Source organism: Arachis ipaensis, chromosome B9, assembly GCF_059453495.1.
Source record: "Arachis ipaensis isolate K30076 ecotype BB chromosome B9, ASM5945349v1, whole genome shotgun sequence".
Classification (NCBI taxonomy): domain Eukaryota; kingdom Viridiplantae; phylum Streptophyta; class Magnoliopsida; order Fabales; family Fabaceae; genus Arachis; species Arachis ipaensis.
Window position 1 is genome coordinate 155,947,969 of NC_142444.1, and position 254,940 is coordinate 156,202,908.

A 254,940-nucleotide genomic window follows, 5' to 3' on the forward strand; every position below is an offset into this window, starting at 1 on the left:
CTCCAACCCCCCAAAGCCTTATCTTACGTAGATTTGAACGTTGTCTATCACTAAGGGTTTGGAAAAAAGAACGACACTTCGCGGGAGAATTTACCGTGCCCTAGCAGAGGTTCATCGTCGCCGTTGCTCTATTCCCAAGTCGGAGAAGACGATCGGAGCACTCCCAATTGATCACCAGAAAGACGGAATCATCCATAGATTAGCGAGCAGAGCCTTATACCAGGACTTTCCTCTTCGACAGCAAAGAACAGAGGTATGTCGTTGCCACTAATGATTAATTTCATATGTCGTTGTCACTAGTTAGACAGAGCTTGTTACCTAATCAAACCCTATGATTAATTTTACTTCTTTGAGAATTGATAGAATAATTAGTTGCGGGTTTGTGTTGGCTGCAGGCAGTTACATACAATGTTTTTTTATTGTTTTGTTTAATTTTACTTCCAGGGATGGCCACCATCCACATAATTCTGTCCATTCATCATAGAAGACGGTTTGAGAGAGGGTTATGTGGAAAGGTTACTTATATTAGTGGAGAAGTAACAGAGATAGAGAGGGTTAAGGTTGATACCCTTAATGGTTTTTTCAAATCTAATTTGTTGAAGGATATTGGATATACGTCTATTGCTGAGTTTTACTGGCTAGAACTTGGGAATGCGAAGGAGCTTGATAATGGGTTGAGGTTGCTAAGGGTTGATATGGACGTAGTTAAAATGTATGAGGCAGACATGAAGAACGATAACAAAATTAATGTCTATACAGAACATCCGATGGATCATCCTGTACTAGTTGAGGAGAAGGAAATGACTCCATCAAAGATGAGAAAAAAGAGCTGTACTAAAAGGGTACAAACTCTAAAGAAGAGTTCAAGAAGAATATTGGTAGTAGTGAAAGACAATGACGATACTGAGATAGCAGTAATGTCCATCCTCGTCATTCATGTAAGTAAACAATCCATGCGTTTTTCTTTGGTCTAAGTGCTTATAAGTTTGGTCGACACATCAATACCATCCTCGTCATTCTTGTAAGTAAACAATCCAAATTTCTGTTTTTCTGGGTCGAATAGACAATCTAAATTCAAACCAAAGGAATGCACTTACAGTTGGGACAAAATCCAACCGATCAATATCTTGTCTTAAGCCCACTTCTTGCAATCTAAATCCTAACAAACTCGGCAATCAACTCCTCATGTGCACTTTCACCATTGTATTATTCCTCATCATGAATGAAAAATTGAGATGGCATCAAAGTTGGGTTAACAAATTAAAATGAGATCACTCTAGTGTAGTGCCTTGGAAGACAAGTGGCTCAATGCAAGTTTTCACTTCTTTTTAAAAGGGGGTGAGGACGTGAGGCTTCTCCTAATGGCAAATACATTTATTTTCTAAAAATGACACATGAATTCGAATCTCTCTAGTGAAAAAGAGAGCAGCTAATGTGTGTAGGATGCGTGTGTTGTGTTAAGCACTTCTTTGTAAAGGTGTATTACTAGTCTTACACCAATTGGAAAATAACATTATTAGAAATAAGAGTGACAACATTATTATCTAATATTATTAAAATATCTAAATATACAGTATTGTTTACGAAGAACAGTAATATCCACAGTACTTAAGAATATAGTCACGGTAGTATTTTTTTAAGAGTAAATAGCTAAATTGGTCCCCGAAAGATAGCACGATCTCTAAATTAGTCCCCGAAAAAATAAATTAATCAAAAATGTACTCGAAAAATTTAAAATTGGTAACGTTAGTCATTCCGTCAATTATTTAAGTAACGGCGTGAACGTCTACTTACGTGGCCGTTAGTGTGACACCTCAGCCAAACTTTAAACGGCGTCGTTTTCGTTGCTCGCCCTTACAACGCTTCAGTTTTCATCCCTCTTTCGTTACATCTCTCTAGTTACATCCTTCTTCTGAAAACAAAAAACTTCTATAATCCCTTGGTCTTCGGTTGTCACCTCCACGAAGACGAAGCATTGAACGGCGACTATCAGGCTAGACCGACGATGACATTGTGTTGGAGTTGCAGGTGACCGGTTTGTGACAACGTTGGTCAACCGAAAAGGGCACTCCATCCCCTTGCGTGAGAGGTATGTTACCTTTCTTTTGTTACTTTCTGAGATTGATTGTGGTTTTATCTGCTGATGAATGTGCTTGTATGATCGTTGGAAATCCATTGTTACTATTTGCAATGTTAGGGTTTAGGAGACTATGTTTAGGCTTAGGGTTGGTGGTGATCCATGAATGACTATGTTTTTCGAGTTTTGAGAACAATGTTTGTGCTCTGTATAGCTGCATGTGTGGGTTTTATTTTCATTTTGGTAGGTGATGTTGAATCTGCTTTGTTTGTCTATGAAAAAAATTTCCAATAGTTGTGTGTGTTGCTATTTTGATTGCAGATGGAAGGTTGGTGGTTGTTGCTGTAACCCACTAACTTACCGGCAAGTGCACCGGGTAGTACCAAGTAATACCTTACGTGAGTAAGGGTCGATCCCACGAGAATTGATGGACTAAGCAACAATGGTTAAATGATTTACTTAGTTAGACAAGCATAAAATGGTTTTGAGATGTTCAAAAGGTTTAAGTTCGAACTCAGAATATCAAAAAGATAGACAAATAAATAAGTTGAGAATAAAATGTTGAGAAGACAGTTAAGGCTTCAGAGTTATCTATTTTCTGGATTGACTTTTCTTATTAACTATTTAATCATGCAAGATTTAATTCATGGCAAACTATTTGTGACTAGACCCTAATTCCTTAGACCTTCCTAGTCTCCTCTAAAATTCATCAACTGCCAATTCATTGGTCAATTAATTCCAATTAAAGGGTGACGATCAAATTCCAGTTTATATGCCACAAGAATCCTAATTATCCAAAAATAAGGGGATTATATGTCACGTATCCCGTTAAATTCAGATAATTAGAAATTCAGGATAATATGTTTTCAAGCTATTGTTCAAGTAAAGAGCTTTTCCAAGTTATACAAGAACTCAATTAGAACATGGGTCATACTTCCGTTCCACCCAAATTTATAAAATAAAGAATGAAAACAATTATTGAAAAATAAATCAAAACATAAATTAAAATAGAAAAATAATAGTATCAATCCATACAATAGATAGAGCTCCTAACCTTAACAATGGAGGATTAGTTGCTCATGGTTCAGAGTAGAAAAATAAGGATTGTAAATTGTAACTGGGAATCCTCTGAATCACCCTATTGGGATCCATTTTATAACTAATCCTAATAATTTAAAATCTAATATCTAAAACTAAAAATTAAAATAATATCTTTTCTTAATTTAAGATTTGAATTTAAATTCGAATTAATTAACAAGTCTTTAACTGATGGGTGGGGACCACTTAATTTGTCTATTTTGCAGCTTCTAATTTGTGTTTTCTGGGCTGAAAACTGAGTTAAAACAGCCCAGAAATTGTCCCTAGTATTTTCTGTCAATTCTGCAGATCGCTCATGTGACGCGTCCACGTCGTCCACGCGTTCGCGTCATTGCGATTTCCTCCATTCCGCGCGGTCACGTGAGCCATGCGTCCGTGTCGGTATTCGCTGATCATCTCCTTGGCTTCTTCTCTTTCTCTGCAGAAACTTCATCAAATCCATCCGAATGCTACCTAAATTAAATAAAATTGCACAAAAACTCAAAATAGCATCCATAGTGGCTAAAATATAATTAATTTTTAATTAAACTCAACAATTTACATGCAAATTCACTAGAAAAAAATAGGAAAGATGCTCACGCATCACAACACCAAACTTAAACTATTGCTTGTCCTCAAGCAACCAAAACCAATATAAGCTTAGGATGTGAATTTGCATGAGAATGAGAGTTCGATTAAGCCCATGTCTTCTCTTATAGTGGGGTTTACAACTGCAATCCTGACCAGTTTTGGCATCTCACTTTATCCTTTGTAGTTCAGAATGATTGGCATCCATAGGAACTCAGAATTCATATAGTGTTATTGATTTTCCTATTTCAGTATGTTGATTCTTGAACACAGCTACTTTATAAGTCTTGGCTGTGACCCTAAACATTTTGTTTTCCAGTATTACCACCGGATACATAAATGATACAGACACATAACTGGGTGAACCTTCTCAGATTGTGACTCAACTTTGCTAGAGTCCCAGTTAGAGGTGCCCAGAGTTCTTAAGCACACTCTTTTTGCTTTGGATCACGACTTTAACCGCTCAGTTTCAAACTTTTCACTTGACACCTTCACACCACAAGCACATGGTTAGGGACAGCTTGATTTAGCCGCTTAGGCCAGGATTTTATTCCTTTGGGCCCTCTTATCCATTAATGCTCAAAGCCTTGGATCCCTTTTTTTTTCTGCTTGCTTTTTCTTTTTCTTTTTTTCTTTTTCTTTAAAAAAATAAATTTTTTTCTGCAAGCTTTGTGTTTTTCACTGCTTTTTCTTGCTTCAAGAATCAATTTTATGATTTTTTAGATTATCAATAACATTTCTCTTTTTCATCATTCTTTCAAGAGCCAACAATTCCAACATTCATAAATTTCACTATAAAAAATATGCACTATTTATGTCATGCATTCAAAATCACAGAAAATACCACCACATTTAAGTAAATAAGACTACTCTAAAAAAATAAACTCAAATTCTCATGCATTACATCTGTTCTTCTTTCTTTTTGATTTCAAGTTTAGTGGGCAGTACATGAGACATCTTTCAGAATTAAAGCATTTAACTGAAAAAATTAAGCTAGAACCTATGAATCTACTAATAAGGGATCATGCAATAAACAAAACAAAGTAGCAGGAAATCGGAATATACATAATAAAAGCGGGAGGGAATGAAAAATGAAAGGAACTCAACCACCTGGGTTATCTTAGCGGTCGTTTTATTCTTCAGGTTGTGCTCCTCAGTGAAGATGATTCCCCGCCCTTTTGGTGCTATAGGAATAAACAGAAAACCCTTAAGCGAAGCGTCAACACCAAACTTAAAGGTTTGCTTGTCCTCAAGCAAATAAGAACTGAAAATAGAAGAGACAAATATTAAGATGAAAGAAAAATAAAAGGATAAGAGAATCAGAGAGAATTAGGATTGGGAGAGAGAGAGAGAAAGAAAACTGGGCGGCGCAAGCGACGCGTTCGCGTACCCCACGCGATCGCGCACGTCGCGCACTCTTCATAATGACGCGTTAGCGTCAGGCACGCGTCTGCGTGCCCTGGATTTTGTGCGATTCGCGCGAAGACAGCCGCGCGCCGCGTGACTTTCTGTTCGAATGGCTTGGGAGCCAACTTTTCATACGACGCGTTCGCGTCATGCACGCGCACGCGTGTATGGCCTATTTATGTAAATGACGCGGACGCATCGGTCACGCGTTCACGTGGGCAATTTTGTGCTTTTAGCATACTTCCAGCCCCAAGCCAGCATAACTCTCTGTCCAGACACCTTTTACGTCGAATTTGCAGGTCACGCATTCGCGTCGGTGACGCGCCCGCGTGAATGGCGAAAATCACAAACGACGCGTTCGCGTGGGGTACGCGTTCGCGTGGGATCATTTGTGCGAAAGGCATGAGTCCAGCACCACTCCCGCGCAACTCTCTGTCAAATTTTTTATTTTTTACGCACACATGATTGACGCGTTCGCGTCAATGACGCTTCCGCGTCGTGTGCCTCCCCCCCTTTTTTTTTTGAAAAATAGCTTGAGGTGTTCGGTTCCTGGAAGAACATAACTGCATGATCAGAAAATTAGTAAGAACTCAATAAAAATAAAATAACTAAGAAAACTACTACTACGAAAAATAGCTAAGGATATGAAATTATCGGGTTGCCTCCCGACAAGCGCTTCTTTAACGTCACTAGCTTGACAATCAGCTCTGCTAGTTCAGCAGATGAGTGGACCTCTGGCGATCAATCTCGCCTCCAAGATAGTGCTTCAACCTCTGGCCATTCACTGTAAATTTTCTGTCAGAATTTGCTTCCTGTATTCCACATGACCGTACGGTGAAGCTCTGGTAACCACAAATGGTCCTGACCATCGGGATTTCAGCTTTTCAGGAAAGAATTTTAGCCTTGAATTGTATAGAAGCACTCTCTGTCCTGGCTCAAAGACTCTGATGGCTATCTTCTTGTCATGCAATAGCTTAGTTCTCTCCTTATAGAGCTTGGCATTCTCATAGGCTGAGTATCTGAATTCATCAAGCTCATTCAACTGAAGCATTTGCTTAATTCCTGCAGCTTCTGAATTAAGGTTCAGGTACCTGATTGCCCAGTAAGCTTTATGCTCCAGTTCGACTGGTAAGTGACAGGCTTTGCCATAGACCAACTGATAAGGGGACATGCCAATAGGAGTCTTGTAAGCTGTCCGGTATGCCCAGAGAGCATCATCAAGCTTCCTAGACTAGTCCTTTCTTGAAATACTGACGGTCTTCTCTAAAATTCTCTTAAGTTCCCTGTTGGAAACTTCAACATGTCCACTTGTCTGAGGGTGATAGGGGGTTGCCACTTTATGACGGACTCCATATCTATGCAGAAGAGAGTCCAGCAGTCTGTTACAGAAGTGACTTCCTCCATCACTAATGAGTGTCCTTGGGACGCCAAACCGGCTAACGATATACCTCTGAAGAAAGCTCATTACCACCTTGGCATCATTGGTGGGCAAAGCCACAACCTCCACCCATTTGGACACATAGTCAACTGCCACTAGAATATAGTTGTTCGAATGTGAGGGTGGAAAAGGTCCCATGAAATCAATACCCCACACATCAAACAACTCAACCTCAAGAATACCCTGCTGTGGCATTTCGTGATTGGCAGGGAGATTTGTGGCTTTTGCACATCTGTCACAGTACTTCACAAATTCTCTTGAATCTCTGAAGAGAGTAGGCCAGTAGAACCCGCTCTAAAGGACCTTTGTAGCTGTCCTTTCACCACCAAAGTGGCCTCCATATTTAGAACCATGACAGTGCCAAAGAATCTGCTGTGTTTCTTCATCTGGGACACATCTCCTGATTATACCATCTGAACACCTTTTAAAAAGGTATGGTTCCTCCCAAATGTAGTACTTGGCATCTGTTAATAGCTTCTTTATTTGTTGTCTGCTGTACTCCCTTGGGATAAAATTCATAGCCTTATAATTTGCAATGTCTGCAAACCATGGAGCCTGCTGAATGAGAAACAATTGCTCATCCGGAAATGTCTCAGTCACAGCTGTGGGTGGTTGCACTCCTGCTTCAGGCTCATTTCTGGAGAGATGGTCAGCTACTTGATTTTTTGACCCTTTCCTGTCTTTTATCTCAATATCAAACTCTTGAAGGAGCAACACCCATCTGATTAATCTTGGTTTAGCATCCTATTTGGTTAGAAGGTACTTCAAAGCAGCATGGTCAGTATAAACAATAACCTTAGAACCAAGTAAATAGGACCTAAACTTATCAACAGCATACACAACAGCTAATAATTCCTTTTCTGTAGTTGTGTAATTCTTTTGAGCATCATTTAACACACGACTGGCATAGTAAATGACATGAACAAGCTTACCATGCCTCTGTCCTAAAACAGCTCCTATAGCAAAATCACTAGCATCACACATTAATTCAAATGGTAAATCCCAGTCAGGGGAGCTATAATGGGAGCAGAGGTAAGGTTTGCCTTCAGAGTTTCAAAAGCATACAGACAATCAGAATCAAAGACGAAAGGAACATCAAGAACCAAAAGGTTGCTCAATGGTTTAGCAATTTTAGAAAAATCCTTTATAAATCTTCTATAAAATCCTGCATGACCCAAGAAACTCCTAATTGCCTTAACATTAGTTGGTGGTGATAATTTTTCAATTACCTCCACCTTTGCTCTGTCAACCTCAATTCCCTTACTTGAAATCCGGTGTCTAAGAACAATGCCTTCTGAAACCATAAAATGGCATTTTTTCCAATTTAAAACAAGGTTTGATTCTTGACACCATTTCAAGACAAGAGATAAATGTTTAAGGCAGGATTCAAAAGAATTACCAAAAATAGAAAAGTCATCCATAAATATCTCAATAAACTTTTCAACCATATCAGAAAAAATTGAAAGCATACACCTCTGAAAAGTTGTTGGAGCATTGCAAATTCCAAATGGCATTCTCCTGTAGGCAAATACTCCAAAGGGGCATGTGAATGCTGTCTTCTCTTGATCTTGAGAGTCCACTGCAATTTGATTATATCCAGAATATCCATCTAGAAAACAATAAAAAGCATGACCAGCTAACCTCTCAAGCATCTGATCAATGAAAGGGAGGGAAAATGATCCTTCCTTGTAGCAGTGTTGAGCCTCCTGTAATCTATGCACATTCTCCATCCTGTGACTGTTCTTGTAGGAATAAGCTCATTCTTTTCATTCTTGATCACTGTCATCCCTCCTTTCTTGGGAACTACCTGCACAGGACTTACCCAAAGACTGTCAGAAATAGGGTAAATAATACATGCTTCCCATAATTTCATTACCTCTTTTTGGACCACCTCTTTCATAGTTAGATTCAGTCTCCTTTGTGGTTGCACAACTGGTTTAGCATCATCTTCAAGAAGGATCTTGTGCATACACTTGGTTGGACTAATCCCCTTCAAGTCACTAATGGTCCACCCAAGAGCTGTTTTATGGCTCCTGAGCACTGAAATAAGCGCCTCCTCTTCTTCAGACTTCAGAGAAGAGCTAATAATCACTGGATATGAATCATTTCCACCCAAGAATACATATTTCAGAGAAGGGGGTAAGGGTTTGAGCTCAAGCTTGGGGGCTTCCTCCTCCTTGATTGGCATGTTCATCAGCTTCTTTTGGGGTGGTGAATCGTCAACTTCAACTAATTCACACTCAGAAATAGGATCCAGAACATCATTAAGTACCTCAGTTTCCAGTACTTCTTGAACAAGTGGTTTAATAACATCTATTTTCATACACCCCCAAGAATCATTGGGGTGCTTGAGGGCTTCAAAAACATTTAGGACCACCTGTTCTTCATTGACCCTCAGGGTTAATTCACCCTTTTGCACATCAATCAGAGCTCTACCTGTAGCTAAAAAGGGTCTACCAAGTATAATATAGGGTTATACCTCCTCTTCCATGTCTAATATAACAAAATCAACAGGAAAAATAAATGGTCCTACTTTAACAAGTAAATCTTCAACTACACCCACAGGTAATTTAATAGAAAGATCAGCAAGTTGAAGAGAAATACGAGTGGGTTTTACCTCCTCAATTTGAAGCTTTTTTCATCATTGAAAGTGGCATGAGGTTGATGCTAGCTCCAAGATCACATAAAGCTCTCTGAATGCCGACTTCTCCAATGGTGCAAGGAATGACAAAGCTCCCTGGGTCTGGCATCTTCTCAGGAAGGGTGTGTTGAATAATAGCACTACATTTCTTGGTTAACACCACGGTTTCTTGCTCCTTCCAATTCCTCTTGTGTGTCAACAACTCTTTCATAAATTTAGCATAGAGAGGCATTTGCTCCAGAGCCTCTACAAAAGGGATGTTGATCTGCAGCTTCTTGAAGACATCTAAAAATTTAGAGAATTGCTTTTCTTTGGACGCCTTCTGAAGCCTCTGAGGATATGGCATTTTTGGCTTGTATTCAGGGGCCTTTGGTAAGGTGGGATAAGTGTCAAGAGAGTCAGGAAATGGGTTGTCTGCACGTTTAGGAGGGGCGTGCTCTACTTCTTCCTTCTTCTCCTCTGGAGCTTCCCTTTCAACTAGATCTTCATTGACCTTAGTCTCAGAACCAGCTACCTTACCACTTCTCAATTGAATAGCCTTGCAATCTTCTCTTGGGTTCACCACTGTATCACCAGGAAATGTATTTGAAGACCTTTCAGGTAATTGCTTGCTCATTTGACCCATTTGCACCTCCAAGTTTCTAATGGAGGCTCTGGTTTCTTGCACGAAACTCATCATCATCTCCCACTTAGAATCTTCTTGGGATTTAGAATTTGCCTGCTGAGGTGGTTGTTGTTGCTGAGACTAAAATTGGCGGTTATTATAGTTGTTCTGTTGAAAACCGCCCTGAAAACTATTGTTGAAGTTCTGAGGTCTCTGAGGTTGATCTCTCCACCCAAAATTTGGGTGATTCCTCCATCCCTGATTGTATGTCTTAGAATATGGATCATTGTTGGGATTTCTAGGACCACTCCCCATGTAATTCACCTGTTCAGAAGAGGGTTGAGCATAATCATAATTATCATTTTGCACAAAGTTACCTGCCATGTCATAGGAGGTCTCTTGGGGTGGATTTTGAGTGTTGATAGCTGAGACTTGCATGCCACCCATCTGTTGAGTAAGTAGATTTATCTGCTGGGACATAAGCTTGTTCTGAGTAAGAAGAGCATTAACAGCTTCTACTTCCAACACGCCTCTCTTCTGAGAGGTCTCAGAGTTCACAGGATTTCTGTTAGATGAATATAAATATTGGTTACTTACAACCAATTCAATCAGCTCAATAGTCTCCTCTGGTGTCTTCTTCTTGTGCAGTGAACCGCCTGCAGAAGTGTCTAGGCTCATCTTGGACATCTCACCCAAACCTTCATAAAAGATATCTAGTCGGGTCCATTTAGAGAACATGTCCGGAGGGCATTGCCTAGTCAGTAGCTTGTATCTCTCCCAAGCTTCATAAAGAGTTTCACCCTCCTTTTGCTTGAAAGTCTGAACCTCCAACCTAAGCTTAGTCAGCTTCTTTGGTGGAAAGAATTTAGTGAGAAACTCCGTAACTACCTTTTCCCACGTATTTAGACTCTCCTTTGGTTGGGAATCTAGCCATAGCTTTGCTTTATCCCTCAGAGCAAATGGGAAAAGCATGAGCTTGTACACCTCTAGGTTCACTCCATTTATCTTCACAGTATCACATATCTGCAGAAAATCAGATATGAACTGATTTGGATCTTCATGCGGAAGTCCATGATACTGGCAGTTTTGCTGCACCAGGGTGACCAGTTGTGGCTTCAACTCAAAGTTGTTTGCAGTTATAGGAGGCACCACAATACTTTTTCCATAAAGATCCGCAGTAGGGGCAAAATAAGAGCCAAACACTCTCCTCTGTTGATCATCCCCATTCGGATTTACCACATTGACATTAGCATTATTATTTGCCATAGTGGATTCTGCAGCCTTGCAAAGTCTTGTTTGTTGTAAACGTCGCCTGAAAGTTCTTTCAGGTTCATGATCAAAGTCTAAGAGATGTTCTTTGTCTCTGTTCCTGCACATAAACAACCAGAAGACAAGAAAAGATGGGACTCTCTACGTCAGAGTGTAGAGAAGTCCCTGTGAGGTAACCTGTGTGAAATAATAAAATAAAAATACTAAATAATTAAATTAAAATTCGAAAATTTTAAAAATAAAATTAAACAGAAAAATTAAAATAACAATAAAAATAAATAGAGCACACCAAACTTAATTTCAGAAATTAAGAAAAATTATTAGTATTAATTATTTATTTAATTAAATTTTTTTTAGAAATAAAAGAAAATAAAACTAATAGAATATATAAAAAAAATGGAAAGAAACGAAAACGAAAATAAAAGAAAATGGAAATAAAAAGAAAATAAAATAAAAAATTAAAACGGACTAAATTAAAAAAAATGTCAAAGCAAAAAAAGAAATATCGAAACTGGAGGGGGGGGGAAACGAACGCAAGTGTACGGGAATGAAAATAAATAATAATGAAAAAAATAAAAATTAATAATAATAAAATAAAATTAATTAAAAGAAAATTATCTAATCTAAGCAATTAAACAGTGAGTAGTTGTTAATCACAGTCAATCCCCGGTAACAGCGTCAAAAACTTGGTGGTTGTTGCTGTAACCCACTAACTTACCGGCAAGTGCACCGGGTCGTACCAAGTAATACCTTACGTGAGTAAGGGTCGATCCCACGAGGATTGATGGACTAAGTAACAATGGTTAAATGATTTACTTAGTTAGACAAGCATAAAATAGTTTTGAGATGTTCAAAAGGTTTAAGTTCGAACTCAGAATATCAAAAAGATAGACAAATAAATAAGTTGAGAATAAAATGTTGAGAAGACAGTTAAGGCTTCAGAGTTATCTATTTTCTGGATTGACTTTTCTTATTAACTATTTTAATCATGCAAGATTTAATTCATGGCAAACTATTTGTGACTAGACCCTAATTCCTTAGACCTTCCTAGTCTCCTCTAAAATTCATCAACTGCCAATTTCTTGGTCAATTAATTCCAATTAAAGGGTGATGATCAAATTCCAGTTTATATGCCACAAGAATCCTAATTATCCAAAAATAAGGGGATTATATGTCACGTATCCCGTTAAATTCAGATAATTAGAAATTCAGGATAATATGTTTTCAAGCTATTGTTCAAGTAAAGAGCTTTTCCAAGTTATATAAGAACTCAATTAGAACATGGGTCATACTTCCGTTCCACCCAAATTCATAAAATAAAGAACAAAAACAATTATTGAAAAATAAATCAAAACATAAATTAAAATAGAAAAATAATAGTATCAATCCATACAATAGATAGAGCTCCTAACCTTAACAATGGAGGATTAGTTGCTCATGGTTCAGAGTAGAAAAATAAGGATTGTAAATTGTAACTGGGAATCCTCTGAATCACCCTATTGGGATCCATTTTATAACTAATCCTAATAATTTAAAATCTAATATCTAAAACTAAAAATTAAAATAATATCTTTTCCTAATTTAAGATTTGAATTTAAATTCGAATTAATTAACAAGTCTTTAACTGATGGGTGGGGACCACTTGATTTGTCTATTCTGCAGCTTCTAATCTGTGTTTTCTGGACTGAAAATTGAGTTAAAACAGCCCAGAAATTGTCCTCATCATTTTCTGTCAATTCTGCAGATCGCTCATGTGACGCGTCCGCGTCGTCCACGCGTTCGCGTCATTTGTGCAGATTCCACTCCACGCGTTCGCATCAGGCACGCGATCGCGTCATTGCGATTTCCTCCATTCCGCGCGGTCGCGTGAGCCATGCGTCCGCGTCGGTATTCGCTGGTCATCTCCTTGGCTTCTTCTCTTTTTCTGCAGAAACTTCATCAAATCCATCCGAATGCTACCTAAATTAAATAAAATTGCACAAAAACTCAAAATAGCATCCATAGTGGCTAAAATATAATTAATTCTTAATTAAACTCAACAATTTACATGCAAATTCACTAGGAAAAAATAGGAAAGATGCTCACGCATCAAAGGTCCCCCTATGACCTTTGTATTTCACCATGGTGGGAAGTTCAAAACAGATGAATCAGGATATCTGTGTTATGAACCAAATAATACTAAAGTATTAATGGGTGTAGAAGCAGACACTCTAGACGTGTTTTTTGTGAAGGGATACTATAAGGAGCTAGGATATGCTGAGATGAACAATTGCTTGTGGAAAGTTCCTGGAACACTTCTGGATAATGGCTTGAGGAGGCTAGAAAATGATGTTGATCTGTTGGTATTGGTTAAGGATTGCAGGAGGAATCATCACCTCATAAACATCTATTTTGAACATGTAGTGTCTAAGCCACACGTGGTTGACTGCATGAGCGAGGATGGTGATGATGTACTACAGTTGCCAAGCATCCCTGAACTCACAGAGAAACTGAACAAGGACCACAATGAAGCAATGTCTCAACCTTATTGTAAGACTACCAAAAAATTACCTTAGCCAAAAAGAAACAAACCTCAGCTTTCCAAGTTACCCTCTCCTCAGCCCACACGTCAACCCAAACCTAAGTCCACTCCTGAAGCAACACCTAAGCCCATAACTGAGCCCACACCTAAGCCCATACCTCAGCCCACATCTAAGCCCACACTTGATTCAACTCCTCAGCCCACACCTAAGCCCACACATCAGCCCACACCTCAACCCAGACCTCAGCACACTCATCAACCCACATCTAAACCCATGAAAAAGCCCATCCAGCAGCCCAAACCCTGGACTAAACCTCATGCTGCTAAAGTTTCTGCCAAGCCTACAACAGCCGATAAGATCAATAAGAAGGTGAAAGCTACAACCAAAACAAGATCTGGAAGGCAAGTTAAGGCAATTCCAGTTGATAATGATATTGACTCTCATTATTCATATGAGAGTGCTGAAAGACAGTTTGTACAAGCCTCCAAAAGTTGTAGGAGATTATGTATACAGTAGTGACAGTGATAGTAGAGTTGATGGAGGACAGTCTTCTAGGACCAAGAAAGTAGATCATAGAGAGAAGCATAGGCCTGCTGCTGACAGAACAAGGGACAAAGCTATTGACATTGATGACTCCAGTTATGAGGATATCAAATCTGATGAATGCTCTGATGGAGGTATTGTTTAATTAATTGTATATGAGTTATTGAAGTTACTTGTTTTATAGATCTGTGTGAATTATTTGCTCATATTATAATTTTATGGTGAATTGATGTAATTTCAGATTCAAATGATGATTTATTGTATGAAGAATCATCAGATGGAGATGAATGGAAGTCAGAATATTCTGCTCAAGAGTTAGACTCTGAGGATGAAGGTCTAGCTGTGCATCCACAGTATAATGACAAGGCCAAATTTGGTGATTTGAAATTTGAGGTAAGCATGATTTTCAAATCCAAGAAACGTTTTATGGGTGCTACTAGAGATTATACTATTCAATGGGGGTATGAATATAAGGTTCTCTAAGAATGACAAGGTTAGAGTGAGGGCTGCTTGTAAGAGTGAAGACTGTCATTGGATAGTATACTATGCACACATCCCCAATGATGGTTCATGGCAGATAAAAACACTAGTTGACAATCACACTTGCGCAAGAAAGCGAAAAAATAGAGCTGCAACCCAGGAATGGAATGGACTGTGAATAAGTTATATCCAAAACTTAGGAAGCACTCTAAGATGAAGCACATGAAGGTGTATGCATGGTTTATTAGGAATGGTTGACTATGGAGGCGTATAGAAGAACGTACCAATTCAATGTGAATCCCATCAAGGGACAAGAGCTATGGGAGAAAACTGGTTCTCCTGCACCTGTTCCACCTCCAATAAAACCTAAACCAGGAATACCAACAACAAAGAGAAGGAAGGACAAGGCTGAAGGACCTACTAGCACGAAGACAAAGATGAAAAGAAAGTATACTCCAATTCGGTGCATGTACTGTGGAGAGATGGGCCACAACAAGAGAACTTGCAGCAAGAAAAGGCAAGACGATACTCAAGAAAGGCAAGGCTAATGCAATTGCAGCTTGCAGTTGTGCCACCACCACAACCTGCACCTGGTCCGGAAGCAGAAAACATACCTGATACTCAGCCCATTCAGACACTCCCTGCAGTAGCACCAGCTGCTCCAGATGAACAGACTGAAATTCCTATTAGTCAGGATGCTCATCTTCCACTAACACAATAATTACATATCTCAACTAATGTTACTCAGGTTATCTTGTATTCAGTTTTAAATTGAACAATAGTAACTGAATATCACCCTTTGTGGTTCATTAACAATCTGTTTTTTATTGAGACAATGATGATAACTGTTTGATGCAGACTAAAGGTAGAGGAAGGCCTCCAAAACTCCATGTCACTAGGGCCAGGGCAAAGGGAAATGCCTCTCCAATAAAATAATGTTGTTATTGGAATCTGAGACAATGGAAACTGGTACACCATTGGTGATGTTATGCTATTCCTAGTTCACTTAATTTTAATTCTGTTTCTTCTGATTTGCTTAAATTATGTTATGATCAACAAAATATGGTGCATGTAGAGAACCTTTTTAATAGTAAAAAAACATGAACATGGCATATCAACAGGATTATTCATAAGTTTGTTCATATTAAATAACAGCAAACTATGAAGGTTCACAACATCCACATTTTCACAATAACTGCTTCACTTGCCACTAAAGAACATACACATAATCATAAAAACCACAATCACAACTATTAATCAAAAATACAGTTGCATCCTAATTGCTCTAACATCAGCTTCTAAACTCATCATTCTCCATGATAGGTTATGGTTTAAGACAACAACATCACTCTCCATTTCTGCATCAGTTTTAACATCTTCTTTTGCACCGTCTAATCCTTCATACTCATCATCCTCAGCGCACCTAAAGTAATTGCAGTGGCTGCCCTACTGCAAAACATTAGGTTACACAAAATGTCAAAATCCCACGCAAATAATTAGAAGCTTCAAGAAGACTATATTCATAACTCACTCGGTATCTTGGACAAGCATGGAACAATCTATCTGGATTTTCTTTTGTCCCAAACTTCTTGATCACTGTCTTTAGCCCACAAAAGTACACTTGGTCGGTGTTCTTCCTCCGCCACCGCAGCGACGAGCTCGAAGCATGGCTTCCGTGTGATTGCGACAGTTGTCGACCCCACCTACGCTACCCATCATTCAGTTGCTCAACAATTTCGGCCTCTGCAGAATCAATCTAAAGCTGCAGCAACAATGGCATTTCACACGAAGATGGGATTAGGGTTTACATACCTAGGACTAGTTTGACATAAATAGTGAAACATATCTTGTCACTAGCCACTCTGCACCAAGCTGGCATGCTGATATGCCACACTAAAGGACACATAAGCAACAGTTAACGGCGTCAATGACAGAATTAACAGAAGCTAGATGGAAGAACTAACGTTACCAATTTTAAATTTTTCGAGGACATTCTTGATTAATTTATTTTTTTGGGGACCAATTTAAAAATCGGCCTATCTTTCGGAGATCAATTTGGCTATTTACTCATTTTTTTTAATTATCACAAAAGGTTTAGACTATAATTATCAGGTAAATAATTAAAGCAGTTAAAAAAAAAACACGATTGATTTACAGTTTTGGGAGATGAAGTACTTAAAATTATCGCTTATCTAACAGTTTGTTGCGGTAATGTGTAAAAGACACACAAAAAAAGAAAAAAGAAAATTAAATGAGAAAGAATACTCTATTCTATCAATATAAATTAAGAAAAAAAAACAAAACAAAAAAACAAAAAAATATTATCCGAGCTCTAAATGAGTTTCAAACAATACCATTGATTAGTCATTGAGAATTTTTATAAGGAACTATTTGGAGATTCTCATTCTTCAAATTAGTTTTTAAAATTAAGTTATCTAAAAGCATGCATTTCTAAAGAGGTTTATAAAAAGAGAACTTTTTTTTTTCCTTATAAAAATTGTAACATTTCAATACTTATGGTCAAATAATTGGTCTCTATCCCAACCTTCACTCCCAATTTTTTTTATAATAAATAACCTTAAATCATTCTTTTAACAAAATCCAAATTTTAAAGTCAAATAATTGATCTCTATCCCAACCTCCACTCCCAATTTTTTTTTTCTCAAATAATTGGTTCCCTCGGTCATCAATTGGCATACTATGTTGTTGTATCCTTTATTGTGTAACAGATTCTCACTTGATAATTTAATCTATTTTTTTCTAATTGTATATTTTATGGACGGACCCTAGGCTGAAAAAGTAACAAGTTATAGCTTGAGATCACCATAACTCAGATTTAGTTAGACCAACTAATTCTCAATCTTCTACATGGAGGTATTATTAGAGCCTTGTTACGTTTTGAGATTTAGAAGATATCCCAAAGATAACAAATTATATTATATTATATTATACTAAATAGTAGTACTATTAGTTTGATTGATTAAGAATTTATTTGTCGGCCACGTTTTCAAAATGATTTTATATCTATACATGCTTTATTTGAATGAACTACTAATGTTAGTAGCTTTTAATTTTGGTGGTGTGAAAATATTTGGATTATTACATAAAAAATTTAATAGAATTATTTAAGACTATTTATAGATTTTCATAAATTATTTTTGTTATTATCTTGAGTAAATATTCAACTCAATCCATATCCAATTTAAAATAAGGCCTTCTCAAAAAAATAGACTCGTTCCAATTTTTGTTTGGGTCTGTTGTGAGTTATGATAGTGCTTTTGTCATCTTTTATTGCTACACTTAACGAAAAAGACACACGTATGTGACACTTAATGTTTTGTTAATGTGGATGTTGAGTCTTTGTTAAGCTGTGTTTAGTTTATATGTAGTAGGGGTGCACATGGGTCGGGTGAAGTCGGGTTTGATGTGACCCAAATCCGACCCGAAATATACAACGGGTCTATTTGTTAGACCCGAACCCGATCCTAGACCGGATGAAACAAATACACTTTCGGGCCACAATTATACCGGGTGAAAACCGGGCCGTTAACATTACATTACATTGATACCTTCTTGTAAGCTAGCATGTAAAAATATCCAAATTTCTAAGACTCCAACCATTATTTAACATGGTAAAATTCACTTAGAAAAATATAACAAGAACCAACATTTCTTTAAAATTAAAGCATAACCACAATCAATACTAAAGCAAAACCACAATCAATACTAATATTGTCTAATAATACCAAATATTTAAATCAATACAAATAACACAATATTATGCATTAGTCTAAATCTTATGCATTCTAAACATAAAACATTAACTTATAGTCTTATAATGACTAATAACACAAAATATTAAGGTTTACAATACTTAAATTCCACATAAGAATAGTCATGATTCATCACTAATAACACAAAATATTAATTGTGTATGATGACCGGGCCACCGGGCCGACTTCGGGTGACCCGAGCTATGGCCCGGACCCGACCCGAAATAATGACCGGGTCTATTTTTAAGACCTTTACCCGGCCCTAAACCCGATGAAATCACACCAAATTAGTCCCTAAAGTGTTCGGGACCGAATCGAGTCTTTGGGCCGGACCGGATCTGTGCACCCTATGTAGTTTGAGATATAGACATAAATTGATAAATATACAGACATTAAAGACATAGACAGTAATATACACAGGGATGGACCCATATTTTATAAAGAGGGGACATTTGTCCCACAACATTTTTTTAAAAAAAATTAATACTTATATATATATATACCACTTATTAGAATATATTTGTTTTAAAATAAAATATAAATAGTTCTTTTGTATTTTATGTTTAAAAATATTTTGTTAAATTTAACACATAATAATAATTATATTGTTAAATTTGATTTAGTATAAAAAATAAATAAATAAACTAAAAAATAGTGATAATTAATTTTATTATATTAATTAATTAATTAATAATTAAATTAAAACTTAGTTTTTTAATTAAATAAAACTTAAATTATTAGTGATTTTCTAAAAATTGTTTAAGATAAAAAAAACATATTATCTATATATTAATATATTATAATTATTTTGGTTAAAAAATTTATTTATACCATAAAAACTATAATAAGTAGATTTAACAATTAAATATGAGATAATAAAAAATAAAATAATTATTTAAGAATTTATATAAAAAAATAATATTTAATCATGTTAAAAATAAAAAAAAAAGTTATTATAGATTTTTTTTATTTTAAATATTATACTGTGGATGAAATTATATTTTTATTATTTTAAATATTATAATGAGTGATTGTGTGTATATTTCTAGTTCTTATCAATATGTATAGATAGTTCTAATTTAAAATTTTGAATATATCTAAACCGATTTGAATTGGTCAAATGACCAGCTTAGTCATCCACTTAAGTAAGTATTGAGGAGTTCGAATTTTGTCTCATATGTATCGCAACTCATTTCGGCCAATTGTAAATTCTTAAATGAAACTTAAATTCATGATGGATTAGTAATTAACTTATTGAGTATCGTGGGAAGCAAAAAAAAGGATAAAGTATACTTTTTGTCCTTGAAGTTTGGCAAAATTTTTAAAAATACCCCTAAGTTTTATTTTGTTTCAATTTTGTCCTAAAAATTTTTGATTTGCATCAAATATACCATCGACAGCTAAATTTTCAAAAAATTTAAGACCAATTTAACAATAATGCAAAAAAATTATGCTTGATTTGCTTGTGTTGAGGGTTGTGCTTATGAAATTGTTGTTGAATTGATCTTAAATTTTTTAAAAAATTAGCCGTTGGGGTATATTTGATATAAATAAAAAACTTTTGGGACAAAATTGAAACAAAATAAAACTTAAGGATATTTTTAAAATTTTTGTCAAATTTTAGGGACAAAAAATATACTTTATCCAAAAAAATATCTATGCATAAATTTTATTATATTTTTGCCCTCATTACTAAATTTTTATGGGTCTGTTACTGAATATACGTATTTTTTTAATTTGTTTAATAAGTAAACACAAGACACAATAAATTAATTCTTTATAAAATATCAACATTGCTCTTACCACAAAATATCACCACTGCTATCGCTATTTTCTCTCTGCCACTGTTTAAATAACCACCTCCACTTTTCTACTATCATTAACAACTCTTGAACTAATAAAAAAAATTAATCAAATAAAATAACCTAATATATTTAACAAATGGTCCTAATCAACTTCCAATAAAATACAAAGACGATGATAGATGCGATATGGAGCAATAACAATGGCGGAGTTGGGCATAAACAAAGGTAAATACAACAAGAAGTAGAAGAGGCAGAGGAATAGGTGAAGAAGAAGAATAAAAAAAGAGATTAGGGTAATAGACAAAGATGAAGAGGAGGAAGAAAAAAATATGTAGCTATTCTAGAAGAGAAATAGACCATGATAAAGAAAAAGAGAAAGATGGAGTTGAGAAGATGGAGGAGTTCAGATTCACCCAGAAAGATGAAGTGGGAGGAGATGAAGTAGGAAGGAAGATAGTGTTAGGAATTTTATAAAATTAGTAAGGGTAAAATTGTCCAAAAAAATGATATAATTTGTGTCCACCTTTAAAAATTTGTGTCTCACCATTTGGAAGAGACACAAAATACACGTATTTCATGTATTCTTGTGTATAACCGTGTCTCTCACTTTTTTGTGTCTCATACAATAAACACTGGACGTGTGTCACCGTGTTAATGTCTTTGATAGACATGGACAATAACTAAACGGGCCATCGTTAAGTGACATGCTGCGGAATGGACAATGATCGGAGGTCTATTTGTCTTCCTATGAGCAATAGTCAATGATTGATTTGTCCCTATGAACAATAGTCAGAGATCAATTTATCCTCGTTTATCTACCAAAAATGATGCCGTGCTTCACATACTACACTAAACCAAAATTTATATTATTTGGGAGTGATTCATTTCAGAGATTTTTTATTCTTTTAAATCGAACAACTGAGACCTCATGACTCACTAGACCTATCGAATGAGCCAATAATTATTACAACAAATTTAACGATTAGAGATGATATAATATCAGCAGAAGCAATAGTCTCTACAAGTTCAAAGACTGTCATCAAAGCTTTTTAAATTTGTGTCCGCTCCAGGTTTAAGACCTCTAAGATTTAGACCACCTTAAAAGAATTGATATTGACCAACTTAGACTTTGCTAGTGTAGATATTAGTTATAGGACTAAGAACATATATTTTGTTATTTCGGCTATTTATTTTGCTTGTTGATAATCTATCTGTGATACAATGCTTTTGGTTTAAGGACAAATATTATGGATTTTTTGGTTTTAGGACCATATTGTAGTCCACATTATGTTATCATTAGGTATTAACTTGTCAAAAATAAATTACTTCTTTATTTTTCTTATCCGTATAATATATAAACATCTATGTTTTTTTCTTAGTTGGAAAAAAATGTATGTTACAGATATATTATTTTTCTTTAAACATTCATCACAATAATCCATTTTTATTTAAGTATTCAAATACTCAATTTCATCCATTTTTATTTTTATATGTATAAAATAAAAAAAAATATTTAATTTTATTTTAAAAATTAACAAAAATAAAATAAATTATTCAATTTTAATCATTTATAAAAAAAAAATCATCTCTTTATTATTTTTTCTACGATAGTCCATAACGTGCATCATATTTGTGCTCATACGTTTTTCTTCGGCTGTGTTTCTTGTTTTTTTTTTTTGGGTATAGATACAGGACTAATATAATAGTACAAGAAAAACAAATTACACTAAGGTAACTCCTCTGCTATCATAACAAATAATCTGAGCTAATTAAGTGCTTATTAATTTGGTCAACACATCAATTAGGTAGCGTTTGGTGGAGAGAGAGACGAAAAGATTGAGATTGAGAGACAGAGACTAAAAGACAGAAATTGAAATAAATCTCAATATTCTGTTTGGTGCAAAATGGGAGACAGAAATTGAAATAAGAATTAAACTCTAATTTAATTTGCACAAAGGATAAAATTAGAATTAATTAATTAAAATAAAGGTATTTTAGGTATAAAATGTTATTAAAGTTTCAGTCTCCATCTCTAAAAATTTTAGTCCCCTGTGTCCCTACTTTTTGGAGGTACTGAAATACTGAAATTTTAGAGACAAAGACAGAAATTTTAGTACCAGTCTCTGAACCAACAAACATGATACTGAGTCTCAGTCTCTGTCTCAATACCTCAAAACAAACGCTACCTAACATTCTTGTCATATGCTATCTTAGCTAGGGCTCCTTGGCACATCCTATATTCTTGTTTGTGAACAATACAATTTTCTTTTTTTTTTTTTCTGGGTAGAATAGACAATCTAAGTTCGTTTTGTTTTTTGTTCGACATTATAATTTTTTTTTTGGACTGGACATTCTAAGTTCAAAACAAAGGAATACACCTAGACTGAAGTTAGGCTCACCATCTCAACATCTAGTTTGGGATAAAATCCAACCCATCAATACTTGTCTTAAGCCCATTTCTTGCAATCCTAAATCCTAACAAACTTCGGGAATCAACTTCTCATGTGAATTACCCACTTGGATTCATGGAGTGAGTCACTCATAACTCACTCATCCCCTTAAATGAGTATTGAGGAATTAAACCTCGTTATTAATTCATTTCACTAATAATAAATTCTTAAATCGAAGCAAAAAGTTTAAAATCGTAACGAATTAGTCGTGGTGTAGACTTTCACTATTGTATTATTGTTCATTCGTCATCATGCATGAAACAATTGAAATGGCATTAAAATTGGGTTAAAAAAATGAGATCATTCTATGCAGTGCCTTGGAAGACAAGCGGCGCAATGAAAATTTCTTCTTTCTAAAGGCGTATGTAGAACTAGTATGATTATAGAGAGGCGATAAAGACGTTTAAAATATTTTTTTAAAAATATTTTTTAATAACTAAAATTTAACACATATAATTGATTAAACCATATTATTTTTGTCAAAATTAGGTTAGACAAATTAATTTGATCAAAAAAATAGTAAATCAAATCTTGAATTAGTCTAAATTAATATTTTTTTTATAGAAAATGACTATAATATTCTTATTATAAAAAATGATTAAAATACTCTTATTATATATATTAATTTTGAGAATCCTAAAATTTTAGTTTTTTACTTCTCTGTCATTATAGGATTAGAATTTAGAATTTTTAAAATTAATATATATATATATATATATATATATATAATAAAAATATTTTAGTCATTTATTATAATAAGGGTATTATAGTCATTTTCTATAAAAAATAATATTAATTTAAAATTAAACCGATTCTATATTTGATTCACTGTTTTTCGGTTAAATTAATTTGTCTAACCTAATTTTGACAAAAAAATAACACAAATTAATCAAGTATATGTGTTAAATTTTAATTAATAAAAAATATCTTTAAAAAAATATTTTAAACGTTTTTATTTGGGTGACTCTCATAATTATATGCATTTTTGCAACCGTGGAAAAGACTAATTATTAATTAAACCTATAGATGTATTTCACTGAATCTATATTTAATTATTTATTATCAACTTTGCTATATTAAAATTAATTATTATAAATTTTCTTTTGAGTAAACTACCATTTGTACACACGAAAGTTGAAAACGCTGACATATCTACCCATAGAAAAAAGAAATTACCATTTGTATCCATAAAAAATTGTTTTTACAGACAAAATTATCCAAACCCTAAAAAATTATCTAAAATCCCTAAAGTACCCTTATCTTCACCCTATCATCTCCTTCCTCCCTCCTCTCTCTCAATGTTCTCAGCCACCCAATCCCTACCCTTCTCTCCACACTATCATCTCCTTCCTCCCTCCTCTCTCTCTCAATGTTCTCAGCCACCCAATCCCAACATCAACCATAAACCACCGTCTCACCCTCCTCATCATCGTTCACCCTTCTCCGCTAGCAACGTCGAGGACCTCCGCCATCCCAGGAGCACCGCGCCAGCTTCTCCTCACCACCATCACCATCGGCCTCAAACCAGAGCCTACAGCGTCAGAGACCCTCCTCTTCACGCTACCTTACAGCCGCTATAGCCAACCCTCTTCACCTCTTTCTACGTCGTAGAACCACCATCGCCGCTGCCCTTCCAGTTGGGAGGAACAGCGCCAACCCTCTCTCTCTCTCTGTCAGGACAGGTATCAATGACTCCAATGACAAGATCTGAACCGAAATCCGTGTCAGTGTCAATGACCACCCCTCCTTCTCTCCTTCCCTGTCTCGCTCTTGTCGACCAGAGGACCTTCGCACCCACCCCGCCCCTGCTTCACCGCCGCTAGCAACCCTAGAGCCGCAGTGTTCCCTTCTCCTCTTTTCACCGCCGACTACCCTCACCTACCGGGGCTACCTTCTCCTCATCACCGAACCAGTGTCCCTGACGGGCCACCGCGCCAGCCGCCACCACCGCGGTCCCCTTTGCGAACCAAAATCGCGGTGAGCTCTCTCTTTCTTTCTGTCTCTTTCACCATTTTTCTTTTCTCCCAGAAAAAGTGAATCCAAATACATGAGGCTTCTGTGTTTGATTGTTCAGATTTGATCCTCTCTCCTCACTCTCTTATCACCTTGGATCTGTGTTCTTTTTCGTCCTATTTCTATTAGCTTTCTCCATGACACCCTTTTCAATGTTTTGTTCCCTCAAACAGCTTTAGATTCAGCTGAAACCAAGATCCAATTTTGACTCTCACCCATCGTCATCCATTTCAAATTTCTCTCTGGGTTGATTTTGATTCCTCCAAAGGTGAAGGTTATGGTGATGAAGGAGTGGCAATGAGGTGGTTTGTGGCAGAGGTGGTTTGTGGCAGAGAAATGGAGGTTAGATCGGAGAGTGTTCATGTGATACGAAGAGAGAGATGGGGGATGATGGTAGCAGTGGTAATGATAAGGGTATTTTGGGGTATTTAGATAATTTTTTAGTGTTTGAATATTTTTGTTGTGCGAAACTCATGTTTTATGGGTACATATGGTAATTTTCTTCTTCTATGGATAGATGTGTCAGCGTTTTCAACTTTTGTGGGTAGAAATGGTAATTTATTATTTTCTTTTATAATTTATTATAAGGTTATTAGTATATTCAAATCAAGAGACACCAACAACCGACGAATACTTTAAAGTTTAAAATCTTCTACTTCTTATACAGTTAGAACTGAAGCAGCATACATTATACATACACCAAAGTCGTAGAATATAATAATATATAATATCTCATCATCATTCATACATCGTATCATATATATATATTAAAGTGCATGCTTCAGATTTGCACTTGCATCATGATGCATTTCTTTTCGGATTGTGATTCAAGGTCAAGTTGTTCCTCCTTGGTTAGTGAAACATATTCAACTTTGTTATCATACCTTTTACTCAGAACCAAAAAGAAACAAATAGCGAAAACGGTTACCAAAATAAGCAACCAACTGAACTGAAGGTTCACCAGAGAAACTGCACGGTGAAGTGCCTTATCATCACTGCAGCGAACCATGTAAGTATTCATCTCAGGGTGCAGGGAGCACCCTTTAGCTTGGTACCCTGGTGTCCACAGGAAGAACCCCATTATCATGAGCCACAAACCTTGGAAGGTTATGCTCAATGATCGCACAAAACTCACCATGAAGCTATTTGGAAACCCTATTCCCATGATTGTGGTGGTTAAAGAAACAACAATGAGGATTTGTAGAAGGTAATGGTATTGGCCTTCGACTCCTGCGTGATCTCGGGTGTGAAAGTGAATGAGAAGAAATTGTTGTGCAAAAGCCATGGATGCAAGAAAATGAGTTAGTTCATGCTGTGCTTTTGTGATGATGGCTTTCATGTCAAAGAACATGGTGAATGCTGCATAGACCAAGAAAGAAGAAGCCATGAGGGAGTGTTCGAAGTTGTGGAGGTGGTTGGCGGGGATGGATCCATCGCTGTCAAATGGTTGGTGGAGATCTGGGGCGATGAATAGCTCCATGGCTATGAACATTGTGCAGCTTGCAATGATGAAGTTGAGTTCTAAGTATCTGAATCTTTTTGTTGGAAACCATATGGTTGATTTGAAGGAGTTGGAAGAAGAAGAAGAAGAAGAAGAATGGATCTTGATGTTGTTGAAGAGATGCCATAAACCAATCACAAAGAATCCAAACCCCAAGATTTCATGTCCCTCCAACATAGTGCTATAATAATGGAAGAAAAAAAAATATATTAAAGAAGGAAAGATAGTATTTGTTGTATGCTCTCAAAATGTATAACCAAATATAAACATATATAAATGACTATAATGTAATGGTTCATGCATCAATGCAAAGTAAACAAGATGAGATCTTTTATATAAACATGTTAATGTGAAAGAAGCTAAGTAGATAGGTAGGAATTAATGGATGATATGATGAGGGGAATTAATAATGAGACAAATAATGTAAGTGAGTGAGTCCAAAGGAGAAAGGAGTGATACCCCATTTCGGACGGGAAGATGTTGGTGGTGGTGTGCGTGTATCACAAGACGCAAAGATTTGGAATTTTACGCTAAGTATAGACACGTATAAATTAAAATGCTACCAAAGTTGAGTTGAGTTGGTAATGAGGTACATACACCACATACATTATTCATGTGTTATATTATATAGGCTTAGCTTGGCTCTTGATTATTGCTTTGAAGGCTTTGCTAAGTCCCACTTGGCATGAGTTTATAGGTAAGGTTATTATCACGCCTTTTATAAATGATTCAAAACCCTCGTGTTACGAAGCATTAGTATTTAAATTGAAATAGGTTTACCCAAAAAAAATATGAAATTCTTAAAGAAAGAGACACGATTTATATTTGTAATACAAAAAAATTCGAAAAATATATAAAAGAACATTCATTTAATATAAAAAAGAAACATTCTGATACTTAGTAGAAGAAACATTCATATGTATTAACTCGTAGAGATTTTGGATTCACCCAGAGGTATTTGGCTGATTTTTTGCTAATACCCTCTTGGTTCCTTAGCATTGTTGTACCCAAAATATATATTGTAGAAAATAACGGTTCGATGCTAAAATATTTTTGTGTTAACGTTAGGGGTCAACGCGGATTGGATATGGCCAAAATCTCTATTTGATTTGTACTAAAATTATTGGATCAGATCGGATTTAATATCTACAATTTTTTTTAGCTTGGATTCGATCCGATCCGCACATTTACGGATCGGATTGATTAGATATATCCGTAAAATATAAAACTACTTTTTAAAAGTTTATTTTTATTTAAAAAATCAATAAAATCTCTTTTTGTGTTCTTTTAAATACGTTTACTTTTAAAATAATATTAAACATATTTTTTTAAATAATAAAAATAAAATAATATAACATATATAATAATTATTAGTTGAAATAAAATACAAAAAATATTTAATTATTTATTTTTGCGTATACACGGATATAGAGATCAGATATATAGATACCTATGTAAAATTCACAATCCAATTCTATTAGTTTGCGGATCTAATCTAATAGCTTTGCAGATCGAATTCATATTCGTAATTTCGAATCGAATTTAAATAAATACTGCGAATATACGGATGAATCGATCCATCAACACCCTAATTAACATTAAGATATAGAGAAGAATTGCATTTAAAAGATGTAATATAAAAAGCATAATCCGATAATTTTATTAGTATAATTTTATGGTGATACGGAGACAACTCAAATAAATAATCATTTCTATTTTGATAATGTTTTTTATACATTTATGTAAATATATAATATAAAAAAATCATGTGTGGAGTAATATTATTAGCGATTGGAGTGGTAATATCATTATCCAGTATTAAATTAAAATATCTAAATATATAGTATTGATTATGATGAATAATAATATTTACACTACTTAAGAATATAGTCAAGGTAGTATTTTTTTTTTTTAATTATCACAAAAGGTTTAAACTCTAATTATCAGGTAAATAAATAAAGTTAAAAAAAGAGAGAATACTCCACTCCTATCTATATTATCTATATATAAGAAGAAAAAATAAAAGAAGAAAATCACAAAAAAAAAAAAAAATTATCCGAGACATAAATGAGTTTCCAATTAGTCATTGAGAAATTTTATAAGTACCTATTTATTTGGCGATTCTCATTCTTCAAATTAGTTTTTAAAATTATCTTAAAACATTTCTAATTAAAGAGGTTTATAAAAAAGATTCTACCCACCCCCACTCCCATTTTTTTCCCTCCAAAATAATTGGTACCCTCGGTCATCTATTGGCATACTATCTAGTTGTATCGTATCTTATGTAAAAGATTCTCACTTGATAATCTAATCTATTTTTTTTATAATTATTTTATGAACGGGCCCTTAGGCTGAAAAAGCAACAAGTTACAGCTTGAGATCACCATAACTCATGTTTAGTTAGACCAACTAATTCTCAATCTTCTACATGGAGGTATTAGAGCCTTGTTGCGTTTTGAGATTTAGAAGATATCCCAAAGATAATTACCAAATTATATTATTATACTAAATAGTAGTACTATTGTTTTGATTGATTACGAATTATTTGGTACACGTTTTGAAAATGATTTTATATATATGCATGCTTTTTTTGAATTAATTACTAATGTTAATTAGTATTATCGAGATAAGGGTTTTGATAATAAATATTTTTAGGACACTCGTAAATTTAGTTATATTAAAAAGTTTTAAATTTATTTATTATTTATATAATATATAATAAATATTTTAAAAACATAATATATTTATATATATAAATACTTTAACAAATATCTTAAATATATGTTATCTAAAATGCTTAAACCCTCAAAAGCGTGACCTTTTCTAACTCTGATTAATTGAAACGAGTTCTATTTTCGTTTGGTGAAAGAAACTGCGTCGTTTTTTATTAGTAAAATGAGACGCCCTGGAATCTTGGATTATAATTTCAGTGGATTCAAATTTACGTGGATATAAATAATGCTTACTATTTATGTCTGTTTACTCAATAAATTAAAATTTCTTAATGGAGATAATTTATAATATAGTATAAAAAATAAAGATGTTTAGAGTATAATTTAGAATAATTTTACCATTTTTCATATAAAGAGACTCCTTTAGACCCTTAAATTTGTTAAATTTAGGTAGCTGTATCCAAAACATTATCACTCGAATGCATTAAAGGCATTTATTATTCTTGAAAAAATCACGTGGCTTTCTTTTTCTTTTTCCTGAATATATTATATACATGGCCTTGATTGTGTAGCAGCTAGCAGAAGATTTTGTTTGACAACAAAGATTGCTACTTTCGTATGAATAAATCCGAGAAGGAGAAATTTCTTACAAGTTTCGGAGGTTCTACGTTGCTTAAGAGGTGTAAATAATGCTAATTTTACCTTTAAATATATGCAAAATATTAGGCACATGTATATGCAAACCTTAAACTTCAACCTAAAAGAAAAACTTTAACCGGACATAACAAGGTCCCACACAAAAACATTCAAACATGTGTGGCTGTAATTTCTAAATTATTACGTTTAGAGACCCACACAAAACCTTAGTACTTTCCTAATTATATAGAAAATGACGAGTAAGGAAGTTTCAATAAACCTTGGGCCATGAGTACTAATAACAATTTGGCATGGTACCTGTGAAGCACGGGCACTTTGCTGAGTTGTCATATTCGCGTGTCGAACACATTTCAGATACGACATTCATCGACACTCGTCTGACACGCGAGTTTGCTGTGTCCAACCGTGTCTTAATAAAAGATAAAAAAATTTTAGATATGATATATATTATTATTTATTAAAACAAAATATTTTAAATACTTGATATAATTAAAAAAATTAATTTATATTTTAATATTAATAAAATATCAAAATATCATTGCGATTTATCTAAAAGATACTTTATATTTTATATATATGTGTGTTTTTTCGTATCTTATAAGATTTTAAAATTCGCGTGTAGGCGTGTCCGGTGTAATGTCGTGTTCTGTGTCCGTGTCAGTGTCTGTGCATCATAGGTAACTACTTATAAATGCAACTAACTTAAATTTATGCGGTGGTTATTTCACTGGTTCGCTTAAGCAAGTGTTAGATAGTTTAAATCTCATCTTGTACATATAATAACTCATTAGTAATCTTTTAAATAGAATTTCGATCTGCAACAAATTAGTCTTTAACTACTTATAAATGCTTTGGAAGTTGACATCTCCGATGGCAAAACGAAATCAGAGTTTTACAGTAAGACACACAATGCACAACGCATTGAGTAGTACGTTTTAATATAACAGGAAAAAATGAACAATTGACAAGAAAATTTCATATCAACACAAGCAAGTTACATTGTACAAAAGAAAATCTGGGATGGGACCAAAAATAAATAAGTAAATCAGAAGCCAGATGACTCAACCAATGAGGAATATGATGCATTCTCATCCAAGTTTGTGGGTTTCTTAGTGCTGGTTTTTCTTGATGCTCCATCAGTGTTCTTACCAATTGGCCCCACCTCCAAACCTACGGTCTCGCATAATGCTACTCTTTCCTGTTTTGCTAGATCCATGTCGCCATCCCAGCAAGTGTTGCATATGATTTCTAGTGCTCTCTCAATCTTGTCTTGAGCTACAAGATTCCCATTTTGTAGCAGGACAAGGTACGCCTGTTCAGCTGCTGCTTTTCGAATCTGGTTTACAACAAAAGCGAGAAGGAAAGAATGAGAAAACAAAAAACAAGATTGTGCATTGTTTGTAACTGCTGATATGCTTTTAAGCGAAAATCACCTTAGGGTACCGATGCACAAGAAAAGAAACAAGTTGAGAAAAGGCCCTCATATTGATTGGTTCCAGTACTGAAGCTACATAACCAAGTATTGCAATACCAGCATACAACTTAGAGAAGTCTTAGGATCCCTTCAGTTCGATTGCAAGAAACTCCAGAACTTCAGCACAAAAAGTTGGAGTGTTGACCTAAAAATAAATTTTGAGCAATGCTAGGGACCAGCAACTTTTGTGATTGGTAGCCATTAAATAGCCATCAATGATGATTTAATGGTGTGAGATTTTATCTAATGACTCACCTTTTTCTATTGGTTACATGCTGGCCAAAATTCAATAAAATTGCTGGTCCCTTAGACTTTTTTAGACTTTTCCATAAAGTTTATAGATAAAATGAATTATCATCAAACATCATCATATAGAGTATAAAAACAAGAGAAATACTAGGTGAACAAGTTATTTTTGTAACCAAGTCTTTTTTTTTTTTTCCTTATGTGTCTCCTCTTTATTGTGCCAATAAGCTATTAGATCAACTTGGTTGAACTTTGGTACTTAGTCATGTAGCATCACCATAAAAACAATAGATAGATCCAAAGCCTTCCCCCGGTTCAGTAGAAAACACTCATAAGCAGCTATTTGCTACAGAAGAAAATGGGATACAACAACAACAACAAAGCCTTGTCCCACTAAGTGGGGTCGGCTACATGAATCAAACGACGCCATTGTGCTCTGTCATGTATCATGTCTACAGAGAGACCGTTTACATGTAGATCTCGTTTGACCACCTCATGGATGGTCTTCTTAGGTCTTCCTCTGCCTTTCGCCCTTTGTCCATCTTCCATCTCATCCACCCTCCTGACTGGATGTTCTATCGGTCTTCTTCCCACATGTCCAAACCACCTGAGACGCGATTCAACCATCTTTTCCACAATGGGTGCTACTCCAACTCTCTCCCTTATATCTTCATTCCTTATTTTATCCAATCGCGTATGACCACTCATCCATCTCAACATCTTCATCTCTGCCACACTCAACTTATGTTCGTGCTCCCCTTTAACCGCCCAACACTCCGTACCATACAGCATAGCCGGTCTTATAGCGGTGCGATAGAATTTACCTTTAAGTTTTAAAGGCACTTTTTTGTCGCATATAAAACCAGATGCACTTCGCCATTTTGACCAACCTGCTTGGATCCTATGATTTACATCATGTTCAATCTCTCCATTATCCTGTATGATGCACCCAAGATACTTAAAACTTTTAACTTTTCGCAGGATGTTTTCTCCAATCTTCACCTCTATATTGGAGTTTTCCCTTCTCAGACTGAACTTACATTCCATATATTCCGTCTTGCTACGGCTTATGCGCAGACCATACACTTCTAGAGCTTCTCTCCATAACTCCAACTTCTTATTTAGGTCTTCCCTTGACTCTCCCATAAGGACGATATCATCGGCAAAAAGCATGCACCATGGCACAGGCTCTTGGATGTGCTCTGTGAGTACTTCCAAGACTAATGTGAAAAGGTATGGACTTAAGGATGATCCCTGGTGTAATCCTATACCAATAGGGAATTCCTCTGTCACACCACCTTGAGTCTTCACACTAGTTGTGACCCCATCATACATGTCTTTAATTGCCCGAATATATGCGATCCTTACTCTCCTCTTTTCTAAAACCTTCCATAAGACCTCCCTTGGTACCCTATCATACGCTTTTTCCAAATCAATAAACACCATGTGTAGATCCCTTTTATTACTACGATACCTCTCCATCATCCTTCTTAATAGGTATATCGCTTCAGTGGTAGATCTGCCTGGCATAAATCCAAATTGGTTCTCTGTTACTTGTGTCTCTTTTCTCAACCTCCGTTCTATCACCCTTTCCCATAACTTCATAGTATGACTCATAAGCTTAATCCCTCTATAGTTTCCGCAACTTTGTATATCCCCCTTATTCTTGTAGATAGGTACCAAGGTGCTCTTTCTCCACTCATCAGGCATCTTCTTTGACCTTAAAATCTCATTAAAAAGCTTGGTTAACCAGTTGATGCCTTTTCCTCCAAGACCCTTCCAAACCTCAATCGGGATATTATCAGGTCCTACTGCCCTGCCATTTTTCATCTGCTTTAGAGCCTCTTTTACCTCGAAGTCTCGAATCCTTCGATAGTAGTTAAAGTTTTGATCTTCTTCCCTTGTGCATAATCGACCAAGGCTCGGAAGAGTCTTCTGTCCCTCATTAAATAACTCGTAGAAGTAGCTCTTCCACCTTTCATTAATCTTCTCCTCTTGAGCCAACACCTCTCCATCCTTATCCTTTATGCACTTAACCTGATCCAAATCTCTCGTTCTTCTTTCCCGACTCTTTGCGATTCTATATATACCTTTTTCTCCTTCTTTCGTGCCCAAAGACTGGTAGAGACCCTCATATGCTCTTGTTCTTGCTTCACTTACAGCCACTTTTGTCTCTTTCTTAGCCGCCTTATATTTTTCCCAGTTATCTGCATTGCGGCATAAAGACCACTCTTTAAAGCATTCCCTTTTTATCTTTATCTTTTCTTGTATACTCGCATTCCACCACCAGGACTCCTTGTCTCTTGGTCCTATTCCTTTAGATTCACCAAAACTTTCTTTTGCTGTTCTTCTAATAACTTTTGCCATCTCCCTCCACATCTCTTCCGCGCTTCCATTCCCATCCCACTTTGCCTCTTCTCCTACCCGTCTTAGGAAGCTTCTTTGTTCCTCCCCTTTCATCCGCCACCACCTCGTCCTTGGGTTCTTCGTATGATGTCTTTTCCTCAACTTTTGCTCAACGCGAAAATCCATGACGAGCACCCTATGTTGTGTTGTCAAACTCTCTCCCGGGATAATTTTACAGTTAATGCAAAATTTCCGGTCGACTCTCCTCAACAAGAAGAAGTCGATTTGAGAGCTTGTCATGCCACTCTTATAGGTTATAAGATGTTCGTCTCTCTTTTTAAAACATGTATTTGCGATGAGAAGATCAAAAGTTGAGGAAAAGTCCAAAATAGTTTTACCCTCGGCATTGATCACCCTGAAACCATGGCCTCCGTGAATACTCCCATATCCAGTCACTTCTCTCCCAACATGGCCATTTAAATCTCCTCCTAAGAAAATCTTATCTCCCAAAGGTATGCCTTGAACCAAACTCTCTAGATCCTCCCAAAACCTTATCTTGTGTTGTTCGTCCGAACCCACTTGCGGTGCATAGGCGCTAATCACATGGAAAGCACCTCCCTTCACTACAAGTTTGATAGAGATGATCCGATCTCTCACCCTCTTGACATCCACTACGTCTTTCTTCCACTGCTTATCCACAATTATTCCAACCCCATTCCTATTCTTCACCTTTCCTGTATACCAAAGTTTGAAACCAGAAGTATCCAACTCCCTAGCCTTTGCACCAACCCATTTCGTTTCTTGTAGGCACATAATGTTAATCTTCCTCCTTGTCACGGTGTCCACCACCTCCATGGACTTTCCTGTTAGAGTGCCTATGTTCCATGTCCCAAATCTCAACCTTCTGTCGCTTCGACCTTTACCTTTTCCTTTGTGAACTAGCTTATTTACCCTCGTCCGTTCACGAAAACGCGAGAACCCTTGCTCATTTAACACTACATCCGGGCACCGATGCAGCGGCTCTTGCTTCGACACCGTACTCGAGCCATACGGCGCGTTGCTTCCGGGCAACGACCTAGCTTTAGCGCAATAATGTCTTTGATTCATGTCATGGGGGTTCGGCTATATTTTTATGTTGGTTGCCGAAGACCTAACACAACCCTCCTCCTTTATCCGGGTTTGGGACCGGCTATGTATCGCAAGTGTAACATAGGCGGAGTTACAGAAGAAAATGGGATAATATTAGATTATTAGTTGACTCTATTTACTTTTTACCTCTGCTTTCTCACTTTTCAACATTAATGCGAAAACATGTAACAAGAAATAAATCACATTATTGCTCTTAAAAGTATGTTACAAGTGGGAATTTTGCAATGTAGATAGGGTATAAGACGTCTATATGATAAAAACATTTGATGTACAAAGACAATACAGCAACCTTCCTTCTCACACTTGTTTCCACTGAGAGGTGTGGGACCACACATATATTGCCAATAAACCAATACAAAATTATACTTCATAGACAACATGTGTAAATGGAAATTTAGATAACCTACTAACAGGGAAATTGAAAAATAAAGAGAACAAATGTAGACTATCCTCCATGTTAAGGAATACCTTTTTGCTGAATAGAGTCTCAATGGTCTGAAATACAGATTAAGTTCATCAGTACATGAGATTTATGCAGTAATTAGAGCAAATCGATTTATGCATAAAAATTCATATCTCATAACAGAGAAGGCAAGCAACCAGTATTATTTTATATATACAACAAAAGGAAATAGGCTAAAAGTAAGGATATTTTAAGTATTGATGATAAGGAGTGTGCTCAAATGTACTCTAAACGCAAGAACATATAAATGGCTAGCAATTCTTAGAAGAGTGATCCTTCAGCTACAACCTATGGTTTAGTACTGGGCTATCATGGGTAATCTTTATGCTATATCCTAAGGCATATCAACTACACACAGTTTTAATCAAAAACTGTCTTTCACATCAGGAATTTCAGCCTATCCCAAGAAAGAAAAGCTATAAAATAGAAACATCAAGAAACTTTCAGTTTAAGAAGAAAGAATAGTTAAGCATTACTAAGGTAACTTAATACCTTTAAAGATGGTATGATAACTCTATCACATTTCTCATATTGTTGGAGAACCCACAGGATGTCAACAGATAGCATGTACTCCCTGGACATTCTTGTATTATGTTCTTCAGATTCAACCCCTTCTAGATACTCCAATAGTTCTGAGAGCGATATCTTCTTCAAAGAATCTTGCAACCCTCCAATAGAGATAACCAATCCAGATAGCACATCTCTGCTATAACAACCAAATTGAAGTAACTGAACAAAGCATGGATAAGAGTAGGAAGGGACCTGCATCAAAACCGTGTTCACCAAAAAGCAATATAATCAATGCTACCAACATTAAGAACTGATAAAAAAAAATCCATAAACTTACGGCCCATTTCGGTTCTGCTTTCTTAGGAATGATTTCTTCTAATTTTTCTCGAAAAGGTATATATGGAATATATATCATCTGGTTATACAAAATTCTGTGGAGAACATTGGCAGCTGCTTCTCTCAACTTATCCATCTTCTCTACGGCTTGCTTACAAATTCCTCTAATTAAACTGGTAGCAAGATTTTCATCAAATAATAAAAGCTCTTGGTTGTTCTTAGGCAAGTTATCATTTAAAGGCTGCACTAAAGATTCAATTTCCTTAACATCTGATGTTCCAGACAAGGAGGCTGACTTATCTATCTTACAAAGCATATATGTACATTTTTCAAGGCCATCTAATGCAGCCTCACGAACCCAAGAACCAACATCACCTCGGTTATCAACAGAATAGTCATCAAGAGCTTTAAATAAACTCATCATCACCTCATTCTTTATTAGAACAGACAGAGAAATATCATTCTCAATAAGAGATGTTGCTGCATCTTCTCTTCCACTAATTAATGTTTCACATATTGATATGAGCCCTCTGACAGCATTTACACGTGCTTCAGCATCTCTGTCTTCAGGGTTTTTCTGCATATAGGAAAAAGTTATATAACATAAGCACCGGAAGCCAAGACAGTATAACGAAATAATAAACAGGATTTGCAACTGTGTAAAGCACCTCAATTGCACAACAGCCACAAAGCTTCAAAGCCACATTTCTCCACTGGCCAGCCAATAACTCATATGGCAAAACACCAATTGCCAATGCAGATCCTCTCCTTACAGCTACGTTTGAATCGGTCAGCATATTGAGGTACTTTACTGTCACATCACTTGTACCTTTATTATCTGAAGCAAGTACGCCAGGATAAAATGTTTAAGGGCTTTAACAGCGGCATTCTGTAAATCATATGAAGATTATTCTAGTCACGTATAACATCCAACAAAAATGGCATATTGGAATTACCCAAAAAATCGATCCTACAAATTACTTGTAACAAAGGGGCAGGACCTGTATCTGAGAATTAGGATGTCTTAGATTCTCATTCACAGTATCAAGCAAGCTTCTCTTTATCTTTTCTGATAAAGCCACTTTAGATATGGAAATACATTCAATAAATCTAGAAACAGCTGAACGCATTATCTCTCCTCCCTTTCCACGATAAAGCCGTGCTTTCTCAATTGCAGGAACAACACCAGCAAGAGTTTTTTGCTTATCTGTCAATGACAATAAAAATGTCACATTTCTGCTAAAAATTGTATAAAATTTTGAAACTCATTACCTTAAACTCATAATAGCTGTATATATTTCAGTACTAAGAGTTCTATACAGTTTCCTCTTATTTTTCCCTTTCTTTTATTTTAATAGAACAGGTTTGTTTCACTACCACTAATAACAGCATAATAAGAAGTTACAAGAAGAAAGTACCAACCAGAAGGAAGAGCATAGCTGCATTGATGTAAAGCCAGAACCAGCTCCCCAGTTGCTAGAGTAGCCCCATGGCGCATGCACAAATCAGATGAAAGAGTCCAAGGAATTAACTTTTCCATGACAATGTTTGCAAAATACTGAGGGTCATATTTTACAAGAAAAGAAAGAGCCTCTGCAGCAAGTTCTCGCAAGCTTTTATCCTAAAGATAAATTGAAACAACACAGTAAAAGGAATAACCATAAACTGTTAATAACTGAGAGAATATGAACAAATTTATCCCCAAAATATGACATAATGCAAGGATTTGTGTGCATGTGTGACAAAAATTCAAGGAATAATATTACTTAGAAGGAAAAATATAATGGACAAAATTAACAGGTTCTATTATCCTCTGTAGTCACATCTATAGAATAGAAGAGTTTTACATTGGAAATAACTCCTTTTTCATTTTTTTCCCCCTACTTTAAAATTAAATCTAATTTCATATTAGTAAACCATAAAGCATACGCATTCCGGGAAGATTCCCAATGTTGCTTTGCTGTGTATGATTTCCCTATAACAATTTTATTATTCAATGTGCAGAAATCAGGATCAACTTATATTACTTGGAAGGTAAACTAGAATGCAAGTGCAATTAGGGTTAACATGTGAGCAATTGAGCTCGAAGTAAAGCATACCCAGTGGCAAATTTTTCTATCCAGCAGGTCATCCACGAATGGAAGAAGATATCCTTCATACTGAGCAATGAAGACGGCAGCGTGAAGATAGGAGTGTATTCGAGAAGAAAGTGAGAAATAGTCTGCAGTATTCACTATGTCAATGCCATGTGGATAATTCCCTTGCCGTCCAACATTCTCCTGAAAAGCAGCTGCTGCAGTTAACCTAAGATCACAGGTTGATTAGGACATTCTGTTCACGTGGAATGATGGAATGAATCTCAACCATTCTAGAACAAAATCAAGTCACAAGAAGGGCGTGAAAGATAAATGGAGACCTCACGGTCATAGCATGCCACTGTAAGGAGGTGTGGGGCAAGGTGTTCTAAGATGCTCCTCATATCTGCATGATAATATGAACGCCCAAATGCCCAACATACATATGCAGCTGCATCACGTACATGAGAACCAACACTCTGTGGACCTCTCCGAACATCATAGTGTAGCGCCTGATTAAAAAAAAAAAGAAAAGTCTAGCGGGCAGCAACTTTTGTATTTTCTAGCCAGCACTTAACCATCAAAACAAAAGTGAGTGATCTTCCACCATTAGATTAAATCTCACAACATTAAAAATATTATTGATAGCCAATTGATGGTTACAAAACACCAAAATTGCTACCACTAGCATTCCTCAATAAAATTTGTTTTAAAATTTCAACCATTACATAGCTGTTGTATCTCAAACGACTGCTCAACATAGTTCAAACTTCAAATTTAGAAGAAAACAACAACGAAACAAATCTTTGGCAACAACAGCAATGAATAAGGGAAAACTATCATCATTAACATTGCAGTAAAGAGTCTAGTTAAATCAAAAGTGTGATTGGAAGGATTTATCAGCTAAAGCTAATAATAACGATAGTAGTAATAATAATCATAACAATGATAATAATAATAATAGTAATAATAATAATAATAACAATAAAAATCAATTTAATTTTTGTTTTATTAAATTATTTTTTGATAAATAATTTAAATTTAATAGAATAAATAACAATTAAATTAAACTTTAATAATCATCAAATTTTATTTAATTATTTTTGTAAAAAATAATTTTTTTAAAAATTACATCTCAATATAATATATTATCTCATAAATAGCTAATTATTTAATTTTCAAAAATTCGAGATTTACTAATATGATTAGCACGCCCCGTATCACAGAACGGAGCAGTGCATCCGAGATAAGTTTATTTTTTGGTTTTTTCTACTGTATCCTAGATGTGACTAAAAATGTATTTTGGTAAATACTTCCACATTTATTTAAATCGGTAAATATTATATTTATTTAATTTATATTATAATAATAAAAACACATTCTTTATTCATTATATAACATCCATAAATTCATACACATAATTTTTATACTTCATAGATTTTTATAATTAATATTATTCAATTCTAAATTATATAGTATTGTATATTTTAAATTATTTTACATGTTCACCAATAAATGGTGATTTTAAATTATTTTAGTATGTTTTTAAAGACATTATATATTTAAATCACCATATAATCTTTTATATTACTATCCTCGATAATTTAAAAATTTGTTTTATGTTTTTTTAAAGTAAAATAATTTATTCTAACATTTTAACCACACATTAAAATTTTTTTTTAGAGTTGCTATTTACTCTAATTTTATACACTTCTGTAATTAATCAAATTATTTTTTCGTATATAAATTAATCTGCATATAATTTTAGTATTAATTGTACTAACAACTACAATTCATACTCATAGAAAATAGACATGAATCACATGCCTGATTTGACCTATGACAATTTTATAATTATTAAATCTAAAACTAACTCATTATTTGATAAACAAATTTTATGTTTGTTTAAGGTTTAAAGGGATTATTCTAACTTAAAACTTGTTTCAAATCATCACTAAAATATTATATAAATCATAATATTATATACCAATACAGAAATCACTATTCAAATATTAAAACTCTATTAAGCAATAATATTGTATAAAGAGCCGAGGGTTAATCCCACGTGATATTAAAAGTATTTAAATTTAAATCGATTTAAATTAAATCGTTCATTTAATTCAATTTAAATTTAAAATTGATTAAAACCACGTTAATTTAAATTTGGTTGGATTTTATTTTTGCAAACTGCATGAATCGAATCGAATTTTAGATTTATTTTGCAAAATTGATCCAATTCAATTCAAACCATACAATGTATTATATATTTTTATATTATTCATGTATTATTATTATTTAATAAATATTTTATGTTTAAAATAAAATTTATTTATTTATTTTAACTAACTAATAATTTTATTTTTATTGTTATGTTATTATTAATTTTTTAAGATATTATTAAAACTTGTTATTTTATTGTTAGATTATTTAAAATTTGATGTTGAGATTTATCATGTATATTTATTTTTTTAAATTTAAAAAATCACAAATTTAATTTAAATCAAACCGTTTGAAATTAGATAGAATTGGATCAAAATTTTTTTTTTAAAATTATCTAATCTAAAATGCACTATCTATAATTAAAATTAGTGTTTGAAATGAGTTTTTGACTCAAAGACAATTAAAATCGGACCACAAATAATCCTAGGGCTAAAAAATTTGAATATGGAAGTAGAATGAGTGTTATACTTTATCGTGATAATTTTTAGTGTTTTTTAAAATTATATAAGGTACACAATTTGAAGCCCTCCAATTTGTATTTAAAAAATTTTAAAAGTTTGGAGTACATAAATTGGACCCACCGATTTGTATTGAAAAAATAAAAAAAATTTGGAGTACACATGTACTCCAAATTTTTTTAATTTTTTCAAAACAAATCGGACGGGCGAGTACAGAAATTGGACGGCGTCTCCACTCAAGAAGGGTTCAGCTGCGGCGGCTCAGCAGCAGCAAACGCAGTTGGCTTCTAAGCCTGTTCCTATCGCTCAGGCTGGTGAGCATTCTATTTTGATTGATTCATTCGTTTATACATTTTTTCATTTCTCTTTTTGTGTTGTTTGATTTAATTTTTTACTATTTGCCACATTTTTCTGCTATATTATCTCTAGAGCTATTAGGTTAGGGTTTAGATAGAAGAGTATCGATTTCTGGGAGAGATTTGCGGGAGAGATTTGCGAGAGAAACTGAAAGATATTTAGCTTTATAAGTTGGATTTCTCCCTTCTTTCTAATTCTCCTATCTGATTACGTAAGATATATTTGACTATTAAAAGAAGAAAATAAAAGTGTTATTAATTATTTTGTATGAGATGAAAAGAAATTTTAAGATAAAAAGTATTTACCGCTTTGTTTATTAATATTAATCTTTAATACATATTGTATTTTAATTTCATAATAACAGATCAAACTTATGTGAAAAAGGTAGATTTTTCTTATGTCATCTACAATAAGGTAATTTCTATGTAAGTTTTTTAAAAAAAGAAAATTAAAAAAGATAAAATTATTTACAAAAGATATTAATAAAAGATAACTGTAATTAGAATTTTAACTGGACAAAAAAAATCAGGGTGATGTTTGAAGTTTTAAGTTTTAAATAATAAATATAAAGATTATAAAGAATTATTTAAATTAAAACATAAACAAAAAAGATTACAAAATCTTATACTTTATAAAAGGAAAAACCATACTTTTTAATCTTTTGTTATCTTTTGTCAACAGAATATCAATATATAAATAGTGTTACTGGCTTACTGCTGAACACAGTTGGTGCAGTTCTCTTGATTCAACACAACTGCAGAGAGAAAGAGAAGATGGAAGATAATAATAACAGCTGCAGAGAGAAAAAGAAGATGGAAGATAATAATAAAGATATCAACAATTGGCTCGCAGTGACAAGGTCCAGGAATGGAAAGTGGTGGTACAGTGCTTTTCACAATGTCACTGCTTTGGTTGGAGCTGGCGTGCTTGGATTCCCCTATGCCAATGTCTCAACTTGGATGGTTTGTTTATTCTTTTCATCCATCTTCCTCGTCAATTAACTTATTTTTCTAAATGAGATTTTCTTTTTTAATATAAGATTCAGCTATTATGTATCTTGAAAACACACTTGAACATTAATACTAATCAAAATTTATAATTTTCTTTATTAAATGTATTAAAAATTTAACTTTACATATTTTTCTATAAAAATTTTCTTTCTTTTAGGGGTCCTGGCATAACAGTCTTGGTGCTTTCATGGATATGCACGTTATACACGGCATGGCAGATGATTGAGATGCACGAGGCTGAGTCTGGGAAGAGGTTTGATAGGTACCATGAATTAGGGCAATATGCCTTCGGGGAGAAGTTAGGATTATGGATTGTGGTGCCTCAAACACTCATAGTGGATATTGGTACGGATATCATTTACATGATTACTGGTGGAAATTCCTTGAAGAAGGCCCATCAGATCCTTTGCAAAGACTGTAAACCAATTAGGACCACTTACTTCATTATGATCTTTGCAAGCCTTCAGTTTTTACTCTCGCATCTTCCCAGTTTCAATTCCATCATTGGTGTATCTATTTCTGCAGCCGTCATGTCCATCTGGTAATCACATATTTATTTATTAATTAAGACTCTATTTCGATCTTTGTTTTGGAGCCAAAAACAAGAAGATAAAAATCGGGCATTTTATGTATTTCTGTTTTTCTGTTTTTTATCTTTGTATTTCTGTGCTAGATATAATATCCAAACACAGCCTAAAAGTTTATATATATTGTATGCTAAAATAATATTAGTATGGTAATTAATTATATTAGTTAAGAACTTGATAGTTACATATATTTGAAAATTGCAGCTACTCAACGATTGCATGGATAAGTTCGGCTCATAAAGGTGCCTTACCAGATGTGAAATATGATGGAAGATCTTCAACTACGACGGGAAAAGTTTTTGACTTCTATACCGGTTTGGGGACCATAGCATTTGGGTATGCTGCACATAATGTGTTACTTGAGATCCAAGCAACAGTTCCTTCGACGCCGGAGGAACCTTCAAAGAAGGCCATGTGGAAGGGAATGATTGTTGCTTACATTGTTGTGGGTTTGTGCTACTTCCCTGTTGCAATCGTTGGCTACTGGGCTTTTGGAAACTCTGTTACTGATAACATCCTCATGTCTCTCGATAAACCCCACTGGCTCACCGCTGTTGCTAATATATTTGTCGTTATTCATGTCACCGGAAGTTATCAGGTACATTTCGCTTTACACTAAGGCTGTGTTAATTTATTTTCTAGTTTAGGGTTCCAGATTGGGCTTCACGTATCTTAGTTTTATAAATTTTTGTTTAAATGAACATAAGTCACTAACTAGCTATCAAGTTTCTGTTTAAAGAATTTATCTGCCATTAAAAATTAGTCAACATATATTTTTATATAAAGTAATAATTAAAAATCCTAATTCGTCTTCCTACTTATTCTCCTAGTAATTAAAAGAGTAAAAACTATAAATTTATATGTTAATTTTTAAAAACATAAAAAAATAAAAAATTCAAAACTTGATAATTAAAAAGATGAATTAACATTCTGGATTAATTTTTTTTGTTGTATAAATACATATGTTGTTTAAATTATTTTTGTATATTTCGTATTTTAATATATGTTTTAGTTCAATAATTAATTTAATGGCTGAATTTTTATGTATTTATAATATTTTTTTAAGAGTTTACTTATATATAGCGGAGAGGGTTCATTGTAGCTTTTCATTGTAAAAATATAGATATATTGCATCATCATTACAATTTATTATCTGGATATATAATATTCAGTCATTTGTATAGGTGCTCTTAGAATAAATAAGAGGATTATCTTCTTTAATTAATTTATGCTACACACGGTTAAAATAATTTTGTTATAAATATTTATTAATGACTTGTCATTTAACTAATAAATGAATGCAAGAGTTCCCAAGAGCACTAAGAAGTTCTCATGTTGTTGCTAGGTGTTTGCTGTTCCGGTGTTTGACATGATGGAATCACTCATGGTACGGAAAATGAATTTCAAGCCAACTTGGTACCTTCGTTTCATTTCCCGCAATATTTATGTTGGTGAGTGTTCTTCATAATCTTTTTTCTATATATATAAAATAGTAGTTCTTTTTCAATGCACACGTGAGTAGAATCTAACAGCAACGTTGAAAACTTTGTTCACATGCAATGCAGCACTTACTATGCTAGTTGCAATTATATTTCCATTTTTTGGTGGGCTCCTTAGCTTCTTAGGAGGACTTGTCTTTGCTCCAACCACATACTTCGTAAGGAAATCAAATTAATCTCATTTTTATTTATTTATTATTTTGCAACCTACAAACAAACCCTGATGGTATTCAATTTAATGAACTTTCGCAGCTCCCTTGCATAATGTGGTTAGTAGTCTATAAACCAAAGAGATTTAGCGGATCCTGGTGTGCAAATTGGGTATGTATTTTAAAAATTTATACTCATAGTTCTATATAGTTGAATTTCCATATATTATATAATATAACATCTAATAAATATATAGTGCTCTTAATAACTAATAAAAAATCAAATATAAGTGCAGTACTCTTTTATATGTACTAAGGTGAATGTATTAAAATCTCACAAAATTTACCATTATACTATATATATGACTCTAAATTTTTTTCATGGTGTTTCAGTTTTGCATCGTATTTGGAGTATTATTGATGGTTTTAGGCTCGATTGGCTCAATGAGGGAAATCATACTGCAAGCTAAGGACTACAAATTTTTTTCTTGATCTTTTTTTTTTTGGCACAAAGGAGGTTGCGTCAACGATGATGTTACTCGGGATATTATTCATCACATTTATTCATCTATTTCTTTTAGTCCTTTGGTCAAATGTCTAGTTAGCTATTTTAGAAAAACACCTTTATCAATGGAAGTATATTATTAGAACAGACTACTTTCATTTTAAGGGATTGTTTAGGTGAGTTTGTTAGAAAAGATTTTTTTTTTTAAGGGTCTGGATTTATTTGGATAGGTTCATAAGTTATTTTTTTTTAACTTTTAACTTATGAAAAGGTATATTATTAATGTTTGGTATAATTTTTAAAATTAAATTGCAAGTTTTTAAAAGACTATTTTAGTGTTTATGGAGAAGTTAAAAAAAAATGACTTCTCTCAAATAAAAAGTTTTTTATTATTTTTTTCTTAAAATAAATATTTAAAATTAAAAATTTAAATACAAAATGACTTATTTATAAGTTACTTTTAATATAAGCATTTATTAATTAAATTATTTTTTGAAAAACAATTTAATTAAAGTGTTTATCCAAATTGAGCCTAAGTATGGCTTCTTTTTTTTGCTTTTAATAGGTTATTTCATTCGAGTACAATCCGTATTTCTTGCCCAAAAAAATTTGGGAACCAAACTTAAGAAACAAAAGTAACCAAAATTTTCTATTTAATGAGATAAGTAACTGAACAAATTTGGAACCAAACTTTTTATTTAATAAGTAACGTTTATTTATTCTTTTCACAAGTCTTATATTTTTTATTCTAATATTTACTATATATAAAAACATTGATTACATATATTAAATAACATATTATAATAAACAACTTGGGTTGGTCGTCTCTGGATTAGTCCTCAACTTGTCGGGTTAAGGAATATCATGAGCAATCAAAAAATGAATTTAGATTTTCTAAATTTTGAATTTTCACTTTAGAGAGTAAATTGTGATTTCTCATCTTTAAATAATTTTTCTCATATTTTTTCTTAGTCCCACCTACAAAATAAATGGTGAGAGATTATACTTTATTCACTAAAGTGAAATTCAAAATTTATGGAATCTAAATCCCAAAAAAATAACACATTATAATAATATACATTTATCGATTTATATTTTTATTAAATAAATACGCAATTTATATTATAATAATAAAAATACATTCCTTATTTATTATATAACATCCATAAATTCATCCACGTCATTTTTATACTTAATAGATTTTTATAATTAATATTATTCAATTCTAAATTATATATTATTGTATATTTTAAATTATTTTACGTGTTTACTAATAAATCGTGATTTTAAATTGTTTTAGTATCCTTTTAAAGGTATTATACATTTAAATCACCGCATAATTTTTAAATTACTGTCCTCTCGGTAATTTAAAAATTTGTTTTATGTTTTTTTTAAAGTAAAATAATTTATTCTGACATTTTAACCACACATTAAAATTTTTTTTCTCGGAGTTACTATTTACTCTAATTTTATACACTTCTGGAGTTAGTCAGATTATATAGAAAATGACGAGTAAGGAAGTTTCAATAAACCTTAGGCAAGATAACTCCATACTAATTAGTTGTCATTAATTAGTGATTATTTAAATTTTATCTTTTTAAAGTTACAAAATTAATGATTATTAATTGTAATAATTTAAAATTGGTTGATTAAAAATTGTTTACCTATACTTTTCTTTAGTCTACCAAACTGGAAGATAAGTGGAAAAAAAACTACTTATAAATGCTGTGAAGTTGACATCTCAGATGAGCAAAACGAAATCATCATTTCCGTAGAGTTTTACAGCAAGACATACAATGCAGAACACATTGAGTAGTACGTTTTAATATAACAGGAAAAAATGACCAATTGACAAGAAAATTTCATATCAACACTAGCAAGTTACATTGTACAAAAGAAAATCTGGGATGGGACCAAAAATAAATAAGTAAATCAGAAGCCAGAGGACTCAACCAATGAGGAATATGATGCATTCTCATCCAAGTTTGTGGGCTTCTTAGTGCTGGTTTTTCTTGATGCTCCATCAGTGTTCTTACCAATTGGCCCCACCTCCAAACCTACGGTCTCACATAATGCTACTCTTTCCTGTTTTGCTAGATCCATGTCGCCATCCCAGCAAGTGTCGCATATGATTTCGAGTGCTCTCTCAATCTTGTCTTGAGCTACAAGATTCCCATTTTGTAGCAGGACAAGGTACGCCTGTTCAGCTGCTGCTTTTCGAATCTGATTTACAACAAAAGAGAGAACGAAAAAAATGAGAAAACATGAAACAAGATTGCGCATTGTTTGTGACTGCTGATATGCTTTTAAGCGAAAATCACCTTAGGGTACCGATGCACAAGAAAAGAAACAAGTTGAGAAAAGGCCCTCATATTGATTGGTTCCAGTACTGAAGCTACATAACCAAGTATTGCAATACCAGCATACAACTTAGAGAAGTCTTTGGATCCCTTCAATTCGATTGCAAGACAATCCAGAACTCCAGCACAAAAAGTTGGAGTGTTGGCCTAAAAATAAATTTTATAGATAAAATGAATTATCATCAAACATCATACAGAGTATAAAAACAAGAGAAATACTAGGTGAACAAGTTATTTTTGTAACCAAGTCTTTATTTTTTTTTTTATTCTTCTTGTGTGTCTCCTCTTTATTGTGCCAATAAGCTATTAGATCAACTTAGTTGAACTTGGTTACCAAAATGACTTAGTCATGTAGCATCACCGTAAAAACAAAAGATAGATCCAAAGCCTTCCCCCGGTTCATTATTTTGAACAGTAGAAATCGCTCATAAGCAGCTATTCGCTATAGAAGACAATGGGATAATATTAGATTATTAGTTGACTATTTTCTTTTTACCTCTGCTTTCTCACTTTTCAACATTAATGCGAAAACATGTAACAAGAAATAAATCACATTATTACTCTTAAAAGTATGTTACAAGAGAGAATTTTGCAATGTAAATCGGGTACAAGACGTCTATATGATAAAAATATTTGATGTACAAAGACAATACAGCAACCTTCCTTCTCACACTTGTTTCCACTGAGTGGTGTGGGACCACACATATATTGCCAATAAATCAATACAAAAATATACTTCACCATTATGCCAAAGCAGAAATAGACCACATGTGTAAATGGAAATTTAGATAACCTACTAACAGGGAAATTGAAAAATAAAGAGAACAAATGTAGACTAACCTCCATGTTAAGGAATACCTTTTTGCTGAATAGAGCCTCAATGGTCTGAAATACAGAGCAAATCGATCTATGCATAAAAATTCATATCTCATAACAGAGAAGGCAAGCAACCAGTATTATTTTATACATACAACAAAAGGAAATAAGCTAAAAGTAAGGATATTTTAAGTATTGATGATAAGGAGTGTGCTCAAAGGTACTCTAAACACAAGAAACATATAAATGGCTAGGAATTCTTAGAACAGTGATCCTTCAGCTACAACCTATGGTTCAGTACTGGGCTATCATGGGTAATCTTTATGCTATATCCTAAGGCATATCAACTACACACAGTTTTAATCAAGAACTGCCTTTCACATCAGGAATTTTAGCCTCCCCCAAGAAAGAAAAGAAGCTATAAAATAGAAACATCAAGAAAATTTCAGTTTAAGAAGAAACAATAGTTAAGGATTACTAAGGTAACTTAATACCTTTAAAGATGGTATGATAACTCTATCACATTTCTCATATTGTTGAAGAACCCACAGGATGTCAACAGATAGCATGTACTCCCTGGACATTCTTGTATTATGTTCTTCAGATTCAACCCCTTCTAGATACTCCAATAGTGCCGAGAGCGATATCTTCTTCAAAGAATCTTGCAACCCTCCAATAGAGATAACCAATCCAGATAGCACATCTCTGCTATAACAACCAAATTGAAGTAACTGAACAAAGCATGGATAAGAATAGGAAGGGACCTGCATCAAAACAGTGTGTTCACCAAAAAGCAATATAATCAATGCTACCATCATCAAGAACTGATAAAAAAAATCCATAAACTTACGGCCCATTTCGGTTCTGCTTCCTTAGGAATGATTTCTTCTAACTTTTCTCGAAAAGGTATATATGGAATATATATCATCTGGTTATACAAAATTCTGGGGAGAACATTTGCAGCTGCTTCTCTCAACTTATCCATCTTCTCTACGGCTTGCTTACAAATTCCTCTGATTAAACTGGTAGCAAGATTTTCATCAAATAATAAAAGCTCTTGGTTGTTCTTAGGCAAGTTATCATTCAAAGGCTGCACTAAAGATTCAATTTCCTTTCCATCTGGTGTTCCAGACAAAGAGGCTGACTTATCTATCTTACAAAGCATATATGTACACTTTTCAAGGCCATCTAATGCAGCCTCACGAACCCAAGAACCAACATCACCTCGGTTATCAACAGAATAGTCATCAAGAGCTTTAAATAAACTCATCATCACCTCATTCTTTATTAGAACAGACAGAGAAATATCATTCTCAGTAAGAGATGTTGCAGCATCTTCTCTTCCACTAATTAATGTTTCACATATTGATATGAGCCCTCTGACAGCATTTACACGTGCTTCAGCATCTCTGTCTTCAGGATTTTTCTGCAAATAGGAAAAAGTTATATAACATAAGCACCGGAAGCCAAGACAGTATAACGAAATAATAAACAGGATTTGCAACTGTGTAAAACACCTCAATTGCACAACAGCTACAAAGCTTCAAAACCACATTTCTCCACTGGCCAGCCAATAACTCATATGGCAAAACACCAATTGCCAATGCAGATCCTCTCCTTACAGCAACGTTTGGATCGGTCAGCATATTGAGGTACTTTGCTGTCACATCACTTGTACCTTTATTATCTGAAGCAAGTAAGTACGCCAGGATAAAATGTTTAAGGGCTTTAACAGCGGCATTCTGTAAATCATATGAAGATTATTCTAGTCAAGTATAACATCCAACAAAAATGGCATATTGGAATTACCAAAAAATCGATCATACAAATTACTTGTAACAAAGGGGAAGGACCTGTATCTGAGAATTAGGATGTCTTAGATTCTCATTCAGAGTATCAAGCAAGCTTCTCTTTATCTTTTCTGATAAAGCCACTTTAGATATGGAAATACATTCAATAAATCTAGAAACAGCTGAACGCATTATCTCTCCTCCCTTTCCACGATAAAGCCGTGCTTTCTCAATTGCAGGAACAACACCAGCAAGAGTTTTTTGCTTATCTGTCAATGACAATAAAAATGTCAAATTTCTGCTAAAAGTTGTATAAAATTTTGAAACTCATTACCTTAACCTCATAGTAGCTGTATATATTTCAGTACTAAGAGTTCTATACAGTTTCCTCTTATTTTTCTCTTTCTTTTATTTTAATAGGACAGGTCTGTTTCACTACCACTAATAACAGCATAATAAGAAGTTACAAGAAGAAAGTACCAACCAGAAGGAAGAGCATAGCTGCATTGATGTAAAGCCAGAACCAGCTCCCCAGTTGCTAGAGTAGCCCCATGGCGCGTGCACAAATCAGATGAAAGAGTCCAAGGAATTAACTTTTCCATGACAGTGTTTGCAAAATACTGAGGGTCATATTTTACAAGAAAAGAAAGAGCCTCTGCAGCAAGTTCTCGCAAGCTTTTATCCTAAAGATAAATTGAAACAACACAGTAAAAGGAATAACCATAAACTGTTAATAACTGAGAGAATATGAACAAATTTATCCCCAAAATATGACATAATGCAAGGATTTGTGTGCATGTGTGACAAAAATTCAAGGAATAATACTACTTAGAAGGAAAAATATAATGGACAAAATAAAAAGGTTCTATTATCCTCTGTAGTCACATCTATAGAATAGAAGAGTTTTACATTGGAAATAACTCCCTTTTCATTTTTGTTTCCCTACTTTAAAATTAAATCTAATTTCATCTTAGTAAACCATAAAGCATACACATTCTGGGAAGATTCCCAATGTTGCTTTGCTGTGTATGATTTCCCTATAACAATTTTATTATTCAATGTGCAGAAATCAGGATCAACTTATATTACTTGGAAGGTAAACTAGAATGCAAGTGCAATTAGGGTTAACATGTGAGCAATTGAGCTAGAAGTAAAGCATACCCAGTGGCAAATTTTTCTATCCAGCAGGTCATCCACGAACGGAAGAAGATATCCTTCATACTGAGCAATGAAGACGGCAACATGAAGATAGGAGTGTATTCGAGAAGAAAGTGAGAAATAGTCTGCAGTATTCACTATGTCAATGCCATGTGGATAATTCCCTTGCCGTCCAACATTCTCCTGAAAAGCAGCTGCTGCTGCTCTTCTGCAGTTAACCTAAGATCACAGGTTGATTAGGACATTCTGTTCACGTGGAATGATGGAATGAATCTCAACCATTCTAGAACAAAATCAAGTCACAAGAAGGGCGTGAAAGATAAATGGACCTCACGGTCATAGCATGCAACTGTAAGGAGGTGTGGGGCAAGGTGTTCTAAGATGCTTCTCATATCTGCATGATAATATGAACGCCCAAATGCCCAACATACATATGCAGCTGCATCACGTACATGAGAACCAACACTGTGTGGACCTCTCCGAACATCATAGTGTAGCGCCTGATTAAAAAATTTTGTTTAAAATTTCAACCATTACATAGCTGTTGTATCTCAAACAACGGCTCAACATAGTTCAAATTTAGAAGAAAACAACAATGAAACAAATCTTTGGCAACAACAGCAATGAATAAGGGGAAACTATCATCATTAACATTGCAGTAAAGAGTCTAGTTAAATTAAAAGTGTGATTCGAAGGATTTATCAGGCCAACTAGAAAATTGAGAACACCAGCTATAAACCATACTGTCAAGGAAAGGGAAGATGTCTTAAGCTTCATAGGCATCAAAAGATAGGGAAATGTACCCTAGAGTAAGAAAACAAAACTTTAAATTAGTAGAAGATTCACTCCATTCTTATATTCTATCTTTTACAATTTCTTTCCTATCATATATGTTGTGTTGCAATAAGCTGCTGCAAGGTGTCAGAATTGTCCTTAGATTCTTACTTGGAGCAACGTAACAACGATAACGAAGCTTTGTCCCCCAAGATAAGGTTGGCTAATGTCATGATACAGCATTAATAAAGTAATTTGACCAACTAAACAATTATAAGCTGCTATAATAACTTTTTAGGTCCCAATCTTATATCTCTAAGCCTACGGATACATCTATAAATTTAAGCATCACCTTCACAACAACAGGAACAACTTTAGGAAGACTAATAGGCAAGAGAAGGCCTCGACGAGCAAGTTCAGCTAAAGCTAAACAGCCTCCATGCCAGGAACCATCACCCTGAAAAAAGTGATGCATGTAAGCTATAATAGAGGATCAGAAAATAGTTAGGCATAGTATAATTATACTGCAATGCAAATGAAAACCTAGGTAGTGGAATGTAACTTTAGCTAGTAAAATATAGTTGTTAGGTCAAGAGCCTATATGAAATTATAGTCAAGTACCATACCTCACCAGGTGAAAATAGCTCCAAAACAGATGATAAAACCTCCTCAGAAAGAGATGATGCCAATCGTGAAGTTATACGCCCAATGCCTTTAGCTGCAGACCAGCGGACAATGGTATCCTATAACCGAAAGCAATATTTCAGTAATTGGAATTATAACAAATGGACAATGTCAACAAAGTCATTACAACTTTCAATAGCTTAGACAACTAATTTATACAAACCATTTACAAAGAAATCAAGCAACAAACATCAGTTTGCTTTGTAATGTATCATCATTTACATGTAACCAGACATAACATCATCCTTCATATCATCTAATGTCAGCAACTTAGCACAGAGGTGAAACACAAAAATTCACTATAAGAATCTAACCTTTTAGACATACCATATCCCTTAAACCAGATAGCAACATCTCAATAATCTCTTCAACATTTTCTGGAACCTCCATATCTTCATCTTCTGCCCCATCTATAACTTCATTTGATTTGTAGGAGTTGCCATACGCAGCCATATTGGACTGATCAATTGAAATGGATGTATTCAAAGAAACATTTAGTTTGGTAGTCCTTCCCTGCATGACAGGCATACAGTCGTCAGAGCAAGAAAATAGACAGACATGAAGGCTCTACAGTTGCTTATGAAAAGACAATAACATTTTAGTTTGCTAAAGACCCTGCTACAACAACAACAAAGCATTATCCCACTAGATGGGGTACTAAGCAGCCCATTATATTCTATTGTAGTGAAGAAAGAGGTAGAAGAACTTTCCAAGTCATCCTTCAAGTTCAGGAGAAAAAGCTGACAACAGACGACATTTAAAACAATTTCCATTGATGCAGCAGAACAAATAATAATTCAGAAAGTAGCCAGGCATAAGATATGGTCATAACTCTCAACTTTTAGTAGTAATTTAAACAACTGAGCACACTGCAAAGTCCATAATGATTTAGCATACTAGTAAAACAAATCTTCAAAAATGTGAAATTTCATTATTAAATCTTTTCTATGAACTCACTGTCAATATTAAAATTTTCACAAATCTGAACCATTGTTTATTAAGTGCTATTCATATTTTCACCACCAATAATGGCTCTAATCTCATTATTCCTGTTCTGTTTCAAATTCTATGTACAGCTCTTAACTTGCATGAGGAGCAATTGATGTTTTGTCAGAAGACACATTTCCAGATAGCACATATAAGTATCACTATTAGTTCTTATGGCTTTATATATAAACCATAAGAAAAAAAAAACAAAAAATAGATAAGAACATTTGCAAGTACACACATCCCCCCAAAAAAAAGTGTCTTTGCACTTTTAAGATATCGGATCAGACATGGATAACATAAAACCTAACCGTATATCGCCATGAGGGCAACCGATGAGGAAGGGCAGTGAGCCCAATCCGTTGGGTTAACTTCATTATAAACTTGCGAAGTAAAGGGCTTCGAGCTGCAGTTGAGGACTTGTACAATATTGAAGTGTCCTTCCAAACAATGGGGATTACATTAAGCAAGAGATTCCGGCTGCCAGCCTGCTTAGAGAATTTATGCTATAACAGTTAGAATCATCAAATATTATGAAGAATTTATTTAGAAAAGACTGCTTTGATGCCCAAAGGAAGAAAAAGATAGAGACGCTAGATCATCTCCTGAAGCTAAATGGTGCATTCATTCAATACACATTGACATGTGTCATCATTCTTAGTTCTGAAAGGAAGCAGAATCTATTTGCAGAAAAGCAATAAAAGCAGAACCTTGAAAATAGCAGCCATTGCTTCAACGGCACCAAGTAATTGGAAATGATGGAGTATATCTTCGGTTACAGAAGACATGACCTCATGGGTCCACTCAACAAAGCTGAAACAGTCAAAAGTCAGTTTTGGCAGAAATAGAAGCAGGATTGATTTTCTAGCATGATATCACGGAAACAACTAGTTCTATACATCAAATGCAAGAATGAATGCAGATCCAAACATTTCTGAAGTCCTAATACATAATTACTTGGGACAAATGAATAATAATGACCACCACCAAGTCATTTTCCACTAAGCAGGGCATACCGAAAATTATAGATAACGAGATCTAATGATATTAATAAGAATCTGCCACTATGTAACAAATTCGGTGCCCTTCTTGAGAAAGTGGATTTTAACTGTAATATGCCTACTCATCTATCTCTCATCACTATGAGACATTCTTCCCTCAACGATAGATACATAGAGTGCTTTTATGCGCACACTAACTAACCTAAAAGCTACTAGTTTAAAATAAAAGTTAGCAGCTTAAATAGTTTAAATTTTCAACATGCTACTCACTAATTTCTTATTTCTTACATGTGTAAACATGAGCCATAAAGAATTAATGCAGCATGATACCACATCATTGGAAGAGACAAATATTCAAAGCATGAAGATAGAAAGCTGAATTAACAATGAATAAGCTATAAAAATATTCATGTAAACCTCGTAAAGGCTTTTGGCATATCTGGCCGAGTAAGTAGCCTTGAGAGCACTAGTCCAGCCATAGTACGCATGGGACCAGCAGTTGCAAGGTAATCCTTACAGAACCCTATTATTCTCAACACAAGAGGGGCAAGCTCAAATTCATTGAGATTTTCATTGTTGGCAATGCTGGTGTCAACAGTGGAGATGTCAAAAGGCACCAGTACAAGTATATAAAGCCATAGTAGCATCACACACTTAGCTTCCATCTCTCCTGTGCTTTCCTGCCTCAGTGCCGTTCCAGAACTTGTAAGATGACACTTCTCCAATAGAGATACAGCAAGTTCCAAATCCGAAACTTGATGGGGAAAGAACTTAATCACAGCCTTGTATCCACAAACTGTGACTAATGAATATATAATGATGCATATCGGCTTGATTATTTCAAGAATTTCATCAGAAGCTACCCCGAGTTCAATTGTTCTGGAACGAATAATGTTCATCAGTGGAGAAACCATACTTTCCAGGTAAGGTTCTATAAGTTGGCCCTGCTCTTGATACTTGTCTATCTGCATATAAAGGAACAATGCACAAATTTCACAGTAAGCATAGCACACATTATGCAAAAAAGATAGTAAAACACTTTACACATCATTTTACATTTTACTCAACCCAGCATCCATATTCAAACAGTACAAAAGGAATGCAACAGAAAACTGCTAAAGTGTCCAAGTGACTCTAATCTCAATCGAAAACATAAATCACCATCCTAACTTCACACAATATAAATAAATAAATATAAATAAAATTAGCAGAAAATATAAACAATAGATAAATAAATAAATTGGGTTGGAGGAGAGTACAATGGATCTGAATTTGTGAACAGATGAAGGATCAGAGACACGGCCATTTGAAACGGTGTCGTCAAGGAGTGACTTGAGGAGCTTCCACTCTTGGAGGAAGTACTTGTGGAGCACCCTCTCCTTGGAATCGAACTCATCTTCGTCCTGATTCAGAGTCAGATCCTCCGAAACCCCATCATCATTGTTCTTCACTGTCTCTTGCTTCGGTTCCATATTCTCTGTCACAATGCACTTATCTTTGTAAGTTGGATTCTTGTTTATACTTTTGGCGGGATCATAAAGAGAAGTTTCGATTTTTGTGTGATAAGAAAGCAGCGCAAGAATTGAATTAGCTTCAGTTTTGGAGTTGCAACTTGCAACATATGACGGTTTGGTTCACACTTTCACTGTTTCGGTTCCATTTCCAGCTGAAGAATGTTGCGGGTCGGGTGTACCCGGTTTAACTTGCCAGCTTGGAAAATACTTTTTGCTAATAAATTTTCTAAAACTACTAATCAAGACTTTGAAATTTTATCTCATTTAGTAATTGGAAAATGATTCTAGGCCAAATTTTTTCGACTAATTAATAAAGAATATATTTTTTTATTTCTATTTTCAAATATTTATTCGTATATTATTTGTTAAAAGTATGGTTTCTGTCCACATATAAAATTTAATATTCAATTATTAATAGTAAATTTTATTATAATTATTCATTTAATTAAAATCAAACTCAAGGTGTGGCTAGTTCAAATCAAAGAATATTCAAATGGTATATTATTACCATGCAAAAATTTTATGTATTTAAGAAAAATAACACTTAAAGATATAAATAAAAAATAAGTTTAAAAAATTTTTAAAATTTAATAAAAATCATCAAAAGTTATTTTTTTAATAATAACAAATAATTTTGTTTTTCATAAATAATTTGCATTTAGTCTAAGTTTTATAAAAATATTTAAATAAATACTTAAAGAATTTTATATGACAAAATTAGAATAAAATTTTATTTTTAACTTTATTTTTTAATTTTCTGAACGAATTTTCAGCCATAACAAAAAGTTTTGGAAAAAAAATCTAAAATGATCAAATTTTAAAAATAAAAAATATTTATTTAAAAAAAAACTTTTTAAAATTTAATTTTTAAAATTGTTTAAAAATATATATCTAAAATTTTAAAATTAGTAAAGAGAAAGTTTAATGGACTAATTACAATATAAGTCAATTCTATTTTATTTTTTATTTTTTATTTTGAAATTCGAAAAAAAAAAGTTTAAAGAGCCAACTATAGTATAAGCCTATAAGTCAACTAAGTCAACTCCCTTTTATTTCTGATTTAAAATTCAAAAATGAGAATAGTGGTGGTTATTTTTTGTTTTGTTTTATAACAGACTTATTTTTCAACTAGTTGGTTGGAGTTAGCTTCATCCCTAGATGATTTTCTAGATTCAAAAAATTAGAATAGTATAATTTTTTTATAATATAAATCAACTAAATCAATCCCATTTTATTTCTGATTTTGAAATTCAAAAAATTAAGATAGTAAACTTTTTTTCCTAAGCACTTGCATTAGCCAGTCATGGACCGGCTTCAGCAGCCTCTGATTGAGATTGACATAGTTACTCATGACGAATATTCTTCTTTTGCCTCCTCCCTCAATAGTCTGACCGAGACGGCCAGTAACTAGTGGAATCCCATAGTCGAATGGTGATGGCAAGTAGGGATGGACTCGACTAGTAAACCAGTCCAGACCCCACGCACTTAACAAGTCGTTAAACTTGTCATACACATATCATACTGTGGGGGAGGCCACAAGGTACCCTGCAGCCATGACTCTCCATAAGTATGATGCCCGACTAGAAAGAAATAAAAACTCGCTAGTTCATAAACAAGAACTAATATTTCGGACCTGCTTCACGCTCTTGCCTAATCTTTGGACCCAACACCGTTGAGTCAATGGGTGCGTAGGTAAGGCCTTCCAGGTCGAATCCCAAGTCATACCTTGATACAGAAGTATGGTTGGGAGGAAGGGTGGGTAACGTTTGAGCAAGACTTTAAGGTTCTTCACAATCAAACCCACTTGCTCACACATTATCTCCAGATCAGACACAGGGGTAGTAATCGAGGTGAAAGTGGATTTATCCACTTTCTTTGCTAAGGCTATCACCTTAGACAATTAAAAGAAAGATAAATAAATAACACTTCACTAAAGGTAGCCCAAAACGTAATCACTAGTTGAAAAGGAAAAGAAGTTAGTACGGCCTTTCAAATAGAATCTAATAAGAAGTCTCGTGCCAAGCCCTAAGAAATGGGCAAAGAAAGGCACACAGAACGAATCCCGCAGAACAACCAAATGAAGAAAGCCATTTCTATTAGAGGTGCCTACGCGTCTTGATAGAGGGGCGATCATAGGTTCACCTAGACAAGAAGGTAGCAACGGAAAGCAAGGCAAAAGCTCAATCCAACATACATTGCAGACTAAAAAATCAGGATGAGGGTTGGGTGGAACTGCCTTTCTTGAAGCAGTTCCCTGCCAATCGAAGACCTGAATGTAGCAGCTCCAACACTAGTAGAGGAGCGGGGACATCTTAAAGTAGCATAGGGGCAAAAAAGTTTTGAAGGGAATTGCACAGAAATGCTAGACTCAGTCCAAGCACGAGAATGCCAATCAACTGTAATGGTAGCTCAACCAAGGACTTAGAAAGCACTTTTTCCAGCACTTGGGCCAACCAACCCAACAAAGCAAGCCCTTCTATTGGATACGAGATTGCAACCAGAGCCATCTTGATTCGAAGAGCTTAGGGAGAGCAAGCAAACGGAACTTCACATACAAAATTTATTGAGTAGCCAGAAGAAGTTCCTCAGAGGCTAGGGGTGAAAACTATTAAAGGTGTCTAATCGTATAAATAAAACTGACAAGAACTGGACTTATTTACCTCGGGGTTACTTTCCGAGACAATAAGGAAGCGTAGCAGCATCGGGGGAGTCCTATTAAACCTCTATTCCATCAGGCACACTAAAAGCTGGTCTTTAAGAAACCAACCTGAAAGTAGGAAACTTTCCTTGGGATTATATATCATCATAGGCCAGCCAGGAGAAAAACCACTTTCTTTCCAAAGAGATTCATGAGTTCCAACTCTTCCGTATAGCCGTCTTAATGAGGGCAAGACTAAAATACGAAATAAGGAAAGCAATGGCATCGATTAGAAAGAACATTCTAGATGGAAAGATATGTCTTGTGACCGACCAGCCTTTCTTTTTTAAATATATGATCTTTTTCCGCTGTCTTTTTAGGCCGGGAAGGGTATCCGTGGAAGATGAGCTAAGGTAAAGGCCCTCGGCAGAGGAACGAGCTCTATTTACGTCATTCTAAGAGGCGCTTCAAGCCGAGTAGCGAAGATAGCAAAGTATAGATTGGATTGAGACAAGAACCTTCCGTTGTTAAAGACAAACTGCATTACCACACTCTAAAAGCCCGGGTTCCAGCTTAGCGCATTGAAGGAATAAAGAAATGGCATAGCTGAGTGCTAGAATCTTAGTCGATGGAAGTTATATTCACCAATTCACTAAATGAATATTTGTTCAATTTCAATCATAATAGTCAAACTCTTTGTTCTCATAACAGAGAACCGGCCCTTAGCCTTAGTTGGAAGCTAAACCAAAGCTAAGCTTGTAGGCTCGTAGAGAAAGCTATTGTGCAGGTATACCCACAATCCATGTTCCTGAACAGTCTCGTTCGAACATCTTAGGGTTCACTTCAAGCCGTGGCTTGCTTTCTCGGTATCGTAAGTCTAAACTCTTTATTTAAGCCAGATAACTAATAAATAGAGATATAGCTCAGTAAACACTGGAATCACTATCGCCTTCGGCTTAAACACGGCTACATTTCGCTCTATCGCTAGTGAAAGAAGATAACAATTTCTGGTCACTTTCAGTCTAACCCAGATTTACTTAGTTAGTCGGGACTTGCTTCTTAGCGTGTAGTGGATCCACCAGGCTAGCTTTCCTGTAGTAGAGCGCGGGGAGAGTGACCATCAGGGCCTTTAATAGTTTATGAGGATCTTGAATTATACAGTGCCCTAAGATCCCAATCCTCAAGCGAATGGCTTTTACTCAACCTCAGTTCATTCAGTTAAGGCCCCTTGGTGTATTAAACCACCAAATAATGGTAGCTGGATTTGTAGAAAACTTTTTCAGGTGAGAGAGTTGGCTATGAGATATATTATACTAAAAGTTGGCAATGAAACCAATACATCTCATCTCTCTGGTATGACTCTTGGCTGCCTATGGGTTCTATAGTGGAAAGTTATGTATGGTGAGCAGATCATGTGAGAGTTTTTTGTTCCCCAAAATAAATGTAAAAGTTGCAGACATATTTTTTTTTTTAAATTCCGGATGGTCCCTCCCTATAGCTGCAAATCAAGATCCGTTAGAAATTGGGGAGTGTATCAGAGCCATAAGGACCTTGAACAGTGAGCAATAAGATTGAGTTATATGGATGCCTGATCACTCAGTTTTCCATAAAAAATGCCAGGAGGTTAATCAGAGCTACTATGCCTTGGTGGAATTAAAACCGAAGATCTTTTTAAGAAGGAACTCAGTCGTGGACTGATTTCGACCCTTTACCAGAAGAAAACGGAGGAGCGGTATGGTTTCTATTAGAAAGGCTATTTCTTGAGTATCCAGAATAGTCTGTAGCGAAAAGCGCAAGGCAGGAGCTAGAAGCAACTCGCCAGACTCGAACTGGCACGGCTCGCATCAAGCCTATTCTTCCCTCAATAGAGTTTCTTTTGTTACGCAGTTCGAAAGCCTAAGCCTTTTGACATCTGCGGGCCCGCCGGCTAAACGAAAAGAGTCCTCTTTCCGAACTCCCCCTAGACCTATGTCTGGCCTAGGGGACATCTCTAAGCTCTAGAGCTCCTGTCTCCTCACTAAAAGCGTAACCGGCACCAATCTCCCTTTCATCTTGGGCGAGACTTTATACCTTCCCGGCGCATCGTTACGTGCCCTCATTAACCTTCTGTAAGGCAAGATTCCTAATGGTGGGGGAGCCCTCTAAACCCACTTCCCCCCCCCCCCCGCACTTAGCGGGGGGGCCTCGCAGTCGCCTTTGGCTCGAGCTACTTTTGCTTTCCGGTAACAGATAGCTTGCTGCCCAAGTCTACCTATCAAAAGCGAGCCATATCGTAAAAAAACCAATCACCTCTAACACTTACAAAGAACTTTGAAGCGATCTTCTTATAGTAAGTAAGTTTAGATTAAGCCAACCTGCTAATCCCTAGATCTAGAGCTAGAGAAAGAAAAAGCAAGGCAACTTCCGCGACGAGTCAATTCGGATTGGATTGGAGTCTAGATCTTAGTGGGAAGTCCAATACCCAGTCATTTTGAGATGTAGGAAATGTCGCGCCATAAACTGAAAGGATATAATAAAAAGTGTATCCTATAATAGCCAAAGCAATCCATGATGTGACAAAGTGGATAGAGCTTTGAAGAAAGATAACACTGATGCTATACTATACATTGATCTTACCGCAACGCCCCTCCTTGCTTGCCTAAGAGTTCTTGCTTCAAGTTCACTTGCCTTGCTTATTTCTTCCTTGGATGCCGTTGCATCATTAGATAGGACTTTCTTTGATCGTTCGCGCACAAGAAAAGAAGTTCGTAAGGTTGAAAAGGGATTTGTTTTTAACTCTAGCTCTGACTCAACGTTGGGATTCCTCCTTTTCAACAAGTTCTTTCAGAATCTGTTGATATGAGATTCAACCGATAGCGGATTAATAAAGTGCAGTCGATGTGACACAATACAACGACAAGCGAATATGTTCTAATCTCACAGGTAGGTACTTAACATGAGAGAAGGATCCGTGCTAGCCTATTTCGCGTTGGGAAACTCTACCGAAGTGTATGTGTTAAGGATATAGTCATTTCACTGATATGGATAACCGACTTGATGAGGAAGACCCCTTTCATTTTTTAAGTACCTGGGGGTACTAATACTAAACAAAGGCAAGTTGGGAAGGATATTTTTCCATTACCAAAGAGCCACAAAGGCTGATTAATAGCCGTCGGAATCCAACAAAGCAGTGTAGGATTAGGATAAATAGCTCCTAAATCCACTAACACAGGAAGAATGCCATCAACTCCCTCCATCCAACAGCCGGTAAGCAAGGAATATTCCCAGTCAAACTGCTATTACCTGCTCGTCTATTCTCCAGGACAATAAGTATTTTCCCATCAACAGCCAATACAAAAAATTTCCATGATAGCCGAGGCTGCTAACAACCGAAAGAGGGACTGATAGGAGTTTGTTGCCAAAACCGTCTCGCTACCACAGGTTTCCCTTACCTACCGGAATGAAATACAGGAATTAGAACCAGAAACTTCCGGGATGAACAAATGGAGGTATTCACCCAATAGTAGCTACCCCACCACTGGGTATTGTTCCCCTACAACGCAGTGGTTAAGTTCTTTCTTTCTCCGATCTACTAGCTACACAGGGATTCACCAAATAAGAGCTACACTGCTTCATTGCCCTTATTGAATAGTCCTTGGTGCCTTAGGAATTTCGTTTAGTATAAATCATCCGCATATCCTCGATACTTAATTTACTTTTACATCTCTCGTGCCACACAAACGGAATTTACTTAACTCAGTCAAAGAGAAATACAATTCGAAATGAGCGCACCATGAAAACGTTATAATCCAACTCTGTCTGCTCTAAAGCATCCAGGCCATAAGCCAAGCATTGAATTCTTACCCCTTGGCTAATCCAACTCTAAACCTAAACTTCGGATTCAATCCAGCCCTAAGCCGGGGCTACCCTTTTTTTTACCTACCGGATCCAATGATTCGAGGTTTGCCCGCCCGAATGACCGAATGCGGCGGTCCCTCCCAATCGGTCATTAGGGCAGCACCCCAGTTTTCTGAGTGCCACCCGTAAACAGTTAAAAACAGAAAGTATCATGGTATGTCGTCCACGGGGTTTGGGAAGTGCCTTTGCTCCCTTTCCCAATCGTGGACGCGGTGACCTAATTCCAGATCGAGTCTGAAATCTCAACCTTTAAGACTAGAATTCCATTTCATTTGTTCGAGAATTCTTAAGATTTGTTGCAGTTTGAGCGGAGAAGCCGTTTCCAATCTAAGATCGTCAAAAAGCTTCTGGAGCATGTCCTTCCTTGGTTTCCTACCTTTTATTATAAAGAAAACTTTTTCAATGCGATTTTTCAACCACATCGGATCAGGGGCTTCCGGCACCCCATGGGGGGATTGGGAGCCTGTTGTGATGTGTGATGGGCCCACCACATTCTCCCCTGCTCCGGCAGCGTTCACCGAATCCACTCACTGCCTTACTGAGGAAGGCCCTATTTCTTCCCTGGGATCACTGTCTCGTGCCTCCGGGTTTCTTGAAGCGGGCTCGGCTTCGCTATTTTCTGTACCCTCACCTGATGGTGATCGATTAAGGTATTTTAGCCAACTCTCCGAGCCACTGTTCCCTGAATTTGTCCCAGTTGCCATCCAAGGAACCACAGAGGCTCCTTCGGTAATAAGGAACCCAAATCCTAAACAAATAAGGAAGGAAAAACACCCGGGGAGGCCCAACTGACATAATGCAAAGGAGAGGGCCCGACCCCCCACCCTTCGCCTAATTCTTTTGAATCCCGGCCCGGTTTTTTCCCACTAACCAATTACGTTACGACCACTTAACAAACTTGGTTGACGAACATGGTTTATGCGCCGCTAATGTAGCGGCTTGTCGAGCATTTGCAAAATTCACACCATCCATTTCAAATAGGACTTGTCCCGTGGACACATGAGCAATCCAACCCGTAGGATTTCTCTTTCCTCTTCCCATTCTGACTTCTGTAGATTTCCCAGTAATAGGAATATCCGCGAAAACTCTTACCCATATCTTACCATTTTTTTGGAATTGTCCGCTGGCATACATGTTTTTAAACTAATTAGCCAGGAGGAGATAGATTCTCCTGTAGGTAATAATTTTAAAGTTAATTTTAATGCTAGTTTGTTTACTGATTTGAGTTTGACTGGATTTAATTACCTTATTAAAAATTTTAACGGATTGGATTGCGAGTTATTTTGGTAATTCTCCGCCCCAATCCATCATTCAATAGGAGTTTTTTTGTTATTTGAAAAGACTTTATTTTAATTTGAGATTGTTGAGATGCATAGTGTGTGAAACAGATTGTTTGAATATTTTTTATTTTTTATATAATTTTTTCTAATGAATGTAAATATTAAATTATTAAATTTAGTTAATAAAATTTAAAAATTATTATCAAGATCCTAATACATACCATTGTAAATATGTAAAAAAATAAATAAAATTACGAATTGAACGACTAGATATAGAGGTAGAAATAACCTCATGGGTTTTGTTTTTGTGTGTTTTTTTATTGTTTAGACACCCAAAAATAATATGTATTTTTTAATTGAAGAAATATAGGGAGTCAATAGAATAGTTATACAATGTGTACAATGGAGGTTTAGGAATGTCCGATTTATTATTAGTGTTATAACAATTAGTGTTATCTTTTCCCATCAACTTAAGCTTTTGGGATGAGTGATTTCATGACATGGTATCAGAGCTCTAGATTCGAAAGGTCAAGAGTTTGATTCTTGGTGAACCCCAAAATCAGTTTAAAGATGAGTGATTTCATGACATGAGATGTTTATTATCCTAGTACTCGGATGATTATTCTGAATAGTATGAGTGGTGTTTATTTTTTAACTCATATTTAACCAAATAAATAATCTATTGTACACATTATACAAATATTCTATTGGTTCCTAGCAGGAGTCGCTTTAATTAATTAGTTGGAGTTAGTTTAGTTACTACCGGAATTCATTGGTAAAATAAGAAAATAAAAATTTAATTACGTTTTGTAATTTTAATTTATATCAAATGTAAAGCACTGTATTGCTTCGGTGATCAGGAACATCTGACTGTAACGCCACTTTTTCACTTTCATCGTTCGTCTATTTTTTTTTTCTCAGCTTCGCAACCATTTTTGTAATTTACCCCGCCTTCAAATAGTATCTGTATCACAGAAATGAGAGACGCAAAAGAACTCTGAGTTTTTCATTCTTCCATAGTTGGTTGACTTTCCATCTAGGTTACACTGTCTTCATCTCTGCAACTATTTCATTCACCTTCCAAACACACACCATCTTCAATCTCAACCCATGGCGGTGGGAATATCAGTTCTGATAGCACTGAAAGCGACGGCGCTATTACTGTGCTTCGTGTACTTGAAGAACCATGGCTACACCCTCATCTCCGCCCCATTCCTCTACGCATCACTCGTTTCGTTCTTGGTCTCGATCGCATCTCACCCCTCCATTGACCTTCCCATGCTTTTAGGAAAGGACACCGATGGAACCTTCCCAATCTGGTCCCTCATGATGTTCAGCCCTTACTTGTACTTCGTCAGATTCTTCTCCGCGCTCCGAAGGCTCCGAAGCGGTGAACCACCATACACTGAAGTCCACCCTGGACTCTTCGTCGGAGGGTGGCCATCGTCGCGCCAGAAGCTGCCACCTGGCGACCCTGCCATCGTTGATTGCACCTGCGAGTTCCCGAGGTTGGAGGAGTTCTCTGGGCTTCCTTATCTGTGCATTCCCACATGGGATACAAGGTCACCCAAGCCCTCTGATATTGAATCTGCTGTTAAGTGGGCTTCTAAGAAGAGAGACCTCAATAAACCTATTTTTATTCACTGTGCTTATGGTAAATTATCAAACTTTTAACTAACATTTTTTGAGTTTTCATGTTGGATTGCAATGCTGGCCTGAAAATGAAGTCCCTTTTAGCTACTTAATGATGCTATTTGGTCGTATGTTATATTGATTGGGTATACTGTGAGTAAGATTGGTCTGCCAAATTGATGCATGTGATCATTTAGAGACTATTTTGATCATTAATCCGTTACGGTTTCTTAGGCATAAAGTAATGATTAGTCCTTTGAATTTTACTAGGACTGGAACAATTAACTTTATTGATGTTTATCTGGTGTTAATTAATACAGAGAGTTTAATAATAGTCCAAGCACAGAAAGGACTTGAGCTTAGGAGTTTTGCATTTTCTTATGTGTTTGTCAAGGAGGTTCCTCTGATGTCTAGGGATTGATTTAGAAGAAACTAAAGAATAGGGCTTACAGAGTGAATACACTCGAATTTTTATATCTATCTAATTTGGAAGAGAGATGAAGACATGAACTGAAAGCTGATCAGACTCTAAATCCCTAGTTTAAGTTCCTAATAAAGTGAAAAATTCTCTGACCTATGTCAAGGTCTAAGGCTACTTCGTTAGAAGAGTGGAAATAAACTTTCAGAATGATCTGTTCTCGTTGCTTGCATGACAGAACAAAGAAGGTCCCCTGCTGTCCCCATCCTATGAGTAAAACACTTCTGCCAGAAATTGGAAGAGTGTAACGAAGTCAAGGATGGAAAATAGTGGACAGATAGTTCAAATAAGAGGAGGCGTACAGACCAAAGATTTTAAAACATCATTTGTTTTGGCTAAGTGTTTCGACGTGTTTTGAACTATAAGATCCCCAGTGGGTCAGTGGAATCAACAGAGCACTGAGAGAAGCATAGGAAGAAAGAATCGGATCAGTATGACAATAATTCAAGTTTAGGGCATTGGATACTATTGTCATCCACAACAAAATTTGGTTTAAATTGCCAGTGGAAAGAACTTGAGGTGATTAAGGGTTATGACATCCACACTTTTGTCAGATCATGGTACTATAATTCATTGAAAATATGTTCAATATGCAGATGAGTTAAGCAAGTGGAAAAGTTACCCTATCACATTACTAGGTTTCTTTATATTCCCCTGCACTGACATTTGTGTTTTGAGTAGCAAAAGGAGTTATCTTCACAATACTTCCTCTTTTTTGAAAACTTCAATTTTGCCAACATTTTATAATACCTATAATATCCTGGAGAAACTATATACAACTTATCTAAAATACATGATGTTGAATTGGCATTATGCTTGCATCATAAGCTGATGTAACTAATAATCTTCATTTTCCGCCCCACTTGAAGGTCATGGAAGAAGTGTTGCTGTTATGTGTGCATTGCTAGTGGCACTGGGTATTGCAGAGGATTGGAAGAATGCTGAGAAGCTGATCAAACAAAAACGGCCTTACATCCGGATGAATGCCCTCCATCGCAAGGCCCTTGAAGAATGGTCCAAGCACAGGTTGTCCGCGCCAAAGAGGCAATGATATATTGTTGTAGGTTTCTTGAGTTGTCCTGATTCTTTTGGTCAATCCTACTACAAAGGTATTACAAACAATACCAAAATTAAGAACCAAAAGAATGTATTCTCTCCTTGTGCCATTTCTTTCTCAAGATTCATGTTATGTAACCATCCTAATACTCCCAATTGTTCTATCTGCTTTCAAGTTCCAATTGATTATCTTGCTGGAACTGATGGATGAAATGGTTCTAAATAGTATGAAAAGCTTGAACTTCTGTAGAAGTCTTTCATTGCAGTGCCTGCAAGTACTGATTCCAAGTGTAATAAATGACTCATTAGGGAGTAGTAATCATGATTTATATCAACTCTTGAGCTGTCTATTTGGAATGAACAAATATAAACTCGAGTCCCTATCTCAAGCTTTTTGTTTTCACTTATTATTTATATGATTTACATATATCAGGCCACAAATGTAATCAATTAACAAATAAAATAAAAATAAATCAATGAGATCATTGCTTATATTTTCTCAGAAAAGAAAAATATATCAATTTCTAACCTTTTTTTTTATCTTTTTACCTTTTTTAAAAAAATCCAAACCACTGGGCATTTTTCAAACAATTCTAAGAGGGGAGAATTACAAATTTATTTTCGAGAAGTGAAATCGTCCTAAACAAATGATTTTTTCTAAAATTTCAATCTCTTAAAATATAATTTGTAGGGACGAATTTCTCTTTTTAATTTTCAATTTTTTTAAAAAATACAACTGACTTTTTCTAATTTGCTGGCAGAATAAATTATATTTATATCATTCTTGTTTAATTCATCACCCATGTGATCAGATTAAATTGAGAAGTGTATTTTTCCAAAGAATAAACAAAAGTCAAAATCAAAGATGTGACCCAAAAGTCCCAAACAAGAAAGCAAATAGAATGGTACTAGCTTCCAAAGTCCAAGCCACAGAGAGGGGGCTGCGTTTGCGTAGCGTACTAGGGTCATATATTATTTTAAGAAAAAATTTAAAAAACCAATTACAATACAAACGAACTCAAATTAATCTTTTTGTATTTTTAATTTTAAAATTCAAAAAATTAAGATAATAATTTTTTTTTTATAACAAATTTCTTATTTTTCAGCTAAAACTACACAAGTGGACGCGAGTTCGGTTGTGTTTTTGTCTCACCGAACCCGCAAAAGGCCACTTTCAATTTTTGCGATCTTGACTTCAACCCTTTCGCCTCTCTCCCTCTCACTCTATATATAACCCCCTCTTCTCGCATCTTCCTTCGCGCAAACTCTCCAGCACTTAACTTCATCGCTTCAATTGTGAGCCCCTCTCTCTCTCTCACTCCACGTATTTATTTTTTATATTTAGTTTTCCTTTTGTTTTGTTTCTATTAATTTGTGGTATCTTCAGTTGTTTGATTCGAAGGGAATTTAATTTTCACCAAACTTAGAATTCTCTAGATGGAAAGATGGGGTCATAGGGATCATAGCAAATTAGCAACCTATTCAATTTGATATTCCTAAATTATAGGATTAAACATGTGAAAATGGAAAAATTTCTTGTGGTAGGTTCATGAAGTAAAGCTGAGAGTTAATAAGGTGGAAACTCAGGTGATCCATGTGAAGTTGATAACCTTAAGTGTTACATAATTTGACTGATTTGGCTAAATTTTCATCTAACAGCTCTTAACTATCAACTTCATGTGAAGTTGTCGACTACACCTGAGCTTCTACCAGCTAATAATTGAATAATTACACATCATATCTAATAAGCTACAAAGTACAAACTCCTTGGGGGCTTGAATTCAGTTTCATGAGCTGAACTCATGGCTTCTGTATACTGTATTGATGCATCTAAATTCTTTTAATGCTTTGAGGTTCATGTGAAATTATATGTTAAATTTCGTCCCTCCTTTCAAATGTATCCTTAATCATACATCATCACCTGTTTGATTCCCATGAGGTCATATATTTTTTTTGAGCTTACAATAGTAAAGTTTGGTGCATGGTATCATAGCCCACTTTCATGTTCCATGATTGTTATCTTATTTTCCTGTGCTACTAGTGTTAAATGCAAAGAAAGTAAGCTCTTCTTTTAGGTCGTAGTTCTATTGATGGGTATATAATTGTTCTCGATCTTGCAACTTTTTAATCAGATTCAGGTGAAAATGTCAATTGTGAACCTGTCCACTGTGAGAATTCCAGCAGCTTCCTTGAATGGAGCAACAACTCCAAGGAGATCTTGTGCTCTTATTAAGAGTTCATCATCTTTGAGCTCAGTGAAGAACGCCTCCAAAGTATTCGGATTGAAATCTTCCTCCTCCTTTAGAGTGTCTGCGATGGCAGTATACAAAGTGAAACTGATTGGGCCCGATGGCGAAGAGAACGAATTTGAAGCCCCCGATGACTCCTACATTTTGGATTCGGCCGAGAATGCTGGGCTCGAGCTGCCTTACTCGTGCAGGGCCGGTGCCTGCTCTACTTGTGCTGGCCAAATAGTTTCGGGCTCTGTGGATCAATCTGATCAATCCTTTTTGGATGACCAGCAAACGGAAAAGGGTTATCTCCTCACATGTGTCTCATACCCAAAATCTGATTGTGTCATTTACACCCATAAGGAGGGAGATCTATGCTAAGTGTTGTGTATGCTTTTTGTTGGTTTTTTGTAAGCTACTCTTATGTGTCAGGATTGCCAGTTATTTTGAAACTATATGCTAGTGTCAATGTGTTTTATTAACAAATAATAAAGGGACATGGTTTATTGCAAAAGTTGTTCAAAATCTGTCCCTACCCTAGAAAAACAAGGAGGGTTGCGTTGCATTAGGTTGTCAACAGTCTGTTAGTATACAAGTTTTGTCGAATATTTATGTTTATGACATTATTCACGGAATATAAGGTTATGAAGACTACAAGTTTATTTAGCAGAGTTTGAATTCACAACGGTTTGCATTAGGAAATTTATGATCTTGTAGCTACTGGTTATTTTACAATACGCCTGTTGTGCCAATAAGCAAAATATGGTCACTTTCATGTAGCACTTGTTTACTTTCATTTTTATGGTATGTTGTGATTTCATGGCATCAGCATATATGAATATATGATCGTGTTTGTCACGATGCGCTGAACAGTACAGAATACCAGAATTCTAGGAATGTGTCATGGGGATTCTTGAAAAAGTTAATGAAGCATCGGATTCTTGGTTTTACCGAAGTAAACTAAGGTGTGATTTTGAAGACTGATTTTGGTCCTATAAGACCAAGCTCATTGAATTTGAGAATATCAGTTTTTTTTTTTTAAAATAAACACATTTATCTATCAGAATTTTCCTTTAATTTGCTCAGCAGAATTATTCTCTTTTTTTTTTCTCGTTCATTTAGGGACAGAGTTAGATGAAATATTAGAGAAAAATAAAAAATATTTACACAATAAAATAAAAATTTAAAATAAAATTTTAAAAGAGATTAAACTAAAATTTACATATAATTTACATGCAAAAAATTAAAATTAAGGGGTCATTGTCTCTATTTCTCACTACTGCGTCCATTGAACCCATAATACCAGAAGCATAATAGTGAATTTGGATGTCTCCTCATTATACGTGTTAGTTCAAGTAGTAAATTATATATTTCTTAATATGTTATACTCGGTTTAAATTTTAGCAAATGTCAAGTAAGGAATAAGAATCTTTAAATATTGTGTGGGTAAATTGCAATGTAATGTCTAAATTAAAAGTTATTTAATCTATTTTACAAAAAAAAAATATCTTATTATTTTTTATTTTCTCATTTAAAAAAAAAAATATTGTTAAGAAAAAAGAGATGTCTTAACTATAATATTTATTGACCAAAGTTTTGTAAATAAAATTATTTTTTGTACCACACTTCTTTTTATATCTATTTTTAGTTATACATGATAAAAAAATTTATCTTTTTCTACTTTTTATCTATTATTTTTAATACAAAAAAGATACATATTATTTCTACTATTGAATTTAAAGACTACTAGTCAGTTATATATATTTTAGAAAAAATAACAAATAAATCACTTGTAATTTTTTGCGTGAAAAATAACTTAATCAAAATTAACTACTTAAGTACATGACAACTAAAAAAAGACAATAATTTTCTTTGTTTTGACATCAATTCTTATGTTATGTTACGGACCATCACAAGTCCAGCCCAGCTAGCCGCTGGACGGGGCACTACCCAACCCAGGCTCAAACTATCCCTCACGAGGGAAATCTAACGGGTTGGTCTCCAACACCCGACTCGGTCGACATCCGACTTTACTACATGCGCGACCCAGCGCACCACGCCTAGCGGACCGGTTGGGTCGGTTTTTTCGGGGCAGCACCTGAAGTCCGAAACGACCTGCTCCTCCCACGTGAAGCAGAGACAACTCACAAGCACCCTGGCCAGTGGGCTAGGACATCTTTGGGCCCGCCCAGCACAGTATATAAGGGGAGACGTCAGCACTCCCCCCGAGGTCCACATCACCTTACCAAATTTGGCTGTCTTTTCGTACGGACACTGACTTGAGCGTCGGAGTGTCCTTACAGGTGGCCACCCCCCTCGCCCGTTCTACCATCGGTTTCGCCGGTCCTCCACTCGAACCTGAAGACCCGTTCCAGGCCACTCCAGGATCTCACCCCCTCTATCCTTCCACCGTCATCCGACCTGTCGAGTACCCGACATCATCAGGTAATGAACATTGGCGCCGTCTGAGCAGACATGGAGCGACTCCCCACTTCGGAGGAACTCCGCGAAGGAGGCAGAGCCCGCTTGAGCAGGGCAAGCTCGACAGCCCGCGCCGGCAAACAGCCACGATCCTCCGTTCAACCGATCCAACGAATCTACACCAAGACCCCCGAAAGACGTCCCTTCGGAGGAACGGGCGCCGACAGCGCCAAGATCATGCAAGAACTCAGGCATAGAGTACAAAACCTGGAGCGAGAGCTGGCAGTGAGGGGCCGATCCCACGGAGACGTCAGCCACTCCTACGACGACGCCAGCCGATCCCATACCCGCACTCGCTCCCCCTCCCGAAGACATGAGAGCCGAGAAAGGAGCCTAACAAAGCGTGACGAGGCACTTACGCAGGCGACCTCCCGACCTACCCAAGAAAGGAAAAGCCAAGAAACAGCAGGATCCCATTATCATGGGAGCCACTCCTTTCCACCCCTCGATCCTCAAGGTCCGGCTCCCGAAAAACTTCGACAAGCCGACGGACATGAGGTACGACGGGACTAAGGATCCCTAGGAGCATCTCACAGCCTTTGAAGCGAGAATGAACTTGGAGGGGGTAGGCGACGCGGTCAGATGCCGAGCATTCCCTGTGACGCTAGTCGGCCCAGCGATTTGATGGTTCAACGCCCTCCCACAAGGATCCATCACAGCTTTTGCAGACATCTCCCAAAGCTTCCTGGCTCGGTTCACGACACACATAGCCAAGGCAAAACACCCAATCAACTTGCTAGGGGTTACCCAAAAACCCGGGGAGCCGACCAGGAAGTTCCTGGATAGATTCAACGATGAGTGCCTGGAGATTGATGGCCTTACGGACTCAGTCGCTAGTCTCTGTCTAACGAACGGCCTGCTAAACGAGGACTTTAGGAAGCACCTCACTACCAAGCCCGTCTGGTCCATGCAAGAAATTCAAAGCGTGGCCAAGGAATACATCAATGATGAGGAAGTGAGTCAGGTTGTAGCAGCCAACAAACGACAGCTCTCAAACCCCCCAGCCCGGCAGGCCCCCCAGGTCGACAGATACAAAGAAGCTCCCAGGGACGGCACCCTAGGCAAGCAGTCCAAGCAACCTCTACGGGTAGGAAGGTTCACGAACTACACGCCATTCACGGTGCCCATAGTAGAGGTTTACCAACAAATTGTAGACAAATGAATCATATCCAAACCTAGACCATTGAAGGAAAGAACAGGAGGCAACAAAAGCCTTTACTGCGATTATCACAAGGGGTTCGGCCACAAAATCCAAGATTGCTTCGATCTCAAAGATGCTTTAGAGCAAGCCATCAGAGATGGAAAGCTGAGCGAATTCTCCCAGCTCATTAGAGAACCGAGGAGACGAGAGCGCGAACGCTCCGAGGAAGATCATAGCCGGACTGTCAAGCCAAGGCAAGAACCTATAGGGGACGTCAACAACCCCCCAACTTTCGTGGTCAATGTCGTGGTCGAGCGCGACAGTCCTCCTAAATCCAAGTCGGCGACAAAAAAGGATTCACGGATCCTATCCATCTCGACGGAAGGACCCATCATTAGCAGAGGACCTCCCACGATATCCTTTGGCCCAGAAGATAAATGGTTTCACGATCTCCCCGAGAACCCTCCCCCCATGGTGGTTATAGCAATGGTTGGAACAGGGTTAGTTAGACGAATCCTCGTCGACAGCGGGGCCGACTCCAACATCCTATTCAGAAACGTATTCTACGCATGGGGCTCAGAGAATCTGACCTCAAAAATCACCAGCACGGGGTCATGGGACTCGGTGATAACTACATAAAACCCGACGAGACGATCTCCCTCCCAATTTGCCTTGGAACCGGTGACGCCAAGAAGTCGGTTATGACAGACTTCGTAGTCCTCAGAGACTCCACAACATACAACATCATCCTGGGAAGAACGACCATCAACGATCTCTCAGCCGTAATATGCACTAAATTCTTGACAATGAAGTTCATAACGGACAAGGAAACAGTTGGCTCCATAAGGGGAGACCTAGAAGCGGCGGTCGCGTGCGACAACGCCAGTCTTCGTTAAGGAAAGAATCTAAGATGGCAGCTAGCGTGTTTTTGGCAGACCTGGATGTCAGAACAGAGGACAAGCCGAGACCAAAACCAGAGGGGGACATGGAAAAGTTTTAGATAGGGAAGTCGGCAGACCAGTTTACCTTTGTAAACAAGAACCTGCCCGATGAACTCAATGGCCCCCTCATGGAGGTTGTAAGGGCAAACGATGACCTCTTCGCATAGATGCCATCAGACATGCCGGGATTGGACCCCGAAGTCATGTCCCACCGACTAGCCGTAAAACCCGATGCCAAACAGTAGCCCAGCGACGAAGAAATATGTCTCTAGAAAGAGCCGACGAAGTCGCCAAGCAAACAGCAGGGTTATTAGAAGCAAGATTCATCAAAGAGCTCGAGTATTCGACATGGCTGTCCAACGTCGTCCTAGTCAAGAAAGCCAGCGGGAGGTGGAGAATGTGTGTCGATTATTCCGACCTGAACAAAGCATGCCCAAAAGACTCTTTCCCCCTCCCCAACATCGATACCTTGGTAGACTCGGCGGCAGGATATCATTTTCTCAGCTTCATGGACGCGTACTCTGGCTATAACCAGATCCCGATGCACCGACCTGACGAGGACAAAACGGCATTCATAATGCCAGGAGGTACTTATTGCTACAAAGTAATGCCCTTTGGGTTGAAGAACACGGGAGCCACTTACCAAAGACTAATGAGCAAGGTCTTCCACGACCTCATCGGCAAGATAGTAGAAGTGTACGTGGACGACATCCTAGTAAAAACAGCAGAGCCGAACAGGCTAATAGACGACCTCCAAGCTGTCTTCAAAGCATTAAGAAAATTCAAAATGAGACTCAACCCGCTCAAATGCGCATTTGCCACGGAAGCAGGGAAATTCTTAGGGTTCATGATAACACAAAGAGGGGTAGAGGCCAACCCAGACAAATGCGAAGCCGTCCTCAAGATGACAAGTCCTGGGTGCGTCAAAGATGTGCAACGACTTACCAGGAAACTCACGGCTCTATCCCGGTTTCTCGGTGCCTCGGCAGAAAGGGCTATCCCATTCTTCAACCTAATAAAGAAAGGGATCACCTTCGAGTAGACCCCGGCGTGCGAAGAAGCGTTCAGCCACTTCAAAAAGATACTCTCAGAACCTCCCGTACTCAGCAAGCCTAGAGAAGGGGAGCCCCTGTACTTATACCTACCTGTGACCACACAAGCCATGGTGGCAGTCCTTGTCTGGGAAGAGGACAAAACTCAACACCCAATATACTTCATCAGCAAAGTACTCCAAGGGGCGGAGTTGAAGTACACTAAGTTGGAAAAGTTGGCTTACGCCCTGCTGACCTCAACTAGAAGGCTAAAACAATACTTCCAAGGGCACGTAATCATCCTAAGAACCGACCAAGCCATTCGGCAAGTCCTTCAGAAACCCGACCTCGCGGGAAGAATGATGGCGTAGGCAATAGAGTTGTCCCAATACGACTTGCAATACAAACCTAGGCAGGTAATTAAAGCCCAAGCCATGACAGATTTCCTAGTAGAAGTCACAGGGGAGGCTCCCGACATACCAAACATACGGTGGAAGCTCCACGTTGATGGAGCGTCCAACCAAATGTTCGGAGGAGCTGGGATCATTCTCGAAAACTCGACAGGAATAGCTTATGAACATTCAATCAAGTTTGATTTCCCAGTCTCCAACAACCAGGCAGAGTACAACGCCTTGATAGGAGGGTTAATGCTAGCCAAAGAGGTCGGAGCATCAAGGGTGGAAGTTAACAGCGACTCCCAGATCGTCACCTCTCAGATAAACGGCAGCTACCAAGACAGGGATGCACTACTGCAAAAATACCTAGAAAAGGTAAAAGAGCTATGCAAAAGCTTTGAGGAAGTTATAGTTCAACATGCCCGAGCCGACCTCCTCTCCAAACTAGCAAGCACCAAACCCGGGGCAGGGAACAGATCCTTAATCCATGGACTGGCAACCGAGCTAGCAATCATCTTATGCGCAACCCAAACTCCAAGCTCCCCCTCATGGATAGACCCTATCTTCCGATACCTAGAGCACGGAGAAACACCCCTAGACGAGAAGGAAGCACAAGCCACCAAGAGGGAAGCCCCCAAATACGTGATCATACAAGGGCAGTTATATAAGCGAGGGCTCCACCAGCCCCTACTCAAATGCCTACGCCCCGACCAGACGGATTACGTGCTAAGCGAGGTCCACGAGGGGTGTTGTGGTCATCATATTGGAGGAATATCGATAGCAAGAAAGATCATCCGAGCAGGATATTACTAGCCCACAATAACGTCGAACGCCCAGGAGTTCGTCAGAAAATGCAAGAAATACCAAGAAAATGCCAACTTCCACAAGGCCCCACCTAAAGAACTCAACACGATGATGGCGCCCCGACCTTTCGCCCAATGGGGAATCGACCTCCTTGGGCCATTCCCACCTGGGCCAGGACAAGTAAAATACTTGATAGTAGCCATAGACTACTACACCAAGTAGGTGGAAGCCGAACCACTAGCCAGCATATCTTCAGCAAACTGCCAAAAAATTCATGTGGAGGCAAGTGGTCACTAGGTTCGGTATCCCGGAAGCTGTCATATCGGATAATGGAACACAGTTCACCAACAGGAAATTCAAAGAATTCCTAGCGGGACTAGGAATCAAACAAAGATTTTTCTCAGTTGAGTACCCCCAAACCAACGGACAAGTAGAGGCAGCCAACAAAGTTATCTCAAAAGGGCTGAAGAAACGACTTGAGGGAAAGAAGGGCTCATGGGCAGACGAGCTAGCCTCAGTCTTGTGGTCCTACAGAACTTTCCCACAGTCTTCTACCGGCAAAATCCCTTTCCGACTCACATACGGGGTCGACGTAGTCATCTCAGTCGAAATCGGGGAGCTGAGTCCAAGGCTACTCCTCAGAGGGAGAAGTGAGGCAGTCGAGAAAGATCTAGTTGACGAAACGAGACAAATGGCGCACCTAACAGAGACAGCAATCAAGCAAAGGATAGCCCTAAGGTACAATGGCAAAGTACTGAAAAGAAGCATCGGAGAAGTCAACTTGGTCTTGCGACGCAACGACATAGGGCCGCTAACCCCAGGAGAAGGTAAACTGGCCGCCAACTGAGAAGGCCCTTACAGGGTAAAAGAAGTCCTCGGCAAGGGTGCCTACAAGTTAGAGAGGTTAGACGAAAGCGAGATACCAAGAACATAGAATATGGCAAGCCTAAAACGATTCTACTCATAAGACTCCACTCACAAGAAGAGGCGACCACGCGATCCGACGACCTCGCTCCCTCCCCCTACTTTAATTTCCTTTGCATTCCTCCCTCACTCTCATTTCCTTTTATGTATTACATCACTTCTTTGTTTAGAGTTATATAATGCATATATAATAAGTTTGTCTTTTTTCAAGATTCACGTCAGAACGACAAAACGACGAAAAATAAACAGTCAACCTAACGGAAACCCGGGACTGATCACCCCGGGAACCAAAGGGACCCAAAAGCAAAAACGACTCGACAACAAGCAACAAAAACGGTAAATACCACAAAAACGGTAAACCAAAAAGTCGCGACGGCCCGAGTACGCGAAAAAAATAATAAAAGCAAAGCCACGACGGCCCAAGAAAGCAAATAATAAAAGGCGCCAAAGTGCCAAAGTAAATAGAGTGCCAAAGTATTTGTTACAACTAAAAGGTGCCTTAAAACAGGCCCAGAGATAAAAACAAATTACAAAAGATAAGGAAAGAAGCATAAATTCTCAAGACTTGAGGATATCAACAATTTTCCCGTCCTCAACGGTCTTGAGAGCTCCAACTTGGGAAAGATCGAGATCGAGAGCCAGAACGGCCACCTGAAGCTTAATCCCCTCCTCGGTCAGCTTCACGGCCTCCCGAGCCCCCTTTGCAAGCTCCTTATTTTTCTTCTTCAAAGCAGCCATCTCCTGACGAGCAGTCGCTGCCGAGCTTTCCACCAACTTCAACTTTTCCTCCAATTCTTTGACCTTCTTCTTGGCAGCAGCAGTCTCGCCACGAGAAGCATTTAGATCTTTCATCAAGGAGAGGTCCCGATCCACCAACCTGTTGATCTCTTTGGCATCCTCCTCAGCCTTCTTCTCCTGCTCAGACAACTTTGTCTTCAGAGACTCCTCCCAAGACCTTGAATCTGTCAGGTCTTTCTGGGAGTTCTGAAGCTTCACTTCCATAGCATGATAATTTCCCAAGACAGACTCCACCTTCTTTGCAATAGCTGCAGCTCGAAGAAGACTGCGGTAGATCTATCTCGCCTGCCCAGAAAGGTCGGCATCACGGAAAAACTCTTCGGTGCCAGGAAGCAACTGGGATTCGATGAAGCCCCCAGCATCGAAGTTCTTTTCCATAACCGATAGCGCCTTCCCGGAATCCCATTTTCTCTTCTTAGGGTTGCTAACAACCTTTAAGTCATCATCACCAAACTTCAGATCCTCCTCGTCAAAAGGAACCTCTGCCTCTACACCGGGGTTCCCCGAGGCATCCTCGGGAGGGGCTTCAACCTTATCCGGCTGACCTTGGTCAGCACCATCGACCCGACCACTACCCTCCCCAGCATCTCCCTGGTCCTGACTCGCCGAGGAGTCCTCACCACCCTCATCATTACATTGGATGAGGTTCATCAAGTCAGCCAAAGTTTTCCTCCTGCCAGCCATGGAAACTGTAAGCAAAAAAGCCAAGGCGTGAGCAATAGAAGAGCAAAACACACACAACGCAAAGAATGAAGAACTCACCAACATACGACGACCGGTTTCCCGGTCCCCCATAACCATACGGGGGTTAAGATTTTTCTCATCGAAAATAGCCAACAAGATGTCGGCGATGTTGCGATCTTCTGGGCTCAACCACTCATAGGAAATTTATATCAAATAATCGGACCCCACCCTGAAACTCCAGTAGGTCGGGATCCGTCTTTCCCCCTCGGAAGTAAGCCAGAAGGGCTGATGACCCTCGATTGGCCTGACCTTGAAGAAAGTGGACTTAAAGCCATGGAAGGAATCCTCAAAAAGGCAAAAAATCCTACGACCTTATTGGGCCCTGAAGGACATATACTCCTTCTTCGCCTTCCCCTGACGAGAAGGGTTCGTGAGAAGAAAAAGGTATAGGAAAACGTTCACTGAGGTCGGAAGCTCCAGATATTCACAAACCATCTCGAAGCATCGGATGGCAGCCCAGCTGTTCGGGTGAAGTTGTGACGGAGCAACATCACAACTGTTCAACAAACCCATGACGAAGGGGGAGAAGGGTAAACGAACCCCCAAGGTCGTGAACATGGGTTCATAAACCCAAAACCAGTCAACAACTCGGGGGGATGCCAGGTTCTTCTGACAGACACGCTCCCGATAAGCAGGAACGTAAAATTGGTAAAACGCTTCCTCGGGACCACCCCCACATAAGAGCCCTGCCTGGCACAGATCCTGGAGGCCCTCCTTCATGACTTTAGAAGGGGTGTCATTCACGTCGGAAGAAACCAACCATACTGATCAACAAAGTCGGCTAGCGGTCGCTGAGCCTGATTCGGAAGAACAAGGTGCTCAGCCATACCTACAGCGGGGGCACCACTTAGTCAGAACGGGAGGTCGGGAACCCTCAAAGCAGTAAAAGCAAAAACTACAATTCCCTAAACCACCCTCTAGATATCCCCACACTACCCAGAACTTAAGCAAAATCTAAGAAAAATCCAGTGGTGCCCCCTCTAAAAGAAGAAGCGGCAAAAAAAAAAAGCAGAAACCCAAGCATGCATAAAAGAAAGCACACAAATACCAAAAAGAAAGAGCAAAACATGGAACTATAAAAATCAACGTACCAAGAAAGATGAATACGTAGGCTGAAAAAGCTGAAGTAGCAACAAAAGCAAGATGAAGAAGAACAAGCAAGTAGCAGAAAAGAGAGGAGAAGCAGCAACGATTCGAGGGAATAGAAGAAGGAGAAAAGGAGAGTGGAGAAATAAGGAGGTTATGAAAATAAAAGAGGGGGCCAAGAATGTAACCGTCAGGAAAAGCGCCAAAAGACAAGGGCATATCTGTCATTTCGCGCACATTTCAATTCATGAAACAATGGGGCATTTAATACCCCGCGCAGAAGCCAAGGAGGCGGCGTCAGAGACGAGGTAACCACGTGTAAGGAACACGAAACGCCAACAACGAATTTCCGAGAAGAAGAACACGTCCCATCTCGACGAGTAGGACAAACGCGCCTAGCCACGAGCTCCAAACCTCAAGGCTAGCGTGTTGGGGGCACTGTTACGGACCATCACAAGTCCAGCCCAGCTAGCCGCCGGGTCGGGGCACCACCCAACCCAGGCCCAAACTATCCCTCACAAGGGAAACCCAACGGGTCGGTCTCCAGCACCCGACTCGGTCGACATCCGACTTTACCACATGCGCGACCCAGCGCACCACGCCTAGCGGACCGGTCGGGTCGGCTTCCTCGGGGCAGCACCCGAAGCCCTGACCCAAAATCTGAAATGACCTGATCCTCCCACGTGAAGCAGAGACAGCTCACAAGCACCCTGGCCAGTGGGCTAGGTCATCTTTGGACCCGCCCAACACAGTATATAAGGGGAGAGGTCAGCACTCCCCCCGAGGTACACATCACCTTACCAAATTTGGTTGTCTTTTCGTACGAACACTAACTTGAGCGTCGGAGTGTCCTTGCAGGTGGCCACCCCCCCTCGCCCGTTCTACCATTAGCTTCGCCGGTCCTCCACTCGAACCTGAAGACCCGTTCCAGGCCACTCCAGGATCTCACCCCCTCTATCCTTCCACCACCATCCGACCCGTCGAGTACCCAACAATCATCGGGTAACGAACATGTTAATATAGCAATATATAAACTAAATAGTCACACAAATAATTTTTTAAGGTTACGTTTGTTTACTTAGACATGGACATTGATAATAGTCTGGTATATAGATATGGTGATATATGTCTATCATTTGTTTGTTGAGACATAAATTTTTAATAGACACAATGATATTCAACTACACACAGAAATGACAGAATACATATTTTTAGTGTCTCTCCTTAAAGCTGGAACACTGAGATACAAATTTTTTTACTTTTATCCCTAATTAATTTCAAAAATTCCAGCCTTATCCCTACCTTAACCCTATTCCACTTAACCTTTCTCTCTACTCCATTTTCTTTCTCCTCCAGTCTTCTACCTCCCTCCAGATTCTTTTTTGTTTGCCATAGATCTCGTCGCTGCCGCCATACCTCCCTCCTCTGGCGGTCCTCTCTTTCTCCATCGTTGCACTCTTTCTCTGTTGCATTCTTAGATTTGTTCTCCTCCGCAATCCTATCGTCGCATTTCTCGAATATGCGCTGCCTCTATATTGCTGCCGCCACTCATCCAAATTCGTCGCCCTCGCTGTCCATCCCTCGCAACATAATAAGTCGCAGCATCGTCCATCCATCTGCTTTGCTTCCTTTCCCTTCTCTCACTGTCTTCATTATCTCTATCATTCTCCTGTGATTATTGCCTCCGTCTTTTTTCTTTTTTATTCTTTTAGATAAATGATGATTGTTAAACAATTTATCAACATTTTTTTGATAATTATAGATGATGATGAAGATGATAAATACGATAATAGTAGTGATGCTGCTAGTAGATGGTGATGGTGGTTGTAGATGGTGGTGGTTGTGGATATGGTGGTGTTGTTGGTGAGGGTAAATTTGTCAGTTTGATAAATTTATGGATACTAGTATACTGTTATGTATGGTGTTTCCAAACAACATAAAAACTGTGTATGTTCATATCTATGTGTGTTGTGTGTTTGTAACTTTGTATCTCTGTCCGTTGTTGGTTAAGACAACAAACAAAAGGAGCATTTGTGTCTCTGTCCATTTGCTGGTTAAGAGTAGTAAACTCCTTTATGTAGTCGCTAATCATATTCTTATAGTTCAACTCTCTCAATTTCCTCCTTGCTTCATAGACCACATTCTCGGAGAAGAATTGTCTTTTTAACTCTCTTTTAAAATCTTTCCATGTGACTATGTTGTAAGTACCCTTCTCCATATTTACGCATTTTCTCCTCCACCATAAAGTAGCATTGTCAGAAAGGTAGAGAGTTGCAGTGTGTATCTTTATTGCTTATTCGATCACCCCTTAGCCTTCGAAGTATCTCTCCATTTGTCATAGGAAGTTCTCCACCTCTCGAGCATCCCTTACGCTCTTGAACTCCTTCGACTTTAGGAGATCAATCTTTGTCGTCTCTCTTATAATGGTTGGTCGGGATCTCGCCTTCTCAAACCAAACTTGAACCTCCTCGAATAGTTTCAAATAATACTCAAGCTTATCTTCTATTTGGAGCATGATTTCTTTGAGAGCATCTAGTTCTCCCAACACGTGAGTCTCGAGGGTTTCATTGTCGTGTTCTATCATTTGGAAGTGCTTATCCATAGATGATAGAATATTCTCCAATATAGAAACTCTCTTTTCTAAGAAATTAGAGTCCTTACCTCTAGACTCACTTAAAGAACATGCCTTCTTACCTCCCTATTGAGAAGGAATAGCATCACTTTTTTTTTAGACTCAACATGCTCCATGGTTACATTAGAAGTCATACCCACAAATCACTTGTGCTCCCTCTCGAACTTTGCTCTGATGCCAAATTTTCACGACTTAGAACACACTCTAACGCTACCATGCCGACACTCGAACTTACTCAATCTTTTGAGTTAAGACCAATTCAGTCTAACCCTCAATACTTAATAAGAAAGCTAAGAATACAAGAGAAATAAAACTTTGGTGGAAATAACACTTTATTACTTAAGTGTTTATTACAAATGACTTACACACACAAACTCTAACTCTTACCCCCTATTTATAGCCATCCATATCTTCAATGAATGGTTAGAATTAAATATAATCAACGGTTGAGATTGACCATCTAAAACTTTTACTACAAATATCTATTCTACCATAGTTCTTTAAATAATTTTAGATTATTTCATACTACTTTTCATACTTTTATATACATTTATATATATTTACACTCTTCTAAAATACTCTATGATTTTTCAGGATATCTGAAACCTTCTAGAACATTTTAGAACATTCTGAAATCATATAGAGTATTTTTAAACACTTAAAAAAATTATACAATACGATTAAATCTAATCTTCTAAAATTTACCGTGATAAGTAATATTTAAAAAATAACAGACAAAGAAACACACAAATAAAAAAGAATACAAACAAAAAAAAAGATTCATATACTTACTTTATGCCTTAGTAAATTCTGTTAAAATCGAATCAATTTGATTGGATTTAGTTGACAAAAAATAGTTAGATGTACAATAAGACTTGTAATTAAATCCACTTGGTTCGATTCACTCAAGTTTGGGAGAGAATGGTAAAAACCCAAGTATATTCCTTTCCCGCCACATAGAAAAGTTCACCGAAGCCTTCCCGCTTGTTTATTGTTCATTTCCCGCTCTTCTTATGTATTTCTTTTCCACTGCCCATTTTAACTCAAACGCAAAGGGTTCAGTGTTTTCAATCATTCAATTTCAAGGTGACTTCTCCTTTTCTTTTTTCCGTTTATGTTTTTTACTTCAATTCTTTGATGCTGTGGATGTTTCTTTTTCTGCACTTATCTTGCGGAAACTATTCTTAGGGTTTTTTAGTGCTACGGGGTTAAGTTGAAGGTTGAAACTAGGGTTTTTACTTAATTACATAAATTACTATTACTTAATCAGAATCCACTTGTGAAGTTTGATTCTTTCAATCTGTTTGATCTTTTTTTTTTCCCTTTTAGGCCATGGACACTTCAAACCCCGCTGTGTTTGTAAATGGCGAGTTGCTTCCAAAGTTCATAGGAAAGAAAGTACGAACGGTGGTTCAGGTGAATAAATGTGATGGTGTGGTCACTGCAGCAAAATCCACAGATGATCAAGAACTAACTGTGAATGGTTTGCCACAAGTCCCTCTTATGAATTTTGTTGAAGTAATTGGTATTGCGGAAACTAATCACTCCATCAATGCTGAAATCTGGACTGACTTTGGCGCCACTTTTGGTATCAATCATTACACTGTTTGCTATGATTTTTCCTCTTTACTTTGTTTTAATAATTTACTTTCCAAAAGAAAATTGTATTAAGTAGAGTTATGAATTTAGTTTTAATGCAAACAATTTTACATGATCATCTAATTATAATTGCACTGTCACTGTCACTACATCAAAATTAAACAGTTATGAATGTTGTGTTTTTTTTTTTCAGCTTAACTTACCCCATACTAGATTCAATGGATGATTGTTTTAATTAGTCATTAGACACTAAAGATCAAATTCCTATAATTCTCTGTAAGTCTTGTAGTAGAAGAAAAATGTCAGGGTAGAATGTTCTTTCAATATTGATTTTGTTCTCAAATTAAACCCTGTATTAGATTCAGTGGATGGCTGTTCTATTTAGACACCGATAAAAATTCTATAATCGTTTGAAATCTTGTAGAAGTCTTCTTTTTTTTTTTTTAGCTGAATGTTTATCTTGGTTTCGATGTGGGCATGTGGCCTTGTTTGCAGATACCAATTCTTACAATCAGTTATGCCAACTAGCAAATGGAGAATTCAGAAATCTGTTTCTCTAGGGACCTGACCTTACCGAATGTTTGATCAGGAATTGAACGGTATGGAATTGCAGCCTTCATTCTTGGGTGTTAGGAACTTAGGGTGTAAATGTATGATCAAAAGCAATGACTAGAATGCATGTTTATTCAGAGGAGCAGGCAGAGCATGTGCTCTGTATAAACTCTCTTTTCTCTTGGAGATACTCGTATCTGATTATCTCTAATTTATTTCTGGTTTGGTTTGGTTTATAATTATATACGGGCCTACAATGCTTACCTAAGTTTATATATGCACGTTACCTCTAATGTTATATTTAGCTTGGTCTATATACAGTATAAAAGTGTTGTCCCTTAATTATATATTTGGTGGCTATCTTCGTTATCATTTCTTTCCCCTGATTTTTTAACTCAAACGTGGCATTGGTATGATTAACACATCATTAGTTTGACGTCCGGTGCTTTGTTCTCTCTTATTTTATTTTTGAGTGAATACCTCACCTGACCTTGACAATTACCTCGAAAGGACGAGTTCTTCAAGAAAAAAAAAAAACCACCCAATCCGGCTCTCAATTTTGTTTTGGGACTAATTAGCTTCTGTGCCAAAATTTTTTTTGGCACAAGGGTCTTGTTATCCTTTCGAAATAATTGTCAGGGACTGAACTAATTTTTTTTTTGTCAAGAATCTCATTGTCTTTCGAGATAATTATCAGGGGCTATTTTGGGTTTTTCTCTTTATTTTTCGATATTTCTTGCTTTTATATATGGTACTTTCCCTCTACTAGTACTATTTATGCACGGAAGCAATTTCAATTTTCAAATTCTTTGAATTGTGAAGAATATCGGTACTACAGTATTTTATTAAAAGACTATTGACAACTAAAAGTGAATTAGTGAATTGCAATTAAACTTTTCCTATCAATGTTTACTGAAAAATTCAGACAAACGGAAGATGGCCGGTGATTCAAAATGAAAGGGATTGGTTATAACTTATAAGAAACAACGGTTAATCGGTGGTGCTACGCTACCGACCTAAAGGCAAAGGCAACTTGACATGGTTTCATTAGAATTTAGAACAGGGTTGCTTAGGTTTACAGGTCAAAAAGAGTCTCCTCAATGATTAATTTACTTCATCGATGAAATTAATAAGTCTGATTTTGCACATTTGGAAATAAGTTTTTTTTCCACGGTATTTCCACCATGCGGCAATCAATGATTTCGTATCTTGAGTCAGGAAAGATCTACATATAGTATTTATTTAAAGAGGATTCAAACCCTAACATGGGTTGATACTTGATACTACTCATTAACTCAACATGTTTGGGCAGCCAGCTGAACATGTGTTACATGTGCAAACCGTCTTTGACCCTTTGGGAGAATCTAATATATCCGCCACGAACCCACGATAATACTACAATCAAATGGTAGATAAAAATTAATTATCATTTGCAAACTCATTATGAATATCTTTTGTTTTTTATAATACTTTTTTGTCTAGTAGATCTGATTTTTCACATATTAAAATTCTATTTAATAATCTGACACTAACTCATGGGTTGTTGCATATGTGAAATTTAAAACAAAATTTGCTTAAACAAACGAGTAAACTGTAGCAACCAAAATTAATTACCTTTATCATGACTATGACTTGAGGGGAGGAGAAAAGGGAATAATTTTCTTTAATCAAAATCATGTTTAAACAGAAAATAAAGCAATAGTATAATAGTGTATTCTTGTGACTCATGGCCACGATTGTTAAACCTTCCACTCGTGAGATGATAAAAACTACTCTACGCATATTTCATAACTAATTGGACCACTTGCCACTTACAATACTTTTTTCTACTTTTATAATTAAGGGCACTTATAGAATAGAGATAAGGCCATACTTGCTTTCCAAAAGATTCTAACCTGCAAGTCTTAAACAAGCTCTACCTACTAGCCATTCGGTGTGCCACAAACTGAAAAAGCTTTGTTGGAGTTTTCTCTTATAAAACAAGGATCACTGAAGTTCATCTCATTTGTATGGATTACTAGAACAACAAACAAAATGGGTGTTAGAGGACTTGGATTTTCTCTTGTTATATTGCTCTTTCTTACTCATCTTACTTCTTCATATCCCACTCGGAAGACCTTGCCTACAGGTACTGTCCTAATTTCTTTTATTATCTATAAAATGTTCCTAAGTTCTTGTTTTGTTGCCATCCCCTTCCCCTCTTTCTTTCCTCGTACATAAACAGATCTAAAAATCTTCTATTATATAAAAAGCTTGATAGTAAAGTTGCTTTTCTTTGTGTAACAGTAAGCTATGATAAAAGAAGGTTGCACATTCATAAGCTGATTGTTTAGAAAATTGAAATTATAGATATTTATCAGCAAGCAATTATAATTTTTATTCTTTTAATTTTTCTCAAACACCCTTTTGATTGAAGAACTACATAAGTCCAACAGAGTTACAGGGCAATCAGTTCAGTGTTCTAATTGCTGGAATTATGATTAACCTCTATTTATTTATCAGTTTCTGTAAACATTTTTTAATCTGTATCTAGAGTTTCTAATAGCTTTTTAAAGCAGCTTTCTTTTGACATCATTAAGTGCATTTTTCCACTGAACCATAGCATAATGGTAATTCAGATTCTGTGTTTTTGGCAATTGGTCTCAAAATATTCCTATTAGGTATCACGGAACCTCTTTGAATGTTACATATTCCTTGCTTGCCACTCCTAAGATGTTTAGATAATGCTGAACTAAAGTTGCTGGTATTAACTTCTACCTCACCTTCAGTTAGAATAAAAAGTGAATATCAATGGCTTTTATCTGTCTAGTGGGGGATCCTATACCAAATCATGTCTTGGTCTACAGAATTCTCTATGCTGTGTACTGCATATTAAGATATTTTAAGGTTTAGGGTGCTTCTGATTTAGATTTTTGGAGAAAATGAACACTTTACAACTATCATTGGTATAGAGAATCTTGTTCCCATAGCTTTGTTAGTTGCTAGTTTCTTTCTTACTTATCTGAAAGAAACAAGAGTCCATGAGTAAACACCCCTACTCATTTTTTTTTATTACAATAGCAACCATGCAGGAAAGCAAGATAATGAATGGAAGTAAGATAGAAGGAGGCAGTCATACAGCCCCTCATGGCGGCGGCGGCGGCGCTGGCGCTGCACATGGAAATGGAGAGCCAGGATCAGGTCACTCTCCGAATGTACCAGCCGGCGGCGGGGTTATACCTGTTTATGCAGGAGGTGCTGCTGCTAATAACAATCGCAACCATCAGATACACCGTGGTGCTGCCAACAACAATCTCAGCAGAATCAACGTTTTCACTTCAATTGTGATCACTTTGGCCTGTCCTCTCCTATTGATTTTGTAAAAAAATAAAAATAAAGGTTATTTTGTATATCATGTAACATGTTTGTTATATAGGTTCTTTACCATTTTTTTTTCTCGTGGTGAGTAGTCGAATGCTATAGCTTATATATGTTATTTTCGGACAATATTTTCTCGTGAGGACAATATGTTGTGTATTATATTCAAAATGTATCAGTTCCAACTTCCAAGGAATATGATAGTATTTTGTTCGGAGTAGCATGGTTTCTTCATGTATGCAAACTATCAAATTTACAGTATCCCATGGACAAGTTAAAATGGAAAATGATATATCATTTTCACTGCATTTTTCTTTCTGCTAAATTCATCATCTTTAATTATGACCACTGTTATATTCAGCAATTGCTGAAAGTGACAATAGATATAAGTGAACATAAGTAATAGAAATATCATTTTTCAAACACGTACGTTCGGTTGGAAGTATTATTCGGTGCTGGGAATGTAGCTATCGCATCCAATGTCCAATCAGATCAAAGGATTCCGATAAGACCAACCAAGAAGAATATAATGTCGGCAGAAAGTGCTGACTCCTAATGTTTGCGTAGATATCTTAAACTGCAAGTGTGAAAAATACAAATTGAATAAGCAAGAACAAAATTTGAAAACAGGGATCTGCATCCTAATTCCTAGGGGCTAGGGTAAGGAATTATGGCCAACCAAGTGTAGTATACAACAGCCATTCGAACCAAAAAAGTAATTATTCGTCAGAATCAGCTATCTCAGACATGTAAATGTGTGGGTATGCCTGTTCATCTAACTACATAAATTCAACTTACAAATATCAATACCAATTGAATTATCACTTTGATAGAGTGTAAGTTCAGTAGACATCTGATAGTTGTTATATAGTTCTAGGAAATTTATACAGCAGAACATGTTATCCAAACTCCATAGAAAAACATTCAATATAATGATATAATGTAGCTACAACAAAGATGACATAAGAACAAGGTGCAACAATGAAGCATTATTTTTGGAAATAAGTGAGTTGCTCAAGTTTCCTGGACTGGAAAAATCTACAGCGTCCTTTACCACTTGATTCTATTTCTTCGCTTCTCCTCTTGGATGTGGTGAAACCCACGTTGCTTAGCTTCAACTGCCGCTTGCCATTGCTATTATTGTTGCCACCATCTTCATCGTTGTCAGACTCCCTACAAGTAGTGACAAAATTTAGTCAGATAAACAACAATTCAGACAAAGCTTGTAGAGAAAGAAAAAGACATGAAAAGAGAGATAGAAGAGTAAAGGTTGTTTATTTCATATAAATGGATGGCGGTACGGGGTTTCAACCTTAAGATATGATGCATGCCAAGAAACTAACTCTTTTAAAAATCTTTCTTAACCCGTTAGCCAAACTTAAAATATGTAAAAGAGAACCCTTCTCTCACACAAACTTAGAGACTACACTTTAAACTCAAAGTTCTCAAAGCTTAGGGGAGCCGGTTCTTTCACAAATTACAAGACCTATATGAAGTGCTACCATGGGAATTTATCTCGACTCCAAATTATTTATTAAATCTCTGCTTTTAGTTGTTGACATACAAACACTTTAAATGAGAAAGGGAGAAGTACCTACTTCCTACTAATCAATCTAGAAACAGCTAGAAGAACTCAAAATGATCTTGATTTCAACAACAGTGTGTCTTAAGAGCACAAAGTGCAACTTATTCAACTTTCTAATGTGGGATTGATATTGCTATTCTGGGAGCACATGAACGTTGAAACTAAAATTGACATGATGTCATGATGAATAATCTATCAGATATAAACTGGAGCAAACTTAGGCATCACAGGGAGTCAAATTCTGAGGTTTCCCAGAAGATTGAAAATGGGGGCTTACCATAAGACCTCCGCACCACCTTTAAAATAGGTATTGCAGGTTCCCCAACTAAACCGGACCAATGTCGGAAATCCAAAGATCGGATGCTTGTGATCTTCTAGCCAAGACTTGGTTTGGGGATCTACAAAAATGAAGGCACAACCACATTCATCATAGGCACAAGAAGTGTATAATATTGTTCAGAACAATAGATTTATATATAGTCTTTTGCACCTCCAGGATATCCAGAGCCAAAGTTTCTGTGCATGTTTTCAACACTCTCATCAAGAACCCAATCTCTTAAAGCCCTGTCCCTTGTGACCTAAAAAATTCAGATTACATTAAAAATGTCGAAACCAAACTGTCGCAACAATATCATCAAGGGAGAAAAACATTCAAATTAAGTACCTTTGCAACAATGCTTGCACCACTAACAACAGGATAAAGACTATCAGCCTTCTTTGCAACCACAAATTTGATAGACGGAAAAACTTTAGATAGCTTCACTTCGTATTTCCCTGGATCTCCAACTGTATCTATATAAACCTAACAAAACACACAAAATTTCTACGTTCCTCACTCTTGTAACTGAAATGATTATCTACATTAACATGTAGTTATGGAAAAGCAGCATTTACCTCGGTTAAGAGCACTCCCAATTTGAGAACCCTATGAATGAGTCCCATAGCAGAATCATGTGAAATCTCATTCAAGTTAATCTTGTTCCTGTAACAATCAAAATTAACACGACGAAGAAAGGGGCTAAGTAGTAAATTAGCATAATAATGTTGAAGAAGATTGATAATAGCTTACTTCTGGAGCATTTTAGCGGAGAGGTCCCTGGGATCGATGACGTCAACGGCCCAAGCAAGAGAGTCATTGGATTTGAGAGCTTCAAAGAGTTCTTCCCTCTTGTCTTCTTTGAGGGTTTTGGAATCTGCAAAACTGAGAGAGGAGAGAGTGTTCTGGTAGGAGCGAGAGCAGTATAAGCAACCATAGACCATGGGACCCAAAACCGGGCCTCTACCGGCTTCGTCGATTCCCATAATGCAAGGCTGAGAAGCCCATTTCGGAACCACGCTTTCCGATCCCATTTCGGCGCTTCCAACTTTCAGTTTCCCGCCAACTGAACTTCACTTCTCATACGAGACACCTCAACGGGTTAGGGCCAACTGCTTTAAGCTTCTCATTAAAAATAAAATAAAAATAGAATAACTATTTTTACCCTTTTCTAGAGGTTTTCTCTTTCCCTCCTTTTCTCTTTTTATTTGCGCGCGGGACCTTTTCTTTTTCTTCAATAACGTTATGGGTCATGAACGTCATATGATAATCCTCAATTTGGTCGATGCAAGGTACAATTTAGTCCCTAAAATTTCAATTGTCTTTATTTAGTCCTCAAGCTTTGTGAACATAACTCATATTAGTCCTTGAAACAATTTTCAACTTACAAACGTTAATGGAACATTGTCGTAAACAGCCGGATGCCACACTAAACCTTGTAAAATGATGTCGTTTTAGTTTTGACACTCAAATAACTCAAAAACAACATCGTAAATGGTGTTTATTAAAATTTTACCTAACAAAATAAGTAATATGATACCGTTTTTTAGCTATTTAAATGCAAAAACCAAAACCACATCATTTTACAAGTTTTAACATGACATCTGATAGTTTATAACAGCACCCCATTAACGTTTTTATACTAAAAATCGTCTCAGAGACTAATATAAAGCACATTTATAAACTTTGGAGACTGAAACAATTGAAACCTCAAAAACTAAATTGAGACTCACGTATAAGTTGAGGAACCAAATTAAGTATTAACTATAATCAACGGGATATAGGAATCGACTGGAATTTTCCTATATTTGAGGACTAATAAAAAATGCCGCAAATGGAGCTTTATAAAAGAAAATTCAAAAAAATGAAATATTTAAAATTTTACTATACTATTTTTTAAACATTATCCTAGCATACTCAATGGAGGTTCAAGATTTAAGGATAAAAAGAGTAACCAAAAGAAAGATTTTAGGATAAAAGAAAATACAGTTAAATTGAACTATGAGATCACTTTCATTTCTTACAAATTATTTTAAAAATTGGAGAAACTCATCCAAAAGTACCTATCTTATGTGGTGAAAGCAATAAAGCATCCTAAAATATTAGCAAAATAATTTTCGATGAGTTTATCAACAGGAATAAGGTAACAATCATATTTAAAGAGTTAAATGTAATAGATGAGCGAGCATTGGAAGTTGATGGCGGAGTTGATCAGACTCCCAGCCCAAGTACGTACAAAAACAAAAATTCCTCAGTGCCCTATTCATGTTATGAACAAAGATTGTGCAAAATTTCTTCCCTAAATAAGCTAAAATATAATAATTTTAAAAATTGAAATATAAAGTTTACCTGCTAGCTGCTGAAATTCTGAAATTCTGAAATTTAAGGTTTACAATAATTTTCATTGTCTACCTGTACTTTTCTTTTTTTAATTTTTGATTTAAGCGGACCGAGACGAGCCATTTGCTTAAAGGGGTTTGAATCTTAAATGAATTTTCGGATTAAATCAAGTCATAAAACACCTCTTAATGAAATGTTTAGCCATGGCTGTACTTTTTGAATGAATTAACGATGAGTGAACATTACAACAGTGAAATTGTGGTGGATGTGAAATGTGTTAGATGATTAAATTGCAGAGACAGAAAATTTTAACTCATTTTTAATTTTTTAAGTTTTTTTTTATATTTTAAAAATAATATATATTTAAATATTTATTTATTTAAGTATTAAAAAAATAATCAGAGAAATAAATTATTAAATTAACATTCCTAAACTATTGCTAAATAATGGCAGTGAGAAAACTGAGATGCACTTGTTTGGAGCGTATTCCAATATTGGGAAAATTACAAAGAGATACATGTACTAAATTGCTAATGTAACAGGCTGAAAAAAATGGAACAATAAGTTGATGATGGTTAAGATGTCAAAGTATTATTAAGAATTTTTTTTTCTTTTAATGTACTTCAAATAAGATGTCAGGCTCATTTCAAGTTATTACTAGCCGAACACACTCCACGGAAAAGTAAACATGGGTCCGTTCTTTCTATGATTTATCCATTTTATTTGGTGTTTTGGGACTCCAATTAATTAACTTGCCTCCCAAAATTTACATGAAAGATTAGTAGTTGAAAGTTGAAACATTTGGCACAACGGGTCGAGAGAAATGAAACTTTATTTGCTAAGAATTGACATCAGTTCATAGGCAAACAAGCACTTTGGAAAAGAATTTCAACACATTGCAAACTAACATGTTACTTGACATAGTACCTTTGAGTTTTGAATACACTGGTAGTCTGTAGTACAGAAACTTAGATGTACATACTTTAGGAACATATTTTCATGACAACCTTATGGAAACTATCATGAAGGGGGCAAGAGAAAGAAAATAAAACTCCCTATTTTTCGAAATGATATTGTTAGTCCAGGCTAAGATGCACTAGAAGAATGTTTCATTCACGTGCTCGGTGCTTCATTTAGTATAAGAGGCTAAAAATTTCTAACTTTACATCTATTATTTTCAAAGCATGATTCCAAGTACATCATCCATGTGCTCATAATGGTAGGACCAATGACTTTGAGTAAGATTTGTTGCTCACTTAAGAATCATTTGGAGCATGGATTCCATTCTGGCTTTGTCCCTGCACTTATTGATTAACTCCAAGTACTTGATGGCATCATGAGCTGGCAGCCCTTCGAGCAGAAACTTCAACAGACGCCCATGTGTTTCGCGCATCACATCAAAGCATTGTTCCAATGTACTCACCTCTTGCTCTTTGCTCAACTCCAATGCCTCCATAAACGGAAGCAATTCCACCTCCTCTTCCATGAAATGTTGCTTGCACTGTCCCTATACCAACACATAATCAACATCACAATTCAGATCTCCACTTGATGGTGAAAAATGCTGGTAATTTATCAGGATCCCAATAGCCAAATTACACAGACACAATACATAACACAAATCATGGAAACCCAAATAATAATTACTTCCTGATAATCCTTTAAACAATTCGCATTCAAATATGTTGATCAAAAGGTGTAACTATAAAGAAGCCAAACTTACTTGTAATAACTTGAGGCGAGCAGAAATATTGTACAAACCCTCTCGAAAATCAGGGCTGCCAGAGTCCAAAACCCCAACTGATTTTATGTCTTCTTTGATTCCATTCATGATAGGTAGATCCCTAGCATGTTCTTCCTTTGCAGCTTTGGTGAGCCCTACATCATTTCATTTTATTTTTAATTCAAATATTATACCACTCACAGAATTGCTTCAAAGACAAGTAGCAAACTTTTCCGCAACCTCCGCTAAAAAAAAGTCACTATATCTCTTCACAACAAACACAAATCCAATTAAAACAGAGCACCTAACAAATAATAATAATAATAATAATTTGAGAAACATTGTAGTGATTGGTTACCTCGATCAGCCTTATCGAAGAGAGGGAATAGGATAGTTTCTTCCATCTGAGCGTGCTCCATTAGAACCTCAAGCACCTCGGAGTAGCTCCTCCCGAATTTCCTAATCTCCATCCTAGGGCTTCCCACCGTTGGATCAATCGCCTTCTTCCCTCCACGTGTCGCCAGATCCTCCGCCCACCTCACCACACTCTCCAACTGCCTCAACATGCTCCTGTGATGCAGCACCGTCATCCTCACCAGCAACGGCGTCGTTTCATCTTCCCTCCCCACTTCTCCGCCACCAGCAGCTGCCTCCACCGATGGACCAGGGAACCGCGCGTCAATAAACCGCAGCAGCGTCTCACGGGAACCCGTAACAACCTCGGACCCTACCTGGAGTCTAACCGGGTCGGATCCTCCGTCGCGCTCCGACGGCGTTTCGTTGGATGGAACAAATTCCAACGAAACAGACTTGTGGAGAAGCGCGAAACGAAGGTAAGCAGCGACGATGCTCTTCGGCGAACCGTACAAACGGACCGTCGGATAAACTTTAGCTCCGTCGTGCGGAACAATCTCCGCCGTTAATTTTTCCGGCTTGGGACAACAGTTCCCCATAACGGAAACAAACAGAAAATAGCGGAAGAACGGTTTAGGAGAAAGTTGAGTTAGTTAGAGTTTAGAGGGAATGGGGATTAGTAGTGATGATTATTGATTAAGCTTAAACGAACTGAAAACGACAGCTTAATTTGGATTATAGCAGCACCGATTAGGAGGGTGGGGAGGTGGTTAATGGTGTGACTGTGAGGGTGAGTGAAAGAGAAGTGGTTTGAGTAATGCGTTTGGTTTGGTGTGGTGTCGTGCAGGTGAAGCCATAAATGGATATTGTGTGAGTGTGATGATGTTTTTATTGTGCCTTCTTTGCAAAGAAAATAAAAGTGGAAATTAATTCCATTCCCTTCCCTTATCTTCTTCCTCTGCAATCCAAATCTAAATCTTAATCCGCTGCCATTTCTTAACAAAAATGAATTCCTGTGAAAAGTACATCTAAGCCGGGATTATTTTCCATTCCAGCGAAAAGTACGAAAGGGAGGATTTTAATGCATTAGCGATGCCGTCAACATCCATCAACTTAATATAACCACTAAATTGGTTTTAATTAATTAATTAATTATGGATAAAACGTTGTATCCGATGGTTATGGTATGACAATTAAAATTTTAGTCGTTGGGTCTTTTTCTATTTTAAAAGTTTATATATTCATGAAGAATCGATAGTCAAACAATGTACCCTGCTCCCCTATTAGTTGAGAAAGAAGTAATCTATCGTGCGAAATATTGACCGAAGTAATTGGATTAACTGAAATCTTCAGGGATATACTAGAAAATATGTATAAAAAAATAAATTACTAAAACAAAAAATTTACATTACTAACAAAAATAACTCCAAAAAATATTAACGATAAATAAACTTAAGTAAAAAATATGACAACACAAACTAAATATTAAATATATATTAAAAAAATTAAAAATAAAATTTTGATATAATTTTTACAAGCATTATTAAAAAAATAATTTTTTTATCATTAAATTTAGTATTTTTTTAAGTGAATTTTTTTAAAAAAATATTTTATTGTAAATCACCATATTATTTAAAAAATAAAAAATATAAAAATTAAATTTTGTTTCGAATTTTTGTGTATGTCTTTTAAATATTTATTAAAAAATTATCGTAAAAATTCGGATGAAATGAATAAATTATTTGTTAAATAAAATTTATTTTATTACTTATAAAAAAAATATAATATTTATTAATTATTTTTGTTATATTTTTAAATTATTTAAAAATTATTTTACTCATAAAAAAAGCAGCAGATAAACAAGCTAGCAAATGCGAAGTCCGGCATCGTGATACTCGGTATCCTTTTTCCTTTTGTTTTGCTCTTTGATTCCTTTGGTTTTTGTTAAATTGATCCCTCGGAGTAGTCGTCACGTTATCTTGTCGTTTTGCAATTCTCCACATCTGTAGAAATTTAACTAGTCATGTTGATCTCTCGATGAATTTTTAATGGTTTAATATGTACGTAATTGCATTGTAAATTAATTTCATAATCATTATTTAAAAATATATTTTTTACTTTTATATATCCATACTAACATCTTGTTGAAGGTCAATTTAAGAGAAAAATTCGCCAGTATGTTTATTGTTTTTTGTTTTATTCTAATTTTTATGCTCCAAATAAAATTTTAAAAAAGATCAGATAATATTGAATAACTACCTCTTATCATAATAATCTAACATGGTTTATGAATAAATTAAAATACAAAATTATTATTTCAAAATGTAAATAAGGTATTATTATTATTATTATTGAGTCAATATTTTCGTGTACACAAACCTTTGGTTACTTTTTATATTGCAAGTAATAAGTTTTTCTTCCTTTACTTCCCATTTATACAAATTATTAAAGAGCAAGTAGTTTATTTCAGCAAATAAGCCATGAAATTACGAGAATCATCTCCATGGAGCTATATTATTCAATATAACTCCTAAGTTTTATAAATGTAAAAAATTTAGTCTTTATTTTTATTTTTATTTTTATATATGTTTAAAAAGGGAGTTTTTATTTAAATTAAATAAATATAAAAATTACGGAAATGCATAAAATATGAGTTAATTATCTAAATATATGTTGGGAATAAGACACCATTCCTCCTTGAGAAAATACCTTTGACAGAGAAATAAAATAGACATAATCACAACACAAGAATTTAACGTGGAAACTCCAATTACTGGAGAAAAAACCACGGCCGTTGTCAAATGACAACCAGATAATATCACTATGTGAAAATTGTTACAACACATAAACTTCTTTCTCTCTAACACCGGCACCCCAATACACCCACACTCTCTCAAAGCAAATATCTAACTACACCTCACAACACTCTCTAATCAAAGAGTACAGAGGAAAAGAAAAATCAGATACAAGCTTAAAGTGTTTCTGACTGGTGCAAAAATAAATGGAGAACTTAGCCTCATATTTATAGCCTAGGCCACCCACTCCATTTGCTATCCTAAGCAATGTGAGACTAATTCAACCAAATCCTAACAATCTCCACCTTGATTGAAATAGTCACACATCTTCAGCTTCCATTGTCAACACCGACAATTCTTTGCTGCCATTGTCTATACCGACAATCATAGTTCAGAGAACTATCATACTCCACCATGAAAGTATACTCACTTGGAATTAGACCACTCCAAGCATTTCGCCTTGGTACAGATCGAAACATTGCTGAAAATTCATGGTGCAACTTCCAAATTGGCTTTTCCTGGAAGTTCTTCAGCCATCGACCTAACTCCGCCACACACCTTGCATCTCAACGCCAACCAATGCCCGTGTGCAATTGTGGACCCGATTGCCACAACTTATCCTTATCCATGGCAGTGCGGTAATACCATGAGGATACTTCTTGTCTTCTAGAGAACATCATCTTCTCTCATAGAGAGAGCAACCAGAGATCTTCTCCTTCAACGCCTTGTGCAAACCTGATTGTATCAACACATCCTTGACTTGTATTTGCCACAAGCCAAAATTGATTCTTCCATCAAATTTCTCTATTTCAAGCTTCACAGCACTTGAATATCCTGATATTGTTGCAACCGTATACTGGAATAGTATAACTCAACTGTAGACCGTGCACTAGGAAGGGTCCCCAAAAAATAGAGGTGGGTCACAATGGACACACTTAAATACCAGGTCTTTCCTTAACCAGAACCTTTCCAAACTGCACTCTCACAGTGTCACACTGCCTTCCAGCAACAACAACAACAACCAAAGATCAACCTCAAGCCACAGGACAAAATTCTTTTCTGATGTGGAAGGTCAGACTAGGCTGCAATCACAGAGCATACTAAGAATAAATCCCACCGAACCGAAGCTCTGATACCACTTGTTGGGAATAAGACACCATTTCCCCTTGAGAAAACACCTCTGACAGAGAAATAAAATAAACACAATCACAACACAAGAATTTAACGTGGAAACTCCAATTACCGGAGAAAAAATCATGGCCGTTGTCAAATGACAACCAGAGAATATCACTATGTGAAAATTGTTACAACACATAGACTTCTTTCTCTCTAACACCGGCATCCCAGTACACCCACACTCTCTCAAAGCAAATATCTAACTACACCTCACAACACTCTCTAATCAAAGAGTACAGAGGAAAAGAAAAATCAGATACAAGCTTAAAGTGTTTCTGACTGGTGCAAAAACAAATGGAGAACTTAGCCTCATATTTATAGCCTAGGCCACCCACTCCATTTGCTATCCTAAGCAATGTGGGACTAATTCAACCAAATCCTAACAATAAACAACGTATCACATCTCATATACGAAGGGGGAATTAGAAAATAATCATATTCGGGTACTGAGACCACGTTATGTGACACAACGATGGCGTGACGTATCTTGAGTGCACCCGGGATACGAGTAAAGTGGAAAAATGGATACATAACATTCAAAATATGCGTAAACTAGAAACAAAGTTTCAGCACCCAAGATACGTTTAAAACAATGAACATGGGCTCAACCTCTGAGATAAACTCAAATGTGTAATACGTGTCTCAGCACTTGAAATATGTGTACTATGGAGTAGGTGTCTATGCACCTTATATATCTTGGAGAAAAATTCTATATATATTCTCCCATTCTCAATCATACTCTCACAATTCACAATTCAATCTTTTCTTTCTCATCTCTCTATTTATTCTTTAACTTTGTTCTCATAGAGAATAATCAATTCTTTTTATTTTAATTTAACACAATGGATAGTAAAAAACGATGATAAAGAAGTAATTTATGAGTATAACTCAACTGTGATGTTGCACACTAGGCTTGTTGATACCCTACATGCGCTAAAGACGGTCATATTGAGCAACATGGAGAATAGGTAGCAAGGAGGTTGGGCGTGTTGCATATAGATTTTTGCACGCGCTTCCGAGCGGTAGATTCACCAACAGATTATTTTGGATTGAAGGAGATCAACATGTGAGGGTAATGTTCGACGTACATGCAACGCTAATGCCACAGCATGTAATGGAGTGGTATGCTGCAGTTCGTGACGTGGTTGTTGGAGGTGGGCTGTCCTGTTCGAGTTCTCAAACAGTCCCGCTAGAAGCAAGACCGATCCACTTCGCCCAGCCTCGTGATAGTGCCAAAGAAGATGATTTAGATTATATTGCCAGGTCCATGTCGTCTAACGAGACTTCTTCCTCTGATGAGTATGTACCGGAGACTCCCACCGGCAGTGATGCTCGGTTTCTCCTGCCTCCTCCTTTGCCCATTCCTCAATTGTCAGAAGTTTCAAGTCATTATCACACTTTGAATTTGGACGTAATGCAGCTAGACAATCCTTTCAATGCTAGCTGATACACAAGCATCTTTAGTTATTTTCTCTATTATTTACTTGAATAGAGTTCATGATTTTCTTATTATAATTGATATTCTTGTGCTTTAATCAATATTTTTTGAAATTGCTTTAAGCTTTAATATGTTTAGGAGATTGTTAAAAGATTTTAAGAAAGACAAAAGAAGACGAGGAACAAGCAAATAAGCCCCAAGGAAGTACAACGCCTTTAAAGAGAATTTGTAAATGTTGTCAATCATGAACTCTTCATACTCAAGTAAGCATAACTTGATTTACAAAAGTTCAAATGAGACAGTTTTAGTGGAGTTAAAAAGTTAACATCCAAATATTTAAAACGATATGTATATGTTTATAGTGGACGTTCAGTTTGGGTCATAAACGACTCTCACATTTTAGCTCGTAAAAACAGCGTCCAAAACCGGCGTGGCACGTCATTCTACACGCCTAAGGTTGACTCTACACTCCTGCAACTTCCTTCTTTGGGCGTGCCATGCCACTCCTTGGCGTGGCATGCTGGGCCAACATTCAGGGAGCCTCCTTTAAGCATCCTCAAGGGCGTGGCACACCAACCACACGCCATCATCCACCACCATTGGCATGCCACATTCCACGCGCCACTTGCATGCCATCGTGCCTCCTTAAGTGGGCGTGCCACACGCCAGCCCCTTCCACACACCTGCGATCATCCATGCAAGAGTGAGCATGCAACATGTCTTCGTGCACGTATCCATGGATGCACCCAAGATATGTCACGCTGTCGTTGTGTCACAGAACGGGGTCTCAGCACCCGAGATATTATTATTTTCTAATTTTTTTCTTCAGTATCCGAGATGTGATACATTATGCATTTAGGTAATTACTTCATATTTTATGTATTTTTGTAATTTCTATATTTATTTAATTCAAATAAAAAAATTCCGTTTAAAAAAGGTGGTTGGAGGTTTGGAATAAATTACACATTTTTGTGCCTCTTAAAAAGTAAAATATTTAATTATATATTCTATTTGTTAATCTTTGTAATTTTACTAAATTTTCAATTAGGTCGTTATAATTTTTTTAATTAGGTTCCTCTGCCATGTCGAATTTTGTAATTAAATCTCTACTGTGATAAAAAAAATTAGAGTTAACATAATATTCTATTAAACAAAATAAATATAAGGTTTAATTACTCTGCAGGTCTCTATAGTTTCACTGAATTTTCAATTAGGTCCCTATAATTTTTTTTAATTGGATCCCTGTACCTTATTTTTTTCAATTAAGTCCCTGTTAACGTTTGACGTTAAAAAAAAACGTTAGTGAGCTGTGGAATGACTTATTTACCCCTGTCGTCTCCCTATAAACAATCTCGTTGAAGTATCTGAGGTTTCTCTTCTTCTCATTTTTCCATTTTCAATTTTCATATTCTCTAAATTTATGGCTCATAGTCAAGGAACCTCATTCATTCTTTCTTCGGGAAGCTGTGTGTTTCCAGGAGCTCGTACTCGAAGGAAAGAAGACACCTGTGTTTCTGTGGAGAGGCAGTAACCGTCCGCCGTTCCTCAGCCGTTTCTGACCATGGTAGGAGGTATGTTACTTGTGGAAAGATACCAAAATGCAACTTTTTTGAGTGAATTGATGATTTTGATTGGATTGAGGTTGATGACGGTGCAAAGAATGGATGGCCAAAGAAAAAGGAAAGGCGGGTTCACTATTTTTGTGGTGACACTCTGAGTCTTCAAATTTCAGGAACAACAAAGAGTCCTAATAGAAGATTTATTTCTTGCCCTAACAGAAGATGCAAATTTTTTGAGTGGGTTGATGAAGTTGGTGCAAGAAGTAACGTGTCTGCTGCTGCTGTTGGAGTTGTTGGAACACAAAATTCTGCTAAGTTGGAAGCTGAAATGTGGAAATTGGATGCACAAGAAAGAAAGATAGAGAGGCTAAACGTGGAGATGGAGAGATTAATTGTTGAAGCCAAAGAAATAGATGCTTGTGTGGGTAGATTATGTGATGAGTTGAATATTCTCCAATAACAAGTTGGGAGGTTGGATGACAATATAAAAATTCAATGTAAAATGCAATATATGCTATTTATGTTTTTGCTAGTCTTAATAATTGGAATGTGGTTTGCAAGAGTTTAGAGTTATCTGTGCTATGAAGTTGTAATATAAGAGATTGTATGGCTTCAATCCAATTAAAGTTAATTATGTTTAGTTTGAATCAATTTTGTACTTTGATATATTTTGTGTGTATAACAAATAATAGTTGAGAAGCAACTTTATCAATGTAAATATTTAAATTTTCACAATTGACAACAACTTACAGCAAGAAGTGGCCAGAAAATATGCTACAAATATTTTCATTAAGTGTTCCTGTAAACCATACTTACACAAAATATCATAACATAAGTGATCATATAATATGCCACATATAGCTAATCCAAAATAAAGATTCAAGAAGTGCAACAATTAAAAGTGGTCCAACCTGATTACAAAATATCAAAATAGTGGTCCTATCCACATAATAAACAGTGGTCACATAGACACAAATCATCACAATATATACTATTTAACAGCAACCCCAACAACCCTAACTATAAATATAAAGAGACTTCAGTCATCACTTAGGTCTATATGTAGACTAGGTGCCCTTTTTTGCTTCATCACTCCTAACTTCAGCCGCCCACTTTTTCTCACACTAAACACCTTTGTCTTTGGTAAAGGTTGAGAAAATACTCTAGGTGCTTGGTGAGATTTTGCACTTGCCACAGCTAGGAGAGGCTAAGAGGCTGGCCCTTCAAGAGGTAAGGCTTGTTGTGAGGTGGCTGTGGTTGGAGCCACTGCACCGGTGGATGTGGTTGGAGCCTGAGAAGCTGAAGTTGCAAGTATGGGAGGTGGTTGAGTGGAGATAGCAACAGCAGGTGTGGCGGCATACAGATGTCTCAAGCATAGTCGATGCTCTAACACTGGCATCATCTCTTGAAAAACTTGCATCAAACCCTGCAGCACATCATATATAATTCAGATTCATATAGCTGCATCATATCATATATAATAATTTTTCATAGAGCTGCAACATATCATATATAATTCACTTATAAAAGGCAGCAACATATGATAAATATTTCAGTTTTCAGCAGTTGCAACATATCATATATAATTCATACTTAAAACAGAACAACATATCTAATAAAGTTGTAAATTGAAGTTGAGTTATAGCTCGCTTATGCAATTCACATCTTTTGATGAACCTTGATTCAATGCAGCAGTAACCATACCACAACTATTATGTAACTATACACTTTATTTGTGGTTCAATATACTTCCTAGTTACAGAAGGCAGAGGCAAGTGATTCAATTTTGTCAGCATTCATTCTATAACAAATAATGTACACGGAAACACACACCTAATGACTACAAGAATAAGACTAGTAATTCCTTAAGCTTGTGGAAAGTATATGTGGCCAAAAGGTCTTATATATCACGTAAATTCTCTAGAAATATACTATAGTATTCTGCATAGTTTAGTCTTGATGACAGTAAATTATTTGATTCAATTAAAACACTAATTCTCATTTGATTGAACATAACAAAGAAGTAATGAGATCTCTTTCTTAGTTCATCACAATCAGTTAGTGGAACAATAATGCTAAAATATAAACCATGGGGGGGGGAATAAGATAAAATATTCAAGATATGATCAATATAAACAGATTTCAAGAACATAAAACCACTATGAGAAATGCAAAAGTGTGTAATGAGAAAAAAAAATTAAGAGCAAACTAGCTAAGACAACTACTAAATCATACACATACTACATTTTCACTAAGATGATAAAATAAGAGACAATTTTACAAGAGAGATTGCCATAGTAAAAGTTCAATTTTACAAGATAAGTGCTACATATTTACTAAATTACTTGGTTTATGAGCTCCTGAAGTTCTAATGGATTGCTTAACCATTTACACAGCAGATTCATACAGATTTAAATAGCAAATGCTAACCTTTTGTATGTCTATGGTAAAATCTGAGTCCCCCATCCCTGCAGGTATTAAAAATAGAAACATAATCTATTTAAAGCAACATCAGCACAGCCACAACAATCAATATTCAAGAATAAACAAAATTCATCATCCAATACCATAGTAGCTCCATTCAATCACATAATTTGAAAAAAAGGTTCAGACTTTCATAAGTTGAAACCATCAGCATACATCACACTTTCACAAATCTCTCATTGAAAGCAAAATTTATTTAATAAAAATAGAAGTAGAATCCATTTAAAGCATCACCATCACAGCAACAACAGTCAAACAATGCCATATTTTTTTTTTTGAAAAAATACATAAATATCAACTTTTAATACTGAAAAAATTAGGCTTTTTTCTTTGTCACTTACTTGCAGAAACTTCGACTGCAGGGAGATAGAGCAGAGGCGTGGTCGGAGGCTCGGCAACGTGTGGCACGGTGACTCCAGGCGAGGGCCTTCACCGCGACGGAACGAAGACGCCTTGGCCGGACAAACCGTGGAGAAGACCTCTGACAACAACAACGCACAAGGGCCCAGCGCAGAGAGAAGGCGACGGAGGGGACATCAACAACCGTCCATTGCAGTCGATGGCAGACACACACGCCGTCGACGGAGGCAGGAGACGGAGAAGACAAGAGAAACTTAGGGTTTCTTTTTTTCTTAGGAATGAAATGCGAGGGGTTATTTGGGTATTAGAAAAAAATTCAAATTACTTCACCAAGCCTCTACAGCTAATTGCCAAGAATATTCCTTTTTTATGAAGAATATTCTGTTATCTCAAACGGTACACTGACGGTAGGGACTTAATTGAAAAAAAAAAGGTACAGGGACCCAATTAAAAAGAAAAAAAGTATAGGGACCTAATTGAAAATTCGGTGAAACTATAGGGACCTGCAGAGTAATTAAACCTAAATATAACACACATAAAAGCACTATTCTTAAACGACAACACACTTTTTTTTTCTTAAATTTCAAAAAAACCTCAACATTCTCTCACATTCACACTCTCAACCTTCTATGGATTCTCCACGAACATTCTTCCTCGAGATAGTGGCCAAATGAAAATAGAGAAGGTGAGATAAGGGCGAAGGCAAAGAGGATGCACTTGAGAGAAAGGGTGATGGAAGGATTTTCGAGAGAGAAGCAATAGAAGTTGAGGGAGCACCAGATGTCGAAGAGGAAAGTGGTGTGGCACAGAGTTGGGAGAATACGAGTGTGAGCTACACGTCGAAGAAGGAGATAACCTTTGAGCTCACTACAGAGGAACATGGCAAAGAGAATCAATGCCATCATAATTCGATAGTTGTGGGCGAAGCCGGAGGAGTTCTTAATGGATATGAAGGATGAGGACGAGAACAAGGAAGTGGAGTGACCACATTGGTGGCCATGACTGTGGGACGACAAATTCTATTCGGTGGACTCAGGATTCGAGCTTTGCTTGGATTGGGAATTGGAGAAGGAAAAGGAAGGGATGCTGCTCGAGCTTGATATGTAAGGGCAAATTGATTGAGGCTACAACTCTGACGACAATATTTTTTTCTTTTCCTTCTTCTTTTGTAGGGATATGAAAATTGTAAATAATGTTTGCCTCACTGTGCTGTTGTATTTTTTTTCGTTCTTTACTGTAAGTTCTGGTTCCATTTTAAAAGTCTACCTAACATAAAAAAATTATTTTAATATCCTCAAAAAGAGAGAAAACTAATAAGACAGAATCTGTCACTGATTATTAATCAATGGTAAATCAATATTCTTATATGATCATAAAAAAAGTGGTGAAAACTTACAAAAAGTATGTAAGAAGCTTTTTATAAGGTATATGATATAGGTAAAGTAGTAAATTCACATTATATAAATGTTTTTTTTTATATTTATTGTTATGGAAATTTGATTATAAAATTAAATATAGTATAGAAATTTAATTTTTAAAAAAATATAAAAACCTAATTGAAAGTTCAATAAAATTATAAAAACTCAGACCGAGAGAGCAATTAAATCAACGTATGAGTAAACGGATAAAAATATACACGAAAGATTTTTGGGTGGACTAATGTATATCCCAATTATTCGAAATACTTAATATACATACGAAAGATTAGTAATGATGGACAAACATAATACGCTATTAATGAGACTCTATTTTCGTTAAGTTACTCTCTACGTAATTATATAACGTGACAAGATAGACTCTTTAGCGAGGCTTATGTGAAAATTAGCTAATTTAAGAAATAAAAAAAAAAAATCCTAAAGAGTATTTGGTGCCCTAATTTATGAGGTAAGCTCATCAATACCAATATTTCCACACCAATATACAAACCAATTATCACTATCCTTAGATTATTAATTTATGAATTCATCATAGCAATCCCTTTTGCATGGGAGTCATTCCTGTCATTCTCTACATTGTCTTTTTTAGGTTGTGACTTGTGACTAGTGTAATAAGCCTCCATCAAAAATACTTTTCTCCTTACATTCATCTTTAAATTCATCAACTTAAATCAAATAATCACATCTCATCTCTAATTTTTATTCTGGATAAAGTATTAAATTAGTCTCTTATGTTTGGGCGTAATTCTGTTTTAATTTTTAAGGTTTAAAGTGTTCTATTTGAATAAAAAAAATTTCATTTAGCATCAATTTAGTCCCACATTGAGGTCAAAATTAAATAATTAACGGAATGTCCTACATAACAATAGTGCAAGAACAAAATCAATAATTTGGAGAACAAGTACAAACTCCAGAGACACAAAATCAACCGTTGATACATCAATATATTTATTTATCATTCTCTTTAGTTTTATAGAAAATTTTTTGTTTATATTATAAAAAAATAATAAATAAATGTATTGATGCATCAACGGTTGATTTTGTGCCTCTTGAGCTTGTATTTGTTCTCCAGATTATCGATTTTGTTCTTGTACTGTTGTTATGTAGGACATTCCGTTAATTATTTAAGTTTGACCTCACTGTGAGACTAAATTGATGCTAAATGAAACTTTTTTGAATTCAAATATGACATTTTAAACCTTAAGGACTAAATTACGTCCAAATATAAGAACCAATTTAGTACTTTACCCTTTTTATTCTACATAAAATTGGAAGAAAGAAGAACAAATCAACGTTAATAAAAATTTCTATTAATAGTAGAGGCAGAATAGTTAGTGTACACAAATTATATTATAACGTGAATACTGTAAGAACTATCTATTTAAGTTCTTCACCACTCGTGATTTTAACAGCACAACATTCATGGCATGATAGTATCTGCCACCATTAAAAAGATATTTTTTTGTTTTTTTTTTCTTATCACATCTCCAACAAAAGATTTATCGGTATCACTAAAGTTATTTTGTTGACAAAGTAATCTTGATTTACTCTCAAATTTAGACTAAACTTTACCTCTCATTTCTTGATTTTACAAGTTCCTGCAATTGGGATAAAAAATAGCGTTATTTTTTGGGATTTTTAATTTTTTTTATTTTTTTAAATTAATTAATTTTTATTTAAATTTCACTAAAGAGTTTACCTTGTCACGCTATATAACCACGTAAGTGGTAAACTTAATGGAAATGGAGCTCTACTAACGATCTGTCATTTTTGTCCATAATTTACTAATATTTCGTATATACATTAAATATTTTGAATAATTAGAGTATATATTTATCTATCAAGTATTTTTGTCTATTTACTCCGAAAGTAAAAATCGTACCTTGCGGGGGCATGAGTTTGATTTGCGTAGCAATTGGAATGCATCATGACTATTGTCTAATACATAAGATTTCAAGTTTAAGTATTATTACTGTTTTGGGCAAAGGAAAAAAATAGAGAAAATAAAAGAGTATTCTCTTCAAATTAGAATTTATGATAGATAGATATTGATCTGAATTAACTCCAAACTCACAATAAAAAAATCTAAAAAAATTATTATAAGAAAGAATTAGAATCTAAAGAACCTAAAATTTTTTGAATTAATACTCTGAAATCGATATATAAAAATACTTATAAACTCATTGAGATACGTCTAACGGAAATACGAATAAAATTATGATACATCACTAAAGAAAATCGTTATTCCAATAAGAAAAGGAGAAAATACTAAAAGATAAGGAAGAACTAAAGGGCATAACCTAATTATCATAATTATAAGATAGACAAATTTGGAGTGTTTTTAAATACTGTTCAATTTTAGTTTTACCAAAAATATTATTTGTATATTAAAATTAACTACTAAAATCAGTTATTAATATATTTGTATGATACATGTGTGGTTTAATTTATTTTTAATATATATTTATATTCTAATATATATTTTATACTGTGATTGATTTTGATGACTGAGTTTAATGTACATATAGACTATAGCATAGTTGTAGTTTTACAGCTAATCGAGTTATCGAGTTTCCATTTATAATTAAATTTAGAAACATTAAAATACTCTAAATAGATAGATAAATTCATCTTCTAATTTAATAAGATTTTTTTTTTTTTAAAAAAATTGGTTCACAACTTTTTTTTATTAGAAAAAAAAGTAGAAAAATGCCCTTAATATTTGCATTTTGTTCCAATTTTGCCGCCATCTTTGAAGTTTTGTAGTTTTCTTTATCAAATTTAAAATACTATTAAAATGTTGATGATGAAATTAAAATGCTTCAAATATTGAAGGTAAATCAAATTAAACTTTGTGAATTTTTGTAGACTTTTTAATGATTTGAAGGTAGGTGAAAGATTAATTTGTTACGGATCAAAATCCTATTTAATGATTTGCAGGTTGTAGATGACCAATAAATTATTACATGCATAATGTGAGATTGAAATCCTTGAAAGTTGTTTCTTTTAGCCAATTTCGACAGTTATTTAAGTGAATTAGTGAGTTAACCATCAGACAAATTCAAGTTAGTTTTTTTTTTTTTTTTTTTTGTCTCATTTCTTTAAACTTTTTGTTTATGTCAAGTTTCCTCTTTGGGCTTGAAGCTCTGTAAGCCCTGTATATAACAAAAAAGACATTTATCATGCCTCACAGGTAACCAAAAAAAAAAAAAAAAGACTTGGATTCGAACTTAGGAGTAGGACTTTGAAAATAAAATAAAATAATATTCATACCAAGAAAACAAAAAATGCAACCAGTTGAGGTAAAACGCACCGTATCAGGCTCTCCACTACATCATCACCCTCGTCTTCGCTTACGAGCTCCATTTTCCTGCTTCTGTTTGAGCTGTGTTTCAGTCCCCTCCATTTAGATCTGCGCTTCCGAATTTCAGATCGCGTTCCGGTAACATCTATTTCTCTTTCTATTTTCTGTATTCTCTCTTCGAGTTCTTCATTCACTTGCCCTCACTGCACATTCTTCTCGTCTCACGATCTGATCTCATGGCTCCTAACACTGTTATGGACTTTGTTTTCTTGTCAGATTCAATTTGAGACAATAATCACTTCCATCGTTTCAAAGATCGAACGCAAACATGGTAATCCTTTTGTTTCCTCACAATCCCGCACTTCGATATTTATTTTAGGCTTCTCTATCAGCTACAATTTTGATATGTGCATGTAATTTGAATCTGTGATCTGGCGTTACATTTACATTGGCTTCGTGTTGTGTAATTATACACACTTGCCTTATAATTGAGATCTATTCATGTTGAGGTTTGTATTTGAATGTTCTTCAAGATTACTGTTGGATCTTCTGATTTAGCTTATGATACCCGGTGTTATTTCCCTTTCTCCTCAAATTTAGCTATGATAGGTTGCTGTAAATTCTATTTCGTACAAAATTGGTGATGAATTAGATTATATGCAAGTTACTTGCCCATTGAGCGTAGCCAAAATTGTGAGGTTGGGGCAGTGCTGGATTCCTTTGCAAAATGATGCATTTAACTGGGTTGGGGAATACTACAGTCTTTCTTTCTATTTGCTTGAATTAGCTTATACAACTTTGAATTTATGTTCTGAATTTTTTTCACCTATATAGGTTGTACTTGCTGCATCCATTGTGGGCAAATCTGGTAAAGGTGAGTTTTCAGATCACGGCTATGTCTTGAATTGATGCTCAGTTAGGTGGTGCCTAAATGAATATGGATTAGAAATTGCTGTTGCACTGACAAGGGCTTCTTTCTTTTGGATGCAGTTCTGGTTTCTAGGCAGTTTGTTGATATGTCTCGTATAAGGATTGAGGGCCTTCTGGCAGCTTTTCCGAAATTGATTGGCACCGGAAAACAGCACACTTACGTTGAGACCGAGAATGTGCGCTATGTTTACCAGCCAATAGAAGCACTCTATCTACTTCTTGTGACAAACAAACAAAGCAACATACTGGAAGATTTAGAAACTCTGAGACTTCTCTCCAAACTTGTATCCTTTTTCTGATACTTTGAGTTTGATGCCTTTGTTTCCATTTGTTTGGTCTTACTTCTTTTGCGTGATTAGGAGCAATATGGCCTTCACTTTAAATTGGTATAACTTAGTGGCCTGAATCTATAGCCTTTCCCCTATGTCATCTACTCTTATGTACTACGTTTCCAGCCCTTTTGTGTTTTTCTTGCACTTTCTTTGGTACATTTATTTAACCCTATTCTTTTGCATTGATTTGGACACAAAATTAAGTAATATTGTTTTGTACAGTAAGGCCCAGGAGGGTTTAGGATAATGAAATGGGCTTTAGTAGGAACATATGTTAGATTTTGTTGGACATTTTTAGGCCATTAATTAGACATCTGCCAAACTGTTGTGATTATAGTTTTTGCATTCCTTAATATTTTTTAGGTGCCTGAGTATTCTTATTCCCTCGATGAGGAAGGTATTTGCAAAAATGCATTTGAGCTGATTTTTGCCTTTGATGAAGTCATCTCTCTTGGCCACAAGGAGAATGTCACTGTTGCACAAGTTAAGCAATACTGTGAGATGGAGAGTCATGAAGAGAAACTACACAAGCTGGTTATGCAGAGCAAAATTAATGAAACAAAGGATGTTATGAAGCGTAAAGCTAGTGAGATTGATAAGAGCAAGGTATGACTGGAGGTTTTTCTTTTTCCTTTGTTCTCTTCAGTAAATAAATAAATTACTATTATTTAAATTCTGGAGGTGCATGTCATTTAATTAAATTCTCATGTACTCTGCAGATTGAAAAGAACAGAGGTGATAAAGGTGGATTTGGCCCATTACAGTCTATGGGCTCGGGAAGAATTGAAAGTGGCTTTAATGATTTGAGCATATCTAGCAGTGGAACTGGTTTTGGAAGTGGCTCAGGTTTTGGAATGACTACTGACATTGATTCCTTTTCTACAAAGTCTAAAGGTTGGCTTTCATACATTTCCATGAATTAGTGTAGAATGCTGAAATATGTTATGTTAATGACATTGACACATGCTGTCCTGGATTTGATTTATTCCATGTTTGAATGAGCATGTTGTAAGTAAAGAGTATTTTGTTTTCTTTTATGTTAATTGCCATTCTGTTCCTTAGGCCGTCCAACTTCGGCTGCCACTGCTCCTCCCAAGGGTCTTGGAATGAAGCTTGGTAAATCACAAAGGACAAATCAATTTTTAGAATCATTGAAAGCAGAAGGTGAGGTCATTGTTGAAGATGTTCAGCCAAAAGTTGGTCCGTCTCGGGCAGCTGCCGCACCACTTACTGATCCCATCACACTAACTGTTGAGGAGAAACTAAATGTGACTCTAAAACGAGATGGTGGAGTAAGTAATTTTGATGTTCAAGGAACATTATCGCTTCAAATTCTTAACCAAGAGGATGCACATATTCAAGTTCAGGTAACGCTTTCCACTCTCTCACCTTAAGTCTTCCTGCTGGGTAGGCTTCCTTCTGGCCTAGATATTCTGAGTAATCTTTTCTTGAATTCCCTGATAGGAAAAATGTTACTTGCTCTGCTAATTAAGATGTCTTTCTAAGTTTCAATTACAATTCCCTGATAGTTTAGTTTTCTATTTGCCCAGTTATATTTGTATTGTTTCTCTCATAAGTGGCTTCATCCTTAGTTGCTTGTAGTGTTTACTTGTTTGTCTTTCCCTATAAAGGCTGGTTTTAAATGCATATATTGATTGGGGAAAACAGTTAATTGGGCCTGCATGTTGTGCCTTGTTTTTGCAGGTCCAAACTGGTGAAAATCAAGCCATCTCCTTCAAGACACATCCTAACATGAACAAAGATTTATTTGCCAATGAAAATATCCTAGGGTTAAAAGATCCCAATAGGCCTTTCCCCACTGGTCAAGGCAGTGAAGCTGGTGTTGGCCTCCTAAAGTGGAGAATGCAAAGCACTGATGAATCAATGGTGCCTCTGACAAGTGAGTTTATTTATAGCTGATTTGATTTGACTTTGTTCTATGTATTAATAGCTCATGTCGTCAATAACTATGTGTTGCAGTAAACTGCTGGCCCTCATCTTCTGGAAATGAAACTTACGTCAGCATTGAATACGAAGCTTCATCAATGTTTGAGCTGCGGAACGTAGTGGTCTCGGTTCCTCTACCTGCACTTAGAGAAGCACCAACTGTTAACCAGATTGATGGTGAATGGAGGTATGGAATTTTTTCCCCTTGTTTTCAACTAATTAAGTACCAGGGACAAACATGAGCCTTGTGTTGCATTGAAGTTTGCATTAAATCAATTTTGTAGCAATCTTCTATGGTACATATAATGGTTTTGCTCTCATATTTTTTCTATTTTAACATTCTTGCTCTTTACAATGTCCTATTAAAACTGGCTTTTCAGGTATGACTCTAGGAATTCTATTTTGGAGTGGTCTATCCTTCTGATTGATAATTCAAACCGCAGGTATGTTAAATTCTGAGAGGCATGGTTTTTCAGAGTTAACTAATGGTGTAATGATGTGTACTCGTTCTATATTTGAATTGCTTGTCTGATTTTTCAACATATATTTGGCAGTGGGTCAATGGAGTTTGTTGTTCCCCAAGCAGACTCATCAGCATTCTTTCCCATTTCAGTCCGTTTTATGGCAACCGACACATTTAGTGACCTGAAGGTTGGTTTGAATCATGTATTTCCATTCAACATTAATTGTGGCCATGGATTTATGGTGTTATTTGAATGATGTGTCAAATTTATCTCGATGAAATCATCTCCATTACTCACCAGAGTGAGAATTTATTTAATAGGTATTTATACTTTTTTTGATACATTCCTTTTCTCATCTATTTCTCTGTGCAGGTTGCTAACATCATACCACTTAAGGGGGGCAATCAACCCAAATATGCTCAGAGAACGCAGTTGATCACAGAAAACTACCAAGTTGTGTGATTAGCTTCGATAACAGTTTTGCTTTTATGATTGTGATTGTTGTATGAAAGGCCGTTTTAAGTTACTTTATTCGTTACTATTCATGACTTCATACTTCAGTTTTATTTCTTAAGACCAGCCAATATGTATGAATTATCTCAATTAATCCCAAACTTTAGTGTCTGTTTACTCTATGGAGTAGCATGTCCTAACCCATTTACCTCCCTCTTCTGCTATAATAAGTGAAAGACAAGTAAATCATGAGTGGTACAGTCCCAACGACCTAAGCCTATGCCGTTAGATTATTATTTTATTTTTATTAAAGGTAAAGGCAGTAAAGGAGAGAAAATTGGAAGTCCTTAACTTTCATACTTTTTTAATGTAAAAGAAATTTATATAGTTGTCATATCAACAAAACAACAGTAATTATTTTTCATATTCAGTCAAAGTATATGAATTTAATTAAACAATAGACCAAAACTCTATATTGTTAATTATTAGTATATTAAAATTAAACTTGTATGAGCATAATTCAGGTACACTAAATTTTGATTTTGTAAAGTTTGTTGGAAAGGTCCACAATGTGATTATGTTTTTAATTTTGAAAACTAGAAATGTTTTTAAACATGAAAATACTTTTCAGAGTTAAAAAGTTTAATATAATAAATATTTACAATATTAAAAATAATTTTACCAAATATAATATTTTAATTTATATTTATTAAATTGTTTTTATTTTAATTTACTAAACATAGTTATTATAACTTTTGAAGAAAACTATACTTAAAAAAGTTAATTTTAATAAACTATTTTTTTTTTAAAAAAATCAAAACCTTACCAAACTGGAATACAATTAATCTATCAATATGCAACCTCACGTTTATCGAATTATTGATTGGGATATGAATATGATGTAGTCTTCTTCATCCTACCTAGACCCTAGTAAGCGCATTTCCAGTCATGTTGCTTTAGTTAATGCTTTAACTAGGAACAAATATAATTTACTTGAACAAAAGAAAGGCAAGGAGAAACTATTAAAGGTCTATTACATACAATTATAAATGCAGCAACAAACGTTATGAACAAGCAGCTAAATTATGTTGTCTAATGTATGTGCTTGGTTCAGCAATAGTAACCACAAATTTTCAGCACCAAATTCCATGTACAAGTAGAATATGTTTTGTGCATCCCCCTGATTCAGACTTCAATTTTCGTATAGCTCCAAAATCCCATCAACACTTGAAACCACCACAAGCAATAACCCACAATACTATGATTAAGATAAGGATTCCTCCTCCCACCATCAGCTTCATCTGGAGATTCTGCAGCCACATCTTCCTTCTTAGCTGCCTCCCCTGCCTCTGAAAGCTGTCGGCCTATATTTTTCAATGGTAAACAAAAACAATCACATTAATAAGTTGTTTCATAGAGATTATCTTGATTCAAACAATAATAATAAATACATACATACCTGGAATTGCAAGTTTTCTGTTTTGTCAACCAGAAGTTCAATCTTCTCTCCACGATCCAAAACCTTCAGACCAGTGAGAGTGCGAATGTTGGTTAAAAGTTCTTAATATTGATCTAAACTAAGTGGTTGGCATCCTCTCTGTGCCGGTCTAATTGTCATAGCCAATGAATTGATATGCATATACATTTTACGAGTAACCAGATGCAAAATTATGGAATTACAAACTTTGAAGAACATGGTATCATGCTATGAAATTTAACACCAAGCTGTTTCATGAACCCATGGTTGCCAGTTTGAAGTTGCATGCCTTTTCTAAATACATATACGAAAAGGAATTGTTCATTTTTGTTCTACTTCCCTTAACAAGATTGTTTATTACATCCTAATTGTCTAAAATTCTTGTTCACTGTGATATTAGAAACTAGCAAAGGTGGTAAAATGCAATACTGATTGACCTTATCAAAATCTGCTGGTTTGCAACTTGAGAATCATGCCAACACACTCAAAACAATAAAAAAGAAGATGGTGCAACATTCAAAATTTTAATTGAACAAGCTAGTAATTAATTAATTTTACATTGTAAGGGGGCTACATTATGGAGATAGAACAGTACAATTCAAGACAAATCAGCATTCTACAAAGATGCAGGACTCGGTTAATGTATGATTGATGTCAACAAAAGAATTGTCCATGTATGTGTCATTAAGCTTAGAGTCATATACCTTCTCAATGTTGTCCATCATTATTCCCTTGACCTCGGTTATCTGAGCCTTCAATTTCGATAGTTTACTTATTTCTTCCGGGTGGGTCAAGCAATACTGCATATGCTCCTTAAGCGCTGGTCTGAGCAACACGGTAAGAAAATACTAAGGAGATGGCAGCATAAAGCAGTTAAAAAAACACTTAAAAAGGATCAAACATATACAAACCCAAATTCACGATCTAGATTATAGGCGATGCTAAATCTGTCTTCGAATAAGTCATCATCTTCATCGTCATCAGCAAGTGGATGGGCACCGTCATTCTTAATGCTCGCACCATATCGCTTCACAAAATCATCCTTCACCCGTTCAAGAAATACAAAAGGAACACTCCTTCCAACCGATTCATCTGCGACAATAAGGAAAACTGCAAAGCAGAGGGAAACATTTCAGCTGAATGGAAAAAAAAAAAACTAAAACAGCAGAGCCGAGCCAATAATACACAAAACAACATAGAATAATCCATACCAAATCCACTATCTATGAGGAAGTTAAACGTGTGACCATCACATGAATATGTGTATTTGCTGCTATTTGAAGGCAGCTTCTGCAAGCACTGAACAGCAATGGTGCTGAAATTTCCAGTATATTGCGTGTGTTCTGCTAAGACAACAGTTCCTTTGGCAACAAAGCTATATATTAAACCTCTCTGACTCATTTCCACAAAGCACCACCACCACAAGTTACAATCAATACCACAATAACCTGCTCACCCTGCTAATAACAGATATTAATTAAAATGAAAACCAAAAAAAAAAAAAGCACAAAAAGTTATGACAACTACAACTACTGAAGAATTAGGTTTTTAGGTTCTAGTTCAATTCATAAGCTAAACCGAATGAAAAATTCTGTTCAGAAAAAGAATTTTTGTATGGGGGGGTGGGGGGTGGGGTTCAGAATTTGCAATCACTGAAGGAAAATATCCAATTCACAATTATGGTGCATGCACGGTTTCGATCTAGCAAAATCTACAGTCAAATGATGAACAGAGAGTAATAAAACTACAATCCCAATTCGCCTTCGATCCTTTGATATTATGGGGAATACAGCTTAAGCAAGAAAAACCCAATGGAGAAAAAGAGAGAACTTTAACAAAAGTGAGTCTAAAAACTAGAAACCCAACCAAACCCTGTGATCTAATCTGGGGGATCTACGAATCCTGATAAAAATCGACCCTCGCATAGAAAATAAAAAGAGAGAAAGAGAAGGAGAAGGGGGAGAGAGGAACCTGAATTCAACGGAGAAAATCGATGTTAAATTGCTTGGTGCGGAAGCACAGTGAAGATGAAATGGAAAGTGATGAATGATGGTGTTGACGGAGAAAAAGATGACAGCGGTTACTTTATCAGCTTCGCCAAGCAATTCTGGTAAACAAGGTTTAGTGTGTTACTGCAACACTAATTATTCCTATAATTTCCTTAATTACTCTTTATTATTTTTCGTATTTAATTACTCTTTATTATGACATTATCTTTACGTTTACATGTACTCAATTTAATTATCTTTAACTCTTTGTACCTTTGATGAATAGATTTTAAAATTAGATACTGATCTTTTTACATTTTGTTAAGTAAAAAGTTAACATATTATTTCCGTAATATTTAAAAAATAATAATTAAGTTTATCTTTTTTTTACCAAAGATAAAAGACTCGAATCCGCAACTTCTTAATTGAGTATAGGAAGATTATGTCATTTAAGTTATAACTTATTCGCATAATTAAGTTTATCTTGTTTAATTTAATATTATAATTTTATATATATAATCTTTATAATTATATATTTATTATATTTAAAATTATATTATTATTTTAATTATAATTAATAAATACTAAATAAATTAATTTTGAGTTATTTGAGCTGAAATTTTAATATCTCTCAAACATTATTGTAGTAGTATTATTCATAAGAATTTAAGATGTAACGGTGCAATTAGTACATACTTATCGTAAAAAATTCGCACTATATTCTATAGATTTATTATACATGTCCACTTCAGAGTAATTGTATCGGATGACATGTCGTATTATTATTATTATTATTATTTTAATAAAGTAGTTTAAGGGAATAGGAATATATGCTGTAAAGTATTTGGCTACGGAAAAAAAATTTAAATAACTTTAAATGATTAAATTATCATTATTTAAAATGAATTTTTGAAAAAATTGAAAATAAAAAAGATAAAAAGAGAGTGTTAATTATAAATTAAGAACTTAATTTTAATGCATCCATAGAATAAAATATTTTACAAAATTATTTAATTATATTTATTTTTTTTGAATAATCGTTCACATAGTTAATTAAAAATATAATTATTTAAATGTATGTATAAAATGTTAAAACTAATTTACTAGTGTATTAAAATTAAATTTATAAACTAAAATTAAATACTACTTAAAATTTAAACAGCTAGATACAACTATCATTAAGCAAGACATAGGAGCCTTAAAGTTGATCTCATCTACCAACCCAAATCAGCACTAATAAAATGTGTGTATGCATTAGATCTTTTACCATTTTGGAAAGAAATAACTTAATGGAGTGTAAAAAATATTAATGAGATTTCTTAGTAGTTAATGTTAAATGCTTCTTTTAGATAGATCTGCATCTTTGGGGAAAGAAACAAAAGAAAAAGAAAGAAGGAAGAAATTTTCAAAATGCTTAGCACAATAGTAATATTGCATTAAATAAATCTATGATCACAAGTCACACCAAGCTAGTATTTCACAAAAACTAGTAGTACTAGTAGTAGTAGTACATTACATGGCAAATCCACACACACATTCTTTATTTTTGTTGATGACCATTACAAGTTACTAAAGTACTTAAGTTTCTAATTTAACACAAACGTTTCCAACTCTGACTATGCATCAGAACTTGTTCTTGTACCAATAAACACCCTTCTGAGAAGCTCCATCATCTGGCTCCACATAGAGGCACTCTTTGGCTTCTCTCCACAATGCTTTGTAAACTGGGGTGCCATCAAATTGGTAGTAATCACCCAATATTGGCTTTATTGCATTGGTTGCTTCCATTGCATGGTAATGAGGCATTGTTGAGAACAAATGATGAGCCACATGCGTATCAGTTATATGATGAAATGCCTTATTCAGTATCCCATAATCTCTGTCCACTGTTGCCAATGCTCCTCTTAACCAGTCCCATTCGGATGAATCATAGTGAGGCAATGATGCATGTGTGTGCTGCAAATAGGTTATGGTAACTAGAAACCCATTCACAATGAGCAATGGCACCCCATAAACACATACCACCCAACCCAAACCTTTCAAAGTTGCTATGTGATATAGCAGATATGTTACAGCAAAGACAGATGAATCTGAGACATAAATTAGAAGCCTTTCCCTGTTAGAGTATATGGGAGCATAAGGGTCATAGTGGCTTGCAAATCTATCATAGGGTCTGCCAGAAACATTGAAGGCCAAGTACAAGGGCCATCCTAGTGTGAGTGTGATGAAAAGGGAAATAGCCCTCCCTGGTGGATTGTTCATGTACTTGTTATACCATGATACCTTTGATTTTGGTTTCGGGACAAACACTTCGTCGCGGTCGAGGGAACCTGTGTTGGAGTGGTGGCGGCGGTGGCTGATTTTCCATGAGAAATAAGGAACTAATAGACAAGAGTGAAGGGTCAAACCAACCATGTCATCAACAAGTTGGTACTTGCTGAAGGCATGGTGGCCACACTCATGAGCAATCACCCAAACACCGGTGAGAATGCAGCCTTGGATGGCCCAATAGATTGGCCAAGCAAGGAAGGAAAATGGGTATGGAAGCTTGTGGAAATAAGTGGTGGCAATGTAGAAGAGTAAGTAGGCCATTAAGAGATCATAGACAACATATGAGAATGATATGAAAAGAGAACGTTCAAAGCAATGTGGTGGAATTGCTTTCTTGAGTTGGCCAACACTGAATGGAGGGTTTGAATGTGGAACCCTTGAAAGAGGCTTCTTTTGAGCTTCAATCTTAGTGACACGCCCTCCAGCTCCCATTGTTGTGTTGTTAAAGCTCCTGTTACCAATGTAGAAAGAAAGAGTTAGCACTTTGCACTACTACAAAGCTAATGGTTCTGATATCTAAGAAAATGAATGAATGATAGTCATTGCAGATGAGAGTGACTTAAACCATGACCAGAAAAACAGCAAAGAAAGGATTTCTGATATTACAACCAGTTATTTGAAGTTCTATTATGCCTTGGGAATCCTATAAAAATAGAGAAAAGAAAAGAAAGGATGTGAAAATGCCTAACACAATAGACACCAATTTCCAAACACATGTGGCATTCAAATATCACAATTTAGCTTATCATGCCAAGTGACTAGTATGAGTGATGATGTTTTGCACCCTTCATTTGACAAGAAAGCATGCATCTTCTATAATGAGGGACAGAGCAAAAGAGCTTGAAGAGTGTGCCAGGGGTTAACCACTACAACACACACAACTGTTTGGATTTTGGATGGTGGTAGCAGTGTCACAGACTCACATGACACATGCACAGAAACATTAATTTCACACTATATATATAGTTGTAAGGGGCATGATTCTGAGGTTCACTTGTATTAGTATACGTGTGAGGTTGACATGCAAAAACTATCATAAACCAAACACAAATACACAATGACAAAATCATATATCAGTGAGGGCCCAGAAGCAATTACTAATGCCTTAATGTATGCAAATATTTTCTTCTAATTTTTCTCTTCAACCAGAATGAATTATACTACTAAAGGAAATGGCAATGGATTTCTGGTTTAGTAATTCATACTAACAGAAAAAATAAAATCAAATATAATTCAGTCATTTACAAGGCAAATTAGAAAAGAATATTAACCTCAAGGAAAAGATTATGGATAAAAAAAATTGCAACTATACTCCAAAAAGAGAAGTTGTGGTGTTTTTGTATTACATTACATTCCTTATTTATATATTTACTATCCATGAAAGAGTAAAAAGGGTCCCATTAATTATTGCTTGGACTTGGAGCCAGAAAATAAAAATATTAAAAAGAAAAAGTGATGGGGAGAAGAAAACATTTTGCAACAGAATAATCTTATGGTTTAAGAGATATTCCTATTTCTATATGACAATTTTCATGTCATATATGTAAAGATATAAATGATAGGTGTCATTTCCAAGAAGGAGTTCAATGAAAAAAGGGAATCTTCAGAGATTCCAAAGAATAAATAAATAAATAAAAGAAAAATGAAAAACGGACGGCTATGAAACCAGCTGAGATAACAAAACTGTGTGTCTGAGGATAAAAGAAATTTGTCAGCATTCTCATTGATATTGTTTAATGCAGAATCTGAAATCCAGTAGACATAACATGGAAGAAAACTTCACCAACCCTTACTTCAGAATTCAGAAAATCCAAGGTTATTATAAAAGATCAAAATAAGAAGTTATCCAAGCATGCATGTTGATGTTATAGAAATGGACACAAGAAGAAACCAGCAACACGAGTTCAATTTTTTAGAGCGATTTGCATGAATTATATAGAAGAATACAATGAGCAGAAGCAGAAGTGCAGAACAAAGAAATAATGAAAGTTTTATAATAAAAGGGACATAGTGCAAACCGTGAAAGCAATTCCAACAGAGAGAAGAGAAGTGAGTGCTTCTCCTATGATGAATCTCGCAGCCACGTTTAAGGTTTTATGTAATGTGTTAAGTTGTTGTCTCACTCACATTGGGTTTTTATATAATACTATCCGAACCCGCGGCTAGGGATGTCAATGGGGCAGGGCAGGGGCGGGGGATGCCTCCCTGCCATTCCCGCCCTCAGATTTGCTCCCCATCCCCGCCCCCATTCCCCGCCGTGGGGGAATATTGGTCCCCATCCTCATTCCCCACGGAGCCCCATTCCCCGCGGGGACCCCATTCCCCATCTACATAATAGTTCTAACTAATTATTAATTTTCATATGAATAGAGCTGCAAGTATCTATCTTATACAAAAACTGCAAGATTTTATACAAAAAGTCTAAATGATACGATGGTGACTTCTTTCGAAATAACGCAATGGGGGACGCAACGACGAGCCAAAGGATAAAACAATGGACGAGGTGAGAGACGCGGCAACAGAGAGGAGAATGAGAATGGACACGACGACAAAGTTACGAAAAGGAACGCCACAAATAGAAATTACGACGCAGTAAGGGTGATGGCACGGTGAGGTGTGATGATGCGGTGAGAAGGGTGACGAGGGGGTGGCTGCAGAGAGGTTGGATAGAGTATGGACAACTTTAGTGATCTCTGAATTGAAGAAGGGTTATGCAAATAAAGATTAGGAGTTTTGGGTTTCTCTATATATGTGTGTGTGAGAAATGACTAAAAAATATATATGAGAAATAAACTATTAAGAATGATTCAAGGAATTCATAAATTTCGGGGAATAGCGGGGACGGGGCGGGAATCCCCGCTCGGGTCCCCGCGCTTACTTCGGGGGAATTTTGTCCCCCATCCCCATCCCCATGGGGAAAATTCCCCATAATCGGATCTCCATTCGGGGCAGTCCCTGCAGGGATCCCCGCGTCTCGGGAAATTTTGCCATCCCTACCCGCGGCTACCCACCCGTCCATACTTGTTGGGGGCGGGTAATTATCCATCTCGCATCAAGACGGATTTTTAGTGGGGTAGGTTCTTGGGAGGGATGGGGCGGGGTTGGGTTTATGTAATATCCGCCCTTACCCATCTCGCTATATATATAATATATATAATTTTAATATATAATATGTATAATATATGTAAAATAATTAGTAAATAATTGATAATATTATATTATATTTAAATTTTTTATTTAATTTATGTTATGTATGTGATGATGGTTATATAAATTTTGAAAATTTATTTTATTTATTGAATTTTAATAATTATAGAGGCGGATAGGGGCGAGTTAGGGTTCAACGTTTTACTACCCACGGGTAGAAATGGGGCAGGTTCTATGCGAGTTGTTGTACAGCAAGACGAGGTCGAGTAGAGCAAAAATCCGCCCTTACCCATCCTGTTGCCACCCTAAAAAACAGTGTGCTATATTTCGAGTTACAACAAGTTAAGGTATTTTAGTTGGTGTGATCAATGATCAATGATGATCTAACCCACCAATTTAGCATCAACCCTAATAAGACTTTTTTTTTTAAGATAATAGTAATATTTTATTCAATAAATAAATAAATATAATATCCAAAAATTAAGATAAAAAAATAAATAAAGAAAATTTTTAAATATTTATGAGTGAAATTGAGAGAAGAAAATAACATAGAAAAATAGTAGAAAAAAAATCTTAGATACTATGCATAAGGTAAAATAAATAGTTCCTAGTTCAATTTAAATGATATTACTAGCACTTCTTTTGGAGACTCCTAGAGATGCTCAAAGACTCGCCGAAGCCTCTCCTTTCAAATAATTATAATAAAAATCAGTCGAGCTCTTTGAGGACTTGTTCTTTAAAGTCCAATTTGTAACACCGAATTCCTCCACTAATCAAAGAACAAGGAACATTTAAAGCTTGGAATGAGGTAAGTTAAAGGACTTTTCTTCTATATTAGATTAGCGTCTCCACAGAAAAATAGACCCTGCATAAGTGATTTTAAAACTTACTTGCAGATAAGTTACCAAAGGGTTAAATTCGTGTCTGAGCTTAAATTCTATGAAACATGGATACGATATAACACATGATACGTAAACACACGAATTTTAAATTTTTATAAAATATGATAACATATATATATATATATATATATATATATATATATATATATATATATATATATATATGGGGTAAAGTATTATTTTGATCTTCAATATTTGGACCGAATTCTAATTTGATTCATAACGTTTCAAAATCTTATTTCAGTCCCAAAATTTTTTAAACATCTTATTTTAAGCTCAAAAATTTTTTTAAGTGGGTTTAATATTATCTCACCATTAAATTTGATACAAATAATTCTTATATTGAAAAGTCAATATTCAACTTTAATATGTAAGTAAAACTAAAATTGATCTACCAACGATCAATAATATAAAAGTTTTTTCTTTGATTTTGAAGCGTTAATGATTGATTGTTAGAATTTGGAGTTTTGTAGAAAAAAAAAATTGACGAGAAGTGTTACAAGAATGTTTTGGTTATGTTTCTTTTAACACATGAAAGAAGATATGACTTGATTGGTAACGTTATTAACATCTACATCACTCATTCTATTAACTATTAGAGTCAAATTTAACAATAGGACCACATTGAACCTGTTTGAAAATTTTTAGGACAGAAATAAAATGTTTGAAAAGTTAGAGACCAAATTAGAATTTGGATCAAATGTTAATGACCAAAATAATACTTTATCATAAAATATAAAGTATTTTTAAGATGAATTGTAATGTTATTTTAATAATATATTGATATAAAAATATAAATTAATTTTTTAACTATTTTTAATGTCTTTTTTAAATTATATAAAGTATTTAAAATATTTTTTATTTCTATAAATAATAATATATTATTTCTAAATTTATTTCAAGAATACATGTTAAAAATAAAATTAGACACGCTGATATGTGATGGTATTTAAGTATGTCTAAATGTGTTAGAAAAAGAATTTTTTATTAAAACACAATTAAACAAGAAGACACGCATGTCAAACGAGTGTTATATCCAAAATATGTTTAACATGCAAACATAATAACTTAATGAAGTGTCAATATTTTATAGGTTCAATTTGATATTGATATACGCATCTGGTGACTATATTTATTGTGATTATTGGTGGCTAAGAATTGACTAACTAATGAAGAGAATACATGTGACATTGCTCAATGTTATAATTATTGTACATTATACGGGTAATAAATTTGGTTGTGGAAAATTGAAAAGTTTTAATTGCTTTTGAAATGGGTTAATTATTCTGTTGATCTTTTGTAATTTCATCAAATTTTTAAAAAGATTTTTGTACTTTTTTTTAATTGGGTATAAAAAATGTTAAAATTAATCAAATATTTCTTCCAAAATACATGCAGACAAAAATTTAGTTAGGTTTTTAATTATGAATATTTTTAATTTGTAAAGAAATATTCAGTTAATTCTAACATTTTTTTTAGATTAGAAAAGATTTTATTATAAATTAAAAATAGTGTAGAAACCCAACTAAAAAGAAAAAAATTATAGAGACCTAATTAAAAATTTAATAAAATTATAGAAACTAACAAAATAATTAAACATTTTAAAATAGATAAAATAGAGGTGTAAAAATAATTTTATTTTTCTATAAGTTCTCCCTTTTAGAGCTGTAATCCAAATTGTATATTCACCGAGGACTGAGCTCGACAGAGACCCTCTAATGATTATTAGATATTGCTCATTTGGTTTGAAGCCGGCATTGCTCCCTCCCTGGTTTGAAATTCAACCTCGTCATCGAGGCTAATTGACGCCAACAAAGAGCGCCGGTGGCAGTATGTATCCTACCCGCATGTACCCAACACAACCCGCAGTGGATAGAGTTGAGTGCGGAGCAGGTAGGGTGCGGTTGAGGGATATATATATATATATAGGACTCTCACTTGGTGTAAAAAAAACTTTAATCACTAAGCCAAAGTCATTAATTGATGATTTATTACGTCTTTTTTATATAAAAGCCAGTGGGAATGGATCCTCTTAATTTTTTTTTCAATTTTTTTGTAAAGTAGTGTGATCTTTTATCGTACACTCTTTAAGTGAGATAAAAAAAAATATGTGAGAGAAGATATTAACGATAAGATATCACACTTTACAAATAAATTTAAGAGAATTCATTTTCAAAGCGAGTTCTATTTTAACGATATATAAATACAAAATTATATCAAATATAATGCTCATAGACTTCCAAGGATTTTATTTGTGTCGGTGTTATTAATTTTAGTAAAGGCTTTTATATAGAATTGAATATTTGATGTTTTGTGTTGTTTATGGGATAATTGTGTTATTTATGGGATGATTTTGTTGTTTGTGTTGAATTTTTATTTTGCATGATCGTCAAATTATATAATAATGTCGCATCTTTTCGGTAACTCACGGATAGAGTTAGATACCCACAAGTTAAGAACAGATAGGGTTAGAGTTGAGATATTTTGAACTCACGGATAAGATTTGGTCCATGCACTATCCTATCCATTGCCATCCCAAGCACCCAACAAGGATGATGCGACAAATTACCTTCTAGGACGTCTCCTCCAAGAACTAGAACTTGCCAATTTCAAATCTTCCTTCAATGTATACACCATAGTTGCCAATGAGGAGAAAGCTTTGTCAGTTCTTGAGTTCTTTTGATATTGCATCGTGTGTCACTCCTCACCTTTCGCTTTCAGTCTTCCGTCTTGATACATTTTTGCCATCTTCTGTCATCGACAACTTTGAGCATTCTGAGGGTCATCCTTCAAGCATCTAAGCCTCCCTTACATAGAGGGGATATCTACTAGTGTATAATAAAATGAAGATTTTATTATTAAAAAGAGTAAAGATCTAATTCGACCTTTGTCCATTTTTATGAAGGGTAAGGCGTCTTTTGTCTAAAAAGGGGTACTTCGGTCATCAATTTTTTCATTTTAGAACAATACGACTCCTCTGTTAAAAAATCCATTAATAGTAACAAAAATTAGTTTCGTGAGAGTTTTATTTGTAATTTGTGGAATTTTCTCTACAAAATTTTTTCAATGATATAACTAACTATGACAACTACTTCTATCGCCTTTTTCATTCTCGTAATTATCACTTCTACCTCTATTATTTCTATTGTATAACCATACGTTATCACCATCATTATTTTTTTTATTGTCATCGTCATTAATACAAATATTATCAACATTAATGTTATCTTATTTTATTTTTTGTTCGATGTTATTTTTTTCTTTATAAGATCTTCGTACTGCAATTACTTTTGAGTAAAGTACTAAATTGGTCTCTCACGTTTAGGTGTAATGTTGTTTTAGTCCTTAAGGTTTAAAGCGTCCTATTTGAATGCAAAAAGGTTTCATTTAGCTTCAATATAGTCTCACCGTAAGGTCAAAGTTAAATAATTAACCAAATGTCCTACACAACAGCAGTACAAGAACAAGGTCGATAATCTGGAGAATAAGTACAAGCTCTAGAAGTACAAAATCAACTGTGAATGCATCAATACATTTATTTATCATTTTTCTTACAATTTAAATGAAATATTTTCTATAGAACTAAAGAGAATGATAAATAAATATATTGATGCATTCACTGTTGATTTCGTGCCTCTGAAGCTTGTACTTATTCTCCATATTATCGATCTTGTTCTTGTATTACTATCATGTAGGATACTTGATTAATTATTTAACTTTGACCTCACGGTGGGACTATATTGAATCTAAATGAAACTTTTTTAGATTTAAATAGGACACTTTAAACTTTAAGGACCAAAACAGGATTATGCCCAAACGTAGAAGACCAATTTAGTACTTTACCCAGTACTTTTTCTCTTACGACGTCATTTCTACCAATAGTCTTTTTCCACTTAACTACCACCGGTGAAGAAATTTTTCAAAAATAAACTTATTAATAGTTTGTGGGAGTTTAAAACCTCACAAATTACAAATAAAATCTCCACAAAACTAATTTTTATTACTATTTAACAAAATTTTTAACAGAAGAATCATATTATCCTAAATAAAAAGGTTATGGATCAAAATATCCTTTTTTTTTTAGACAAAAAATACCTTATCTTTTGTAAAAATGAACAAGGATCGGGTTGGATCTTTATTCTTATTAAAAATACTATATTTACATAAAAAATTAACTATTAAATTAGTTATTATATATTTTTGTATAAATATATATTATTTATATTATTTTTAATATATATTTTATACATATAAACCTTTAAATTTCTTCTTAAACTCTAATATTTTACCAAACAATAAAATAACAAAACAAGTGACAAATTATTATAATGAGTAGATATTAATTAATTAATTAATTTATTATTTCAAACCCAAATACAAACAAACCCCACTCCCCCTCCAAAAAGGAAAAAAATAAAAATCTATATATCAAAGAAAAAGAATCTAGTGTTGTGACGAGGATGGATAAGGACGATGAATGCCCATTTATAGGTGGCATATTTTTTCTATGTTAAAAAAAATAAGTTTTTAGAATGAAGCAAACTTAACGAAATTTGAAACGTAAGCTTTGTGTGCCTAAATACATGTACTGAGACAAAAGGATTACATACACAATCAATAAAAACACCCTTCTTTCTCTTTATTTTCTACTAATAGTTTTCTTCCCTCTTTCTTTTGTTACTACTTATAAATATATGAATAATTTTTACTGAAATAATTATATTAATACTAGAGTCTTCTATTTACATATCTTTATTTTATATTTAGTATATCTTTTATTTATTTTACAACACGTTATCAGCACGAGACTCTGATCAAATTTTAGAAGACTCCAGCTAACAAATTTTCATTATGTCGAAACTCTTTCATCTTGAATTTAATACTCTTGATATATCTGGAAATAACTATTTATCATGGATATTAGATACTAAAATCCATCTTGATTCACTGGATCTTGGAGATACCATTAAGGCTGAAAATAATGTATCTCAGAAGGATAAAACCAAGGCCATGATTTTTCTTCGTTGTCATCTTGACGAAGGATTGAAAAATGAATATCTCACATTAAAAGATCCTGCAGATCTGTGGAAAGACCTTGACGAAAGGTATAATCATCAAAAGATGGTGATACTTTCTCAAGCCCGATATGTTAGAGAAAACTTTCTCGACCTTCCATGCCTCGAATGTGCTCCTGCAGCAGCAGTATCGAGAAAAAAGATTTAAAAAATATTCTGAGTTAATTTCTTGCCTTCTTGTTGCTGAATGCAACAATGATTTGTTTTTAAAAAATCATGAAGCGCGCCCAGTTAGCGCTGCCCCATTTTCTGAAGCAAATGCGGCAAATCATAATCCCAGAAGAGGTAAATGACAAGATTTTGGTAACAAGAAAAATTATGGAAGAAAAAGGAGTTATGTTCACAAGAAATGATCTCACCAGAAGTGGGATAGAGAAAGAAATATTGGGCAAAATAAATCAATTGAGGATAAATATTTCCGTTGTGGTGGAAATAGCCATTGGTCTTGTACCTGTCATACACCAAGGTACCTAGTCGATCTATATCAAGCATCTTTGAAAAAAAGACGACAAAGAAAAGGAAACAAAATTTGTTTCAAATGATGCTGAAAATTCCACCACTCATTATGATGTATCTGATTTCTTTGAGGATCCTGAAGGAAATATTGGTCATTTGATCAATGATGGAATAATTTAATATATGTATTTGTTAAGTATTCACGTGAATAAATAATATAAGAAACTTCTTATGAAGTTTTATGCATTTGAATTTCAAGTGTGATATATATGAATAATGTTTGATAAAATATTTATCAAGTTACTGAATGTGCCAAGATAATAATAATAAAATTTTATACTATACTTCTTATAAAAATATTTTCAATCAAGGAAATGATTTTACTGCGTAGATATTTCTACTCATTTTATTATTTGTCTCTAAAGAGAATGGTAAGGAGATATAGTGAAGATGTTTGCCTTGCGGATAGTGTAATTTCGCACACCATTCTCAAAAGTAATATATATTTTATCCATCTTGTGCCAAAAGAAGAATATGTTAATACTATAATTGGCTCAGGCAATGTGATAGAAGGCTCCGGAAGAGCTATAATTTTGTTTCTTGGAGGAACAAAATTCATAATAAATAATGCACTATTGTCTACTAAGTCTCTAAGAAACTTATTGAGTTTCAAAGATATTCGCAGAAATAGATATCATATTGATGCGTGAGCATCTTTTCTATCTTTTCCTAGTGAATTTGCATTCAAATTGTTGAATTTAATCAAGATTTAAATATCTTTTAGCCACTATGGATGCTACTTTGAGTTGTGTGCAATTCTATTTATTTCAGGTAGCATTCGGATGGATTTGATGGAGTTTCTGTAGAAAAAGAGAAGAAAGTGAATGATGTTATCAACCCTGATCTCTCTGCACTCCAACAAAAATAACTCAAGTTACATAAGTCCAATTGATGTGATTCCAATGGCATTGAAAAGTTAACTTTCAGAGCTTTCTAACGATGTATAATAGTGTAAACTTCTTCAACAATTCGACCTTGGTGGCGTCTAACTTAAGAAATCCCAAATTAGGCGCCAAAGGAGACTCCACACGCCAAAACCATGCTGCAAGGGTGGCGCCTAACTTGGCTTTTCCCAAGTTAGGCGCTAAGACAAAGGAAGACATGCCCAAGTTCACTGCCATAGTAGCGCCTAACTTGAAAAACTCCAAGTTAGGCGCCAACCTTGAATCAAGACATGGTCCCCACGCTCCTCCAAGCATTCATTCAAAGATCTTTTATTAATTTTGATTAAAACTTTATTTTATTTACAAATAGGAAAAGATATTATTTAGTTTTAGAAAATATATTTTATATTAATTAGGATTAGATATAAAAAGGAAAAGAATCAGCCCTTCGGGGATCTCTTCTCTCATACCTCATTCCACACTTTACAGTTTTTCAGAATCCTTATTTTTCTCTCTGAATCATGAGCAACTAAACATCCACTGTTAAGGTTAGGAGCTCTGTTTATTCTATCGATTAATACTATTCATGTTCTATTTTAATTCATGTATTGATTTCAATTTCAAGAATTATTTTCGTTCTTTATTTTATGAATCTGGGTGGAACGGAAGTATGACCTTATTCTAATTGAGTTCTTGTAAAACTTGGAAAAGCTCTTTGCTTGAACAACAGCTTGAAAATAATTTCTCCTAAATTTTTAATTATCTGGACTTAACGGGATACGTGACATATAATCCTCTTATATTTGGGTAATTAGGGTTTTTGTAGCACATAAACTAGATTTGAACTTAACCCTCTAATTGGAATCAAGTGACCAAAGAATTGGCGGTTGATGAAGGTTAGAGGAGACTAAAAAGGTCTAAGGAATTAAGGTTTAGTCACATATAGTTTGCCATAAATTGAATCTTGCATGATTAAAGTAGTTGGTAAGAAAAGTTAATCCGGAAAATAAATATCTTTGAAACCTTAACTGTTTTCTCCATATATTTCACAAACCGTTTACTGCTTGCTTTTTTATATTCTGAATTTACTGTTTAATGCAATTGAGACTCAAGTACTATTTTCTGCTTGTTTAATTAAGTAAATCATTCAATCATTGTTGCTTAGTCCATCAATACTCGTGAGATCGACCCTCATTCACTTGAGGTACTACTTGGTACGACCTGGTGCACTTGCTGGTTAGTTTGTGGGTTATAAATTCCGCACCAAGTTTTTGGCGCCGTTGCCGGGGATTGACTGTGATTGATAACTACTGGTTGTTTGATTTCTTAGATTAGGCATTTTTGCTTTAATTTCATTTAACTTATTTCTTTTAAAATATATATATATTTTGATTTATTTTATTTAAAATTTTTTTCGCTTAATTTCTGAAATTAAGTTTAGTGTCCCCTTAATTGTTTATTCTTCCTAGTTATTTTACTTATTGAGTTTTAATTTTATATTCCTTTTTGTTTATTAGTTATTTTATTTTCTTAATTATTCAGTTTATTTTCGTTTTTTTTATATTTTATTTTATTTTTTTTATTTTTATTTTTCTTTATGTTCTTTCTTTTTTACTTGCCTGTTTACCACATGGTGCGTTTAATTCTGTTTGATATTTTGTGCTAAGGAAAAATAATAGAAAGAGATCACATGTGTTACTACTCACACCCAATGAGTGATTCATATTATTGTGGATGGATCGGAGGAACTACCCGAATTTTGGTTGGCAAAGTCAAAACCAAAAAAACTTCAGTGCTCCATGTTCCAACTATCAAGAACCATCATCTCCATATTCATACCAAGAACCACCACCTCTCTATCCATATCAAGAACCATCATCTTTCTACTCATATCAAGAGCCACTATCTCCCTACTCATACCAAGAACCATCCTCCTCTTTTTATTCATATCAAGAGCCACCATCTCCTTATTTATATCAAGAACCATCAGCTTTTGAACATCTCATGAAAGAATGCATACATGATATGAGGATGAGTGTAAAAAATAAAGATAAATATGTGGAGTTGATTATCAAGCCCCAGGAAGAGGAACAAACAAACTCCTTCCCAAGAGATACAATGCAAGATCCTATGAAAGAAAGTGAGGAAACCAATCAAATGAGTTCATACTCCAATGAATTAGAGAACTCTCCATCCTCATATATGGAAGAAGAGGAATATGCACAAACAAAGAAAAAAGATGCACAAACAAAGGAGGTTGTAAGGAATGAAAACAATCATGAGAATCTACATTCCAATGAAGCAGAGAGTGGCATAGAGAGTGAATTTATTGAACCACCAATTCAAGAAGTTCTTGATAAAGGATACACTCCAACCATCACACAACACCCAAATTTTGAAATTAAAGAAGTGAAGGCAAACAAGGAAAGCACTAAAAAGGGGATTGTGACAAAAAAACAGAAGAAAATATCCATGAAAAAGAGAAGGTCAGCAAAAAACAATCCAACCTCTACCCTAACAAACAAGGTAAATCAAGCTAATCACAATAAAAGAGAGCTTGTTAGAAGGAATTTATATCAGGAGGAACTAATTTTCTCCTCTACTTCCTTGGAGTCATTTCTTTTAACTAACTGAAAGAAGAGGAAGAAAAAACAACAATCAACCGTCAAACTAATAATGTTAAAGAAGCGCTTGTCAGGAGGCAATCCGATGTTTTCGTATCCTTAAGTTTGATTTTTTTACTTTAATGTTTTTTATTTGTTTATTTAGTTTTGTTTGAATTTCTACTATTTTTCCTTTGTTTTATGTGTATTTTGATCATACAAAGTGATTAGAATAGGAACATGTGCATTAAAATAGAGTTTCGGACACCTTGGAGGAAGATGTTACAGACAGGGTGTCGCCTAACTTCACTTTCTGAAGTTAGGCGCCAATGATACATGCGTTTTGGTGTTGTTCCCTGGAGAGGTGGCCTTGAAGTTAGGCGCCAGTCATGCGTACCAATTAAAGTTTGTTGCTGGATGGGTGTTAGGCGCCAGAAAAGGAGAACATACATAAAGTTAGCGCCAAATAGGACTCACAAGCAAAGTTAGGCGCTGGAATCACCTTTCACTCCAAGTTAGGCGCCAACTTGCTTTTATTAGCTAATTCCAAACCAAATCAATATAAATCCTGCACCAAATCAAATGATTCGGCCCCACTATGTGTCAACTTCATCCATCTTCACCCTGGAGGAAGATGGTGCGGACAAGGTGGCGCCTAACTTTACTTTCTGAAGTTAGGCGCCAATGATGCATGCGTTTTGGTGTTGTTCCCCGGAGGGGTGGTGCCTAACTTCACTTCTTGAAGTTAGGCACTAGTCATGCGTACCAATTAAAGTTTATTTTTGGATGGGTGTTAGGCACCAGAAGAGGAGAACACACATAAAGTTAGGCACCAAGTGGGACTCACAAGCGAAGTTAGGCGCTGAAATCACCTTTCACTCCATGTTAGGCACCACCATCTTTAAATTAGGTGCCAACTTGCTTTTATTAACTAATTCCAAACCAAATTAATATAAATCCTGCACCAAATCAAATAATTCCGTCCCACTATGTGTCATCTTCACCCATCAATTTTCCCATCAATTCCTTTCCTTTTCTCCTTTCCTATTTATTCCCTATTTCCCTTCCATGCTTATATATGTCATCCCTATACCCCCTACTATATATATAACCCCCTCTCCTTAACCCCCTTATATATATATATATATATATATATATATATATATATATATCTCCACCTTCCTTCCCCCTTTGAAGTTAGGCACCAGTCATGCATATCAATTAAAGTTTATTGCTGGATGGGTGTTAGGTGCCAGAAGAGGAGAACACACATAAAGTTAGGCACCAAGTGAAACTCACAAGCAAAGTTAGGCATTGGAATCACCTTTCACTCCATGTTAGGCGCCACCATCTTTAAATTAGGCGCCAACTTATTTTTATTAACTAATTCCAAACCAAATCAATATAAATCCTGCACTAAATCAAACGATTCCGTCCTACTATGTGTCATCTTCACCCATCAATTCCTTTCTTTTTCTCCTTTCCTATTTATTCCCTATTTCCCTTCCATGCTTATATATGTCATCTCCATACCCCCTACTATTTATCCCCTCCCTCCCTCCCTCCCCTCCTTCCCCCTTGAAGTTAGGCACCAGTCATGCGTACCAATTAAAGTTTATTGCTGGATGGGTGTTAGGCGCCAGGAGAGGAGAACACACATAAAATTAGGCACCAAGTGAAACTCACAAATAAAGTTAGGCACTGGAATCATCTTTCACTCCATGTTAGGCGCCACCATCTTTAAATTAGGCGCCAACTTATTTTTATTAACTAATTCCAAACCAAATCAATATAAATCCTGCACCAAATCAAATGATTCCGTCCCACTATGTGTCATCTTCATCCATCAATTTTTTTCCTTTTCCCCTTTCCTATTTATTCCCTATTTCCCTTACATGTTTATATATGTGATTCTCATACCCCTACTATATATATATAAACCCCCACCCCCTTAGCCCCCTTATATATATATATATCTTCCCCCCTCCCCCCTTTCCTAACCGTGATCTACCTCCTCCTTTAAAACAGAAAAAAACAAAAGGATGATGGATAAGGATAAGGATGAGACAAAATCCTAAATAGTTATCTAAAGAGGAGTGTTGTGACCAAGGTAGAGAAAATCGAGATTTTACGTGAAATCGAAAAAATAAATAAAAAACGTAAAACGTAAAATCTTAACAAGATTTAAATCGTAAAATCGTCAGACTTAGTACAAATTTCGTAAAATCGATAAACTCATTTAAAATCGTAATATCGGAAGATTTTAAGAGTTAAATCGAGATTCTAGCTACTATGGTTGTGACCAAGATAGATAAGGATAATGAATGTTCATTTATGGATGACATATTTTCCTTATTTTAAAAGAAATAAATTCTTAGATAAAGCAAACTTAATAAAATTTGAAACGTAAGTTTTGTGTGCCTATAAATACATATACCGAAACAAAGGGATTACACACATAATCAATAAAAATACCTTTCTCTCTTTTTATTCTCTACTAATAGTTTTCCTCTTTCTTTTGTTATTACTTATAAATATATGAATAATTTTTATCAAACTAATTATATTAATACTAGAATCTTCTATTTATATATTTTTATTTTATATTTAGTATATCTTTTATTTCTTTTACAACATCTAGAACATAATTTTCTGAGTGAAAAATTGAATGCAAATCCAAGGAGCCATGAAGATCGAAGAGCGTAATATGAATATGGGGTGTTGGTTTAACACGCGTTCACGTAGGGCTTTACTTGGCCGACACAGCACATAAATTGGATCATTGGCACAGAAATTGAATCTTCTCAAATTTTTTTCTCATTTGAGAAAATAAGATATGATTTTTTATTATATATTTTATAAGTATAACCAAAAAAATAGAGAAAAAGCATAAAAGGATTACATATTATTTGGCCAACATTGCACAGAAATTAGATTTTTTCAATTTTTTTTTACTTAAAAAGATAAAATATAATTTCTCATCATACATTTTATAGATGCAACAAAAAAAAATATTAAAGAAATTAAAAAATTAAAGATCACACACTTTAGTAATTTACACCTTAAAAAAAATGAAAAAGACCCATTTTAGAGTGTACATCACTCTAGTACCTTTTCGCTCAAAACCATTTCTGAATTTTCATCATTTCAAAAGAATGGTTTGAGCAGAACTAAGATGCTCTGCACAGGGGCGCCATGTGTAATATCATGCAAAGAACACGAGACATACCCCTTTAATCATTCATGCATTGTCCTTCTTTTTATTACATCTAAGACTAAAAATATACTGATTTTGATCCTTACCAAGTGGCGTTTTAACCGATACCATTTTTATTATTTCCCGACATGTTATCCATAAATCCATGAACTTTTTTTTAAAAATAAATAAATTGTACACTTCAAGACTGGCATAAAGCAGTTCAAAAGAGCTGAATATTTCATAAATAACTGAATCTAGTAATAGACGGATGTTCATAGAGTCTGAATCCAGTGTTATTAATTTCTTCAAAATCAAATGAATTTGAAGAATGTGAAAGAGTTGCACCAATCATAGCAATAGGTTCAATTGAGAAAAGAACAAATTGCACCTGTTTTTCTTTCTTTTCCTTTCTTTAGGAAATAGTCTTCTTTCTTTAACCAAAGAAGCTATGCAATTTTGGAAAAGTTTAGTTTGAAATGAATACTAGTTGCGTAACTTGGCTCCAAGAATAGAAGGAGCTTCACCTCTTGCCTGCTTCACATAGGCAACATATTCACTGTAGTGCATTGTAAATAAGGTACTTTGGTATTTGGTCAGCTGTAAACGCTTCCTGAGTGACTCTGTGATTGCACCATTGTAGCCGGCTTTGCGTATCAAGGAATCGATGGCCTCTAATTTAGTCCAACCTGAATCAAATCAAAGGTTTTGTTAATCAATTGTGTTCACTAAAAAGGAAAATAGCAAATGTAGCTACGTAATCTGAAGTTGGACAATTAAGTGAAAGTGCTTTCCATAATATTTATAGTTAGCCTGAGATTTTTGTTTAATTCTGGAGTGCAGACAGAAATATGGCATTATTGCTTTGAAACACTAACAAACTACAACCAAAGGGAAATGCAAAATTTATTCTCCTTGAGCTTTCACCATGTCAGTTAAAGTTATGTAGGTAAATAAAGATAGTGTTTTCTTTTTTGGGGGGAATAATTTCTCTGCAATTTTTGTTTGGATTGAGCATGCCCTTTTACTTTGGAACAGTTTTTGATGATTAGGTAAGAATTCCCACAAAAAAAAAAAAAAAGAAAAAGAAAATACTGTTTTAGTATTCAAACAAAATACTTAATGACAACTCCCACATGGCCACATATAAATTAATGCTTGTAGGCAAAGGTTACCTTCATGGGCAGCCACTTCAGGCAGGTATGTGGCACTTCGCCTTGTGTTGTAGTCAGGATCAGTAAATTCAATAATTATACCATGTGTCCCTACCTGCAAAGGCAAACCAGTAGAATCTGAATGTGCAAAGAATTCCAACTTCCAAATGATTGCCAGGTATTAAAACTGAATAAATGGGAGATGTGGTGTCCTTAGAACAAAAAGAGTGTGATCAATTCTGCTTTTGTAGTTCAGTTGGAAGTGATTCAGTTAAAATTGATCTTGGAGTAAATCAGTTTATGTTTGGTACTTCATCTAAAACTGATTTTGACAGAGTAAAACTCAGAATCATTTTTTGCCTCCAAAATCAACCTTGTGGGTTGGGGCACCCCCCCCCCCCCCACTACATAGTTATATAACACTGTACGACCATTACACCCCAGAAACCAAAATAGCCAAATCAAGCACATACCTCCCAATCAAGGTAGTCGTTAGCATTTTCATAATCAGTAAGAATAGATACTGTACACTCCAAAGTAGGAAGCTCTTTTGCCTGTATGGGTGGAAATCTGCGGTCTCTGAGAGCGCTGCAAGAAATTTTAGAAGCAAACACATAAGAATTATCATGAATTTGAGGCCAATAAAGTTTTAAGTATAAATATATGGATGTGAATCAAATCAAAGAGAAAGGAAAATTATAAGGACCTCATTACGTTACATTACTTTTACTAAACAAATCCTTATGCTTAAACTACCATGGGAGAAAGAAAAACACAGTAAATGCATGTATACCTATGACAGATTCACTCCTATTCATAACCAATTTATGTAAAATCATAGTTTGAAGCATAATCTTTCAAGTACTAATATGTTAACACACCTGTTGAGCGCATAATCTTTGAAGCCATTGATTAAGCCGCGTGCTTCTAGAGAACCAATACATCCCCGAAGTCGAGGCTCGCCGCCATTTACCACTTTCTTCCATGTAACAAATAATGGGCTGAAACAAAGTACACTCTCTTCAAACAGGTATATCATAGACTATTGCTCGAACATAAATGATAATCTCATGAGAGAGGCATATATTTCTTCTTAAAACTAACAAATCCAAGACCTAATTACAAGAGCATACAATGAAAACTACACTATAGTTGCTATTGGCGAACGGCACAATCCAAATCCAAATATTTATTAAACACAATGTTTAATTATACCAAACCAAAATTTTCTAATTGAATTTGATGTGTACAGTGCATAGTGCAACGCCCACCATAGCTAACTGTTGTGGGTAAGCAATAAGCAATAAAGCACGATTTATAACAACCATGGTGGAAAGCAAACCTTTCCTTCTCCACCCCGAATCCACATTTTTCCTTCAATCAAATAAACGTTAGCATCTGACCGGTCACAGCTATAATAATATCCTACTAACGGAAACCACTCAGAGAACAGGGTAAAATTCACACAGGGAATATGAAAATTAGTAAATTATCTAACTATGATTAACTTGTAAAAATCTAAACAATAAGCGATCAGAATAAAAACAAAATAAATGAAGTGTGAGCTCAACCTTGGAGTCGTTGCCACTTAAAAGAAACATGGAAATAACATAATTGAGAGAGAGAGAGAGAGAGAGAGAGAGAGAGAGAGAGATTACTGTTGACCCTCGTCAAAGGCAGGAGGAGGAGCATCGTGACTGTTGTAGTGAGCAACGAGGGTGTCAAAGCAGTACACAACCATCTCCTTGTTGGCGGACACCATTTTTGCGTGGGTTTCAAAGTTGCGAAAAGAATTATTAGGAACAGCTTTTCAGAATCGAAATTCTGAAAACGCTGCCGTTCGGATTCTTCCTTCTTCGGAAGCCGATAACAGACGCAGCAAAATAAATTGGGAGGCGAGACTTTTGGAGTCGTTGGACCCTACCTACCTGCCTAGCAACCCCTTTTTCTTTTTTTCTCTCTCTGTTGGGCTTCCTTGCAAGTAATGTGCACTTTCTACTTTTTACTATATTGCCCCTCTCGCTTTTCTCCATCTTCGAATATTTTTTAGTGGAGCAAGTTTCAATGTCACCTCACGTCCTCACCTCTAACTAACTTGAAGCCACTGATTTTCATTTCACTAGGCCTCGCATATTGTACTGTTATAGTAGTAGCTAGAAAGTAACAACTTCCGTGACTATTTCTCATGTTGCAAGATGTTTTTGGTGTGTATGCATTATTCGTCATCACCGATCATACAAGCCCAGACCAAGTAGGAGCTTTACCAGGCCTTCTTGGCCCAATCTAATCACTGAAGCATGCTGGCCTGCTTCTGTTTACTAAGCCCAATTTAGGGGATAGGTCAAATTTACTCTCAATGAGTTTATGTTAATAAGCATGAATAAGTCACGGTAACTGGAGTTCAGATCCGTAATTAGTTTTTGGTCTGTTGAATTGGAGTATACCATAATGAGAAACAAAAAAAAAAAGTTAAGTTTAACCAATTTGAGTTAGTTTACTAGTTTATTTAAGTAGATAAGAGATTTTGAATTTATCTTATACATATAATAATTTATTAACTAACAATAAATTTTTAAATAGAATTTTAATTTATAATAAATTAAAAATTAGAAAATATCATAAAAAAAATAATTCTCCATAAAAATGCTAGAGAAGCTACCTTATCGGGCACGTTTTTATCTAGTTCCTTTTTTTTTAAATTCAATTTCAATACCAAAAAAAAATCAAGTTGAGCTTGCAACATCAACAAACTCACATAATCAATATCTATAATCTATAATTCTATACTATATCGGTGCTGAGAATTGAGGTAATTTGTCATGTATTTTATTTCTTTCACATTTTTTTAGCTTGTTTTATATTTATCTTTCACACAATTTTACAAAATTATTAAAACTAGTGTATGTTTTCGTATCGCATGGGGTAAAACATAAAATTATATAAATTTTTTTATTAAAATTTAAATAAAAAATATCTATTATAATTATTATTATAAATATTTTACAACTTAAAAATATTAAAAATAGTTAATATTTATTTTAATTAATTTGAATTGGTTGAATGGTCATCTCATTTGTCCGCTTAAGTAAGTATTTAATTTGGAGTTCGAATCTCGTCTTATATGTATAACAATCCATTAGTTAGCGACAGACCCTTAATAAATTAAGCATCAATATGTGGTGGATTAGTTCTCGACTTGTCGAGTTAGGAAATCCGTAGAAAAAAAAATTGTATTTGTCTTTAAAATAAAATAATTTTTCATTAATAGCAATACTTATGGACTTTTGTCTTTGTTAAAATTTATTTGGGAAAATTTTATTTGTTGGTATCATATTCATTCTTAAAGTCAAAATAATGTTATCAACATTGTTACTTGTTAAAACTTCACATTTTATGAAATGATTTTTAAATTTTCAAATTCATAAACTTATGTCATTACAAAAGTTATTAGATTGATTAATATTTTTTGATAACATGGTGTACCAAAACACCATCGTTGAGTGTTGAGTATTAGTTAGTGTAAAAAGAAACCAATAACAACTTTTGTTATTCAATATATAATTTATTCTATTGAAAAAGAAATTAATATTTTCTAAACTTGTAAATACATTTTCTTCTAATTTCTTACACCATTTTATTTGACAATATTTACCAATAAAAATAATAAATGGCCATACTATCCTACAATACATATGATGTACAAAGTAATTTCTTATCTTGAAATGAATTCTCGTTAGTGAGATAAAATTTAAAATATTTTTATTTTCTTACTTAAATTTAAATTTAAATTTAGAATTGATTAACAACTTATCATTTTTAATTTCAATAAAAAAATTGGTTAGATGCAAAATATTCAACATTTAATAATTTCAATCATTTAAATTTTAATTACCAAAAATTATGTTAAACATTATTTATAAACTCAATAATCGATAATATATATATATATATATATATATATATATATATATATTAGTACGTAAATAATAATATCCAATATATTGATTATTTATTCTTTTTGACAGAATTAATGTATAATCTATTGAGAATTGATTTATTATCCAAAATTTTTTTCATAAACTTTATAATATGTGATATTAGTGATCTTATTTTTTATTATTATTTAAAAAAATTTCATAATTTTTTAATTATATAATTAACTTAATTAATAACCTTTATTATTGTTTTTATACTAAAAAAATATTAATTTATACTATTTATATTTTTTATTATTAATAAATAAATAAGTATTTACACTATTATACTTATTGTTTTAGATGATGATTTAAGTTATTTATTTTGTATGTTAAATAATATTTTGTATGTTAAATTTATTAAATATTAAGATGAAAAAATTATTCAATAAATTATACAAATAGTCATTACTAAAAAAAATATATATATCATATATAATAATCCTTGATATATATAGTGTCATGTATATATTAAAATTATTTATTTTAATTATGTGAATAATTATTGTTACAAAATTATTAAAATTAAATGTAAACTCTTTAAGTTATAGTTTTTACGAATTTGTTTATTATTAAATTATTATTTTTTTGTATTTAATGTAGTTTAATTGAAGGCGTGTACCATTTTAAATCCTTACACATTGAATGCGACATATTTATTGATGGATAACGCAGAGCCCACAGGAAAGGGGAAAAAATGGGCGAGACTAGGCGAATTGACCGGGTCGAGTGAGGTCCGAGAATAGTGATGGATGAGTGAGTGAGTATAAAAGGCGAAGGTTGTAGAATGTAGATCCTTTGACTCACTCTCTCGCCCTAATCATCAAATCAGTAGTAATCAGCAGTAATCGTCATAACAAGGAAGGCACCGCCTCTTGCGTGTGTTGTATAATAATATTGGCAATGTCAATGAACATGAGATCGGTGCTTCTGACTCGGGGATTCGTGACTCGCTTCATGGACTCAACATCTCGCGGTGCTTTCTCTCGTTTCTACAGCGACAAAGGTAGGGTTCTCAGCGAAGAGGAGCAGGCCAAAGAGAACGTCTACATCCAGGTACTTTCCCTTTCCGCCCTTTCCCCTTCTCCTTATTCGAAGCCCCGTTCCGATCATTTGTTTTCTGCAGAAATGGGAGAGAGAGAGGTTGGAGAAACAGAAGCAGCAAGCTGAGAAGGAAAAGGCTGAGAAGGACAAAAACGCTTCTGACAAGGTATTTGATTTTTATTCTTCTCATCGGTGTTTTAGGGATTCGATTTCGCTACTCTAATGTCTAAACATCTACTCTTTAGATATTTTTCATGTGTCATCATATGATTCTGAACATTTGATTTTGTTATCAACCCTGTGTTTGACTCGAGCCGGATGTGTGTTTTCACGATAGGATAAATTTCTTCTCACTGAATTTATAATTTAGGGTTTACAACTATTAATTAAGACATTGGCCTCTGGGGAACGTTTTAGATCTTAGAATTAAATTCAAGCATTGTATGGTTTGCATTCCAATCTTGAATCTTCGGTAGAAAAATTCAATCACTGTTGGTATATTTAAACTAAGCTTATCAATAAACTATAAGCCTAATGCTTCATGAATTACAAGGTTAATTGCAAAAAGTTGATAAGCACTGTATCTAGTCAAGACACCAGAGAGTTCATGAAGCATCAATTCTATAAACATGCAAGCTCATGTCATGTAATTGTGTCTTTAAATAGGTAAGCTTATGTATGCTATTCTCCTAGTGAATTTGCAATGAGAATGTGAGTAATGTTAAGAGCCTTCATTTCCTCTCTATTTTAGAGAGTATAATAGAGAGGATATATATATATTGTTGTGATTTTGTTTCTCTTCTGCTTAGTGTATGTTGTTTTATTATTGTTGAAAAGTCATATTGAGATTATGTTGAGTTATTTTTGTGAGTAAGTATCCTTGGGCAAATTAATTGTGAGTTTAATCTTACAATGGTGCTCCCCTTTTGTAGCATAGTAGTTGAAAGCTGCATTATGATTTCAGGGTTACTTAACTTCTCTTTCTCAAATCAAATTGCATCAGACACTACCGAACTTTAGCACAAGTTTATTCTATCTTTTACACAAGGAAATGGTGAAATAGCCTGCTTATTAACTTCAAACTTTCTATGTTATTATCTCTCTATGCTACATATCACCATATCAAGTACATCTATCAACTCAATCAACATTCCAATTAATTAAAATAATGTTCCCTTGAAGGACATCATCGGTTCTTCCATTTCATATGGGTGCTAAATTTTGATTAGTTCTGATGCCAATCTCTATTAGATTGGTTGTTTGTATTCTTCAGCTTTTTTGGACATTTCCAAATGGGCACTTGCAGGTGCCAGTCATGTGCATCACTGTGTGGATGTGTTGTGTGGTAATCCTGATGTATTTTTGGTTCTTCTATTAAGTTGATGTCCTGAATTTAGTTGATATTTAGATGTTCTTTGAATTGAAGTTTTTATTGCCTTTATTTTGCTCCAAGTAGGTGGCAGTGATATTTTCCTGGTGGCCATATGTGTCTTTATTCCACAGCAGTTTAACACTATTCTAGAGAAATTTAACTGCTAATCTTTTGCTATCCGTTAATTCTTTCCCACAATCCTAACACAACTTTGTTTTTTCTTCTCTGTAGAAACCTGAAGGATCTCACAAGGGATGAGTTTGTCTGTCATGCTTGCTATCAAGGTCACTAGTAGTGGAAAATAATCAATGGAAAATAAAAACATTGACTCTAAGTGGACTTTGGTCTTTGTATAGATTGTGTTTCGTCTTTGTTTGTATGTTGAAAAATGTAACCATGCTGTCTCGTCCATCAAGCTTCACGAAGTTCGTTATGATATGATCCTCCTCTTATTTGCTACGCGTTTGTTGGATGTGAATGCCATTCTAAATTTCTGATCAGTATGTGGAAATTGTGAAATATTCAGTTACACTTTCGGTGTTATAACTGTGTTGGGAGTGAGTAGACCAGTTGAATAGATGAAAGCTTCATGTTTGAAGAATAGGATGATGCTTAGGAGGATCGAACAGCGCAGACTTGCTTTTGTTTGGTTGTAGTGTTAGGATTGAAGGCGCAGACTTGCTTTTGTTTGGTTGTAGTGTTAGGATTGAAGATGGTGAGTCGGTGAGATTTGATTTCAAAACGGTTTATGTGATCCTCTATAATATTATTCACAAGGTGGTGGTTCGGTCAAATTTCGTTCTTGGATTAGCATGGTTTTAAATTAGGGAGTGAAAGGGGAAGAAAATAGATTAGGAAGGAATTAATAAGATTAGAGAGAAATAAGTAAATGATTTATTAGATCAGAGAAAAATAAGAAATGGGATAATATGATGGTGGAATGCTAAAGAGGAAAAGAATATCAATTGTCAATTATTAATTATTGTTTGATTGATGCTATCGTCATTATTATTTTATTTATAGTAAATTTTACTATTAATTAGAATTATCTAGTTGGATTATTAGGTCTATTTTTACTCCTTGAAGGAAGCTAATGTAACCCAAGTATGAAATGTAGGAAGTAAAACTGAACAAGATTACTTGGCATGCAAGATTATCCCAACGTGTGGCAAATCCCATTAGCCCAACGTGTAGCAAATCCCATTGTAAGCTTCCACCTTTTGGTGGTGTTGGTGGTTCTGGCGGTGGTGCTAACCATTCTTTTTTGTCTCTGGAATTTTACCGTAATTACCCAAATCAGTCTCTGGGACATTTTAGTTCCAAGGAAAATTAATACACAGACTAATCCCCAAGATTTTATTCCAGACAAATCAGTTCCCAATTCATTTTCCGGCAGAATAATTACCCAGATCAGTCTCCAAAGATTTTAAAAACGGACATTTTAGTCTCCAAGAAAAACTAATGTACAAATCAATTCCCAACGTTTCTCTCTATTAGACATAATAGTCCCCTATCCAAAAATGAAATAAAATAAAATTATTATATATATATATATATAAGAATTTAATGAATAAATTTATCATTATTTTTGTCCAAAAAATACAAAAAATATAGTACAATATTATTGTGCAATTAATAATAATTATTTTATTTTTAGACGGGGGACTATTATTTCTAACAGAAAGAAACGTTGGGGATTGATTTGTACATTAGTTTTTCTTGGGACTAAAATGTCCATTTTTTAAATATTTGGGGATTGATCTGGGTAATTACTCTGCCGGAAAATGAACTGGGGACTAATTTGTCTGCCGGAGTAAAACCTTGGGGATTAATTTGTGTATTAATTTTTTTTGGGACTAAAATGTCCAATTCTAAAATCTTCAGGGACTGATTTGGGTAATTACTCTTAGTTATTTTATGAATTCATTCAAATTATATTTTGTCTTTGAAGTCTTTTTTTTTGTTGCTCATAGTATTTTTTAACTCAATAGGTCAATGACTGATTCGTTGCGGATTTGAGTTCTATTTAACGGTCTGTTACTAGTTAATGGGTTGCTGCATGCACAAGTCGGAATTCGAATTTTCGACACTTCTTAAGCGGATAAGTGAGCTAATCACTCGACCAATCCAAGTTGGTTATCCTTGAAGCTTGTTATAAGTTTTAAAAATATTTCTAAGTTTTATTTTGTTTTAATTTTGTCCTAGAAATTTTTTATTTGTATTAAATATTTATTTCATGGCTAATTTTTTCAAAAAAATTTAAACCAATTTAGTGATAATTTTACAAGAACAACTATCAAGACAAGCAAATTGGAAATTGTTGTCATGTATTGTTATTGGATTAGTTCTAAATTTTTTAGAAATTTAACTATTAGAAATATATTTGTTGAAAATTAAATTTTTTTAGAATAGACAACAACAATAACAACAAAACATTGTCCCACTAGGTGGGTCGGCTACATGAATCAAACGACGCCATTGAGCTTTGTCATTTACCATGTCTACAGAGAGACCATTAATATGTAGATCTCGTTTGACAATCTCATGGATGGTCTTCTTAGGTCTTCCTCTGCCTTTCATTCCTTGTCCATCTTCCATCTCATCCACCATCCTGACTGGGTGTTCTGTCGGTCTTCTTCTCACATGTCCAAACCATCTGAGACGTAATTCTACCATCTTTTCCACAATGGCTGCTACTCCAACTCTCTCCCTTATATCTTTGTTCCTTATTTTATCCAATCGTGTATGACTACTCATCCATCTCAACATCTTCATCTCTGTCACACTTAGCTTATGTTTGTGCTGTCCTTTAGCTGCCCAACACTCTGTACCATAAAGTATAGCCGGTCTTATAGCAGTGCGATAGAATTTACCTTTAAGTTTTAAAGGCACTTTTTTGTCACATATAAAACCAAATGCATTCCGTCATTTTGACCAACCTGCTTGAATCCTATGATTTACATCCTGTTTAATCTCTTCATTATCTTGTATGATGCACCAAAAATACTTAAAACTTTTAACTTTTTGTAGGGTGTTTTCTCCAATCTTCACCTCTATATTATGGCTCTTCTCAAACCGAACTTACATTCCATATATTCTGTCTTGCTACGGCTTATGCGCAGACCATACACTTCTAGAGCTTCTCTCCATAAGTTCAACTTCTTATTTAGGTCGTCCCTTAACTCTCCTATAAGGACGATATTATCGGCAAAAAAACATGCACCATGGCGCAGCCTCTTGAATGTGCTCTGTGAGTACTTTCAAGACTAATGTGAAAATGTATAGACTTAACGATAATCCCTGGTGTAATCCTATACCAATGAAAAATTCATCTGTCACACCACATTGAGTCTTCACACTAGTTGTGCCCCATCATACATGTCTTTAATTGCACGAATATATGCGATCCTTACTCTCTTCTTTTCTAAAACCTTCCATAAGACATCCCTTGACACCATATCATACGCTTTTTTCAAATCAATAAACCATATATAGATAATTTTTATTACTACGATACCTCTCCATCATCCTTCTTAGCAGGTATATCGCTTTGATGATGGATCTGCCTAGCATAAATCCAAATTGGTTCTCTATTACTTGTGTCTCTTTTTTCAACCTCCGTTCTATCACCATTTCCCATAACTTCATGGTATGGCTTATGAGCTTGATCCCTATATAGTTTTCGCAACTTTGTATATACCCCTTATTCTTGTAGATAGGTATCAAGGTGCTCTTTCTCCACTCATCAGATATCTTCTTCGACCTTAAAATCTCATTAAAAAGTTTGGTTAACTAATTGATACCTTTTCCTCCAAGGCCCTTCCAAACCTCAATCGGGATATTATCAGGTTCTATTACCCTGTCATTTTTCATCTGCTTTAGAACCTCTTTTACCTCGAAGTCTCAAATCTTTCGATAGTAGTCAAAGTTTTGATCTTCTTCCCTTGTGCATAACCGACCAAGGTTCCGAAGAGTCTTATGTACTTCATTAAATAACTCGTAGAAGTAGTTCTTCCACCTTTCATTAATCTTCTCTTCTTGAGCCAGCACCTCTCCATCCTTATGCTTTATGCACTTAACCTGATCTAAATATCTCGTTCTTCTTTCGCGGCTCTTTGCGATTCTATATATACATTTTTTTCTTTATTTCGTGTCCAAAGACTGGTAGAGATGCTCCAATTCTTTCTTCACTTAGAGCCATTTTTGTCTCTTTCTTAGCCGCTTTATATTTTTCCCAATTATATGGATTGCGACATAAAGACCACTCTTTAAAGCACTCCCTTTTTATCTTTATTTTTTCTTGTATACTCGCATTCCACCACCAAGACTCCTTGTCTCTTGGTCCTATCCCTTTAGATTCAGCAAAACTTTCTTTTGCTGTTCTTCTAATAACTTCTGCCATCTCCCTCCACATCTCTTCTATGCTTCTATTTCCATCTCACTTTGCCTCTTCTCCTACCCCTCTTACGAAGCTTCTTTGTTCTTCACCTTTCATCCACCACCACCTCGTCCTTGGGTTCTTCTTATGATGTCTTTCCTTCAATTTTTGGTCGACACGAAAATCCATGACGATCATCCTATGTTGTGTTGTTAAACTCTCTCTTTGGATAATTTTACAATTAATGCAAAATTTCCAGTCGACTCTCTTCAACAAGAAGAAGTCGATTTGAGAGCTTGTCATGCCACTCTTATAGGTTATAAGATGTTCGTCTCTCTTTCTAAAACATGTATTTGCGATGAGAAGGTCAAAGGTTGAGGAAAAGTCCAAAATAGTTTTACCCTCGACATTAATCACCCCGAAACCATGGTCTCCGTGAATACTTTCATACCCAGTCACTTCTCTTCCATCATGGTCATTTAAATCTCCTCCTAAGAAAATCTTATTTCTCGAAGGTATGTCTTGGACCAAACTCTCTAGATCCTCCAAAAACCTTATTTTGTGTTGTTCGTCCGAACCCACTTGCAATGCATAGGCGCTAATCACATGGAAATCACTTCCCTCCACCGCAAGTTTGATAGAGATATTCCGATCTCCCACCCTCTTGACATCCACTACGTCCTTCTTCCACTGCTTATCCACAATAATACCAACCCCATTCCTATTCTTCACCTTTTCTATATACCATTGTTTGAATCCGAAAGTATCCAACTCTCTAACCTTCGCACCAATCCATTTTATTTCTTGTAGGCACATAATGTTAATCTTCCTCCTTGTCATGGTATCCACCACCTCCATGGATTTTTCTGTTAGAGTGCCTATATTCCATGTTCCAAATCTCAACCTTCTGTCGCTCCGACCTTTACCTTTTACTTTGTGAACTAACTTATTTACCTTCATCCGTTCATGAAAACGCGAAAACCCTTGCTCATTTAACACAACATCCGGCAACGACCTAAGTTTAACACAAAAGTGTCTTTGATTCATGTCATAAAGATTTAACTATGTTTTTATATTAATTGTCGAAGACCTAACACAACTCTCTTCCTTTATCCGGATTTGAGATCGACTATGTACCACAAGTATAACATTATTTTAATTTAGAATAAAATTAAAATAAAATAAAATCTAAAAATATTTTTAAAATTTTTTACCGACTTTAAGAAAAAAAAAAATTTACCCCAATATTTGTCTGACACTACTGCCTCTACTTTCTAAACTAAATTTATGAGGAGGCTTTTATGTTCTGAGTTACCTGTGGGAAATTAAGGGTGTGTTTGTGAAACACGTTAGAGAGGATAAAAGTGCGTTTTAATGTTTTGAACATTATTTTTTTATGTTTGACAATTTTTTTCTCTGCATCCCAAAAGCTCGTTCACTAGAAGCAAAAAATTATAGCTTCTGCGTTTAGTCGTTTACTCAACGTATGTTTAGGTTTGTTGTTAGTTATTATTGGTTTTTCCATAATTTTTTCTAAATAAATATTGAGAATATTAAAACAATTGTTCTAATTTTTGTGCACTATTTACTATTTTAATTTTTTATAATATATATTATTGTTCCTATTAGAAATGATAAATTAAATAAAAAATTAATTATAAAAATAATAAAAATATAACTTGTAAAAAGTTAGAACCTAAACTAATAATAAAAATAAGATTATTAAGAGTACTTAAAAAGAGTACTAAAATATGTTATTTTATATATTATTTTTAATTTAATAAATAAATATTAATTTTTACTATAAAAAAATACTTAAAAAGTTGTCAATTTTTATATATTATTTTTAATTTCATAAATAATTATTAATTTTTATTATAATAATAAAAAATTATAATATACTAAAATAGAGTACTATAAAAAAATATTATATAAAAGATACTAAAAGATATAAAAAAATAATATTATAATTTAATATTATATTTTTTTTAGTAATTAATTAATTATTTATCTAGAAGTGATATTAACTAATATTATCCAAACAATATTTATTTTATTAAAATTAATTTTGGTAAAAAATTGTCAAAAATAAATCATGTTGTCACAAACTCACTTCTACCCAAAATCAATTATACAAAATCACTTCCATTCAAACTCCAATTTGACCAACCTAAATCCAAACATAGCAAATTAGTATGAAAAAAAAGCAAATTCAGTTGACTCTCATTGGACTTGGTTCTTTCTATGGATTATTCTTGTTTAGTTCTCGTTACTTCAATGATGATAATACTGCTAGGCTTGTTGCAGTGTGCATACGGCAAGCTTGATGAAGTTTGATCCTATGGAAATCTTTCATGTCTGTTGTCGTTGTCATTGTCAATGTCATTTTTAATTATTAATTTAAAACTATAAAGAAAACATAAATTGTTAACATATTTTCAAGGAGAGAACTAGAACAATATCTCAGCGGCAAACAATATAATAATAATTATTTATAAATAAAAAGTTATCAAATTTGGATAACTTCCCAAAAATGTTATTATCCCTAAGAACAAGCCAATATGCAAAATTCTGTATATGTTTTTTTATTTTCTTTCTTTCAAAATAAATGGCCCGTATTTGATTCTCTTTTAATTATGGATTTTCATACTTCTGTAGGAGAAATAGGATTAAGACCTTTGCCGTAATTTACAAAACCATGGGTAGTCTTCTCTTGTATTTTGGTCTGGGTACAATGGAATGAATGGTCTAGCATATACCATGGAAAAAAGAGATATCCGGCAACCTCAAAATCAGAAAAACTGTTGATGACATTATTAATTTATTATGATCATAAAATACTATATAACAACAACATCAACTAATAACTAACGATGATGAATCATGAATGCCTGGATCGGAGATTATACAGCAATAAGTTAATTGGACAAAAACAATCAAAGAAAGAATTTTCAATAAGTGTCTATTAGTTTTAACTAACCCCTTACTATATCTTCGGATTCACAAAGGAATTTAAACGGAATCTAAACTAATATATAAACACAATTAGCAATAATACTATCCTAATATGACACTGAACGATAACCTTTACAAATAAGAAGTTATGAATGAAAACCTAAAACTATATACAAAACAAGCAGCTTCTAACTAAAGCTATATTCAAAAGCCACCGTAGTTTGAATACCCAAACCCACCAGCACCCACATGATTGTGCGGATTAAAGTGCTGGTGCTGTTGGTGTTGCTGCATCTCTTGCTGTGGAGGAGCAACCCAATTCTGATCAACAGGCACAGGCACAGAGTTGCTATCCACCGTGGTTATATCATGGATGCTTGATCTCTTCCTCTCTTTCTTCCCCGAATTCTGGCATAGAAAGTACTTTTGGGCATGGCTAGCTACTTGAGTAGGTGTTCTTGTAACAACCACATTCCTTGAAATGCTTCTCCAATCTCCCTTTCCAAATTTTTTTAGCCCAATCAAAAACAACCTAATCACAAACACAACAATAAATAAATAATAAGATAATACAAAATAATAATTAGAGAAGAATTAAAATAGGAATTTGTCACAAATAAAGGCGCCGCCACTAAAGTGCAGCTCAAAAATTACAATGAAGAATCAAAATAAAACAAAATCAATTTCCTTTTAATAGAGGGAAAAAGACAGAGTTTTTCGAGACCAAAACAAAACCAAAATTGGTTTGAATAATTTTATTACTCAATGATGAAGAAAAACAAACCTAAAACCCTAAATAAGAAAAAAGAAAAAAGCCGAGAATCAAATTCAAATAAAATTGCGAAAATACCTGTGTTCCTCTTCCGTCCAAGGAGTACCTTTCTTCCTCTCGTTGTCGCTATTCCTGGGTTTTGACCCGAACGAGATCTGATTAGCTGAGTCCCAAGAAGACAACCCTCCACCACCGCCGCCACTACCCGCCGAGTCATCCGAGTACCTCGGCACCTCGACTCGGCCCGAGTCGATTTCGTAGACGTCGCGGACCAAAGCCTCGTAGCGGTCCCTGACTTCGACGGCTGACTTGCCGGGAACCTGCTCGGCGATCTTATCCCAGCGGTCCGGTAAGTCCTCCGGCACGAAAAGCAAGGCTCTCTCGAAGACCTTATCCTGCTCCCTAGTCCAGTGATTCATCCGCACCTCCACCGCCTCAGTCCCCCACCGAGTGGCCACGGCGGTGGTCTCCTGAAACATACTCAGATTTGTCGTTTATTTTGAGTCAGAATTCAAAAAGAAGTCTGGCGTCGTTGTGATGTGTTGCGTGTTCCAACTGTTTGTTGTTTGTTTTCGCTGACTGTAGCGAGAAAATGAAAAAGAAAAAGGAAAATAATAAGAGAAACTCGCTGTCTTCGAGATTTCGCTTCTGTTTGATGGGGGTTTTAAGAAAACGCGCCTCTCATATTTATATAAACCTCTCACCAAATTAATTAAATTAGTTTTATTATATATTTGTAGCCTAATTAAATTTTAGGTTGGGTTAGGGAAAATCTGTTGTGGTGGGTGGGACCAACTCATACTCTTAAGGGATCTTCAATACCAACACGTTTTTGCCCTTATTTCCTTCTTTTTCTATTTTTGTGATTTTTTTTAATAAAAAATAATTAAGAATACCAACTCAATTTTTTTAGTTATTTTATTAATTTTTAAATAAATAAAATTTTGAATATTTTTATTTTAATATTTTAAAAATAATATATATTTAAATTCTTATTTATTTATCTATTAAGAGGATGATTAAATATATGAATTATAATTTTTAACAAACATTAAAAAAATTAAGATTTCAGCACATACTCTGTGCAATTTGAGAATTTCTCTGTTATAATTCTATTCGTACTCTAACGTACTCAGTTTGGTAAAATTTATATTTTTGAAAAATAATTTATAAAAATTAATTTTTAAAAGATAACTTTTTAAAAAATATAGTATTTATATTTAATAAATTAAATTAAAAATGACTTTTAATAAATACAAGTAGTAATAATTACGTTTAGTAAAATAGCTTTTAAAATTTAAAAATATTATAAAATACATAAATTTAAGTGTTAATTTAAAAATTAATTAATATATGAAGTTATATTAAACTTTTAAATTTTAAAAAACTCTGCCTTAGTTACTTTTAAAAGTATCGATCTTTTAAAGGCAGTAAATACAAGCACATAATATTTTTAATTTACCAAACACAAAATAAAGAGCTTGTGTTTTTAAAAACACCTTTTTAAAAAGTTTTACCAAATTACACCTCTAAAATTTCCAACTCAATCCTATTCTAACAAAGATAATTTTTTTCTAATTAACTATAATCTTAAATTCTTAATCATTTCGTATTTTATAAATACAATAATAAAATAAATAAAAAATAAATTTAAATTAAAACTAACAACAATAAAGTTATAACGAAATCCATGTTTATCGCAAATAATATAATATTCACAGTACCTGAATCATAGCTAATAATATTGCCCTAACTAATTGAATAACAATGTATATATAATGTTAAGACTTGAAATAATAAGATTTTTTATAAACTAAATTCAACTAAATTAAATAATAAAATTTAAAATAATTAATTATAATTAATTTTTATTGTGGTAAACTAATTTAATTAGATTTAGAATATAAAGACTGTTGGAAAGTATTTTACTATTTTTCTCTCTCTATTAGGTTCATGATGAACTTGTCTTTATGTTATTAGGCCCTTCACATAAGCAACATTGCATTCAAAATGCTTGTCACCTGAAATCCGTGTTTGAGGGCCCTATTCCTTTATTACAGATATGAACATAACATAAAAAAACAGCATGTGTGTTAGTAGTAACCGTTAATTAGTTTATTCCCGTTATTTGTGATTATCACAGTTGTCATGCTTTCCATGGTAGTTGTGTTCATGCAAGCAATTTGAGTTTTTGACTTCACTTGCATTCAGAATGAGACTGGTAGGAAACTTAATTGAACAGTCAATTGTCATCAACATTAGATTATAACACCTGTTGCAATTTCTAAATTTAACTTTTCTAACAAAAATGTTTTGTTAAAATAAAATAATCGCGCATAGGAAATATCCCCTTTTACTATGTTTTGGACGGTGTCATACAAATGTCCAACTAGCTAGCTATGTGAAGTTAATAAAAAAATTATGGAGTTATAATGTAAAAAATTAATTATTATTAAATTTAAAACTTCTATTATATATAAGTCTTTTTATTTTAAGAAGCAATAAGACTTTTAGTTTCTTACTTGACTAACTTTAATTTCTCATTTTGAAGAAGTTTGATCCGAAATTAATTATATATTTTAAATGCATGCATAGCAAACAAAAAGAGGGGAAAGTCCGGAAAATGTGCTATACATAAAAAGTATGACTGCTAATGGATAGGGCAGCTGAGTAGGGTAGAGTAGTTGGGCAAACCCTACTCTAATTCTACTCGTAAGTTAAAAATTTTATTAAAATTCTATCTTATTCTATTTGCAAGTTGAGAATCTTTCCACTCTAATTCTATCCGTACTCTAAAATTCTAAATCTTATCTTATTCTATTTTATCTGTAGAAATATTAAATTTTTTCAAAACAAATATAAAACTTAATTATTCCAAATTTTATACATATTAATAAAATAAAAAATAAAAAACTAATGTTTTAAATTATTAAATTAACTAATTAGTTTAGTGGTTATTCATTTATTATAAATCATTACGTGAGGAAGATTGTAGATTTAACTCTCACATCTTTTACTATATACCTAATTTTTATAAAAATATGTGTTATATATGAGATGGAGGTTAAGATATGTATTGCTAGCCCTGATAATTGGGTTCAAATATTTTTGCTTTTATATATTTTTCTGGTGACCGTTAAATTTTACTAAGATTAATAAGGTTTAGATGTTAAATCATTCGGTATGGTTTTCAACTTAAATATATAGAAACAATTAAACAAACATATTGCTAATCATTTAACTGTAGATTTAGGATAAGTTATTCAAGAAAGGATCAATAGATTCTGCAGTTAGATGCTCCATTTGTTTTAACTTTTAACAAACATATTGAGTTGGACTAATGCCTATGGAATAATTTTTAGGTGTCGGTTTGACTAACACCATTCCTTATATATATATATATATATATATATAGATAGATAGAGAGAGTGTGTGTGTTGATTTATCCCAAAAAAGAAAAAGAAAGAAGCGAGAAAGAGAAGACCAGCACCTAAAAATTAGAGAAATAATAATGTTAATTTCACAACTAAAAATAGACAACAATTAACAACCGCAAATCAGAAAAAAGAGAGATTAAAAAATATGAAACTATAAAGGTATATGTTATAGTTTATTGATTATTATCTGACTCTTACTTGCTTTTTTTTTTTTTTCTAAAAAAAACCTTAAAATCATTTCTGTACACCCGCAAAAGGTTTGCTAAATTCAATAACTTTTGTATTGTAATATAGCTTTGATGTTTCCATAGATAAGACAATACAAATCATTTTTATTATTGTTATTACTACTTAATCTTTTTAAAGTTGGGTGGATATTGATTACTAATTGTTCACCAAATTCATTAAAAAAAAAGTATTTGGCATCTAATTTTCAATACCAAAAATGACACACTCCCCCAATTTGTCTTGTAACTTTTATATATAGGGAAAGTATGGAGAGCTAATAAATTTAGTGTATAATATATACAATAAAGAGTTAAATTAAAATTAACATCAAAGGATAACTATAACACAAAGAAAGTTAAACTACTTAGTAAGTAAACATTCTATTACAAATTGTATACTATTCTATAAATTCATCGTCATGTTGATTGTTACTATAAGATAGATTATTTGTCTCGTTAATAATGTGTGCTACACAAGTGAGTGTGAAGTTCGTAAACTAAAAGTAGGTCACTTTCTATCCGTACAACCATGATTCTTAGTTCATGAACTTGGGATACAGTTTTAAGTTTGAAAAATGTTAGATGAATGATTATTTAATTTCTATATAAAATTTATTCTATTCTGTCTTCTTTCATTCTATTTTATTTTATTTGGGTCGGATTTATCAGCGTTGGACCGGATTTAGAAATGGGTTAATGTAATCAACTTTATACAGTGAGATTAAATAAATTAGTAGTAACAACAATAATAAAAAAATACCCATTTTTTAATAATTTACATTATTAAAAAAATTACTTTACTTTTTTTTTATCATAATTTATTTTAATTATTATTTTATTTTGATATTTGTATCTTATATTTCATAAGAGTACTGTATATCTAAGCTTTTCAAATAATCAATAATTTATGATTTGTTTTTTAATTTTTTAAAATTTAAAAAATAATTTTAATTAATAAAATATATAATAATTTTTTTATTAAATATACTATAAATTACTAGAAAATAATTTTATAATATATTATAAATGTTATTATGTTTTTTTATATGTTACTTTATGTCAAAAATAAAATTATAAACAAATTTATAAAATTATTTTTTTATATCTATAAATAAATTATTCAAAAAATTAACTTAATAATTATATATACTTAAATTATTTTTATGTAATAAAAATAGAATAAAAAAGAGCTATAAAATTTGTTTAAAATTCATTTTTTTATATTAAAATTTTTAAATGAGATCGGACAATATCATTGTATTTATCCACGGATTAATATGAGGGAGAAAAAAAAAAGAAAAAAGAAGAGGGTGGAAGAAAGGTGGTTAGGTGAGGAAAGAGAGTGTGATTCGATCTGCAAAGATGACGTGTCAAAACATGTGTCACGCTTTGAAAAGCCACATGCTGACGAGGCAGCGGTCCCACCCCTTCGATTCGCTCTAGAAAGCCCCTTCTCAACCGAAAGCATTGAACAACTGTTGCCACGTGGCACCACCCACTTGGAATTTTCCTCGTGGGCATCTCGGTTCCGGATAAGATCGAACTGCCACGTCATTCATTTCTGCCGTCTTTTCTTTTTTTCCAATTACTACTTCCTCCACCCAAAAATCTACTATGTTACACTTAATTAATTGATTAAATATTACACGTACAGAAAATCATGATTAATTAATTAATGTTTGCACTTCAACACGTGATTTTAGTTTTACTGGAGAATGTAACTAACTAAGATACATGTGCATCAATTAGTGGTGTTAAGGATAGGAATTAGGAAATTTAATAATATATATAGTGCAGCGTTGCTAAGTATGTAAGTCTAGGATATGAACAAATTGTTTATTAGACCTTTACTTTTTATATCATCAACTTTTTCATGTCAAAACGCAGGTTTATCCGTTTATAACAGTGGGTCATTATCTCTCATAATTTGAATAAAGTTGATAATTAAAAATCGTTAGATGATAATTTAGTTAAATTTATTAATTTATGTAATGATTTTTATCTATCAATTTCATATAAAGTTAACTGTATTTAAATGTCTATGTTTATTATCCGTTTCTCTATGATTTGAATGAATGTGGGTACACTGTTATATGTACTGCAGATATTTGAGCGTGGTTTGTATAAGTGATTGGTGAAGTGAAATGGCAAAGTAGTTGATGGAGACAGAAAGAGGTGATATTCATATTGATATGATGAGAGGCTAAGTGGTGAAAATAGCAAACACGATTTTGATTGAGATTCGGTCATATCAATTTAGGATAGTTGAACTATTCTTACATGAATTAGGAATTTATACCCCCTATTAGTAGTACTAGTTCTCAAAAGAGAATTTGACTATTATTACAAATCATCCTACACAAATTTCGGCACCCACCATTTTCATGTGTAGAATGGACAAAATCATTAAGGTAATGTGAGCAATTTAATTCTTCCCTTAATTAAAATAGGGTAGGAACTAGGAACTAAGGAAGTAGAGTAGGAATCTATGCAATGCTAATTTCACTTGTAAAAACATTTTGTTATGAACCCCACTCTCGGATTTCACATCGGAATAGCCTCTAATTCGATTATTAAGGATTTAACTTCCTTTAACGGTCTAAACTAGTCCTACGATCTCTAATTGATATTTGAATTTAAATATTTTTTTTTATCTTAGTTAAATAAAATAAGATGAGATAACTATCGCCAACTATATAAAAGATAACCAGAGGCCTCCTCGGATAGCTTATTTATTCTACACACTTTATATCTTTTAAATCCGTTATGACTTGAGCATTAGAGTGTCTCTGTAGATATCGCTCTCCGCCGTTCCAAGACGATCCGACAACCGTTTCGATCTGCAAGTCTCCGATTCATCTCACAACCTACCAAACACTTTTTGTACACATTTCAAATAATGTTCATTTAAGTTTTTAGCTTAGAATTGTTAGCTATTTCAACATTAATTAATGACAATTAGTCCACGCAAATACAAAAGCTGTAACACTTTATGTTAGGTTGGCTTAAGGTTCTATTATTTAAAAAGGGATCACTTCATCATGAAGGGTTGCCGCCAAAATTGTGTGCTTCAAGTGGCTGGCTTACTCAAATGCTTCAAATGGTAGGTTGGAATACTAAAAAAAACAACACAATCGAGAATATAATAAATATTGCACAATGTCATGTCTAAGTAATAATGAAGGAATAAGAGTACGAAGCATGCATAAATCCAAAGAATGAAAGAAAATCCATGCGTCATACATGTATTTAAAGGAAAACAAGAAGAATGAAGAATTTAAAAGTTGTAATAAGAAAGCAGCCTCTTTGACCTTTAACTAAATCCCGGAATATATGGAGGACCTTAGCTTTACCTGAACTTTTGAATCACACGTCTTCTTTGGCAATCACCACTCATAAGCCGCTATCTTTCTTTTCAAGGCATTTTGGTTTTCGCCAATCTTCAACACAACCTTTTCTTTTTTTGCTCATCGAGAATTAGATATTATAGACCACAGAGATAATGACAATTACCAAATAACTGAATAAGTAATAACCTTTTCTCTCTTTCTCTCCATGTCTATCTCATTTTTATAGCACGGATATTCAGGTACAGTTATTTTTGTATAAAATTAATAGTTAAAAAAATTAAATAATTTGACACATTTGACTAAATTATTATTGAACGATTTTTAATTATTAATTTTATATAAAGACATCTCCATAAATTCCATGTGAGTTTTTACTTTTTTGATACTATTTTGACATAATTTTTTTTTCTTAGATAGATTAAATAACTTTCAATCCTAAGTACTATAACATTATAAACTCACTCACACTACATATTCACATACATAATATTTTAAGTGTTTCTATCCACTACTTTGTATTAATTTTTTTTTTTTTTTTGTCAGAGTATTAAATTTTGAATCCTAATGTAGTCAGGAGTCAAATGAATTACCATTGAGCCGAAGCCTAAAGGCCCCAAACCACTATTTAGCAATTAATTTTTTGGACTTGATTGTGGGCTAGAACAAAGCCCAACCTAAACCACAATTTAGCCATGTTGTTTGAAGAACTTAAGTGGTACTGACTACTGACACTTATTCATTTGTCGACCCAAGAGCATAAGGAGGCTTTTTTTGTTTTCTTGGTCAATTCAAATAAACAGCTACCAAGGTTCGACCCATAGATATTGGGCCCGTTTATGATAACAACTAAAAGACCAAAAATGAGAGTTTAATGGCCCAAATAAAATTAATGCTATAATATTTTGCTAAACTTTTTATTTTCAGGGCTGAAAAACAACACCACTACAGGTATGATCCATTGTTAAGTGTTAAATAATGAGCAACAAAAAAAAAATCATGAGCAACAAGTTGTTGCATCTCTGAATAGCTTCGATATATCAAATACTAAATAAACAAGAAGCCAAGCCAAGCCAAAAAAAAAAAAAAATAGAACCAAAATAATATGAAATTTTAAATAAATACTTGAATTTTATATCTACAAATCACATCATTTTTATATCAACTCCATTAATAACGATAGAATTAATCCTAACTCAATTAACACTTTATCTATTTTTTTAATTTTGAATTTGTGTTCTACTACTAAACCTGATAAACATATACACAGTAATGAGTTTCATAAAACATTAGTAATGAGAAGGAGTGTGGAATATATGTCATTTCTTGTACGTTTTTTTTTTCCTTCCTAAATGGTAGCATTTGATTTTTATACTCTTTTCTTGTTCTTAATCCTATTCCTGGGATAACTAATTTCATACGTATAAAATCACACAATTCTCTACATGCCCTATGCGTGCATTTTGCCTTCAATGAAAAAACTAGTTCGACCTTTTGGTTTTTCTTTTCATTTGTTTTCTTTAGTTTTTCAGTTTTTTTTTTTTCTTTTTCATATTGTTAGATCTGATTAATATATGTGTGATTTAAAAAATTTTTAAAAAATTATAAAATAAGATTTTTCATATAATTCTTATAAATTTTTTTTTTAAAGTTAGAAGTGAGATTCGAACTCGCGACCTCTATGTGAGTATGAAAAAATTATGTCATTTAAGTTATAACTTGTTAACTTATTGAGAGTAAGTTACTCTTTACCTAAAAGAGGAATATAATAAATAGAAATGTGAAAACTCAGGTGAAGTCGACTTCACGTGAATTTGATACCTAAGGTATCAAATTCACGTGAAGTCGACTTCACCTGAGTTTCCACCTAAATAGAATTTACTTTATTTTTAACATTTTAATATTATTTTGGTACTCTCATATTGTTGTGAGTTTCCACCTAAATAGAATTTACTTTATTTTTAACATTTTAATATTATTTTGGTACTCTCGTATTGTTGCTTAATCGTGTGTATTCAATTTGTGAAGGTGGGTTGAAAATACCTGATGATGACTAGAAAATTTATATTTCGAATAGTGAGATATTTACGTAGCAAAAACTAAATGTTTATCTACATCAAGTATAAATTTAAAGATGTAAACTAAGGTTGCTATCCAAACCAAAAAGCTAAAACAGCATACAATAGTAATTCTCATATCTCATATCTCATTTTGGACAGTAATATTGAAAAGTTTTTATAGAAAATATACAAAATTTAAATTTAAAATATATTCACTAAAATAAAACATTTAAAATAAAGATTAATAAAATAAAAATTTACGTGTAATTATTTTTGTATAAAGTTAATAATTAAATATCTACTTAATTAAATCTATCACATCATCTAAATGTACTTGAGTCTTTACTTTAATCTTATCATGTGAAGACATATATATTAACTGAACCTAGTAGGAAAACAAAAGATGTATTGGATGGAGGCAAATTAAAAGAAACCCAGGTTCTGAAGTGTATAGGAATCGGCATAATATTGTAATGGGAATTGAATGCTTTATTTGGGTGAGTGAGAATTCTCATGAGTCTTCAATTTCATGATGGCCTCATCATGCATGTGAATGAATTCAATTCAATTCAATTTTTAGTGGCAGTGTTTGTCATCAGCTTTTCTTTGTCTTGGTTGGTACCAAATGAGGGATATGGATGTCATGGTTAGTCTCCACAACTTTCATTATTCTTTGTCCCATTTCGATGAACATGCAAATATTAGAAATTTTGGAATCTACTCACACCCTTCCCAAATTATGATGCCATACATATTTAGTAGCATAGTACGATTGAAGTCACTGCCTTTATGCCCCGGAATTAATGCCTTCATAACCTTTTTTATTTCGTACAAAATAAACTATTTATCTTCTGTTCAATATAGAATAATGGTAAGCATAGATGAACAATTCCTGTTGCATTGTTTGATCTGTGATGAGAGCATTATGCTTAAACATGCATATTCATTTATTTGAAGTCTAAAACTTTAAGCATAGTTGAGTTACGACAAATTAAGTCATGCATGAAATTAAAAAGAAAATGCCAAACTTATTACCCATAAATCACAAACAATAAAATTATTTGTTGGGTAACAATCACCTCTATACAAATTAAATGTCAATTCTTTGTCATGCATGCATGCTTCCATTCGACCGTTATTCAATTACATCTTTTGATCATCACCATGCATTGACTTATGAATCATAATATAATTCCCACATTTTCATTATTATTATTATTATTATTATTATTATTATTATTATTATTATTATTGTTGTTGTTGTTTCGAAAATACCTGAAACATTGATTTCTATCTGTTTAGTGTCGAAATTCTGCTGTTTGAGTTCTTCATAAGGAGGTGGGGGTCGAAATTCTTGCGTCTAAGTTCTTCATAAGGAGGTGAGGATCAGTGTATTTATAGTTGTTGAAGTAGGTCTACATTTATTGATAGATAACCGTTTCCTTCATCTATGAATTTTGTTAAGAGATAAAGATAGTTGGAGAAATTCGAAAAAACGATTACTTGCTTGGACAAGTACCTCTTTTAAAGACGTTGGGTATATAGAGGAGGCCACTCCTTTAGTTGGGCTTTTTATCTTTATTGGGTCTGATTTTTATGCATTGTGTTAGCGTAATAATAATAATAATAATAATAATAATAATAATAATAATAATAATAATAATAATAATAATAATAATAATAATAATAATAATAATGATTTATTATTATTAATTTTTGTATACGTTATCAATGTTGCTGATTAAGATTGGAGTATCACACCTACCTTTTCCATATCTTTATCTATATGACACAATAGTTAGGCTAAGAGGCATGCGTTAAAGATATAGTTTCAAACGCACTTTTAACATATAATATATATACATTTGCTTCAAAAGATGTAATTGTTTTACACTTTTACAGTTTACTACATGACCATCATATATATATATATATATATATATGCACTTTGGAAAAACGATATTTATACTGTTTTATTGTATATATTTTTTTCTTTTACATTTTTTATAATGTAAAGATTTTTTCTATCATCTTTTATTTTTAATATCAAAATTGGATAATATTTAAAAAAATATGCATAAAAATATACATATAACATTTTTATCACTTAGCTTTTACCTATCAAATTTTATTATCATCCCCATATGCGACAAGCTTCCTGAATTCCCTCCAGAAGTTTGGTACACAATATATATATGAAACAAAAGCAGAGGCCACATATATAGTTAATAAATTCAGAGTAGAATACAACCAATAATAGCAGAAATTCAAAGCAATGTAAACACGAGCAAGAGCTATTTAAATCCATTAGTAAGTCCATCACCCCAAGAAAATGGTTTAAGTCAAAACAGCACAATTTGTGTTAGAGGAGACAATAATAATAAATTAATAATAAATGAATATGCAATTGCAATACGTTCTTCCACCGCTTATTAATTAGTATTTAGTAGTGCCTTTACTCACACACGCCTCTGCCCTCTGATCAGATGATGATGCTATATTTATCGAGGAAAAAAAATATACATATTTATATAATTAGTAGTTAATGTTAATTAATAATTGAAAAACTTTTGGAGACATCATTTTTTTTATTTTGATTATTATTTGATCAATATAAATATTAATTTTTTAATAAATAAATTTTATTAATTTATATATATTTTTTAAAATATAAATTATGGTTAAATACTAATATATAATAATAATATTTAATTGTAATGTAACTTTCTTTTTAATAATTAAAGCGAAAGAAAAAAAAATGTGAATATTGGTGCAAACTGTCCGATTTTTTATTAAAAAATTAATAACACAAATCGGATGGTTCGATTTGTGTAGGAGGAAAAATCGGAGGGTCCGATTTGTACTTTTAAATTTTTTTTATTTTGAAAACAAAAATCGGATTGTCCGATTTTAATATTAAAATTTTTTTAATAATCTAAAACACAAATTGGATGGTCCGATTTGTGTACTGCAAATTTTTTTAATTTTTTAAACATAAATCGAAGATCCGATTTGCTCTTGACACCACAACTATATAAAATACCCATACACTCTATAATTACGTCCTACACTATTTTTCCTTCTATATCTAAATTAAAAAGTGCTAAGAATCTCACTCCATAAAAAATGATTTATCGAATAAAATCTTCCACGTTAATCGTCTTTATCTTCACTCTCACTCCTCTCTACAAAAATAAAGGTTCTTTTCTCACTTTTTTATATTATATGCCCCTCACCCCTCAATTTTAACAAGAGTGGACTAAATGGAAATTTCCGACTTTCAAAATATATAATAAAATGAGATTACAATATATAGAATCAGCACTACGTATATATTATTTATACAAAATATATGTCACATTTTCAGGTTAGAGAGGCATTTAGCGCCATTGAGATCGAGTTGGACTTGATCTTAGTCAATGTTCCATTCGGTTTCGGTTTTTTCAAAAGCTAAAGCCACGGAAACTTTATTTATTACCTGCACATTATATGCAATTAAACCATGCATGCATCCAAGTGGTCCTCTTCACACCTTTCCTTCACTCTCCTCTTCTCCTAACCATCCATTTCAATAATACTCTTCTGATCCCTTGTTTTCTTCTTATATCTTAATTTTATTTAGATTCCATTTTAAATATGCTGAAAAATATTATAGTGAGACAATAATTGGAGTTAACGTTAATGGTCTAGATGCTTCTCCTTTTAATCTGATTAATTTTAAAATATTAAGTTTCTTCTTCTAATTAATTAGAGATTTATCTTGACAAGAGTATTTACATTTCTAAAGATAATTTTAAGTTTTTTTAGTGATTTAAAGTGATAAAAAAATAATAGCTTAAAGTTTAAGATTTTATCTAAAATAATAGTAGATATATTAATAATTATTGTTTCAATGATAATTTCGAAATTTTCATTTAGTGTTAAAAAAAGAGTTATTGATAAATATCGTTTTCGACTAAATCAAGAATCTATTGAAGTTCTCATTTGTGGAGGAAATTGGCTTCACAATAAATATGATTTAAAAAAAAAACTAAAAATCAAAATTAACTTTCTAATATTTTTTTTTTACTAAATATACATGTTATAGAAAATATATATTTTTTTCAAAATGTGAAAATATTAGTATTGGCATGGTATGATGTGAGTAGTTAAAATAACAAAGTTAAATTTTTATAATATATGAATAAGGTATCATATAATTTATTATGACCATAATTTTATTTTGAACATTCTCTTTTGTACTAATAAAAAAATATTTGTTACATTTATATTGTTTAAAAATCTAATGATATGTAATATGTGTATGTGTGATTTTTTTAAGGTGTTGGAACAAAAAGATTAAATTACTTTTAAATTCGGAGGGTTAATGGAATTATTTTTCACGTACAAGCGTTTTTTCTATACAAGTTTTTACAAGTCATTTATATTCACGTATTTTGTGTTGTTACTGCATGTTCTTCGTTATCGTCATCATCAACACCAGCTCTTCTTCCTGCTCCTCTTCCTCTTTCTTTTTTCATTAGAATTTCTTCTCCTTATTTTATTGATTTGAATTCAATCAAGTGGTTGAGGTGTGGTTCAATTCAGAAGAAAAAAAAATGTAGCATTAGAGAAAATATTTTTCTATATTTGCAGCAAATTTGGGTGTAACACGAAGATATTTGGGTGTAAGTGTAACTGTGTAAGGGCTTGTTTGGGTGAGCTTTTAAAAAAAGATCTTTTTTTGAGTTATCTTTTTTTAAAAGATCTTATAGAGAAGTAAAAGTAATTTTATGTTTGGATATTTCATGTAAAAAGGTATTTTTATCTATCAATTATGTTTGGGTATAACAGTATAAAAGTACTTTTTTGTTCATTTATTACATGAAAAATATCTTTTTTTGATTTTACTAGTGCTTTTACTTTTACTACTAGAAATTTGCCAAACACGTTAAAAAATAAAAAAAGATCTTTTTTCATTAAAAAATATCTTTTTTTAACAAAATAATGACGCCCAAACATGCACTAAGTCAAAGATATTTGGGTGTATTATTATTCTAATAAATTCTGCATAATTCAAAATTCTTCCTCTTCTACTGCTTCTTCTTCCTCATCTTCTTATTTCGTTTTCTTATAATTCTTTTTGGAAGAAAAAATCAAATAAAGAAAAAAATACATAATGTAAAATCAATAGAAAGAGTAGAAGGAAAAAATGCAGTAACAATAACAACAATAAAAAGAACCACGATGAGGATGAAAACGCGAAGAATAAGAAGAAGAAGGAATGCGAAGAAAAATGAGGAGAAACGCAAAAAAGAAGGAAAAGAAGAAGAAGAAGGAGGAGGATGAGGAAGAACGTGGAAGACAAATGTTAAAGAATAACCGTTTCTAATTTTGCACTATTCAAAGTTGAGGAAACACGTGTTTACACACTCTTTAAATTGAGAATTGTTTTTGTTAGGTTTGGACCGTCTTGTATAGACTTATATACCAAAAAAGCATATGTGTAGCAAGTCTCATTGATTAATTGTCCAACATCTTCTTTAATTTGTTTTGATTTCAGAAGTTATTAATTTTTATTTGATGTGAGGTTTAATTAGTTTATTACAACTCTTGAGATATAGTCTTTTATTTTAATATATTACATATTTTAAAAATAGCCAACACTATATTCATATGTATTATATTTTTTTAATTAATGATAGTTATTGTTAACTTTTTATGATATATCTAAAATTTTTTATTAATATCGTTCATAAATTTATTATTTTATATTTTATAATTTTAAAAAATTAAATTATACTTTAAATTTAATTATTTATTTAAAAAAATAGGTCTATTGATAAATTTTAGGTCAAATCAAATTTGACAATAAACCAAACTTAATATTCATTAAAAAATTTATACTAGAGGTTATGTTTAAGTTTATGTCAACATACTTACTAGAGATCTGTCCTATTAAAAATAAGATTTAACATGTTTCTACCTCAAAAAAATACTGATTCTTTTAAAGATTACACACTAGTATATTAAAATCTTCTCAATTTTATTACGAAAAAATGTTAAAATTAGTAATACAAACACACTCATATTATTATTATTATTATTATTATTATATCTACCTTTTATCTGATATGATTTTAAGATTTTATGGATTATTAATGATTTTTTTTTTGGTGACTAGATTATTAATGATTTATAAACACACATGAGTAGATTGAAAAATAATAGAAAGTAAAACTCAAAATAACCAAAAAATTTAATTTGCTGAATTCTCTTTTGGGCTTTCCATTTTCTAAGAACAGAAACCCCAATAAACATGCTGCCAATCTTCCTGCTGGACATATGTCACGTTCTTCCTCAACGCGAGACAACATATTTTTGGGTTCATAGATTTCATCGATGATATTATGATAATGCTTTCCTTGTCGATTGCTATGATGCCTCTTTAAAATCGCATCATCATTTTCTTTTTCTTCCTATCAAAATAAATAGTATTGTTGATTTCATTTTCTTTATTTGTATTGATGTTTCTTTTGGCATCTAATGACAGCGGCTTTAATTAGTATTTAGTAGATGAAAAAGTATGAAGAGTCAATGTAATTAATATATAATATGTATAATGGGAGTATTTTTGAAATTAACATTAAATGACAATTAAATTAATTAATTATAAAATTATTTTCAATTTTAAATAAAAAGCAAATAAGGATTCCAAACATCCGCTGCCGTAGCCATCAATATCCACCACCGCAGCGCCACGTGACCTGAAGCCTTCGTTAGCTCCTATCAAAACTGCAGCACCCAACTTCCTTTGCGCGCTGCTTCGGTCGGCCCCGGTCGCTCACTCATTGTGCACACTCACGGTTGCATTGGTGTTACGGCCCCTTCACACTTACTGTCGTCTTCTCAAATTATAAGATTCATGTGTCAAACTATACATGTTTTAAATAAAAATTAAATTGTTGGATGATCATAGTTGCTTCTTCTGTTTATTCATCTCTTTTTTCTTCTATTTTAATGGTCAATTTAGGATGATCATTGTAGTAGGTATGCGGATGATTATTTTGACCGAATTGGATTTAGTTATATATAATTAAAATATGTTGGATGTTTAATTCATTAGGTAAACAGATGATTATTTTTATTCTTAAGGGATGGTCATCTGGCGTGTGGCAAGCCAATCAAAAATGAAGTGGGATGATTATTGATGAAGGTGGGGTGGCCACCGGTTGAAAAAGAAGAGGGTATTGGAATGAAATAATTTGGTAATTAAAAATTAATTAGATTTTTTAAAAATTTAAAATTTAAAATTTAAAATTTAATGTGAAATAATTAAATGAGAAATTTTTAATTTAGAATAATTTATGAAAGAATTTTTATTATTTATTTTTATTGGACTAAATAACTAGCCCATTGTACACATTATCAAAATTTTTTATGGTCTTTGTAGCGAAATTCTTAGTAGATTAAGTGTGTGTTTGGATTACCGTTTGTAAACAGGAGTTTGCATAAAATTGCTTTTGCAAACTTGATTTTGATTAAAAGTAAGTTTGTGTTAAAGTGATTTATGTTTGGTAATTTTAGTATCAAAATGGATTATAGTAAAATAAATATTGTTTGGCTTATACCATTTAAAATCACTTTTAGATAAAAAATTACTAAAATGGACATCAATTTAAATTTTTTTTATATTATCCTATTATTTTAATTTAAATATTTAAATAGATCTTATTAGTCAATTTTATAATAAAATTAATATCTACTTACTAAAATAAAAATAACATATAAAAATAGATAAAATATATTTTTAAATAAAAATAAAAAATATAAATTATATATATATATAAAAGAATATTTAATCAAATATGTTACATTTTTTAAGTATTAAATGTTACCTTAGTATTTTTTTTACATCGTACTCTTATTTTAGTACTCTCAATAATCTTATTCTTAATATTAATTTGGAATCCAACGTTTATAATTTTATTATTATCTATAATTAATTTTTTATTTAATTTATCTTTTTTAATGGAATCATAATCTATATTATAAAAATTATACTAAAACATAGTATATGAGAATTAAAATTATAAAAGAGAGTACTGAAAATAATAAAATAAATTAAATATTTACTTTATAGTGATTGAAACAAATTTAAAAGTTCTTGATGATCTTTTTATATAATATATTTTTAGTATTTTTAGTACTCTTTTTTTAGTATGTTATAATTTTTTACTATTATTATTATTTACAGTTAATTTTTTATTTAATTTACTTTATCTAATAGAATCAATAAATCATATTATAAAAAGATAATAACAAACATAATACACAAAAATTACAATTATAAAAGTGTATAATGTCAAACAAACAGTTGAAAAAAATAAATAATAGAAAAATAGAGCTCATATAAATAGAAATAACAAGAATTTCATAAATAATACAATAACATATATAAAGGATAAAGTTGGTAAAATGTAAATAAATGGTTAGTATCTATGGCCAAAAGCCTGTTAAGAAACGCAGAAGCTAAAAATAGTTGCTTCTTGTAAACGTGGTTTTGGCAGCAAAATCACTTCTGCGTTCAAGAGAAAAAAATTTGCCAAACCAAAAGTTAAAGCTTTCAAGAAACTTAAACACGCTTCTTCCCTTCCAACGGATTTTCCAAACACATCCTAAGTGTTCGGTTTTTCTGTTCACTTGTTTGTATATCTGCTTTCTCTTCTATTCGTTTTAAGGAGGAGGAGTGTGATAGAATTTGAGTTCAAATTGTGATATTATTATATTATGATCCAGATATAATTGTTGTTTTAATTTGTGTAATAAACTAGTTAGCATGAAGTATAACTCACTCACATTATTTGATTCCAAACAACTTTCCATTTTTTAAATTCTTCAAAGTACAAATTAATTACTTTGCCTAATGATGGTCAACTGTTGTTAATTTAAAAATGTAAATGTTATCAGAGTAGATATTCCTACAAAATATTTTGTTAGAATAATGTGGTAATATTAAGAATAATGATGGATGATGGATGGGGCAATAGTTGAGTCCACTACTAAGCAAAGTTTTGCAGCTTATAAAATCCCCTCTCGCCTCTCTCACCGCACCCATTACAAATAATAATAAGTCACTAAGACACTAACTATCTCTCTATCTTTCTTTTTTTCTTTTTCTTAATTGGCAGAGAAACAGTAACGAACAAATCGCAATGGCCAGCGGAAGCGGCGATGCCACTTCTGCTTCTGCGTCTTCTTCCTTCTCCAGTTTTAGCGCGTATCTACACGCGCTCTCTCACACTCCTTCTCGCCTTGCAACCCGTGCCGTCTCAGTCTCCACCTCCTACGACGAGATGACCCGCCTCCGCGCCCGATCCGGCTCCCACATGCGCCGCACTCTCCGCTGGTACGACCTCGTCGCCCTCGGCGTCGGCGGCATGGTCGGCGCCGGCGTCTTCGTCACCACCGGACGCGCCGCTCACCTCTACGCTGGTCCCGCCGTTGTCCTCTCCTACGCAATTGCAGGCCTCTGCGCTCTTCTCTCCGCCTTCTGCTACACAGAGTTCGCCGTCGACATGCCAGTGGCCGGCGGCGCCTTCAGCTACCTCCGCGTGACCTTCGGTGAATTCGCGGCGTTCCTGACTGGAGCGAACCTCGTGATGGACTACGTGATGTCGAATGCGGCCGTCGCGAGAGGTTTCACGTCTTACCTCGGCACCGCAATTGGCATCTCCTCCAGCAAGTGGAGGCTGACGGTGCCGTATCTCCCTAAAGGCTTCAACCAGATAGACCTGGTGGCTGTCGCCGTCGTTCTCCTCATGACCCTCGTCATCTGCTACAGGTTCCTTCAATTCCTTCATTCCTTCATTCATTCATATTCACACCTCATTCAGTATTCTAACATTATTACTATGAGAAAATGACAGTACCAGGGAGAGCTCAGTGGTGAATATAATATTGACGGCGTTACACATTGTGTTCATAGCGTTCGTGATAGTGATGGGATTTTGGAGAGGAAGCTGGAAGAATTTCACGGAGCCGAGTGAGCCGGAGAAGTATCCGTCAGGATTCTTTCCGCACGGTGCTTCGGGTGTGTTCGTGGGGGCTTCAGCGGTTTACATGAGTTACATTGGATACGACGCCGTATCGACGATGGCTGAAGAAGTGAAGGAACCAGTGAAGGACATACCGATCGGTGTGTCAGGGTCGGTGGCTATTGTCACTGTTCTCTATTGCCTCATGGCAGCATCCATGTCCAAACTTCTCCCATACGACTTGGTAGTTAATAATATCATTTATTTTATTTATTTAATAATATTTTTTGGAAATGGTACGGAGGGTGAGTGATGATGGTGCACGCAGATCGATGCGGAAGCGCCGTTTTCGGCGGCGTTCAGTGGGAAATGGGTGTCGCGGGTGATAGGAGTGGGGGCCAGCTTCGGGATCTTGACGTCGCTGTTAGTTGCAATGCTTGGTCAGGCCCGTTACATGTGCGTCATCGGACGGTCTGGCGTGGTCCCCACTTGGTTCGCCAGGGTCCACCCTAAAACTAACACCCCTGTCAACGCCTCCGCTTTTCTTGGTCAGTATTCTTTCTTTACCTTCCCTTAATAGTTAATACTACTATCTATCTATTACTACTAAATAAGCCGTAATTTCATATCATCATGATAATGTTGTGATTCATTTTATTTAATCAACGTGTCTGTGTGGCGTGCGTGAATGGATGTGGATCCCATTTGAGGATGTGAGTTGATGAGGGAGAGTGGAGATTGTGTTGGACCCACTATCATGAAATTGGGTCTGGGATTTGCGTGGTTATGATTTTGTTGCCTTGTGCTTGTGATAAGATCAATATCATGTTCATGTGAATGGGACGTCATTTTGTTTAAACAAACGATGTTGGGGTTTTTATCTTGTATCTTTGGGTGCCATATAATTCAATTCAGGATATTTGGTTGGTCCCTTTCTGATGGATGGTTGGTTAGAGTTAGAGCATTCTTTTCACATAGTGTATAATATTATAATGTGGTTTAAGTTAAGCATGATTTGATGTTTAATTAATACAATCAGATGCTAATGAAGGAGTGGTAGTGTGGAAATAACGCTACCAAGAAAATGCGAGTGAAAACAAGTACAAGAGAGAGGTGCATTAATAATATAAATTGTGAGAATAAAGAGAGATATGGGATAGTTGGTTCAAAGTGGCGTTACTTTTGGGTTTTGCCATACTGTAAAGGCAAGGCAAGGGGGCTGTAATACCTATAGCACTGCCATGCTTTGCTATACCTCGTAGTCGTAGAGTTATAGAGCATGGTCCCCACGCCATGAAATCATCATCATGTATTTTGGTAACAGTATATTGACCGGATAGGGATTGAACGATTATGACAACTGTTGCAATCCTGTACATGGATGTGGACAATGAATTTCAACTCGTGAGAAAAGAACAATAATGCATTTTCCCAATGGATGATAATAATTAGTGGTCTCCATTGATTCCATGTCCACTATTGAACCCAGTATTATATTGTTCTTGATTGGAATCATTGACCGATCATTAGCCTTACCCCTCTAGCTAGTTTAAAGTTAATCATGGATTTCCATAATTTTATATGCCTTTCTAGTAGTGCATTTTGACTTATCTAAACTGCAATTATACGCATTATATTAATTAATTCGCATATTATGTTATATTCTTCAGGGATATTCACAGCGGCAATAGCAGTTTTCACAGAGCTAGACGTGCTGCTGAACCTGGTTTCCATAGGCACACTGTTTGTGTTCTACATGGTGGCAAACGCAGTAATCTACAGGCGATACGTGGCAATTGGAACAACGAATCCATGGCCTACAATGTCCTTCCTCTGCTCATTTTCCATGACAAGTATAATCTTCACTCTTATATGGAAGTTCGTACCAACAGGGAATGCCAAAGCAGGGTTGCTAAGTGGGTGCGCTGTGATTGCCGTTGGAATTCTGCAAGTGTTTCAGTGCATGGTCCCTCAAGCAAGGAAGCCAGAATTCTGGGGTGTCCCACTCATGCCATGGATTCCATCCTTCTCAATCTTCCTCAACGTTTTCTTGCTTGGTTCTCTTGATGGCCCATCCTATCTTCGCTTCGCCTTCTTTTCTGCTCTTGCTGTACTTTTCTATGTTTTTTACAGTGTCCATGCCAGCTTTGATGCTCAGGCCCATGGATCCCTTCTTCAAAAGATCACTTATGATCATCCTCATGTGGAACCCATGGAATTTCAGGATCTCACTTTCAAAGTCTAGATCTATATCGATTACAATAGGAGAAATGGGTGGGGCAGCTTGGCTAGTAGTAACTGGTAAGAATTGTGTGCAATTATTTATTAATCAAGTAATACTAGAATAGAGGGGAATATTAGAATAGGGTGCAACTTTTTGTAGAAGTGGCGAATTGTATAGTGAAATTGGCGGCTTTCAGATCCATTCCTTACCATTACCTGTTGTAAATTCTCTAGCTTATGATTTATGAGTATGGATGGATTTCCAATCCTTTGATTAACAGCTCTAAGTTGAAAAACACAAAATGAAGGTGAAAAGGACAGTGCTCAATGAATCAAGTTAGGTGATGTCTTGTTGTCTTTTTTATCTTTCCTCACTTTTGTAAGGTTGTGGTGCTAGATTGACCCTTTAAGCTTTTTTATGTCATTTTGGTGATAATGTAATTTGGGATGTAAATGGCATCTAAATTATGGCCATTGGAATGTTGAGGGGAGGACCACTATCATGCTTTGGCTAAAGCCTAAAGGCTAATGGGTATATTTTCAGGGGTGGAAAAAGTTAATTAGTGTGACACATTAAGTGTGCGTGATGTCATTCTGAAAAGAGGGATTATGCAATGCTGTTCTCTAATTATTGGTATTGGAGATTTGGAGTGGATTTATTAAAACTTAGCATAAACCTTGAAAATTTAATTAAAAGTGAGGATTAACATGATGTAAATCGATAAAGGATGATTGTGAAGTGTGTGAAGTCTCGTTCATCCTCTTTTGTGTGGTCACATCATGTACGATTTGGCAAGCATTCATAAATCCAACTTCCTTGTCAGATTTACAGCTCAATGAACTTTTAGTTTCGTTAATTCGACATGTCTATTTGAGCCTGCTACTTTCATTCTGTCACTCCTTTTTTACTTTATAAAAATAGTTCAGGTGAATTACCGGTTGAACTTGAAAATACTTAATGCCAACTAACTATTAGGTAGACACTTTATAAATACTTTAGTCACTGAACCAAAATAATATATAATAACATCCAAATTTATTAATTGGTCTTTCTTCATCACTAATGATACATGACCCTTTTCAGAATGAGTAAAATCAGCAAGAAAAGGAAGTTCATTAGAGGTGCATGATATCATTAACTAGATGAGCTATTGGCACTGCTTATTTCATTCACCAAAACTCCAAAATGATCCACTAATTCATAGGTCCAATTATTCCACACGCATAATCAATTACCGTCTATGGAGTAATTTATAAATATGAATTTGTCATTATTGACAAGACATTGCTCCTTTCCATGCTAGCCTTGCTACCACCTTAAATATTAAGTGTCACAGTAGTAAATTAATATGCCAATTGAATAAAAAAATAGTGATTCAGAACCAAAAAAGTGTAATTAGAAATCTACCAAATCATCATTCTCACGCCTTATCTAACTTTGCTAGTTGGATGATAGTGGTCTCTAATTGACAAAGTAAGCATAGGGACAAAAATTTATGGGCCAATATGTTGGCACCATGTTTTTCTTTTGTATCCTAATTGAACCCTCTTGTCTGCTGCCACCATTTGTTTTCTCCTTAGTTGCCTTGCCTATTTTCTTCTTTATTTTTTCTTTTTTCTGGTACATTAAAGTTTTCATTCATTTGGCACTAGTTTTTTTATTCCAATCTAAGCATACTTTGTATGATACGATATCATTTTATTTTTTTTATCAAATGTGCTAACTATTTTTCATATATTTTGTTCTTTTTAATTGCTTTTGCCTTCTCCATCTCCACATAGTTCATTTCTCTTTCTATGGCCCCATTCATCTAAGTTGGCCGGTGGCATCTTTTCATTTTTGAAGCTATTCATTCTTGTCTGTTATCCATCACACTGTAATTTCAACAATGGAAAAACAGACAAAAGGGAAAGATTCCAATCGAGGATATTAATTAAACTCTGCGTTAAAAGAATAGATGAAAGTAATTGTATTATTATTACGTAAACAATTGAAAGATCCACATCAATATTCCATTCTTCTTGCGAGTTATTGGAAGAGACTTTTGAGTTCATGTGAGGACTACTACTTAAACACACTTATTATTTTGGGTAAATTATTATTTTAGTTTTTAATATTTGGGTTAAATTCTAATTTAATCTCTAATATTTTAAATGTTATATTTTTGTCTTAAAAGATTTTAAACAGGTTCAATGTCGTGGACATCAATAATGTTATTAGTTAAGTCATGTCTTTTTTTCATGTGTTGGAAAAATATAACAAAAACTTTCTGGTAACACTTCTCTTCAATTTTCATTTGTACAAAGTTTCAAATACTAATAATCAATCGTCAACGTTTTAAAATTAAAGAAAAAACTTATACTAGTAATCATTGGTGAATTGATTTTATTTACGTATTGAAATCGAATGTTATTGGCTTTTCAATATACAAATTGTTTGTGTTAAATTTAACTATGGAATAACATTGAACTCACTTAAAGCTTTTTTAAAATCGAAATAAAACGTTTAGGAACCAAAACATTAAAGACCAAAATAATATTTTATCATATTTTGTTTGGTTATTCTTTTTCTTTTCAAATTTAAAAGAGAGTATTAACCTGGAGTGGTAGCTTTTTAACTTGAAACCTTTTTATATTTGAGTCAGCATCCTTACTTATTTATAGGTTGTGACATAGTACTATAGTACATAGTGGATGGGGATAAGAGTTGTGATTTAATTACCACATACATATAAAGTTGAGTTATGCTTTGGTGCTCATCTCAATATTTTGATAATTATTAAACAGTGTTCATGGAATCAAGAACAGTCCATGGACATGGATTCACAAGTCCCACTGCTATTGGTTTTCCACTACTACTAGCTAAGGTCAAAAGCAAAGGAACATAGTTGAGAAGTTCAATGCCGAAAGTCAGTAACCCCTTGCAATTTTCTATTAATTAATCAGTGAGACAAAATATTCTATATTAAGATACGTTTATTAAAAGGAATATGGTCAGTTGAAGTAGTATCATTTTTTTAAAGAATATTGCCTTTTTAAATTTATCTATAGTAGAAATTTTTGAAGTTTTTATTTACTAAATGTATTACAAAAATATTGAAAATTTTAAACTTTTTGTCTTCAATAAAAATCCTTGTTAGCAATTTTTTATTTTTTCAAAAGAGTATCTTATATTTCAGTTTTGTAGATAAAACAAATTTTATACTACTAAAAGTTAAGTTTATTATAATGTGAATATCTTCCAAATCTATAATATAAAAAAGTTACATGTGATTGATACAAACAAACAATATATTCTTTATTTCCTAATAAAGAATAACGTACTCATCAATTATAATAATAGCTAAAAGAAATGGGATTGTATATATATATGAGAATTTCCTTGTACAGTCCATTGTCCATTTTGATGCTTTTCCACTTGATGTTATGGTTAACTTAAGGTGCCATTTTCAATATTTTCTTAGTGATGATGTGATTGGATATCATGGGGGGAAATTCGATAGGTTCCATTCCTATATTTTTCCGAGTTTTGTCTTTCACTCTTCATATGCTTATATATATATATATATATATATATATATATATATATATATATATATATATATATATATATATATTCAGTGATATATTCCCTTAGCTATCTAATTGTTATTCCATTACTTCATTTCCTTTCCCTTCTTTTCTTTTGTCTTTTTGTCTCATGCATCACGTGTAGACAAAGGTGTCATGTTGTAGGGACCGTCTCCAAGGATCTTATCAAGAAACCAAATTGAAATGAAGTCATCTCTGATTGAGAGCGATGAGGAGATGTATGATATTTCATTCTCATTGCAACTTGCAAGCTTTATCTGTCTTTTTATCATAAAAAGGAAGGCATATATATATATGAGTTCATTTGATACACAGTATATATAAAGTAGTTTAGCAAAAATAAGTATCTTTTGTCAGTAAAATATTTTACATCGCATCAAAACTAAAAAAAATCATATATATATACGACACAAAATAAAAAAGGAAAAAGATATTTAGGTTGAAACTTGAAAGAGAGAGATATCTTTTTATGGTAAATGGTTAAATTTGTTCTTAAAAATCAAGATTATTTATTTTTTAAATTAGTTTTCGAAATTTTTTTTAACTAAATTCGTCATTTAAAGATTTTAAATTAATTGTCTTAGTCTTTCTATTATTTTTTTTGTTGACAGTGTCAAATTTTATTAATTTGACACGTTAAGTGATACTATAACACATACATAAAAGTTTTAATTGACTATTAGCATGATAAATTTATGAAATTAGGTCAAATTAAAACCTAGTTCAGGGAAGAACTTGAAGCACTAAAATCTCTCAATTTAGATTTGATTTGATCTAATTTCATAAACTTATCATGTTAACAATCAATTAAAGCTGCTAAGTGTTTGTTATGGTATCACTTGGGGTCCGTTTAGAAAGTTTTAAAATTAATTTTTTGATCTTTTAACTTATGAAAAGTAGTAGTATTAAACTAAGAGTAAAGTATCGTTTTTGTCCTCAACGTTTGGGGTAAATCCTATTTGTGTCCCTAACGTTTAAATCGTCCTATTTGTATCCCTAACGTTTGTAAAAGTGATTCATTGTTATCCTACCGTCAATTACATATCATGAGCGCTTTAGTTTGAGTTTTAAAAATCTCTTCTTGAAGTTAGAATACAAATGTCTGGGATTGAATCGATGATCCACTCCGAAAAATAGCTCATTAAAAGTTGAAACTAATTCCTACAACATTTACATAATTCACTTTTCTAGGGACATAATTGAATCTAAACACAAATAGTGGGTATAATATTAAAATCGAACACATCTAAGTGAGACCTAATTGAAAAATGAATACATCCAAGCGAGAATAATTGAAAAATATAATATGATTTGTTAGTATAATTGATAGTAGGATAACATTGAATCACTTTTATAAACGTTAAGGATATAAATAGGACGATTTAAACGTTAGGGATACAAATAAGACTTACCCCAAACGTTGGGGACAAAAACGATACTTTACTCAACTATTAATGTTTGGGACAATTTTCAACCAAATTGCAGCTTTCTAAAAAATTATTTAGGAACTTATAGAGAAGTTAAAAAAAATGAATTCTCTCATAATAATTTTTTTTATCACATTTCTTTTAAAATATGCACTTTTAAAACAAAAAACTCAAACACAAAATAACTTATTTATAAGTTACTTTTAATATAATTATTTATTATTTAATCTATTTTTTCAAAAAATGAACTTAATTAAACTGTTTACCTAAATTTTAATGTGTCACGTCAGTAAATTTTGATGTCGTTAATAACAAAAATTGGCAAAAAGGCTAAAAATTTTTTTAAGAACAAATTTAATTAAAAAATCTTTTAAAAATTAATTTAAAGAATGAAAGATTTTTTGAGACTAATTTCACTTACGCGGTGATAATGATGGATTGAAATATTTCATTGAAAAACTTTTAAATATACTGTTACACTGATATTTTATTAAATTTTAACTATTAATTTTAATTATATATATTATATATATTTTATAATTAAAATAAACAGTTAAAAATTACTTAAACACCAATATATTAGTATCCTTAAAAGTTTTCCAATCTCATTTTTGTTTCTTTGTTTTCTTCAGGTTTCGGTTTAGTTAAGATATGGTTGATCAAATTGATAAGACTTTCTTAATTGAATTCAAACCAACTTGCGTATTGAGTATTGACTATATGAGAATTCTACTAAAGATTATTTATAGAGAATGGGTTGGTTGGTTTTTTTGTCTGCTCAACTTTACAGATTGATGTGAGGTCCACACAAACACACCACACATTTTCTTTGGATTTTTGTGTATATATAATTATATATTGCTTATAGTTGTATCTTTCCTTTGTTTCTATTTGTCAGGTTGGCATGAAATTATGTAATGATGTTGCCATATATGTAAATTGGTATTTGCACAAAATATCTTATTCATTGGTTAAACTTAATTTTCAATTGAAGAATGTCAATAAAGGTTCACTTAGGTACACCCGTATATAATTTTCTTTTATGATGATTTTAGGTTTGATTTCTTTTGCTTTGTTTTATTGAATGGAGTAAGCAGAGTGTGTCAATGTTTATGAAGAGTGATATAAACTATAAAGTGCAATATTAGATCAATCAATACAAACATTTTGAAAGATACAGCAGAACTTTGTTTAACCGCCATTTTCATAATATGCAATGATTGGCTCCTTATCAGAGCTGCATAATTAAATTATTGAGACTTGTAGAAAGGGAGGGATAGTGAGCGGAGAAAGAAAATGATACTTTTTAATAAAAGATATAACTGATAAAAAATACTCGTTAAGAATATTATAAAAGAGAAAATCTCATTGAAAAATATTAAAAAATAATTACGTATATTTTTTTAGTTTAATTTTGATACAAAAGATACGCTATTTTTAAACGTTATATATAATTTACATAGTCAATGAAAGGTATCAGAATCTAAGTTGAAATGAAGAAGATGGAGGAATCTCAAAAACTTGACACAGAACTCAGTGAACAAGAGAGAGAGAAAGAGAAAAGGGAAAGTAAGCTGGTTGTTTTGTTAAAAACTGTGAGCATTGAATTGAAACTAGCTTAACGGAAATAGTTACAAAGTCCACTATTTATAGGGAAGTTTGTCTCAACTGGCACACTATTCTGGTTGAGGTCTAACCACCTTCTAACTGTCTACTTACAGAGTTACTGAATACTCTATCATTCTCCCTACTTTCAAATGGTTCTGTTTGTTTTAAAACTCCTGAACTTGCTTTGCTGCAGTCTGCTTTTGCTTCCTGCCTCTTGTGCTGCAAATCTTCTATTTTTATGTCCTTGCTAGGTCTTCTGCTTACATTTAGCAAGTCACGAAAATTTAGAAATGTGGCAGCTAGAAGAGCCTTTGTTATAACATCAGCTATTCGTATTGACCTTGGAATGTGGCTAATTGCCACTACCTTCTTTGTGACATAATCCTGCATAAAATGTAAGTCAGTTTCAAAATACTTGGATTTATAGTGTAGAATCAGATTTGCAGCTAGTAGAACAGCACTTGAGTTGTCACAGTAGATCGGGAGAGGAGTTGTGTTGTTAAACCTCAGTTCAACCATCAAATTCTTAATCTAGATCAGCTCAGCCACCAAGTCTGCTATTGCTCTGTATTCAGCCTCAATGCTGAATCTTGCCACCACTGATTGCTTTTTGGCACTCCATGATATGAGGTTCTTTCCTAGGAAGACACAAAAACCTCCTGTGGACTTTCTGTCATATGGATCACCGCCCAATCTGAGTCACTGTAGGCAGTGATCTTCATGGAGCAACTTCTGTGTAGCTGCAGGCCATAGTTGCTAGTGCCATGTACATACCTCAAGATCCTTTTGACTATTTTCTAGTGCTCAATCAAAGAATTTTGAAGAAACTGTGACACTTTGGTAACTGCATATGCTAACTCAGGCCTTGTGATGGTAAAGTATTGTAAGCTATCTACTACTGACCTATATAGTTGGGGGTTATCAAAGCTGGGGCCTCCAAGAGCTGAGAATTTCGTGGAGGAAGGAAGAGGAGTTTGGCACAGTTTACACCCAACCATTCCTGCTTTAACGAGTAAGTCTTTTACATATTTTTCTTGTGTGAGGAGCAGACCATCATCAATCTTAGAGACTTGAATTCCCAGGAAATAGTGTAAATTTCCCAGATCCTTAAGTACAAATCTGCTATTCAGCTGTTGAATCACTTGGTCAATTTCTGTGTTAGAGCTCCCTGTGATGATAATATCATCAACATATACCAAAATGAAGGTCCTACATGCACCTGAGAATTTTGTAAACACTGAGATGTCTGATGTTGTGGCAGTAAACCCCAAATGGTTTAGGTCCGTGGAGAGTTTTTGATACCAGGCGCTGGGTGCTTGCTTTAATCCATACAGCGCCTTTGTAAGCTTACACACCAGATTGTTATTGTTGAGTTCACACCACTGTGGCTATTTCATGTACACATCTTCACTTAAGTCACCATGCATAAATGCATTGTTGACATCAAGTTGGCGAATGCTCCAATTCATTGTAAATGCTGCTGTTAGAATTACTCTTATTGCAGTTGGTTTCACCACTGAACTATAGGTTTCAATGTAGTCTGAGCCAGGCTTTTGGGAGAATTCTTGTGCCACTAATCTTGCCTTGTGTTTTTGTAATGAGCTGTTAGTATTGTATTTCACTCTAAACACCCATTTGCTTCCAATTGCTTCTTTTCCTGGTGGTAACGGCACCAGATTCCTCATTAGTGCTTCATACTCAGCATCCATAGTCTGCTTTCACTCAGGATGAACTAGTGCCTCTTTGACATTCCTTGGCTCAATTGTAGCTTGCATGGCTCTTATCTTAAAAATTTCGTGTTTACTCCTGGTCATCATTGGGTGATTTTTGGTGGTGTTTGCATAGCTTGGCACTTCATTTGGTAGAGCTAGAAGAACAGTCTCTAGATCAGAGTTGGATACTGGGATTGGAATGCTGGAATGGACTGTGGGTGTGGAGAGAATAGGTGGTGATTGGGTTTGACGATGTGCTGTGTGTGGTTGAGATGGGGTTGGTGTAATGTGATGTTGATTTTGGTGGGGCATATGGGGTTGTCTTTGGGTTAGAGGGCTTGGTAAGAGAGGTATGATTGGTATAGTAGTGATGACACTTCCAGCGAGTTCTTGGTTAAGTGAGCTATCCAGGAACTTTCCTTCTTTGAATGAAAACCTTTCTTCATCGAATATCACATTTCTGGTTATGATCACTTTGCCATTGCTTGTGAGGCATTTGTATCCTTTGTGAAATGAGCTATAGCCAATGAACACAACAGGGGATGAGCAAAAATCTAACTTGTGCTTGTTGTATGGCCTTAGGTGTGGGAAACAAAGGCAGCCAAATACTCTGAGGCTATCATAATCTGGTTTTCTGCCAAATAGCTTTTCCAAAGGTGAATGATTGTCAAGGGTGGGTGTAGGCAATTGATTTATCAGATGGACAGCTGCAGAAAATGCCTTTCCCCAATAGTTTGTTGACATACCAGCTCCAGCTAGCATTGCTAGGCCTTTCTCCACAACATGTCTGTTTTTCCTTTCTGCATTTTCATTCTGTTGGTGAATGTGAGGATAGAAGAATCTGTGTATGATCCCACAAGCCTTCAAATCCTTAGATAAACTAGCATATTCAGCAGTATTGTCAGTTTGAAGTATTTTCAATTTAGTACTCAGTTGCAATTCAACCATTTATTGGAACGAGTTAAAAACCGATTTGAGCTGAGACCTTGCTCTGATTAAGTACAACCAAGTAAATTTGGAGAAGACATCAATGAATAGAACAAAGTAATAGTTTTCATTACTGTTAGGAATGGGGGCAGAACTCCAACTGTCAGAAGACACCAACTGCAATGGTTCAATGTACATAGAGTTTGACACAGAAAAAGGTAATTGGTGAGATTTTCCTATACTACAGGCCTCACACACAAATTTATTGAAATTAAATTGAACATTACAAGACTTTAGAATTGTGGACACTACATTATTTACTGGGTGACCCAGTCTGTTATGCCAAAGCAAAAACTTGTCTTTGTTGCACAGTGTTGTAGCATATGCAGCTGGATTTATTGAGGGGTTGAAATCAAGAAATTTGTACATCCCTTTTTCAACTTGTCCATGTATAACCACTTCACTGGTTTCCTGTGATTTCACACAGCACTTATTAGAATGGAACTCAAAGAATACTGCATTATCACAACAAAATTCATAGACACTTAGCAGGTTTTTGGTGATATCAGGCACATGGAGTAACTTTTGTAGGATAAACTTTCTATTGCTCAAACCAGATTTAAAACTAGATTTTCCAACAATATTTACATGCAAACCTGAGCTGTTTCCAACAACCACTTGATCCGAGCCTTCATACGCCTCTCCTTCCATTAGATTCTGCTGATTTAGAATCATATGGTGCGTTGCTCCCGAGTCCAGGTACCAATTTGAGTCATGGATGGTTGCAGGTGTCGCAAGCAGTGCTTGGGGTGCCTGGGAGGATTGAGCTGCTTGTTGGCCTTGTAAGTCTTGAGAATGTTGCACCTCTGCCTGTGAACTGAATTCAGACCCAAAATTGTTGCTTCTCTCATACCTGTACCAGCAATTCTTGGCTATATGGCCAACCTTGTCACAAACTTGACACACAGGTCTTTCATTGTTTACTGCCCTTCTATTACTAGCTTCACCATTTTGCATGTAACTTGAATTGTTGCCATGGTTTCTTTGCACAAAATTTTTGAGTGGCTGTCCTTGCTACATTATTATAGTAACTAGATCTTGGGTAGACATTTTGATAGCCTCCATTATATTGATTGTTGTAGTTTCTTTCATCAGATCTTCCATTGTTCTGAAACTGATCACCTATGAATCTGTCATTGTGAAATTCTTCATTGTTTTGAAATTGTCCTGAAAATTTGTTGCAATCATTGTATGAGAACCTTCCTCCTCTGCCTGATCTTCCTCCCCGATTTCGAAAGTCACCTCCTCTGTAGCCTCTTCTAAAGCCTTGTGCCATGTTAGCTTGAATAAACACCTTTGGTTTTCTGAATCTTTCCAACATACTCTCATGTGACAAGAGCAATGCCTCAAGTTCACCAACTGTGATGCCACCTGGCCTTGCAACTACCGTAGTGATTAGAGGCCTGTATTCCTCTGTTAGACCATTCAATATTGCATTCATATGATCACTTTCTCTCATTGGTTCTCCAACTGACGCCAGTGCATCTATGGTTCCTTTTAGGGCAAGAACATACTCATTCACCGAATTCCCAATCTTGATGCAGCTAAGTTTGTTCTTTAATTGTATGATTTTTACCTTGATTTGAGAAGTAAAATGATCATATAATCTCTTCCATACCTCAAATGTATATATGCACCCTACCATTCTGGTTGTGAACGATTTGGTCATAGATGGCAATAGCCATTATTTTAGTAAAGAGTCTTGCCTTTTCCATACAACAAATTTAGGATTCGCTTCTCCGTTTTCTTTGAATCTCATTGGTATTCCTTCACCAGTGATGTGATGCAGTAAATTGTGTCCTTCAATTGTTGATTCGACTTGATCTTTTTACTGCAGAAAGTTGTCTTCATCGAGCTTCATTGAGATTGGGGAAGAAGAGAAGTTTGGTTGCACAGCTTGTTCCTCAGCCATGGTTGTGGATCTGAGCTCTGATACCATGAAAGGTATCAGAATCTAAGCTGAAATGAAGAAGATGGAGGAGTCCCAAAGACTTGAGACACAGAGCTCAGTGAGCAAGAGAGAGAGAGAGAGAGAGAGAGAGAGAGAGAGAGAGAGAGAGAGAGAGAGAGAGAGAGAGAGAGAGAGAGAGAGGAAAGTAAGCTGGTTCTGTTATTGAGAACTGTAAGCATTGAATTGAAACTAGCTTAACTGAAACAGTTACAAAGCCCGCTTATAGGGAAGTTTGTCACAGCTGGCACACTATTCTGGTTGAGGTCTAACCACCTTCTAACTGTATTCTACTTACAGAGTTACTCAATACTCTATCAGTCAATATAAAAAATAATTATTTGTACTGATATGACGTTACGTAATTGAATACATCATATACATATAAAACTATTTGACACTGAAAATTAAATTTATATTTTTAAATGTATTAAATACATTCAAAATATTAAAAAGGTTCACCATTACCTTTTTAATAAATTCTTTAAAAATACTTTTCAAGCTAAATTCACTTTTTTAAAAACACATTACAGAATGTTTTTCACTTTTTTGTTTTTAAAAGCTGAGTTTTTGTTCGGATTTCAGATTTGAGATCTAAGTAGAAAGGTCCATGTTTTTTTGGTCTCGGAAAGGTCCAATTATATGGCCAAAAAGAAGGCCCAATGGGGTGATAGTTAAGTAGTTAAGCCCAAAGCATAGTATAAGAAAAAAATCTGACAAAAAAAAAGAGAAGAAAAAAACAATCGTTATTTCTCGTTGTATTCTCTTCGATGATGACATGAAAACCGTGAGAAGGTGCCAGAGATTCTGTGGCAATGCTGCCATCCATTTTAGGAAATTAACAGTTCTTGCTGAGTCCGAACCAGATTTCTTAGAATCGAAACAAGTTCTTCATGCGGATGCGGATAAGGATGCTACTCGTGTTTCAAATCTGCACTATCTTGTGCAGTTATATGCTAAAATAAGATCATCCATGGCAGGAAGGGCATGCCATGCTTATGCTATTCGTATTGGATTGGAATTCGACGTTTTAACTTCAAATATGATCATTAACATGTACTCCAAATGTGGTTTAGTTGATGATGCTCGCCAAGTGTTCGATGAAATGCCGGTGAGAAGCTTGGTTTCGTGGAACACAATTATTGGAGCACTTACCCAGAATGCAGAGAATCAAGAACCTCTCTTACTTTTTATTCAAATGCAAAGAGACGGAACCCCTTTCAATGAGTTTACCATTTCCAGTGTTGTATGCGCATGTGCCTTGAATTGTGCCACTCTCGAATGCATGCAACTGCATGCTTTTTCAATTAAGGCTGCCGTAGATTCAAATTGTTTTGTTGGAACTGCTTTAGTTGATGTCTATGCCAAGTGCTCTTCAATTGAAGACGCAAGCCGAGTGTTTGAGAGTATGCCCGAAACTAATGCTGTTACGTGGAGTTCAATGTTAGCAGGATATGTTAAAAATGGTTTATTTGAGGAAGCCTTGCTGCTTTTTCGTAATGCTCAGCTTATCGGTTTTGATAAGGACCCATTTATGGTTTCTTCTGCTATCTGTGCTTGTGCAGGTATGGCAACTTTGATTGAAGGAAAACAAGTGCATGCTATCTCATGGAAATCTGGATTTGGTTCAAACGTATATGTTGCTTCCTCCCTTGTAGACATGTATGCTAAATGCGGCTGCATAAGGGAAGCTTCCCTTGTGTTTCAAGGAGTGGAGCTGAGAAGTAAGGTTTTATGGAATGCCATGATTTCAGGGTTTGCTAAGCATGCTTGTGCACTAGAGGCCCGGATCATATTCGAAAAAATGCAGCAGAGAGGGTTACTTCCTGATGAAGTTTCTTACGTATCTGTATTAAACGCATGTAGCCATATAGGTTTGTATAAAGAAGGAGAGAAGTACTTTGAACTCATGGTTAGAGAGCACAATCTTTCGCCCAATGCCCTTCACTATTCGTGTATGATTGATATTCTTGGTCGTGCAGGATTGGTTCACAACGCATATGACTTGATTCAGAGAATGCCATTTGAAGCAACTGCTTCTATGTGGGGTTCACTCTTAGCCTCATGTAGAAATTATGGCAATATTGAGTTTGCTGAGATTGCAGCCAAGCATCTATTTGAAATGGAACCTAGCAATGCCGGAAACCATGTCTTGCTAGCAAACATCTATGCAACAAATAAAAAGTGGGAGGAAGTTGCCAGAGCAAGGAAGCTTCTGAGAGAGAGTGATCTTCGAAAGGAGAGGGGTTCGAGCTGGATTGAAATAAAGAACAAGGTTCATTCGTTCACCGTTGGTGAAAGAAACCATCCACAAATGAATATGATTTATGATTATTTGGATAATTTGGTAGAGGAGTTAAAGAAGCTAAATTACAAGGTTGATACCAACCATGATCTGCATGATGTAGATGAGAACAGGAAACAGATGCTTTTGAAGCATCACAGTGAGAAACTTGCTGTTTCCTATGGATTGATGTCTTTACCTAGTGATATAGATATACCAATAAGGATTATGAAAAACCTAAGAATTTGTGGCGATTGCCACAATTTTATGAAACTTGTGTCTAAGTTTACTAGTAGGGAGATCATTGTTCGAGATACAAACCGCTTTCACCACTTTAAAGATGGCTGCTGTTCTTGTGGGGAGTTTTGGTGAACTTCTTCACTCATGAGGAACCAGAACCAATGTGTAGAATCCAAGGTATCCAAAATGTCTGCCATGTTAGGTATTACACACAAAATTGGTACCTAAAGAAATCAAATTGAAGCTTCCCAACAATCATTAATACTATCATTATAATTCTTCTTCTCAGCACTTTCACCAGTACCATGTTATGGGTTCTCTAACTGCCTCAGAAGCTGAAGAGATTGTGCAAAATGAAGGAAACCTAGCTATGGGGTTCTGCTGCATTGCATCGTCTTGTTAGTGATGCTCAAGAGATGGAGAAAAAGGGAACTTGTTGCGACGAAAGAAGAAAGCAGGAGAGCGACGACTACAAATTGCATTCTGAAAATTTAAGAATTCGGTGGGTACATTTGCAAAATCATAAATTCACGGGCTAAAATGTGTTGCCTAAAATTTAAAGGTCTTGAATGAAATTTTTTCAGTGTCTTTTTTTTTCCCGACTGTTTGTAAGTAAAACTCTCGACTCCAAAAGGGAGATTAGGTCAACTCTTGGTGCTTCCAGGACTACAAATCAAGAGATCACAAGAAGTCACGCTCAAAAAAACTAAAACAGAAATTAATACAAAAAAATACGCCGACACAACATCATAAACAACACAAAAGCAAAAATCCTAACCAAATTAATATCTGACATTTCTGCAATTCATTGATAGAAAGACAAAATATGGCTACATATTACGGAAGACACCAACATGACTTCATAAGAAAGACAGTACAAGACTTTCATCATATTTCTCTCTTGTTGAACTTCTTTCTTCTAATTCCTATTGTTAAGTCGCTCTCTTTTTTTTTTTTTTTTGTTCCTTATGGTTATATTCAGATTTTCGATTTCATTTTCCTCACCTATATTTTGTCTAATGTAATTTACTATAGTCTCGTCATTGCTACAAGATAGATCAAATTGCGATCCTATTATCCATATTTTAGTAGCTTCACTTTCGAACACATCATCTTCACTTGTACTTAGAATTTCTGTTTTGCTCTTCTTCCCCCTTTTGTATCCTTTTTTCTTGTACTACACTTCTGATTTGATCCTTTTTCTTCCACCATCTCGCCTTTTTTATTATATGTTTTAACTTTTATCTTTTGATTTTGTTAAAAGATTTTTTTTCTCCTTCACATAACACTTTCTCACACTTTTCATTTTCACTTGGGTTAGTCTCTTATTTCTAAAACTTGGCTGAAGTAAGTTTTTTCTAATATCGTCTTCAAAATCTGGTGGAATTAAAGGATCCGAGATCAATTCGTTTTTTTATCTCATCATGAATCTTCTTGCAATTAAAATCATTTATCATTTATTATTGTCATAATCTCAAAAGTTTCATGTTAGAACTCTAATTGAATTTTTTAAATGTCTTCTGTATTTCTGTCATCCATAAAGCACTTTATAGTTTGAATCTTTTATGTATTTCGAATTTTTTAAAATATTGTATGTCTAAGAACCTCCCCCATCCTCATTTACTTTTATCCCACAATGTCTATGACCTGTTTTTCGTGCTTGTTTTGCAATTTAGACTAACTTGTATACCCATACTAAATTTTCATGGCGACAAATATAAAGTATAAAGTATAAACCCATAAATTTCTAGATATTTTATTCTTTTTAATGACCATGGTATTAAATTCAATATATTTAAAATCAAATAAAATTATTAATTTCTAATTATCTCGTATAATAGCAAATTATAAATTTACTCTAAATGTCAAATTATCAATTTTTTAAAAAAAAAGTGTTGAGGATGTTATACAATTTCTCCTTAAAGCACATTTTAATTATCAAATATTAGCATTTTTATGCTAAAAAATTGTTGCTACTGACAGCAACTCAGCAAAAGCTACAAATTTCACTAATATATACAGATCGATGAAACTGTACAAAAGTACTATCTTCCGTAGGCAATCTTTAATCTTTACTCAACAGATGAAAAGGTATGGAAGAAATCATTAGCTGCTACAACTTTATGCTCAATGAAGCTCTTCGAAACCCTGCCACACAAGCACATGAGAATCAATTTCCATATTCAGTTAGCCGATTGATTTAAATGAGATACAATGCTACTAGTAAACGTCCTGAAATAGCATACCTTAACAAAAATCCATAATTATGAGCTGAAGAATCCTACATCTGGAATCCATTTTCAATAAATTGCTAATACGACTGAAACTTCCGTGGAAGGAGTACTACAAAACAGAAATTTCCTTCTTTCCTCAGTGATACTCCATAGAAATACATTTATAAAGTTGGGGGGAAAAACTCAAAATAAAAATAATGAAAAAAAAATTTGAAGAGTTACCTTCTGCTATATTACAAAAACTTCGCTGGGGAAATATCGTTTCCGGGTCCATTTTCTGGGAAGAAGCAGCTAGAGACAAGCGATGCTTACTGCAGAATGCAATCAGATTCAGTAAATGTAAGATTTCCCAAAGCTTCGTATGAAATTCTGTCATTAATCCATAAATTTCACATATCTACAGCAATGATTCGAGAATAGGTATATTGAGTTAAAGCAATCGATATATTCTTGGTATCAACTTCACACTAATTTTAAACCTTTTATATGATTTATTGTTTTCCTTCTCTGTTTAAATTACGACTCTGTATGTGCCCCCATGTAATCAAGTGCACGATGGTTTTCAAACCGAGGCATGTCATTTACAGAGGATGCAATGAAGTTTGTTTAAGAGTAAAGACCAAAAACAAGAACAATCACAAACCTTGCCCATGAAGGAATAAACTTATTATTTGGTTTGTCATCCTCATCTTCATCTTCATCATCTGATTCTTTATAAGGAGAGATATCATATGATTGCTCTTGAAATGGGTGTTCGTTGACGAAGGCATCATCTTCAGATGCTTTGATCAAATTGCTCGTCGCCTATAAATATATTTGTCAGGATGACTGTTTCGCAACACAAAATACAAATGCTGATTATGGCTATAATAAAAGTGAGCCTTAATAGTACCTTTTCTTTATTAGCATCACCACTCATAGCTTCAGAATATGCAGGACAGCATTCTTTTATTTTATCATTTGTCGAATTCCTGGTATTCAAAGGTTCACTTTCAGAAACAAGCTCCAAATTACCCTCACAGATGTCCATTTGCAATTTCTGATGATTTTCTTTCTCATCCATAAGTTTCTTGCTTTCTCGGACTTGTTCACCCTAGACCAGACACCCCATGCATCAGCATTACCAGTAATAAAAGGCAGACAAATTAAATAGTAAGAACTAAATTATTAGAAGAAGGCTCTTACTGCTGCTCGGATTTGTACTTGTTTATCTTCTTTCTTAGCGTGTATCTTCTCTTGCTCATGATGTTGCTTCTTTGCATCATTAACACGCTTCCTTTTCCTTTCTTTTTCCTTTTTCCCTTCTTCTTCTCTCTGTCTCTTCTTTGCTGCCATTTCTGCTTCCTTTTTCTTCCGTTCTTCCTCCTTCTTTTTCTTCTGCAGCTCTTGCTGCCTTTGGTTATGTTGCTCCAATTTTTCCCGCTCAATTCTTAATGCCTCCTTCTTTATCTTGCGTTCATTCTCTTTCTTTTGGGCCATACGTTTTGCAGCTTCAGCAGCCTCCAGGGCCTTGACTTTGACATCCCTTTTGCCTGCATGGTCACACAGCTTAAAATTATTGCAAAACTAAATTTTCATAAATCACGAAAGGAACAATATTCATGGGTAATCCTAAGCCTGTATGATGAATTTCAATCTGGAAGCGGGTAATGTTGTGACAGGAAAATAACTTCATTTTAAGTGTAGCCAATGTTTTTTTTAAAGGGTTACCTGTAGCAACTGCTGCTGATTGTTTTTGTTGAACTAATGGAATGAAGGAAGTGACGTTGGAGACAATATTGTTGTAGGAAGTCTTCCCTATAGAGAAAGTGGAACCTTGTTTCAAACTATCTTTTCCAGATAACTTCGGCCTACTGGGCTTGCTAACTGATTCTGTAGTCCTCTTGGCACCATTTGCTCCAAGAGGAACACTCTGGTTCTCCTTTCCCTTACCCGTGAATCTTTTCCTATTGCTATCCTGCTTCTTTCTTGCCTTATTATGAGTACCACTGAAATTCACTTGTGAGCCCACAAAATCTATACTTCCCGCGGTTAACATATCATCTTGTAAAGCTGATGCAGAAGGTTTTGCTCCATCCATAATATCAGCAAGTGGTTCCAGTGTAATTGAGCTAGTCATTCCTTCTGAACCAATGCCCTTTTGGGATGTATCAGCAATCTCATCAACATTTTCATTTTCTTCACTAATGCAAGGAAGCTCCAGTTTCAAACTCTGGCGCTTCCCTGAACTTCCATAGGAATTAATTTTATCCCAAAAAGTTTGAACTGAAGGTGTGTATTGAACCTTACTCTTTGGTAGGCAATCAGAGAAGGCCCTTGAACTCTCATCGTTTTGAGCAAGAGAAGTCCTCAAACTCATCCCCTCCAAAAGGCCATTAGGTAAAGACCGACAAAGACCTAGTATAGTATCTAGCTTACAAGGAGTTGAAGAATAACAAAATGGAGAATGCATGAATCTGGATTTACCAAGGGACGAATAATCTACCGAGTTGCTCAGTGGATTCATTTTCTCGAATTCTATCTGATCTCCAGTAGTACATGGCTGTATATTATCGGTCGGCATAATGAACCCATCAAACTCTGGTACAGTAACATCTGCGTCAATCAAATCCGCGCACTCGATCGCTGGAGAAACAGAATAAACATTTGAGAACCTAGCATTTCCTTCCAGATAAATTCTTCCTTCCGAGGTGCCATCTTCAACACAGGTTAGACGTTGAGCACTTTCCTGTCCACCATTTAACCGAGGATGCCATGAATCATCCCTCTTATCTTCCAAAATAAGGTTCTCTGTGCTTCTGTGCCTTCCATCAAAAAGAAGTTTCTGCCCGACAGGAAAACCATTGAAATAGAGTTGATTAAGAAAGATGTAATAAAACAGAAATATACATGAACGGTTATTCTGTATGATCTATTATTACGTCATAAGATTTGCATTATCATTCCATATAACTCAATGTTTTTTTTTTAAATTAGTAACCAAGGCTAATCTGCTATTCCGGTGTGCATGTATTGTATATTGAGTTGTGAATCTGGGATTTTTAAGTAACTAATCTCTCTCCACTGTATGACACGTTCATTACTCTGATTGTACATAAAAATGACATGGAATATTCAGTGGTATCAACTTAGACAATCAATATAATCTTTTCAGATTGTAAAACAGAAATAATATTTACCTCTGCTATTCTCACTTTAACTGAGGACCCTTCCATTGTTTCACAGGGCTGGGTACATTGCAACTCTTCTGATAGGCTGTTACAAACATATGGACGTCCTGTACCATCCTCCTGATCAAATGTCAAATGCTGATCTTGGAGAGCTTCAGAATTATCTTCTTCAGTACTCAGGTCTCTACCTACAGACTTTTGGTCAATAGAATTAAGTGGCTTTTCAAGAAACTTTGAAGAGGAAGGTAGAAATTCCACTCCTTCAATTTCCATCTTTCTTCTTTTATGCTGAGAGCACAAATGATTCACATCATAACTCTCTTCGGAAGATTTAAAAATCTGGAACTCAGTTGAAATAGTATTCCTTCCATCGCTGAGCCGTTTCTGCCTCAATAAGTCAACTTTTTTGCATAAGGAAATGTTGTTTGGGGCCTCAACAATCACTTGGTCTATAAGAGCAGGAGATGACATCCCAACTGTAAAGTTTGAAACTGTTTCATCTGTGTATTTTTGCAGAATATCTCCAGTATCAACTGCAGAAAAAGAATCACCCAACTCAACATCACTTTCATCAAATTCCAGTTTACTTCTTACAGAACCAGATTTTGATGCCTTAACTTCCTTTGACAAATTTCCTGATGAATTTTGACAGGCAACTTTCAAAGGACTTGAAGAATTCATCAAGGAAGAAGTAAGAATGCAGGATTCTTGCTGAACTACAGTTAACTTTTTCTTTGGTGACACAGCATTCTTTGGTTTCCTAGATACATCTGCCTCCTCAAAGTGGCTTGCACAGTATTTCATCTGAGGCCCTTCTCTGATCAGAGCTTCCTCTGTTTCCAGAACATGCATCTTCTCCAAAGATTTACAGTTAACTTGGCAACCAGGAGAAATTTTGTCATCAAGCTCATTCACTGGTTCCAACAAATTTTGAGGTTCTTCTGGTGACATATCCTTCTGTCCTTCTTCAGTATCAGGACTAGAAATTCCTTTCATACTTGACTCTTCTACATGATCAAATTTAAGTTGCTTGGGCAACATAACAGTACCAGAAGGCACCCCCAAGGCCGAAACATCCATCCCAGCCCCAGGGCTAACAACAGTGACTCTAGTGCCTAAACAAGAAGGATCTTTTCCAACTAAGCCATCCAAATCAGCATAAACTTTGACAAAAGTTGCATTTGATCTGTCCTTGATATCACCATTGGGAATGGCACCAGATGGTACAATTTCTTGGCCATCCAAAATTTTCTCAGCCAGAGCTGTTTCACAGTATAGGGACTTGACAAGTAAAGACCCACCATCTAAATTGGAAGCACCCACAGGCCTTGAAAATCCTTCAGCTGCAAAAGTAGTCACATCTGTTGTATTTCCAGAAGCAGATTCAATATTCTCTTTCTCTGCAGGATTCATGATCATTTCTGCATTGGAAACAGAATCCTTGTCACTAGAAGACAACCTTCTAGCATCCAGTTCAGGAAGCTGTTGATTCTGAGACTTCTCACCAGCAAACTCAGAGCAGGTGCCAATTTGGCTACAAAAGTTTGAGCTAAGAGGCTTTGATATATCTTCAATGTGATTCTGTGACTTTGAATCTGTGGTTAGGTTTACCATTCCACTACCACTTCTGCTCAAACTTTCTTTTGATTTTACAACACAAAAGTCAGGATCCTTTTGACTACACAAGGCACCAACAACAGACACTGCACAATCTTGTGAATGCTGTGAAACTAAAGGTTGAAATGATTGCACCGACTTATTAATAGAATTGCCATGACACCCAGTCATCAAAAGGTCATCAGAGGGTGATGAAGTGGAATTTCTAAGTGAATCTATCCTAGCACAACTTTGGCTTTCTTTATTATTGCAAAAGTTGCCATCTTCGACTATATTTGTCCTACCTCCATTGTTGTGATCAGATGATTTGCTTAAATTGGTTAACTCAACGGGAGCTAATGACTGCATCAAACCATGAACTTCAACTCCTTTGCCTCTGTCTATGGTGCTGTCAATCTTCATGATTTCACTATTGTATCTTGACTGTCTGGAACTTCTGGATTTTGTTGTACGATAAGCACTGCTTCTAGCTTCCTTCATTTGATGCTCTTGTTTGATTCCTTCCTTAGCTTCACATCTTTCATTTGTAAATAAAGGTTGGTCAACTAGCTCCAATGGCTCACCCAATTTATTAGGTGCACCATCTGCCTTAATAATCGAAGAGTTAGCAACATTGAAAGAGTTAGATTTCTGAGCTATGCTCGTAGATCTTGTTATTCGACGAGAGAAATTAAGCTTGTCACTTGTTTGAGTCTGACGGTAACTTCTTACTTCTTTGGTGGAACAACCTTGAATGTTGGAATTAAAATCCTTGATTAATTCTGGCTCCTCACTACTGTCTGCCTGTACTATTGGAAATCCAGAACCTGTAACTGTCCCAGCACAGATGCTAGCATTGTTATCATCTCCTGACCTGCGTTTGGGTGGTTGAGCACTGGTACGTAGCTCGAGAGCCCTCTGCCTTGATTTAGATCTTTGTAACTTTGCCAGTGACAAAGCTGGGTCAACGTAACTATCTGAAACTCTTGGTTCCATTTGATTCTGAGGAGATATAGCACCAGAATCCAGTTCGGCAGGACCACTTGAGGCACATCCATCATTGTTGACAGAGCAATCTAGCAAATTTGAAAGCCTGTCTCCTTTGTTATAGTCTTCTCTCGGAGCATGGATTTCATTCTGTAAACCACTCTGATACAGAGCAGCCTCTGATACGACACCGAGATTGCTATATAGACTGTAACGATGACTAGAGAAAGGAACCCCAAACGGTGGCTGAGAAAATAGAACTTCAGAGACAAGATCATCCTTGTTCAAATCTGCAAGGGGAAAAAATATCTAATAAATCAGGAACAAAATTCCTAAAAGAAAATTAGCTAAGTGAGAACTGAGAGAAGTTGTGTTTTAAAATAAAAAACGAAGTAAACCTACTAAGTGAAGTAAGTGGGAACATCTATAGTTTTAAGGAGAGGGAACTACCATTGGAGACAGCAAATTGCAGTTTGTAACAGCATATCACTTATTAGAACTAAGTGAATCCACTGAACGAGTTCAGAACTTAACAACAAAACATTTAAACAAACACAAGGTGTGCTAAAAGGGGAAACAGAGTAAAATCTAGAATAGCAAGATAAATGGCAAGTGCACGAAGAAGGAGTGATAGGCACCTTTGGGAAGTGAGTAGTTGGAGAGCCAGGGAGGAGGGGGAATTCCGTGGAGGATGAGGTTGGGGTAAAGGTGGTGCTCCCACGCAAGGTACTGCTGACGAGCCTGCTCGATTATCCACCTCTTCCTCTCGAAGATCTGCGCCACTTGCTTCTCCTTCGCCGACATTCTTCAAACCTTCCTTCCTCCTTCGCAATTCACAATTCAATTTCACACACTTCACACTTCACCCTCCATTTCATTTCTTCGATCTTCGTTCATCCATCCAGAGAGAGAGAGAGAAAGAGAGAGAGAGATTCGTTTCAGATTTGGATGGACGGCGGAGATGTGTGGGGGGTGGGTTTGGTGTTGGCGCTTCTCCGAATTCAAATTTGGCGAAAAGCGACTTTCGTTCTGCTTGTTTAGGATCGAGTTGGATTTACCCGTTTTTTATTATTTGATGGACTCGGGTCAACCGGCAACTGGAAATCATAACTTATAGGGACTACAAAGAAAGCGTTTTTTTTTTTGTCCATATAATATTTTAGTTAACTCTAATCATTTTTAACTTAAGAAAGACTTAATTATAAATAAAAATAATGTATTAAAAAATATAAAAATTTAATTAAAAATTTGGTAAAATTATAAAAATTAATAGAATAATTAAACTTTTTCTTTTTATTTGAGGTTTGTCGTTCTTTTTAAAAATATCCTAACATAATTAATTTGATTAGTAGAATTGTTAGTCCACTCATCTAATTAAATAGATGTCAACAGTTTAAATTTCTGCAACAATTTATGATGGATTAATTCTTAACGTATTAGATTATATAATCGTGTAAAAAATTAAAAAAACACTCTTAACATTTAATTATGTTCTTAATGTTTTTTACTTATTTAATTTTATTTTTAATATTTTTTATTTGTATCAAAATTATCTCTAAAAAATTCTAATTTTGCCCTTACTGTTTTAGATAGAATAAAGTCAAATGGTAGTTTACAAAATTGAATACGTTAGGACAAACTTAAATAAAATTAAATGTTATAAATATTTTTTAAAAAAATCACAAATATTAAGGACAAAAATATATTTTATCAGAAGAAAAATAATTATATTATTGTACAAGAGACCCGATCTCCGGGCCCTTCTTCGAAACGATTATGTATATGTAAAAAAAAAATCAATCATTTATATAAAATATAAAATATATATTAAAAATACTTAAACAACACATATATTTATAAATAAATATATGATAATTTAGTGATAATTTTTTTTTTGTGTGTACATAACATTCTTAATATATATATATAGACTGTAACGTGCTTTTATGAATTTAAACCCATAATTATTGATTATAAAATAACAAATTTTACCGTCCAAAAAATGAAAAAAGATCTTAGTGCCTTAAATACTTTGGTTAGACATTAAAATATCAGTGCACATTTTTTTTCTTTAGATATAATTTAGTGCATTTTTTTTTAAATATAATTTTTTTTTATTTCAATCATGTTTTATATATATACTAAATAATCAGTCACTCCATATAGAATTATGTATTTAACTCTCATAAACTTTTTATTATACTATTGTATATAAATTTGATTACTCATCTATTATATATTTGATTATTTTGTTAGTTGGTTATTTAAAAATGTTATAAATCAGTATGCATGATAAATCTAAATTTGATACATTGTCATTATAAAATAATTTTATACATATATTTAATTACATATTATAATATCAATAAAAATAATGGTTAAGTACGATTTTAGTCTCTAAGGTAGGGGTTGAAAATTTTTTTCATCTCTAACTTTTTTTTTTTTGCAAAATAATCCTAAAGGTTTAACTTAATTTTAAAATCGTCATTTTTACTAAATTTTTAATTTTTATTCCGAAAATACTCTTAATTAAAAAAAAAAAAAAGAAAACTGATTAAAGGGGAAGGAGGGGATCACACTTCGTGGGGGTCAGAGAAGGAAAGGTGGAAAAGGAAGAGAAAGCGCCGCTACTCTTCGTCGCCGCTGTTATAACTCATTGGTATAAGGTAGATTGTCGTATACTTGAAATATTCTTGTTTTCATATATATATATATATATATACACACAAAATAATTTTGGTATTTCTAAAATTTAAATGTAAGGCCACTTAATTAAATAATAATACTATATACATACTAAAAATTAATTATAAAATTAGTTATTATATATTTGTATATAAGTATATATATTAATTTATTTTTTATATTTATATTTTAAAAAATATTTTATACGAATGACTGATTTGGTAGTCGTTTTTTTTTATATATCTAATAAGATTGTTAATAAAACAGTAGATAAAATAGTGGCGAATTAAAATTCTCTTTGATATATTTTTTAAGATTCTTTTTGACTTGTCGTTGGTCATCTCTCAAAGTACACTAAGATTATTTCAATAGAGTCACTCACATAAAAATATTTAAAATATTTTTTTAAAAATATTTTTTAATAATTAAAATTTAATATATATAACTAATTAAATTGTGTTATTTTTATTAAAATTAGATCGGACAAATCAATTTAGCCAAAAAATTAATAAATTAAATTTTAAATTAGTCTAAATTAATATTTTTTTATAAAAAATAACTATAATATTCTTATTATAAAAAATAACTAAAATACTCATATATATATATTAAAAACTCTAAATCATAATCTTATGACCATAAAGAAGAAAATGATTAAAATTTAGGATTCTCAAAATTAATATATATAATAGGAGTATTTTAATTATTTTATATAATAGGAGTATTGTAGTTATTTTCTATAAAAAATAATATTAATTTAGACAAATTTAAAATTTAATTCATCATTTTTTCGGTCAAATTAATTTATCTGACCTAATTTTGATAAAAATAATACAGTTTAATTAATTATATGTGTTAAATTTTAATTATTAAAAAATATCTTTAAAAAAAGACGTTTTGGACGTCTTTATCTAAATGACTCCTTTATTTCAAATGAATACTTATGTTTTGATAATATTTAATTAACTCAATGTAGATTAAATTTTGCTCTAAACTCATTTTTGGTGGAAGCAACCATTTTTTACTCTTCCATCCTTGAGAATTACCCTAAAATAATAATACCATGTTAATTATCTATTTTAACATTTAATATTAAAGAATGATATATTAGTCTCAACCATTCATCACTTCTTTTTTTTAATAATTTTATATTTCAATGTAATTTTAGATAATATTATTATTCAAAAAACATTTAGTTTTTTATAATAAAAAAAACACAAATCACATTCACATTAATCTACTTTTAATCAAAATTAATTTTATAAAAGTACAATCATACTAACATGTATTTGCAAACGTTATTCTCAAATACACATGATATACTCCACTTCATTCTCTCAATATAATAATCTTTTCATTATAGATTTATCTTTATTTTATTATTATAATTACTACAACACATAAAACGTGTGATGCCGTTACATTTTTGTGTCAATTTTCTTGTAGTACTTCAAATAGGTCCCAAAAATTTGGCATTTAACAGATTTATTTTTTTTAAAAATTAATTAAGTCTTGGGTCTTTAAAATTATTAGATATATACCATATAGGTGTCAAACTAGATTAAACCGGTTAACACGACATTCTCTCCCCTACGTGGAGGTTGTAGGTGTGATGTGTCAGGTAAAGCAACAGGTGTCGCGCTTAGGACAGATTAGTCTTTGGACACGTGACTAAAATGACGTCGTTTTAGAACAAATGCCAAACGACACCGTTTTGAGAGGACAGATTCGTCCCCACATTTGTTCCCTGGTTTTCAAAACTTCGATGTTCTAAAGTAAAATAGGTCTCCTAAAATTTTTGTTATAAGTCAAAAAAGTCCTTGAATTTATAGTATATATGTCAAATTGGTCTCCTCGAATTAAGCAACTAGAACCATAATTAGAATCAAATTATGATGAAATTATCCAAAGTATGTCAAAATATGCAATCCCAAGCACATGAAATGACATATCTCAAATATAATTATAGTAAAAAAATTAGAATTCGTCAATATCCTCATTTAGCATTTTGTTCTTTTGCAAAACTTTGATCTCTTTTTACGTTCATTAATTGGGTGAATACTAGATTCTAAGTTAGCAGAAGTGGGATCATACTAATATATTGCCTTGTGGTCATAGTAACCCAAGTCCAAATATTTCTATAGTTAAAAAAAAAAAAACAGATCAAGTCAATGTCTATCAGAGAAATTTTTTTACTTCTCCATTAATGTACACAGGTACCCATTTGTTGTTTTTGACAAAATTTTCACCACAGTGAAATACAGGTACTATGTCTTTACTCATCTAAATACCAAAAAATAAAATTCTGTCACAAGTTAACCAAGCAACCAACCCAATACAACAACATCATAATAGAATAAAAATTTCAAATACCTACATTATTTTTGTTATTATCAAATATCAATCCGTAACCACTTTACAACTCTCACTTAAGCTACACCTACAACAAACTGACTTTGATCTACCCTAAATATACATCACATGCACGTTCATCATTCTTCACTCTTTACTGCCAATTTAATACAGCAAAAACTAACTTAACTTATCTCAAACAATGGTGATATGCACGACACACCACCACCAAACAGTCACACATTGTCAAAGCACCATTACAAATTTGGATAAACGTTAATGGGGCTGAAGAATATGAAGGGTTAGGTCATAAAATCTAGCTGAGTGTTTGAGATACTTGTAATTTTACAAAGAGAAAGGGAGAGGATACGTTTTTTTATACAAGGTACCAACTTAAATTCAGGGACCTTTTTTACTTATAACAAAAATTTCAGGGGACCTATTTGATTTTAGAACGTCAAAATTTCGAGAACTAAGTAACAAAGGTGGGGACGAATCTGTCCTCTCAAAACGGCATCGTTTGGCATTATCCCAAAATGACGTCGTTTTAGCCACGTGTCTAGGGACTAATCTGTCCTGAGCGTGACACGTGTTGCTTTACCTGACACGTCACACCTACAACCTCCACGTAGGAGAGAGAGTGTCGTGTTAACCGGTTCAACCTGGCTTGGAGACCTATAGGGCATATATCTAGTAATATTAGAGGTCCGGAACCTAGTTAATTTTTTTGAAGAATAAATCTGTCGGATCGCCAAATCTTTGGAGACCTATTTGAGATATTACTCACTTTCTTTTATCCTTTCCGATTTATAAATGTAATATTTTAATTCTTTAAAATCTTTTTTAGTAATTTCTTTTTTATCTTAAAGACTTAGATAAATCCATCACAAATTCTTCCAAAAACCAAGTTATATCCTAATAATAATAATAATAATAATAATAATAATAATAATAATAATAATAATAATAATAATAAAAGAATTTTTTATCGATTAGTATTTAGTAGCACTCATCAATATGTGTAATAATACCATCCATATCCATATTAAATTTACAAAAATAATAATGCCATCAAAATTTATTGATTTTAATCTCATTTAGTCATTAACTCAATTTATTTAATCTAATTTTTTAGTCTAGTAATCTAATAATATATTTTATTTCATTCTTTTAAACATTATAGCTAACTGATGAACAAAAACATTAAATTATATGATAGTCTCCTAGTATTTCTCCTAAATTTGAGGTTGAAGACTAATAATAATGACCTGAAAATACTTCTTGTCCACATTCAGATTATTTTTAATTTTGCATAAATATGCAGTAATGGCTCATTAAAAAATTGAGACTTGCTAATAAACGTGAGTCTTGAATAATGAATACACAGGGACAAGAAAGCATGCATGAACCAGCTTTCATTCTCAAGTCAGTGTGCTCAAAACCACCTTAAGTGGGTTTATATAAACCTCCCCTCACAAAAATCTTAAAACATATCTTAGACTCTCGTCACTTTACTACAATGGAAACACCACCCACCATTAAATCACCAAAAAGTGAAGCTGTTACCCCTAAGTTGAGAGATATGCTGAACATTGATGTTGATACTAATAATGTTGTTGCTCATCCTCCGAACTCAATAATTACCCTCGATGTACTTCGTAAATATTTTATGGTATCCTTTGACCTCAATCAACCTGTTGCTAAACTTGATCAGGGTGAAAATGAAAACTTTATGGTAATAAATTAGTGTTGAATGGATACATGCTATATTTGGTTTTTACAATTATTATTTAGGTGATACTATACATATAAGTATTTTTGTAATTAAGTCTAAATAAGTTGGCACAAGTCTAGAAAAAAAATTGCATGCGTCACACATTTGTATAGTACAAAAAATTTTGCGGAATGTATTTTGTTGGTTTCGTGAGTCATTGTCCTAGGTATGTAGTCGTTCAAAAATTTCTATGTTGTGCATCAAATTTATGTGTTATTCATATTTTGTTGGTTAAATATCAATATTCTAGACACATGATTTTTCAAAAATTTACACAAAAATTTAGGCATTGTTACCAAAATTTTTATGTTGTGCACCTTAATTTTTATGCTTTGCATATTTTGTTGGTTGAATATCAATATTATGGGCATACGGTTCTTTAAAAAACTCCGTATTGTGCACTAAATTTATGTGTTGTATATATTTTGTTGGTTAGATTTTAATGTTTTGGAGATATAATTCTTTAAAAATTTAGTAGTTTACTCGACATATAAAAAAAGAGGGAAAAAAAATGCATGCATGTGACTTGGTTGAAAAATAGTTTAGCCAGCTAGCTTTATTGTTATTCTTTGCCTTTTTCATTGATTGATTGTATCTTTGAAGGTTGTTGAATCATCAGCTGCTAAGGGAACAGAAAAGAAAAGCAGCAGCATGAAGTTCATGAAGAAGAAAGCAATGATGAGAAATATGAGGATATCATCAAGTTCTGAGAATGCTGAAATGGAAAATGATGAAGATGTGGATTCATTGATTGTGATGGGATGCACTGATTGTTACATCTATGTGATGGTATCCAAATCCAACCCTAAATGCCCAAGATGCCAGAATCCCAACCTGTTGGATGTGCTTGAAGTGATGAACTTTCCTAAGACTGCTAAGCCTAATAAGAGAATGAGGATCAGTCAAATTTAATTTGGCATCTCTCAAATATATCTCTCTCTTAAAGTTTGTTAATTAAGAGGCTTGTTCTTATTATGTCTTTTTAATTACAACCTTTTTGGCTTATGGTCTTGACCGAGTCGTGGTCTGTTATGCAGAATAAAATTGAATTATGCTGATTCAATAATAAGAATAATTTTACAATAATAATTTTCAGTATGCAGTATTCATAATACTTTAACTAAATTTACAATAATAATATCAACCACTTATTTAAGGATTAAAATATTTCATACATAACAGTGAAAAAAAAAATAAGATTATAGTTGAAAGGTATCCAATTTAATCACCCAACAGATATTATGGATACATAATCTCCCAACAACCACCTAAAACAAACACTCAAAGCCCAACAATAACATCAATGCTAAAGCTAAAACATAAAAACCAAAAACACAACGAAACCGAAAAAACAATCCTAACATGAAAGACACCAACTACATCAGCACCCCTGCCAAGAAAAACCACTACCAAGATATCCCAATCTCAAATATGTAAAACCTTCCAAAAGTAACACAGAGCCAAAATAAAACATTGTCCCTCTCAATATAAAGATGAACCAATAACAACCAAACATAATCATTCCTAATAACATATATCCTCTTGTCCCATCTTCTTTACTCCTTCATCCCCCATATTTTTTACTTGAAATCTCCTGTAGTTTGGTTCTAAAAACTCTACCACCAAGAGAAAGAGAGGTAGCAGGGAACATATGTACCACCAAGCATCCCCAATAGCCAGATGAAAACATCAACAGCATTGGGTATGAGGCAGAACAAACTAACTAACTTTAGCTGACTGCACATGCTTTATCATGTGTAATCTCAATATTCTTAATACTCGTAACATCAATCCTACTGTTTGACCTTTGAAAATTTACGGGACAAACTGAGAACTGTTATATGCCAATTGGTCCAATTACAAGAGTAACAACTAAAAGAATAAAAGAAAATTTTGCAAACATGGCTAAATCATTTGTTCAGAAGATGCATCAAGAATTAGACAAGACAATGACTAATAATTATAAAAAATCAAACGTCATATTATTTACAAGATGCATTAAAGACTCTTATTAATTAAAATGAATTATATAGGCATCACTTTTTTTTTGTATACTGGAAGCCCTAAGGCCAGGAACAAAACAAAAAACAAAACAAATTAACGGAGAAAAGAAACCCCACTTCTATTAGCAAATAAAATTAGAGTGGTCTCCTTGGGAGGTGGATCCCAAGTAGCATGCTCCCTGTTTTGATTTAGTAGAAAATTTGCAATTTCATAAGCTAATTGATTAGCCTCTCTCTATATATATGTCATACGTGCACTTGCCATTCCCTGTTGCGAAGCTCTCTGATCCTTCTGATTGGGTGGGCTAGAGTTGGGTGGCATTTTGGAGGGTTCTCCATCAAATTCACAGTTGCTTGAGAGTCTGTTTCTAGCTCAATCCTTCAAAATCTTTTCTCCCATGCTATCTCCAGTCCCTCTCGTATTGTTGCAACCTTCGTTTCTATTGCCTTTGCATAGATCAGACGTCTGGCATCCCATAAATCCAGCCACTATCCGCATTTCTGAAAATTTCAGCGCAACTACCTTATCCAAGGTTACCACTTGAGGCCCCATCTATATTTGGCTTGATCCAATCCTTTTGGGGTGGTTGCCAAGAAACTGTCAGAGACTCTTCATGCTGATTATTCTCTATTCTTCTTCTGGCATCCCTAATTTCCCTTGCTAAGTTCCTTATTTTCATCTCTTTGATTCTTAAGGGGGTATTTATATTAGAATGTATATATTCATTCCTAAATTTTCATATAAGCCAAACTGCTGTGACAAAAATATCCTTCCATTCCATATCATCATCAGACCCAATGTCCATAGTCATATTAGCAATAATCCACTCTTTCAAATCAAGATTATAAAACATGCTAATATTCTGCAGTTTCACTCGGCAATTCCACACTGGCGATGACATGGGACAATCTCGAATAACATGAAAGGGAGTCTCAATATCATTATCACAACTCGTGCAGTTGGGATTGTTCCCTCTACCCCATCCCGTAGTTCTGGAAGCTGTTAAGACAGCATTATGAGCCAACTGCCAAAGGAACACCTTCGCCCTTTGTAACCCTTTCCAATCCCAAATCAATTTCCATAATCGATCTGAGTCGTGGTCGCAATGGGAAAGAAATTGATAGGTATGTTTGATAGCAAACTCACCTTTAGGATTGGGTCGCCAAAAGAGGATATCCCTGCCATCTTCTATTGAAGGAGGGGAAGTGCTTCGAATTTTATTAATGACACGGCAGGTAGGAGGGTATTTAGCTTTTTTATTTTTCATTGTCCTTCATCTACATAGTCACTCACTGGACAATTTTTTTTCTTAAGTGTCAGGATTGGGGATGTTAAATTAGCTAGTAAGTTATTGGGTTCCAACCGAGCGTTTGTCCAGAACTTCCTTGCCTCACCATTTCCAAGTAGGTAACCTATGTTTTCCTTAATGATGTGCCATTTGGCTACAAGACTTTTCCACAATATAGAGTCACCACTGATAGCCACCACATTTTGCATAGGATTATTTCCTCTCCCAAATTTTCCAATCATAATTTAAACCTAAAGAGAATCAGGTTTGGTCACAATTATGGGCATCATTTTTTTAGTATTTATTTTATGTTTATTTCATTTTAGTTTGTTTTGTTTGTTTTAAGTCCAGTTATGATTTGTCCCATTATTATTTTAGTAAACTTATGAGTTAAGGTCTTAAACTTAAAAGGTATAAAAATCTTCTAAAATCTGGTAGTCACTTTTTTCCTTAATTTTGATGAATATGAGAAAAGGTCAAAACCATTTGAAAATACTTTTAAATCGCCGACCTTCACAAAACTTGGACGGATGAGTCCCTCCATCCAAATGCCTCCGTCAAAGCCAACGGAAAAGTCTGACGTGACTCCTGTTCTGATAACCTGGCATCACAGGTTGACACGTGGATTGATAAGCGGAAGGGTAGTTTCGAAAATTGGACAAATAAGTCCCTCAATCTAAAAACTACGTCGTTTCGCATTTGGCCATTTACATACACTCTCATCCCTTAAGTTGTATACAATACCCATTACACCCATACCACTCTTACTGAATTACATTAAACCCTAAGAATACCAACGATCACCATGCTCTATTTCTCTCTCCAAAAAAACAACTACCCAGGCTGAGACGGTTGCGGTGTGCAGTGGCTATCAAAGAGGGAGAACGCTCCATTGTTGTCTGAGTTGCTGTCTTTGTCATCGAAGGTAAGAATTCGTTGTGTTACTTAGTGAGTAGATTGTCAGATTCATTGCATATACAAGTTAGAACTGTATTGTGAAAGGACTGAACGTGCATGTTGATAGTGTTGTTAAAAAAGTATTGGGGTTTTTCCTTTGAAATTGATTAACTGTTAGGGCAAAGAAATGTTCTGAGGTGATTTCGTTTCTGTCTTTTGAAGGACATTGCTTTTTAATATGTGAAAAGAGTACTTCTTTATCATTATTTTTTGTTTTTTTCAGAGGGTTGATGTGTTTGTGGTGCCAATTTTCCACCATGGGAGTAATTTTGTGAGAGAAAGTAATGGTTCTCTGGTTTATAAAAATGGGAAGGTAGAGAAGTTTCCCGAAATGGACCTGAATTTTGTGAATTTCGGAGACTTGATCACACTATTTAAGGGCTTGGAGTACCAATCATACAAGACAGTTTATTGGTATGATCCAAAGAGTGCTCATGTTGAGTCTGGGCTGCATATTTTGACAGGAGATGCAAGGATTAATGCAATGCGAAAGAATAAAATGAAGAATACAGAAACGGACGGGTTTTACCTATACTTTGACAACCCTGTTGATGAGCCTGATATTGTGGAGGATGCTAGAAACCAAAGTAACAGCCCTGTCTCATAAGAGGTTTTGGTGGATCTTCAGAGTTCGCCATCTGATGATGGGTACGAGAGTACGGAGGATGAGCCCTACAAACCTCCACCACCCGGGTTTGAAAGTGACAGTGACAAAGATGATAATAATGCTTATGACAATGGTAGCGAAAGGCAAAGAGTAATGAAGGGACAGAAAAAAGTTGTGCCTCCAAAGAAGCCAGCTGCAAAGAAGACAGGTGCCAAAAGAAACAGGAAGACGTGGAAGAAGAAGGGACAAAGTAGTGGACTAGGTGCATCTAATGTTACTAGAAGGCAGCAGGCCAGGACTGGACCCAATGAGCAGCAAGCCAGAACTAATGTTGGGCCTGGTTCTAATGTGCAGCCCAACAGAGATCCACAATCCAAAAAATACCAAAATGTTAAGTTCTATGTGAGTGAAGTCCAAGATGATGATGATGACCCGGTATATGATTATGAATTTGAGAATTTACATACACCTATGTCATCAGATGATGAATCTAGCAAGCATAAATTCCCTGAGCTTGATGATGATTATGCTTTTGGAGAGGGGAAGTTTAAGTTAGGGACTAGGTTTGCCACCATAAAGAGATTTAAGGAAGTTGTGAAAGACTCATTCATTGCTGAGGGTGGTTTCTGACTCTACTCCGAGAGGATTTGGGGGATGTGCAGACTTATGGTTGGAATTTTATGTCAGACCAACAAAAGGTAAACTTCATAATTCTTTAACTACTTGGTACTTGTTCACAATTGAGTTCTGTTTTACTTATGCACTTATTTACTTTTAGCTTCTATTTTAGTGTTAGGTAATTGTTTAATGTTGACTGTTGTTGAATACTAGGTTATGTTTTAGTAGCTATATACAATTGTATGATGACTGCTGGTTTAGTTAATATGAATGTGCAACTGCTAATTAATAGTTATGTATTGACTGCTGGTTTAGTATATGATTGGGCAACTACTATGTAGTGGTGTTGACTGCTGTTTAGTGCTAGGGTTCAGTTAGATATTGACTTCATTGTATACTGTGTTAGGGATTGCTACCTGCATTGAAATCAGTGATGCCAAATGCCCATCATCGAAATTGTGTGATGCACATTTGAAAAAAAATTATCAATCGGTTTAAGGATTTGTATATTCGGGAGGTGGTTTGGGACTGTGCTAAATGCACCACCATACCAGAATTCAAGGAATAGATGGAGAAGCTCAAAGAAATTAACCAAGGTGCATGGGAATATCTGTCAAAATTTGAGCCAGCAACTTGGGTGAAGGCCTATTTCTCACATGGACTAAAAATGGACAGCCTCACAAATAATATGTGTGAGGTGTTCAACGCAAAGATAATAAACTATAGAAGCAAGCCTATTCTCACAATGTGTGAAGAAATTAGGTGCTATATGATGGGGAGAATGGTCAAGCATAAGGAGTTACTTGAAAATTATCCTGGAAAGCTCGCACCTGCTCAGCAGAAGAGGCTAGAGTGTCTTATAAGGCCCAGCAACAAATAGCTTGCAGAGTGGATAGGTGACGACAAACGTAAGAGATTTGAAGTGAGTCGTAAAAATACAAAGGTGGACGTGGATCTTATCAAGCAAACCTGCTCATGCAACAAATGGCAGCTGAGTGGTTAGTTTTAATTAATTGTAAAATATTTTCTCAATTATATGGTTTACTTGCTACTAGTCCATGATGTTGTTCTGTTTCAGGCATGCCATGTATCCATGCAGTTACAGCAATTAGGAAGAGGCATGATCATCCAGAGGAATATGTGCATCCATGATTATGCATGGAGTCAATCCATAAGACATATGCACATTGTATTCAACCTATGTCAAGTCAGGAGTTTAGGACAAGAAGTGAGTATTCAAGGCCAGATCCTCCCATCATAAAGAGACCAATAGACAGGTCAAAGGTGCACAACAGACAGAAGGATCTGGCTGAACCACTGATGCAGCAAGGTGACAAGTTGAAGAGATCATTTAAAGTCACTTGTAGTAAATGTGGTGTAGCGGGACATAATTACAAGACATGCAAGGGTGCTCCATCTGACCCCAGCTGGAAACCTAAGACTAGGAAGTCTAAGAAAGGTGGCACAAGTTAATCAATAGTAGTCCTTCCACTATCACAATCAGCACCAAATGATAATGTAAGTATTGTACTTAAGTAGTAATCTATTTAATTGGTTTTGCTTCGTGATGTATGTCTCTGTTTAATGCAATGTTAGGGAAGTAATATAGTAGGTTCTAATTGGTCAACGTAATTGGACAGGATGCTCCTAACACCCAAAGTGCTCAATCTCGCCAGGCTCCGTCTAGCCAGGATCACATTAACAATAGCCAGCAACATACTCCAGCTTTAAGTTAATTCTATTATTGTAAAATGTTGACCCCTCAAACTGTTATGTACCCTAAATTTCATGAATACTTTGTTATACATGACAACCAGGTTTCAAGTGTTGTGAATCCAACTCCTTCTATATCTGTGGCAGCAACACCAAGGCCTACAACACCAACTTTAGTGGCAGACCAAGTCAGGCCAAGTCCTGTAACCAGAAGGACACCATTTAGACTCCCACTTTAAGTTTCATCTACAACCCACCAAACAGTTCAACCTAGTCCATCAAAAATGAGGCCCAAGCAGAAGATATTCAAACCACCTGCTCCACTTTGTCCCAGTTCACTCCCACCTCCAAGTCAGCCTGCACCACCACAGCCTCAATCTCAAGGTGCTCCACCTAGCCCACAACCATCTAAAGTCAGACCAGGACCAAGTACAGCAGCTACCAAGGAGACATTGGCAGCAGCAAGCACGGCTACAACAAGACTGTTCAAATTCATCCCTAATCCACCCTCCATCAATCCAAAGAAGTGAAGAAATATGTTATCTTGGACATCCCACTATGCCTTGTAATAGCTTTTAGGAAACTTGACTGTGGCAACATTGTTTTTTTGGGAGACTTATTTTTTTTGGAAAGCACTTAGGATTTTATAAACCGTGGCAAACTTGTTAGGGGTTTGAGGCTTACTTTTGTGATGTTAAACTTCATAAAACTATACACTTTAGGAGATTTGTTCTTTTTGGACAGCTTTTAGAAAACTTGATTGTGGCAAAGATGTTTATATAACTTTCAATATATGTTATGTGTTTATGTATGCAACTTTTAAGCCTACTTTTTTCAACGTTTCAATGTTTCTTTAATTATTGAAAACATAATAGGAGTATTGTAGTTATTTTCTATAAAAAATAATATCAATTTAGACAAATTTAAGATTTGATTCACCATTTTTTTGGTCAAATTAATTTATCTGGCCTAATTTTGATAAAAATAACATGGTTTAATTGATTATATGTGTTAAATTTCAATTATTAGAAAACATCTTTAAAAAAAGACGTTTTAGGCGTCTTTATTTAAATGGCTCCTTTATTTCAAATGAATACTTGTGTTTTGATCATATTTGATTAACTCAATGTAGATTGAATTTTGCTCTAAACTTATTTTTGGTGGAAGCAACAATTTTTTACTTTTCCATCCTTGAGAATTACCCTGGAATAATAATACCATGTTAATTATCTATTTTAACATTTAATATTAAAGAATGATATATTAGGCTCAAACAGTCAAACATTCATCACTTCTTTTTTTTATTAATTTTGCATTTCAATGTAATTTTGGATAATATTATTATTCAAATAATATTTAGTTTTTTATAATGAAAAAAAAACACAAATCACATTCACATTAATCTAATTTTAATCAAAATTAATTTTATAAAAGTACAATCATACTAACATGTATTTGCAAAAGTTATTCTCAAATATACATGATATACTCCACTTCATTCTCTCAATATAATAACTTTTTGAGTAAAGTATCGTTTTTGTTCCCAACGTTTGGGGTAAGTCCCAAAGTTGTCCCTAACATTTCAATCGTCCTATCTAAGTCCCTAATGTTTCAAAATTGACTCAATGTTGTCCTGCCACTAAGAATCCGTTAATAGAATTGACGGTGGGACAAAATTGAGACGATTTTGAAACGTTAGAGACTTAAATATGACGAAAACGTTGGGGACAAAAACGATACATAGAAATAAATTTTAGTTTTATCCTTCAATAATGTCAATTTCTTGCTGTACATAGTATTCAATTATTTTTTAATCACATCTAAGTAAATTACACTTAATCACATTACTTTCATTCTAAATAAATTTATTTTTTTATCATTTTACACTTAAAGTTATATGTTAATATAAAAATATAAAAAAATTATTTAAAATGAAAGTAATGTGATTAAGTGTAATTTAATTAGATATAATTAAAAAATAATTGAATATTATGTACAGCAAAAAATTAATATTATTAAAGGATAAAATTAAAATTTATTTCTATGTATCGTTTTTATCCCTAACTTTTTCAATCTATTTAAGTCCCTAACGTTTCAAAATCGTTTCAATTTTGTCCTGCCGTCAATTTTGTTAACAGATCCCTAACGGCAGGACAACATTGAACCAATTTTAAAACGTTAGGGACTTAAATAGGACGACTAAAACGTTAGGAATAACTTTGAGACTTACCCCAAATATTAGAGACAAAAATGATACTTTACTCTAATCTTTTCTATAGATTTATCTTTATTTTATTATTATAATTACTACAACACATAAAACGTGTGATGCCGTTACATTTTTATGTCAATTTTCTTTGAGTAATACCCAAATAGGTTCCAAAAAATTTGGCGGTTCGATAGATTTGTCCCTCATAAAAATTAATTAGGTCTCGGGTCCATAAGATTATTAGATATATGCTATATAGATTTTCAAGTCAGGTTGAACCGGTTAACACGACACTCTCTCTCCTACGTGGAGGTTGTAGGCGTGATGTGTTAGGTAAAGCAACATGTGTTGCGCTCAGGACAGATTAGTCCTTGGACACGTGGCTAAAACGACGTCGTTTATTTTGAAACAATGCCAAACGATGCCGTTTTGAGAGGACAAGTTCGTCCCCCCCCCCTTTGTTCCCTGGTTCTTGAAACTTCGATGTTCTAAAGTCAAATAGGTCCCCTAAATTTTTGTTATAAGTAAAAAAAGGTTCCTGATTTTATAGTATATATGTCAAATTGGTCCTCTCGAATTAAGCAACTAGAACCATAATTAGAATCAAATCATGATGAAATTATCCAAAGTATGTCAAAATATGCAATCCCAAGCACATGAAATGACATATCTCAAGTATAATTACAGTCAACAATTAGAATTCGTCAGTCTCCTCATTTAGCATCTTGTTCTTTTGCAGAACTTTGATATCTTTTTATGTTCATTAATTAGGTGAATACCAGATTCCAAGTTAGCAGAAGTGGGATCATACTAATATATTGCCTTGTAGTTATGGTAACCGAAGTCCAAATATTTCTATAGGTCAAAGAAACATATCAAGTCAATAACTATGGAAGAAATTTTTTGACTTCTCCAGTAATGTACACAAGTACCCCTTGGTTGTCTTTAACAAAATTTTCACCACGGTGAAATACAGGTACTATGTGTTTACTCATCTACATACCAAAAAATAAAACTCTGTCACAAGTTAACCAAGCAACCAACGCAATACAACAACATCATAATAGAATAAAAAAATTCAAATACTTAAAGTGTTTTTGTTATTATCAAATATCAATCCGTAACCACTTCACAACTCTCACTTAAGCTACAACTACAACAAACTGTCTTTGATCTACCCTAAATATACATCACATGCACGTTCATCATACTTCACTCTTTACTGCCAATTTAATACAACAAAAACTAACTTAACTTATCTCGAACAATGGTGATATGCACGACACACCACTACCAAGCAGTCTCTGTACACATTGTCAAAGCACCATTACGAATTTGGATAAACGTTAATGGGGTGAAGAATATGAAGGGTTAGGTGAGGGTTTGGGATACTTGTCATTTTACAAAGAAAAAGGGAGAGGGTACGTTTTTTTATACTTGGTACCTACTTAAATTCAGGGACCTTTTTGACTTATAACAAAAATTTTAGGGAACCTATTTGACTTTAGAACGTTGAAGTTTCGAGAACCAAGTAATAAAGGTGGGGACGAATCTGTCCTCTCAAAACGGCGTCGTTTGGCGTTGTCCCAAAACGACGTCATTTTAGCCACGTGTCCAGGGACTAATTTGTCATGAACGTGACACGTGTTGCTTTACCTAACACGTCACACCTACAACCTCCACGTAGGAGAGAGAGTGTCGTGTTAACCAATTCAACCTGATTTGGAGACCTATATGACATATATCTAATAATATTGGAGATCCGAAACCTAGTTAATTTTTCTGGGAGACAAATCTGTCGGACACCAAAACTTTGGAACCTGTTTGAGGTATTACTCATTTTCTTTTATCCTTTCCGATTTATAAATGTAATATTTTAATTCTTTAAAAACTTTCTTAGTAATTACTTTTTCATCTTAAAGACTTAGATAAATCCACCACAATTTCTTCCAAAAACCTAGTTATATAATAATAATAATAATAATAATAATAATAATAATAATAATAATAATAATAATAATAAAATTTTATCTATTAGTATTTAGTAGCACTCATCAATATGTGTAATAATGCCATCCATATCCATATTAAATTTACAAAAATAATAATGCCATCAAAATTTATTGGTTTTAATCTCACTTAGTCATTAACTCAATTTATTTAATCTAGTTTCTTAATCTAATAATCTAATAACATATTTTATCCCATACTATAAAACATTATTATAGCTAACTGATGAACAAAAACATTAAATTATAATAGTCGCCTAGTATTTCTCCTAAAATTGAGTTTGAAGATTAATAATAATGACCTGAAAATACTTCTTGTCCACATTCAGATCATTTTTAATTTTGCATAAATATGCAGTAATAGCTCATTAAAAAATTGAGACTTGCTAATAAACGTGAGTCTTGAATAATGAATACACAGGGACAAGACAGCATGCATGAACCAGCTTTCATTCTCAAGTCAGTGTGCTCAAAACCACCTTAAGTGGGTCTATATAAACCTCCCCTCACAAAAATCTTAAAACATATCTTAGACTCTCATCCAGTGACGGATCCAGAAAATTTGTTCAGTGGGGGCAAAATATATATAATATAATAATAATTTTTATAATTAATGTTATAAAATAAGAATATTTTTTAAATTATTTAACCAATAAATTAAAATAAAATAATAATTCAAAATAATAACACATAATTTAGAATTCCATTCTTCTAGGTTTCATATTTTGAAAAGATTGAATAATCTTTTCATTGTCAATACAATCAAATGTCTCTCTTTCTATGTATGTCACTAAACAATCATTTAAAAATTCGTCTCCCATACGGTTCCGAAGTCGACTCTTTATGATGTTCATAGCAGAAAAAGTTCTTTCAACTGATGCAGTTGCTACGGGCAAAACTAAAGCTAACTTCAAAAGAAGAAACACTAATGGATAAACAATATTTTTTCGAGTCTCAACCAACTTCTGAGAAAGAGCACCAATTCCATTTAAGTCTGAGAATTGATCATCAGAACGCACATCTAGTATGAAGTTCTCAAGTTGACTGTCAAGTGCCAAAAGTTGAGTGGAAGAAAATTCTAATGGATAGAATTGAGCTAACTGGATCAACTTCTCCTTATCAAATGCAAAAAATGAGTGTCTTGGATTCAAACAAGCTATGCAAAGAAGCAATTCAGTATTCACCTCTGTAAAACGATTATTGAGTTCTTGAAGTTGTCTATCAACTACTTGATAGAATATCTCAACTTGAAAATGATGCAAATTTGATATCTTTTGAGCTTTGCGTCTTGATCTTCCTTGTGACACAAATATATCATCCATGATTGGAACAGTAATATCATGTTTGTCACAAAACAGTGAGACTTCGTCAAGTAAAAGAGACCAGCCATCATCTCTTATATTTTGCAACCGTTGCTTAGACACTTTGACTAATGCCATAGCATTTACAATGTCTTGATCATTCCTTTGTAACGCTTGAGATAACTCATTAGTAACTCCCAAGATATTTTTCATCAAGTGCAAGTTGAAAATGAATTCAAAGGATTGAATGACATTCAATAAATGACATGCTTCAGCTCTTTGTTCTGAATTATTTCCATCTTCCTCAACATATTCAAGAACATTAACCACAGAAGGAAATAAAGAAATTAATCTAAGTATAGTTCCATAGTGTGAACCCCATCTAGTGTCTCCAGCTCTTTTTAAAGCTGTTTCTTGATTCAAACCACGCCCACTAAAAATTTCTCCACTTTTTAGTGCTTCAATTGTCTTAGTCATTTGACTATCACGAAGCATATCTCTTCGTTTACACGAAGCTCCAACAACATTGCACAAATTAGTTAACAAATTAAAAAGCAAAGCAATTTCAACTTGTTTTTTTGCAACCGTTACAAGAGCTAACTGAAGTTGGTGAGCAAAGCAATGTACATAGAAAGCATAAGAATTTTCTTTCAATATCAAAGTTTTCAAACCATTAAATTCTCCTTGCATGTTACTTGCACCATCATATCCTTGTCCACGTACTCTTGATAAACTTAAATTATATGTTTCTAATAATGACTCCAATGCTAATTTTAGAGATAAAGCATTAGTATTAGAAACATGAACAAGACCAAGAAAATGCTCCCTAACTTGTCCTTCTTTGTTCACATACCTTAAGCAAACTGACATTTGCTCCTTAATAGAAATGTCACGGGCTTCATCAACCAATACAGCAAATAATTCATCCCCAAGATCATCTACAATAACTTTTGTCGTTTCCCTTGCAGCAGCTCTTACAATATCTTTTTGAATTGAGGGTGCTATTAGTTTAAGATTCCCACGAGCATTTTTGAAAGCACGACCAATCTCTTCATTATGTTGCGCAAGAAAGTTTAGAAGTTCCAAAAAATTTCCTTGGTTAACAGAATCATCTGTCTCATCATTACCACGAAAGGCCAATCCTTGTCGCAAAAGAAATCTAATACAATCAATTGTTGCTGTCAAGTGAATTTGATAATTCTTTTTAGCTTGCTCAGATTGTTTTTCAATAGCAGCAGTGATGTGTTGTTTTGGTCTCATAAGTGCTTCACATTTTCTCCAAGCTTGATTATGAGCGCTATCATGAATCCCAACATGAATTTGTAGTCTCTCCTTTTTTTTCCAATTTGAAAAGCCAGTAGTTACAAAAGCATCACCACCTTCAGTCTCAGGTTTCATAAGATAACAACAAAGACAAAAAACAGCATCTTTTGATATACTATACTCTAACCAGTTGCCATAGTCATCAAACCAATTAGGATTAAATCTTCGAAAAGAAGAACCACAAGCAGTTTGCGGAAAATCATGAGTCCTTGGTTGACAAGGACCTTTTTGTAAATATGCACATCTAACTTTGTCTCTGTCATTCGGGTGATAACTTGAAATCTTTGGTCGTTGTCCTGGATCTGCTATAAGATTATCTACTTCGAATTCTAAAAACCTCCTTTTATTAGAAGAGGTCGATGAATTGTTTTGGGATCCAATCTCCAATGATGAGGTTCTTTTGAAATATTTCTCCATTACTAATAAGATAAAATTATAAATACAAAATTATAAATACAAGTATAAAATTATAAATACACAATTCTACACAAATTAAAAATTACAATATAAAATTATAAATACAAGTATACAACAAAATAATTTAAATAAAATAACAACAAAATAATATTTAGCCTCTCTTGTCAGCCACTCATTTCTTTGCCTTATCATTGCTTAAAGAGAATTTGCTTTATCATTGCTTAAAGAGAATGCTTGTGATTTGTGAATTCCAACAAAATAATTTAAATAAAACAACAAAAAAATAATTTTCAGTCTCTCTTGTTAGCCACTCATTTCTTTGCCTTATCATTGCTTAAAGAGGATGCTTCATGCTTGTGAATTCCAATCAAGAGGAAGGTATTAGGTAATCAAGCTGCTATGAAAGAATTAAAAATTCCCAATCTGATGCAACAAATAGAATGCTTCATCTTAATCAACAAGACAACAAATATATATCAGATCATTAAAAGGAATCATCAAAAGATTTCTACTTTCGACATCCAAAAATTCAAAATCAATATTAGACTATTAGTTGATTATTGACTGATTTATATTGTTTTCTCGTATTTATACATCAGAACAAATTAAGTCTTCAAAAATAATTAAATCAATGCACAAAAACAATTAACAAATAAATTAATCAAACTAAACTTGCATTACATCAGAACAAAATCAAATATTCAATACAAATTCACAATTCACAACTAAATCAGTTATCAAACAACAATGAAGCAAATAAGTGAATAAGCAGAATTGCAGATCTGTAAATCATGATTCATGACTGTACCAAAAAAAATCCAAGATTGAATCTGAACAGTTGAACTTTAGGAAGCAAAAGTGTAAAACACAGTAAACAGTAGCCAGTGACGGATCTATGCGGCGTTCAGCGGCAGCATGACAAAAGCCAGGCGTTCTCTGCTGAAGCCTGAAGAGTGAAGACTGAAGATTGAAAACCAAAGAGAGAAGAAGATAGCAGATTTGCAGTATTCGAAGAAGAAGGACGAACGGATCAGAACCGATCGATGAAGAAGAAGGCAAAAGGAGACGCGGAGATGTGGAGACACGGCAGTGACTCTGGAGACAGGAGGGCGGAGGCCGGAGAGCCAGAAACGTCAGCCGTGACACTGGATGAGACGCGGAGCGGCGGAGTGGCTCTGATATCTGGAGACAAGAGTGCCGACTGTCGAGTGCGGCTGTGCGAGCTGCGAAGTGCGAAGGTTGGAGGCTGCGAAGCTTGGAGGCTTGGAGCTGATGAAGAAGATTGGGAAAAGAAGGGTTAGGGATTTGATTTGGGGTTGTGGGGTCAAAATAAATTATATAGTGGGGGCATTTAAGACATTTTACTATGAAGTATTAAGTAATTTCTAAAATTCCACTGGGGGCAGTTGCCCCCACTACTCAATGAATGCATCCGTCCCTGCTCTCATCACTTTATTACAATGGAAACACTACCCACCATTAAATCACCAAAAAGTGAAGCTGTTACCCCTAAGTTGAGAGATATGCTGAACATTGATGTTGATACTAATAATGTTGTTACTCATCCTCCGAACTCAATAATTACCCTCGATGCACTTCGTAAATATTTTATGGTATCCTTTGACCTCAATCAACCTGCTGCTAAACTTGATCAGGGTGAAAATGAAAACTTTATGGTAATAAATTAGTGTTGAATGGATGCATGCTATATTTGGTTTTTACAATTATTATTTGGGTGATACTATACATATAATTATTTTTGTAATTAAGTCTAAATAAGTTGGCACAAGTCTAGAAAAAATAATTGCATGCGTCACACATTTGTATAGTACAAAAAATTTTGTTGCAAATATATTATGTTGGTTTCGTGAGTCATTGTCCTAGGTATGTAGTCGTTCAAAAATTTCTATATTGTGCATCAAATTTATGTGTTATGCATAGTTTGTTGGTTAAGTATCAATATTCTAGACACATGATTTTTCAAAAATTTACACAAAAATTTAGGCGTTGTATACCAAATTTTTTATGTTGTGCACCTTAATTTTTATGCTTTGCATATTTTGTTGGTTGAATGTCAATATTATGGGCATACAGTTCTTTAAATAACTCTGTATTGTGCACTAAATTTCTGTATTGTGTATATTTTGTTGGTTAGATTTTAATGTTTTGGAGATATAATTCTTTGAAAATTTAGTAGTTTATTGGACATATAAAAAAAGAGGAAAAAAAAACGCATGCATATGACTTGGTTGAAAAATAGTTTAGCCAGCTAGCTTTATTGTTATTCTTTTCCTTTTTCATTGATTGATTGTATCTTTGAAGGTTGTTGAATCATCAGCTCCTAAGGGAAAAGAAAAAAAAAAGCAGCAGCATGAAGTTTATGAAGAAGAAAGCAATGATGAGAAATATGAGGATATCATCAAGTTCTGAGAATGCTGATATGGAAAATGATGAAGATGTGGATTCATTGACTGTGATGGGATGCACTGATTGTTACATCTATTTGATGGTATCCAAATCCAACCCTGAATGCCCATGATGCCAAAATCCCAACCTGTTGGATGTGCTTGAAGTAATGAACTTTCCTAAGACTGCTAAGCCTAATAAGAGAATGAGGATCAGTCAAATTTAATTTGGCATCTCTCAAATATATCTCTCTCTTAAAGTTTGTTAATTAAGAGGCTTGTTCTTATTATGTCTTTTTAATTACAACCTTTTTGGCTTATGGTCTTGACCGAGTCGTGGTCTGTTATACAGAATAAAATTGGATTATGCTGATTCAATAATAAGAATAATTTTACAATAATAATTTTCAGCATGCAATATTCATAATACTTTAACTAAATTTACAATAATAATATCAACCACTTGTTTAAGGATTAAAAGATTTCATACATAACAGTGAAAAAAAAAATATTATAGTTGAAAGGTATCCAATTTAATCACCCAACAGATATCATGGATACATAATCTCCCAACAACCACCTAAAACAAACACTCAGAGCCCAACAACAACATCAATGCTAAAGCTAAAACATAAAAGCCAAAAACACAACAAAACCGAAAAAACAATTCTAACATGAAAGACACCAACTACAACAGCACCCCTGCCAAGAAAAACCACTACCAAGATATCCCAACCTCAAATATGTAAAACCTTCCAAAAGTAACACAGAGCCAAAATAAAACATTGTCCCTCCCAGTGTAAAGGTGAACTAATAACAACCAAACATAATCATTCCTAATAACATATATCCTCTTGTCCCATCTTCTTTACTCCTCCATCCCCCATATTTTTTTACTTGAAATCTCCTGTAGATTGGTTCTAAAAACTCTACCACCAAGAGAAAGAGAGGTAGCAGGGAACATATGTACCACCAAGCATCCCCAATAGCCAGATGAAAACATCAACAGCACTGGGTATGAGGCAGAACAAACTAACTAACTTTAGCTGACTGCACATGCTTTATCATGTGCAATCTCAATATTCTTAATACTCGTAACATCAATCCTACTGCTTGAGCTTTGAAAATTTGCGAGACAAACTGAGAACTGTTATATGCCAATTGATCCAATTACAAGAATAACAACTAAGAGAATAAAAAAAGATTTCGCAAACATGGCTAAATCATTTGTTCAGAATATGCATCAAGAATTAGACAAGACAATGACTAATAGTTATAAAAAGTCAAACGTCTTATTATTTACAAGATGCATTAAAGACTCTTATTAATTAAAATGAATTATATAGGCATCACTTTTTTTTGTATACTCCGCCCTAAGGCCAGGAACAAAACAAAAAACAAAACAAATTAACGAGGAAAAGAAACCCCACTTCTATTAGCAAATAAAATTAGAGTAGTCTCCTTGGGAGATTGATCCCAAGAGCATGCTCCTTGTTTTGATTTAGTAGCAAATTTGCAATTCTATAAGCTAACTGATTAGCCTCTCTCTATATATATGTCATATGTGCACTTGCCATTCCCTGTTGAGAAGCTCTCTGATCCTTCTAATTGGGTGGGTTACAGTCTGGTGGCATTTTGGAGGGTTCTCCATCAAATTCACAGTTGCTTGAGAGTCTGTTTCTAGCTCAATCCTTCTAAATCTTTTCTCCCATGCCATCTCCAGTCCCTCCCGTATTGTTGCAACCTCCGTTTCTATTGCCTTTGCATAGATCAGATGTCTGGCATCCAATAAATCCAGCTACTATCCGCATTTTTTAAAATTTCAGCACAACTACCTTGTCTAGGGTTACCTCTAGAGGCCCCATCTGTATTTAGCTTGATCCAATCCTTTTGGGGTGGTTGCCAAGAAACTGTCAAAGACTCTTCATGCTGATTATTCTCTATTCTTCTTCAGGCATCCCTAATTTCTCTTGCTAAGTTCCTTATTTTCATCTCTTTGATTCTTAAGGGGATATTTATATTAGAATGTATATATTCATTCCTAAATTTCCATATAAGCCAAACTGCTGTGACAAAAATATCCTTCCATTCCATATCATCATCAGACCCCATGTCCACAGTCATATTTGCAATAATCCACTCTTTCAAATCAAGATTATAAAACATGCCAATATTTTGCAGTTTCACCCGGCAATTTCACACTGGCGATGACAGGATAATCTCGAATAACATGAAAGGGAGTCTCAATATCATTATCATAACTCATGCAGTTGGGATTGTTCCCTCTACCCCATCCCGCAGTTCTGGAAGCTGTTAAGGCAGCATTATGGGCCAACTGCCAAAGGAATACCTTCGCCCTTTGTAACCCTTTCCAATCCCAAATCAATTTCCGTAATCAATCTAAGTCGTGGTCGTAATGGGAAAGAAATTGATAGGTATGTTTGATAGCAAACTCACCTTTAGGATTGGGTCGCCAAAAGAGGATATCCCTGCCATCTTTTATTGAAGGAGGGGGAGTGCTTCGAATTTTATTAGACATTGCAGGTAGGAGGGTATTTAGCTTTTTTATTTTTCATTGTCCTTCATCTACATAGTCACTCATTGGACAATTTTCTTCCTTAAGTTTCAAGATTGGGGATGTTAAATTAGCTAGCAAGTTATTGGATTCCAACCAAGCGTTTGTCCATAACTTCCTTGCCTCACCATTTCCAAGTAGGTAACCTATGTTTTCCTTGATAATGTGCCATTTGGATACAAGACTTTTCCACAATATAAAGTCACCACTAATAGCCACCACATTTTGCATAGGATTGTGCCCTCTCCCAAATTTTTCAATCATAATTTGAACCCAAAGAGAATCAGGTTTGGTCACAATTGTGGGTATCATTTTTTTAGTATTTATTTTATGTTTATTTTATTTTAGTTTGTTTTGTTTGTTTTAGGTCTAATTATGATTTGGCCCATTTTTATTTTAGTGAACTTATGAGTTAAGGTTTTAAACGTAAGAGGTATAAAAACCTTCTAAAATCTGGTAATCACTTTTTTCCTTAATTTTGATGAATATGAGAAAAGGACAAAACCATTTGAAAATACTTTTAAATCCCCGACCATTACAAAACTTGGACGGATGAGTCCCTCCGTCCAAATGCCTCCGTCAGACCCAACGAAAAAGTCTGACGTGACTCCCGTTCTGATGACCTGGCGTCACGGGTTAACACGTGGACTGATAAGTGGAAGGATAGTTTCGAAAATTGGACAAATAAGTCCCTCAATCTAAAAACTACGTCGTTTCGCATTTGGCCATTTACATACACTCTCATCCCTTAAGTTGTATACAATACCCATTACACCCATACCACTCCTACTGAATTACATTAAACCCTAAGAATACCAACGATCACCATGCTCTATTTCTCTTTCCAAAAAAACAACTACCCAGGTTGAGACGGTTGCGTTGTGCAGTGGCTGTCAAAGAGGGAGAACCCTCCATTGTTGTTTGAGTTGCTGTCTTCGTCACCAAAGATAAGAATTCGTTGCATTACTTAATGAGTAGATTGTCAGATTCATTGCATATGCAAGTTAGAACTGTATTGTGAAAGGACTGAACGTGCATGTTGATAGTGTTGTAAAAAAAGTATTGGGATTTTTCCTTTGAAATTGATTAACTGTTAGGGCAAAGAAATGTTCTGGGGTGATTTTCGTTTCTGTCTTTTGAAGGACATTGCTTTTTAATATGTGAAAAGAGTACTTCTTGATCATTGCTTTTTGTTTTTTTTTTTCAGATGGTTGATGTGTTTGTGGTGCCGGTTTTCCACCATGTGGATAATTTTGTGAGAGAAAGTAATGGTTCTCTTGTTTATAAAAATGGGAAGATAGAGAAATTTCCCGAAATGGACCTGGATTTGTGAATTTCAGATACTTGATAACACTGTTTAAGGGCTTGGGATACCAATCATACAAGACAGTTTATTGGTATGATCCAAAGAGTGCTCATGTTGAGTCTGGGCTGCATATTTTGACAAGAGATGCAGGGATTAATGCAATGCGAGAGAACAAAATGTAGAATACAGACACGGACGGGTTTTACCTATACTTTGACAACCCTGTTGATGAGCCTGAGATTGTGGAATATGCTAGAAACCAAAGTAACACCCCTGTCTCATAAGAGGTTTTGGTGGATCTTTAGAGTTCGTCATCTGATGATGGGGACGAGAGTACGGAGGATGAGCCCTACAAACATCCACCACCCGGGTTTGAAAGTGACAGTGACAAAGATGATAATAGTGCTGATGACAATGGTAGCAAAAGGCAAAGAGTAATGAAAGAAAAGAAAAAAGTTGTGCCTCCAAAGAAGCTAGTTGCAAAGAAGACATGTGCCAAAAGAAACAGGAAGACGTGGAAGAAGAAGGGACAAAGTAGTGGATTAGGTGCATCTAATGTTACTAGAAGGCAGCAGGCCATGACTGGACCCAATGAGTAGCAGGCCAAAACTAATGTTGGGCCTGGTCCTAATGTGCAGCCCAACAGCGACCCACAATCCAACAAAGACCAAAATGTTAAGTTCTATGTGAGTGAAGTCCAAGATAATGATGATGACCCGGTATATGATTATGAATATGAGAATTTACATACACCTATATCATCAGATGATGAATCTAGCAAGCATAAATTTCCTGAGCTTGATGATGATTATGCTTTTGGAGAGGGGAAGTTTAAGTTAGGGACTAGGTTTGCCACCATAGAGAGATTTAAGGAAGTTGTGAAAGACTTATTCATTGCTGAAGGTGGTTTCTGACTCTACTCCGAGAGAATTTGGGAGATGTGCAGACTTATGGTTGGAATTTTATGTCCGACCAACAAAAGGTAAACTTCATAATTCTTTAACTACTGGGTACTTGTTCATAATTGAGTTATGTTTTACTTATGCACTTACTTACTTTTAGCTTCTATTTTAGTGTTAGGTAATTGTTTAATATTGACTGTTGTTGAATACTAGGTTATGTTTTAATAGCTATATACAATTGTATGATGATTGCTGGTTTAGTATATGATTGGGCAACTACTATGTAGTGGTGTTGACTGCTGTTTAGTGCTAGGGTTCTGTTAGATATTGACTTCATTGTATACTGTGTTAGGGATTGCTACCTGCATTGAAATCAGTGATGCCAAATGCACATCACCGAAATTGTGTGATGCATATTTGAAAAAAATTTATCAACCGGTTTAAGGATTCGTGTATTCGGGAGGTGGTTTGGAACTGTGTTAAATGCACCACCATACCAAAATTCCAGGAATAGATGGAGAAGCTTAAAGGAATTAACCAAGGTGCATGGGAATATCTGTCGAAATTTGAACCAGCAACTTGAGTGAAGGCCTATTTCTCACATGGACTAAAAGTGAACAACCTCACAAATAACATGTGTGAGGTGTTCAACACAAAGATAGTAAACTATAGAAACAAGCCTATTCTCACAATGTGTGAAGAAATTAGGTGCTATCTGATAAGGAGGATGGTCAAGCATAAGGAGTTACTTGAAAATTATCCTGGAAAGCTCGCACCTGTTCAGCAGAAGAGGCTAGAGCGTCTTATAAGGCCCAGCAACAAATAGCTTGCAGAGTGGATAGGTGACGACAAACTTAACAGATTTGAAGTGAGTCGTAAAAATACAAAGGTGGATGTGGATTTTATCAAGCAAACCTACGCATGCAACAAATGGCAGCTGAGTGGTTAGTTTTAATTAATTGTTAAATATTTTCTCAATTATATGGTTTACTTGCTACTGGTCCATGATGTTGTTCTGTTTTAGGCATGCCATGTATCCATGCACTTACAGTAATCAGGAAGAGACATGATCATCCAGAGGAATATGTGCATCCATGGTTATGCATGGAGACAATCCATAAGACATGCACATTGTATTCAACCTGTGCCAAGTCAGGAGTTTTGTACAAGAAGTGAGTATTCAAGGCCAGATCCTCCCATCATAAAGAGACCAATATGCAGGTCAAAGGTGCACAACAGACAAAAGGATCCGGCTGAACCACTAATGCAGCAAGGTGACAAGTTGAAGAGATCATTTAAAGTCACTTGTAGTAAATGTGGTGTAACGGGACATAATTACAAGACCTGTAAGGGTGCTCCATCTGATCCCAACTGAAAACCTAAGACCAAGAAGTCTAAGAAAGGTGGCACAAGTTAATCAATAGTAGTCCTTTCACTATCACAATCAACACCAAATGAATGTAAGTACTGTACTCAAGTAGTAATATGTTTAATTGGTTTTGCTTCGTGATGTATGTCTTTGTTTAATCCAATGTTAGGGAAGTAATATTTATGAATAACGATAAATTATAAGTAAATAAAATTGCTTGAATGCAATTAAAAACTATTACATACCCGGATAGAAGGTGGAAATAGAAGGTTCTGACCCCATGAAGGGGAAGATTCTCCCACTTCCATTTCATTTCAGTAGGAAAAAGAGGGTGGAGGGTAAAAATGGGAAAGAGAATGTCCTAATAACTAACATGCCATCTAACTCGAGTAGTGGGAAAGCGAGGGGATGTGTGATTCTAATTAAATCGGGAGTGGGCAATCTCCTTGCATTTCTGTTTCTGTGCTGTTGTAAGTGTGTGCAAGTCAATTGTGCAGATACCATTGTTACACTGATCTCTTGATCATGTAGTTGTTCATCACTAATTTCACCAATTCGAGACCATATCGTTGAAAGGTTAAGTTTTGGCGAGATGTTGCTGGAATTGATAGAGTTCTCACTGGATAACTACGTAATTTCTTTTCCATGACAATTATCGTTTGACTACACTTATTTTGTGGTCAAAATTAAAATAATTTCAGTGTCAGCTATGATATCCTTCCCAGAACAAAATGCATTTGATTTGTCGAATATAAATAGATTTAAGAATGAAAACCTTTTGGCACTTCTTCAAGTGGTGAGTCACTCAAATTTCATTCGATCTTAAAATTTTTCGCTTATGTGAGAGTATATAAAGGAAAAAAAAAAGTATAACTACAAAGAAGATAAAAGTCCTGCAAAACAAAAAAAACAACAAATAATGCAACAAGTTGTTCAGTGTCCCTTAATATTTCCTGATAATAATCCACCCGTATCTTTTTTCTTGCTAGTAATTTTGTCTTTGTATGTATGTATTCATATTTTTATCTTGATGTTCGCTATTGTAGTCTTTTGTTTTATTACAGGCAAATAATCCTGGGTCATTTTTTTAAGAAGTTTATTGTTTACCATTGCAGGTGAAACTACTATTTTATTACCAATTATGAACTAATCTCTATAAGAAAATCTTTTAGAATGAAAATATAAAGCGAGGTAAATTTTTTATGTTAGACAAATTATGCTAGTTCGACTGATATATTCTCATACACCTTATTTACTGTACAGCTCTAAAAGTTTTTTACAATTTATTTTATTCAGGCGTTTATTTCTAGGTGTGGTAAATGGGTTTGCATTTTAGTTTGATACTGAATTTACTGGGTTACGACAAGAAGAACAACCATTAGCACTAGATAGGATGAATCCAGTACCAGTTCTTTGCATTGGGCCTAGTGAACACACTGGGAACAGGTACAAACTATTTTCTTATTAAAGTCTTAATTCTATTTACTTATAGTGTGCAACTTGTAATTGAGGTATATCTTATGTTTTTAATATAGTTAAACTAATTTTATTATCAATATTTGCAGATTTTGATTTACTTTCTTACTCAAGTACATCTGGAGAGATAAACCTTTTATAAGCTCAGTAACATTGACACAACAGACAGAGAGCGTAAATGGTTCATAGATATCGAACTGATGTATCGGTGAATTAGAAAAATTTCTATCATAGTTTATCTTTTACCGTCATTCATTAATGTTTGTTAGTTACCATTGCAGTTCACAGTTATGTAATCTCCACCAAACAAACTGAACTTTTCTGACCTACTAGCAAACCACTGTTACTAATCGGTTAGAAAAGCTCAATTTGTTTCATTGGGACTACATAATTGCGATTTGAACTACAACGGTAACGAACAGTATCAGAATTCAAAACTTAACATTAATAAATGACCGTAAGAGATATACTACAGTAGCAGTTTTTCTAACTCACCAATACATTAATTTGATATCCATGAGTCATTTATGTTCTGTCGGTTGCAATGTCACTGAGCCTATAAAAAGTTTACCTCTCTCCAGATAGACTGAAACAGAAAAGTAAATCAAAATCTACAAACATTGATAACAAAATTAGTTTAAATATATTAAAGACATAATATATACCTCAACTGCAAATTGCACACTATAAGTAAACAGAACCAAGATTTTAATAAGAAAATAGCTTGTACCTATTCCCAGTGTGTTGTAGGATCACTATGCCAAGTGCAAAAAACTAGGACCGGATCCATCCTATCTAGTGCTGATAGTAGTTCTTGTCGTAACCCAATAAATTCAGTATCAAACCAAAATACAAACTCATTTACTACACTTAAAAATAAATGCCATAAAATAAATATCAATGAATTATAAAAAATTTTACCGCTACACAATAAATAAAGTGAACGAGAATATATCAATTGAACCAACATAATCTCTTACATGAAAAACTTAGCTTCGCTTAGTATTTTCATTCTAAAAAATTTTCCTATAAATATTAGCTTAGAATTGGTAATAAAATAGCAGTTGATATATTTCACCTTTAATGGTAAACAATAAACTTCAAAAATGATCCAAATTAATTGGCCTTGAAACAGCCAACATCAAGATAAAAATGTGAATGCATACATATAACAACAAAGACAATTACAAGCAAGAAAAGAAGATATAGATGGATTTTGTTATTAGTATATATTCAAAAGCACTGTACAGTCTTGCTGCATTATTTGTTGTCCTTGTTTTTTTTTTATTCTTATTTTCGAGGACTTTTATCCTCCTTGTAGTTATACCTTATTTTTTTATATATAATTTTTCACACGCAAAAAATTTTAAAACTGGAAAAAAAGATCAACATGAAACAAAATTGAAAAAAATTTTGGTAGCTCACAACTTGATAAAGTGTCAAAAGGTATTCATCCTTAATTCTATCCACATTCGGCAAGCATTTTGTTCAGTGAAGGGTATTATGGATGACACTGAAATTGAGGAACATAAAGCTTACTATACTCAATTATCGACAAAGATGCTTTAACTTCCCAAAGCTTAGAGCATGCTGCCTCAACATCTTTAATATCCAAATCGAAATCCGGTTCCTTCTACGGTACATAATGTTAATAATATCATTAGACCACTATTTTGAAAAAGAATGTATGGTGCAAATCTTCATAATATAGGTCATTTAACCACCTCGTCTTTGGGATCAAACATTTTCTTTAACAGTAAGCATTCACTTGGAACACCTAATCCACCACTTTAATCATCATCAAGATCACCAATATTCCCTCCAACTTCTTGCATTCCAGATTGATCAGTAATAGCGGACACCTAATCCATAAATAAATAAATGCAATTAGGTCATTATATGTAGATCCTCTACACAAACAAATCATAAACAGAATATCCATTTTGTAGCCAGTCATTAACATCCAACTTTTATTAATTTACGGACACTGAATATGATCTTCAGTGTCCAAAACTGGCATGAGCTCAAACTTCACCAAAATATAAACCTAACTTGAGTCAAACAAGGACCAATAAACTCAGATCTAAGGATAAAACAATAGTATTAGTGCGTACCTTGATTGTCCTGCCGCCAATTTCCGATTGACCATTCAAGCTCCATGCATTTCTCGCACCTTCAAGGCATGCAAACTACAATAAACAATGGTTCAATCAACTTAACACTGCTAGAAAAAATTGCAATTTTATAGAAGACCAGTCTCTCGTCCTGCAGACCGCAGTTCAATACAATCAAAGCTTCCACATAGAATATGAGCACCTCTTCAAATGTTACTATAACATAATTTTAGAAAACGAAAAGTTATTAAAACATAAAGAAAGTGGCAATCAAAATTGAATGCATTTAACCAGACAAAAAAATCTTGATTAATCACCTGCACAAATCCAAAACCTTTGCAGTGCCCACTTTCATCAAGAGGCAGCTGGACAAGCTCAACCTGACCAAATTTTTTTCTGCTTCTGATGGCTTCACCATTACTGGTTGACCAAGAAGAAATTGGCCAGAAAGTGCTATTGCCATGGGGACAGACATGACATCATAGAACTCAATATACCTGTAAACATAAACAAAAAAGTAATAATTATATAAACCTACAAAGCCATTGAAAGAGCAGGGTTATAAAATGTAAGTTTTAATTACCAATGCACTAATGGCCCATCAACTGAGATGGTGAAAGTTTGTAAAGTCACTGTACATAGAGAAACAGGTTTCGATACATATAGAAAGGGGGAAAAGATAAAAGACCATTATTACAATGAAAACTTTGGCAAAAACTATGCTTGTTAACCCCTATGGTGGTGTTCATAAAACTAGCATACAATTCTTAAGTTATACAAATTCACTTGAATCAAACATGACATACAAATTTTGAAGATATAATGCCATCCTTCATTCATTTATTTAACAGCTAATAGCACCTGTTTTATAAATGGGAAAAGTATGATAGTCATCAAATGGGAAAAGTATGATAGTCATCAGTGCCAACTATAAACAGAAGTTAACATTCAAGATTCTTAAATGGGAAAAGTATGATAGTCATCAATGCCAACTACATGGCATAACTGAGAAGAGAAACAATGATTTAGTTGTGCAGAGTGATGTAATGCATACCCAAAACCCTTAGAGCGTCTTGAATTGCAGTCCATAATTAACCGAACCTCTCGCACCTGAATTTGATAAATGAGAGATGTCAGGAAGACCTAGATTTAAAAAAATGGAACCTTGAAACCGAAAAAGTGCCAAAATAAGAAAGTAGAAATGCATAGCAATTGAGATATTATAAGTTAGAATTTTGTCCAAGCATCACTGCAGAATTCTATATACTATTGGCATTAGGCAAGAAGGTGCAACATCAATCATGAACGTTACACTTCTAGTAAAAGTTCTTAAATTACTTGGCAGCTCATGATTTACTACAGTGTAAATCTATTCATCTATTCATAATGATCCTTAAATTAATACTAAGTTATTAATAAGAATGGATGAAGTCACACTGACAGACAAACAATCTATACCTTTACAGTCTATATTTCATCAGGTAACATTGTTTTTTAAGGAAAACAGGGATCTACTAGATTCAAAGGTCAAAAGGAACCAGAATCTAATCCATTTAGAAGGTATTTCTTCACGTTTATATATACTACATGGTTCCATTCAAACTAACAGAAGAAAGCAACTCTAACGTTACATAAGAAAGCATATGGAGTACCATGACCTTGCCCGTCCTTGAGAAGAACTCATACACATCTCTTTCATCTGCTTTCAGAGAAATCTGGGGAAATGCTTTGACATATTAGTGCTTGCGATAAATGTTGTCAGAAAACAGCACTGGAGGACAGCAGGCCAGCAGCGCAACAGCAGGCCAGCAGCAGCGCAACAACTCCACATAGGCCGCAGCCTGCAGCAACTCTCCAGCAGCAGTGCAGCACACCATCATCCTTGTAGCGCCTTTCTCTCCCTCTCTCTCCGTCGTCCTCCCTGTACTTTGCCACTCCATCATCAACTCATCAACAACCAGCCTCGGAGTCAACTTGATTCTTGAATCTCTGACTTGTTCTTTCTATTTTTTTTGCTTCTTGAATTTTTCTGTTCTTAATTTTCTCTATTCTTGCTGCTGTTTGTTGTTCTTTACTGCTATTTAGTCATCAATAATGATTAGAAAATAACATTGTACAAGTGCACTGCATCATCACTGATTACTTGCATATTACTAGTAGTCTAAGTGGGATAGACAAAGTGTCAACTAAATTGTCAATAAATTGTCAATAAATCATCTTTTACTCACCAATTCACTCACTTTTACCTTATCCAAAATTTTAACTAACTCAATCATCTGGTCTTAGAGGATCACCTAAAAGTTTAAGTCCATACTTAGAGGTAAAAGTCTAACATCTTATTTATGTCCTATCATAGTTCCTTGACACGACAAGGCAAATTATATGATTGTCACATAATCATCTTTTATTTAGTAGTGTAATTTGTGTTCTTGGTTTCCATTTTTACTCCTCTGCAAGTAAGTGACAAATATTGTTGAAGCAAATGATCTTTCACATTTTATCATTGTATTGACTGAGCGATTTGAGGTAAGCTACTTTGAACAATAAGTTTTAATCTTTGAAAGAATTTTTGTACTTTTCTACCATAGATTATGATGATCTAAATATTGACTTGGCATTTGGAAATAGAATGGCCAAACATTTTGGATGTCCTGTGTGAACTTGATTTCAGTTTTATTTGCTGAATTGGATAACGAAATCAAATTGTTACTGGTTAAATGTTAATTTAAACAACTAAGAAGACCTTTTGGTTGCAAAAATTCTTTTAATTTCTTCAACTCTTTTAAGTGTATAGAACTAGCTATTTTGTTCTTCATAAATTTACTTGCTTTGTGGGCCAAATGCTTCTAGAACAGGTGCGTATCTAGTCATATATAAAAAAATTTACAATGTAGTTCTTCATTTACTAAAATTCAAGTAAAATAGATACCTAGCGAGATTAACTTGAATTGTACTAAGCAAAGTATTGACCAATTGTGAATAAACTGAAACCATCTTTTTTAAGACATGCTTTTAAGAGCTATCACTGAGATCGCTGGCTCAAACCTGGAGGTTTAATTTTTCCTTCAAGTCGAAGGGTAATTCTTTTTTTGCCGTGTATAAATACTAACTCAAAGAAATATTCTCATGCAAGGTTTTATTAGGCTTACAAATTTTAATTTATATTTACTTTTAACTCAACTTTGTTTTGTAAATTATATTTATAAATAATGATAAATTACAAATAAATAAAACTGCTTGAATGCAATTAAAAACTGACTGATCTCATTGGTCTACTCATATTGTTGTCCGTGGCTCATTTCACCAATTTTAAACGATACCGCCAAAAAATTGAGTTTTGGCGAGATGTTGTAATTGACAGTGAGTACCCACTATATATATACACAAAGTTATGTTTAGAATAGGTAAAAAGAGCCACAAACAACTACGTGAAAAAACCAAGAGACCAAAAGACCTGTGAATTTCTGATTGCATTCAAACAATTTTATTTACTTATAATTTATCATCAATCATAAATACAATTTATAAAATCAAGTTGGGTCAAAAGTAAAAATAAATCAAAATTTCGGGAGGAGGATGGCGGTACCAAGGTTTGGGTTACCTGGTTGCTGGATAGTTGTCGCCGACTATAAGGAGAGAGGGAGACTATGAGGCCCAGAATGAGTGTAGATAACAGATGGAGGATGATGACTTTGTTAGGATTTAGATGTAGAGACTATATGTAGTGTGAATGATTTTAATTACTAATCCTAATTTTTTAAATTTTAAAATCTGAATTTAAATAATTATTAAATAATTATTTAAAATTTTGATTTTTAATTTTTAAAATACTTTTTTTAAGTCCACCGTACACTAAAATCATTCGCTCCCTCTTTTCACTAACACACCAACCCGCGAAATCTCTCTCTCTCTCTCTCTAACCCACACACATCGGCCATAACTGCCAACCATGCTGCAGCAAGACCCGAACGCCGAGCCTCAAATTACTAGGCAATGCTTCCGGCGCCGGTACCCTGAAACAGACTTTTATGAAGAGAAAAATAGGGTATTTGCTGCTACTTCCATCTCTGTTTTTTCAAGATTAATGTAATTGGACTGTAATGCTGATATCGTTTCTTTTTTATATTAAAGGATAAAGTGCGTAACCATACCTATAAGAGTGCGATCGAGTATCATGCTGATAATATTAGGAACAAGGTAATTAATTAAGTTAACTCATTTACAAATTATTTCTTTTTCATTCTTATGGTTCTTTTGATCTCATGACTGAGGGGTTGCATGGATTATTCAGGTTGTACTTGATCTTGGATGCGGCACAGGGATTCTTTCTATATTATGCGCCAAGGCGGGTGCAAGGAAGGTAAGCTATTTCTACTTGACACTTGTACTATTCATTTGGTTTATGTTCAAACCTTGAGCATGGATTCCGATGATTCTATCTGTTTCTGAGCTGAACTGCTAGTGCTTGTTCGTTTTTTGTTATCTTTTATTAATTACTTAATTTTGATGATTTTGAATTTCTGTAATTTGTAATAATGTTGTTAGTTATTATCAATCTATACTTGTGAGTTAATTATTGAGAATTTTTTGCTTTATTACCTTTTTTTGAGAGTTTTTTACTTGTAGACAATTTTCACTTAGAGTATTATTTTCTATTTTTATTTTCTTTTTTGTTTGTCTTGCCTAGGTGTATGCAGTTGATGCTGGCACAGACATTGCTAGCCAGGTAATCATCCAAAATCACAATCTCATTCTTAAGTTAGGATTGTGTGTAGTTAATTTCCTGTCATAGAAAATTGTCAAGGACCAACTCTGCTTAAAGCTAAAACTATCACACAACGGCACATACTTGATTTTACATTTTTAAATTGTCAATAATCCATCGTTTGCTCAGCAATCCACTCACTTTTACCTTATCCAAAAATTTAACTAACTCAATCATGTGGTCTTAGAGGATGTGAAATTGGGATACCATGTCGAGGATCACCTAAAAGTTTAAGCCCATACTTAGGTGAAGGTCTAACATCAGATTTATATCCTATCATAGTTCTGTAACACGACAAGGCAAATTATTTGCTTGTCACATAATCATCGAACCTGTAGTGTATCTTGTGTTCTTGGTTTCCACTTACTTTTACCCCTCTACAAGCAGGTGGCAAATATTGTTGATGCAAATGGTCTTTCACATGTTATCATTGTGGTGAGAGGGCGATTTGAGGTAGGCTACTATGAACAATAAGTTTTAATCTTTGAAAGAGTTTTTGTACTTTTCTAACTTAGATGATGATGGTCTAAATATTGACTTGGCATCTAGAAAGCAGAATGACCAAACATTTTGGATGTGTAGTATGAATTTGATTTCAGTTTTATTTTCTGAATTGGATAACAAAATCAAATTGTTACTAGCTAAATGTTAATTTAAACAATTAAGAGGACCTTTGGATGCGAAAATCCAGTTGGTTTCTTCAACTCATTTGAGTATATAGAAACTTTATATTGAATTTTCTGGATTCATTCTTTGTCTAGTAGGAATGTAGATACATCTGCCTTTGTTCTTGTTCAGTTTGTTTATTATTTGCTTGTTTTATATTGATGAGCAGGATCTTGAAATAAATGAGGATGTGGATGTTATAGTTTCTGAGTGGATGGGCCAGATGCTTCTAGGCGAGGTGCATATCTGGATTTTTTAAGTCTAATGTTGAAACACAATATTGTAAAATCATATATAGAAAATTTTATAATGTAGTTCTTTGTTTATTAAAATTTTGGGTAAAGTATATTTTATCCCTGAAGTTTGTCAAAAATTTTAAAAATACCCTAAGCTTTATTTTGTTTCAATCTTGTCTTTAAGTTTTCGATTTGCATCAAATATACTCCTAACAGCTAAATTTTCAAAAATTTTTGGACCAATCAAGCAATAATGCATGACACCTAAGTCTGATTTGCTTGTGTTAAAAGTTGTTCTTATGAAATTGTTGCTAAATTCATCCTAAATTTTTTGAAAGATTAGCTGCGAGGGATATATTTGATGCAAATCGAAAACTTTTGGGACAAAATAGAAACAAAATAAAACTTAGGGGTATTTTTGAAATTTTTAACAAACTTCAAGGACAAAAAATATACTTTATCCTAAAATTTAAGTTGAATGGATACCTAAGGTCAGTTTGAATTGTATTAAGCAAAGCATTGACCAATTATGAATAAAAAAAAATCCTTTTTCTTTAGGACATGCTTTTAAGAGTTATCACTGCCAGAGATCGCTGGCTTAAACCTGGAGGTGTAATTCTTCCTTCAAGCGGAACGGTAATCCTTTTGATTTATGAATACTGCTTGAATGCAATTAGAAATGCACTGATATCTTGGTCTGCTCATGTAGTTGTTCATGGCTCCTTTCACCAATTTTGAACGATACTGTGAAAAAGTTGAGTTTTGGCTAGATGTTGCTGAAATTGATAGTGAGTACCCACTAGATAACTATATATATATATATATATATAAAGCTATGTAATTTTTTTCCAATGACAATTATTGTTTGACTATACTTATTTTGTGGTCAAATTTAAAATAATTTCAGTGTCACCAATGATATCTTTCACTGAGCAAAATGCATTTGCTTCACCGAACGTGGATAGAATCAATGATGAAAACCTTTTGGCAGACCCTCAAGTGGTGAGTCACCAATTTTTTTTCATTGATCTTGTTTCATGTTAACCTTTTTCTTTTCATTCTTAAGTTTTGTCGAGTGTGTGAGAGTATAAAAATAAAAAGAAAAAAAAAAGTGCAACTACAAGGAGGATAAAAGTACTCCAAAACAAGAAAAACAAACAAAGAAAAACAAGGACAACAAATAATGCCGCAAGGCTGTCCAGTGTCTCTGAATATCTCCTGATAACAAAATCCACCTGTATATTCTTTTCTTAGCTTGTAATTTTGTCTTTGTTGCTGTATTTGTGTATTCACATTTTTATCTTGATGTTGGCTGTTGTAGTTTTTCGTTTGTGATTTTTAAAGAAGTTTATTGTTTACCATTACAGGTGAAACACGTCAACTGCTATTCTATTACCATTCCTGAACTAATGTCTATAGGAGAATCTTTTAGCATGAAAACACTGAAGCAAGGTAAGTTTTTTATGTAGGACAAATTATGCTGGGTTCAACTGATATATTCTCATGCACCTTGTTTACACTGTGCAGTTCTAAAAGTTTCTTACAATCTATTGATATTTATTTTCTGGCGTTTATTTCTAGGTAGGGTAAATGGTTTTGCATTTTGGTTTAATGCTGAGTTTACTGGGTTAAGACAAGAAGAAGAACAACTATCAGCACTAGATAGGATGGATTCAGCACTAGTTCTTTGCACTGGGCCTAGTGTTCCTCCAACACATTGGGAACAGGTACAAATTATTTTCTTATTGAAGTCTTGGTTATTTTCTTATTGAAGTCTTGGTTCTGTTTATCTACAGTGTGCAACATGCAGTTGAGGTATATATTGTGTTTTTAATATAGTTAAACTAATTTTGTTATCAATATTTGCAGACTTTGATTTACTTTCCTACTACAGTACAGCTGGAGAGAGGTAGACCTTTTACAGGCTCAGTGACATTGACGCAGCCGACAAAGCATAAATGGCTCATGGAGATCAAACTAATATATCGGTGAGTTAGAAAAACTTCTATCATGGTATATCTTTTAGAGACATTCATTAACGTTAAGTTTTAAATTCTGACATTGTTCTTTGCCATTGCAGTTCAAATAATGGTGATTTAGTCTGCAAGAAACAAACCGACCTTTTCTCGCCTTTCTGAAACTCAAGCTTATGAAAGCACAACTTTTCTGACCGATTAGTAGTAGTCATCCTAACAGTACTAAGTTGTTGTTGCGAACCAATTAACTCCTCTGGCTTTGTATTCTTATCCTTAGAATCAACTTCAGCGTCTACTTCTGACTTAGTAGGTGGCACAAAATAATACATTTGTTTCAGAAATGTGGCCATGGTGGCTAAGTTTCAGCAGTTATCTCTTTATTTTCCTTGCTTGGTGTTCCATTGCCTTGATCAAATATACGCTCAAGAATTTGAAGCATCGATGGTGTTGGTGTCCACCTCTGCCTAGATGTTATTTTCTGTCCTGCTAATGTAAAAGGGAAACTAGTGCTTTGGTAATGATTATTGTTGGTTAATGATTGCATAAAGGTACAATCCAACACCGAACTTTTTGTTAAAGCTCGCGTTGGCCTTCGTGTGAATGGACAGAGATCATATTGGTGTTCACTTGAGAGAAAATTGGATGATTAACCTAAGCCTTAGACTTTGGTTGAAGAAATTAACATCGATTAAATTTGCAAATGTATATAGAAACTGCAATAATCAAACATTTTTCAAACTTTTTAGAGAGTTGATTGCTGAATATTGAAACTGAAAATTGAAGTTGGTTTATGTTTGTACATAATCTATCACAAGATCATCAGACATGTATGAAAGATTAATTAAGATGATTGATGAGATAATTAAGAAATAAATATATGAAACCTGCAAGATCTATGCATCTCAACGAGCTGGTCACCAGAGAGTGGCATAAACTGCAATCTGCTTCCTCAGAGGAGTTGAGATTATCATGTTTGGCTGTAGATTAAAATGTTATAGAAAAATGAAATCTTACAATTTAGAAATTCATATTCTGGAAGCTAACATCACAAAAACTGTATGAAGATACATATCTTATGTGACTTTGCTACCCTCACTCGCAGGATATAAAAACTTTTATGTCGCCAGGAGAAAGCCTCCAAATCGTGCATATGGCTCCGCACTTTTCGACTGTATTGCTCCAAAGTATGTGTCTGCTCATTTATGGTATCATTAGACATTGTTTCTTCATCTAATCTAACAGCTGCCATTTGAGAAAGTTGAAAGTTCTCCGCCACATGTTGTAGCTTCCTAGCTGTTTAACAAAGCTCACTAGCAAGATGCAGGACCTCATCTTTTCCAAGATTAAGGAACCCAGCAATTGTAAGCAACCCACTCCAGTTATTAATAGCACGGTAAGACTTCAGAGCCTTATCCAGGCAGAACATGACAAATAAATTGTTGCAGCATCTTCAAAGCACTATTTGTCACCAAGATAATCTCCCCATGCCTCAAGGAAGGGCATCTTCTTTGCAGCATTCAATGCCACAATGGCTGCAAGATTTAAATCATACAGACCCAACGCAGATTCATAGACTGTGTCAGGATCAGCCAACCACAAAAGATGCTTCAAGGCTTGTTCAGCAGAAGGGTAAGACATTCTCCTCTGATCATCAGCATGAGACAATTCCATTTCATGGATGACTTTTATTCTGTTAAGTGATCCTGAAGTGCTTTCCTTATAGCCATCAGAACAGAAATATGATTTTGTAGAGTTTCTCTATAATGTTTTCATTCTTTACAGAATAAACAAACTCAGTTATGTAACCCAGATTGTTAACCTGTTTAACAAATTCAGAGGCCAATAGTGAAAATGACTGCCAACCACAGTAATCTACAATAATATTGAAATCTATCCTATGTGGCCTAACCATATGCAACACATCATTAAAGGGCTTTTGAACTAAGGCATTAATGATAGAAGCCAAAAGTAGTTTGCAGTATAATGGCAGCTTCATCCCCATGTAGGACTCCAACAATTTTAGCACCTCTCACTTTCTTGTCTTTTTCTGCTGTTGCTTTGGACCAAGTTCCCATACTTTGTATCTAACTCACCAATAAATATATCAGAAATGTCAACAATAAAAAGCAAATCTTGTTTAGTTGCAAGAATTAAATGTGTGGTAACTTGATCATCCAAATTTGAGTAAAACGAGAAACTGCAACAGTTGCTACAGATTATCCCGCCATTTGGTTGCAGTCTGCCAATCTCATCCACTGCTGCTAACTAGAACTACACTCATCCATGGGCAAGCTGAAGAAAAATTTTGATATTCTTGCTCAGGATATCCTCTATTAAAGCCAATTTTTGAGACATACTCTCTATCTTTCCGGCAGAAAACTGCATATATGCACAACATTTTTTTTTAATGTTGAAGAGGCCTAAGGCCCAAAGAACACAAAAATAACTAATCACAACTCTTCTAGTAAAAGCAACACCCTGAGAATCAGCACGCAAGGCGTGAATCAAGGAGGAACTTCGAAGAAGGAAACTCCCAGTTCCATTTGTAATCGGACTCCATTACCAGGTTAGGAATCTTCAAATCAACTGCCAATTTCACTCCCAGATACAGCCCCCATAATTCTGCCATGGTTATACTGCATCTTCCTAACTCCTAAGTTTATGCTCAAACCTGCAATGAACCCTCCACTCTAGAGTAACTATCAACCTAACATGGATATTTTTTAAATTTGATCATAATTAAATTTTAAAAAATATTAAATTTTTAAATTAATTTATCTAATTGATAAATTTATTTATAGTATTTATAAATTCATATAGATAATATCATAATTTTATATTAATAATATCTATAATTTTATTCTCATAATATTCATAATTCATAATATTCATAATTTTATATATACGATGTCTATAATTAATAAATTTTTATAATTAATATTACCAAATTTTAAATTATGCATCTTATATAATAATAGATCATGATTTTAATTATTTTAATATATTTTATTTAATATTTATTTATATGTTTATTTATTAATTTTAATATGATGAATTAATAATTATTTTTAAAAATTTATTTTTCTATTTTTTTTATATTTTATATTTTATTTTTTAATAGTTTATATGTAAAATATGAGCTGTATAGTAGAGGTTGTTAAAATTTTTTAATTTAACCTCCATAATTTTTATAGAGAAATTGTATTTTAACATATAATAATATGATTGAGGGATGTTTGGGATTTAATTTGAGAGAAACTAAAATTAATTTTGGAAAGAATATTTTAATGACTCTAAACACGTAAAAAAATAGTGAGTAATAAAGAAGATGAATAATAAAGAGGTGTATATATTACTTACTTATCGAAAGAATTGTTGTGATAAGATAGCTCGAGGTGGATGCCAATTTTTCACAAGACTCATGTTTTCAAAGAGAATCTTATTTAATGTAGTTTGAAAAATGACTATCATATATGCCTATAAATAGAGGCTTATGTCTCTGATGATAACACATCAATAAAAAGCATTTCTTTTCTCTCTTTACGAAGCTTTTCTTTCTCTTCATATTACAAAAATAGTATTAATATATAAATCATAGTTATTATGGTAGGATGATATTAATATTAGTGAATATTAATATTAGAGTCTTTCATTTATATTTCTTTATTTTATTTTTCTTATTTAGTTATTTTATGATACGTTATCAGCACGAAGCTCTAACGAAGTTTTAGGAAGACTTCAGCACGAAGCTCTAACGAAATTTTAGGAAGACTTCAGGTAACAAATTTTTATTATGTTGAAGCTCTCTCATCTTGAATTTAATGCTCTTGATATATCTGGAAATAATTATTTATCATGGATATAGATGTTGAAATCCATCTTGATTCAATGGATCTTGAAGATACCATTGAGGTTGAAAATAATACATCCCAGAATGATATAGCCAAAGCCATAATTTTCCTTCGTCGTCATCTTGACGTATGATTGAAAAATGAATATCCCACATTAAAAGATCCTGCAAATTTGTGGAAAGACCTTGAAGAAAGGTACAATCATGTGATACTTCCTCAAGCCCGATATGTTAGAGAAAATTTTCTCGACCTTCCATGTCTCGAATGTGCTCCTGCAGCAGCAGTATCGAGAAAAAGAATTTAAAAATATTTTGAGTTAATTTCTTATTTTCTTGTTACTGAACGCAACAATGAGTTACTTTTGAGAAATCATGAAGCGCGCCCAACTGGTGCCGCCCCATTTCCTGAAGTAAATGTGGCAAATCATAACCCCAGAAGAGGTAAATGGCAAGGCTTTGGTAACAAAAAAATTTATGGAAGGAAAATGAATTATGTTCACAATAAAGGATCTCACCAGAAGTGGGATAAAGAAAGAAACAATGGGCAAAGTAAATCAATTGAGGATAAATGCTTCTGTTGTGGTGGAAAGGGCCATTGGTCACGTACCTGTCGTACCCCAAGGCACCTAGTTGATCTTTATCAAGCATCCTTGAAAAGGGATGACAAAGGAAAGGAAACAAATTTTGTTTCAAATAATGAAAATTCAACCACTCATTATGATGTATCTAATTTCTTTAAGGATTATGAAGGAAATATTGGCTATTTGATCAATGATGGAATAGTTTGATATGTGTATGTGTTTGTTAAGTATTCATGTGAATAATTTTGCTGTGCATTTTATTATTATTATTATTTGTCTTTGAAGAAAAATGGCAAGGACATATTCTGAAAATATTTGCCTTGCGGATAGTGCAAATTCACACACTATTCTTAAAAGTGATATATATTTTACCCATCTTGTGCCAAAAGAAGAGTATGTTAATACTATTATTGGCTTAGGCAATGTGATAGAAGGCTCCGGAAGAGCTATAATTTTGTTTCCTGGAGGAACAAAATTTATAATAAATAATGCATTATTATCTACGAAGTCTCTAAGAAACTTGTTGAGTTTCAAAGATATTCGCCGAAATGGATATCATATTGAGACTATGAACGAGGGAAATCATGAGTATTTATGTATCACAACTCATGATTTAAATAAGAAAGTTATATTAGAAAAGTTGTCCTCACTTTCATCTGGGTTATATTATACTAAGATTAGTGCAATTGAATCACATGCCATTGTAAACTAGAAGTTTACTAGCCCAAATGAATTCATAACTTGGCATGATAGATTGGGTCATCCGGGAACAACCATGATGAGGAGAATTATTGAAAACTCTCATGGATATTCACTAAAGAACCAGAAGATTCTTAAATCTAGTGAATTTTGTTGTGCTGCATGTTCTCAAGGGAAGTTAATTTTAAGACCATCACCAGTAAAGATTGGATTTGAGTCCCCTGAATTCTTATAAAGGATTCAAGGTGATATATGTGGACCTATTCATCCACCATGTGGATCTTTTAGATATTTTATGGTCCTGATAGACGCATCTTCGAGATGGTCACATGTGTGCTTATTATCTTCTCGAAACCTAGCGTTTGCGAGATTACTGGCTCAAATTATTCGATTAAAAGTACAATTTCCAGAAAATCCAATCAAAGCAATTCGTCTTGATAATGCTGGTGAATTTATTTTCCAAGCATTTGATGCTTATTGTATGGCTAATGGAATAAATGTTGAACATCCAGTAGCTTATGTTCACACACAAAATGGGTTAGCAGAATCACTTATTAAACGCCTCCAATTGATTGCTAGACCCTTACTTATGAGAACAAATCTCCCAATTTCGGTTTGGAGGCATGCTATTTTACATGCCGCAGCACTTATTCGTTTGAGGCCAATGAGTTACCATAAGTTCTCTCCTATGCAATTAGCTTTTGGCCAGCAGCCAAATGTTTCCCATTTAAGAATATTTGGGTGTGCGATATATGTTTCCATTGCACCACCTAATCGCACCAAAATGGGACCCCAAAGAAAATTGGGGATATATGTTGGATATGATTCTCCCTCTATAGTGAAGTATCTTGAGATACAAACTGGAGATGTATTTAAAGCCCGGTTTGCAGATTGTCATTTTGATGAATCAAAATTTCCAACATTAGGGGGAGAGAATAAGTTTCCTGAAAAGGAACTTAATTGGAATGCATCATCGTTGATGCATTTAGATCCTCGATCAGGGCAATGTGAACTAGAAGTTCAAAAGATTATACATTTGCAAAGAATAGCAAATGAATTGCCTGATGCATTTTCCGATACAAAGAGGATAACCAAATCTTATATACCAGCGGAAAATGCCCCAATTTGAATTGATGTCCCAGTAGGACAAGTAGCCACTGAAACAAATTCACGCCAGAAGCGTGGCAGGGCAAAAAATGCCCCAATTCGAATTGATGTCCCAATAGGACAAATAGCCACTGAAGCAAATACACGCCAGAAGCGTGGCAGGCCTGTCGGTTCCAAAGATAAAAATCCTCGAAAGAGAAAAGAGGTAAATACTATTCCTGTTAAAAAAGACATAGTAAAGATACCTGCAGTTGTCCAAAATTCTGATATAGTGTTAACGCCAGAAGACGTTCAGGTACCTGAAAATTGTGAAAATGATGAGATCTCAATAAATTATGTCTTTACAGGAGAGAAATGGGACCGAAATAAGACAATTGTCAATGAAATATTTGCATATAATGTGGCATTGAATATCATGCATGAAAATAATGATCTTGAGCCAAGATCAGTCGAAGAATGTCGACAAAGGAATGATTGGCCAAAATGGAAAGAAGCCATGAAGGCTGAATTAGACTCACTTACAAAACGTGAAGTCTTTGGACCTGTAGTCCGTACACCTGAAGATGTAAAACCTGTTGGATACCGATGGGTATTTGTGAGAAAACGAAATGAGAAAAATGAAGTTGTGCGCTACAAAGCCCGACTTGTGGCACAAGGTTTTTCACAAAGGCCCGATATAGATTATGAAGAAACGTATTCTCCTGTAGTGGATGCGATAACATTGCGTTATTTGGTCAGTTTATCTGCATATCATAAACTGCATATGCATTTAATGGATGTGGTAACAACCTATTTATACGGCTCATTAGATCGAGATATCTATATGAAAGTCCCTAAAGGACTAAAGATATCTAAACCATCCAATGAATATTCACAAGGGTTATACTCAGTTAAATTGCAAAGATCTTTATATGGTCTAAAGCAATCTGGACGAATGTGGTATAATCGTCTTACTGAGTATCTGGCCAAAAATGGATTCAAGAATGATGATATCTGCCCATGTGTTTTCATAAAGAAAACTACATCTGGATTCCTTATAATTGCTGTGTACGTTGATGATTTAAATATCATTGGGACTCCTGAAGAGATTCCAACAATTATAAAAACTCTAAAAGAAGAGTTTGAGATGAAAGATCTTGGAAGAAATAAATTTTGTCTCGGCCTGCAGATCGAGCATATAAAAAATGGGATCTTTATTCATCAAACAACATACACAGAGAAGATTTTGAAAAGATTTTATATGGATAAGTCACATCCATTAAGTACCCCAATGATCGTAAGATCTTTGGATGTGAAAAATGATCAATTCTGTCCTAAAGAAGAGAATGAAGATATCCTTGGTCCTGAAGTACCATATCTTAGTGCTATTGGAGCATTAATGTATCTTGCTAATAATACGCGACCCGATATATCATTTGCTGTGAATTTACTAGCAAGATATAGTTCCTCTCCAACCAGAAGACATTGGAGTGGAGTTAAACAAATCTTTCGATATCTTCATGAAACGGTTGATATGGGATTGTTTTATCCCTATGGATCCAAGTCACAATTAGTTGGCTATACAGATGTTGGATACTTGTCTGATTCACATAAAGGGAGATCTCAAACAGGATACCTGTTCACATATGGTGGTACAGCTATATCATGGAGGTCCACGAAACAGACGATTGCTGCAACATCCTCTAATCATGCTGAAATACTAGCAATACATGAAGCTAGTCGCGAGTGTTTTTGGCTGAGGAGTGTGATCCAATATATTCTGTCATCATGTAGACTGATTGATCAGAAAATAGCTCCAACTGTCCTGTTTGAAGATAATACAGCATGCATTGCTCAGCTTAAAAACGGATACATCAAAGGTGATAGAATAAAGCATATTTCTCCCAAATTCTTCTTCACTCATGATCTTCAAAATCAAGGGATAATTGATATCCAACAGATCCGCTCAAGTGATAATCTGGCAAATTTATTTACAAAGTCACTCCCAAAATCCTCCTTTGAAAGATTGGTACATGAGATTGGGATACGCCGATTTCGAGACATCAACTGATGTTGACAAGAGGGGAATACTGTACTCTTTTTTCCTTTGTCAGGTTTTTTCCCATTGGGTTTTTCTTGACAAGGTTTTTAATGAGGCAGTCCCTATCACTAAATGATGTTGTACTCTTTTTTCTTCACTAAGGTTTTTTCCCATTGGATTTTTCTTTAGTAAGGTTTTAACGAGGCAATAATCCTAAATGGTCATCCAAGGGGGAGTGTTGTGATAAGATAGCCTGAGGTGGATGCCCATTTTCCACAAGGCTCATGTTTCCAAAGAGAATCTTATTTAATGTAGTTTGAAAAACTACTATCATATATGCCTATAAATAGAGGCTTATGTCTCTCATGATAACACATCAATAAAAAGTATTTCTTTTCTCTCTCTACGAAGCTTTTCTTTCTCTCCATATTACAAATATATTATTAATATATAAATCATAGTTATTATAGTAGAATTATATTAATATTAATGAATATTAATATTAGAGTCTTTCATTTATATTTCTTTATTTTATCTTTCTTATTTAGTTATTTTATAACAAGAATGAAAATTTTGACATGACATTTCTATATTTTACTAAATCTTTTAATCGAATTAGAGTTTTTATTAGGGCTGTCAAAATGGGCTAAACCCATCGGGCCAGCCCGTTTACTCATTTAAATGGGCGGGCTTTGCCTCTAAAATTAAGCCCGTCTAAATTTCGGGCTAAACGGGCTGAGCCCGATTAACCCGAAAAAAATGACGGGTTAAACGGGCTAGCCCGCGGGCTAAACGGGTGGGCCGTTTAAATTTTTTTTAAAAAAAGTAACACTTTTAGCTAATAGTTCTTTCGATCCGACCCGAAATCCGACCCATCAACTAAAAAAAATATTATTTTTAATGGTTTTTGACCTAAAAGTAGTATTTTTTATCAAAAATATTTTTCAAAAATAAAATAAAATGATAAATGGACTGGCCCGTTTAACCCATCGGGCTTACCATAAACGGTCCGAGCTAGAAAATTCTAGTCCGCGAATAAAGCGGGTTTAAACGGGTTAGCCCGTTAACCAATGGACTTAACGGACCGAGCCTAAATGGGCCGGATTAGCCCGTTTGACAACCCTAATTTTTATAGGTGATACTTACACTACTCTACAATAAATGAATTAGTTGTTTTGGCTAAGAGTAACACCATGCTTGCTTGTTCTATAAACACAGTTAGTCCAAAGCAATCGGTATAATAAACACACCATGATTGAACCCACATTTCTCTTGTATTGTGCTTCCTTCGTCATCAGCCACCACCAGCACCCATCACCACGTTTCTGACTTTAATTTCATTCTAGCTGCCAATATATACAAAAAAAAAAGGAAATAAATATCACGAGTGGTTATTTGCCCAAACAAATATATATACTCCATTAATTATTACACTTAGACAAGTTAATTAAACTATAGTCTATATAATCGAAACAGATGTTGGGCCACAATCATATTCATAGGGTTCAAAGTTGCATGTGCAACCTTGGACCATGGCCTGGTTGGGAGACATAACAGTTCACTAACAACTGTTTTGATGTTGGGAAGTCCAAGATTCGGAAGACATTGTGGTACGCAAAGATATCACTTCATGCACAAAGAGTCATTACACACATGCATGATGCACAAATTAAATTATATCCACACTTCGTCCACTAAATATTGAAATGTCAAATTAATATATTAGTTTTGAAACTCTGTTATTTGATTTTATTTACTTTTAATATATTTTATAAACCATCTCTGCTACTTGTCTACAAAAAGTAGTTATTCATATAAAATACACGTTGAAATATAAAATATACATTAAAAATAAGTTAACAATAATTATCACTAGTTAAATTAAGACATAAGATTCATATCGTATTTAGTAGTAAAATAATATATGTTAATTACTAAATCAATTATTATATATTTGTGTATAAATACATATATTATTTAATTTATTTTTAATTTATATTTTAGTTTAATTACTCTATTGGTCCTTATAGTTTTGCAAAATTTTTAATTAGGTTCCTATACTTTTTTTTCCTTTTAATTGAGTCATTGCACCAATTATTTTTTTTAATTGAGTTCCTATACTTTTTTTCCTTTTATTTGAGTCCCTGCATCAATTTATTTTTTTTAGTTAAGTCCCTATACAATTAAACCAATTACTACCAAGAGGGACTTAATTGAAAAAAAAATTTGGTGCAGGGACCAACTAAAAAGAAAAAAAGTATAGAAATCTAATTGAAAATTTTGCGAAATTATAGGAACCAACAAAGTAATTAAACCTTATATTTTATATTCTAACATATATTTTACACGAATAATAGATATAATAACTAAATTTTTGTGTACACATTACACGATTGAAAAATTTCCACCGTTGCTTGATTGAGATCTATCAAAACCAATCTATGATTACAAAAAGCATGAATAATAATGAGAATTGGGGCGAGAGCGAGGGATATATATTTAAATGAAAATTTCTCTTAAAGTGGAAGGCAAGGCTTGGGTGCAATGACTACCAAGTACTTATTTATTCGTCAACTTTAGTGTAATATAGTTCTCATTCCTCTGAAATGATTTTCATGGCGCTACAATTATTCTCTGCCATGTTTTCCCTCTAAAAGCTTCATCACTTTATATAATAAGAGCTGCTGATGAGGGGACCCTCTCTGTTATATAACCTCATTCTCAGTTTGGCTAAATGTTGGTTTTTTTTCTGTACTAGTAAATATTATTATTTAAGGACCCATTATCACATGGATGAAATGTACAACCATTTTTTGTACTAGTAAACTAAACAACAAATATAGTTGCATCTATCTCTTGGCAATTATATATGATGATGAAGATAAGGGTAGTGAATCCCTGGGTTTGAGGTCCCATCTCCATGGCAAAGACACAAGATGTATATGATTCCATTCGAGTCAACTTTATTGGTTGATGGAGACCGTTGGATCAATACGGTGGTTGAAGCAATGACAGCAAACAATGTATTAGTGGGTATTATATATTATATTCTTGAAAATTAATATTATGTAATGGCCTTCAAACACTAAAGGATAATATAATATATCTAAACACGTGTTATATGATATGGTCAATGATATGTGTAACTTCACACATTTTTTTTTGTTAGTGTAGCAAATGTAATGTATTTCTTCTTATTTGTGTCAAATCTACACAAAAAAGCTGAAATTGGTGAGTATCATGAAACTTTTAACATTCATCATGCATTGTTACAAAAAATTAATTAAAATAACATTGATAAATGTGAGAGTTTTATGAAACCGCCGTAATTTTTACTAATTTTGGCGGTTTTAGCTCTTGTATGAATGAAGGAAGACATTCAGGGCATCCTTGTTTTCATATTTTGTTTAGTTAGGCAGTTAGGTTTGGTCTGATAGATGTACCATTTATTGAGCATAAGTGGAAGAAAAATGGTATGTGTAGAGAATTAGAGATACTATATAGCCTATACCCTACTATATGCTTCAACAAGTGGGGATGAGTTCTATTTTAGTAGTTTCCAACAAACATTCTTGTAAAACTCTTAATTCATAAAAAGTGCATTGACAAAAGTATATTCTATATAACTTAAATCTAAAAAGAAAGATATTAGTATATAGTATGGAGAAATTTTAAATGTTTTTAAAACACTAATATTCCAATGATTTTAGCCATTGATCTTAAGTATAAAAAATATATATTGAAATCAATATTTAAAATTATTGAAATATCATTATTCCAAGAACATTTGAAATTTTTTTCTATGGTATATGTTGTGATAAGAATGAGTATGTGGATGCTATTTATTATGGGCGGCTCATGTTCTCAAGGATAAATGCATTAAAGAAATTTAAAAATGTAAATCTTCCTTCGCCTATAAATAGAGAAGCAACTGAGGAAGAATTATACATATCAATAAACAATTCTCTCTCTCTTTATATTGCAATACTTCTTTCTCTTTTTATATTTCTTTATATTTGTTACCTTTTCTTTTATTTATTTAGTTATTTTATAACAGTATATACTTTTAATGATGGAGAAATGTTGTGTGTTGTAATATAGGCATAGCATTATTGTTGTTGTAATTCTTTGTTGACCATTCAAATGGGTCAACCAGCACCATTTACTGTGAAGGAAGCACAAAATCTAAGGTGAGAAAATGGGTATGAATTGATGTTTGGGATTTGAAATTTCAGGCATGGAATAAGTAGTAACATTGCGCCTGTTGATTGTGAAAGTGTGTTATCTGCCATTGGAGCCTCTATTATTTAATATTTATTTATTTCACAAGGAGGTTATTTATTTATTGTAGCTGATGGGGACAGACAGATATATGAGGTAAAAAAAAACAGAGCAAAAGTTTCCATTTCCAATAATAAATAGTTTGAGAGAGGACAAGTATGCGTGATGCAACCGTTCCCTTCTTTAAAGACTTCACATGAATTCACCCATCCCTCTTTCCCTTCCCTTCATTCTACTATTCTATAACACTATACTAATTTTTTTTTCCCTCTTAAATCTTAATCAACCATCAGTGTCCTTTTCAACCGTTTTAGTAATATCATAACATAATAAATGAAATGTATTTATTTCTAAATACTAACAGGTTTATACAATTTCCCCTGGTGTCTCCAACATAGGACCATGTCCCTAAAAACAGTACTCTAATTACTATATACTATACAAATGTGACACATATAATTAATCAAAATTAAAAATAATTAAATAGGAGGGGAGGGTATGAAGCAGACAGTGCTGAAAAAGTGGTGTTCCAATTGAGTTGTTTGATGGTAGGAACATTTAATAACATTGAATTTTATTAAATTTTGACACATGAAATGCACCTACCAAAACCCCATTGCTATTGCCATATTCTCTTGCCTCCATAGCTTTAAATACAACCATTCTGAATTCATATTTATTACTCACCAACATTCACATATCATAATACCCTTAACCCCCTTTTTTTTTTCTTTCTTAACTTTCATTCAGAAACAAGAAAAAAAAAAGAGATCTAAATGAGAAAGAAAGCACTAATGAAACTGCCACTATCTCTATTCAAAACCAAAGAGGAACCGCCACAAAGAAGAAAGCATCATCATCATCATAATGTTCTTCCATGGCAGAACTTGTTTCCATCTTGCGGCGGAAACTACCCGAACACACTCTCTTTTCGCGGCGGAGACGGCGGGGATTTCTTCAAGACGGTGAACTCTGTGTTCTTGGATCCTGCAGCTACAACCATTGAAGCAAGCATGACGGAGACACCATCAGCAGAATCATGGTTTTCATCGGAGTCGGCAAGCGCGGTGAGCTTGTCGACGGAGTCAGAGGAGTACGACGGCGAGTCTCTGGAGATGGTGGTGCGCGGCGTGAAGAGATCGGAGAGGCTGTTGTTCGAGGCAGGGGAGACAAAAACAAGCTCCATTTTGGAGATGGCGAAAGCAAGTAGTAGCTTGCCGTTCAAGGAAAGTGTGGTTGTGGCTATGGAGTCTGAAGATCCGTACAGTGATTTCAGGAGGTCAATGGAGGAGATGGTTGAGTGTCATGGAGTGAAGGATGATTGGGAGGGTTTGGAAGAGCTTCTTTGTTGGTATCTCAAGGTTAATGGTAAGAACAACCATGGATTCATTGTTGCTGCTTTTGTGGATTTGATTATCACCATTGCTGCTTCTGCTTCTGCTTCTGTTGCTGCAGCAGCTTCTTCTAATAACAACTCAACTTCTTCTTCTTCTTCCTGTTCTTCTTCTTCTTCATCTTCTGATTCTACAACTACTACTACTTATTCTTCTGCTGTTTCTTCTTTTCCTTCTTCTCCCTTGTGTTTATCTCAGGGACACAATGACATTGTTCATCATAAACACCATCATAATGATACTGCTACTACTAGTTAGTTAGTTAGTTGTAATAATAATAATAATCTAAGTGTAGTTTAGTTTAGTTTCATTTTATTTCATTCTCAACCTCGTGTGTATATATGTAGTGCAGGTTAATTACAAAGAAATTTAGTGAGAATTAAATTTTTCAGAATCTTTTTTCCTTTTCATTTTTGAGGAAAAAAATTAAGTAGAAATATAAGTTTAGGCGAAAATTCACGCGAAGTTCTTCAGATGAAATTGATAGTTAAAAACTGTTAAATCACAATTCAGTCAAACCCGTCATATAAGTAAAATATGGAGTATTAATATTATTTTAAAACTTGTCTTAATCCACACACTTTAGTGTCGCTCAATCGATGTGAAGATATTAAATGTAAGATCATTGTTAAGAGTAATTAATAATGAGATTATTCAAATGTGGTTTTTAAACCTATTTATCTCAATTCTATTGTAAAAGCAAAATGCATTCCATAATCATAGATTCAAAATGTGATAGCAGTCGGTTCAACTGTTCAAGAACATCTCTCTCTTTCTTTTCTTTTCTTTTTTTCCCCTTAAGAAAAGGTTGCTATAGCAAAGGGTGTTAATTCAACACCCTTATTGCTATGGGTACATTAATTTGCATAACAATTTCAATGTTTTAGAGTACTGTTAAAAACAATTTATTTTCATGTAAACTAAGTTTTGTTTTTCCTTCTTTGTAATATTGAACTAAATATTTTGATTTGATGCTACTAGTATGTTAGTATGTCCAGTGGACGGAAGCTTCTTCAGTGTTTCCTGGGTATGAGAAGGTACGATGGAGATTGGTCAGGATAATGGGCCCATCAGGCCTGTGGGGTTTCAAAATGGTCCATCTCATCATCTCAGAATTGGGTAAGTTTGTTCGAGATATAAGCCCATTTCCCAACTTGGATGGCTCAGCCTGTTGATTTGTTTTCTTGGGCCATACTTAAAATCATGGATCTCGGCCCCATGTTTGTTCTGATATATCAGGCCAAATATTTGGGCTTCGAATATTTCCGTTAAATAACTAGCTTATTCCCAATTGGGCTTATACGTATGGTACTGCTGTTCTTCATTATTAATCAAAGAAAAAAGAATGTCCAAAAAAAAAAAGGAAAAAGAAATCCCACAACCAAAAACTCAAACAAGTCCAAAAAAAAAAAAAACATCATAATTACACTTTAATTAATAATAATTATGGTTTGTTGAATGGTCAACTCACTTGTTCGCTTAAACAAGTGTCGAAGTTCGAATTATGCCTTGTGCATATAGCAATCCATTGGCTTGGCCAGTGGCAAACCCTTAAATAAAATTTAAATTTGCGATGAATTAATTACTGACCTGTTGAACTAAGAGATACCGACAACCAATAGATTAATTTGAATTATGTATCTAGAAATAATGAGGTTCGGTGCATTTATATTTTGGAATTAAAAGGGTTATTCTCCACAAATCACAAGTTGAAACTATTTTAAATATGTGTCACTATGTGTCACTTTCAAACATAAACAGCCAAAGATCATATATTATTTATTTATAAAAAAAAAATATTCTATTGCCAATACATTACATCACTCTACTTTTTTCCTTATTACTCTTGTATTTTTATAGAGATGTTGCTTACTATTAATTGCATTTTTTCGTTACTAAAAGTATAACTCGATTGAATAAGAACTAATGTGCGTTTTGTAACCAACTTTGTTGTAAGCATCTATTTAATTTTTAGGTAATTCTTCGTTTGTTAGTTTGAATTATGATGGAGGGATCAAAACTCATTACCAAAATTGAAGCCATGATTGAATTGTACTGCGAAAGTACTTTTAATTTTAGGAATGAAGTGATTGATTATTACTACTTAAGAGTTTCATTTGGATTCTTCAAAGCTGTAGTGGCATTTGCTTTAGTTGTTGTATAGAGTAGAGTAGAATAGACTAACGCATTTGGTTTCCGAAAACACATGGCTTCTTCTATAAAGTTAGAGATACGAATCGAACCACATTGTATATAAAGTCACAAACACATGGACATGGCAATTGCCCAAGACGCATTTCTAAACATATTATGATGCTCATATGGTAATTTTAAATTTTTAATGGCGCTACAAGTGGCTGATTTTTTTAGTTATTGACGTTTAAAATGTGTTATATTTAATTATGGAAAAATAGTGTATTTTTTATGGATATGGAGATAATTTTTTTTTAAATTGAAATTCACAAATCGGAGATTCAGTTTTATTTTTGGAAACAAAACTTAGGGTTAGATTTGGGGTAATAGAGAAATTTGAGCCTTAGATTTGTGTGGACTGAAATTTTTTTTTAAGTAATAAGCAAATCGGTGGGTCAATTTTGTGGAAAAAAAATTATAAACCACAAATCTGACCCTCAGATTTGTAGTATAAAAAAAAAATTAAAATTCACAAAACTGTGCCTCAGATTTGTGATCATCCATACAAAAAAAATACACAAACTCTCCACATTATTTAAAAACACTACCACAATCTCAATAATAAAAATAAAAAGTTCGCTACACGTAGGCTCAATTTTTTGTATATTATAAACTAATGTGTGTTATTCAATGATATTTGATTGGTATTGTATATTACTCTGCTATAGGCCTGCTTCAACTTTTTGAAAGAAACAAAACGTCTTTAATGTTTTATGGGAGAGTGACTTTTTTTTTTAATAAACAAAGCAAAACGGGAGCAACGGATTGCACAAATTTTTTCTTTTTTTTTTTTTATATTTTGCATGAAGAAAACGTCAACAATGAATTGTAAGAATTTTTTTTATTATAGGCAAATTGTCGGTGACGTTTTGCTTGAAGATATATTTTAAATTATTTTCCGGTCAAAACGTCGTTGATGTATTGCTTAAAAAGTAAAAATGTTAGTGACGTTCTCTGAAAACGTAAGCGATGTTTTGTGTTGGGGAATAAAAAAAATATAAAAATAACTATAAAAGAAGTTTTGGATTGTGTTAAAACGTAAAAATAGAGTATGAGACTAAAGTTTAAGTGAAGTAATGAGAGCTTTGTTCTACAAAATGTTCTTAGTTTGAGAGAATGAACAAAATTCGTGAGTGAGTGAGTGTGATGAGTGTATAAAATAGAGGGCTATATTAGTTTAAAAATATATTACAATGGTCAGATTTTATCTCACACACATGAAGGTGTGAGTTTTTTATGTGAGAATTCATGTGTTATTGTTGTTCCTTTTTCAATAACATATGAAGGACTTAAGAGTATACTTTCTCAAAGTGTAGATCATCAAGTGCAAAAAAGAGTTATAAATATTCTGTATAGGCAGTCTGTGCTAGTATTTGGTAGTTTCGGTCAATTTCAAATAATGCATGTGACTGATGAAGCTAGTATGCAAAGAATGTTTTTTACCTATCATCAAACTAGAGCACATGCTTCACTTATCGAGTTGTATGTTGAGTTCGAAGAAATCGATGATGTTGACTTTTCAGAACCCAACATAGACTGGGTGGGTTATAATACTGAAAGCAATGAAGAGTTTGAAGGTAATTATGAAGTTGTTGGTCCAACTGAAGATGTAGAGGAAGATGAGATAATGGTTGAAAGAGATGTGGCTGATGTTGCAAATGCACTAACCGGACAACATCCATATGGAGGGCCATCTTTTATGCATGCTTTGAATCTTGATGCCATGCATGCACCATAATTTTCTGAAGTCAATACAGGTAATTTTGTTGTTGTTGTTGTTATTCACTTTTTTAATATTAGTAATATTATTATTTGTTTTGCTTTTATGTTAGTATTTTTTTTAAATTGTTATTAATATTTATTGTTGTCATTATTATTATTAATAATAGAATATTATTTAGATTTATTTTTGTTTTATTATTGGTGTAGCCTCAGCTGTTGTAGCTGCCGGTGAATTCGTCGTTGGAATGGAGTTTAACTCTAGAGAGGTTGTTATTGCATTAGTTAAAAAGTATATCATTCGAAGAGGAGTTGATTACAAGGTATATGAATCAGAACCAACAACATTCTATGCGAAATGCGTACAGTACGGAACAAGTTGTGATTGGCTTATCAGAGTTAGTCTTATGAAAAGACAGTATTGTTGGGTGATAAGGAGGTACAATAGTAGTCACACGTGCACCAGAAGTACTATATCTCAAGATCATGCTAAACTAGACTCTGATATAATTGCAGAAGCGATAAAACCATTAGTTGAAGCTGACCCATCCATAAAGGTGAAGTCTGTCATTGCTAAAGTGCAGTCGAAGTTCAATTACACGATAAGTTATCGCAAAGCATTGTTGGTCAAGCAAAAGGTAATGAAAAAAATATTTGATGGGTGAGAATCTTCATATGAAGTTTTGCCCACATGATTTGAAGCAATGGTTTCAAAAGAATACATTAATAATAATAATAATCAATTATTAATACATAAATAATTTTGTTTTTCAAAACGGCTATTTTAAATTTTAAATAACACTAACCTAACCTAACGCTAACAGTAACTAAGTCACTAACAATAATTAATTTACTAAAACTATCTAACCCTAACACTAACTAACACAGTAACACCTATACTAATGCCGGTACTACTACTAATAATTAATTAACTTACTATTAATTAATAGTAAAATAACCTAAAAAAATTACGAAACCTTAGTCTATCTTTTAAAAATTTTTGTTCATACTTTCGGTTCAAAAAAAAAAATCACTAAAGCATATAAGTATTTACTTAAATGGCTTTGGTTTAGTTGCGGTGACTGATAAATATGGGTACTGCCGTTTTGTTTTTGTGGATTTCTTTATTTTTGGTGGGGTAAGATTGATAATGATGAAAGAGAGCCGTTTTGTGGTGGAACTGAGAAGAGAAGATGAAGAAATAGAAAAGAAAAGAAGCTACTAGAGTTAAAAATCTTCACGCTGTAACAAGGGAGAACTTCTCATCCACGTGTTAATCATGCACACAAAACGTCACTGACATTTTGTGTTTTGCTGAAGAAGAAACTGACGTGGGTGAGATAACGGCAGTGACGTTTTCCTATTGCAGTCAGTGATCCCCACAACGGCGTTATACACATTTTTTTGGACATTTTAGTGGATTATACCAACCTAGGTTTAATATTAAAAATAAAAAACTCCTATAGGTAAATATATTATATCATATATATAAACTCCAATTTTATAATTTGTAAAATAAAAGGATTTTTTTTTCTTTTTAGGGCTAATAGGGTGAATCCACAGTTTTGTGTTTGCGTGCATTTTTTTTTTGTCTATCAAATTATTGGATTTGAATCCTCTAAATTTTGAATTTCATTTTAGAAATAAATATGATCTCTCACCATTTATTTCATAGGTGGGAACTAAGAAAAAATATAAGAGAAAAACCATTCAAGAATGAGAGATCACACTTTAACCTCTAAAATAAAAATTCAAAATTTAAAAGATCTAAATTTCAAATTATTATACTATAAAGTTTCTGAAAATATATAAGAGACAATCTTAAGGTCAATAAATTTTATTATTTTTTAATCAATATTTTAAGTCATTAATAAAATTTATTTAGTTAAATAATTTAATAACATATTTTTAGTCTATATTTTTAAATATTATTGATTAATTATTGATCTTTTAATATTTCTCAATACATAAAAAAAGCATATGAATCAAATTTAAATTAAAATTTTCGAGAATAAAATATAAATAGAAAGTCTTGATAAAAAAAATCTAATAAGCATAATTACCGAAAATATGATTCTCATATTGACTCTTATTATTCACAATTTATTTTGTATGATAGTTATTTATTTGTACCTATGCAATCATTTTGTAATTTTTTTTAACTCGGTCTATTTCTTATCCCACATTATGATTAAAAAAAAAAAACTTTTCACCATCCATTAGACCATTATTACTATTTATGTCATTTCATAGATTATGTATTGTATAGATAGATATAGATAGAAGACAAAGAAAGAATATTTTATTTTATTAAATAATTAAGGTTGACGTCACTCACTACCACTACATCTATGCTTAATTCTCCGATAAACAAAGGTAAATATTTTTCATATCTCGCATCTCTGTTTTTTGGAAAGAGATAGCTTTTCAATAAATTACAAATCAATCCCCCAAACATACTCTTTTTTTTTTCGATCCTTTGTCTATGGTTGCTCCTTTTCTTGACCGT

General features: G+C 34.2%; 23 protein-coding genes and 3 pseudogenes across 49 annotated transcripts; 14 read left to right on the forward strand and 12 right to left on the reverse strand.

Moving 5' to 3' along the window:
- Positions 1–25,320: 25,320 nt before the first annotated feature.
- On the reverse strand, positions 25,321–26,843 carry LOC107616591 (uncharacterized). The gene is made up of 2 exons (XM_016318544.3): positions 26,648–26,843; positions 25,321–26,369 (listed from the first exon to the last, which is right to left on the reverse strand). Exons 1-2 carry the CDS (start codon positions 26,650–26,652, stop codon positions 25,469–25,471), a joined length of 906 nt encoding a protein of 301 aa, XP_016174030.1. The 5' UTR covers positions 26,653–26,843; the 3' UTR covers positions 25,321–25,468.
- Positions 26,844–30,562: 3,719 nt separating this feature from the next.
- On the reverse strand, positions 30,563–38,877 carry LOC107616186 (tubulin-folding cofactor D-like; annotated as a pseudogene). The gene is made up of 11 exons (XR_015899752.1): positions 38,845–38,877; positions 38,430–38,628; positions 38,141–38,334; positions 37,464–37,662; positions 37,043–37,248; positions 36,710–36,930; positions 36,043–36,618; positions 35,688–35,957; positions 35,179–35,227; positions 30,951–31,159; positions 30,563–30,853 (listed from the first exon to the last, which is right to left on the reverse strand). The product of XR_015899752.1 is annotated as a tubulin-folding cofactor D-like (transcript).
- Positions 38,878–42,036: 3,159 nt separating this feature from the next.
- Positions 42,037–164,298, forward strand: LOC107617766 (lysine histidine transporter 1). 2 transcript variants are annotated; one of them, XM_016319622.3, is made up of 8 exons: positions 42,037–42,113; positions 42,319–42,702; positions 42,953–43,346; positions 44,094–44,199; positions 44,314–44,405; positions 44,500–44,568; positions 44,790–45,077; positions 164,204–164,298. In XM_016319622.3, the coding sequence occupies exons 1-7, from the start codon at positions 42,049–42,051 to the stop codon at positions 44,886–44,888; spliced, it is 1,209 nt and encodes a 402-aa protein (XP_016175108.2). In that variant the 5' UTR covers positions 42,037–42,048; the 3' UTR covers positions 44,889–45,077; positions 164,204–164,298. The 2 variants fall into 2 exon arrangements, with proteins under 2 accessions (XP_016175108.2, XP_088355808.1); XM_088499682.1 differs by lacking the exon at positions 42,037–42,113 and having other exon boundaries at positions 42,365–42,702; positions 44,790–45,111; positions 164,246–164,298.
- On the reverse strand, positions 46,648–56,218 carry LOC107617765 (tubulin-folding cofactor D). Of its 2 annotated transcripts, none has more exons than XR_002353764.2 (17): positions 55,731–56,100; positions 54,889–55,436; positions 54,181–54,283; positions 53,782–53,958; positions 52,811–52,996; positions 52,426–52,542; positions 52,152–52,256; positions 51,355–51,525; positions 51,029–51,244; positions 50,352–50,550; positions 49,931–50,136; positions 49,595–49,819; positions 48,928–49,503; positions 48,572–48,782; positions 48,102–48,146; positions 47,223–47,408; positions 46,648–47,124 (listed from the first exon to the last, which is right to left on the reverse strand). XR_002353764.2 is itself a non-coding variant. In XM_016319621.3 (17 exons), exons 1-17 carry the CDS (start codon positions 55,941–55,943, stop codon positions 46,834–46,836), a joined length of 3,834 nt encoding a protein of 1,277 aa, XP_016175107.1. In that variant the 5' UTR covers positions 55,944–56,218; the 3' UTR covers positions 46,648–46,833. The 2 variants fall into 2 exon arrangements, 1 of the variants encoding a protein (XP_016175107.1); XM_016319621.3 differs by having other exon boundaries at positions 48,572–48,841; positions 55,731–56,218.
- Positions 64,652–67,355, forward strand: LOC107619205 (uncharacterized). The gene is made up of 2 exons (XM_016321447.3): positions 64,652–65,454; positions 66,780–67,355. The coding sequence occupies exons 1-2, from the start codon at positions 64,911–64,913 to the stop codon at positions 66,959–66,961; spliced, it is 726 nt and encodes a 241-aa protein (XP_016176933.1). The 5' UTR covers positions 64,652–64,910; the 3' UTR covers positions 66,962–67,355.
- LOC107617822 (ferredoxin, root R-B2) lies at positions 68,119–69,866 on the forward strand. Its single transcript, XM_016319693.3, has 2 exons — positions 68,119–68,262; positions 69,099–69,866. The coding sequence occupies exon 2, from the start codon at positions 69,111–69,113 to the stop codon at positions 69,576–69,578; it is 468 nt and encodes a 155-aa protein (XP_016175179.1). The 5' UTR covers positions 68,119–68,262; positions 69,099–69,110; the 3' UTR covers positions 69,579–69,866.
- LOC107617824 (replication protein A 14 kDa subunit B) lies at positions 83,138–84,690 on the forward strand. 2 transcript variants are annotated; one of them, XM_016319696.3, is made up of 3 exons: positions 83,138–83,260; positions 83,504–83,762; positions 84,269–84,690. In XM_016319696.3, the coding sequence occupies exons 2-3, from the start codon at positions 83,507–83,509 to the stop codon at positions 84,331–84,333; spliced, it is 321 nt and encodes a 106-aa protein (XP_016175182.1). In that variant the 5' UTR covers positions 83,138–83,260; positions 83,504–83,506; the 3' UTR covers positions 84,334–84,690. The 2 variants fall into 2 exon arrangements, with proteins under 2 accessions (XP_016175182.1, XP_020966668.1); XM_021111009.2 differs by lacking the exon at positions 83,138–83,260 and adding an exon at positions 83,291–83,393.
- On the forward strand, positions 86,079–87,902 carry LOC107617823 (uncharacterized). The gene is made up of 2 exons (XM_016319695.3): positions 86,079–86,453; positions 87,386–87,902. The coding sequence occupies exons 1-2, from the start codon at positions 86,360–86,362 to the stop codon at positions 87,685–87,687; spliced, it is 396 nt and encodes a 131-aa protein (XP_016175181.1). The 5' UTR covers positions 86,079–86,359; the 3' UTR covers positions 87,688–87,902.
- On the reverse strand, positions 88,138–90,830 carry LOC107616565 (Polynucleotidyl transferase, ribonuclease H-like superfamily protein). Of its 2 annotated transcripts, XM_088500593.1 has the most exons (7): positions 90,337–90,719; positions 90,162–90,249; positions 89,932–90,069; positions 89,758–89,845; positions 89,545–89,665; positions 88,737–88,855; positions 88,138–88,259 (listed from the first exon to the last, which is right to left on the reverse strand). In XM_088500593.1, the coding sequence occupies exons 1-7, from the start codon at positions 90,615–90,617 to the stop codon at positions 88,255–88,257; spliced, it is 840 nt and encodes a 279-aa protein (XP_088356719.1). In that variant the 5' UTR covers positions 90,618–90,719; the 3' UTR covers positions 88,138–88,254. The 2 variants fall into 2 exon arrangements, with proteins under 2 accessions (XP_088356719.1, XP_016174002.1); XM_016318516.3 differs by lacking the exon at positions 88,138–88,259 and having other exon boundaries at positions 88,427–88,855; positions 90,337–90,830.
- Positions 92,798–95,094, reverse strand: LOC107618840 (hemerythrin HHE cation-binding domain protein). The gene is made up of 3 exons (XM_016321014.2): positions 94,005–95,094; positions 93,647–93,801; positions 92,798–93,430 (listed from the first exon to the last, which is right to left on the reverse strand). The coding sequence occupies exons 1-3, from the start codon at positions 94,597–94,599 to the stop codon at positions 93,176–93,178; spliced, it is 1,005 nt and encodes a 334-aa protein (XP_016176500.1). The 5' UTR covers positions 94,600–95,094; the 3' UTR covers positions 92,798–93,175.
- LOC107618177 (coatomer subunit delta) lies at positions 108,482–112,860 on the forward strand. Its single transcript, XM_016320166.3, has 12 exons — positions 108,482–108,690; positions 108,829–108,883; positions 109,387–109,426; positions 109,543–109,766; positions 110,178–110,420; positions 110,534–110,708; positions 110,877–111,181; positions 111,519–111,714; positions 111,795–111,948; positions 112,142–112,204; positions 112,316–112,412; positions 112,598–112,860. Exons 2-12 carry the CDS (start codon positions 108,881–108,883, stop codon positions 112,685–112,687), a joined length of 1,590 nt encoding a protein of 529 aa, XP_016175652.1. The 5' UTR covers positions 108,482–108,690; positions 108,829–108,880; the 3' UTR covers positions 112,688–112,860.
- Positions 113,696–116,318, reverse strand: VAMP727 (vesicle-associated membrane protein 727). 2 transcript variants are annotated; one of them, XM_088499751.1, is made up of 6 exons: positions 116,127–116,318; positions 115,367–115,612; positions 115,067–115,265; positions 114,860–114,980; positions 114,138–114,200; positions 113,696–114,042 (listed from the first exon to the last, which is right to left on the reverse strand). In XM_088499751.1, exons 2-6 carry the CDS (start codon positions 115,554–115,556, stop codon positions 113,899–113,901), a joined length of 717 nt encoding a protein of 238 aa, XP_088355877.1. In that variant the 5' UTR covers positions 115,557–115,612; positions 116,127–116,318; the 3' UTR covers positions 113,696–113,898. The 2 variants fall into 2 exon arrangements, with proteins under 2 accessions (XP_088355877.1, XP_088355878.1); XM_088499752.1 differs by having other exon boundaries at positions 115,367–115,615; positions 116,127–116,271.
- Positions 117,558–120,646, reverse strand: LOC107619143 (omega-6 fatty acid desaturase, endoplasmic reticulum isozyme 1). 9 transcript variants are annotated; one of them, XM_016321372.3, is made up of 2 exons: positions 120,493–120,646; positions 117,558–118,925 (listed from the first exon to the last, which is right to left on the reverse strand). In XM_016321372.3, the coding sequence occupies exon 2, from the start codon at positions 118,904–118,906 to the stop codon at positions 117,767–117,769; it is 1,140 nt and encodes a 379-aa protein (XP_016176858.2). In that variant the 5' UTR covers positions 118,907–118,925; positions 120,493–120,646; the 3' UTR covers positions 117,558–117,766. The 9 variants fall into 9 exon arrangements, with proteins under 9 accessions (XP_016176858.2, XP_020966670.2, XP_016176860.2 ...); XM_021111011.2 differs by lacking the exon at positions 120,493–120,646 and adding an exon at positions 120,268–120,432; XM_016321374.3 differs by lacking the exon at positions 120,493–120,646 and adding an exon at positions 119,746–119,764.
- On the reverse strand, positions 135,007–138,014 carry LOC107618917 (AMMECR1 family). Its single transcript, XM_088500094.1, has 5 exons — positions 137,610–138,014; positions 136,833–136,952; positions 136,425–136,539; positions 135,973–136,066; positions 135,007–135,486 (listed from the first exon to the last, which is right to left on the reverse strand). Exons 1-5 carry the CDS (start codon positions 137,711–137,713, stop codon positions 135,284–135,286), a joined length of 636 nt encoding a protein of 211 aa, XP_088356220.1. The 5' UTR covers positions 137,714–138,014; the 3' UTR covers positions 135,007–135,283.
- On the forward strand, positions 140,625–142,800 carry LOC107618804 (F1F0-ATPase inhibitor protein). The gene is made up of 3 exons (XM_016320967.3): positions 140,625–140,981; positions 141,052–141,135; positions 142,573–142,800. The coding sequence occupies exons 1-3, from the start codon at positions 140,829–140,831 to the stop codon at positions 142,597–142,599; spliced, it is 264 nt and encodes an 87-aa protein (XP_016176453.1). The 5' UTR covers positions 140,625–140,828; the 3' UTR covers positions 142,600–142,800.
- Positions 149,597–151,151, reverse strand: LOC107616185 (Duplicated homeodomain-like superfamily protein). Its single transcript, XM_088500630.1, has 2 exons — positions 150,525–151,151; positions 149,597–150,206 (listed from the first exon to the last, which is right to left on the reverse strand). The coding sequence occupies exons 1-2, from the start codon at positions 150,923–150,925 to the stop codon at positions 149,879–149,881; spliced, it is 729 nt and encodes a 242-aa protein (XP_088356756.1). The 5' UTR covers positions 150,926–151,151; the 3' UTR covers positions 149,597–149,878.
- A 3,938-nt stretch (positions 164,299–168,236) lies between the features above and the next one.
- LOC107618832 (cationic amino acid transporter 7, chloroplastic) lies at positions 168,237–172,228 on the forward strand. The gene is made up of 4 exons (XM_088498507.1): positions 168,237–169,340; positions 169,426–169,777; positions 169,862–170,081; positions 171,204–172,228. The coding sequence occupies exons 1-4, from the start codon at positions 168,712–168,714 to the stop codon at positions 171,776–171,778; spliced, it is 1,776 nt and encodes a 591-aa protein (XP_088354633.1). The 5' UTR covers positions 168,237–168,711; the 3' UTR covers positions 171,779–172,228.
- Positions 172,229–183,784: 11,556 nt separating this feature from the next.
- Positions 183,785–186,128, forward strand: LOC107616763 (Pentatricopeptide repeat (PPR) superfamily protein). Of its 2 annotated transcripts, none has more exons than XM_021111015.2 (2): positions 183,785–185,730; positions 185,843–186,128. In XM_021111015.2, the coding sequence occupies exon 1, from the start codon at positions 183,808–183,810 to the stop codon at positions 185,683–185,685; it is 1,878 nt and encodes a 625-aa protein (XP_020966674.1). In that variant the 5' UTR covers positions 183,785–183,807; the 3' UTR covers positions 185,686–185,730; positions 185,843–186,128. The 2 variants fall into 2 exon arrangements, with proteins under 2 accessions (XP_020966674.1, XP_020966675.1); XM_021111016.2 differs by having other exon boundaries at positions 183,785–184,435; positions 184,595–186,128.
- Positions 186,129–187,412: 1,284 nt separating this feature from the next.
- WYR (inner centromere protein, ARK-binding region protein) lies at positions 187,413–194,547 on the reverse strand. The gene is made up of 9 exons (XM_016320887.3): positions 194,179–194,547; positions 190,967–193,830; positions 189,498–190,611; positions 188,973–189,319; positions 188,680–188,880; positions 188,431–188,591; positions 188,010–188,098; positions 187,800–187,896; positions 187,413–187,701 (listed from the first exon to the last, which is right to left on the reverse strand). Exons 1-8 carry the CDS (start codon positions 194,342–194,344, stop codon positions 187,865–187,867), a joined length of 4,974 nt encoding a protein of 1,657 aa, XP_016176373.1. The 5' UTR covers positions 194,345–194,547; the 3' UTR covers positions 187,413–187,701; positions 187,800–187,864.
- A 5,532-nt stretch (positions 194,548–200,079) lies between these two features.
- On the forward strand, positions 200,080–201,382 carry LOC107617232 (uncharacterized). Of its 2 annotated transcripts, none has more exons than XM_016318985.3 (2): positions 200,080–200,312; positions 200,955–201,382. In XM_016318985.3, exons 1-2 carry the CDS (start codon positions 200,097–200,099, stop codon positions 201,261–201,263), a joined length of 525 nt encoding a protein of 174 aa, XP_016174471.1. In that variant the 5' UTR covers positions 200,080–200,096; the 3' UTR covers positions 201,264–201,382. The 2 variants fall into 2 exon arrangements, with proteins under 2 accessions (XP_016174471.1, XP_088356758.1); XM_088500632.1 differs by having other exon boundaries at positions 200,080–200,249.
- Positions 201,383–204,191: 2,809 nt separating this feature from the next.
- On the forward strand, positions 204,192–205,837 carry LOC148546887 (uncharacterized; annotated as a pseudogene).
- A 6,614-nt stretch (positions 205,838–212,451) lies between these two features.
- Positions 212,452–214,797, reverse strand: LOC148546888 (uncharacterized). Its single transcript, XM_088499423.1, has one exon. The coding sequence runs from the start codon at positions 214,795–214,797 to the stop codon at positions 212,452–212,454; it is 2,346 nt and encodes a 781-aa protein (XP_088355549.1).
- A 6,187-nt stretch (positions 214,798–220,984) lies between these two features.
- On the forward strand, positions 220,985–221,997 carry LOC148546889 (uncharacterized; annotated as a pseudogene).
- Positions 221,998–226,145: 4,148 nt separating this feature from the next.
- On the reverse strand, positions 226,146–237,265 carry LOC107616682 (uncharacterized). 10 transcript variants are annotated; one of them, XR_015900174.1, is made up of 6 exons: positions 228,597–230,845; positions 227,999–228,054; positions 227,262–227,441; positions 226,945–227,019; positions 226,555–226,692; positions 226,146–226,463 (listed from the first exon to the last, which is right to left on the reverse strand). XR_015900174.1 is itself a non-coding variant. In XM_088500597.1 (6 exons), exons 2-6 carry the CDS (start codon positions 228,597–228,599, stop codon positions 226,676–226,678), a joined length of 315 nt encoding a protein of 104 aa, XP_088356723.1. In that variant the 5' UTR covers positions 228,600–229,018; positions 235,472–237,265; the 3' UTR covers positions 226,263–226,675. The 10 variants fall into 10 exon arrangements, 7 of the variants coding, with proteins under 7 accessions (XP_088356723.1, XP_088356722.1, XP_088356720.1 ...); XR_015900173.1 differs by having other exon boundaries at positions 226,263–226,463; positions 226,945–227,003; XM_088500597.1 differs by adding an exon at positions 235,472–237,265 and having other exon boundaries at positions 226,263–226,692; positions 226,945–227,003; positions 228,597–229,018.
- Positions 230,851–235,134, forward strand: LOC107619201 (putative protein arginine N-methyltransferase 6). 2 transcript variants are annotated; one of them, XR_001615558.3, is made up of 13 exons: positions 230,851–230,989; positions 231,076–231,141; positions 231,236–231,304; positions 231,632–231,670; positions 232,097–232,162; positions 232,545–232,613; positions 233,170–233,247; positions 233,321–233,399; positions 233,519–233,613; positions 233,979–234,063; positions 234,193–234,338; positions 234,506–234,599; positions 234,692–235,134. XR_001615558.3 is itself a non-coding variant. In XM_016321442.3 (13 exons), the coding sequence occupies exons 1-13, from the start codon at positions 230,894–230,896 to the stop codon at positions 234,747–234,749; spliced, it is 1,065 nt and encodes a 354-aa protein (XP_016176928.1). In that variant the 5' UTR covers positions 230,851–230,893; the 3' UTR covers positions 234,750–235,134. The 2 variants fall into 2 exon arrangements, 1 of the variants encoding a protein (XP_016176928.1); XM_016321442.3 differs by having other exon boundaries at positions 234,481–234,599.
- Positions 237,266–247,775: 10,510 nt separating the features above from the next.
- LOC107616750 (transcription repressor OFP13) lies at positions 247,776–248,913 on the forward strand. The gene has a single exon (XM_016318681.3). It carries the CDS (start codon positions 247,902–247,904, stop codon positions 248,775–248,777), a length of 876 nt encoding a protein of 291 aa, XP_016174167.1. The 5' UTR covers positions 247,776–247,901; the 3' UTR covers positions 248,778–248,913.
- Positions 248,914–254,940: the final 6,027 nt, after the last annotated feature.

Coding starts and splice junctions, on each gene's coding strand:
- LOC107617766 (XM_016319622.3), top strand. CDS start 42,049: ATGTCACTGCTTTGGTTGGAGCTGGCGTGCTTGGATTCCCCTATGCCA. Junction 42,114..42,318: donor CCAATGTCTCAACTTGGATG/GTTTGTTTATTC, acceptor TCTTTCTTTTAG/GGGTCCTGGCATAACAGTCT. Junction 42,703..42,952: donor GCAGCCGTCATGTCCATCTG/GTAATCACATAT, acceptor TGAAAATTGCAG/CTACTCAACGATTGCATGGA.
- LOC107617765 (XM_016319621.3), bottom strand. CDS start 55,943: ATGGAACCGAAGCAAGAGACAGTGAAGAACAATGATGATGGGGTTTCG. Junction 52,997..53,781: donor TGCCCTCATGGCGATATACG/GTTAGGTTTTAT, acceptor CCTGTCATGCAG/GGAAGGACTACCAAACTAAA. Junction 49,504..49,594: donor GTAGCTGTTGTGCAATTGAG/GTGTTTTACACA, acceptor TCCTATTTGCAG/AAAAATCCTGAAGACAGAGA.
- LOC107619205 (XM_016321447.3), top strand. CDS start 64,911: ATGGCGGTGGGAATATCAGTTCTGATAGCACTGAAAGCGACGGCGCTA. Junction 65,455..66,779: donor TTTTATTCACTGTGCTTATG/GTAAATTATCAA, acceptor CCCCACTTGAAG/GTCATGGAAGAAGTGTTGCT.
- LOC107617822 (XM_016319693.3), top strand. CDS start 69,111: ATGTCAATTGTGAACCTGTCCACTGTGAGAATTCCAGCAGCTTCCTTG.
- LOC107617824 (XM_016319696.3), top strand. CDS start 83,507: ATGGACACTTCAAACCCCGCTGTGTTTGTAAATGGCGAGTTGCTTCCA. Junction 83,763..84,268: donor TGACTTTGGCGCCACTTTTG/GTATCAATCATT, acceptor CCTTGTTTGCAG/ATACCAATTCTTACAATCAG.
- LOC107617823 (XM_016319695.3), top strand. CDS start 86,360: ATGGGTGTTAGAGGACTTGGATTTTCTCTTGTTATATTGCTCTTTCTT. Junction 86,454..87,385: donor TCGGAAGACCTTGCCTACAG/GTACTGTCCTAA, acceptor TTATTACAATAG/CAACCATGCAGGAAAGCAAG.
- LOC107616565 (XM_016318516.3), bottom strand. CDS start 90,617: ATGGGATCGGAAAGCGTGGTTCCGAAATGGGCTTCTCAGCCTTGCATT. Junction 90,250..90,336: donor TCCGCTAAAATGCTCCAGAA/GTAAGCTATTAT, acceptor TGATTGTTACAG/GAACAAGATTAACTTGAATG. Junction 89,666..89,757: donor TGGCTCTGGATATCCTGGAG/GTGCAAAAGACT, acceptor TCATTTTTGTAG/ATCCCCAAACCAAGTCTTGG.
- LOC107618840 (XM_016321014.2), bottom strand. CDS start 94,599: ATGGGGAACTGTTGTCCCAAGCCGGAAAAATTAACGGCGGAGATTGTT. Junction 93,802..94,004: donor CTTCGATAAGGCTGATCGAG/GTAACCAATCAC, acceptor GAAATGATGTAG/GGCTCACCAAAGCTGCAAAG. Junction 93,431..93,646: donor CTCGCCTCAAGTTATTACAA/GTAAGTTTGGCT, acceptor GTGTTGGTATAG/GGACAGTGCAAGCAACATTT.
- LOC107618177 (XM_016320166.3), top strand. Junction 109,767..110,177: donor TGAGACTTCTCTCCAAACTT/GTATCCTTTTTC, acceptor AATATTTTTTAG/GTGCCTGAGTATTCTTATTC. Junction 112,413..112,597: donor ACACATTTAGTGACCTGAAG/GTTGGTTTGAAT, acceptor TTCTCTGTGCAG/GTTGCTAACATCATACCACT.
- VAMP727 (XM_088499751.1), bottom strand. CDS start 115,556: ATGAGTCAGAGAGGTTTAATATATAGCTTTGTTGCCAAAGGAACTGTT. Junction 115,266..115,366: donor CCTCATAGATAGTGGATTTG/GTATGGATTATT, acceptor TCTGCTTTGCAG/TTTTCCTTATTGTCGCAGAT. Junction 114,981..115,066: donor AATCTAGATCGTGAATTTGG/GTTTGTATATGT, acceptor CGTGTTGCTCAG/ACCAGCGCTTAAGGAGCATA.
- LOC107619143 (XM_016321373.3), bottom strand. CDS start 119,190: ATGTGTTTGGAAATTGGTGTCTATTGTGTTAGGCATTTTCACATCCTT. Junction 118,926..119,083: donor AATAGAACTTCAAATAACTG/GTTGTAATATCA, acceptor CATTGGTAACAG/GAGCTTTAACAACACAACAA.
- LOC107618917 (XM_088500094.1), bottom strand. CDS start 137,713: ATGGTGTCCGCCAACAAGGAGATGGTTGTGTACTGCTTTGACACCCTC. Junction 136,953..137,609: donor GCCTTTGACGAGGGTCAACA/GTAATCTCTCTC, acceptor ACTTTGTTTCAG/CCCATTATTTGTTACATGGA. Junction 136,067..136,424: donor ACGACTACCTTGATTGGGAG/GTATGTGCTTGA, acceptor TTGCCTTTGCAG/GTAGGGACACATGGTATAAT.
- LOC107618804 (XM_016320967.3), top strand. CDS start 140,829: ATGTCAATGAACATGAGATCGGTGCTTCTGACTCGGGGATTCGTGACT. Junction 140,982..141,051: donor AAGAGAACGTCTACATCCAG/GTACTTTCCCTT, acceptor TGTTTTCTGCAG/AAATGGGAGAGAGAGAGGTT. Junction 141,136..142,572: donor ACAAAAACGCTTCTGACAAG/GTATTTGATTTT, acceptor TCTTCTCTGTAG/AAACCTGAAGGATCTCACAA.
- LOC107616185 (XM_088500630.1), bottom strand. CDS start 150,925: ATGTTTCAGGAGACCACCGCCGTGGCCACTCGGTGGGGGACTGAGGCG. Junction 150,207..150,524: donor TGGACGGAAGAGGAACACAG/GTATTTTCGCAA, acceptor GTTTGTGATTAG/GTTGTTTTTGATTGGGCTAA.
- LOC107618832 (XM_088498507.1), top strand. CDS start 168,712: ATGGCCAGCGGAAGCGGCGATGCCACTTCTGCTTCTGCGTCTTCTTCC. Junction 169,341..169,425: donor ACCCTCGTCATCTGCTACAG/GTTCCTTCAATT, acceptor AGAAAATGACAG/TACCAGGGAGAGCTCAGTGG. Junction 169,778..169,861: donor AACTTCTCCCATACGACTTG/GTAGTTAATAAT, acceptor TGGTGCACGCAG/ATCGATGCGGAAGCGCCGTT.
- LOC107616763 (XM_021111015.2), top strand. CDS start 183,808: ATGAAAACCGTGAGAAGGTGCCAGAGATTCTGTGGCAATGCTGCCATC.
- WYR (XM_016320887.3), bottom strand. CDS start 194,344: ATGTCGGCGAAGGAGAAGCAAGTGGCGCAGATCTTCGAGAGGAAGAGG. Junction 190,612..190,966: donor TTAAAGTGAGAATAGCAGAG/GTAAATATTATT, acceptor CCTGTCGGGCAG/AAACTTCTTTTTGATGGAAG. Junction 188,099..188,430: donor TTTATTCCTTCATGGGCAAG/GTTTGTGATTGT, acceptor TGCATTCTGCAG/TAAGCATCGCTTGTCTCTAG.
- LOC107617232 (XM_016318985.3), top strand. CDS start 200,097: ATGGAAACACCACCCACCATTAAATCACCAAAAAGTGAAGCTGTTACC. Junction 200,313..200,954: donor GTGAAAATGAAAACTTTATG/GTAATAAATTAG, acceptor GTATCTTTGAAG/GTTGTTGAATCATCAGCTGC.
- LOC148546888 (XM_088499423.1), bottom strand. CDS start 214,797: ATGGAGAAATATTTCAAAAGAACCTCATCATTGGAGATTGGATCCCAA.
- LOC107616682 (XM_088500597.1), bottom strand. Junction 227,442..227,998: donor AGACGCTCTAAGGGTTTTGG/GTATGCATTACA, acceptor TTATGTTTACAG/GTATATTGAGTTCTATGATG. Junction 227,004..227,261: donor AAGGTTTTGGATTTGTGCAG/GTGATTAATCAA, acceptor CATGCCTTGAAG/GTGCGAGAAATGCATGGAGC.
- LOC107619201 (XM_016321442.3), top strand. CDS start 230,894: ATGCTGCAGCAAGACCCGAACGCCGAGCCTCAAATTACTAGGCAATGC. Junction 233,400..233,518: donor AGATGTTGCTGAAATTGATA/GTGAGTACCCAC, acceptor AAATAATTTCAG/TGTCACCAATGATATCTTTC. Junction 234,339..234,480: donor CTCCAACACATTGGGAACAG/GTACAAATTATT, acceptor CAATATTTGCAG/ACTTTGATTTACTTTCCTAC.
- LOC107616750 (XM_016318681.3), top strand. CDS start 247,902: ATGAGAAAGAAAGCACTAATGAAACTGCCACTATCTCTATTCAAAACC.